General features: G+C 42.8%; 3 protein-coding genes across 11 annotated transcripts; 1 reads left to right on the forward strand and 2 right to left on the reverse strand.

The window, feature by feature from the left end:
* Positions 1–10330: 10330 nt before the first annotated feature.
* On the reverse strand, positions 10331–201700 carry usp45 (ubiquitin specific peptidase 45). 9 transcript variants are annotated; one of them, XM_078542307.1, is made up of 18 exons: positions 201611–201700; positions 199693–199801; positions 195579–195748; positions 169475–169578; positions 160729–160826; positions 118451–118587; positions 115230–115325; positions 105304–105434; positions 65050–65137; positions 40830–40911; positions 40386–40477; positions 39397–39453; positions 36591–36761; positions 34592–35297; positions 24772–24869; positions 23590–23676; positions 14964–15117; positions 10331–11363 (listed from the first exon to the last, which is right to left on the reverse strand). In XM_078542307.1, exons 2-18 carry the CDS (start codon positions 199793–199795, stop codon positions 11236–11238), a joined length of 2502 nt encoding a protein of 833 aa, XP_078398433.1. In that variant the 5' UTR covers positions 199796–199801; positions 201611–201700; the 3' UTR covers positions 10331–11235. The 9 variants fall into 9 exon arrangements, 8 of the variants coding, with proteins under 8 accessions (XP_078398433.1, XP_078398434.1, XP_078398429.1 ...); XM_078542308.1 differs by lacking the exon at positions 201611–201700 and adding an exon at positions 201456–201606 and having other exon boundaries at positions 34592–35294; XM_078542303.1 differs by lacking the exon at positions 201611–201700 and adding an exon at positions 201456–201606.
* Positions 201701–201761: 61 nt separating this feature from the next.
* On the forward strand, positions 201762–228887 carry tstd3 (thiosulfate sulfurtransferase like domain containing 3). Its single transcript, XM_078542314.1, has 4 exons — positions 201762–201895; positions 209009–209185; positions 224400–224559; positions 228077–228887. The coding sequence occupies exons 1-4, from the start codon at positions 201787–201789 to the stop codon at positions 228141–228143; spliced, it is 513 nt and encodes a 170-aa protein (XP_078398440.1). The 5' UTR covers positions 201762–201786; the 3' UTR covers positions 228144–228887.
* Positions 228888–232558: 3671 nt separating this feature from the next.
* On the reverse strand, positions 232559–277729 carry ccnc (cyclin C). The gene is made up of 12 exons (XM_078542313.1): positions 277522–277729; positions 273357–273463; positions 271190–271274; positions 265172–265241; positions 263626–263677; positions 255737–255792; positions 250046–250081; positions 249498–249589; positions 247333–247400; positions 245869–245948; positions 234071–234189; positions 232559–233562 (listed from the first exon to the last, which is right to left on the reverse strand). The coding sequence occupies exons 1-12, from the start codon at positions 277551–277553 to the stop codon at positions 233508–233510; spliced, it is 852 nt and encodes a 283-aa protein (XP_078398439.1). The 5' UTR covers positions 277554–277729; the 3' UTR covers positions 232559–233507.
* Between the last annotated feature and the right edge of the window lie 6874 nt (positions 277730–284603).

Below are 284603 nucleotides of genomic sequence, written 5' to 3' on the forward strand. Positions count from 1 at the left end.
TGACTCCAGATGCACAGCAATGTGATTGACTCTTAAATGCCCTTTGAAATGGCCTAGCAAGCCACTCAATTAATCAAACCGTTACAAAGTCTCAAAAAAGGAATGAAACTAGACAGACCACCCGGCATCAACCTAAGCACCGGAAACAACATTGACAAACTCAGCCCTGTCGACCCTGCAAAGTGCTCCTTACTAACATCTGGGGGCTAGTGCCAAATTTACCAAGGCTCCTTAGACAGCACCTTCCAAACCCACGACCACTACCATTTAGAAGGACAAGGGCAGCTGATAGATGGGAACACCAACACCTGGAAGTTCCTCTCCAAGTCACTCACCATCCTGATTTGGAAATATATCACCATCCCTTCACTGTCGCTGGGTCAAAACCCTGGAACTCCCTTCCTAACCACACTGTGGGTGTACCGACACCAAATGGACTGCAGCGGTTCAAGAAGGCAGCTCACCACCACCTTCTCAAGGGCACCTACAGATGGGCACTAAATGCTTGCCCAGCCAATGAAGCCCACATCCCGAGAATGTATGAAAAAAAAAATGGGAGAGCTGTCTCACAGACTAGTTAAGCAACATAGTCATCCTCACGGAATCATATCTTCCAGATAATGTCCCAGACACCACCATCACCATCCCTGGCTACGTCCTGTCCCACTGGCAGGATAGACCTAGCAGAGATGGCAGCACAGTGGTATACAGTTGGGGGGAAGTTACCCTGGGAGTCCTTAGCATCGAATCCGGACCCCATGAAATCTCCTGGCATCAGGTCAAACATGATGTTCCCAGGACTCTCTGTGTTTTCTAAATTAGCTGATGAATCAGTGTTCCTCCATGTTGAGCACCACTTACCACTTAGAGAGTGGCAAGAATGCAGAATGTACTCTGGGGGACTTCAACGTTCATCACCAAGAGTGGCTTGGTAGCACCACTACTGACTGAGCTGGCCAAATTGTAAATGACATAGCTGCTAGACTGGGTCTGCGGCAGGTGGTGAGGGAGCCTACAAGTGGGAAAAACATACTTGACCACATCCTCACCAACCTGCCTACCGCAGATGCATCTGTCCATGACAGTATCAGTAGGAATGACCACCGCACAGTCGTGGAGACAAAGTCCCGCCTTCACATTGAGGATACCCTCCATCATGTTGTGTGGCACTACTACTGAGCTAAATGGGATAGATTTTGAATAGATCTAGCAACTCAAGACTGGGCATCCATGAGGCGCTGATTACCAACAGCAGCAGCAGAATTGCACTCGAACACAATCTATAACCTCATGGCCCAGCATATCGCCCACTCTACCATTACCACCAAGCCAGGGGATCAAATCTGGTTCAATGAAGAGTGCAGGAGGGCATGTCAAGAGCAGCACCAAGCATACCTAAAAATGAGGTGTCAACCTGGCGAAGCTATAACACAGGACTACTTGCATGTTAAACAGCAAAGCAGCAAGTGATAGACAGGCCTAAGTGATCCCACAACCAACGGATCAGATCTAAGCTCTGCAGTTCTGCTACATTCAGTCGGAAATGGTGGTGGACAGTAAAACAACTCATTGGAGGAGGGGGCTCCACAAATATCCTCATCCTCAATGATGGGGGAGCCCAGCACATCAGTGCAAAAGATAAGACTGAAGCATTTGCTACAATCTTCAACCAGAAGTGCCAATTGGATGATCCATCTCGGTCTCCTCCGGAGGTCCCCAGCCTCATAGATGCCAGTCTTCAGCCAAATTGATTCATTCCACGTGATATCAAGAAATGCCTGAATGTACTGGATAGTGCAAAGGCTATGGGCTCTGACAATATTTCGGCAATAGTAATGAAGGCTTTTGCTCCAGAACTTGTCGTGCCCCTATCCAAGCTGTTCCAGTGCAGCTACAACACTGGCATCTACCCAGCTATGTGGAAAAGTGGAAGGTATGTCCTGTACACAAAATGCAGGACAAATCCAACCTTGCCAATTACCATCCCATCAGCCTACCCTCGATCATCAGTAAAGTAATGGAAGGGGTCATCAACAGTGCAATCAAGTAGCACTCGCTTAGCAATAACCTGCTCACTGACGCCCAGTTTGGGTTCCGCCAGGGTCACTCAGCTCCTGACCTCATTACAGCCTTCGTTCAAACATGGACAAAAGAGCTGAACTCCAGAGGTGAGGTGAGAATGTCTGCCTTTGACATCAAGGCCGCATTTGACCAAGTATGGCATCAAAGAGCCCTAGCAAAACTGGAGTCAATGGGAATCAGGGGGAAAACTCTCTGCTTGCTGGAGTCATACCTAGCACAAAGGAAAATGGTTGTGATTTTTGGAGGTCAGTCATCTCCGCTTCAGGACATTACTACAGGAGTTCTTCAGGGTAGTGTCCTTGGCCGAACCATCTTCAGTATCTTCATTAATGACATTCACTCCATCATAAGGTCAGAAGTGGGGATGTTCGCTGATGACTGCACAATGTGCAGCACCATTCGTGACTCCTCAGACGATGAAGCAGTCCATGTCCAAATGCAGCAAGACCTGGACAATATCCAGGCTTGGACTGACAAATGGCAAGTAACATTCACGCCACACAAGTGCCAGGCAATGACCATCTCCAACAAGAATCTAACCATCACCCCTTGACGTTCAATGGCATCAACATCACTAAATCCCCCACTATCCCCTGGCAATTACAATTGACCAGAAACTGAACTGGACTAGCCATATAAATACTGTGGCTACAAGAGCAGTTCAGAGGCTAGGAATCCTGTGACGAGTAACTCACCTCCTGACTCCCCTAAGTCTGTCCACTATCTATAAGGCACAAATCAGGAGTGTGATGGAATACTCCCTACTTGCCTGGATGAGTGCAGTTCCCACAACACTGAAGAAGCTTGACACCGTCCAGGACAAAGCAGCCCGCTTGATTGGCACCACATCCACAAACATTGACTCCTTTTACCACCAATGCACAGTAGCAGCAGTGTGTACCATCTACAAGATGCACTGCAGAAACTCACCAAGGCTCCTTAGACAGCACCTTTCAAACCCATGACCACTACCATCTAGAAGGATAAGGGCAGCAGATACATAGGAACACCACCACCTGGAAGCTCTCCTCCAAGTCACTCACCATCCTGACTTGGAAATATATCGCCATTCCTTTACTGTCGCTAGGTCAAAATCCTGGAATTCCCTTCCTAACAGCACTGTACACTACGTGGACTGCAGCGGTTCAATAAGACAGCTTACCACCACCTTCTCAAGGGCAACCATGGATGTGCAATAAACGCTAGCCCAGTCAGCGAAGCCCACATCCCATGAATGAAAAAAAAAGACAACAGGCAAAGGAATCTGTGCATCATTTCATTATTTGCTGTAGAGAAAAGGGCAGAGACTGTGATTTTTCTGATAGTTGGCTGAGAGTTGGTGATAGAATCAACATCTATTGAGGCTCATCAAAAACAAATCTCGACAAGCCTAAAGGGTACACTCTTGAAGCACTACTGAATGATGGATTCAAGCATGAGGCAATCCTTGCAGGGCAGCAAAGTTAACAAGATCTGTGCGCACCTTCAACAATTGGCATGTAGCTAGGTCAACCAAACCCAGCAAACCATGTGGAAGATGTGGTCTTTTGCATGCACCTTACAATTGTCTGACACATCATGACATATGCAAGGCATGTGGTAAAGGGCATTGGAAGCGCGACTGTAAAAATCCTAACCCAGCAAGAGTCACCAAAACTCAGAAAGTTGGAAAAACACTATGGGCAAAGGGTGTCACTGGAACAAGTGCCAATTCCACTCCCTTCCCCCTATTTAGAATTCTAAAAACTGCATCTATCCACAGAATTGGAAGACAATGGCACCGTCAAAAACTGCAAAGCCTACGGCGTTCCATGGATCAGCAATTCCGTGCGCTAGATCCATAACAATGGAGTGCAGATAAGGGGAATCACAATGGTTGTCGCAGTTATTCTACATCATGAACACCAAAGGTCCAGCAATTGTTGGCCTATCAGTGTGTAGAGACCTGACATTGGTTACAATCCATGGGATTGTTCAGATGCCTTAAGATGTAGAGGACATATCTATCAATTCGGTTCTCGACCTTACATGACATGAATCTGTAGTACAAGGGCAACCTTAATAAAACATGCCTAATGTCTATAATTACAACAAAAGATGTCGAGAAACGTCTCCAGAGCATTGATCCAGATCACAGCCCAAACCATGCACTTAAAACTGCAACAAGTGAATTTGCATCAATGTTACAATATATCTTCCAACACATAAACACAGGAGAACTACCCATCAACAGGCTATGAGCTAACGTCTCTCCAATTCACAAGAAAGGACCCCCTACTGATTCAGCAAATGACTGACCCATTTCGCTTACTAGTGTTTACTGTAAATTACTAGTGTCTGCTGTAAAGAACACACCATTGATAGTCAGCTAATACGATATCTTGAAGGGCAGAATATCCTTATAGATGAACAGCATGCCTTTTGTAAAGCTAGATCAACAGAATCACAACTCGTCCTTCCCGTCCACAATCTGACCTATAACCTCGATAATTGCATTACCATAGATTAGCTATTTCAGATTTTACCAAGGCTTTTGACAGTGTACCACACACAAAGTTACTGGACAAACTAGATCATTATGGAGTCTGAGGAAACATTGGGAAGGATTTTCCCGTCGGTGAGCAGGGGGCAGGGCCCGCTCGCCGACACGTAAAATGACGCGCGGTGACGTCAGGCGGAAGTCCCGACGTCACTGCGCCCCATTTAAATTTTCAGGTAGGTAGGGGCGCAGCAAAATCAGCTGTGTGCCCGCTGACCTGTCAATGGCCAATTGAGGCCATTGACAGAGTCATTAAAGTAATTAATGGACCTGCCCGTCCAACCTTAAGGTTGGCGGGCAGGCCAGGAGTCCTGGCGGGAATTAGAAAAAGCATGAAACCTCATCCATGGGCGGGATGAGGTTTCATGTAGGTTTTAAAAAATTTAATTAAAGTTTTTAAAAAAAATTATGGACATGTCCCAACTCACGTGACAGTGTCACATGAGGGGACATGTCAGGGAATTTTTTTTTCTATTTTAAATATTTTTGACAGTCGAGGCGATCTCCCTGAGGCAGCACTTAGCCTCAGGGAGATGAGTGCGCACTTTTGTGTGCATGAGCAAAAAAGCGCACTCTCAGATTTAGGGATTTCCCCCCCCCAGCTGCACAGGGAGCGCATAGGATGTAATATTAAGCCAGATCAGACTCCTTGCAGATGACCAGCTAGTCTATATAGCTATTACTGAAGCAGCAGATGAGGTTAGCCTTCTGAGGAGGTGGTGGCATGGTGGCATTGTCACTGGACTAGTATTCCAGAGACCCAGGGTAACGCTCTGGGGACGCGGGTTCGAATTCCACACAGCAGATGGTGAAATCTCAATTCAATAAAAATCTGGAATTGCTGATTGTCATAAAAACCCACCTGGTTCTCTACTGGCTCACTAATCTGCCGTCCTTACCTGGTCTGGCCTATATATAACTCCAGACCCACAGCAATGTGGTTGACTCCGAACAAGGGCAATTAGGGATGGGCAGTAAATGGTGGCCTAGCCAGCAAGGCCCACATCCCGTGAACAAATAATAAAAAAAGGAAGACCTAAATAATCTTGTCAAATGGGCAAATATATAGGGAATGAAATTCAATGTAGAAAAATATAACATCATGCGAATCAGCAATACTTGATGTCCATCAGTACCAAATTATACAATGCATGCTTCTCTCTTTGAAGTTACTAAAGAATGCCATTACTTAGGAATCCACATCCAAAATAATTTAAACTGGACTGCACAAGTCAATACGCAGCCTCAAAGGCACCCAAGATGCTTAGGTTCGTGAAACAGAACTTCTATCACTCTTCAACTGCAGTAAAGAAAATACTGTACCAGACATTGGTTAGGTCACATTTAAGAGTACGGCGTAGCCACTTGGGACCCTTGTACTCCTAACACATTACCTTCTCGCAACCTGAATCGCCTCATGGAAATGCCCTCTGTGCCCTTTAGCACAGCGCAGAGGTGTTTCCTTTATGGGCTGCTGCTGCACACCCTTCACTTGCTTGCCCTCGCCCGTTGCACAGACACGTCCTGGCGTGCCTTGTTGTCATCCGGCAGCGGAGGTCCCCAGTGGGGGGTTCTCTACACAGGAGTCCTCCCACTTTCTATTGGAGACCTGGGATGGAAGATGTTGCATACAACTGTAGGATGTGTCGGTTCACAGACTCCGAGGATACCTGCATTTTTGGGGCCTTGTGGAGTACGCGGACCATGTGTCTGTTACTTGTTGTAGGCTGAATCACTTTTTTAGTTATTTGAAGAACCTTTTGCTTCTGCTTTGTTTGCACTTCAGTCCCATGCTCCTGATCTACGGGCACCTGGTGCGGAGTTGGGGGCAGGGAGGGAGGAGGAGCTCCTCATGAACCTGCTCCTGGACCTGGCCAAGTTGGCCAATAACAGGTCTAGGCAGCGGGCAATTGATGGGGTTATCCAGCCCAACTGTCTGTCCCTCTTCCGCAGCTACGTTCGCGGCCGGTGTCCCTGGAAAGGGAGCACGCAGGGTCTGCTGGCACTGTCAAGGCCTTCTGTGCTCGGTGGGCACTGTGGGGACTACAGTGCTTTATAGACCCCTTTGCTCACATTTTGATTTAATGTTGGTAAGTTTCCTTTAAATTTTGTTTTTGTAGTTTCCCTTTAAGGGGCTGCCTTTTACTTTATCCCTGATTTTGTTAATTTAGCTTATTTGGTTTGACTCGAAAGAGTTAAAAACATTACCTTCCTCGAGAAAGTTCAATGCCGGGCAGCTCGTTTTGTTACAATTACTCACAAGATTCTAGTGTAGTCGTGGGTAACCTGTAGTCCGTGGGCTGCATGAAGCCCATCAGGGTTCTGAATACGGCTCACGATACATTTTGTTGACTGTTGCCCATGTGCAGGGTTGCCAGATTCCACTGGTTTCTGTCCGCATAATTTTTTTCCTACCAGTATTACTAAAGCAAGGGCGCGTGAAACGAGGTATCTGCTGACTGCACACACCATTGACTGTGAGAGTTGTGTCCAATCAAAGTGCTGTTATGGTTCAATCGGCATGCCCCGCAAATTCTAGGTACGCAAGCACAGTTAACAAAATTACCCTATCCCAGGAGATTCTCTTGGTTACAAAACCAGTGGACGTGGAAATTTGCTTTTTAATGTTACTTTAACCAATAATTTAATTTTCCCCTAATTATATGATAAATCGCTTTGTGTTGAAGTGGCATGATAAAGAAGGAGAATCAAGTACAAAATCAGGAAGTACAGAGGAAGAAGAAGCAGCCAAAAAGAGGAAAATCGTTGACGAGGGCAGAATAGTAAAAGAGAGTTGGGAGCTGGATTATTTTGTTATTGAACAGAAAGGGAGGCCACTTTGCTTAATATGCAACTACGTGATAACAGTTCCAAAAAAAACGTTAAGAAACTTTATGAAACATGCCATTCCACTCACGTAGAAAAATTTCCAGCAGGTTCTGCCCAACGTGCTCAACAGCTTCCAAATCTGAAGGAAGCCGTGGAAACATTTTCTATAACTCGTTATGAAATATTCGGCGGGTATTAAATGTATTTAATCTTATTTATGGGTCATGGTTAATGCACATGCCTGATTTCAATCTTGCGGCCCACTGAGATGAAGGAGGGCCATTCATGTGGCCCAATCCCTAGCCTAGGTTTCTTTCATTCACGGGATGTGGGCTTCGCTGGCTGGGCCAGCATTTATTGCCCATCCCCAGTTGCCCTTGAGAAGGTGGTGGTGAGCTCATGTGAAATAATGGGCAAAATTTTTACCTTGGTGGGCAGGCGTGCACCCGAACTACTCAAGCGTAAAATGACGTGCGCTGATGTCGGACAAGCGTCCCAATGTCAACGAGCTGTTGCGTGATATTTCGGTCGGCGGGAATGCGCCTGAGTCAGCAGCGTGCCCACCGACAATTAAAAGGCCTATTAAGGCCAGTAACAAGGTAATAAAAATAAATTTTGCGCTGCCCATCCAACCTTACGGTTGGTGGGCAGGCGAAAAGGCTAAGCACTTTTTAGGAAACCTCATTCACGTGCAGGATAATGTTTCCTAAAGGTTTTAAAATTTAATTAATAACTTGTCCCTGCTCATGTGACAAGAGTCACGTGAGGGGACATGTTTTATAGCCTTTCTAATTTAAAAAAAAACTCCATCTCCCTGAGGCAGCTCTGAGCTTGCCCTGATTGCACTCTTCACCCTCTGCCCGCACAGGCAGCATTAAGCCACTCGTGTTTCACGCTGGGCAAGCCTTAATTGGCCCACCAGCGTGAAATCGCCTTCCAGCATCGATCGCAGGCTGCAGTTGGCTTCCCAACCACCCCAGCCAAGCTTGCCCGAGAAGGGTGAAATTCTGCCCTATAATTATCTTCTCTGTGGTTTTAGCCCTGTAACTCTTTCCTTTCCTTATCCCTCTTTTATTGAGTGAAAAAGGAGGCTACGTTATGCCCCTCCTCTCACGTTTGAGTATGTGCGAATAAACTAACCCTCTGATTTTACCCTATCTTGAGTCTGCTGTGGAGCTATTAACAGAAATTGGATCACACCAAAACTGAGGGGTTGGGAAATTACACCACCCCTTATAAAGGGGGAAATTGAAATCAAAACACATTTCTGTTTATGGAAGGGTGGTGAGGAGAAATTAGAGCTATTTAAATTAAACCCCGCCCTCCTGTCTGTAACACTTTGGTAAAACAAAAAAGGAACACGATCACAATGTGGTCTATTGATGCAGACAGCACATAGATAGAATTGACTTCAACAGTCGCATGTGTGAACTCAAGGTTCAACAAATCAACCCCTTTGGCTCAATTTACCCAAGTAGTGGCATCCGTCCAGACCCAAGTAAATTGGAGGATATACATGCATTGCCAGCTCCACAAGATAAGGAGGATCACCAATACTGTTTGGGGTTGCTCAACTTTCTTTTTCCATATATTTCTAACTTCGCACAGAAAGTGTCGCCACTTTAGGAATTGCTCAAGAAATAAGTGCCTTTTCTATGGCACAAAGACCATCAATATATATTTAACGAGCTCAAGAATTTGCTATCTGAAGAAACATCCTCACTACAATTCTACGATCTGAGAAGAGATTACTATGGAAATAGATGCTTCTCAAAAAGGGCTAGGAGGCTGTTTACCTCAAAAGGAAAAGTCAATTGCATTTAGTTTCAGAAGCATATCGGCAGCCTAATCACACTACTCCAACATAGAGTGGAAGTGTCAGGAAGAGATATTAATGTATATCATGTTATTGGAAATGTTTTTTAAAATAGACATTTAACCTGTGTCTGTGAGTTTGTGTGTGTATTAATTGGATTAAAGCCAGCTAGTCTGGGTGCTTTGATGCATAGTAGTTGAGATATAAACTGTAAGGTATAGGGTGCGTTTGCATTTTGTTGAATAGAGCATTCAAAAGTGGGCGTGAAATCTTGCACCTAGCTAGGATTCACCAAGCAATATGTTTATATTACTAATAAAATTGGTACTATGAAAGGAGTTTTATTGTTGGAAGAAGTGGAGTTCAAAGGGCCTGGTGATACAATGAGAATTTGCATTCAAAGGGAAAGGCTGGGTATAACAGAAAGGAGTTTGTGTGTGCAGGGCAGAGGCATATAATATCTAAGCAGCTGTAAGCCTACAATTGTCTGCAAAGGAACCAAATTGAAAGGACCCTCATTTTGAATTTGTAAGGTGAAAATGCTTTGCTTGGTGTCTGATTAAATCTATAGGTTATCGTTGCCTTAGTGGAGATTAATTTGGGAATTTGTAAAAAGTTATAGGAGTAATTTGTAGCCATGTGTATGCGTATAATTTGTTGTAAGTTATTAAATGTTTCATTTAGTTTGATTTAAAAACCTCTCGAGAACTGGTGGTCTTATTCCTGAATTTAGAGCTGCAACTCAAAACATACCAATTGAAAATATAGACTATGACAGTTGTTTAAAGTTTCCCTCAGGGATTTTAAATAGCTCAGCCTTTACAAACTGCTGTGTCATAACAGGAAGACATTAGCTCTCGTGATTAGGATCATGCGATTCCATACCTACCTCTTCGGGAAGAAATTTGTGGTGGAGACTGACCACAAAACCACTCATTCTTCTTCACTCGGCCTTTGACTTTTTATTGTAAATATATTGCATGTGTTTTCTTTACAATATAAATTACAGTTGAAAAATTAGATCATATTGGTTAAACTGTTTAATAAAACAAAAGTACACATGCTAGGAGATAATTATTTATTAAAATATGCTTGAGCATGAAACATGTTTATCATAGCAAGCGTCAATAAAGATTAGGGGCAAAAATACATAAATTAAATGGCATGGTGAAACTGTGCAAGTTAAATCCATAAAGAAATGTATGGGTACTGAAAGAGACCCTCAGTGCATCAAGCATCAGTGTGCCTTTCTGATATTATGTTTTGTGGGAATTAACGCAGATAACATTCCAAATGTACAAAATTCCTCAGGTTCCATTCATTCTTGGGCACCACTATGTTTTAAGATTCAAAATTTGTGGCAATGGTTTTATCATGCAATGCAAAGTAAACATAGCATGAAGTGAGATGGGTTTCCAATGAACAAAACTATCTCCATTTAAAAAAATAAATCTGTCAGATAATAACTCATAATTACTCAATATGTCAGTCGATATGCCCTTTGCTCTTATTTCTGTCTTTGACAGTAAATATCATCACTAATAAAACATGAGAATATAATTGTTTCTACTCTAATACATAGAGAGTAATCTTCCTCACTTTTGAACGTGCATGGTCATTGTCTTTGCAAATGCAATCAAAGCAGCATCTTTTTGAAGTTGAAAAAGATTTGTTAAATGAAAATGACCATAATGAAAATGCCTGCATTTCAGTAAGTCAAACTATAAATCTGGGAAAAAAAACAATGAAGTATTATAGGTATCATTTGTAAGTAATATCCTTTTTCACTGAATTTACAAACATTCATACTTTTTTGCATTTAATTTTACGACTGGTTGCAATAAATTTTGATCGTGATGTCCTTGTAACTGATTGTAATAAATAAAAGGTTTGGAGAAGCCACATGGGTTGTTACAAAGTAGAGTGTTACAAGCCTGTTGCGTTACAGTACACTTCCCAAACAATGCTTTTATAAAAGTTGTTCATAGAACAATAGATAGGCCTGAGCATTGAGTACTCTGGCTTCAGGAACTATCTGTACATGGGTGTCATTGACATAAACCCACTGCCCTGGTGGTGCTCCAACATCTCTGAAACCTGAAAAGCAAAGATCATGATGAGTAAATCTGTTAATCACAGGCTTGAAACCACATGGCATTCCTGCTGAACTGATTGTTCTTAAATTCTGAGATGTAGTGGTTTTTAAAATAAAAATTGAAATAAGGAACAAGTTCAAAATTTAGGGCTCATTGTATGCAGAGGAATATTTTGGCGTACATACCTGGCTATTTTGTTCTAAGTGATTTTCTCCATGACTAAGTTAAAGAATCATGGAGAAAGCTACGTTTTCACAAATATTTTCAATTTTATGCCAATGGAAAGGTAAAGGGTGGCAAATGCTGAACTTAGTTTCTTTTGCTGGAAAAACAATTTTCCTCTGCCTTCCCAACCCACACCATTTTCATCTGACCTTTTAGTGGGTTGGGAAGGCCTTGGGTGCAAAACACACATGCACCTCCTCAGAGATCGGGTTCCCATTGTGAGGGTCACAGAAAAATTGTATTTCCTCCTGCAGCGGTTCAAGAAGGCAGCTCACCACCACCTTCTCAAGGGCAACTAGGGATGGGCAATAAACGCTGGCCCAGCCAGTGAAGCCCACATCCCGTGAATGAATAAAAAACACTTTTTTCATGTGCTGGTATGGGTTTTGTAAGCCCTAAAAATGCACCACCTTGGAGAATTCATGATCAATGGAGGAAGCCTGCTGAGGAGTTGGGAACATTCTGAAAGGCAATTATAAAACGTTTTTATACCTTCAAATGTCACTATTAGAGGTTGCATTGTAATGTAGATGTGTTTATAATGGAGTGGTTCGTCACAGGAATCTGTCATGTGAAGGTAAGTTGATCCTTACATTGACCAGCATTGTGCGATTGTTGTCATGCATTAAGTGCTTTTCCAATGGTCAGAAGTGCTTAATGCATTAAGAAATGTTTAAAGAAGTCCCTTCAGCCTCTGCTATCATGTTTGTGCTGTGTTAAATTGACTGACAGCTCTGGCTGTTTTTTTAAAAAAAACCTTGTTTTTGAAAGCTGAAAAAAGTCTCTGCACCTGCTTGCCCTCATTGATTGACAGGCACTCTGCTTTGAAATGGAAATGGGACATAATCTGTTCTGTTAGTTTCAGGCAAAATAGCTGGAAGCTATTTTTTATGATAGCTGTAGCCATTATAAATGTTTGGCTGGGTTTCAAAAGCTTATAATTGCTTCAGCTCAGCAGGTAGTCTATTGATCCAAGAACGACTGAAATTTTTAAGAGGCTACAAGAACAGAATATGCCTTTGATGTGGTTTCTTATTTGCTTACATACCTAATAGACACTTAAAGAATTACAATTTTTTGACTGGGAAAAAAGCAGCAGCAGGCTTACCAACCTGGTGAAGCTACAACACAGGACTACCTGCATGCTAAACAGTGGAAGCAGTATGCAATAGACAGCTAAGTGATCCCACAAACAATGGATCAGATCTAAGCTCTGCAGTACTGCCACATCTAGTCGTGAATAGTGGTGGACAATTAAACAACTCACTGGGGGAGGAAGATCCACAAACTCCATCCTCAATGATGGGGGAGCCCAGCACATAAATGCAAAGGACAAGGTATTTGCATCCATCTTCAGTGAGAAGTGCTGAGTGGATGATCCATCTCAGCCTCCTGAATTCAATTCACTCCATGAGGCATTAAGAAATGGCTGAAGGCACTGGATACTGCAGGGGCTATGGACACTGACAACATCCTGGCAACAGTACTGAAGACTTGTGCTCTTGATCTAATTGCACCTGTAGCCAAACTGTTCCAGTACGGCTACAACACTGACATCTACCCGACTAAGTGGAAAACTGTCCAGGTATGTCCTGCCAACAAAAAGCAGGACAAATCCAACCCGGCTAATTATTGCCCCATCAGTCTACTCTCGTTCATCAGCAAAATGATGGAAAGTGTTGTCAACAGTGCTATCAAGTGGCACTTACTCAGCAATAGCCTGCTCACTGACACTCAGTTTGGGTTCCACCAAGACCATTCAGCCCCTGAACTCATTACAGCCTTGTACCAAAATTGGAGAAAAAGGCTAAACTCAAGAGGTGAGGTGAGAGTGACCCCCCCCCTCCTTGACATAAAGGCAGCATTTGACAGAGTGTGGCATCAAGCAGCCCTAGTAAAACTGAAGTCAATGGGAATCAGGGGGAAACTCTCCACTTGTTGGAGTCATACCAAGCACAAAGAAAGGTGATTGTGATTGTTGGAGGTCAATTATCTCAGCCGCAGGACATCGCTGGAGTTCCTCAGGGTAGTGTCCTAGGCCTAACCATCTTCAGCTGCTTCATCAATGACCTTCCCTCCATCATAAGGTCAGAAGTGGCAATGTTTGCCGATGATTGCACAATATTCAGCACCATTTGCAACTTCTCAGACGCTGAAGCAGTCCACGTTCATATGCAGCAAAACCTGAACAACATTCAGGCTTTGGTTGATAAGTAGCAAGTGAAATATGCGCCACACGAGTGCCAGGCAATGACCATGTCCAGCAAGAGAGAATCTAACCATCTCCCTAAGACATTCAATGGCATTACCATCGCCGAATTGCTCACTATCAACATTCTGGGGGCTTACCATTGACCAGAAACTGAACTGGATCAGACATATAAATACAGCAGCTACAAGAGCAGGTTAGAGGCTGGGAATTCTTCAGGGAGAAACTCACCTCCTGACTCCCCAAAGCCTAACCACCATCTACAAGGCACAAGTCAGGTGCGTGATGGAATACTCTCCACTTGCCTGGATGAGTGCAGTTCCAACAACACTCAAGAAACTTGACACCATCCAGGACAAAGCAGCCCGCTTGATTGGCACCCCATCCATCACCTTAAACATTCACTCCCCCCACCGCCAACACACAGTGGCAGCAGTGTGTACCATCTACAAGATGACAATGGTGTAGCGGTATTGTCACTGGACTAGTAATCCAGAGACCCAGGGTAATGGTCTGAGGGCTGGGTTCGCATACCGCCATGTCAGACTAATGATGACCATGAAAGCATTGCCAATTGTTGTAAAAACCCATCTGGTTTACTAATGTCCTTTGGGGAAGGAAATCTGCCGACCTTACCTGGTCTGGCCTACACGTGACTTCAGACCCATAGCAATGTGGTTGACTCAAATGCCCTCTGAACAAGAACAATTAGGGATGGGCAATAAACGCTGGCCTAGCCAGCGACGTCCACATCCCATGAATAAAAAAAAAATCACCAAGGCTCCTTCAGCAGCAACTTTCAAACTGGTGATCTCCATGACCTAGAAGGACAAGAGCAGAAATGCATGGGAACACCACCTGCAAGTTCCCCTCCAATCCATGCACCATTCTTAGTTGGAACCGTTCCTTCAGTGTCGCCTGGTCAAAATCCTGGAACTCCCTTCCTAACAGCATTGTGGGTGTACCTACACCACATGGGCTGCAGTGGTTCAAGAAGACAGCTCACCACCACCTGCTCAAGGACAGTTAGGGATGGGCAACAAATGCTGGCCAAGCCAGCGACACCCACATCACGTCTAAGAATAAATAAAAAAATTGTAACCAAGGTAGCTGTGAGAGTTAGTAGAAAGTTAGTGGATAGAATGGCCATTATTTTGCCCATTTTACCTGGGATATTTTTGTTTCCAGAAATATGCTCAGATAATTTTTTGTTGGCTGCTCTGACTTGCACATATGCTGTATAGTGCCCTCCACGCATAGAGCCAGAGTGTTCAACTACTCCATACAAACTGTAGAGCACCTTGTTTCCCTCTCCAACATTCTAAAAAGAAAGATGCACAAAAGTCAGAGTTACTCAAGTACATTTGCAAGATACAATGATTAGAATTTTAACATTTATAAATTTGGAGAACTCATCACCAGTCACAAACTCCAACATGAGCTCAACAGAATGCTGGAACTGTGCAGATTGCTTCTGCCTCTTCCCCAAGTTCCACAAACATGCTGTTAGACCTTTATTTCCCCTTACCTCAGCTACAATTTTTTCTCCCTTTTCCAGACCCAACCTATTTCCATTAACACCTCCTGCCACTTTAACAAATTCCAGCTTTCTGGTCCCAAACCATCGCCTGCTCAACCTTTTTTTTATTCATTCATTGAGTGTCGTTGACTAGGTCAGCATTTACTGCCCATCCCTAATTGCCCTTGAACTGACCATAAGATGTAGGAGCAGAAGTAGGCCATTTGGCCCATCGAGTCTGCGCCGCCATTCAATGAGACCATGGCTGATCTGATAATCCTCAACTCCACTTTCTTGCCTTTTCCCCATAACCCTTGATTCCCTTACTGATTAAAAATCTGTCTATCTCAGTCTTGAATATACTTAACGCACCCCCCACCCCCTCCGGTCTCTGCAGCCCTCGGCGGTAAAAGAATTCCACAGATTCACTACCCTCTGAGAGAAGAAATTCCTCATCTCTGTCTTAAATGGATGACCCCTTACTGAGATTATGCCCTCTTGTCCCAGACTTTCCAACAAGGGGAAACAACCTCTCAGCATCTAACCTGTCAAGCCCCCTAAGAATCTTATATGTTTCAATAAGGTCGCCTCTCATTCTTCTAAACTCCAATGAGTGCAGGCCCAACCTTCTCAATGTCTCCTCATAAGAAAATCCCTCCAATCCCAGGATCAACCTAGTGAACCTTCTATGGACCGCCTCCAATGCCAGTATATCTATCTTGAGATAAGGGACCAAAACTGTTTACAGTATTCTAGGTGTGGTCCTTGTATAGTTTTAACAAGACTTCCCTATTTTTACACTCCATTCCCTTTAAAATAAAGGCCAACATTCCATTTGCCTTCCATATTACACGCTGAACTTGTATGCTAACTTTTTGTGCTTCATGCACGAGGATCCTCAAATCCCTGTGCTGCAGCTTTCTGCAATCTTTCTTCATTTAAACAATATTCAGTTCCTCTATTCTTCCTGTCAAAGTGCATAACCTCATATTTTCCTGCCAGGCCATTTCAGAGGGCATTTTCAATCACATTGCTGTAGGTCTAGAGTCACATGTAGGTCAGACCAGGTAAGGATGGCAGGTTTCTTTTTTATTGAATCTGCCATGGTGGGATTTGAACCTGGGTCCCCAGAGGATTACCCTGGGCCTCTGGATTACCAGTCTAGTGACAATACCCTTACACCGCTGCCTCCCCTGACTATGACTATGGTCATACAGGTCCTCCACACTTCGGTTCAACTTATCTGCAAATGTCACCTTGCTGAACTTGTATTTATTTACCTAAACCGAGGATTCCCCTTTACTGTGACAAAAAAAAGGCCTTGGCCGAGTCCATCCAATTTCCCCATTCTTCAGCCCTCACCTTCTATCCCATGCCCAAAACTAGGATTCCAATTAGATCCTCCAGCTCCGTGATCTCACCACAAAACCATTTTACTGCCTTCCCCTTTCAGCATTCCCAAGGGGCTGGTTCTCTACGATACCCTGGTCCACTCTTCCATCACTCCAAACACCTGGTTTCCTTCCCCTGGAAACTTCCCTTGTGAGTACAGTCGATGCAAAACTTGCCCATTCATCTCCTCCCACATCACCATCCAGGACCCCAAACATTCCTTCCAGGTGAGCCAATTATTTACTTGTACTTACTCCAGCCTAGTATACTGAATTCACAGCTCATGATGCCTCCTCTGAGACCAAAAGGCGCTTGCTTTTCTGAACAGGTCCACAAGCACAACTTTGAACTCTTAATTGCCACTAAAATTCTCTATTTCTGCCATGAACTCTGTCCTTCGACTTATGCGCTGTTTCTGTGATCCCTAATATAAGCTTGGGAAACAGAACCTTGTATTTATACTAAAGATTTTGCAATATCTGGCCTTAATATAAACTTCAATAACTTTAGACCTACACCATAGCTCTAATTTTGTCTGATAGTAGGTGCTGTTAAAGCGATCGTTATATTAGTGCCTCTAGACATGTGGGAGTGAACATTGATACACCACCAGGACTTTGATCTGGACTACTAGTGCTAACATGCCTTTTCTTTCATCAGACTCATCACAGTGTTCTGCTTTATTAGATTTTTATCTGCTACTTCTCCAAATTAGCTAACCCTGCTTTAACTATTCACACATCTCTGGGTCTTGTATGTCTTTTAGTGTTTTCATTTGTCTCATTGTGCCTCTTTCTTGTCGCACAGTATTATTGTTTCTGTCAATTAACCATCTTCTGCTTTCAACACTTTACAATTCATCTTTTACTTTTCTTGGGTATATATTTTTCTTGATTCCTTTCCCTCATTCTGTTTCTTCTTACATGCTGTTCATCTGAGATATTTTTCAGTTCTGATGAAGAACAATGCCTAAAATATAACTTGTTGCTGCACATGTTTGAGTGTTTCCAGCATTATCTGTTTTTGATACACATAGGAGAGATGCAAAAAACTGTCTTTATCTCATAACTATCAGTTTCTGAAATTAACAAAACTTTGGCCAGGATTTTACTTATGACGGGCGGGCTGGGCGGGAGCGGAGCTGATCGTCACGCGCGATCAGCTCCGTGCCACCATTTCACGCGTGGGCCAATTAAGGCTTCCGAAAATAGCGGGAAGGAGCGGGCAGTGGTGGGGATCCAATGACCGCTGGGCCCAATGGCGACCCAGCGGCCTATTCAAAAACGGCGCAGGCAGCCTTCCAAAGGCTGCCACCGATGTCGCACAGGAGGATGTCAGATAGTGCTCTCAGAGAGCAGGCCAGGCAGGAGGGCAGGTCGGCGGGGCAGTCGGCCTCAAGGTTTTCGGATGAGTGTCTCACTGCCTTCCTTGAGGAGGTGGCAGCACGCCACGAGATCCTTGTGCCAAGGGACGGGAGGAGGAGACCTCCCACATAACAAAACATGCCTGGGAGGAGGCGGCAGAAAGGTTCAGCTCCCATGATGTGCTGAGACGCATCTGGGTGCCATAAGTGGTTTAATTACCTCTTGCGATCTGGAAGGGTGAGTACCGTGTTGGCATGGGTCACTTATCACAGCAGTTAGGTTGGCCGCCCCCAGCACCCCGCCAATTCAGAATTTTGTTTTTGCATTCATTCATTCACGGGATGTGGCCTTCGCTGGGTGGGCCAGCATTTATTGCCCATCCCTAGCTTCCCCTGAGAGGGTGGTGCTGAGCTGCCTTCTGTATCCACTGCATGTGCTGTTGTAACACCCACAGTAGTGTCTGGGGGCGAGCTCCAGGATTTTGACCTAGCCACAGTGGTGGAACACCAAAACATTTCAAAGTCAGGATGCTGAATGACTTGGAGTGGAAGTTCCAGGTGGCGGTGTATCCATCTATCTGCTGCCCTTGTCCTTCTAGGTGGCAGTGCTCGTGGGTTTGGAAGGTCTTAGAGTGTGAGTGGCAAATGTGATGGAGGCAGCATCTGGGCAAAGGGGTCAGCCCTGGCTGCTTGGAATGAGTGTATGACGGCTCCAGGGTCACAAATTGGATGAGCCCTGCAATGTTTCACTCAGGTGGGGGTGGCAAGGCTGCAATGGAAATGCAGGTACAGGGTGGGCTAATCAATGTTCCTCTCTCCTTTCAGGAGAAGACAGCACACAACAATGCCGAGCGGCTACAGACTGGCAGAGGGCAATCCCACTTTCTCATCATGACCAGATACGAGCAGGAGGCACTGGAGCTGGAGAGGCGCCATGCGCCCAGGTCAAGTGGCCACAGTGAGGTTGGGGTGCCACTGGGAGGTTAGAGTGCATTGCACTGAGGTCACAATGTTTGTCAGTGCAAACATTCCACTGTTGACTGTATATTAAGTTCAGCATCCAACATGGGTTGCCCATTGATAATGGAAGGAGGAGCGCATCCTGATCTGGGTGCCAGGCATGCACATTAACAGTGTAACGACTTCTACTAATCAAGTGTCCTTGTTCATCCTTTCAGCCTCTCTGGAGCTTGCCCAGGCTCAGGAGGCAGATGGACCGCCACTGACCTCTGAGGGCCCAGAAGATATAAACGCACCAGCATCACACCCTCTCAGCCAGGCAGGCACCAGCACAGATACTAGCACCTCAGTGGGGGTAAGATCATCGGCTAGTATCTCGGTGCACAGCGGTGAGGGCACTTCACACTCACTTGAAGTGCAGGTGGAGAAAGAGTGTGCCCAGGGCGCCGGCAGTCGGAGCACGGCTGGGGACCGGGAACACGCTCAGTCGGTCGCTTATGATGTGCCTCTGAAGTCATCCCAGAGGCAGCAGATGTTGGAAGTCCAGCAGGGTCTGCGGGAGGATCTGGCGGAGATACAGGAGGGGATGTGTGCCATGGTCTCCGTGATGGAGGAGTCCATGCGGAGTGTGAGCAATGCAATGACCCTCATGGCCGAGTGCAATGCCTCCTCCATGAACAGAGTGGTGACTCTCATGGAGAGGCTCCTCCAGGAGAACAATCAGGGCTTCCTGGGGATCCACTCGGACCAGCAAGCCCTCATAATGGCATTGACCTCAGGTGGTCAGTGTCACTGTGGGAGATGGATTGGGCACCCAGTAGCCCAGCTAGGTGCCCAGCCATCAATGGTGGCAGGGAGGTCCAAAGCAACCTGATGTTGGCGCACGAGCTGCCTGCTGTCTATGCGGGCTCTTCTCAGGGCGCTCCAGATGTCGGCAGCAGCTCCTCCACCCCTCTGCCAGTGACCGTGGCATGTGATGAGGCTGCGGCAACTGGAGAGATGACAGTTGGGGCCAGCACAGGCTCCACAGGCCAGAGGACGCCCACCGAGGTCATCAAGGCCAACAAGACAGCAGAGTGAGCAGGCTGTCTCAAATGCCGGTGCCAGCAGAGCGGTGTGGGAGGGTGGTGGTGGGAGGTTTGCGGGGGGAGCACCTAGACATAGCACCCACAAACATAAAGGTAAATCACCTTAGGCAGAACACGGGCTTATCACTGATGATTTTTTTTTGCCCCCCCGTTTCAGTTGTTTTTAAGTGGGTATGATGTTCAACACCTTTTAACGGACTTTGATTTCTGTATGCAAGTTGGCAATCATTAAATGTTTTGGTTCTCAACAAGCCTCTGGGTGCTTCATTAATTCTGCAGGTGAAGGGGAACCCATGATGTTATGAGTGACTTGTTTGTCATTGAGCTTTATTGACAAGGCACATAGTTAATGTTCCTGACTAGGCAAATGTTGCTCTCAGGTATCGAGTATGGAGCCTGCAGCGCTAGCATGTGTTGGAGGTTAATCTTTGGTAGGCTAGCTGAAGGAGTGTTGGATCAAAGCCTCTCGGGTGTCCCTGCCTCCCTGGAGGTTGCCCGGGTCAGTGTCTATCCCCTCGGTGTTCTCCTCAGCGTGCTCATCCTTGGACTCACTACTGGACTTATCGTCTGCAGCCAGAGCATCTGCGTTTACGTCTTCTTCCTCCACTGTGTCCCCCCTTTCCAGCGCCAGGTTGTGGAGAGCACAGCATGAAACCACTATCACGATCTCCAGTATTAGACGTCAGACAAACAATGTGACAAATGGTCACACTACTTGAGATAATGGAAAGGTCGAGAGAGGCTGATGAAGTAGCACCAAGTGTCATCAGAGTAATTGTGGAAAATGACATTGCGTTTTCAGATGATGTCACCAAGGGGCAGCATGTAGATGAGAAATAGGAGAAAGCGAAGGAAAGATGCTTGGGGGCACCAGAGGTTTAAGGTGCAGTTGCAGGAACAGAGGCCATTAGAAGTGATTCTCTGCCATGATGAGATCAATAAGGATGGAACCATGCAAATGCAGTTCCATTAAGCTGGACGACAGTGGGCAGGTGTTGGAGGAAGAAGATGTGGTCAACCATGTCAAAGGCTGCAGATAGGTCAACAAGGATGAGGAAGAATAATTTACCATAGTCACAGTCACATCAAAGCCACAAATGACATGTTATAAGAACCATTTCGGTATTGTGGCAGAGCTCATCACCACCTTCTCAACGGAAAATAGGAACTGGCAATAAATGCTGGCCTTGCCAGTGACGTCCACATCCCATGAACAAATAATAAACAACTGATTAGTGGGATTGAAACATGGAGTTCTGGGAAAGATGGGCAGCAAAAGTGTTGGTGAGAGCAGGGAGATGTGGGGAAGAACAAAAAGAAAGGCTTGTGATTTGGTGAAGGCAAGAGAAATTAAATGACGAAAGGAGATGGTAATGGGACAAGTAGAGAAACACAAGATGGGTCTAGAGAAGGTTTATTACCCCCTCTCCCTTTCCCTGCCTCTGTACTTGCTTAAAACCTGTTACAACTTTAACTTTTTCCAGTTCTGACGAAAGTTTGTCAACCTATTTCTCTAACACTATTTCTCTCTCAACAGATGCTACCTCATCTGAAGTCATGTTAAACTTTTATAGAACCTTGGTTAGTTGCACTTGGAGTATTGTGCACAGTTATGGTTTCTATCATAAAACGGATATAGAGGCAGATGACAAAGTGCAAAAAAGATTAACAAGGATGATACAAGAATTGAAAGGTTATGACTAGCAGGAAAAACATAACAGGCTGGGGCCCTTTTGGCCAGAAAAGAGAAGGGTGCAAGGTGAACTGATGTAGGTATTTAAAATGATGAAGGAGTTCAATAATGAATTTCTAGAGAAGATGGGCTGGATTTTACCAGCCCTCTGAAGAGGGGCAGGAAGGCGGGCAGCCTTGTAAAATGGCAGCAGAAAGTATGGGGTGGAGAGCTTGACATCTTCTTGCCACTATGGAATATTCTGAATGATGGAAAGGGCAGCAATGCAGCCACCTGCCAACCAGCAAGCAATAAGTAAAAGTGATATGAGAATTTTTTTTTTCATGCAGTGAATGGTTAAGGTCTGAGATACACTGTCTGAGTGTGTGGTGGAGGCAGGTACAATTGAAGCGTTCAGAAGGGAATTAACGCTGTTGTCTGAAAAGGAAGAATGTACAGGGTTATGGGGAGAGGGAGGAGAATGGCACTAAAGGAACTGCTCATTTGAAGAGCAGGTGCAGACACGATGGGTCGAATGGCCGCCTCCTGCACTGTTTCAGAATTGGGTGGCCAATTAAACCAATTAATAGACCAATTAAGGGTATTTTACTGGCATCAGGATAGACTCCCACTGTCAGCTGTGGCTCAGTTCATAGCACCCTCGCCTTTGAATCAGAGGGTTGTGGGTTCATGTCCCACTCCCGGAAACCAAGAACTGTGATTGTACTCGAAAAGAGTTGCATATGCAGACCACCAGTCAAATTGTGACGGCCTCCCTGCAGGTTCTTGGGGGAGGGGCCTTCCTTTGTTGCCACTCCATGACCCATAGCGGGCTCCCCAGGGCAATGGCCACCCTTTGTGGCTCCAACGCCATTGCTGAAGAGTTAACCCCTCTAATTGCTGGGACCTGTCTGCCTGGTCCCAGCACATTCAATAAAAGAAACTTATCTGTCCTTCATGGATGCTTCATGGATACGAGGCACCCTCTTCTTCCTGCAGCTTCAAAAGCAGCCACGTCTATCGGCGGCACTGCCGAGGCTGCCAACCTGCCAGCCCTCTGATTGGGCCAGCAGCTCAGAGGAATTGAAAGGCGGCCCAGGCAGCAGCCTCTTAATTGGCTGCCACTGGTAAATTGCCAACCGCCTGCATGAGCTTGTGACCACTTTCGGTCCAGGCTGCGGGACAACCCTGGAATTGAGAAAATTCCAACCGATGTTTCCAATTTTAGAGAATTCATAAACTAGGGGCCAAAATTTAAAAAATAGTCCCTACCAAATCCATTAGGAGATTCAAGAGAAACTTCATTACTTAAAGAGTGATAAGAATTGAAACACACCACCAAAAGAAGTTGTTGAAGAAAATAACATAGATGCATCTATAGGGAAGCTAGATAAGTACATCAGAGAGAAAAGAATAAAAGAGTATGTTGCTAAGGTTAGATGAAGAGGGGTAGGAGGCAGCTTTTGGGGTTTTGTGCAGAAAGTGGCATTGACCACTTAGACCAAATGACCCATTTCCTTGCTGTAGAATCAATGTAATCATGCTGGTCAGTAACATTATTATTGCATTTGCATTACCATTTTGAAGCAATTCACTTTTACGCAGTTTGAGTCACTGCTGGTATAAGGCATGCTATAAATATGTTTTTTCATTTCAACAGCTTCATGTAAACATAATTACAAATAGAAACAAACAGTATTCCTTTGGATAGCATAAAAGAACAGGACATATCGAATGGTTTTAAAATGAATAGGGTAAAGTAAACTGAAAAAACTGTAGTTTGCAGGCAAACAGTGTACCTTGCAGTTGGATGAACAGAATGGTGCCAAATCCAGCACTAAAGGGAAATCCACATGCCTATTAATTTTCCGCAAACTCAAACCTGTCTAAGGAAGAATACAAGTTATTAAAATAATAGAAACTTATATTTATATTCTTGTGGGTTTATAATGCAATATGGCAAATTTAAAATATGTTTTCTTATCACTTTAAACAAATATTTTAAATTGGGAAGTCAAGTTGATGAAATTATCAAAAATATATGGGAACCTAGGCTTTATATACAGGGCCACACAGTGCAAAAGCAAGGAAACAATGCAAAATTCATATAAGTCATTGCGTACACACGCAATATAATAATGTATCTAATTTTGAGCATCTTGCCTGACGAAGGATATATGGATAATGGAGAAGGTGCATTAGAGATTCACTGGCATAATTCTAAGGATGAGAGGCTTTATATAAGCGGAGTGACTAGAGAAACTGGAGTACATAAGAACAAAGAAGCCTGGGAGATCTAACACACATAATCAAAATTATGAGTTTTAATTCTGTAAATTGGAAATAAAGCAACTTCCACTAGTCAGAAGGTTAGTCATTTTAAGATTATGACTAGAAAAATGAATGAAGTTAGCCTTTTTTTTAAGCGTATTTTTAAGCAGAAACTTGTTAGAATATGGAATATTCCACCAGAAAGAGTGATGTAAGCAGAATTCATAATATTTTATCCACTTACTGTTATAAGGTATGTGGAAAAGAAACATTTTAAAGGTATGAGAAAGGACAGGAGAATGGGACTAAATGCATTGTTCTTTGAGAGCCAGCACCGGTGCGATAGGCCAAAAGGCCTCCTACTGTGCTATAAAATTCCATGACATAATTTTCTATGATTTGGTGGGAGGAGTTTAATTTTAAACCATTAATTGCTAAGGCACGCTGTACTTCATTGCTATGAACTTAAAAATCTAACACCACCAACTTTTTCAAACCAATTTTTGAAATTATTAATAATACCATTATTAGACAAACTATTCATTTAATGAACATACATTCGGATATGCTTAAATAACTTGGCACAAGAAGAAAAGTCTGAGAAATTTTACAAAATCTAAACACAACAGTTTCCTTATAAGCTGATTACCTAAAATGATCAAGGGGGAAAAGAGCACATAGGTGCCTGCTGACACCCCATTGAGAATTACCTGGTGGAATCTTTTAAGGTGAAGATTTAATACAGGTGGGACTGCAGAGATCAACATTTGCTTGCGAGCATTTGTATATATATGTTCTGATTTCTTCTCTATTAAAACAAAATGTTATTAAACAAAGTAAAATGCAACAAAATCTTAAACCCAAGGAAACAAACTTGACTCTGTTCAGATAGCTGAATAGTTAAGGATTTACAAGAAGCAATGTCCAGGAATAATTTACTAAGATCACTTAGCTTTAGCAATCCATTCAAAAGATTAATATCTTGGTTTAATTTTTATATATCCTTCATCTTTTTGTCAATCTTCTGTCCCCTCATAATATCTAGGAAAAGTATTGACTTGGGGGTGGGGGATGGGAGATGGTGGAAGAGGAGAAAGAGATAAAAGATCTGCCAATCTACAGTCTACAATCTTACTACTCCATGGCACAGTTGGATTATGTAATAGCTTTGGGAAATGTGCAAATTCATCTCCCAGATGTTCCATTAAAAAAAACATGGAACTGGACAATCAGACTTGTAAAAGTACATTTCTAAAATGTTTTCATTAGTTACTTTGGTTTGTATTTGACACTTGCTATAGACAAATTTTAATTCGCTATTAGGTTTCATCTTTAATTAATCTATACTTTTGAGGAAAAATATAAATAACCTTTAACCACAAACCAGGAAGCAGGTACATAATTTTAAAATAGTTTAAGAGTACAGTCTAAACAAATTGATCTGGTAGTGGTGTGGCAACATTACATTTCAACACAGAACAAATGGAAGATTTAAATGCATAATGCTCAGCATGCAGGATAAACACATACCTAGGATCAGCAAGGGCAGACTAAATAAAAATAGCTACTAAATGGATTAATTTCACTTCTGATTACTTAAAGAAGAAAAAAGGCGCTGCAGATCCTGCAAAGAGAAGGGCCCACTGGGAACATCGGTGTCTATGATGCCACCCACAATGCAACTGTACCGAGCAGGAGGCATCAAACTCCTGGGGCAGAATTTTGGCCCACTCGCCAACACATAAAATGACACGGGATGACGTTGGGCGGAACCCCCGACGTCATCCCGCCCTATTTAAATTTTCAGGAAGGCGGAGGCGCAGCAAAATCAGCTGCGGGCCCGCCGACCTGTCAATGGCCATTGACAGGATCATTTAAACAATTAAAGGACCTGCCCATCCAAACTTAAGGTTGGCGGGCAGGCCAGGAGCCTCAGCGGCAAATAGAAAAAACATAAAACCTTATCCACTGGCGGGATGAGGTTTAATGCATGGTTTTAAAAATTTTAATCAAGTTATTGTGTAAATTATGAACATGCCCCAACTCCTGTGACATTGTCACATGAGGGGGACATGTTAGGGAATTTTTTTTTCTATTTTTAATATTTTTCAAAGTCCAGGCAATGTCCCTGAGGCTGCCCTTAACCTCAGGGAGATGTGCGCTCTTTCGTGTGCATGCGCGAAAGAGCACACTCTCGCTTTTAGGGAATCCCCCCGCCTGCACAGGGACCGCATCGCGCTTCCCGCTGGATGTCACGCTGGGCGGGCCTTAAATGGCCCGCCCACATAAAATGGCAGTGCGGACCGCTTTGCTGGTGGGGATTGGCTCCGTGCCCGCTGGAGATTGAGTCGGGCCCGCCTGCCCGACAGGCAGAAAATTCTGCCCTTGGTGAAAGGTACTTTGCAGGTGACACTCAGTAACAAGGACAAAATAATCTGAGACACCCTGTTGTGGTCCACAACCAAGACTGTTCACTGCTCAGCCGAAAAGCCTGCGTTGTCCTTAACCTTTTACAAAAAATTGACGAGGTCAACCAACAAGGGCCCAGCTCCAAGTATAAAAAGGAGTTTCTGAAGCAATCTTTAGAGGGTTGGGGTGACTGAAAAACCTATACATGATCACACTGAGGGAGGATGCTAAACCCATGTGCCTGTTCACGCCACAAAAGATTCCCCGCCCATTCATGAAGCAAGTGCAACAGCAGCAGATGTCAAACATGAGGGGTCATCTCCCCGGTCACACAACCATCCGCATAGTGTTCCAGGATGGTCCCAGTTCCAAAACCGAATGGGTCCACCCCTATTTGCGTCAACTTGACACAGTTCAATAAAGCCGTAGCCAGATGTCCTCAGTGACGAAGGCCTGACTAAACTCTCCAACAGCGCAGTGTTTTCAAAAATGGACACCAACAGCAGTTTTTGGCAACTTCCACTAGATGAAGAGTCAGGTTGCTGATCACTTTCATTACCCCTTTTAGCAGATTCTGCTTTAACTGCCTATCATTTGTAATCACCTCAGCACTGGAAATATTTAACATACAACAAAAGAAAAGCTAGGTTTGAAATGCTAAATTCGTAAACATGGCTGAAGTTTTAGAATGTGAGGTGTTTAGAACATTTGCATTTTTAGATAAATCAGAGTAGTGAATTTCAAAGAGATGGTAAGGTGTTACCCCCAGCCAACAGAGGCTAAGCCAAACAGTGTGTTTATTTTTCCCAGAGATTACTGATACTATGAGTACTACGGAAGATTCATATTATGAAAAAAGTAAAGTTGCAAAGACATATTGGGACAATGGGATTTACATTAAAAAGGGAGAAACATATAAATGAGCTGAGTTATGTGTAAGCAGAAGGAATTCTAAGATCAACAAGTGTGAAAGGCCTCCAGCCTCAAGGTATCAAGTTGCTGTCTACAGGAACCGAAGCTAAGAAAACGCTCTATGAATATCACTGTCCAGGGTATTGTGTGCTTTGCCTGGGTCTGTTGAAATTTATTTGTTTTTACTGTTGCCTTAACGGAGATGTAACTGGGAGTCAGGTTAATTAGGAAGCTAGGAGATATCATTGTAGTAATTTGTAGACCCATGAATGTGCTTAAAATCATTTCTTTTATTAATAAATGTTTAATTTAATTTTGTTAAAAACCTCTAAGACTCGGTAGACCTTTTACTTCTGAATTCAAGGCACGCATCTCAAAATAAAAATCCAAATTGCAAAAACAGCTGTGGCAGCTGTTTCAAGTTTCCCTCTGGGATTTGAGTAGCTCAGCATTTATACCATCCGCTGTGCCATAACAAGAGATGAGTCCAGAGTTTGTTCGCCCCATAAAGAGTGGGATAGACCAACCGCCATCTATCAATACAATTGGGGAATCGACAAACAGTGATTTAATGCTAAAGAATGAAAAAAGAGGATGAAAAGACTCCCAGATGCCAGGACAGCCTCCAATTCAATAAAGTTTATCTGTAGCGGCAGGACCTACCACTCCTCCAACAGTAGTGAGAACAAGATATGAAAGGGTTATAAGGCCTCCAGGCTGCCTGACCCTATGGATCTCAGAGATTTGAGGAGGGAAGATGGGGTAGTGGTATTAATGTAAATACATGGGGTAAACTGGGATAACTCGTAAGTACAGTATCACAGTATCTTTACATTGCAGGAGGTGGCCATTTGGCCCCTCAAGTCTGCACTGGCTCTCTGAAAGAGCATTCCAACTAGTCCAACTCCCCTGCCTTATCCCCGCAACCTTGAACATTCTCTCTTTTTAGGTAGCAATCCAATTCCCTTTTCAATGCCTCGATCAAACCTGCCTCCACCACCATTTCAGGAAGTTTGCTCCAGATTCCAACCACCCTCTGGCTGAAAAACATTTTCCTCGCATCAACTTTACTCCTTTTGCCAATTATTTTGAATCTGTGCCCTCTAGTTCTTGATGTTCGCTTGAGTGGGAACAATTTCTCACTATTTACCCTGTCCATACCCCTCAGGATCTTGAATACTTATATCAGGTGTCCTCTCAGCCTTCTTTTCTCCAAGGAAAACAACCCAACTTCTCCAATCTATTCTCATAGCTACAGTTCTTCATCCCGGGAATCATTCTTATGAATCTCCTCTGTACTCTCTCTGTACTTGGGGACACGTTTAATATAAGGGTCTGACACATAAGGGTTAACATGGGACTGAGCACAGTACTGGCCACACAGTGATGTAAGAGAACACATAACCCACACCTAGGGGTCAATGAAGTGTTGGACAGAGCCGTGTGTAGAAGCATGGAGACCACTCCTAGTTTGGACCTTTACTGTACCTATGTATATAGTTTCTAGTAGTTAATAAATACTTACTATTGAACTACCTAAGACTCCGAATACCTTAATAAGACCTATCAAACTACGCCCACACCTCACAACAAATAGGGCTTTTTTTTTTGAACAGTATATTAACAGTAAATAGACAGTCAGATAAGAGGAAAATATTATGCAAAATAAGGGGGTGAAGTAAATGATGAGCATAACAGTGTGAATATTCTGAATGACTATATTGTCCAAGTAGTCACAAAGTTTTCTCAGCAGCAAAAGCCCAGGCAGAATTAGGGACTTTGAAAAGTGAGATAGGGTATTGGACTCAAAAAATCAATACCCAACAATAGACTGAATGTATTCTTGAGTTCCAAGAGAAATATGGGAAGAGATTAATGAGACATTACAAGGTCATTACAAAGGAGTCATTGGAAGATGTACTGTAGAGTAGAAACAAGCAATGGCCATTTTTATAAATTCTCCAAAACAGAATCAAAAACTACAGACCCATTATATGCACAAATAGATGTGGGCATTATATTTTTTATGACAATTATCTAACTATTGCCTTTTGGACTTTAAGAAAAGCAGGGGATTATTCCTAATGTCCTGACCAATATTTAACCCTTAATCGAATCACAAAAGTAAGTTATCTGGTCACTATCACATTGCTGTTTGTGGGAACTTACTATATGGAAATTGGCTGCCGCTTTTCCTACATTACACTTCAAAAGTAACTTCACTGGTTGTAAAATGCTTTAGGATGTCCTGAGGTCACGATAGGTGCTATATAAATGCAAACTTTTCTTTTAAAAGTATTACTGTGAAAAATTACACTGAACATCCTGTGCAACTTTCCTTGTTGGATATGTCTAACAGGAAGCTTGTCGATGCCACTACTAAGGAGGTAATTAAAAATGTTTAAGAATATGACTTCTACTTTTCACTTTACAAATTCTCATCCACTTGTTGAAACAATCTCTCCATCATGAGTGTAAAGTGGCTGTAGTGTGTACTATCTATAGGATGCACTGCAGAAAGTTGGTAAGGCTTCTCTGGCAGCACTTTCCAACTGCAACAACTAGAAGGCCAATAGAAGGCAAATTGATTGAATTTTTTGAGGAAGTGACAAGAAGGGTTGATGAAGTTAGTGCAGCGGATGTTGCGTACATGGATTTTAGCAAGGCATTTGACAAGGTCCCACATGGCAGATTGGTCAGGAAAGTAAAAGCCCATGGGATTCAGGGTAATGTGGCAAACTGGATAATAAGTTGGCTTTGTAACAGGAAACAAAGGGTAATGGTCGATGGATGCCCTTGTGAATGGTAAGTTGTCTCAAGTGGTGTTCCACAGGGCTCGGTGTTGGGACCCTTGCTGTTTGTGTTATATATTAACGATTTGGACGTGAACGTGGGGGGCACGATTGGGAAATTTGCAGTTGACACAAAGATTGGCCGAGTAGTGGATAGTGTAGAGGATAGCCATAATCTCCAAAACGATATAGATGGGTTGGTGGAGTGCGCGGTAAAGTGGCAGATGGATTTTAACATAGAGAAGTGTGAGGTCATACATTTAGGGAGGTCAAACAGTTACAGGGATTACACAGTAAATGGGAATATACTAAGAGGGGTAGATAAAGTGAGAGATCTTGGCGTACAAGTATACAGGTCTCTGAAGGCAGCAGTTCAAGTAGACAAGGTTGTAAAGAAGGCATATGGAATGCTCTCCTTCATTGGCAGAGGTATAGAATATTAAAGCAAGGATATAATGTTGGAATTGTATAAAACACTAGTGAGGCCACAACTGGCGTATTGTGCACAGTTCTGGCCACCACATTACAGGAAGGACGTAATAGCTCTGGAGAGAGTGCAGAGGAGGTTTACAAGAATGTTGCCAGGGTTAGAAAAGTGTAGCTATGAGGAGAGATTGGATAGGTTGGGGTTATTTTCCTTACAACAAAGAAGGCTGAGGTGTGACTTGATTGAGGTGTACAAAATTATGAAGGGAATAGATAGAGTGGACAGGATAAAATTGTTTCCCTTGATGGAGAATTCTAGAACAAGGGGACATAGATTCAAGATAAGTGGCAGAAGGTGTAGGGGGAACATGAGGAAGAACTTTTTTACGCAGAGAGTAGTGGGTGTCTGGAATTCACTGCCCAAGAGGCAGAAACTCTAAACTCTTTTAAAAAGTACCTGGATCTGCACCTTTAGTGCTGTAAGCTGCAGGGCTATAGGCCAGGTGCAGGAAGGTGGGATTAGAAAGGGCACCTGGGTGTCCTCAGGCTGGCATGGACAAGATGGGCCGAATGGCCTCCTTCTGTGCTGTAACTTTTCTGTGGTTCTATGGTAGCAGACGCTTGGGAACACCATCTCCATGTTTCCCTTTAAGTTTCCCTCCAAGCCATATATTATCTTGACTTGGGACATATCCTCATCACTGGGTTGAAACCCTAGAACTCCTTGCTTGTCAGCACTGTGAGAGCAGCTTCAGCACAAAGCCTGCAACAGTTCAAGAAGGTGGCTTGCCACCACTTTTTCAAAGGAAACTAGGGGTAGATAATAAATGCTGACCTCACCAGCGACATTCATAGTCAGAAAATAGATAATTTAAAAACTAGCGGGCTGAAGGTTAGTAAATTGTTATTGGCACCACTGCATTTGCATATGTGCTCATCATTCAATAAGTACTGTGTAACATATATCCTAAAATCGACATCTATAATCAACTTAGATTTTAAAGTAGTTCTGACATCTGTACTCTAACAATGTGGGTGACTCTTAAATACCCTCTGAAAAGGCCTAGCAAGTCACTCAGCTGTATCAAAACCGCTAAAAAGTCTGAAATGAATAAAACCGGACGGACCATCCAGCATTGATCTAGACACTGGAAACGACAACGGAAATCTCAGCCCTATTGACCCTGCAAAGTCCTCTTTACTAATATCTGGGGGGCTTGTGCCAAAATTGGGGGAGCTGTCTCACAGACTAGTCAAGCAACAGCCTGACGTAGTTATACTCATGGAATTGCACCTTACAGAAAATGGCCCAGACACCACCATCATCATCCCTGGGTATGTCCTGTCCCACTGGTAGGACAAACCAAGAAGAGGTGGTGACACAGTGGTATACAGTCGGGAAGGAGTTGCTCTGGGAGGCCTTAGCATCAACCTCTGGACCCCATAAAGACTCATGGTGTCAGGTCAAACATGGGCAAGGAAACCTCCTGCTGATTACCACCTACCGTGCCCCTGTCAGTTGATGACTTAATGCTACTCTATGTTGAAAACCACTTGGAGGAAGCACTAAGGGTAGTGAGGGCATAGAATGTACCCTGGGTGGAGGGCTTCAATGTCCAGCACCAAGAGTGGCTCGGTAGCATCACTACAGACGGAGCTGGACGAGTCTTAAAGGACACAGCTGCTAGACTAGATCTGCGGCAAGTGGTGAGGGAAGCAACAAGAGGAAAAAACGTACTCGACCTCATCCTCACCAACCTGCCTGCCGCGGATGTATCTGTCCATGGCAGTATCGGTTGGAGTGATCACTACACAGTCCTTGTGGAGACGAAGTCCTGTCATCATACCATGTTGTGTGGGGTTAGAACCGTGCTTAATGGGATAGATTTCGAACAGATCTAGCAACTTAAGACTGGGCAACCATAAGGCACTGTGCGCCATCATCAACAGCAGGATTGTACTCGACACAATCTGTACCCTCATGGCCCAGTACATCTCCTACACCACCATTACCAGCAAGCCAGGGGATCAATGCTGGTTGAATGAAGAGTGCAGGAGGACATGCAAGAAGCAGCACCAGGCATACCTCAAAATGAAGTGTTAACCTGGTGAAGCAGGACTACTTGCATGCCAAACAGCATAAGCAGCAAGTGACAAACAGAGGTAAGTGATTCCACAAACAACAGATCATAGTTAAGCTCTGCAGTCCTGCCACATCCAGTCGTGAATGGCAGCGGCCAATTAAACAACTCACTGGAGGAGGAGAATCCATAAATATCCCCATCCTTAATGATGGAGAAGCCCAGCACATTAGTGCAAAAGATAAGGCTGAAGCATTTGCAACAATCTTCAGCCAGAAGTGCCGGGTGGATGATCCATCTCGGTCTCCTCCGGAGGTCCCCAGCATCACAGATGCCAGTATCAGCTAATTCGATTCACTCCACGTGAAATCAAGAAACGCCTGAAGGCACTGGATGTTGCAAATGCTATGGGTCCTAACAATATTCCGCCAGTAGCACTGAAGACTTGTGCTCTGAAACTTGCAGCGCCCCTAGCCAAGCTGTTCCAGTGCAGCTACAACAGTGACATCTACCTGGCAATGATGAAAGTTGTCCAGGTATTTCTTGTGCACAAAATGCAGGACAAATCCAACACAGCCAATTATCGCCCCATCAGTCTACTCTCCATCATCATTAAAGTAATGGAAGGGGTCATCAACAGTGCTATCAAACTTGCTTAGCAATAACCTGCTCACTGACGCTCAGTTTGGGTGCTGCCAAGGCCACTCAGCTCCTGACCTCATTACAGCCTTGGTTCAAACATGAACAAAAGAGTTAAACTCCCGAGGTGAGGTGAGTGTGACTGCCCTTGACATCAAGGCAGCATTTGACCAAGTGTGGCATCAAGGGGCCCTAGCAAAGCTGGAGTTAATGGGAATCAGGGGGAAAACTCTCCACTGGCTGGAGTCATACCTAGCACAAAGGGAGATGTTTGTAGTTGTTGGAGGTCAATCATTTCAGTTCCAGGACATCACTGCAGGAGTTCCTCAGGCTAGTGTCCTAAGCTGTACCATCTTCAGCTGCTTCATCAATGACCTTCCTTCCATCATAAGGTCAGAAGTGGGGATGTTCGCTGATGATTGCTCAATGTTCAGCACCATTCGCCACTCCTCAGATACTGAAGCAGTCCGTGTCTAAATGCAACAAGGCCTGGATAACATCCAGCTTGGTAAGACATTCCCACCACACAAGTGCCAGGCAATGACCAACTCAAACAAGAGAGAATCTAACCATCGACCCTTGACGTTCAATGGCATTACCATCACTGAATAGCCATCTATCAACATCCCAGGGACCACCATTGATCAGAAACTGAACAGGACTTGACACATAATAACTGTGGCTACAAGAGCAGATCAGAGGTTGGAATCCTGCGGTGAGTAACGCACCTCCTGGCTCCCCAAAGTCTGTCGACCATCTACAAGGCACAAGTCAGGAGTGTGATGAAATACTCTCCACTTGCCTGGATGACTGCAGTTCCAACAACACTCAAGAAACTTGACACCATCCAGAACAATGCAGCCTGCTTGATTGGCACCCCATCCACAAATATCCACTCCCTCCACCACCAAAGCACAGTTGCAACAGCATGTACCATCTACAAGATGCACTATAGAAACTCACCAAGGCTCCTTCGACAGCACCTTCCACACTACGAGCACTACCATCTAGAAGGACAAGGGCAGCAGGCACATGGCAACACCACCACCTAGAAGTTCCCCTCCAAGCCACTCACCATCCTGACTTGGAAATATATCACCGTTCCATCACTGTCACTGGGTCAATATCCTGGAGCTCCCTCCCTAACAGGATTGCAGCAGTTCAAGAAGGCAGCTCACCACCACCTTCTCAAGGGCAATTAGCAATGGGCAATAAATGCTGGCCTAGCCAGCGATGCACAAATTCCATGAATGAATTTTTAAAAAACCTACCTGCTGAATGTGGTTTCTTGTGTTGTTTCTGTCTTTTCTCCGTACATTTTTCACATAACAGCTTGTTGTTACCTATTAGGAGATCTATAGATGTGAACTGGCTAAGACAGGACTGGAGAGAACATTCCTTGGGTCTGGCTTCATAGTTCTGGGACAGTGTTTGAAATGCTGTAACTGTTTTCTTTGAAATTACAGACCTTTCTTTTGGGTCTTGAATGCTGGATGAAACACAATCTGTCTGTTCCTCATAAACAGAATCAATTATTAGACTTTCATTTTTGGTACTACCAAGGTTGAGTTTTGAAACTGCGCTGGAAATAGAGTCATTACAATTGAACTCTGCTTGTTTAGTTTGCACGAAATTACCGTTCGACAGTTTGTGGTTGACAGTTGTCAAATCAAATTTGGAATTGGTGTTGTAACTCAGGGGCTCAACTGGTTTTGAAGGATTCTCAGTCTCTGACGCTTCGCTGTCTGCATCGTTGCTTCCATCTGACTGATTTCCATCTTTATCACTACCTTCTGACTGACTAAAGTTATTGACTTCTAACAGATTAGGGCAACAAAGTGACATGTTACTCTCCTCCTCTTGGTGTCCATTACATTGTTCAGCAGAAGCTCGCCAATTCCTCTCATCATCATCATTATCATCATCATATGTTGATCTCTTCATTTCCTTCACCCTTTGCTTCTTCGCATGACTCTGCTACAAGTATAATAAAAATACGTTAGCTTATTGTGTCAACACATTGCCCTGGAGAAATTCTTGCAGTTAGGACAGAATGTTTGTCGGTGCCCTCTACCTCTACACATCATTATAAAGAATAGTGAAAAAAAGTGATTTTTTTTTTGCTATAAGATAAGTTATAATTGTCCATGTCAGACACTAAGATGTGTCAGAGTAGCCTACATTTGAGACCAACTGTCAAGAGGACTTTTTACTGAGTCTAAACATGCACAAATAAAATAGAAATAAGCACATTAGGGTTACTTGTTTATCAACATGTTGATAGCTTGTTAGGGAGTTTGTTTTATGCTTCCACAATGCCACTACATGGCATTCATATTTATCAATCATGGGCAAATTTCTGAATGATCATCATCCAATGCTGCATGTTAAAAACAAATGTATCAGAAACCTCACATAATCTAATTGGCCCTTATTTTCCAAATATTTGTGACTTTTTTGTGTATTAAAATGAAGATTAAGGAAGGGTGTCTAACTTCTGTACATGCTGGAGGAATGTCCATCACCCTGTCTTAAGTTAACCACATTTTCCCCCAGCACAAAAAGCCCTGTATCCATAAAAAAGCAAAAAACCCTACATAAAGAACAAGACTTCCACATACACAAAACGCTCCGTACCAAAATCGCAACACCTTCCCACTCCCTGCAATGTAACAATCTTTCCTCTACTTGAAACGTGAAAACTTTGAAATGGCAATATGTTAAAGCTCTTGGGCCTGAAGGTTTGATCAAAAAAAAAAGGCTCACTGTTTATTGAGAATAGCAAACTGAGAAATACAATCAGTTGAAAGTCAACTTTGCACATACACAGGATGGAACAGGCAGAAGCTTCACAAGCCTAATCAAAAGAATTTGACCCATGGCCTGCATCACAGATAACCTCAAACTAACAGATTCTAAGATTCTAAAGATATTATGAATGTGCCTACCTAACATGGAGAATCACATAGTAAGGCATATATCAGTAATTGAAGTGTAGAAGTAAGCACATCTCGCAGAATTTCCTGTGCATTCATTTTAATACTAGCAAATTTTGTGGGCTGCTCATCTCTGTGCCTGAATTCCTAAAATGTACTCATGCCAAATGGAACTCCGCACTGGGGGCACTAATTTGTTAACAGCTCAAATTAAGAAGCTCAGAGATGCAAATATTGAAGACTTCAATTATTTAACAGACTGGCAATACTATGATCTTGTTAAGTATAGTTACAAGGTATTCTCTCAACAATGAAAACAAATGCATACCCTTACCATGTACTTTGTTGAAGTTGGTTTCTTAGAACTCTTTGGTTTATGATTGATTGAGGTAATAGATGTAGCAGGAGTGTCCTGTTTACTTGAAGCCAAGATATTTTCCTCAATTTCTGTATCTTTTGCTTTCTGATTTTTATTTATTTTCCCTGATGGCACTGGTTTGGCTGCCTTACCAGTTATAAAAGAAAAGTATTTATAAAACATTGCTTGCACTGTGAAAACAATAAAGAAACTATTTCAAATATGCATATGAATTGAGTGGGCTTAAAGATCAATTTAGAATCTGCCACATACTGACATTCAAATTGCATTAGCCAGAATATCAAATACAGGTAAAACACTAAATTCAGCACCAAGAGTTATGCTGGAGAAATGTAAACATATACTTTTTAGGTCAATACACCATTTACAATGGAAAACTGTGGTGTACCAAGTTCATTCTACAAGTGAGGAAAACCCACTGACAAGGCTGTTAAACTCGGACAATAGCAGTCATGCAGTAAATGAGATGTTGTCACCACCTCTGACTCAGATTGGAAAGAGGGTGGCTTCCACATGTGGCTTTGGAGGCACAATTACCCAATGATCCAAAATTATGTTTACCACGGAGGGAGAATTGGTTGTGCTTCCTGACCACTGGCAAGCTAAGTGGTTTGGCCAACCTACATAAGTCTCCAAAACTGTTTTTGTTATGCCCTCAACCGGCTAGACTAGGCTTGTCCAACCTTTTAGCGTGGGGGGGGGGGCACATTTCAAAATTTGTCTCACTGAAGGGGCTTTTCAGCAAATTTTGGAAGGATAAACTTTGGCACAACATTAAACATGAATTTCAAAATAAAACTGAAATATGAAAAGAAACAACTTGCTGAGCAAAATAAAGAGCAACAGCAGGGTGAGCGTGAGTGTGTGTCTGGCGTGGCTCACTCTCAGTCTCAAGGTGCTCACTCATCCTCACTCACTGAGAGAGTGGATAAGAGTGTATGATGGTGTGTGCGGGTGAGGGTGAATGAGAACCCTGATAACTGGGAGTGAGACAGACTGATGGGGACACACTCCCCTCACTCACTCTGTCGCCCCTCACACACACACATTCTCCCCCTCTCCCCTCCCTTGTACTCTCTCTCTCACACTCTTCTCCCCTCATACTCTCTCTCAAGCGCCCACCCTCGCACTCCCTCTCAATCCCCCTGCTACCTCGCACTCCCTCTCAATCCCCCTGCTACCTCGCACTCCCTCTCAATCCCCCTGCTACCTCGCACTCCCTCTCAAACCCGCTGCTACCTCGCACTCCCTCTCAATCCCCCTGCTACCTCGCACTCCCTCTCAATCCCCCTGCTACCTCGCACTCCCTCTCAATCCCCCTGCTACCTCGCACTCCCTCTCAATCCCCCTGCTACCTCGCACTCCCTCTCAATCCCCCTGCTACCTCGCACTCCCTCTCAATCCCCCTGCTACCTCGCACTCCCTCTCAATCCCCCTGCTACCTCGCACTCCCTCTCAATCCCCCTGCTACCTCGCACTCCCTCTCAATCCCCCTGCTACCTCGCACTCCCTCTCAATCCCCCTGCTACCTCGCACTCCCTCTCAATCCCCCTGCTACCTCGCACTCCCTCTCAATCCCCCTGCTACCTCGCACTCCCTCTCAGCCTGCTACCTCGCACTCCCTCTCAGCCTGCTACCTCGCACTCCCTCTCAGCCTGCTACCTCACACTCCCTCTCAGCCTGCTACCTCGCACTCCCTCTCGACCTGCTACCTCGCACTCCCTCTCAGCCTGCTACCTCGCACTCCCTCTCAGCCTGCTACCTCGCACTCCCTCTCAGCCTGCTACCTCGCACTCCCTCTCAGCCTGCTACCTCGCACTCCCTCTCAGCCTGCTACCTCGCACTCCCTCTCGACCTGCTACCTCGCACTCCCTCTCAGCCTGCTACCTCGCACTCCCTCTCAGCCTGCTACCTCGCACTCCCTCTCAGCCTGCTACCTCGCACTCCCTCTCAGCCTGCTACCTCGCACTCCCTCTCAGCCTGCTACCTCGCACTCCCTCTTAGCCTGCTATCTCACAATCCCTCTCTCTCAGTCTCCAGTGACTCGCTTTCTCAGATGCCACTGGGCACTGCTCCTGCTGCCTCGTGTTCCGTTTCAGCTGGCCTGGGCCCCACTCTGGTTGCCGCACCACCCAAGCCCTGCTCTGGATGCCTGAGCCCGCTCTCCCGGCATATCCACTGCTTGGGCCCCGCTCTAGCGGATACCTGGGCCCTGCTCTGGCGGATACCTGGGCCCCACTCCCCAGTACCTCCCCTCCCTTATCCATGCTCTCTGGTACGTCCACTCTCTTGTCCACACTCCCGAGTGCCTCTGTTCCCTTGTCCACACTCTTCGAAACCTCCACTCCCTCGTCCACAATCCTTGGCACCCCTGCTCCCTTGTCCACCTTAACTCCTTGAAACATCCACTCCATGGGCCATGCTCCCCAGGCCCCAAACTCACCACCGCTGGCGTTCACTGCTCCTCCAATCACAGACTGTTTCTCTCTCACATTTGACTTACCTGTTTGACTAGCATTTTGAAAACTAGTTCTGGGGCCGCATCGAGGGGATTCACGGGCCACATTTGGCCTGCAGGCCATACATTGGACAAGCCTGGGTTAGACCATTAGCAAACTTAGAATATTAGATGGCTGCCTGTGGAATAAACCATGTATTCCACTGTTTCTATTACAAACTGTGCACATAAAGAGGAAAAAAATTGCCTACGGATGATAAATTCTACATTTATTTTGCACATAAAAACAAAATTTTTTCTTACCCTTTCTTCAATAATAGGAAGTGAAAGGTCAATAAATGGCTCTTTAAGAGTTGAAATCTGAAATAAGATCATTTTAAAGATCATATACAATTGCTGATAATGAAAATCTAAACTCATAATTCAGAAATTCCTTCCACTAGCTAAACATTAAAATAATCTGATGTAATAAAAATGTCAAATTTAAACGGATGAAGTAAATGTCCTTGTAAAAAGATTTTAGTTCAAATTAACACCAAAAATTGAGATTGTTTATTTTAGATTAATTTACAATTAGATATTGCTTATTTTCTGCACATTTTCAAGAAATTAGTGTACAATGTTTTCTGACATTATATTTCCTTCCACTCCAAGATACATAAAATTTGAAAATTTACAAACCTTAACCAGGGTCCCATGATCTAAAACTTCAAGGATTTCTTGCTTTGTAAAAGGATTTGTTGTGCAACATTTTAAAATGAAAAAGTGTTAAAAGCAGTATTCTACAGATTATGAATGAAACTGTAAATTAAAAATAGATTTTATCCCACTTTGGCGAGTTACAAGCAGGTTGTGCTCTTCCTCATTTCCATATTTTTTAATCCTATTCTGATGTCACTTAGATTACTGCAAGCAATGCCCTGTAAATTTTATGATTGTAAAGGTGCTATATAAATGCAAGTTGCAGTTGTTGCTGCAACTGTTCTGGGTCTGGGTGCCAGATGGCACTTCCCATTCCAGTTAGTAATAAAGTTTTTCTGCAAACTGTTCCAAAAAAATGTATATCCAGAAGATGTTTAGATGGATGACAAAAGGATATGTAAGCACCTACTTCTACACAAGAGACCAAAATCACCATACAATTCATGTAGTAATGTACAAAGGCTCTAAAATGATTGAGCAGTTTTATATTTTGCTGTATTCTATTTTTGATCATGATTAGATGGGAATAAAGTTGAAATGCAGAAATATTCCTTTACAAATATAAGTCATGCAACTAAGTAAATACTTACGTGTGAGCACTCTTCACACATGATAGTATTTATCAGCTCTCCAACAAAAATCTGGTCGATAAAATTCATCTTCACACCTTCTCTGCCATATACTGTAACATCATATTTAACAGTTAAGTATTTGCACATTTAACTCTCAAACTCACAGCTTCTCCTATAAATATATTTCTTTATTGAGGACTCCAAAGCATGCATTCGGTTCACTGCACCATAATTTCTAGATGCTACATCCTCAAAAGCAACCTCGTAGATATAAACAAAATTATTAATTTACATTATTTGTTGAAATGTGTAATGGTTGATAATTGTGATTTTTCAAAAATATAACTAACCCTACTCAATGTTATAGGCATGAAATGGTTACAGATGAAAGGTGTGACTTGCCAAACTTAAACTAATATAAATGCACTAGATGGCGCCCTTCAGCCATATATAAATCTCTACCTTTTACTTTTCGTTTTGTCTCCTCATCAGCAGTTTTGACTGTTGGGCTGTTGAAGGCTTTCAAGATAGCACTCTGTATTCGCTGCACCATAAAATAAGATATAGCATCTATGAGTATAGAACTTACATTTCACAGGTAACAAATTATTAGCATTGCTCAGAACATTTGATAAATCAAAAGCCCAGATATTCTGGTCAGCAGCGATGCTGGACTCACGTCACTGCCTGTAAAGATTATTATGGCCTTACCTTTTACCATCCTTGCAGCTTAGTCTTCCTGCCCCTGCTGCAGCAGCCATCCAGGGAGAGCAACGACAAAGACGAATAGCAGGGAGACTGCACTGACTTTTGACGGTGCCAGCTCCCATGTTCACATAAGTTTTCAACGGTCTAAAGGGTTTTGGTGGGTGTGAAGGGAGTGAGTGAGGGAGCATAGGAAGAGGGATATAGGAATGGGATTAGGGGGGATAGACAGTCATGGCGGTATGGGTAGTAAGAGGGGATGAGTATAAGTAGAGGAATGGGCAGTGAGAAGATGGGCAATGGGCTGAGGGGGTGGGCAGTCGGTTCATGTGCACGTGGGCTCCGCTGTTAATCACTAACCTATACCAGAAATTAACAGCAGGACAATACTAGGATACATATCTAGGTAAGTATTGTGTAGCAGGCCCACGCCTCTGACACCAAGGTTAGTGTCAGAGATATTTTCGGAGGGGGCCAGGCAGCGCAAATCTGCCTATCAAAAGTTTTAACTCCCTGGGCAATTGTCGCGCATGAGCATGAGTTAGGACCTCTGAAGGTCCCAATATGCAATGGCAACTAATGTCTCAATATTCACCGCTATTGGCATTGGAAAATCCAGCCCAGTATGTAGCCATCATGTCATCTCAGATATTCAAATGTAAAGCATAAGGACATATAAACTATGAAAACAAAATGCACAAACTACCAAAATAGGGCCAGCATTATAGTACAAAACACACAAACCCATAACTCCATATCTTCCGATCTCCGGGGTGCTGTACCCGAAGGAGCACACTGGGGGGGTCTCCCCCCATGGAAGTCCCCATGTAATGATTGCACGACAATTGCCCAGGAAGTTCAAACTTCGGTTGGGCAATTGCCCTGCACTGGGAACCATCAGATACTCCGATTTAAATTGCAGTCTTCTGATCTTACAGGAATAGTTACCCAGGAAAAGTTAGAATTAAAACCATTTCTAACTCCTGGGAAACTATATTATTGACCCACCCAACCTCCCCACCGGACAACCAACTACCCCCCACCCCCAGCTTACCCTCCCGAGGCCCCCCGACCACCCTCCATACCCCGATTAACCCCACACTCCTGACTATCCCCCTCCCAACCAACATGACTACCCTCACTGACCAACCCCCGCCCCCCCGCACCCCCCCCCCACCCCCCGAATCACTGGACCACCCCACTGACCACGACCACCCAGCCACCCCCTGACCAACTTCCACCACACCCCCACCCCACCCCTTGACCTCCCATCCTGCCTACTTATCCTATCCCCAGCTCCTCAAAGTGGCTGGACCTTTAAATGTACCTGCTTTACGGCTAGTACAGTAAAATACAGTGTCTTCCTTTTGTCCAACTCTCCTGTACTCAACTGAGAAGATTCCTGGACAGCTGCACAGCACTTTTCTCACCCGGTCCAAATCGGAATGTCAGGCGAGAAAGGTGTGACTGCATTTTTGTGTAAGTAAATAGGAGTGGAGTGGCCATCTGACTGAGATGCAACGCACAGTTTTCTTACAATCAAATTTAGCTGGATTCCACTGACAGTTAGAAGGCTCCAATAACTTGCATTTTTGAGACATCTTTTGTAATGTACTTTTTCATTTCACAGCTGTAGTCTAAACATAGAAGACCAATGGTGCTTTAGTTGGCGTTAAGACATATAAAATAGATGGGTTTGCAAAGTATAAATAAAAAGAAAAAATTGTGACTGCTGGAAATAGAAAATAAAAACAGAAAATGCAAATATTTTACAGGTCAGTCAGTATTTGTAAAGAGTGGACAGTTAATGTCCTTTAAATCTTCTAATCTCCCTTTCAGCTCCTCATTTATGGTTTCTATATTGGAATTAAGGAATAGTACAGCATAGGAGGTGGCCATTCGGTCCACTGTGTCTGTGCCAGATTTAATCATCAAGATTATTGTATAAAATTTATAGTACAGAAACTTACCATTTAACCCAAATGGTCCTTTATGGTCCACACAAGGCAGCTCCCAACTCAATTTACTTAACCCTTTTGGCGCAATCTTCTATTTCTTTCTCCTTATCTATCTATCCTTAACCGCCATTCAATATAGGCAATACCCAGGCTTGGGCTGACAAGTGGCAAGTGACATTCGCGCCACACAAGTGCCAGGCAACGACCACCTCCAACAAGAGAGAATCTAACCATTGCCCCATGACATTCAATGGCATTACCATTGCTGAATCCCCCACTATCAACATCCTGGGGGTTACCATTGTCCAGAAACTGAACTGAACTAACCATATAAATACGGTGCCTACAACAGCAGGTCAGAGGCTAGGAATCCTGAGGCGAATAACTCATCTCATGCCTCCTCAAAGCATGTCCACCATCTGCAAGGCACAAGTCAGGAGTGTGATGGAATACTCCCCACTTGCGGATGAGTGCAGCTCCAATAACATTCAAGAAGCTCAACACCATCCAGGACAAAGCAGCCTGCTTGATTGGCATCCCATCCACAAACATTCACGCTCCACCACCGACACATAGTGGCAGCAATGTGTACCATGTACAAGATGCATTGCAGGAACTCAACAAGCCTGCTTAGACAGCACCTTCCAAACCCATGATCACTACCATCTAGAAGGACAAGGGCAGCAGACACAAGTGAACACCACCACCAGGAAGTTCCACTCCAAGCCACTCACCATCCTGACTTGGAAATATATCGCTGTTCATTCACTGTCACTGGATCAAAATCCTGGAACTCCCTCCCTAACAGCACCGTACCTACAGCACATGGGCTGCAGCGGTTCAAGGCGGCAGCTCACCACCCCTTTCTCAAGGGCAATTGGGGATGAGCATTAAATGCTGGCCCAGCCAGTGATGCCCATAACCCACAAATGAATAAAGAAAAACCTCAATCATTCTTTATGGCAAGTTCTACGTTTCGACATTCTACAGTCTAAACACTAACTGGGTAAAGGCGTTTCTCATCAAATCCCCTATTGGATTCATCAGTTACTAACTTATATTTATGGACCTTATTTTTGGACTCCCCTACAAGTAGAAGCATTTTCCCTATGTGTATCCATCAGAGCCTTCCATAGTCATAAACACCTCCATCAGGTTACCTACAGGCAAGAGCTCCAGACTGGTTGCTCTTATTATTGTTAGCCTAATTTTATAATATGCCTCTTTTTAAGTTTCAATTTGGTTTCAATTTCTCAACTGATCCATTGAAATTCTTTGATGCACCTCTTTGTTTTACCTTACAGGAATGTATTCTATACTCCATCCATCTCATATTTGAAGATTTCCATCACTGATCTCTTGATCTCTTTGTTAAGTTTTATACCCTGAAAATTTGGGCCAAACCCCTTTGACTCTCCACCTCTCTGCCTTTAAGAACCTCCTTAAATCCCAACTCTTTGACTAAGCTTCTATTCACTCCAGCTAATATCTCCTCTTGTGGGATTCAGCACTTTTTAAATTACATCTATATAAAGTGAATTGGGGCATACAAAAATGCTAGTTTTTACTATGAAAGAAAAATACTGCAGATACTAGAAATCTGATTTAACCCAGAATATGCTGTGGAGAGAAGATGTTAACGTTTCATGTCAATGAAAGGTCCAAAAGTAACCACTCCTGAAGTCTTATTTTTTAATCTTTTGCCCTCCCTCCTCAAGCACCCTCTGCAAAATGTCAAGCATACTTCTATTTAATTGGTTCCAACATGGAATATGACTTTTAGTTGGTGTTCCATTTTTCCACCTGTTCTATGATGTCCTTCACTTTGCTACTGTGAAGCAACATTCCATTTGGACTTCTGGTAAAGGCTGCAAAAAAGGCCTTTTATTCCTGACTACAGAATCTGCCACAACTACAAATTTCCTATGCTTGTAAGTCTACTAGCTTTTCATTGCACCCACCACCAGTAAAGAAATGGAAAGAAAGACTATGCTTATATAACACCTTTCATGGCCACCAGACATCACAAAGTACTTGACAGCCGTGGAAATAAATGTAGTCACTGTTGTAATGTAGGAAATGTGGCAGCCAATTTGTGCACTGAAAGCTTCTACAAACAGCAATATGATCATGGCCACATAATCTGTTTTATTGTGATGTTGATTGAGGGATAAATATTGACAAGGGCACCAGGGCTAACTCCCCTGCTATCCTTCAAAATAGCACCATAGAATCTTCTATGTCTACCTGAGAGGATCATCATCGTCTCATCTGAAAGATGGCATCTCTGGCAGCACACCACTCTCAGTACTGCCTTGATTTTGGTGCTTAAGTCCTGGATTGGGACTTGAACCCACAGCCTTCTGACCCGGAGGCAAAACTGCTACCAACTGAGGCACAACTGACACCTAACACCAGATAGTGCCTCGCCCTATGATGATATAACATTTGCCAGGTCCACCATCCTCAGAGTAACTGTGAATCTCATACTTGTTCAACATCTTTGTAACATTGCTTACCTCAACTTTTACCTCACTAAAACCCTTGTATCTGTCTGTCATCGCCAGACTTGATTGCGCTAATGTTCTGCTTGCCAGCCTTCCACCTTCTAGCCTCTAATAGCTACATCTCATCCAAAACTCTGCTCTCCATATCCTATATTACACACCAAATATCACTCATCTCTCACCCCTGCCTTGGTTGCCCTATATTGGCTCCTTGTTTCTCAATGCCTCAACTGTAAAATTCTCACCCTCCCCACCTCCGAAATTCTCTAACCTTCACCAGCCTTACAATTCCTCACTCCTATATTCTCAGTTACTCTGACTATCCTCCTGTGCACCCCTTTCTTTTCACCTCACCACTGCCCATGTGTTAGGTTCCATGCTTTGGAATTCCTCTCTTAAACCTCTCCACCTTTCTTTTGAGATCATTGTTAAAACGAACCTCTGACTACGCTTTTGACCAACCCTTCCAATCACTCCTTCCTCAGCTTAATGTTAATTTTTTACGCTTATGTGAAGTGCTTTAGGATGTCTTTCTATTACTGAAAGGTACTACATAAATGCAAATTGTTGATGACGGAGTGCAGGTGGATGGAGGTGGGAGGTTAGCTTCCAAAGAGTATACTTAGAGACAAGATCAGCAAGAGGGGACAATCAGATACTTGGGTGGCAGGGGGGGGGGTTACTGCTTTCCAGGAGGTGATAACAAAAGTTATGAAGGACTTTTGGAGAATGCTGAGAAAGGCAGAGAGGGTGCCAATTGTCTTGCTCAAGGCGGGGAGAAGGAAAGCACAGAAGTATTGATGGATTGGGGTGGCGATTGACGGCAAAATGAAAAGTTATGTAACAGTGAGGAGAAGGGAAGAAGAGAGAAACAAAGCATGTAAGAGATTAAAGAAAGGAGATAAAAATTAAGGATTGTGGTCTGAGGCAGCAACCAGAATGTACATGGAATTTATTCTTCACATGTTTCTCACTGTCAATTTTGTAGGTGGAAGCATCATTCGCAACTTTGATCTCAGATTACGTGAAAAAGACATTCCCCCTTTCAACGGAATGCCACCAGTGTAAATATTGGCGAGGTTATACACAGACTTTGTTGATGCGTTTTTACCTATTTTTCTCAGGTGTGAATATCACATTCAGTATGTGGTTTCAGTTATGGATAAAAATTGACCAATATAAACTCAAGCTTGTTGTAAGTTTTGTTTTCACATTTTCCAGTATACAATGTTGTTAATTAGGGGAGCTTTAGTAAAAGCAGAAATCTATGAGCTTAAAATTTCCGAGCGACAAGAGTTTTCCATGGAACAGAAGCTCCTTGTTTGAACAATTGGTTCAAATTGGGTCAGGTGATGGCGTAGTGGTAGTGTCGCTGGACTGGTAATCCAGACACCCAAGGTAATAGTCTGGGGACCTGGGTTTGAATCCCTCCACGACAGATGGTAGAATTTGAATTCAATAAAAATCTGGAAACCAATGTCGATTGTTGTAAAAACCCAAATGGTTCACTAGTATCACTTTAGGGGAGGAAATCTGCTGTCCTTACCTGGTCTGGCCTACATGTGACTCCAGACCCACAGCAATGTGCTTGACTCTTAAATGCCCTCAGTTGTATAAAATCACCCTCAGTTGTGTAAAACCGCTACAAAGTCTCAAAAAAGGGATGATGCCGGACGGACCACCCAGTGTCGATCTAGGCAATGGAAACGACAATGGCAAACAGAGCCCTATTGACCCTACAAAAGTCCTCGTTACTAACATCTGGGGGCTAGTGCCCAAACTTGGGAGAGCTGTCTCACAGACTAGTCAAGCAACAGCCTGACATAGTCATCCACACGGAATCATATCTTACAGATAATGTCCCAGACGCCATCATCACCATCCCTGGGTTTGTCCTGTCTCACCGGCAGGACAGGCCCAGCAGAGATGGCGGCACAGTGGTATACAGTTGGGAAGGAGTTGCCATGGGAGTCCTCAACATTGACTCCAGGCCCCATGAAGTCTCATGGCATCAAGTAACCTCCTACTGGGCAAGGAAACCTCCTACTGATTACCATGTACCGCCCTCCCTCAGTTGACGAATCAGTGCGCCTCCATGTTAAACACCATTTGGAGGAAGCATTAAGGGTGGCAAGACACAGAATGTACTCTGGGTGGGGGACTTCAATGTCCATCACCAAGGATGGATTGGTAGTACCACTACTGACTGAGCTGGCTGAGTCCTAAAGGACATAGCTGCGAGACTGGGTTGGCAGCAAGTGGTGAAGGAGTCAACAAGAGGGAAAAACATACTTGACCTCATCTTCATCTACCACAGATGTATCAGTCCTTGACAGTACCAGTAGGAGTACCAGCAGGACCACTGCACGGTCGTTGTCACCTTCACATTGAGGATACCCTCCATCGTGTTATATACCACCGTGCTAAATGGGATAGATTTCGAACAAATCTAGCAACCCAAGATTCAGCATCCAGGAGGCGCTGTGGGCCATCAGCAGCAGAAGAATTGTACTTGAACACAATCTCTAACCTCATGGCTCGGCATGCCCCTCACTCTACCATTACCATCAAGCCAGGGGATCAACCCTGGTTTAATGAAGAGTGCAGGAGGGCATGCCAAGAGCAGCACCAGGCATACCTAAAAATGAGGTGTCAACCTGGTGAAGCTATAATACAGGACAACGTGCGCACCAAACAGCATAAGCAGCAAGTGATAGACAGAGCTAAGCGATCCCACAGCCAATGGATCAGATCTAAGCTCTGCAGTCTTGACACATCCAGTTATGAATTAAACAGCAATTAAATGACTCACTGGAGGTGGAGGCTCCACAAATATCACTATCCTCAATAATGGGGGAGCCCAGCACGTCAGTGCAAAAAAGCATTTGCTGCAATCTTCAGCCAGAAGTGCCGAGTGGATGATCCATTTCAGCCTCCTCCAGAGGTCAACAGCATCACAGATGTGAGTCTTTAGCCAATTCGATTCACTCCACATGATATCAAGAAACGGCTGGAGGCACTGGATAGTGCAAAGGCTATGGGCCCTGACAATATTCTGATGATATTCAGCCAATGGTCCAGAAGACTTGTGCTCCAGAACTTGCCGCGCCCCTAGCCAAGTTGTTCCAGTATAGCTACAGCACCAGCATCTACCCAGCTACGTGGAAAATTGCCCAGGTATGTCCTGTACACAAAAAGCAGGACAAATCCAACCCGGCCAACTACCGCCCATCAGTATACTCTTGATCATCAGAAAAGCAAGGAAAGGAGTCATTCATAGTGCTATTAAGCGGCACTTGCTTCGCAATAGCCTGCTCACTGACGCCCAGCTTGAGTTCCACCAGGGCCACTCAGCTCCTGCTTTAATTACAGCCTAGGTTCAAACATGGAAAAAAGGGCTGAACTCCCGAGGTGAGGTGAGAGTGACTGCCCTTGACATCAAGGTCGCATTTAACCGAATGTGGCATCAAGGAGCACTAGCAAAGCTGGAATCAATGGGAATCAGAGGAAAGATTCTCCACTGGTTGGAGTCATACCTAGCACAAAGCAAGATGGTTGTGGTTGTTGGAGGTCAGTCATCTCAGCTCCAGGACATCACTACAAGAGTTCCTCAGGGTTGTGTCCTCTGCCCAACCATCTTCAGATGCTTCATCAATGACCATCCTTCCATCATAAGGTCAGAAATGGGGATGTTTGCTGATGATTGCACAGTTCAGCACCATTTGTGACTCCTCAGACACTGAAGCAGTCCATGTCCAAATGCAGCAAGACCTGGACAATATCGAGGCTTGGGCTGACAAGTGGCAAGTAACATTCACGTCACACAAGTGCCAGGCAATGACCATCTCCAACAAGAGAGAATCTAACCATTGCCCCTTGACGTTCAATGGCATTACCAACACTGAATCCCCCACTATCAACATCCTGGGGGTTACCATTGACCAGAAAATGAACTGGACTAGCCATATAAATACTGCGGCTACAAGAGCAGTTCAGAGGGTAGGAATCCTGCAACAAGTAACTCACCTCCTGACTCCCCAAAGCCTGTCCACTATCTACAAGGCACAAGTCAGGAGTGTGATGTAACTCCCCACTTGCCTGGATGAGTGCAGCTTCCACAACACTCAAGAAGCTTGACACCATCCAGGACAAAGCAGCCTGCTTGATTGGCACCACATCCTCAAACATTCACTCCCTCCACCACCGATGCACAGTAGCAGTAGTGTGTACCATTTACAAGATGCACAGCAGGAATTCACCAAGGCTCCTTAGGCAGCACCTTCCAAACCCATGACCACTACCATTTAGAAGGACAAGGACAGCAGATAGATGGGAACACCACCAACTGGAAGTTCCCCTCCAAGTCACTCACCATTCTGACTTGGATCGCCGTTCCTTCGCTGTTGTTGGGTCAAAATCCTGGAACTCCCTTCCTAACAGCACTGTGGGTGTACCTACACCACATGGACTACAGCGGTTCAAAAAGGCAGCTCACCACCACCATCTCAAGGGCAGCTAGGGATGGGCAATAAATGCTGGCCAAGCCAGCGAAGCCAACATCCCGGAAATGAATAATAATAAAAAACTCTAAATATCTGCATTAGCTTTTAAGGGATTGAGCTAAGAATTTCAAAACACTTTGGCTGTGATTTTCCAGTCCAAGGCAGCGCCCCAGCCAGGAGTCCATTGACTTGCGGCGGGAGCGGAAGATTCCAGCGGCTGGCTGGGCTCTCATTAAGTGAAAAATAGCATCTCCTGTATTTATAGAATTCTTTTGGAATCACATACTTAAAACTGAGCTACATGCCCCAAAACAAACAGTGTACAGGCACACCTTAAAAAAAAAGTTCATACGGTATATACAAATGAATTGTTTGTTGCCCTACTTTAATGCAGTACTGGCCCATTTGAGAAGGTGATGTGGTCAGTGAGTTTGTTTTCCATTTGCCCTTTCCACCCTCTGACCAACAATATAGTCACACTAGCAGTCAATTGGTAATTGCTCAGCTGAGTACCCCTAAATAGGTTTAGGAATATCAACAGCCCCTTTTGTGAAGTCTTGTGTATTGAGCCATTTATTTAGGTCAAACAAAGACATCATCCCTGCATGGTCAGGGTGCTAGTGACAGTGGTGAAAGACATTAATCAATTAGCAGCAGGCTTCAACTATTTCGAAGCCTCTGCACTAACCAATCTATTGCAAATTATATTGGAAAAAATTGCCCTGCAGGACTTGTCGATTGTCATCCCCCCATCATTTTTATGTTCCCTCCCCCTTTTCTCCAACACAAAAAACAAGTTGCAACTGCGATCTCCAGAAGTGGGTGTGTGTAATCAGTTTAAGAATAAAGTATCTGAACAAAAAAGGTAACAATAATCAGTTTTACCCCTTATACTATGTTTCTTGGAAGGCAAACACAGTCATCAAGTTTGAAGGGTTTTGTTAAGCTCACTAGCAAGGATAATTCATGCACATTGCAACATATCCTTCATGGGGTTTTCTAAACAAGCCTGAACAAGAGAATGTTCGTGGTGGTAATCTTGCTAAAGGATTCTGGTGGCAGGCACATCGCTGCAGGCTCTCTCCCTCTCTCGACACCACATGGTTATGACACTCCACAACAATAACTCGATTAACAGCTGTGGTGTTCCCAGGACAGACAATGCTGCGCTGCTCGGGTACCCGCGGTTCTGACTGGCACAACTGTCACTGCTGTGCAGTTTGAATAGATCCATAGACCTGCCAGTCTAATTTTGTCACACCGTCTAGAGCCCTTCAAGTCATTGCTATGTCTCTGCCTAGTAGCTGTGTCCCTCACTACTCTGCCCAAGGATATACAATGACAGTCAAAAATAATTTACAGTTTAAATTGAAAACAGACTTCACTGCATGATACAAGACATTATCAACTGTAGGCGCCAATCTATACATGATGTATTAATAGTAAATGATTACAATTACAAACAATTTGAATGCAATGTAACCTTAGTATATATTCTTTTATATCTAATAAACATTTTACTGAAAAAGGGCTTCAAATAATGCCAAGGATTTTTTTTTTTAAGTCTAATTTTTCCTCACATTTGTTTTACCCGTTAAGATTTTCTATGCCACTTCCAAGCTGAGGCAGCAGGCAAAAGTCCCACTTGAAGATCTCTGCATGGTATCTCTAAATTGGTCAATGGAGAGGAATCAAAATTACATAGATTAACTCTCTCTTTGATTTTTCTCTCATTCATTCAAGAAAGTAGCTTTTTTAGCACATTCCCAGGTGACCTCTTCCAATAATGGAAAATCTTGATGCTGCCAAATGAAGAGAAATAATGCGTTGGGATACTCTAGCACACCAATGCATTGCATCCTTTAAACCAAAGCTAATGAAGAGCTTATGAAAAATAGGAAGATTCTGCATTTTATTCCATAGTTTTGAAATAGCTATAGTTAAATAGAGTAATTCTGTCCTTCCCCCAAATCAAAATAAAGGCTGGATACATTATCTACAGGACCAGACCAGATTGAAGATCGGGAAATTAGTCAGGACATGGGGGCTTTATTATTGGTGCTAATCAAATTGTATATGGTTTAGACATTAACAGGCACTTAGAAACCAGATGTGTATGCAGCTTCTGATCAGTATTATACGCATGGATGACTGCCAACTGTGGCTTATCAGGCTTTACAACTGGTTAACTTAACATTTTCATTTTGGGAGGTTTTATACATTATTCAAATATAAAGTGAACCATGCTAGTTGAAAGTGTTGTTTCTCCCATCAACTTTATTTCTGGCAGGAAGTTCAAACTTCATGATTGAAGAAAAAATTAGATCAAACATACACAACCTTCTAGCTGCAAGATTGACCAAGAGACAAATGGCACATTTTAAATTCAAATATATTACAGCTTAATTGACTGTCTAAGAAATGCATTCTAAGAGGGTATTTAACCCATTATGAGCTGGTTCCAACTTTAAAGCACTGTGCTGCTGTTTTGGCTTGTGTATTAATTAGACTGTAAATAAATAATTTTAGTCCATGCATTCTGAATTGCAGTTTTTTAACCTTTCAGAGGAGGTAGAAAATGTTTTGGGCATCTTACATGATCTTCCCTAAACTATATACCTCATTAGGGACTGTTAGACCAGAGTTCATTGTCTAGTACAGTAGTAGTATAAGGGCACAGGTATCTGATCAAAGAAGCCTTGGGCCAGGATATTGTCCTCGTCGGGCGGGGGCGAGCGGGAGCGGTTGGGAAGCCGACCGCCGCCCATGATCGGCCCGCAGCCGTGCTTTCATGCTGGCAGGCTGATTAAGGCCTGCCCAGCGTGAAACGCGTGCTGCAGCACTTAGCACTGCCTGTGTGGTGGTGGCGGGGGTGGGGTGAAGAGGAGGGCAAGCAGGGAACTTCCACAAGTGTGCACAGGTAAAGCTCCCTGAGCACAGAGCTGCCTCAGGGAGATGAAGAGTTTTGAAAATTAAAAATAAAGAATTGTAAAATGTTAGAAAAAGTCCCCTCATATGACTCTGTCACATGAGCAGGGACATGTTATTAATGAAATGCTAAAAGTTTTAATTTTATTTTTAATTGCTGTTGGAAACCTCATCCCGCCCATGGACGAGGTTTCCTAAAAAATGCAACGGCCGTTTGGCCTTTTTGCCTGCCCACCCAACGTAAGGTTGGGCAGGCAGCGAAAAATTTTAGTTAATTGGTACTTTAATGGCCTTAATAGGTTTGTTGATTGTCGGCGGGCGCGCTGCCGAGTCCCACACATGTCCGCCAACCGAAATATTGTGCGAATGCGCGACGACGTCAGGACGCTCGCCCGACGTCATCATGCGTCATTTTACACTCGATCGGGTCGGGCGCATGTCTGCTCGATAAGCGTAAAATTCTGGCCCTGTGCTCCCTACAGAAGCTGTCCTTTTGTTACAAATTCAAAAACGCTAAATGAAACAATGTTTACAATATCAGACATTTCCTTTTCTTATGAATTCAGTTTTTAAAAATCACTATGAACCTAAAATTAAATTTTGTTTTTTCAAGGTGGATTTTCCAAAATTCAGAATAAAAAAATTGTCTTAGCCCAGCTAAATATCATCTTATTCCCTCTTCACACTATCAGTCTGGTCCATTGCTCCAGTTCTAACTTTCTCTGTTAGCATATTTGACCTGTTAAGGAATAATGGAGATATTTAAAGACAAATTCTGCCCTGGGCGAGTGCTGAAGATACATTATTAAACATTATGATATTGTGTAAGCTTAAGTAACACAGGAAATAAATTACTTCAGGAGTTGACAGATAATAGCTGCATCATATAGAAATACTGATCATTAAATATAAACTTCTTTAAAAATTTATTCATTCACAGGATGTGGGCTTCACTGGCAAGGCCAGCATTTGTCGTCCATTTCTAAATGCCCTTGAGAAGGTGGTGGTGAGACACCTTCTTGAACTGCTGCAGTCCTTGTGGTGTTGGCACACCCAAAAAGAAAGAAAGACTTGCATTTACATAGCGCCTTTCTAGCCACCACATGTATTGAAGTGTTTTACAGCCAATGAAGAACTTCTGAAGTGCAGTCACTCTTGTAATGTGGGAAACACAGCAGCCAATTTGTTCACAGCAAGTCCCTACAAACAGTAATGTGATAACAGCCAGATAATCTGCTTTTTTTTTATGATGCTGATTGAGGGATAAATATTTGCCAGGACACTGGGGATAATGTAGCATACTGGAGTGTCAGCCTTGTTTTTTGTGCTCAAGCCCTGATGTGGGACTTGAACCCAGAACTTTCTGACACAGAGGCAAGAGTGCAGCCAACTCAGGAGATAGACAGGAGATAGGTATTAAGTTAAAGAAGAAAAAGTGTGCTTATGACAAGTGTCAGGTAGCAAATACATTTGAGAACCAAGCTGAATTCAGAAGGTTCAGGAGGGATGTGAGAAAGCAATTACGAGAAGCAAAGGGGGATTATGAAAAAAGACTGGCAGCTAACAGAAAACAAAATCACAAAGTATTCTACAAGCACATCAGCAGTAAAAAGATGGTAAAAGGAGTAGGGCCGATTAGGGACCAAAAAGGGATTTACACAGAGGCAAGAGGCATGTTAAATGAATACTTTGCATCTGTCCTTACCTACGAGGCAGATGCTGCCCAGGCCATGGTAACAGAGGAGGAAACTCAGTCACCAGAAGGGTTTAAAATTGATAAGGAGGTGGTATTGGAGAAGCTGTCGGTAACTAAAGTTGATAAGGCACTGGGACCGGATGAGATGCATCCATGGATATTGAAAGAAGTGACAGTGGAAATTGCAGGGGCACTGGTAATAATCTTTCAATGTTCCCTGGATTCAAGGGAAGTGCTGGAGGACTGAAGAAATGCAAACATTACACACCCTTGCTCAAAAAAGTTTGTAAAGATCTGCCCTGCAACTACAGAGCAGTCAGTTTAACTTCGGTGGTGGGGAAACTTCTAGAAACAATTATTCGGGATAGAATTAATAGCTAAGTGGAAAAATGTGGATTGATTCGGAAGAGTCAGCAAGGATTTGCTAAAGGAAAATTGTGTCTAACTAACTTGCTGGAGTTTTTTGAAGAGGTAAATGAGATGGTTGATGAGGGCAAGGCTGTTGATGTGGTTTATATGGACTTCCAAAAGGTATTCGATACAGTGCCACACAACAGACTTGTGAGGAAAGTTACAGGATATGGAATAAAAGGGACAGTAGCAACGTGGATACAAAATTGGCTGAGGGGTAGGAAACAGAGAGTAATGGTTAATGGGTATTTTTCGGGCTGGAAGAGGGATTGTATTGGAGTTCTCTAGGGGTTGTTATTGGAACCCTTGCTTTTCCTGATATATATATATATATATAAATGATCCAGATCTTCGTGTGCAGGGGACAATTTAGAAGTTTGCGGATGACACAAAACTTGGGAGAATTGTAAACTGTGAGGAGGACAGTGTAGAAGAACATGGAGAGACAGTATAAAATAAAGGGTACTATTCTAAAGGGTGTGCAGGAGCAGAGAGACCTTGGTGTATATGTACATAAGTCATTAAAGGTGGCAGGACAGGTAGAGACAGCTGTTTCTAAAGCATGCAGTATTCTAGGCTTCATTAATAGGGGCATAGAGTATAAGAGCAGGGAGGTTTTGATGAACTTATATAAGACACTGGTTGGACCTCCAAAACAAAAACAGAATTACCTGGAAAAACTCAGCAGGTCTGGCAGCATCGGTGGAGAAGAAATCAGTTAACGTTTCGAGTCCTCATGACCCTTCGGCAGAACTGAGTGTAGTTAGGAGAAAGGTGAAATATAAGCTGGTCTAAGGTGGGGGGGCGGGGGGAGAGAGAAGTTGAGGGTGGGGTGATTCTGGGGATAAGCAAGCAGTGATAGGAGCAGATAATCAAAAGATGTCACAGACAAAAGGATCAAAGAGGTGTTGAAGGTGGTGATATTATCTAAGAAAAGTGCTAATTAAGAATGGAAGGCAGGATACTCAAGGTACAGCTCTAGTGGGGGTGGGGTGGAAAGACTAACAAAGTTTTAGTTTTAGATTTAAAAATAATGGAAATAGGTGGGAAAAGAAAAATCTATATAAATTATTGAAAAAAAAGGGAGGGGGGAGAAAGGGGGTGGGGATGGGGGGAGGGGGAGTTTAAGATCTAAAGTTGTTGAATTCAATATTCAGCCTGGAAGGCTGTAAAGTGCCTAGTCGGAAGATGAGGTGCTGTTCCTCCAGTTTGCGTTGGGCTTCACTGGAACAATGCAGCAAGCCAAGGACAGACATGTGGGCAAGAGAACAGGGTGGAGTGTTAAAATGGCAAGCGGCAGGGAGGTTTGGGTCTTTCTTGCGGACAGACCGCAGGTGTTCTGCAAAGCGGTCGCCCAGTTTGCGTTTGGTCTCTCCAATGTAGAGGAGACCGCACTGGGAGCAACGAATGCAGTAGACTAAGTTAGGGGAAATGCAAGTGAAATGCTGCTTCACTTGAAAGGAGTGTTTGGGCCCTTGGACAGTGAGGAGAGAGGATGTGAAGGGGCAGGTGTTGCATCTTCTGCGTGGGCATGGGGAGGTGCCATAGGTGGGGGTTGAGGAGTAGGGGGTGATGGAGGAGTGGACCAGGGTGTCCCGGAGGGAACGATCCCTACGGAATGCCGCCGGGGGGGTGAAGGGAAGATGTGTTTGGTGGTGGCATCATGCTGGAGTTGGCGGAAATGGCGGAGGATGATCCTTTGAATGCGGAGGCTGGTGGGGTGATAAGTGAGGACAAGGGGGACCCTATCATGTTTCTGGGAAGGAGGAGAAGGCGTGAGGGCGGATGCGCGGGATATGGGTCGGACACGGTTGAGGGCCCTGTCAACGACCGTGGGTGGAAAACTTCGGTTAAGGAAGAAGGAGGACATGTCAGAGGAGCTGTTTTTGAAGGTAGCGTCATCAGAACAGATGCGACGGAGGCGAAGGAACTGAGAGAATGGGATGGAGTCCTTACAGGAAGCGGGGTGTGAGGAGCTGTAGTCGAGGTAGCTGTGGGAGTCGGTAGGCTTGTAATGGATATTGGTGGACAGTCTATCATCAGAAATTGAGACAGAGAGGTCAAGGAAGGGAAGAGAAGTGTCAGAGATGGACCATGTGAAAATGATGGAGGGGTGGAGATTGGAAGCAAAATTAATAAATTTTTCCAGGTCCCGACGAGAGCATGAAGCAGCACCGAAGTAATCATCGATGTACCGGAGAAAGAGTTGTGGGAGGGGGCCGGAGTAGGACTGGAACAAGGAATGTTCCACATACCCCATAAAGAGACAGGCGTAGCTGGGGCCCATGCGGGTACCCATAGCTACACCTTTTATTTGGAGGAAGTGAGAGGAGTTAAAGGAGAAATTGTTCAGTGTGAGAACAAGTTCAGCCAGACGGAGGAGAGTAGTGGTGGATGGGGATTGTTCGGGCCTCTGTTCAAGGAAGAAGCTAAGGACCCTCAGACCATCCTGGTGGGGGATGGAGGTGTAGAGGGATTGGACATCCATGGTGAAGAGGAAGCGGTTGGGGCCAGGGAACTGGAAATTGTTGATGTGACGTAAGGTGTCAGAGGAATCACGGATGTAGGTGGGAAGGGACTGGACAAGGGGAGAGAGAAGGGAGTCAAGATAACGAGAAATGAATTCCGTGGGGCAGGAACAGGCTGACACGATCGGTCTGCCAGGACAGTTCCAGCATTTCCAGCATCCGCAGTAGCTTTTAGCTTTTTGTTTTTATCACTGGTTGGACCTCAGCTGGAGTATTGTGTACAGTTCTGGGCGCCACATTATAGGAAGGGTGCAGAAGACGTTTACAAGAAGGTTCCAGGGATGAGACACTTCAGTTATGAGGAAAGACTGGAGAAGTTGGGACTGTTATCCTTAGAGAGGAGAAGGCTAAGAGGAGACTTGATAGAAGTTTTCAAAATCATGAGGGATCTGGACAGAGTAGATTGGGAGAAACTGTTCCCGCTCGTAAATGGATCGAGAACCAGAGGGCACAGTTTTAAAGTGTTTTGCAAAAGAAGCAAATGTGAGGTGAGAAAAAAAATTTCACACTGCGAATAGTTAGAGCTTGGAATGCACTGCTTGGAAGTGTGGTGGGGGCAGGTTCGATTGAGGCATTCAAAAGGGCATTGGATGATTATTTAAATAGAAACAACGTGCAAGGTTACGGGGAAAAGGCAGGAGATTGGCACTAAGTTAAAATGTTGAAGAGTGCCAGTGCAGACACAATGAGCCGAATGGTCTCCTTCTGCACCGTAACAATTCTGTGATTGTGATAAAGCATACTGCAACTTTTGCATGCATACACGAGAAGTTCACTTGTACACAAATACAGATTACAGAGAAGGATAGGTTGGCCAAATTAGAGTCCATGAAAAGTAAGAAGGAATATGCAGTTTTTAGTTTGGTGACTCGGGTGGCTTTATACTTTCCTTTGGTGGTCCCGATTCATCCGATTTAAAGGTGTGGCCAGCTGATTTGGTTGTTTTTCTGGACATGTTAGTGATAGCTGAATTTCTTTGAAGAAGTCTCTGTTTGCAGCAGAGCGTCCCTGGATGGTCACAGTCAGCAAACAGAGCTTGAAGCTTACCAGGTGGGTTGGAGAGAGAGAGGGAGGCAGGAGAGACCCAACTTAGGTTTTCTCTCTCAGCACCTCAGCTGCTTGTTCTCAGTCCTGCTGAGAAAATATGTGCTTAAAATAACTCATCATATGACCTTCCTTCTCCAAATGCCAGGGGATCCCAAATAAGGTCATTGTCCATTGTCCAAGGGTAACTTCATGAGCTCATGTCTAGAAAGCTATCTTAGCCAGGGTCCCATTGTCCAAGTGATGAGTCTTAATGGTCCGTCTCCAACAGTTGAATACCTCAGGTGATTGCCTTAATGCCTTGTTAATGGGGCAGGAGATGTGATTCCTTCACATTCCCCAGGACGTCATTGTTTTTGATGCATTTTGCAGACAGGCTGTGTCCATTCCAATGAATTGAAATATGGCCATGGTCTCAAGTCATCTTTAGACTATATTTTAAAAAGTTTGTTTTTAAAAGTTCAATTCAGATTTCCCAGCCAGTGGATTAAAAATATTTTTTTGACATAATGCAGGTCTTCAGGAGAGGTGGTGGCGTAGTGGTATTGTCAGTGGACTAGTGCTCCAGATGCCTAGGGAAATGCTCTGAGGGCCTGGGTTCGAATCCCACCACAGTAGATGGTGAAATTTGAATTCAATAAAAAATCTTGAATTAAAAGTCTAATGATGACCATGAAACCATTGTTGTAAAAACCCACCTGGTTCACTAATGTCCTTTAAGGGAAGGAAATCTGCCATCCTTACCTGGTCTGGCCAACATGAGAGTCCAGACCACAGCAACGTGGTTAACTCTCAAATGCCCTCTGAAATGGCCTAGCAAGCCACTCAGTTCTCAAGGGCAATTAGGGATGGGCAATAAGTGCTGCTGGCCCAGCCAGCGACGCCCAAATTCCATGAACGAATAAAAAAAATATAAGTATATCATTGTGAGTGATTATCACTGTCCAGGTAAAACAGGCACTGATTATCTCTTCATTGCCTAAAATTGTCAGGGCAAATGTTTTGGATCAGTATAATTTTTTTAGCTGTATTTTTGCTGATTTGCAACAATATTGAATGATGTACTTGTTATGATTATGCAACTGGGGCCTGGATAATTATCTGGAGACTTGAGTTCAAATCCCAGACAACAGCTGGGGAATTTAAATTTGTTTAACTAAATAAATCTGGAATTAAAAGTTAGTATCACAAATCATTGATATCCTTCCATCTATGCAAGATGATGGACATTCAGCAAATCCATTGGTGTTCGAGTAGCTTCATATGGTGCACTTTTGCTGATGCTTGAAGAGATCCATCCATGAGAGGCAGGTTCTGCCACAAGTGTTGCATGTGAACTGGTTATCAGATGTTGTTGTGGGTTGTTTTTAGTGTTGCCGCCTATTGCAAATCTGCTGTAGCCCCGATTGTTGTGTTGGCATGCCGGCCCATAGGTGATGTCACCATTTCTCTCTGTTGTCGGCTAGTGTCTCCCAGGTGTGAAAATTGGCGTTTTCATGGCCTTCATGTCATGCTTGCAACAATCCTTGAAGCAGAGGTTTGGGCATCCTATTGGTCTTCTGGCTGCAGCTACCTTGTCATACAGAAAATCTGTCTTCCGTCCTGTGAACGTGCCTGAGCCAGCTAAGTCATCTCTGCTTGGTGATGCTTACGTGCTTGGGAAATTTGCCTTTTAGAGCACTGTTGCATTTGTGCCTTTCTCCTTCCATGACATGCCCAGAATGCGCCGTGTACAGCAAAGACGAAGGTCATTGAGCTTCCTTTGCTGATCGCTGTAAGTTGTCCATGTTTCACAGTTGTACAACAGGGTGCTGAGAACACAGGCCTCATAAACCAGCATCTTGGTCCTAAGAGTCAGCTTAATGGTTTTTCCATGCACATTTTTGAGAGTCAGCCAGACGTGGTAGCTGCTTTCCCTATGCCTGTATTGAGTTCAGCATCAAGAGACAAATTGTCTGTCACTGTGGACCCAAGGTAGCAGAATTTGTTAACTACTTTCAGCGGTTGTAATTTAGTATGATCAATGGCAGAGATGTAACCCTTTGAGTGAAGAAATTTCTTCTTATCTCAGTTCCAAATGTCTTCTCATCTCAATTCCCCTTATTCTGAGACTGGCCCCGTGTTCTGGGTTCTGCAACCAGGGGAAACATTTTCTCAACATTTACCATTCAAGCCCCTTGAGAATTGTATGTTTCAATTATTCACTTCTTATTCTTCTAAACTCCAGGAAATATAGGCCTAGGTTACTCAATATTTCCTCATTGGTTTCTGGAATATGGGGATTGTCCAGTCTAGTGAACCTTTGTTGCACTCCCTCTATGTCCTTCCTTAGGTAAGGAGGTCAAAGCTGCACACAATAATCTAGGTTTTACTTCACCAATGCCATGATTAATTGTAAGAAGCCCTAGTAAAAGTGAAGTCAATAGGAATCAGAGGTAAACTCTCTACTGACTAAAGTCATAACTAGTCACGCATTACCATTGCTGAATTACCCCACCATCAACATCTGGTGGATCACCATTGACCAGGAACTTAATTGGACTATTTATCAATAGCAGGAACTATAGGCCAGTTAGCCTAACATCTGTCATAGGGAAGTACTAGAATCTATTATTAAAGAGGTTAAAGCAGGGCACTTAGAAAATCTTAATGCAATCAGGCAGAGTCAGCATGGTTTTGTGAAAGGGAAATCTTGTTTGACTAATTTATTAGAGTTATTTGAGGAAGTAACAAGCAACATGGATAAAGGGGAACCTGTAAGATGTGGTGTGCTTGGATTTCCAAAAGGCATTTGTTAAGGTGCCATATCAAAGGTTACTACACAAAATGAGAGCTCATGGTGTAGGGGTTAACATATTAACATGGATAGAAGGATTGGTTAGCTAACAGGAAGCAGAGAGTAAGGATGAATTAGTCATTTTCGTGTCGGCAAGTCGTAACTATTAGAGTGCCACAGGGATCAGTGCTGGGCCTTAACTATTTACAATCCTTATGAATGACTTGGGTGAAGGGTGGAAGGTATAGTTGCTAAATTTGCTGATGACACAAAGATAGGTAGGAGAGTTGGTTGTGAAGAGGACATAAGGAGTCTGCAAAGAGATATGGATAGGTTAAGTGAGTGGGCAAAAATTTGGCAAATGGAGCATAATGTGGGAAAATGTGAACCCATCCAGTTTGGCAGGAAGTGTAGAAAAGCAATATATTATTTAAATGAAGAGAGATTGCAGAACTCTCCGGTACAGTAAAATCTGGATGTACTGGCACATGAATCACAAAACGTTGGTGTGCAGGTACAGCAAGTAATTAGGAAGGCAAATGGAATGTTGGCATTTATTACAAGGGGAATTGATTAGAAAAGTAGGGAAAATAAAAGCAAAATACTGCGGATGCTGGAAATCTGAAATAAAAACAGAAAATGCTGGAAAAACTCAGCAGGTCTGGCAGCATCTGTGGAGAGAGAAACAAAGTCAGCTCTGAAGAAGAGTCATATGGACTCGAAACATTAACTGTTTCTCTCTCCACAGATGCTGTCCAGACCTACTGAGAAAAGTAGGGAAGTATTGTTATAGTTCTACAGGGCACTGATGAAACCATACCTGGAGTACTATGTACAGTTGGGGGGGACGGTGGCATAGTGGGAATGTCGGCTGGACTAGTACTTCCAAAGACTAGGCTACTGATTTGGGGACATGAGTTCAAATCCCACCATGATAGCTGGTGGAATTTAAATTTGATTAGTTAAAAAAGAAATCTGGATTTGAAAGCTAGCATCAGTGATGGTGACCATGAAACTATTGACGATTGCTGTAAAAACCCATCTGTTTCACAAATGTCCTTTAAGGAAAGAAACTGCCATCCTTACCAGGTCCGGCCTACATGTGACTTCTGATCCACAGTGATAAGTTGACTCTTAACTGCCCTCTGAAATGGCACTCAGTTCAAGGACAATTAGGCATGGGCAACAAATGCTGGCCTTGAGAGTGATACCCATATCCCATGAAAGAATGAAGAAAAAGAAAAGCTTTGGTCTCCTTACTAAGAAAGGATATAATTGTATAAGCAGTTCAGAGAAGGTTCACTTGACTGATTCCTGGGGATAAGGAATGAGGAATTCTTATGTGGAAAGGTCGGACAAGTTGAGTCTGTAGTTTAGAAGAATGAGGTGATCTTATTAAAACATATAAGATTCTGAGGGGAGTTGAGGGGATGCCAAGAGGGTGGTGGGAGATGCTAAAACTCGGGGACACCATTTAAAAATAAGGGGTTTCCCGTTTAAGATGGAGATACGGAGATTTTTTTTCTCTCAGAGGCTCATTAGTCTGTGGATTCTTTTCTCCAAAGAGCAGTGGAGGCAGGGCGGTTGAATATTTTTAAGGCTGAGTTAGATAGATTCTGAATTAACAAGGGAGTCAAAGGTATAGGGGGTAGACAGGAAAGTATTGAGGCCACAATCCAATCAGTCTTATCAAATGGCGGAGCAGGCTGCAGGGGCCAAATGGCCTACTCCTGCTTCTAATTCGTTTGTTCATATGTATGTTTGTCTGACACTGTGGCTACAAGAGCAGGCCAGAGGCTGGAACTTCTGCAGTGAGTAACTCACCTCTGGACTCCCCAGAACCTATTCACCATCTACAAGGCACAAGTCAGGAGTGCAGGAGTGCAATGGAATACGTTCCTCTTGCCTGGATGAGTGCAGCTCCAATAACAATCAGGAAGTTTGACACTATCCAGGACAAAACCGCTTGATCGGCATCCTTTCCACTACCGTAAGTGCCAAGCAATGTCCATTTCCAACATGAAAAAATCTAATCATCTCCTCTTGCCATTCAGTTGTTTTACCATTGGCGAATCCCCACTATCAGTATCCTAGAGGTCACCATTGATCAGAAACTTAACTGGACTAGCCACATAATACTCTAGCTACAAGATCTGGTCAGAGGTTTGGTGTTCTGTGATGAGTGACTCACCTGACCCCACAAAGCCTGTCCACCATCTGTAAGGCAAAAGTCAGGAGCATGATGGAATTCTCTTCACTTGCTTGGAAGTATACAACTCCAACAACACAAAAAGCTCAACACCATCCAGGACAAAGCAGTAGGTTGATTCACGCTCCATTTACCACTGTAAAACATTCACTCTCTCCACACCAGCATATTACAAGATCCACTGCAGCTACTCACGGCTTCTTCAACAACACATCCCAAAATTGCAGCCTCTACCACCTAGATAGACAAGAGCATGAGGCACATGGGAACACCACACATGCAAGTTCTCCTCCAAGTTGCACACCATCTTGACTTGGAAATATATTCATCGTCACAGGGTCAAAATCTTGGAACTCCCTACCTAGCAGGGCAGTATGTCAGCTGTTGCTCAGTTCACAGGAACACAGAATTGTTACGGTGTAGGAGGCCATTTGTGTTTGCACCGGCTCTCTGAACATTTTAACTTAGTGCCAATCTCCTGCTTTTTCCCCGTAACCCTGCACATTGTTTCTATTTAAATAATCATCGAATTCTCTCTTGAATGCCTCAATTGAACCTGCCTCCGCCACACTTCCAAGCAGTGCATTCCAAACCCTAACTACTTGCTGTGTAAAAATGTTTTTTCTCACCTCGTGTTTGCTTCTTTTGCAACATCTAGATCATTTACATATATCAGGAAAAGCAAGGGTCCCAGTGCCGAACCCCTAGAGAACTCCACTACAAATCTTATTCTAGCCTGAAAAATACCCATTAACCTTAACCCTCTGTTTCCTATCCCGCAGCCAATTTTGTATCCACGTTGCTACTGTCCCTTTTGTTCCATGACCTATAACTTTCCTCACAAGTCTGTTGTGTAGCACTGTATTGAATGCCTTTTGGAAGTCCATATACACCACATCAATGGCCTTGCCCTCAGCAACCATCTCTGTTACCTCTTCAACAAACTCCAGCAAGTTAGTTAGGCACAATTTTCCTTTACATGATTACTCTTCCGAATCAATCCACATTTTTCCACGTGACTGTTAATTCTATCCCAAATAATTATTTCTCGAAGTTTTCCCACCAGTGAAGTTAAACTGGCTGGTCTTTACTTTACTTAGATTAGTTTAAATGTAATAAAGCTAACCTCTTTCTTTGTTAAAGTCAAGAAAACCTGTCCAATTGATTCTTTTATGATCACAGTGCATAAACAGTTTAATACTCACTGAATTGGCAAGTATATCATTTTCAAACAAAAAAAACCTGCTGTCGTCAAACAAGGGAAGGGAAGAGAGGGAGCCTTTCGATCCTTTCTCACCTGGTCATAACAATATTAACAATATGATAATATCAGTACAATATGAATGACAGAGTTTTTAACTGCCTTGCTCTTCTATTTTGCAAAGGAGTTTTGTAATAGCAGAATTTAATGCAATTACCTTAGTTTCTTCAATCCGCATGGCATCCAACAAATAGTGAAGCAATTCTTGGCTGTCCTGCTGCTGGAACCCCCTGAAACGTGGTGCTCTGTTGGGCAGAGAAGTAAAGTATAACAACCAAATCAAGCAGAATAGGAAAATTCATGGTACTACAGCATGACTCTAATTCTGTTACACTGTTTCACCTTTGAATCATCGCTTACATCTGAAGACTTACTGAGTATTCATTTCTCGTGTCCAATGCCAACGGATTTCAAACAGTATTTAAAATTATGCAATCTGAAAAATACAGAACTATCAAAAAATCTTCAATTTTGTTTTAAATCGATACTAAATACATGGAAGGGCATGAGGCAATATGTAAGTGTCTTCTTGAAAGATTGGTGGATAATGTCCATCCACAACAGCCTGGGCAGCTTTCCAGCACCACCCCACGCCTCCCACTACAACTAGAAGCAATCTCAATTTACAGCTGCCCACTGGTGGTGAAACATTAAATAGTTGCTGGTCAACTTCCTCTACATTCAGAGAAATGCCTGATAAAATTCAGGCAATAGGTGAACAGATGTTAGTCTCATATCTGCTGCAAAAGTTGCCTGATTCCTGGGTGCTTCTTTCCAACCAGTACAATTTGGAGGCTTCGCCTTAGTAGGCAAGGACTTAGTAGACAGTAAGATTTCAACTGCTTTAATTAACATTACTTATTAAAATTAAATGCTCAAAATTTGCTATAAGGCTGGATTGCCCTCTACAAATCAGTAGCTGCTCATTGCCACATGAAACTCAGTCAGGATTTGAAGATTCAAACAATAATTTATATTAATTTAGCACCTTAAATGTACAAGGAGCTTCATAGGAGTATTACAAAGCAAAATTTGACACTGAACCACATTCAGAGCTGTTAGGGCAGGGGAGTAAAAGCTTGATTTACAAGTAAGGTTTTAAGGAGCATCTCAACGTAGCAAAAAAAGGTAGGGAGGTGGAGAGCTTTAGGGAAGGAATTTCATAGCTGAGGGCTTTGGCAGAGTGAAGGTATGTCCACTAATGGTGGAGCAATTAAAATTGGGGCAGCTCAAGCATAAATGTTGGAGGATTGTGGGCCTTGAGGAGAATGCAGGAATAAGAAGGGGAGAGTCCATGAAGGGGTTTGAAAACAAGGATGTGAGTTTTAAAAATTGAGGCACTGCTTCAGTGACAACATAAATCAGTAAGCACAAGGGTAATGAGTGAACAGGGCTTGGGGAGAATTAGGACACAGCAGCAAGTTTTGGATGACTTCAAGTTTATGGAAGGTAGAAACATGGGAGGCTGGCCAGGAGTGCGTTGGGATAGTCAAGTCCAGAGTTAACAAAAGCAGATGAGCTGATGTAGGGGCAGAGTTGGGTGATGTAATGGAGGGGAAAATATGCAGTCTTATAGCCTTGGAATCACTGTGGGCATACAAATAGCAACAATATTTTTTCTTTTATTTTTGCACCAATTCCCACTTTGGAGAAGGCATTCTTGAAGCATATTGCAATGCTTATGACATATTCATTATACATAGAGTCATAGGCTGGTGATAGCACAGGGGGCTATTTGACCTGTTGTATCCATGTTGACTCTCTGTAAAAGCAACTCAGAGAGGCTTTCTTCCACAAAGCCTTGCAAATTTTCTCCCTTCAGGTGCTTATTCAATTAACTTTTAAAAACCACATTTGAACCTGCCTCTACCACGCTCTTAGGCAGTGCAATCTATATCCCACCCACTTGCATAAAAAGGCTTTTCCTCATGTCGTGTTCATTTTTTTGCCACGTGTTTCATTAAGATTCATCATGACTTCCTTCCTCTTGTATTCTTTATAACCAATTTCTGAATGTGCCTAGCCACATTCAATGATTTATGCACATATACCCTCCATGTCCCTATGTTGCTGCACCAGCTTTAAAATTGCAACCTTTATTTTGTATTGCCTTTCCTCATTCTTCTGACCAAAACGCTTCACTTCACACTTCTCGGCATTAAATTTCATCTGCCAAGTCTTCCCATTTCACCAGCCTGTCCGTGTCCTCTTGAAGTCTATCACTATCCTTCTCATTGTTCACATTACTTCCAAGTTTAGGGTCATCTGCAAATTTTGAAATTGTGTCCTATACACCTAAGTCTAAGTCATTGATATACACCAAGGAAAGCAGCGATCTTAATGCTGATGCCTGGTGAACCCCACTGTATACCTTCTTCCAGAGTGAAAACAGCCATTTACCACTACTGTTTGTTGCCACTCATGCAGAAGTGGTGGTGTAGTGGTAATGTCACTGGACTAGTAATCCAGAGGCCCAGGCTATGCTCTGGGGACACGAGTTCAAATCCCACACGGTAGCAGTTAAATGCAACTAATAAATCTGGAATTAAAAAAGGCTAGTCTAATGGTGACCACAAAACCATTGCCACAAAAACCCATCTGGTTCACTAATGCCCTTTAGGAATCGCTATGAAGTCTAAAAGGCGGATCAACCTAGCCACTGGAAACGATAATGGCATATTGACCCTGCAAAGCCCTCCTTACTAACATCTGGGACCTGTGTCAGAATAGGGAGAGTTGTCCCACAGACCAGTCAAGCAACAGCCTGACATTGTCTGTAAGGCATGATTCCACGAGAATGACCATCATCATCCCTGGGAGTCCTGGGCAGGCCGGACCAACCAAAGGTGGCAGCACAGTGGAATACAGTCAGGGAAGATTTGCCCTGGGAGTCCTCAACATTTTCTCCAGTCCCCATGAAGTTTCATGGCATCAGGTCAAACATGGGCAAGGAAACCTCCTGCTGATTATCATCAGCCATTCATCAGCTGATGAATCAGTGCTTCTCTGTGTTGAACACCAATTGGAAAAAGGTGGCATATACTCTGGGTGGGGGTCTTCAATATCCATTACCAAGAGTGGCTCGGTAGCCACAAAACCATTGACTAACTACTGACTGAGCTGGCTGAGTCCAAAAGGACAGAGCTGCTAGCTATGGGTCTGTGGCAGGTGGTGAGAGAATCAGTAAGAGGGAAACACCTACTTGAAGTCGTCCTCACCATCTATAACATGGCTGGTAGGAATGACCATGGCACAGTCCCTGTGGAGACAAACTCCTGCCTCCATGTTGAGGATAACCTCCACTGTGCTGTGTAGCACTACCACCATGCTAGATGGGAGAGATTTCAAACAGATCTAGCAACTCAAAACTGGGCACCCATGAGATGTTGTGGGCCATCAACAGCAACACAATTGCATACAGCCACAACCTGTAATCTCATGGCCTGGCATATTCCCCACTCTACCATGACCATAAAACTGGGGAATCAACCCTGGTTCAATAAGGAGTGAAGGAGGGCATGTCAGGAGCAGCACCAGGCATACCTGAAAATAAGGTGTCAATCTGGTGAAGCTACAACACAGGACTACTTGCGTGTCAAACAGTAGAAGCAGCATGTGATAGACAGGGCTAAGTGATCCCATAACCAACGGATCAAAACTAAGCTCTGCAGTCCTGCCGTATCCAGTCATGAAAGGTGGTGGATAATTAAACAACTCACTGGAGGAGGAGATTCCACAAATATCCCTCTCCTGAATGGTGGTGGAGCCCAGCACATTAGTGCAAAAGATAAGACTGAAGCCATTGCAACCATCTTCAGCCAGAAGCGCCAGGTGGATGATCCATCTCAGCCGCATCTCGAGGTCCCCAGCGTCACAGGTGCCGGTCTTCAGCCAATTTGATTCACTCCACGTGATGTCAAGAAACGGCTGAAGGCACTGGATACTGCAAAGTTGATGGGACCTGACAACATAGGCAATAGTACTGAAGATTATGCTTGAGAAATAGCCATGCCTCTAGCCAAACTCATCCAATAAAGCTGGAACACTGGCATCTACCCAGCAATGTGTAAAATTTCCCAGGTATGTCCTATCCACTAAAAGCAGGACAAATCAACCCAGTCAGTCAATCAACCCGCCCCATCAGTCTACTCTCGATCATCAGTAAGGGTCATTAACAGTGCTATTAAGCTGCACTTAGTCAGCAATAACCTGCTCACTGATGTTCAGTTTGGATTCCACCAGAGTCACTCAGCCTTAACCTCAAAACTAGCCTTGGGCCAAACATGGACAAAAGAGCTGAACTCAAGAGGTGAGGTGAGAGTGATATCAAGGCAGCATTTGACAGAGCGTGGCATCAAGGAGCTCTGGCAAAACTGAAGTTAATGGCAGTCAGGGGAAAACTCTCCCCTGATTGGTGCCATACCTAACACAAAGAAAGATGGTTGTGGTTGTTGGAGGTCAAACATCTCAGCCCCAGGACATCACTGCAGGGTAGTGTCCTAGGCACAACCATCTTCAGCTGCTTCATCCTTACATCATAAGGTCAGAAGTGGGGATGCTTGTGGGTGATTGCACAATGTTCAGCACCATTCACAACTCCTCAGATACTGAAACAGGCCGTGTCTATATGCAACAAGACCCGGCCAATATTCAGGCTTGGCTGAGAAGTGGCAAGTAACATTCCCACCACATGTGCCAGGCAATGACCATCTCCAACAAGAGAGAATCTAACCATCACCCTTTGGCATTCAATGGCATTACCATCGCTGAATCCCCTACTATTAACATCCTGGGGGATTACCATTGACCAGAAACTGAACTGGACTAGCCATATAAATACTGTGGCTGCAACAGCAGATCACAGGCTGGGAATGCTGCGGAGAGTAACTCACCTCCTGACTCCCCAAAGCATGTCCACTATCTATAAGGCAAAAGTCAGGAGTTTGATGGAATACTCCCCACTTGCCTGGATGAGTGCAGCTCCAACAACACTCAAGAAGCTTGACACATCCGGGACAAGGCAGCTCGCTTGATTGGCACCCCACCCACAAACTTTCACTCCCTCCACCACCAACGCACAGTGGAAGCAGTATGTACCATCTACAAGATGTACTGTAGGAACTCACCAAGGCTCCTTAGACAGCGCCTTCCAAATCAACGATCACTACCATCTCAAAGGGCAAGGGCAGCAAGCAGATGAGAACACCACTGCCTGGAAGTTCTCCTCTAAGCCCTCTCACCATTCTGACTTGGAAACATATTGCCATTCCTTCACTGTTGCTGGGTCAAAATCCTGGAACTGTCCCTAACAGCACTGTGGGTATACCTATACCACATGGACTGCAGCGATTCAGGAAGGCAGCTCACCACCACCACCTTCTCAAGGGCAATTAAAGATGAGCAATAAATGCGGACCTAGCCAGCAACACCCACACACCATGAACAAATTAAAAAGGTAACTCATTCTTGACTCTCAAAGTCTGCTCACCATCTACAAGACTCAAGTCACTAACGTGATGGAATATTCTCCGCATGCCTGGATGAGTGCAGATCCAACGACACTCAATAAGCTCAACAACATCTAGGACAAAGCAGCCTGCTTGATTGACACCCCATCCACCACATTCTTCAACATTCCCACCCTCCATCACCAATGCACAGTGCCAGCAGTGTGTACCATCTACAAGACGCACTGCAGCAACTCACCAAGGCTCCTGAGACAGCACCTTCCAAACCCGCCACCTGCAAGTTCTCAAGGCCACACACCATCCTGACTTGAAACTATATCACCGTTTCCTTCACTGTCGCTGGGTCAAAATCCTGGAACTCCCTTCTTAACATCACTATGGGTGTTCCTACAACACATAAACTTCAGCGACACAATAAGGCAGCACCTTCTCAAGGGCAATTAGGGATGGGACAATAAATGCTGCCCTAGTCAGCGATGCCCACATCTCATGAAAGAATGAAAAAAAACCTCAGCCAACTTTGTATCCATGCTACCCACTGTTCCTCTTAGTCCATGGCCTCAAATTGTCTGACAAATCTGTCATATATGACTTCATCAAACATCTTTTGGTAATCAATATACAGAACATAACCTGCATTAGCCTCACAAACCATATTTGTTACCTCATCAAAAAACTTAATCAAGTTAGCCTTTAACGAATGTGCTGGTTTCCTTAATTAATCCATCCTTGTCCAAGCGATGTTAATTTTATCCCATTTTATAGTTTCTAACAGCTTTCCGAGCAATGAGGTTACCCTGACAAGCTATAGTTGTTGGTTTATCCTTGCACTCTTTTATGAAAAATGGCTAACATTTTTAATTCTCCAGTCCTCTGACTCTATATCTCCCTTATCTAAGGAGGATCAGAAGATTATGGCCAGTACCTCCTCAATTTCTGCTCTTCTCTCAGCATTTTCTGATGCATTCTAACCGGTCCAGGTGACTTATCAACTTTTAAGTACAGCCAGCCTTTCTAATACCTCCACTTTATCAATTTTTAACCCATCCAGTGTCTCAATTATTTCCTCCTTCACTATGACTTTGGTGATATACTCATTCAGTACTGTCATCCAAGCATCAATCCCCTTTTGGACCCTAATCAGCCAAATTCCTCCTCTTATTGCCTTTTTACATGTCTATAGGAGACTTCTAGATTCCCTTTTCTGTTGGCTGCCAGTCTCTTCTCATACTGTCCCTTTGCCTCTCTTATTTCCTTTTTCACTGCCCCTCTGAACTTTCCATTTTCAGCCTGGTCCTTTAACTTTAATTATTCTAATACAAACTGGGATGGCATTAGTGTAAAGAGCAGAGAGGGAGAATTTTTTTGATCAGTTACATTTCTGACCTGATTAGGATTGAGGCGTTGCTGGATCTGATTATTTGCATTATCAACCTGACTTCTGTCATATGTGCCCTTTTTGCTTCACCTTACTCTCTATCTCTTTCATCATCCAAGGAATTCTGGCTTTGTCCTAACTTTCCCCTCATGGGAATATATCTGTACTGCACTCAAACCATTGGCCATTGTTCCATTACAGGTTTGACTACCAATCTTTCATTCCAATTTATCTGATAATGATCTGGTCTCACCACACTGAAACTGTCACTCCTCCAATTAAGTATTTTTATTCTAGATTGCTCTTTGTCTTTTTCCATAGCTAATCTAAATCTCATGATTACTGTTCCCTAAATGTTCCCCGGCTGACACTTGATTCATCTTATTCCCTAAATCCAGCAATGCCTCCTTACTCATTAGGTGGGAAATGTATTGGTAAGAAGATTCTCCTGAACATACTTCAGAAATTCTTCTCCCTCTCTACCCTTCATGCTATCGCTATCCCATTTTATATTAGGATAATTAAAATTTCCCACTATCACAACTTTACAGTGCTTGCACCTCACTGTAATTTCCCTGCAAATTTACTCCCCTATATTTTTCCATTTGTTCGTGGTCTGTAGAATACACCCAGTGGTGCAACGGTACACTATTGTTGCTTAACCAAATAGATTCTGTCCTTGAGCCCTCCGGGACATCAATCTGCAACACTTTACTCCTACACTTTCAAGTACTATAAAAATTTTATCACCAAGATATCTTCACTGCTTTCCTTTCTCAGCCTCTGCACCAATCATCCTTAGTGATTTCAACTTCCATCTCAACTCATGTTCTCTCTCCTCTGAGTCCGCTACCCTCATCATTGCTAAATCTCTCACTTCATGTAAACTCTCCAACCCATATTCACAGCTACTCCCTTGCCATCTCATGTAGTCTTGCTAGTCCCACTGTATCTACTACAAATAAGGCCATCTCTGATCACTTTCTCATATCACTCACCACCCACATCCTTGCCCCAACCCTACCTCTTTATGTCCCTTGAAAAACTATCCACTAATTCATTACAACTACAGTTTCAAAATCACAATTATCTAGCCTTTGGCCCTCTGTTCATCACAACACTGGTGCTACTGATTTACTCAACTGCACCCTCACCTCCACTTTTGATGTCTGAGTCCCCAATATTGGTGACGTAGTGGTAATGCCAGTGGCCCAGGCTAATGTTCTGGGAACATGGATTCAAATCCCACCATAGCAGCTGATGGAAACTAAATTCAATTAATAAATCTAGAATATAAAGCTACTGTCGTTAATGGTCACCATGACAACTATCACCAATTGTTGTAAAACCTATCCGGTTCACTAACACCCTTTAGGGAAGGAAACCTGTCATCCTAACCTCCACAGGCCTACATGTGACTTCAGAGCCCAACAATGTGATTGACTCTTAACTGCCCTCTAAAATAGCCTAGCAAAACACTCAGTTCAAGGACAATTGGGGATGGCAACAAATGCTGGCCTTGCCAGTGACGCCCACATCCCATGAAAGAATATATTAAAAACTGGCTTTTCCGCCGGTTGATGGCCTCATCACCGCTTCATTAAGACCAATGGACGCTGACTTGAAAGAATATGGCTGACAACTGGTTGAGCCATCCATTGCCAGGTCTGGCTGGACCACTTAAAATACAATTGGGTCCTGTTCTCCTCTCCTAAAACTGTTTGCTGTACCAGGGTAATAGCAGAATGCAAAGGTAAACCTAGTTTCTTTTCTCTACTGCAAACAGTCTTTAACTTTTCTCGCCTGTCTCCTCCACTGCCAACAGTGTGAGATTACGCCAGTCTGTTCGCAACTTTGGTATCACATTTGATCCCGAGATGGATTTCTGACCTCTTATTCGTCTTATTTCACCTCTATAACATCGCTCAACTTTATTCCAGTCTCAGCTCATCTGCTGCTGAAACCCTCATTCATGCCTTCGTTAGGCTTGACTATTCCTCGCTGATCTCCCACATTCTACCCTCTGTCAACTTGAGGTCGTCCAAAACTCTGCAGCCTGTGCTCAGGCCAAGGCTAAGAAATTGTATGGGAGCTTAAAAATGCAAGGGCACATTCCAAGTTGAAGGTGAGAAACCAGTAAATCATCCCCAAGAGAATATAAAGAGAGAGACATTTTCTGTAATCCAGATACCCATCGAAACTCGAAACTGTCTAAGGAAGAGACATTGAAAATGCAAAGTACTGGATATTGAAACAAAGACTGTCACAGACAGACCCACCTTTGGAACTATACATTAGGTGAAGTATTTCAAGGTAAGGCTCCCAAACACTAGAGAGAGATTGCAAGTGACATTGGCGGTGTCCAGAAAACCTTCAGAAGTGGAAACAAGCTCAGGACTGCTCACTCTTTCCCTCACTCTTTCAGAACAAGCGTGTCGCCCAGTTTGAGAAGCCAACTCTACAAGAAACCTACCAATGAAACAAGATCTTGCAATAATTGCGACATCTTCTGCGCCTGACCGCATCCAAGAAACCAGCTAACTAAATCGGCCGCAATGTTTAAAATCTATGCTTCAATGACAATCAAAGGACACTTAACCACATATTCTTTTACCGTTTTTTTATTGGAATCTAACTCCCTTATTTTGATATGTGTGCATGTACATGTGCGCATGTTCGTGCCCTAATGATTGCGTGAGTGCCGAACACTTGACATTGCGTTTTGATTATTTTTCTCAGGTTTAGGGGTTAATACATTTACCCTTTCTTTGACTCAAGAAAACCCTGTTTGATGGCTCCTTACTGCTGACAGCTTAAATAGTTAAATAGTCTGATTTGGAAAAGCCATATCCTCATAAAAAGAAACATAAACCTTTGTTGAGACCAACCAAGGAGGTTGAATCAAGGAGAGCCAGTTCACCCCTTCTCATCTGATCCTAACACCTGTTTCTCAGACCCCGCCTAAAACTTTACTATTTCCTACGCTATTGCTATCATTTCTTCCAATCCTTCATGTTTATTCTTCCTAATAATACATCCAAGTTCCCATCACCCTGCCAAGTAAGGTTTAAACTCTCCCCAATAGCACGAGCAAACCACACCACAAAGACATTGTTTTTAAAAAAAAATCATTAATTGGATATGGGCGCCTCTGGCTACGCCAGCATTAATAGCCCATCCCCAATTCCCTTGAGAAGGTGGTGGTAAGCTGCATTCTTGAGCCACTGCAGTCCATGTGGTGTAGGTGCACCCACAGTGCTGTTAGGGAGGGAGTTCCAGGATTTTGGCTCAGCAACAGTGAAGGAACGGCGATATATTTCCAAGTCAGGATGGTGTAAGTATTGGAGGGGAACTTCCAGGTGGTGGTATTTCCATCTGTCTGCTGCCCTTGCCATTCTAGATGCTAGTGGTTATGGGTTTAGAAGGTGCTGTCTAAGGAGGCTTGGTGTGTTCCTACAGTGCATCTTGTAGCTGTTACATACTGCTGCTACTGTGCATCAGTGGTGGAGGGAGTGAATGTTTGTGGATGGGGTGCCAATCAAGCGGGCTGCTTTGTCCTGGATGGTGTCAAGCTTCTTGAATGTTCTTGGATCTGCACTCATCCAGGCAAGTGGAGAGTATTCCTTCACAATCCAGATTGGTGCTTGTACATGATGAACAGGCTTTTGGGAGTTAGGAGGTGAGTTACTTACTGCAGGGTTCTGAGCCACTGATCTGCTCTTGCAGCCACAGTATTGATATGGACAGTCCAGTTCAGTTCCTAGTCAATGGTAACCACCAGGATGATGATAGTGAGGGATTCAGCAATGGTAATGCCATTGAGTGTCAAGGGGCAATGGTTAGATTCTCACTTGCTGGAGATGGTCATTGCCTGGCACTTGTGTGGCGTGAATGTTACTTGCCACTTGTCAGCCCAAGCCTGGGTATTGTAGAGGTCTTGCTGCATTTGGACATGGACTGCTTCAGTATCTGAAGAGTCGCAAATGGTGTTGAACATTGTGCAATCATCAGGAGCATTCCCACTTCTGACCTTATGATGGAAGGAAGATCATTGATGAAACAGCTGAAGGTAGTTGGGCTTAGGACACTAGCCTGAGGAACTCCTGCAGTGATGTCTTGGAACGGAGATGATTGACCTCCAACAACCACAAACATCTTCCTTTGTGCTAGGGATGACTCCAACCAGCGGAGAGCTTTCCCCATTGACTCCAGTTTTATTAGGGCTCCTTGATGCCACACTCGGTCAAAAGCGGCCTTGATGTCAAGGACAGTCACTCTCACCTCACCAATTGAGTTCAGCACTTATGTCCATGTTTGAACCAAGGCTGTAATGAGGTCAGGAACTAAGTGGCTCAGGCAGAACCCGAGCTGAGCTTCAGTGAGCAGGTTATTGCTAAGCAAGTGCCGCTTGAGAACGTTACTGATGACCCCTTCCATTGCTTTACTGATGATCAAGAGTAAACTGATGGGGCGGTAATTGGCCAGTTTCAACTTGTCCTGCTTTTTGTGTGCAGGGTATGCCTGGGCAATTTTCCATCTAGCCGGGTAGATACCAGTGTTGTAGCTGTACTGGAAGAGTTTGGCTAGGACCTAGGGATGTTCTGGAGCACAAGTCTTCAGTACTATTGCCGGAATACTATCCGGGCCCATAGCCTTTGCATTATACAATACCTTCAGCTGTTTCTTGATATCATGTGGGGTGAATAGAATTGGCTGAATACTGGCATCTCTGTTTCTGGAGACCTCCAGAGGAGGCCGAGATGGACCATCCACTCAGTACTTCTGGCTGAAGATTGTTGCAAATGCTTTAGCCTTATCTTTTGCCGATGTGCTGGGTTCCCCCATCATTGAGGATGGCGATATTTATGAAACCTCCTCCTCCATGAGTTGTTTAACTGTCCACCACCATTTATGACTGGATGTGGCAGAACTGCAGAGCTTAGATCTGATCCATTGGTTGTAGAACCTCTTAGTTCTCTCTATCACTTGCTGCTTATGCTGTTTGGCACACAAGTAGTCCTGTGTGTAGCTTCACCAGGTTGACACCTCAGGCAGAATTTTCCCAGATTTGCACTAAGTAGGTAGCAGGTGGGTAAAATGGAGTCCCACCCGCCAACGAAAATGGCGGGTTTTCACCCCATATTGTTCTGAGCCTACCTCATTATTTATTCACTCCGACGAAACACGCCGTTTCCATGGCAGACGGGCTCTCATTCTCCCGCCTGCCATCACCCCACTGTTGCAACACGTCAGCCGCCAGGACAGCACTCATCGCCACCAGCTCACCAGTGCTGCCTGGGAGACATGGTCAGCAAAGGAAAAAAAGACTGCTGCCCCTGCTTCAACGACGGGTCCCTCGAGCGACTTATGGATGCCGCGGAGGCCCACCGGGATGTGCTCTACCCCCAGTCTGGCCACAGGATGGGCAAAGTCACCAGCCGGCTTGCGAGGCGGAGGCAGTGATGGTCAGGGCAAATGGCCTGCAGAGGAGGACAGCCACCTAGTGCCGCAAAAGGATGAGTGATCTCCTCCATTCCGCCAGTGTAGATCACTCTTTTTATCACTCCCAACTCACACACTCACAAACCATCACACATCCACAGTGCCCTCACTCACTGCCAGTGCAAGGAGCATCACCATTATTTCTTTCCTCAAGTATGGCACCCAGAACTGAACGCAGTACTGCAGATGGGGCCTAACTAGTATCTTATTCATGACCTCCTTACTCTTGTACTCAATTCCCCTATTAATAAAGCCTAAGATACTATTTGCTTTATTAACTGCTCTCTCAACATGCCCTGCCATCTTCAATGACCCATGTACATATACACCAAGGTTCCTCTGTTCCTGCACCTCATTTCGAGTCTCTCCCTTTATTTTATACTGTTGCACCATATCTTTCCTGCCAAAATGAATCATCTCACACTTCTCTGTGCTGAACTTCATCTGCTAGTTGTCTGCCCAATCCACCAACATGTCTATGTCCTTTTGAAGTTCAAGGCTAGCCCCATCACAGCTAACAACATTTCCAATCTTCGTATTATCTGCAACTTTTGAAATCATGCCCTGCACACCACAGTCTAGGTCATTGATATATATCAGGAAGGGCAAGGGTCCTAATACTGACCCCTGAGGAACTCCACTACAAACCTTCCTCCAATCTGAAAACCAATCATTTATCACTACTCTCTGTTTCCTGTCACTCAGCCAATTTCTTATCCCAGTGCCAAGTGCAACATCTCCGCAAGATCTATCACTGAGAAAGACAAGACCAGTTCCCAAAAGTTGTGGGAACTCCATCATCTCCAAGTCACATTGACCTGGACATACATTGATGCTACTTTGCAGTTACTCGGTCAATATCCTAGAATTCCCACTCTGGTGAGTGTGCCACCTCCATAAAGGCTGCAGTGATACACTTATGACTGCGTTTTAGTGTTGAACAACGCATTTTTTCTTAAAGCAATAAGAATAGTAACATTTCAAACCACTGTAAATTAACTGTATGTTTGTGAACTTTAAAATTCCACATTAGGAAAATTCCATAGAACTCTTACTATTTGAAAGTCCTTTCATCATGAAATACATAGTTATCTGACAGTTAAGTATATACACTCTCTTCTCCTTGAAAACTTGCTGCAAGCAAGATCATTGCTGTAGCTGAGGACTCTAGGATGGTTGGTTGAATGCAACATTCACAGATGTGCTGACATATGGAAGCCAGTGCCAAAGCACCACAACCTGTTGTACAGTGCCAGCAGTATCATGACAGAACAGGTCGAACTGCTGTTAGTAGCAGAAACTGTCTCAAATGTGAAGGTATTGTTTTAAAAAGGCCATTTGCATTTTCCTGTTATGAAAATTAAAAGTGGCTCAAAAATTGCAATGCCGAGCCTTAATATTCAGTTTCAAGCCATCAACCGTTTTCTCTGAAAAGCAGCGCAAAATCAATTATGGTTCACTGAAACAAATGCCACTATTTGAGAGTAGAATTTAGCATGCTGTCAATTTCACTCAACACCTGAGTTTGCACTGTAATACTTGCTAAGTAAGCAAAGGGTTTGTTCTTTTAGGAAGCCAGAGAATACACAATACAGCACAGGAGAAGGATATTCTCCATCATTGCTGTTCAGCTATTAAACTTGCAGAATGTGCACATAAATTGGCAAATGAATTTCAACATAGATAAATGTGAGCTATTACATTTTGACAAGAAAAATGCAGTTGGATATTATTTAGAAAATAAGAATCTAAATGGGGCAAAGGAGCAAGGGAATGTGGAGGTGCTATTACAGAAATTGCCAACACTTGCACCACAGGTTAACAAGGTCATTCAAAAAAAAGCAAACCAGGCTAATTTCCAGAGGGGTACAATTGAAAAGTAGGGGAGGTTATGCTAAACTTGTATTGAACCTTGGTCACACCAGACTTGAAGTACCGCATACAATTTTGGTTGCTATATTATATAGCGCACTGGAGAGGGGGCAAAAAGGATTTATGAGGATGATACAATAAATTACGGGGGTGTATCTAACAAGAGACGATGAACAAGCTCTCTTTTCTCATGAAAAGAGGGCAGAGGGGTGGCTTAATATTAAGGAAGGTATGGTAGAGCAGACAACTAATGCTTCCACTCATGAAAAAGAGCAAAGCTAGAGACCATTGATATAAGATAGTCACTGAGAAATCCAAAAGGGAATTCAGAAAAAACTTCTTCACCGGTGGGTGGTGAGAATCTGGAACTTACTACCAAAAAAAAAGCGGCTGAAGCAAATAGTACTTAGCATTTAAGGGGAAGCTAGATAAGTGTATGGGGGAGAAGGGAATAGAGGGTTCATAGAGTTAGATAAGGAATGACAGGAAAAGGCTTGAGTGGAGCATAAACTGGTTGAGCCGAATGGCCTGTTCCTGCACTATATATCCTATGTAACCCCACCCCCTCACACTCCATACCATTTGCCTATCCAATCCTTATTAAGAATTTACTCATTTCCTGTTAAATGTATTTTTTAAATTCTTTTTTGTCTGTATCATAGCAGATAAATATTCATCCATTTGTGTCAAAGTCACAAATGATATCCTATGTGATTGTGATAAAGGTAAACTATTCCTCATCATCCACAGGGCATGGGGACGGTCAACAAAATGCAGGATGAAAGAGGCGAGACCCCCAGCAGAGGATCAACATGCAGAGGGCCATAAGCAAGAACCAGTGCATCGTGAGGCTCAGCCTGTTATGGCAGATCACTGCTGACATTTGCATCCTCGTGGTGAAAGACTGCCTTCCCAGTGGATCAGGACACCCATTGCCAGTGGCTGGCAAAGTGTCTGTCACTGGAGGCCTACCCTCACCTGCATCTCACAACACGTGCCTGACTTTTGAAAAGTTGTGTGATCTCTTATTCCGCAAGGAAATAAAGCAAGGAGGTAGGATTGTTAGGGCTGGTTTGTGCTCAGATGAGCATCAGACAACATTTTTGTATGGTGACTATGAGGCATGGGTACAGAGGGTAGGCTGAGGGTCATTGAGAGTGCTGGCTGCTCAGATGGGCACGAGGTGCCTGCAGAGAGAATCAATGTGGTTGTAAGGGGTTTTGACCTGAGACGCAGTGCGCATGAAAATGACATACAACTCAGAGTTTGGTGGTTGGCACCTGACAGTGTCATGCCACTAACCTGTCAAGCCCTCCTGCTGTCCTGGATCCTCCTTATTCACTATTCCCAGGTTAAAAGGATACACACATTGTGAGATGCAGGTGAGGGTAGGCCTCCAGTGATAGACAATAAGAGATCACACAACTTTTCAAGAGTCAGGCACGTGCTGTTCACTTCCTCAGCCACTTCCAACCATCCCTGCTTAGTTGAAGAAGGTGCCCTCTCTCTGTCTTCTGCCCTTAGGAAAGTTCACCTCGCTGCAGCCTGTCAGTTCCTTCAAGTTTCTCCTCATCTCAATCCTATATGGCCTACCCCGTATTCTGAGATTGTGACCCTTTGTTCTAGACCCCTCAGCCAGGGGAAATGCCGGCCCTGCATCCAGTCTGCCCAGTCATGTCAGGATTTTCTACATTTCAATGAGATCCCTTCTCATTCTTCTAAACTCCAGCGAATACAGGCCTAGTTGGCCCAATCTCTCCTCAAATGACAATACTGCCATCCCAGAAACCAGTCTGTAAAATCTAAGAATCTTAGATGAGTTGCTCTAAAGTTAAAGTAACAGTGAATATCGAGTGAGTTCTGGATCTCAAGGGAGGTATCAAGTTGTCAGCAGTCTACTGGAGAGGGAATTGAAGGGGGCAGGTCCTAAAGGGAAAGGAGAAAAGTCCCAAAGGACTTTTAAGTTATGTCAAAGGGCAAGGACAGGAATCTGGAACAAGATCCTGTTCAGTAAGGTTAAAATAAGGAGTAGGGGAAAAGGCTCTGAATTAAAGAAAGAAAGCTGCGGGGAGCAGAATCAAGGCAAAGTGGGTTTGTGAGAAGCCAAAAGATCCGAGCAGACAGCCAAAAATTTGATGACTCCTTACTGCAGGCCTGTGAAGCAGTGATGTTCTGTTGGCATGGCTGAGCGTCTGAGAGAGAGTGTGTGGAAGGCAAAGCTTGAATGCACATGGCGATCCAAGGGAAAGGAACATCAGGAGGTGAGGTTGAAACCCTGGAGGTGGATCCTTGTGGAAGATGACCAAGTGAAAATGTTGTTTGGGGAAAGATTCCAAAGCGAGTTCTTCGAGTGTTGAGATTGGGAACTCCCTTGTGAAAGGCAAAGGGCAGAATCATCCCAGATTTGCACTAAGTGCGGCAGTGGGTGGGGAAAACAACGTTTTACCGATCTAACTAGCACAATGGCAGCTTCTCACGCCATATCATCCCAAACCCGCCACATTAATTATGCATTTCTGGGAAACATGCTGTTTTGATGGCGGTCGGGCTCTCATTCACCTGCCATGCCATCACCTCGCCGCTTCATCACGCCAGGCGCTGCATTTAAAGTGCAGCTGCACGCACATCTCTTTGTGCTTCCTGCCAGGACTGCTGCACAGAAGACAGGATGGCCCTGAAAAGCAAAAAGACTGCAGCCCCCTGGTTTGGTGACATGTCCCTCAAGTGCCTTTTGGACACCGTGGAGGCCCGCCTATATGTCCTCTACCCCCGCTCTGGCTGTAGGAGGGGCAGCAGCATCACGAATCCAGCAGGGGAGGCGATGGCAGCAGTGGTCAGCACCAAAGCCCTGCAAAAGCCACCCAGTGCTACAGGGTGAATGGTCTCATCCATTCCGGCAGGGTAAGTCACTCCCCTCATCACTCTCAACTCACACTCACAAAACCATCACACATCCACAAGGGATCTCATACCTCAAGGGCCAACACCACTAACTCTCACACACACACATATCCTCTGGAGCTCACGTCTTCATTCTGTCTATGGCTCCGCTCACCACACATTCTACAGTGCCATGTGTCCTGCTCAGGCTCTCTCCATCTGTTTCCATGCAGGAGAAGCCTGTTCAGAAGGAAGAGGTCCCAGACAGGGGGGGTGAAGTAGCCCACAATAGACCCCTCACTCACTTTGAGGACCGTGCCATCGCGCTGACTGGTGAGGACATGGTACGTGCCTGTGATGAGGTTGGTGGCGAACGCCCCTGTGAGAATCCTGCATCACATCATCCCTGTCTCAATACAAATGTGAGTACTCTCTCTCCTGCTTTTGAATGTGCTGCCCTGCACTAATATCTCTACTTTGGTTCACAGGGATCTCTGCCAAGTGACTGACACCCTCAGCCAGCCAGCCCCTCCACTCCATCCAGGTCTTTATCTCTAGCCAAGAGGGCAACTCCTCCATTGAATAGCTGGAAATAAGTAGCTTGAAAGACTCATCACAGTGCTTACTCATGCCCTCCACCAGTGCAGAGACGTGCACGTCAGTGGGGCCTAGATCTAGAGCAGGCTCAGATTCACAATCTGGTGGTAACTGCACGGACATGTGTCCCCAGCAGGAGGAGGCAGGTTCACCCAAGCTCTCTGGCACTCGGAGGACTGCTGGGGAAGAGACATCTGTGAGGTCCGAGTCATATGACAAACCTCTGGATTTGGCCTTCCAACACATCCTGGAGGGTCGGCAGAAGGCATGGGAACATCACATAGAGCTGTTGGAAGCCCTCAACAGAGTGGCTCGCGAGTCAGTGGAGTGTGTCTGCCTGCTCTCTGATGAAGCGATGCCCACATGTGTGTTTGGGATGGCAGACGCCATAGAGACCCTTGTCCAGCAGAATGCGGAGATGCGTGCAGACCTACACTCCATCGCAGGAGCCATGGGCGAGTTCCTGCAATGGCAATGGGAAAGAGAAACAGGGCACCTTGATGTCCCTCCAGGTGCTCCTTCCCCAAAGAAGTCAGGCTGGGGCCCCCGGGCATCTGAAGGGAGGAGGAGTGGCGGCTGGACACCCCCGCGTCATCCACTCAGGTATCTCAGAGGCTGTCCTCACCCTCCGAGTTTCCTTTGCCTGAGGCCCTCAATCTCATCCTCTGTCACTGCAGATGGAGCAGCTGGCCAACGAGTGATTCTGGAGGGAGAAGTGTGTGTGTTTGTGGCAGGGCCTTTTGGAGCACTCTCCCATGCAAGAGGATCCTTCCGTATCACACTCACCTCAATGTCCTCAACATTTTCAATACTGCCTGCTGGGGTTCGCTTTCAGTTGACCATCTGAGCTGACCTGCATCTCTGCCCATCCACTGATCACATTCCCATGCAGCACCTGATCTCACCTTCCATGACTCTCGTTTCACATTCGTTTTAGACAGCATGGTGGTGGTTCAGTTTTCTCATTCACTCCCCTGTCCTTTCCCCTCCCCCAGTCACCATTTCCTTTCCCCCAGCACTGTTGCCACCCTCCGGCATCACCTTTCACCTTCCTTCTGTGACCGACCAGCCACAACCCATTTCCCCTGGGGATGTCCAGGTGAACATGCAGTTCTTTCCTTCCCAATAATCCCACCCCCATCCACATTCACCTCCCTGACCTCCATGCCCACCCTCAATTTGTGCCCCAGGAGGCAGTCACGGTCTCGGTCTCATCAGAGCCCTCCCTTGCACGTTCACCTGGACATCCCTCGGAAACCCTTCCCCCAACCCTGGACACTCTCTCCCTTCCCATCCCCCCCGGCACATCTTCCTCTCCCAAACACAGCTTGACCTTCTGCTCCATCCCCTCAATCGTCATCCGTTGTGAGCAGACCGTCAACAGTGGCTTTCCAAACTTCTGTGGGCTGCTTCGCAGCAGAGCCACGTCCATGAGAATCCACCCAGCATGCTTCGAACGTTTTTCCAGTGTGCCGTTGCTGTCAGGCTCCAGTATCTTCTGCTCCTCGATGTCATGATGTGAGCAAGGCCCTGGCGGTAAGTCCCGACTTCTGCACTTCTCACTTGTGGAAACATGTTCTGCACCGGTGTGTTTTCCCGCCATGGGCGGACAATCCAGCGGGGGGGAATGATTTTTGGCGGGCTGGCCTTATAGTGATATGCAGATGTATTACAATAAGGTTCCCGACATCCGATGGCGGGAAACGTGGCCCGCCATTGACAGGCTGAGTGGACGATAGCAAACTGGTTTCACGACGCCGTGAAACCAATTTTTGACCTCGCCATATTGTTTGTTCACTCTGCCGAACACACCCAGCACCAGCGGGCACGGAAAATGCCACCCAGAGTTTCTGAGAGATCGATTGGCTCATAGTGTGAGGAGTGTCAGGGAGAGTTGATGAGAGATCCGTAGCATCTGCTTTGGGTGGCATCAGTCACTTGATCTTGAAGTGTGGTGTGCCCTACCACAGATCACCTATTGGTTTACATGGACTGTATACATAATGTGAACATTAGAGCATAAGATAGATTTTTTGTAACTTGTGCTATTCTTATGAATCTGTATTTATCTATAACGATATGGTTGTGGGTGAAGGAGTCGTGTAACATAGTTAATCTTTTTTCTTGTTTAATGAATGTTTTATTCTTTTGTTAAAAGTACATCAGTAGATACTGTGACTCTGTTCAGTAGCCACCCTCCACCTTTCTAAACAAAAAATAAAAGTTAGGATCTATCAAGCCAGGTTCCACCCAGAGATTGGACTTCTCCAGTAGTATCAGCTGGGATCATAACAGTAGTTACTTGTAATCTCTTCCAACATATGCTAATGGCAAGTAGTAGGAGGGGCGAAAGATTCCTGGCTGGCCAAGCGATGGAAAGAAAATTGGAACCTCTACCATCACGATTCATAGATCTGGACTACAACATGCATGTAAAGTGTATGTTGCCATATCAGGCTGGCTCAGTTGCAGGACGGTTGGTATGCATCAGATTGGTGCCAACAGCACGGGGTTCAACATTTCATATTTGTTTGAAGTACCTCATTAGCTGTGAAAGATGCCATATAAAAGTATTTATTTTATTTTTTTTCTTTCTCTTTGCTCTTTCTTGAATTGAACTCCCATGGCCATGAAGCCAGCAGGTGCAAAGCTGCCTCATGCCTGCCTCTGCACTGATTAGTGGAAGCTGATGTTTCCATTGAATTTCTCTGAACATTAAAAATTAACCCACTCTTAAGCAGAATACTGTGTGTAGAAGTCATTTGTTTCTGGCTACTGTACTATGGGTAGCAAGCAGTAGAACTCAGATCTGTCAGGTATACGAAGAGTTACTGGTATCTATTTTATTTATCGAATGCAAATCCCCAAAGCAAAGCAAAACTTCATTTGCTGAGTTTAAGGTGTTTAGTCTGCCACTTAGTCTGTAGAGGGGACACTACAGCTTTGTTTAATGTATCTCCACAAGTGCATAAGTGTTTTGTATAGAGGCCTCAGCGGTGGAAGTTGGGTGCACAGGGGCTCTGGCCTGTCCTGAACCTTGGTACCTTGGTTTAGCAAGGACCACTCTTGCCATGGTAGCTCAAAGCCTGCCATTCGACAGATAGGCTTTGTCACAAGGAACTTGTAAGTGACTTCCCGTGTTTCCCATTCCTTGCTCTAAAGAATATCTGCTGGTATCTCTTGCTCAGGAAGGTTGCTCCATATGAGGCACCGAGATGGAAGATGGGTAGTCAGTGGGTAGAAAAGTCATAATGGAGCAGTATGTGAAATGCAGTATGAATGGTTTTAAACAGCATGTGGGTTTTCGTCAGTCGGTGATGTTTGCAAGGACAGGAAGCCAGAGGAGGGGTGTTGAGTGGAGAGTTCCAGTTATGATGTGCATTGTTGCGTTCAACTGAGTGTTGACGGAATACTGCAGCACATGGCATCTCATGCTGAATCCTTCCAAAACCATATCCAGTGTAGTCCATCTCCACAATGCCAGTGCCAAAAAGAATGACATGTCTAAACGGATAGCCACAGACAAAAGCATGTTTCTAAACCAACATTCTTGGGAATAACTCTAGATAGGACCAGATGCTCTGGGAACATCTGAAGAAAACAGCAGCAAAGATCAAAATCAGAAACAATCTGCTAACCAAACTTGCTGTATTCATGTGTGGCGCTTACTACAACACTTTGGACCTTAGCACTTGTCCTATTATACTCCGTATCAAAGTACTGTGCACCTGTCTGGCAAAGGTCATCACTCACACACACTGTGTGGACACTCAACTGAACGCAACAATGTCTATCATTACTGCAACTATTATACCATATAATATACAATATATGTAATATATACCGTATAATAGCATCCCTGAATTCATGTATGGACTAATTTCACAGAACATGAAATACCGAAACATAAAAGTAAAGCAAGCTTTTGATTGTTGTAATCACAGTAAAGTAACATGGTGTTTTAAGAATACTGAGAAACAATCCATAATTATTTGTTTGCTTTTCCTCTGAAACCAACATATACAATATACTCCTGTTAATTCAAAGGTACTTAATTTGAATTATTAAGAAATTGAATGGTAGGAAGGTTTTGCTGGGATGTGGTAGGAGTTATGCAAAGGAAGATAGCAACTGAGAGGACTGGAGAACCTGTGGACAGGAAAAAGTAGGAGAATTACGTTGGAACGAACAGGCATCCAGCCAGTTTTCAGGCACATGAAAATATTGGGTTTGGATTGGCAGAGAGTTTCTCCTGATCATCCACTGTAACTTTGGTGGAAGATTCGTAGACACTCTGGAGAAATAACATTGAAGTTCTGTGTTTTTCTTGTTGGAGCAAACTTTGCAATGTTAGGGAATTACAATGCCTGGTATACACATGAACTAAACTTCCTTAGCTTCATTGTACATCAGAAACAAATATCAAGGCAGTGAGGAATAACGCTTTTTAAGTGAATAAAATCAAGTCAACCAGGAGCACCCATGCCCTACAGACATGACAAAAATGTTTCCATGTTCATTGGTTACTTTTTGCCTTGCTTACATCTGCTAGAGATTAAGGTAAGTAAACATTTACAAAAGTAATTAAGAAAATTATTAAGTCTACATCAACTGCCCAAATTATAACAAAATGCATTAGACAAACTATTTGCCAGCAATCACCAGTTCATTGCTTTTAATTGCATCAAAAAATTAATAAAATTTGCTGTTGGGAAACACAAATTAATAAGTAATCAGAAATGTAGAAAACGTGGCTCATTTTTAATAAAGATACTTCAGATCCCTTGTGTTTTACAGGATATTTAAATAAATTAGAAGTTTAATCAGTGGAAATAATTAATTTCAAGTTATGAACAATTCAGTAGTCATAGATACACATGCTTTAAGTATTTATAAAAAATGAACTAGATATGAGATAACATGGTTAAATTAATCAACTTTCTTTAAGTTCTTACTTTATGAGGTAGTTTATATTCATATTTAACAGCAACGATAATTCCAATGACAGCCACTTTTACTTAAATATTACAATATACTAATAGGTTGTTCAGTCCAACCAATCCCAGTTGGTGTTTATCCTCCACTCAAGCAGTAGTCCAAATCCCATGTTCTCTCTATTCTCTATCTCTTTATCTTCTATAACCTGTCTAACCTTTAATTGTGGACATAGTCTTTGCTTCATTCGCTAACTCTAAAAGTGAATTCCGCAACCCGCCATTCATACATAAAAAGTATTTCTCCTGATTTTCATTCCAAATCTTTTACTTTCAGTTTTAATCTATGCCCTCACATTTTAGACCCCGCTACATAAAGTTTTATATAGATTTATTACTACATCTCAACTTTAAATACTATACCTCTTGCCATAATACCCAGCATATGTCCTTATTTATTTGAGGTGCTGCTTTGATGTTGTGAGCTTCAAAGCCAAATCTTTCTGTTCTTTCACATCATCTGACCATACCCCACTCAAAATATAAGACTGGCAAGTAATAACCTTTCCAAGCTTGGCAAAAATATCATAGGTTATGGTCACATCAGTGTTTAGAGAATGGTGAATAGCACACAATTAACTTTCAGCATCTTAATTTCAAAAAGAGCACTGATGAGAAAAATGATATAGCTTAAACCAAGAGTACGCAATTTGAATTTACTGTGATGAGAACATGATCAAGAATGAAGAAAAGAATGAATGTTAGGGAAAAAGAGAGACAGGGAGATAACAGGAGAAAAGGAAAGAATACACATAAAGCAAAACCGAAAGAGGAAAATTTCAGCAATACATAGTGGCTGTAATATATTCAAAGTCAGTAACTTAAGAATTTACAAAGAATTCTCTCTTAGATAGGAAAACAAATGTACTATAAATTTCCATGCAGCAGAAATACAAAAGGAACCACGGTCAACAGAAATTTTGTGTAACCTTTATTAAATGTGCTTAATGACTAATTGATGTGTCAATCACTTGTTCATTTGATCAGTCAGAAGTCAGCAATCCTAAAATTCAATATAGTGGAAAACAAACAGAAGGGCCCTGTAGCAATGTACACAATCTGCCCCAACATAACGTTTGCCAGCTGTAACACTAACAAAATTAACAGCGGATGGATTAGTACCAGACGCTAAGCAGCCTATTACAAAAACAGCCTATCCCCACTTCAGAAACTACTAACTTTAAACAAATCCAAAGAAGCCTTGCACACTATAGAAGGCATAATCTTTTAAGAAAATCTGTTAAGGCACGTTTATTATTTGGAAAAAAAATAATAAATGCTGTTTCACAAAATGCTGAGAATATTTTAAAGGATTCAAAATTTATCCATTATAGCCACCACCTTATGTACTAAATACTTTACTGCATTGGTTATGTAATAAACAAGTACATGTGCAATATAGGTGAACATCAGTTGAGTTGGTTGCTATATGTGGTATTGGGAAAAAACAATTTACTAAAAGAAGCCTCAAATCATTCTGATAAATCTGTAAATCAGTCAAAAATAGGTTCCAGAAATCTCTCATCACTCAGAACACTGGTCGACAGTTGCAAAGGCAGTTGATAAACAGCAGTCAAGGAGTAGCGTTATTCTAGTTCACCCGAAAGAAATGTAGAACTCAGCCATCTTCCATAAGGTTCAGATACATACTGCACATGTTATATGTATCTTTTATCTCAGACACAGTAAAAAGAAAACTATTGGACAGATTCCTGTCAAATGAACCCTTAACTAATAAAATGCATAAACAAAACACCCTTCCTCCTAAAAAAGAACCAGCACTCAATATTCTTGAGCCATAGGACAGATACGAAAGATGTGGACCAGGGAGCCTATTTCCTCACACCCAACAGCAGTGTGGTGAAACACTAATAAACCATTTGTGCATTTCCTCCAGAATGAAATATTTTTGATGCGTTTCCTTCAACTGAGATCTCAGCTATTGACAACAATGATCCAAAACATGTGCAACAAATGTCAAGATCCTCCTCTGAATTCACAACATCTAGGTCGCACATCAAAGCATTTCCATTACATGAAGCTAATTTGATATAATCATTTTGAAAAATGAGTAAAAGAGACAGCCTATGTTTCATTAGAAGAAAGAAGGAAGACTCCAGTGCCATTAAGGGCATCATAATTTACACCTTCAGAGGTTCTTACACATAAAATACACAGTAACTGAAGAAACCTATGGTCTACTGATGGATGACTAAAAATCCACAAATTCCCAGGATCTGATGGCTTACATTCTAGGGTTTAAAAGAGATGGCTATAGAGATAGTGGATGCACTAGTTTGGACCTTCCAAAATTTCCTAGATCCTAGAACGATTCAAGTGAGTTGAAAAATAGCAAATGTATCTTTGCTATTTGACAGAAATGATGACAAAACAGGGATAGACCAATTGGCCTGGCATCAGTAGTAGGGAAAATGCTGGAAGCTATTATTAGAGATGCCGCAAAAGGACACCTGGAAAAAGTAGAGCACAGTCAAAAAATATTTATGGAAGGGAAATTGTGTTTGGCAAATCTGCTTTTTGAGGGTGTAGCTATCAGGCTAAATAAGAGGGAACCAGTGGATACAGTGTACTTGGATTTTCAAAGAGCATTCAATAAATTGTCATAGGAGAAACTTTACACAAAATTAGTGGTTATGGTGGTGATACATTAAAGGGTCAACTTGTGTGCAACCAATGCAGGAATATGTGCACTGCTGCATGACTGCACAGCTTAGGGAGAACATTGCATACGAGTTGCAAATTTGAAAAGGTTAAAAAAAAAGCCTTAGACACTTACTTGCTTTAACAATAATTGGATGAATAGAGGAAATATAGATCGCAACAGGCCCTACTCTGAGGCACTAAATGCAAACAGTTGACTAGGGGAATAAGATTTCTAAGATGACAGGAATGGAGAACAAAGTTCTATAGTGTCTGACTTGGTATAATTAATTTTCAAGTCCAGAGCACTGCACTTTTATCAATGCAACAATCCTCAGCCAGAAGTGCCGAGTGGATGAATAATCTCGATCTCCTCCGGAAGTCCCCAACATCACAGATGCAAGTCTTCAGCCAATTCGATTCACTCCACATGATATCAAGAAACGACTGAAGGCACTGGATAGTGCAAAGACTATAAGCCCTGACAATATTCCGGCAATAACACTGAAATTTGTGCTCCAGAACTTGCGGCGCCCCTAGCCAAGCTGTTCCAGTACAGCTATAGCACTGGCATCTAGCTGGCAATGTGGAAATTGCACAGGTATGTCCTGTGCACTAAATGCAGGACAAATCCAACTTGGTCAGCTCCATCAGTCTGCTCACAATCATCAGTACTGTGATGGAAGGAGTCAACAGTGCTATCAAGCGGCACTTGCTTACCAATAAGCTGCTCACTGATGCTCAATTTGGATTCTGCCGGGTCACTCAGCTCCTGACCTCATTACACCCTTGGTTCAAACATGGACAAGGAGCAAAATTGGAGTCAAAGGGAATCAGGAGCAAATCTCTCCGCTGGTTGAGTCGTACCTGGCAGAATGGAAGATGGCTGTGGTTGTTGGAGGTCAATCATCTCAGTTCCAGGCCACCACTGCAAGAGTTCCTCAGGCTAGTGTCCCAGGTCCAGCCATCTTCAGCTGCTTCATCAATGACCTTCCTTCCATCATAAGGTCAGAAGTCAGGATGTTCACTGATGATAGTACAATATTCAGCACTATTCGTGACTCCTCAGATACCGAAGCATCTATGCCCAAATGCAGCAAGGCCTGGACAATATCCAGGCTTGAGCTGACAAGTGGCAAGTAGGATTCGCGCGTCACAAGTGCCAGGCCATGACCATCTCCAATAAGAGAGAATCTAACCATTGTCCCTTCACATTCAATGGCATTACCATCATTAATTCCCCACCATCAGCAGCCTAGGGGTTGCCGCTGACCTGAAACTGAACTGGGCCAGCCATGTAATTACTGTGGCTACAAGAGCAGATCAGAGGCTGAATATTCTGCTACAAGTAACTCACCTTCCGATTCCCCAAAACCTGTCCACCATCTACAAGGCACAAGTCAGGAGTGTGATGGAATACTCTCCACTTGCCTGGATGAGTGTAGCTCCCACAACACTCAAGAAGCTTGACACTATCCAGCCCGCTTGCTTGATTGGCATCCCGACCACCAACTTAGACCTTCACTTACTTCACCACCGACACACAGTGGAAGCAGTGTGTACCATCTACAAGATGCACTGCAATTCACCAAGGCTCCTTCAACAGCACCTTCCAACCCATGACCTCTACCACCTAGAAGGGCAAGGGCAGCAGACAAATGATAACACCATCGCCTGCAAGTTCCCTTCCAAGCCAGGCACCATCCCCACTTGGAACAATGTTACTGTTCCTTCACTGTTGAGGGATCAAATTGCTGGAATTCCCTTCCTAGTATCACTGTGGATGTATCTGCATCAGATGGGCTGTTGCGGTTCAAGAAGGTGGCTCACGACAACATTCTCAAGGGCAATTAAAGATGGGCAACAAATGCTGGTCTTGCCAGCAACACCTACATCCCTCGAAAGAAAATAAATTGCCAGATGCTTTTAATTTTCTATCCATTGTTGGGTGTCACCTTTACATCTGTGGGCTTGCTGTTTCCTCTTCCAACAGGCTTTATCATACATGTACATTTGTACATTAAAATTCATCTTCCAGCCCTTAGCCCATCTGCTTAATTGGCCCAGTTCTTCTTTGTATCTTGTTTAGCTTATGCTCCTTACCATGTAAATTGGCTTGATATCATTGGCAAGTTTTATATTGCAAGTAGTAAGATGCGTCAGAGTCAAGCAGCTGGACGTTCAAAATCCTACGGAGCCAAAGAGTATAATCTGGGCAAGCAGGGAGTACTGCATTGTGAAAATTGTCATTCAGATGAGATGTTTAACTGAGTTCTTATCTGCCTATTCCAGTGGCACTATACAAAGAGAAGGATTCTTCTGCTGTCCATCCTTAAAAGCCACCAAAAATCGATTAATTATACCTGCATTTCACTGCTAATTGTGGGATCTTACTGTGCACAAACAAGACAAACTTGCATTTGAAGTCACTGCATCTCAACTTATTTCACTGCACATGAAGTACTTTGAAATATTTGTTTCAGATGTGATAAGACAATGTGTAATTGCCAGACTTCCTTACTATCATCCAAGTCTTTCTGTGTCAGCAGCAGGAAAACCAGTACAGAACTATTCAGAATTTCACTAGTTACCTCCCCATTCAGAGCTTTATCCATTGTGACAAGATTTTATCCACCGACAAGTGTTACGGACAGGGAGAGTTGGTGGGATAATGTTTCCCTTCTCTTCTCACCTCTCAGGTACCTGCAACAAGATGCGTTTTAGAGGGAGTGTTTCAACCTTTTTTTCTGTTATGATTTTCAGTAATAAGTATGAAGCAGGCTTTCGGGTAAGTTTAAATAAAAATAAAGGATAATGTTTATTCACCCTACACCCCAAAATGTAAACACAACTAAACATACTCTCTCATGCATGCAGATATGGACACAAGTAAAAATGGATTCTAGGTACAAAGCACGTATTTAGGTTATTAGCACAAGAAAATACAAGTAGTAAATAACGTATCAAAATTTCAGTCCTTTAAAAATGCATGTGTAACCGGCCTGGATAGACTCTCTCTCGTGGTTCTTTGGATGAATGGAAGTTAGAAGCCTCTGGATCTCTAGCTGAAGTCATGGCCAAGTTTCGTAAAGGCAAAGCTTTGCAGGTGAAAACAAATTGGTTCCTCTCTCTCACTGCCTGGATTGACTGGCTGTTAGGAAGGGTTCTGTTCTTCTTGTTGGAGGATGGTCCACTTTGTCCTGTTGGTTTGCAGACTGCTCTGTCCCTCCCTGCTTCTGGGAGTAAAATAATTTGTGGTCTGAAGTCGGTTTTGCTCATATGGCCCCCTGATCAATACCTTCATTATCCACGAAACTGATTCAAGACTAGAAGCCATTGCTACACAATGGTGTTTTAATGGTGGTTATTTACACCTTCTAACAATGAATTGTTTTCTCTGCACCTTTCTTTGTTAAGGCTTGAGTTCGCAGACACTGCACTGATTTAGAGTTTTGGTAAAATTCCAGTCAAAAGGAGGGTAAATTCATAAGTGGTTTCACACTGCGAATATCCATTCAAAGATACTCCACCCACCGTCACTTACGTTTTAAGAACTTTCCGGAAGCATGTTCAGGCATTCTTTGCGCAGAAATCACAGAAGGTCACCTGACACTTGGCAACCATCTTGGTCTGCTTTACCACTCTTTAAAGTCAATTTTCAAAAGTTCACATTGACTGATGTCCATACCTTGAAAGTGAGGAATATGATATCCTTGAAGTCGTAACATGGCCATCCTATAAGCCAGTTCCATTCAAAGTAAAATATGTATTAAATTCATGAATCTTAACCTTCTTTATAGATCTCAAATGTAGAACTTTATCAAATGTTTCTGAAAATCCAAGGAAATTATATTTGTATACTGAAGATACCAAGGTGATTTTCACTGAATTTGTGTTCTCTTAAATAAATATGCTTTTTGTGAGAAGTAAAGAAAATTTATGAGCTAAACGTGAAAAGATTATTAAATCTGTCATTACAATTAATCTACATTGTAAATAAAACAGGCAACATTTAGAGTTCAGAGTTTTGGGATTGAATGCCGATTTAGCACAAGAACATTTCAGCAAATTGAGTCATGGACAACAACACTTAAGTGTAGAAGTAACTCAATATTTTTGTTTTATTAATAAAATGCAGAAACTTCATGAATTAAAGAAACTAGTAGTTTTTAATGCAAAAAGAAATTTTGCTCAAATGAATCTACTCCTTTCATCAATATATGTACAATTGTGTGGGCACACAAAATGTGACTTAGAATAGAAAGAAAAGCCCCAACAAATTCAACTATAAATAAGGTGTACTTCTAACTGCAATATTTGGCTATTTTTGGAACAGTTAAGCTTGTTCGCAAAATTGCTTTATCACCTATATAAAATATTGAATGGCATGGCATTACACAGAAAATTGCCTTTAATTTGGAGTACTAAGAAATAATAATGGTCCAGATTTTGCAGTAGTATTGACAGCAAAACTGTCAGTATTGCCATCATAACTCCTCGGAAACTCTCAACAACTTCTGGTGTCTGCACATGCACAGATAAACATGGAAATCCAGAAGTTGCTGTCAGTGACTCTATGCTTCTCCATAGGCTGCGCTGTTGGAGCCCGGAGACTGCAAATAATGAGAAATCACTGAACTGACAATTAGAAATCAATTAGAAATCACTGAGCTGAGAAGAACTTGTCTTTTTATGCTTTTAGTCTTGCTGAAAAACCCTTGAAAAAGTTACACCTTGTCAAATGAGGTGTAACTGGCTTTTAATGGCATACTAAGTTCATAACTTAGGAGGCAATGGCATAGTGGTATTGTCACTGGTCTAGTAATCCAGAGACCCAGGGTAATGCTCTGGGGACCTGAGCTTGAATCCCACCACAGCAGATGGTGGAATTTGAGGTCAATAAAAATCCAGAATTAAAAGTCTAATAATGACCATGAAACCATTGTCAATTGTTGCAAAGACTCATCTGGTTCACTAATGTCCTTTAGGGAAGGAAATTTGCTGTCCTTACCCGGTCTGATCTACATGTGACTCCAGACCCATAACAATGTGGTTGACTCTTAAATGCCCTCTGAATAAGGGCAATTTGGGATGGGCAATAAATGCTTGCCCAGCCAGCAACGCCCACATCCCATGAATGAATATTTTTTTAAAAATTAATTGGGAGAAACCTCTCTGGCTATAGAAAACTAATTTTCGATTTGTGGATAATTAAATTTCTCCACTATGTTAAAAGTTATTCCACATTTTAAAAGAAAATAAAGTTTGTTTACGACAAATCAGCTTCTCCCTTAATCCCACATGTATATCCATTCTTTTACTTTCTGTAAATTTAATTAAAAGTGAAGGATAATCTGTGCATTTTACTTCCTGGTTTGCTGACTGTGAGAATACTTGAATGTGAATGGCTGCTTACTCTGATGATGACGACATCACTTTTACATGACACTTGGGATGGGTTTTCCCTTCCAGACACTGAGCATACTCGCGTTGGGAGGCCAAAATGTGAGGCATGCGGGGCCGCAATTTCAAAGTTGCCAGGCCATTCCTGCCACCACCATTTTCCCTGGAATAGGATAACATGGTGGATCATGACCAGATATGCACTTAGTGACCTCAGGTTCACAATTTAAATCCCTGCTGGAAATTCAAATTTCCCTTTTGATGGCATTTTCCCTGAAGGGGATAGGTTCCTGAAGGCTGTGGGAATGCCACCTGGGAAGTTAGTTCCTCAACCTTGGAGGAAACCTGCTGTGGAGTTGGGAACCTATTGACAGGTACATTTAAAAGGTCTCATCAATGTCCTCTCAAATCCGCCCCCTGTCCCTTCATATTCCCAAAGCTTCCTTCATATCTCATTTGCGCTCCACCCTCTCATGTCCCTTCCATAGCCCAAAGTCTTTGAGATGCTCCTCATCATGAATGCTTGACTATGTTCCAAGAATGGTTAATGGCCTCAGCTCAGCAGGAGTCTGTTTACACACTTGCAAGGGGGAGTTTCAGCTTTGTTTGATTGATTGTAATAAGTCACTCTTTCGTGGGTTTAGTTTTCAATGCCTGTTTATTTATTTATTCATTCATTCATCCACCCGATGTGAGCTTCACTGGCTGGGTCAGCATTTATTGCCCATCTATAGTTGCCCTTGAGAAGGTGGTCGTGAGCTGCCTTCTTGAACCGCTGCAGTCCATGTGGTGTAGGTACACCCATAGTGCTGTTAGGAAGGGAGTTCCAGGATTTTGACCAGCGACAGCGAAGGAGTGGTGATATATTTCCACATCAGGATGGTGAGTGACTTGGAAGGGAACCTCTAGGTGTTGGTGTTCCCATCTTTCTGCTGCCCTTGTCGTTCTAGATGGTAGTGGTCATGGGTTTACAAGGTGCTGTTGAAGGAGCCTTGGTGAATTCTTGTAATGCATCTTGTAGATGCTACTGTGCGTCGGTGGTGGAGGGAGTGAATGTTTGTGTGCGTGGTGCCAATCAAGCAAGTGGGCTGCTTTGTCCTGGATGGTGGTCAAGCTTCTTCAGTGTTGTGGGAGCTGCACTCATCCAAGTAAGTAGAAAGTATTCCATCACACTCCTGACTTGTGCCTTGTAGATGGTGGACAGGCTTTAGGAAGTCAGGAAATTAGTTACTTGTCGTATGATTCATAGCCTCTGACCTGCTCTTGCAGCCACAGTATTTATATGGCTAGTCCAGTTCAGTTTCAGGTCAATGGTAACCCCGAGGATGTTGATAGTGCGGGATTCAGTGAGAGTAATGCCATTGAACATCAAGGGGCGATGACTGGATTCTCTCTTGTTGGAGATGGTCATTGCTTGGCACTTGTGTGGTGAGAATGTTACTTGCCACTTGTCAGCTCAAGCCTGGATGTTGTCCAGATCTTTCTGCATTTGGACATGGACTGCTTCAATATTTGAGGAGTCGAGAATGATGAACATTGTGCAATCATCAGCAAACATCCCCATTTCTGACCGTATGATGCAAAGAAATTCATTGATGAAGCAGCTGAAGATGGTTGAGCTGAGGACACTAGCCTGAGGACCTCCTGCAGTGATGTCCTGGAGCTGAGATGACTGGCCTCCAACAACCACAACCATCTTCCTTTGTGCAACCAGTGGAGAGTTTTCCCCCTGATTCCCATTGACTACAGTTTGGCTAGGGCTCCTTGAAGCCACACTTGGTCAAATGTAGCCTTGATGACAAGGGCAGTCACTCTCACTTCACCTCAGGAGATCATCTCTTTTGTCCATATTTGAACCAAGGCTGTAATGAGGTCAGGAGCTGAGTGGCCCTGGCAGAACCCCAAACTGGTCGTCAGTGAATAGGTTATCGCTAAGCAAATGCCGCTTGATAACACTGTTGATGACCCCTTCCATTGCTTTACTGATGATCTGATGAGGCGGTAATTGGCCGGGTTGGATTTGTCCTGCTTTTTGCGTACAGGACATACCTGGGCAATTTTCCACATAGCCAGGTAGATGCCAGAGTTGTAGCTGTGCTGGAACAGCTTGGTTAAGGGTGTGGCAAGTTCTGGAGCACAAGTCTTCAGCACTATTGCCGGAATGTTGTCAGGGCCCATACCCTTTGCAGTATCCAGTGCCTACAGCCATTTCTTGATATTACGTGAAATGAATCGAATTGGCTAAAGACTAATGTCTGTGATGCTGGGGACCGCCAGAGGGTGCTAAGATAGATCATCCACTCAGCATTTCTGTCTGAAGATTGTGGCAAATGCTTCAGCCTTATCTTTTGCACTGATGTGCTGGGCTCCTCCATCATTTAAGATGGGGATATTTGTGGAGCCTCCTCCTCCAGTGCGTTGTTTAGTCCACCATGATTCACGACTGGATGTGGCAGGACTGCAGAGCTTAGATCTGATCCATTGGTTGTGGGAATGCTTACCTCTGTCTATCGCTTGCTGCTTATGGAGTTTGGCATGCAAGTAGTCCTGTGTTTATAGCTTCACCGGATTGACATCCCATTTTTAGGTATGCCCAGTGTTGCTCCTGGCATGCCCTCCTGCACTCTTCAGTGAGCCAGGTTTGATCCTCGGTTTGATGGTAATGGTAAGGTGGGCGATATGCTTGGCCATGAGGTTACAGATAGTGTTAGAGTACAATTCGGCTGCTGCTGATAGCCCACAATGCCTCATGGATGCCCAGTTTTGAGTTGCTAGATCTGTTCTAAATCTATCCCACTCAGCACAGTGGTAGTGCCACACAACATGATGGAGGGTATCGTCAATGTGGAGGAGGGATTTCGTCTCCACAACGACTGTGTGGTGGTCACTCCTACTGATACTGTCATGGACAGATGCATCTGTGGCAGGCAGGTTGGTGAGGATGAGGTCAAGTATGTTTTTCCCTTTTGTTGGTCCCCTCAACACTTGCCGTGGACCCAGTCTAGCAGCTATGTCATTTGGGACTTGGCCAGCTCCATCAGCAGCGGTGCTACCGAGCCACTCTTGGAGTCCCCCACCCAGAGTACATTCTGCGCCCTTGCCACCCTCAGTGGTTCCTCCAAGTGATGTTAAATATGGAGAAGCACTGATTCATCAGCTGAGGGAGGGCGCTATGTGATAATCAGCAGGCAGTTTCCTTGCCCATGTTTGACCTGATGCCACGAGACTTCATGGGGTCCAGAGTCGATGTTGAGGAATCCTGGCTGTATACAACTGTGCCGCCACCTCTGCTGGGCCTGTCCTGCCAGTGGGACAGGACATAACCAGGGACGGTGATGGTGGTGTCTGGGACATTTTCTGTAAGGTATGATTCCATGAGGATGACTATGTCAGGCTGCTGCTTGACTAGTCTGTGAGACAGCTCTCCCAATTTTGGCACTAGTCCCCGCATGTTAGCAAGGGGGGCTTTTGCAGGATTGACAGGGCTGAGATTGCTGTTGTCGTTTCCGATGCCTAGGTTGATGCCAGGTGGTCCGTCCAGTTTCATTCCTTTTTTGTTACTTTCTAGTGGTTTGTTACAACCGAGTAGCTTGCGAGGCTATTTCAGAGGGCATTTAAGAGTCAACCACATTGCTGTGCGCCTGGAGTCACATGTAGGCCAGACCAGGTAAGGACAACAGATTTCCTTCCCTAAAGGGCATTAGTGAACCAGGTGAGTTTTTACAACAATTGACAGTGGTTCCATGGTCGTCATTAGACTTTTAACTCCAGATTTTTATTGAATTCAAATTCCACCATCTGCCGTGGCGGGATTCGAATCCGGGTCCCCAGAGCATTACCCTGGGTCTCTGGATTACTAGTCCAGCAATACAGCTACGCCATCACTAGGACAAGATTAAGAGGTATGAAGGGGATTAAAGCTTTTTTCATTGATGCTATGAATGGCTGTGGTTGACTGACACTTTTATAAGGTTGTAAGGTGAGCGTTTTTTCTCAGAGATGAGTTTCAAAGCATGCTTGCTTATCTTGTCAGTTTTAGGAGCATTTCAAAGACTTGCTAGCTGTTCACTGGTTCTGTACATACCCACTACTGAGTGGGTATGGAGGATGCATGGGGGCATGGAATGGACATGGGATATGGAGGGTGGTGGGGCGAGTGAGGGGTCATGGGGCAAATGGGGTGGGCACGGGGCAAATGGGGTGGGCACGGGGCAAATGGGGTGGGCACGGGACAAATGGGGTGGGCACGGGGCAAATGGGGTGGGCATGGGGTGATGCGAGGGCATGGAGTGAGGGTGGGGGGGTGAATGATGAGGGCTAGGTGGCTAACAACCACATACAGGACCAGGGCAACATCCCAGCGAACCAAGGCAGACCTTCTAACCAGCCCATCTTGCCAACTGCACAGCTCAGTTGCCACATTGAACCTGCTTCTGGGGCCAGTGTTCCTGATTCCAGCCCACCCCCGGCTCCCAGAGATGAAAATATCTTGGGATTTCCCAACTTTTATAAGTCAGGCACACAACATCAGGAAATGGCCCGACACATGGTTTATGACTCTAAGGGTATATCGGGCCCTTGGGGTCAGATTCATATCACCAGGATAGGGGAAATCCATGCCACAGGCATTGTTGAAAATCCAGGCCAATATTTTATGTAGTTAATAGATCGGAATGCACTTTAACATTTTTTTTCCCCATACCTCTTGCTGTCAAATACGCACACGGTATACAATGGTAAACATGGACTTACACGGAGAGCTCAAAGCCACTCAAAATGAAACAAACACAATTGACATTTTGCTGAAAAGAAAGACATGTTGCCGAAGCTTTTTGCCTTACACTCATCAGGGCAAATGGAAGAATGACAAATTTTAAACAGTTTATACTACAAGAGAAAAGGATGCTGATGGGGTCGACTCTGATTGGCCAAGGCATTGCCATGGAGAAAGCAATGGGGAACTATAGCCTTCACAAGCTCTTGGGTAATTCAAAAAAGGTGTTAGGCTTGAACATTTTCCTTTTGTTTGTCCCTGCGTATGAATGTATGTCATTTCTAGCGATTGTAAATGAATCATGTTACAAGCTCGACTGATTATCTCAAATTGGTTGCTAGTGTAGCTATTAGCACATACAGGATTGTTCAAGAGATGCTGCCCAATTGGGGAATCACATCTAACAGTATACACTTTTATTTTGAGTTTTGTAATTGCAGACTGGTTGAGTACAATCTGTAGTCTGCCTATTACGAACAACCGAAGGAACATGCTGTTTGATTCGATCAGCCTACCGCAGGAACACATGGCCTATGTACCTGGCATTGCACCAGCACTGAAATTCATACACAATGTTGCTCAATTGTGTAGTAGGCAGAATGTTTTTTTGAACTGCCGGCAGCATCCTGTCAATGGAAAATAGCCACTGCATATTAGCGGCATGAAATGGCTTGTTTAACCTGTTGTTCAATCAGCACCCTTTTCTCCTATGGTATAAACTGTTGTGATCATTTGAAATTTGGCAATCTTGCATTTGTACTGATGAGTGCAAGCTTCGGCAACGTGCTTCACTTTTCTGCAATATTCAAGATATGTACTACCAGATGACTGTACATATTGCATAGATTTCTATTGAACTCTTCTATTGAACTCAGAAGGAATATGAGTTAGAAAAACAACAAAAGCTTTATTTATATTGATCTTTAGCTGCAATCTGCAACATCAAGATAAAAATATCAGATTTTTTAAAATTAAAAAGCTGGGTGCTGGATGTTCTTGACTATTGCAAGTCTTCCTGAAGTTAGTAAGTGCACTGCACGAGTGAAAAGTTGATAGGAATGATATGATATTGTCACTCACACACAAGGATATTTTCTGTGTATTGATATTATGACATCACGATTTAATTAACGCACGTGGGCCAGAATGGCAATCATTCTTGAATAGGAAGTCACAAGTGCAACTAATGAATTTTCTGAAGATACAAATTACAAGATAATCATCACTTATAACTGACAACTGCAGTACTGCATTCAAAGGAAAACATATTACTAGGTCTACATACTCCTTCGTTTAGGCTGTTATTGTTTTAAATGTCACATGCTCAGAAGTCATGTGACCAGAAAGGACTATTGCCTACAACTGTAGATTTCCTCCTAAGGGCAAAAGTCCCAAGTGGAAGCCACCGCTGGGCAATTAGAAAAGATTATTAGCTTGGGATGTCAACCACTCAGGATTGTTGCTCAGCTGATGTCAGACACTAGTTACTTTCACTGCTACACTCACAGATCCTTAGGCAGCAGATGTCCTTGCTGCACAGAAGGAAGAAATGACATTAATTAATGAAGGAAATATATGCACACACTAAATACACAAAAATGTGAACTATTTCCATTACACATTTTTGACTAAGAGTTGCACAATTTTGTTATTATTCCCTTTCCTCTCTCACACTATATAAAAGTTGCAAACTATTCTGGTTTTAAAATTAATGCCTAGTTTTGGAGGGGTTAAATTTTTTTTTTAAACTTTGAAAGAAGGATTTAGGAATGTCATCTTAATATTAGATTATTACTAGTCAGCAGAAATTGTAATTGTCTATTTAAATAAAGTTCAAAATTAACTTTACAACAAAAAGTAGGAAATCTATGGATAACATTTTTTGCCCATCAATTGTCCTTGAACATAATATTTGCCCAACAAGGATTAAGGGTTGCAAGTATGTGGAATAAATCAACACAAGTAGCTTTTGAAACCATGATATATCACGGCATTTCTGAAAGAATTGAACATTTTAAGAAAAATGTTAAAAGTATTAAAAGCATACAAGGAGAATATAGGAAAAAGGAATTTAAGAGTAGCAGACTCAGGTGTGGAGCTAACACTATGGACCAAATGTACATATGTTTCTGCATTTGATTCAATGATTTTTTTTTTCTGAGCTTGCTTCTGTCAAGTGCCTTTGGATGTTTTTCTATGTTAAAGGGCTTCTATAATCTAAGTTGTTGTGTTTTGTAAACTGACAAGTTTTAAATTTTAGTTGTATTTTCATTTTATATGAAATTTAGCTGTTCTAAAAATGATAAATCCATAGGGAAAATCTTCTTTGATTTTCTTATTAATGATATATCATATGTACACACCCAATTTCTTATTTTATTGATTCCTTTTACATTTCACCTTCCCAGATGTCTCTACAGGTGATTCTTAGACAGTGAATTACAACGTGCAACAATTAACACACCTACAGCATGCCACCGTGGAAATTTTCTGCCCCAAGAAGCATGTAGTCCTGCAGGGCAGGCAAGCTCTGTTCAATCTGAGTCCATATGCCACCTCAGTACTCTGCTAACATGCAAAGAATCCGTTATATGGGAACACAGCCAAAGTATTTAACTGAGTATCTAAGTAACGAAAAATCTGAACATTCATTTTGCAATTTCATAAATGCCGACATTAAATTTATCTACCAACAATCACGAAATATCATGTCCTGATTCATGTTTTTCAAGTATATTAAATGCTATTGACTCATGGAATGCAAGACAAACTTATTTACTCAAACTGGCATAGGAGGTACCAGACAACAGTGTGCAAAGTAATTGCAGTGATAAGAGTGGCTTACTACAGTTGACCTCAAAGATGCTTGTTTTCATATGATGATTAGAAACTCTCATGGGATATATTTCATTTCAAAGAATGTACTGTCAGTACAAGTTTGACAAAGTTGTGATGGGCGAATGGCCTCTTTTGTGCTGTAAACTTCTAACAGTCCGGCATGGAATGCTCCTGGAGAAGATGGGGTGAAGGAGGTTTGAAATTTATGTAGATGTGGAAATAGGCTTGTAGAGGATTAAGATAGGGAGGCCAACTAGGAGAATAGTAAGAGGGGCTGTGCCTCAAAAAACAATGACTTACACTCAAGGACATTTTACTCTCATTATGCCACCACAATCCCAATATCTGATGTACAAACTGCAAATTGGGCTATAAAACATAAATCAATTAATACTTGGAACTTCTTTGATGTAGAAGATAGAGATGTGCTGCTGACGATAGAGAAATTAACTAAGGTTAGGCTCAGAGCAAGGTCTTCTAAAATGGAAAAGTGAAGGGAGGAAACCTAATTATATGTTATACTTAATGAGAATGTCCTTATAAGGTTTTCTCCTACAAGGCGATGGCTAAAACCAATTTGTACATGAAAGGTGAATGAATGAGGGAAAAAAAGAGATGCATAAGCTCCATCTTACTTCCATAGTCTATTCCATGTGGGGGAGTTTAATTTCGGAATAGAAAACCTGCAAGTATGAGTTTCACAAACATCTTGCAGGTTTAAATCTTTTTTTCATTCATTTGGGGATGTGGACATTGCTAGCACTGCTGGCATTCTTTGTCTGTCCCTAATTGCCCTTGGGAAAGTGGTGATGAGCTGCCTTCTTAAATCACTGCAGTACACGTGACTTATGTGGCTGTTCCAGTTAGGTTTCTGGTCAAAGGTGACACCTGTTATGTTAATGGTAGGGGTTCAGCCAAGGCAATGCTGTTGAATGTCAAGTGGAGATGGTCAGACTCTCTTGTTTTGGAGATAGTCATTCCCCAGCACTTCTCTGGTGTAAATGTTACCTGTCATGCATCAGCTCAAGCCCAAATGTGGTTCCAGTCTTACTGCATGCAAGCACAGGCAACTTCATTATTGGAAGGGTTGCAAATGGAATTGAGCACTGTGCAATCATCAGCAAACAATCTGACCTTATGATGGAGGGAAAGTTAATTGATGAAGCAGCTGAACATGCTTGGGCTTAGGACACTGCACTGAGGAATTCCTGCAGCAATGTCCTAGGACTGAGATGGTTGGCCTCTAGCAACCATCACCACCTTCCTTTGTGCTTGGTATGACTCCAGCCAGTGGAGAATGTCCCAATGTCCCATCCCCCCAGAACCCTCTCTTCTCATACCTTTTCCTATCACCCCAACCCAATTCCTATTAACTTCAATATTACTAGGACTCCTTGATGGCACACTTGGTCAAATGTTAATGGTAGTAACTCTCAAGTCATCTCTGAAATTCAGGTCTTTTGTCCATTTTAGGCCAATGGTGTAATGAGGTCTGAAGCCAAGTAGTTCTGGCTGAACCCAAATTGCGCAAGTTATTGTTGAATAAGTGCCACTGGATAGCACTGCCGACGATGCTTTCCATCACTTTGCTGATGATTGAGGGCAGCTTGAAAGTCAGTAACTGGCTGGATTGGATTTGTCCCCTGCACAAAACATATTTCTTAGGCTCTCTTCCCCTACCCTTTGCTATAATCAAAGGTAAAAAAGGTTCTTCCATTTTATCTGGCATATACCTACATAATATTTCTCCTGGAGCAGCAGTGCAGAACTTCAGCATTACAGCTGGATTGTTGTGAGAGCCCATTAATATTGTTGTATCCAATGTGTTTGAAAAGCAGTTCTCCCAGTGTCCTAGCAACATACCTCCTTCAACGACAATTAAAAATAAATTAACTCATAATATATATGATTTTCTGTTTGTGGGACCTTAAAATACTTAAATGGGCTGCTACAGTTGTTTATATAACAGTGACTACACCTGAAAAGTAATGCATGTCTGCAGAATGTAATAAAGTACATAAATGCATTTCTCTGATATACTTACTTCTGACATAACTGACTGAAAAGTATTCTTGGAACCAATGGTCCTTTTCCTGCTTCTTTCATACTATGAAGGAATAAATACACAGCTGAGGTCAAAGATCCAGGGCTAGGCAGTATTATCATCAATGGATCCTGCACATAAATGAAAAAGAACAATATGAGAGTGTTATAGCACTACTTTCATTCTTACCTGCATTGTAAATTACAAGTATTTAAGAGTAATGTCAAATCATTTTTCTTTGATTATAGTGGGATGGAGAACATAATATGAGAAGTAGTACTTTCAGCCCTTTGAGCCTGCTCTGCCATTTGATATAATCATGGCTGACCTTATACTTCAGTTACACCTTCTTGCAAGATCGCAAAATCTCTTATTTCCCTTAGCATCCAACAAATGAGCATTCAGAGCTCTCTGGGGTAGAGGATTCCAAAGATCCACAGTGAAGGAATTTTTCCTCATCTCAGTCCCCTTATTCTGAGACTGTGGTACCTAGTTCCATAGCCAGGGGAAACATCCTCTCACCATCTAATGTAAGAGTACGGATTAGTGTACAGTTTACTGTAACTTGACCAAACTTAAGAATCGACCAAATTTCACGTAACTGCATGTTTCTCATAACTGAAAAACTTTTCAAAGCAAAATAATGCAGAGACGGAGGGAGGGCTGGGTGGACACACAGAGATGGAGGGAGAGGGCCGGGCGGAGAGGCAGGGATGGAGGGAGAGGGCCAGGCGGACACCCAGAGGTGGAGGGAGAGGGCCGGGCGGGCACGCAGAAACTTCCAAATGCTGCAAGCTGTTTATCACAAATAAGGAAGATCCTGGGCAGGAACGAACCTTGAATTGTTACATAAAACAAAAACATCTCCAGACCATGGCATGTCCAGCTTTGAGATTCATGGATGATTAACAAACTACTGAAAGAGAGGAACTGGAAACAACTCTCGCTGGAATGTGCAAATTAATTAGTGTGAAAGAAATGAGAACAGCTGGACTAGACAGCCATTATGAACAGCTTACCAGCAGGCGTGATGAGCAGCTCTAAGCATAAACAACTGATAACAGACAAACACAAACAATTAAGCCCCTGAAAGTTACCTTGAAGGCCAAGATAGGATGTTTCAAGGGAATTGTGGTATTAATTATAGGAATAGCATAAGGTAAGAGAAGAGGATATAACAGGCTGATTGATCAAGGATAGAAAGTATATGCAATGTCTCTAGAAGCTCATGGAACATGGATAACATGAGGCTGGTTTTACCCCATGGTTGAGGCAAAGAACTGGATATTCCATTTGGGCATTTTGTATTCAGGAGAACATTTTTAAGGACAATAATGCTCAATCAATATATCACCCAGGTCCACCCCTAATGAAGAGTATAAAAGTGTTGTAAGAAGATACTCAGGGTTGCAGCTCACAGAACTTTTACAGCACAGGAGGTCGTCATTGAACCCATCATGTTTGCGCAAGCTTTCCAAATTCACCTAGTGCCATTCCCCCTCCTCCTCCCCGTAATGCCGCACATTCTTCCTTTTCAGATAATGATCCAATTCCTACTGGAATTCCTCAATTGAAGACTTTTGTCAATTAAAAAGCTACACTGAGTTGATGGTGAACTGACCACTTGTTTGAGTTTGTATGAAGTGGGTTATAATCCTAGCCCTTTTTTGGGACTATTCCGGATCAGGCGTACTCCTCAGATGATCACTCTTACTTAAAATTGAGAAGATAGGCCTCAGACACTTAAATGGGTCTGGAGAACTGATCCCACCCTCCCAGAAAGAAAGGAACCATCAGAAAATATTACTGTCCTCCATCAAAACAAACAAGAACATGTTTATATCTCATTGGACCAATGAAATCAACAAAATATTTCTGCATTGAGTAGGCATTACTGAAATCAATAGTGGTGGCTTAATAAGTGATGACTTATTAATTAAATGGCATGGGTTACAATTAGCCATGTATGTTTTATATACTTCAAGCATGCAGGGCCATCAATATAAAGGAGTTAAATTGCAGAATGCTGTTCTGGCACCAAAATGTGCTTGACCTATACCCTCATGAGCTTCTTTTACAAGCTGTTCTCATTTTGACTCGGGGGTACTTCTTGGTTTCCTCGAGGGCAACTTAACTAGTACAATATCAGTAGAGGATTTATAGTAAAAGTACTTCGATGGATATCCTGGTGGATTTCTTTTATTGGGTTTAATAGACAAATCAGTTCCCCAACACAAAAACAAAAATACCTGGAAAAACTCAGCAGGTCTGGCAGCATGTGCGGAGAGGAACACAGTTAACATTTCGAGTCCGAATGACCCTTCAACAGAACTAAGTAAAAATAGAAGAGAGGTGAAATATAAGCTGGTTTAAGGGGGGGTGGGGGGGGGGGTGGGACAAGCAGAGCTGGATAGAGGGCCAGTGGTAGGTGGAGATAACCAAAAGATGTCACAGACAAAAGGACAAAGAGGTGTTGAAGGTGGTGATATTATCTAAGGAATGTGCTAAATAAGGGTAGAAAGCAGGACAAGCAAGGTACAGCTAGCCCTAGTTGGGGTGGGGTGGGGTGAAGGAATCAAAAAAGGCTAAAAGGTAGAGATAAAACAATGGATGGAAATACATTTAAAAATAATGGAAGTAGGTGGGAAAAGAAAATTCTATATAAATTATTGGAAAAAAAATGGGGGAATCGGAAAGGGGGTGGGGATGGAGGAGAGAGTTCATGATCTAAAATTGTTGAACTCAATATTCAGTCCGGAAGGCTGTAAAGTGCCTAGTCAGAAGATGAGGTACTGTTCCTCCAGTTTGCATTGAGCTTCACTGGAACAATGCAGCAGGCCAAGGACGGACATGTGGACATGAGAGCAGGGTGGAGTGTTGAAATGGCAAGCGACAGGGAGGTCTGGATGATGCTTGCGGACAGACCAAAGGTGTCCTGCAAAGCGGTCACCCAGTCTGCGTTTGGTCTCTCCAATGTAGAGGAAACCGCATTGGGAGCGACGAATGCAGTAGACTAAATTGAAGGAAGTGCAAGTGAAATGCTGCTTCACTTGAAAGGAGTGTTTGGGTCCTTGGACGGTGAGGAGAGGGGAAGTAAAGGGGCAAGTGTTGCACCTTCTGCGGTTGCATGGGAAGGTGCCGTGGGAGGGGGTTGAGGTGTAGGGGGTGATGGAGGAGTGGACCAGGGTGTCCCAGAGGGTCCCTGCAGAATGCTGCCGGGGGGGGTGAAGGGAAGATGTGTTTGGTGGTGGCATCATGCTGGAGTTGGCGGAAATGGCGGAGGATGATCCTTTGAATGCGGAGGCTGGTGGGGTGATAAGTGAGGACAAGGGGGGCCCTATCATGTTTCTGGGAGGGAGAGGGAGATGTGAGGGCAGATGCGCGGGAGATGGGCCGGACACAGTTGAGGGCCCTGTCAACCACCGTGGGTGGAAAACCTCGGTTAAGGAAGAAGGAAGACATGTCAGAGGAACTGTTTTTGAAAGTGGCATCATCAGAACAGATGCGACGGAGGCGAAGGAACTGAGAGAATGGGATGGAGTCCTTACAGGAAGCGGGGTGTGAGGAGCCGTAGTTGAGGTAGCTGTGGGAGTCAGTAGGCTTGTAATGGATATTAGTGGACAGTCTATCACCAGAAATTGAGACAGAGAGGTCAAGGAAGGGAAGGGAAGTGTCAGAGATGGACCATGTGAAAATGATGGAGGGGTGGAAATTGGAAGCAAAATTAATAAATTTTTCCAGGTCCCGACGAGAGCATGAAGCAGCACCGAAGTAATCATCAATATACCGGAGAAAGAGTTGTGGGAGGGGGCCGGAGTAGGACTGGAACAAGGAATGTTCCACATACCCCATAAAGAGACAGGCTTAGCTGGGGCCCATGCAGGTATCCATAGCCACACCTTTTATTTGGAGGAAGTGAGAGGAGTTTAAGGAGAAATTGTTCAGTGTGAGAACAAGTTCAGCCAGACGGAGGAGAGTAGTGGTGGATGGGGATTGTTCGGGCCTTTGTTCGAGGAAGAAGCGGAGAGCCATCAGACCATCCCTGTGAGGGATGGAGGTGTAGAGGGATTGGACGTCCACGGTGAAGAGGAGGCGGTTGGGGCCAGGGAACTGGAAATTGTTGATATGATGTAGGGTGTCAGAGGAATCACGGATGTAGGTGGGAAGGGACTGGACGAGGAGAGAGAGAATGGAGTCAAGATAGCAAGAAATGAGTTCCGTGGGGCAGGAACAGGCTGACACAATCGGTCTGCCGGGACAGTCCTGTTTGTGGATTTTGGGTAGGAGGTAGAAGCGGGCCGTTCGAGGTTGGGAGACTATGAGGCTGGAAGCTGTGGAAGGAAGATCTCCAGAGGAGATGAGGTCAGTAACAGTCCTGGAAACAATGGCTTGATGTTCAGTGGTGGGGTCATGGTCCAGGGGGAGGTAGGAGGAAGTGTCTGCGAGTTGACACTCAGCCTCCGCGAGGTAGAGATCAGTGCGCCAGACAACAACAGCACCACCCTTGTCAGCGGGTTTGATGGCAAAGTCAGGGTTGGACCTGAGAGAACGGAGTGCAGCAAGTTCAGAGAGAGACAGGTTAGATCAGTTCCCCATCCCGATTAGCTGCCCTTTTTGCCCATGTGATAACATTAACTTTGGCAGGCCCCTCTCAAGGAGGTGTCATGTAGACTGAATGGTTCGACTGTTCTTCTGCGAGACTGTTGCTATTTGAGTGCCAGTGATATGCCCGTTTAGATGAATAATCTGACAATTTTGTTTTCTCGTCCTCAAACAGAGAATGTCCTCCCAAAATAACTTATGATTTATGGGTTTACCCCTATGATTGATAAAGCCTGCCTGTTCCCAGAACACTTAAGTCCTGGTTGTATCCTCGTTTACAATACTCACTATCTGTACAGATCAATGTGGGTTTATTAAGGTCTGCCTTTTCCAAAATATACCATAGTGCTGCTGCTTCAGCATACTGTGTTGTCTTATGGCCAAGCTGTATGAATAGTAATTCTTCCGGTAAAAAGAATAGGAGTCTCGAAAAGTCCCTACTACTTTCCCCATCCCAGCTGAGGATTATTGGGATGTCCCGTTTTTAGTCATCAGTGATGACCCATCACAGTAAATAATCTGATGGCGTTTTGTAAGTGGTCTCATAAGCACTTGCTTAATTCCCTCCCCCATATCAGCATCCTCCATGACGGTGGGGGGTGCTCTAAGCCCATGTCTGAGGATAGGAATTTAAAAATGAGTGTAGAATCATTCCGAAATGATGCCCCTTTATCATATCAGATCTGGGTAGCTTTTTTCTCTTTAGAAGCCATCCTCAGTACTGATCTCAAATCTGGTATCTCAGTATAGATGGTAGTGGGTTGTTTCCCTTGAACAGGTCATGCCTTAATGAGGCATTGAACTACCATTGTCATGATTCTCTTTTTTAAATGTGCCTTCTCTCAACATTGGAAAAATTATAAGGCTTGAACTGAAAAAGCATAATGTGAATCTCATTATATAAAAACAGCAGCTGCCACTTTAGGTGACATCCTCATGTGAATATTGAGGGGCACTTGTAAGTCCCTTTGCTTAGGTCTACAGCCTTCTGTACAGCATGGCATAATGCTGCGGTTTGGAGTAATCATCTGGTGAAAAAAGTGAATGGTCCATTCACCACCTCGTCCACCCTAACACACAGGGTTGTTGAGAGTTCAGCAAAGGTTGGTGTAAAAGATCTAACAAAGTTCAGGAATCCTAAACGTGCTTATATATTTCGTATCCCCTTGCCCTGAGGATTAGCTTCAATAGTGCCATGGGCTCTGATGGCTCCATCGGTATCAAAACCTTCTATTTCGAAGACCAACTGCCTGACCTTGTGGACTTTTTGGGATAGGATTATTTGCTTTAATAAAGCAATTGTTTGAGTTTCCTAAAAGAGAGGCTTGGCCAATTCCAACAGCGTTTGCCATTTTGTCATGATCTAACCTTGGTTAGGATTTAAACTGATCTTTATAAGAAATTTCTAAACCTCAATGTGAAATCAAGGGAGTTCTGATCTACAAGGCCGGATCAGGGACTTGTTGTCTCTAGATACTTAAATCTGTGTCTTGGTATCACTGTCAGTAAAACACTCCTTCTATACTTAGTAATCTAAGGGATACATTTTAGATATAAAGATAAGTATAGGTTTCTGTATCAACTCAGGCCCCATGTTGGCACCAGCTGAAGTGGATTATAACCCTAGTCCATTTTTGGGACTATTCCGGATCAGGTGCACTCCTCAGATGATCACTCTCACTTAAGGATGAGAAAGACAGGCCTCACAGATGCTTAAATGGGACTGAAGAACTGATCTAACTCTCCCTGAAGGAAAGGAACCACCAGGGAATATTACCTCCACCAGATGGCCCTTTTAACAAATTTTAGCTAGATTATAACAACCCAGATATTATAAAGGTCTTGGCATCTTTCCTCAACAATGTGCCTACAAACAAACCAGAACACAGCAGCAAGCCAAACACCATCTCAACACTCCGCCCACAACCAGGTGTTGTAGGAAGTGCATCAAGAATGGATTCAGATCTGAAATAAGTTCAAAAAGACTTATGTTTCCACCCACATCCTGAGTTCATGAAGACCACTCTATTCAGAATCATTGGCGGTTGAAAGAATTGCAAAATGTCAGAAAATGCTGGCAATCCTCAGCAGGACAGTCAGCATCTGTCAAGAGAGAAACAAGTTAACGTTTCAGGTCGATGACCAATAGCCCACCTTTCCATGCAAGCATAGCAGATGCAACACTTGCCTTTTTACCTCATTTCTCCTCACCATTCAAAGCCCAAAACATTCCTCCAGGTGAAACAACAAATTACATGTCCTTCTTTTAATTGATTGGGTAATTGCTTTGTGGAACACCTTGCTCAGTGCACAAGCATGACCCATAGCTTCCTGTCACCTGACATTTTAATTCTCCTTGCTCTCTTGTTGACCCCTCTGACCTTGGCCTCCTGCAATGTTCCAATGAAGTTCACCATAAGCTTGAGGAACAGCACCTTATGTTATGATTAGACACTTTACAGCTTTCAGATTCAACAATTAGTTCAACAACTTCAGACTGTAACCTTTGCCCCCTTCAGTTTCCTGTTCCTTAAAGGTTTTAGTTTTGGTTTCATTTTTCACTTGTTTCTGTTTCTGGATGACAGCTGTTCATTATTCTGCCATTCACACCTCCTCTGGACATATCTTTTGTTTCTTTACTTATTCCTTTACCTTTGGCCTTTCACCACCAACTATTTTGTCACTTAAGCTTCCCTGTCTTCCACTCTATCACAGACCTTCCTTTTTGTTCTTTGTCCCTCCCCACTTTCACTTGCTTAAAACCTATTACATTTCTAACTTCTCCCAGCTCTGATGAAAAGGCAATGACCTGAAACATTAACTCTGTTTCTCTATCCACAGATGCTACCTGGTCTGCTGAGTATTTCCAGTATTTCTTATTTTAATTTCAGATTTCCAGTGTACATAGTACTTTGCTTTTGTAAACTATTGTCAGTTGACATTGAGAGCCCCTGGGTGGTGCCACCTGACAATGTCATACATTGTCTCCTGATTTGTGGCTCCAGAAACATGGCTTGTTGGCACTGACTTGGATCTTTTGCTATAGGAAAGAGTGTGTGACAAAACCGAGCCCAAGACATGCACAATAAGGTTGCACCAAGGATCCAGTGCAGTTTGATTGTGATGAGCTAGCTAGTTTTCCACTGGCTCTTTTTATGAATTTTCTCCTGAATAGCACAGAATATCCTCGTTAGTTTGTACCAAGACAGACATTTTTCATGGCCATCATTGATTATTCTCAGCTGTTTTGAAAATTGGATTTTAAAAATACAAACATTTAAAATGTTTAAAATTGCTTCCTACTTTATAGACAAGGCTTGTCCAACTCCCAGCCTGCAGGACACAACCCAGCTCTTAAAGTCTCCGTATCCGCCCCGTGGGATCACTGTTCAAATTACCGCAAGTTGCATGAAAGATCTACAAGGATCTGTTCCTCCAATCAGAGACCGAATCTCTCCCGCATTTGCGGCTCATAGGCTCACTGGTGAGCCTATCAGCAGCAAATTCAGGAAAAAATCAGTCTCTGATTGAACGAGCAGCGAGTAGTGTGAAGGTGAATGGCTGCTCCCTCGTTTTTAGAGTGCACGTTGTCTCCTGGCCTCCTGCACAGGCACCGGCTGAAGGAGCAACGGGCCAAGATGGCAGAGCAAGTGGAGAGGCCACGAGGAAAAGCAGAGTGCGAGAGAAGAAACCAAGGGATCAGGAGAGGATCCGTAAGCAGAGCGCCACGCAGGAAGTGACAATGTCCGGCAACTGGGGAAGCCCAGGAGCAGCTGGAGGTCGGGTAGGTTCAGGAGCGGTCAGAGGTCGGGTAAGCCCAGGAGTGGCCAGAGGACCCCCTCCCCAAAAAACTATCCACAAAGCAGGTTGGGGCAGGAGGAAAATCCAGGCTGAAAGGCAACCCAAGTCTGACCCCTGCTTTTGTATGAATTCTTTGGAGGCCAGCATGGAATGTGCGCCACCAGAAGCGAATGCAAGGTCGGTGTTTGTTAAACCCAACTCCGTAACTAAGGCCTGGTCCCTACCCCTTCTATGGTGACCCTGGGGCCTAGTCTGTCTCTCTCTAGCTCTGCTTAAGTGAAAAGGAAAAAATAAAAGGTTTTATTAGTGAACTTTGCAACTTGGCACATTTTAATGGGCATTTTTATTAATTATTTTTTAAAAAATTTATGCTTTGACATTGATATTTTTGAAATTCATACTTAATGTTGTATTAAACCCGATATTACCGAAATTTGATCGTTGACCCCTTGAATGAGAAAAAAATGAAATGTGGCCCTCCAACCCGAAAAGGTTGGACAAGCCTGCTGTAGGCTAACAAACTAATGTGAAAAAAGATTAAGATTCCACAAATGAAGGATGCAACTTGTAGATTTTTAAAAATTCATTTACGGGATGTGGGCATCACTGGCTTGGTCAGCATTTATTGCCCATCCCTAATTGCCCTTGAGCAGGTGGTGGTGAGCTGCTTTCTTGAACCACTGCAGTTCCTGTGGTGTAGGTACATCTACAGTGCTGTTATGGTGGGAGTTACAGGATTTTGACCCAGCAACAGCGAAGGAACGGCGATATAATTCCAAGTCAGGAAGGTGAGTGGCTCGGAGAGGAACTTCCAGGTGGTGGTGTTCCCATCTATCTGCTGCATTTGTCCTAGATAGCAGCGGTCGTGGGTTTGGAAGGTGCTGCCTAAGGAGTCTTGATGAGTTTCTGTAGTGCTTCTTGTAGATGGTACACACTGCTGCCACTGTTGGTTGGTGGTGGAAGGAGCGATTGTTTGTGGAAGGGGTGCCAATCAAGCGGACTGCTTTGTCCTGAATGGTGTCAAGCTTCTTGAGTATTGTGGGAGCTGCACTCAACCAGGCAAGTAGGGAGTATTCCATCACACTCCTGACTTGTGCCTTGCAGATGGTGGACAGACTTTGGGGAGTCAGGGGGTAAGTTACTCGCCGCAGGATTCCTAGCTGCTGGCCTGTTCTTGTAGCCACAGTATTTATATGGCTAGTCCAGTTCAGTTTCTGGTCAATGGTAACCCCCAGGATGTTGATAGTGGGGGATTCAGTGATGGTAATGTCATTAAATGAAGGTAATTCTGTTCCTGGCTGAGGGGAAACAAGCTCTGACATATACAATGGTTTTGATACAGCATTAGGATCAAAGGTAATTAGGTCCCAATTGATGATGCACACCAATGTCAATAAAAGGTCGCTAGGTGCTTCACACCATGTCCCTTCCCCAGAACTGTGAATCTAGCTTAATTCAACTTTTTAGCAATCTGTGCCCAATATTCAAAAGTGATATGTAGTACAGCAAGTTTATCCACTTACCAAATTTGACTCTGTGGGTGGACAGATCTTCAGCTTTGTCCCCTTTTCCTTCATCTCATGCATAAAGTCACCAAGTAAATGGGTTTGAGCCACGTTCTGAAAAAATGAACAAAATTCATGTGATAAAATATACAACAGGTGTGAATAAGAAGAAACTCAACTGACCTATCCGGGAACCAAAAGATTTTAAACCTTTGCTAAGTTTAATTTTACACTTTCCAGTTAGTTTGCATAGCTTCCAGTTCTAGGAATTGTTCCTGATATGAAGTAGATCAGAGTGAAATATTCTAAGTAATAGAAATATACGACCTTTTGATACAGTGATTCTAAACTTTCTCTGGAAACAAATTTTGGCTCCCTTCAACACAAAGTGTTTTGTGCATTTTCTGCCTCTCATTCCTTATGCTAAATTCTGCACCAAATAAAGAACATAAGAACCCTAAGAAATAGGAGAAGACCATAGGTCCCATCGAGCTTGCTCCACCATTCAATACAATCATAGTTGAACTTCTGCCTAAACTCCACTTCCTGCCTACTCCAGATATCCCTTGATTCTCTGAGGGCAAAAATTTGTTTATCTCAGCCTTAAATTTGATTGAATTTTTTGAGGAAATAACAAGGAAGGTTGATGAGGGTAGTGCAGTTGATGTGGCTCACATGGATTTTAGCAAGGCTTTCGACAAGGTCCCAACATGGCAGACTGGTTAAAAAAAAGTGGCTCAGTGGCAGGAAACAAAGGATAATTGCTGATGGTTGTTTTTGCGACTGGAAGACTGTTTCTAGTGGGATCCTGCAGGGTGCAGGACTAGGTCCTCGGCTTTTTGTGGTATATATTAATGATTTGGATGTAAATGTAGGAGGAACTATCAAAAAGTTTGCAGATGACACAAAAATTGGCTGCATGATAAGATAGCGAGGAGGATCGCTGTAGACTACAGGAAGATATCAATGGATTGATCAGGTAGGCAGAAAAGTGGCAAATGGAATCAACCCAGAGAAGTGTGAGGTGATGCATTTGGGAAGGTAAGGTCTAACAAGGCAAAGGATTACACAATAAATGGGAAGGACACTGAGAGGGATAGAGGAAGTGAGACACCTTGGAGTGAATGTCCAAAGATCCCTGAAGGTAGCAGGACAGGTTGATAAAATGGTTAAGGCGGCAAATGGAATTTTTTAATTTATTAGCTGAGGCATAGGATATAAGAGCAAGGAGGTTATGCTGGAACTATATAAAACATTAGTTAGGCCACAACTTGAGTACAGTTCTGGTCACCTTATTACAGAAAGGATGTAATTGTATTAGAGAGGGTACAGAGGAGATTTACGAGGATGTTGGCAGGACTAGAAAATTGCAGCTATGAGGAAAGATTGGATAGGCTGGGGTTGTTCGCTTTGGAACAGAGGAGGGTAAGGGGAGATTTGATTGAGACGTACAAAATTGTGAAGGGTCTGGATAGAGTGCATGGGAAGGGCATTTTAACAGAGAGGTCAGTGTCTAGGGGGGCATAGATTTAAAGTGATTGGTAGAAGGATTAGAGGGGAGAGGGTTCACCAAGATGGTTGTGGTAGTCTGGAACTCATTGCCTGAAAGGGTAGTAGAGGCAGAACTCATCAACTTATTTGAAAGGTGTCTGGCTATGCACCTCAAGGCTACAACCAAATACTGGAAAATTGGATTAAGGCTGGGTGGCTCATTTTTTGGCTGGTGCAGACACGATGGGCCAAGTGGCCTCTTTCTGTGCCGTAAACCTTCTATAATTCTACGAAATATATTCAATTATGGTGCATCCACAACCCTCTGGGATAGAGAATTCCAAAGATTCGCAACCCTTTGATTAAGAAATTTCTCATTTCACGCTCTGAAGAGTCATACAGACTCGAAATGTTAACTCTGTTTCTCTCTCCACAGATGCTCCCAGACCTGCTGAGTTTTTCCAGCATTTTCTGTTTTTATTTCAGATTTCCAGCATTTGAAGTACTTTGCTTTTATTCTCCTCATTTCAATCCTAAATGATCAGCCCCTTATCCTCAAACTGTGCCCCTTTTTTCTACATTCCCAAGTCAGGGGAAGCAACCGCTCAGGATCTATCCTGTCAGGCCCCTTCATAATCTTGAATGTTTAAATGAGATCACCTCTCATTCTTCTAAACTCCAGAGAATACAGACCCTATTTACTCAGCCTTTCATCACAGGACAATCCTCTCATCCTAGGCGCCAATCTAGTGAACATTCATTGTACTGCCTCAAATGCAAGTATATCCTTTCTTAAATATGGAAACCAAAACTGCACACAGTATTCTAGGTGTGGTCTCACCAAAGCCCCATAAAATTCTTGTAATCCCCTTGCAATAAAGGTCAACATGCCATTTGTTTTCAAAATTGTTTGCTGCACCCGCTTGCTAACTTTTCATATTCCTTGTACAAGCACAAAGTTTCAAGCCTTCTAAAAAATATTCTGCATTTCTATTCATATGGCCAAAATGAATAACCTCATATTTCCCCACATTATTCTCCATCTGCCACCTTGTTGCCCACTCACTTAGCTTGTCTATATCTCTTTGCAGCCTCTTCGTGTCCTCCACATGGCTTGCATTCTCACCTAGCTTTGTATTGCTAGCAAACCTGTATACTTTACTCTCTGTCTAAGTCATTAATATAGGTTGTGAATAACTGAGGCCCGAGCACTGATCCATGTGGCATTCCACTGATCAGTTTGCCACCTTGAAAATGCCCTGTTTATCCCTACTCTGCACTTCCTGCCTGTTAAGCAATCCTCTACCCATGCTAATACATCACCACCAACTCCATGAGCCCTTATCTTGTGTATTCGTCTTTTGTGTGGCACCTTATCAAATACCTTTTGGAAATCCAAGTATACATCATCTATTGGTTCCCCTTTGCTAGTTACATCCTCAAAAAACTCTAATAAATTTGTCAAAAAGGATTTCCCTTTAGTAAAACCATGTTGACTTGTTCTATTCATGCTAAATTTTCTACATAAATCATTAAGACTTCCTTAATAATAGATTCCAGCACTTTCCTGATGGCTGATGTCAGGCTAACTGGTCTGTAGTTCCCAGTTTTCTCTCTCCCTCCCTTCTTGAAAAGTGGTGTTACTCCAGATGCTCACTGGTGCAGAGATAATGAAATGGAAGTAAAAAACAGAAGTGAACAAACTAGGAACATAGAGAAGAGGGAAATATTTTGTTTCAGTTTCTTACTTGCATAACAGCATTAAAGAAGCAAGTGTTTCCTAAATTGCATAGTCCTTTGACTGGAACAGCCACGTGTTTTCCTCTCACAGTTTCACTGCTATCTGAATTTTCATCTCGAACCTTCATCGATTTAGAATATGAACCTATAAAAAGAGTCAAAGATAAGTCTCACAAAAATTGGCAATATTTTGTACTTTGGTATTATTAAATACGTGTTTAACGTGTTTATGTGGACAACAGACACATTTACTATTCAAAAACATTTCAAACATACTTCAAATTTTCTTTTGTTTAAAATAATACACAAGGATTTATCCCACCAATCCCCTGCCTTAAATTTGTCACACTTACATACTATAGAACTGTATTTTACATTCTGATCTGCTTGAAGTCAAATATACAGAAATCCTGAACTATGTTCAGAATATACAGCAGCTAATCTGTCTACTAAATTAAATGTTTTTACATTTGAAACTGTAGGGTTTGAAACAGCTATGAGAATCAAGAACTGGAATGCAGAATTGGCAATGACACAAACAGGAGGAACAACATCAACAAGATATGGATATGGTTCCATCCACAGACTTTCATGTTTCTAGATTCTAATGAGGCAGTTTATTTAAGACACAACCAAATCAAGCACCTGATTAAGCACTTCAAAAGCCTCTGCAACTATACCATAGTTGAAGCAGCCAACAACAGGGAGTTTGGAGGTGTACTTGTGGACAGATGGCAAAGTGGCGCTTTAATCTGTGTTTGGGTGCTCCAGTATGGAGGAAATGCAATGTGAACTGTTATGATATGGCAGGTGGTAATTGCCGAGCTGACCAGATCCCAAAGAGAAACTCCATCTGAACAGTCTGGCATTCTGGTTTCGAAACTTTTACAGAAATCTAAAAGGTTTGCGGTCTGTATAAATAGTCATTTCTGAAGAATTACTTGCAACATAAACCTTGAAATGCTGCAATGCTAACACCAGACCTTGAGTCTCTTTTCTGATGGTTGAGTATCTTTTCTAATGTACATTCAGCTTCTGTGAAAAATATCCTGTCAGCTTTTCAATTCCTGTTTCATTTTCTTGTAACAACACAGCACCAATACTACATTACTTGCATCAATAGCCAACTTAAACTGCTTGGCATAATTAGGTGCTGCCAAAACTTGTGTAGTAATCAACACAGTTTTTAAACTGTCAAATGCATTCTGACACTCATGTCCATTGAAATTTCTTGTTCCTTTTTAGTAGTTCAGTCAATGGAGCAATCACACTGCAAAAACTTGGTACAAACTTCCAATAAAACCCACTCATGCCTAGAAATCTCAAAACTTCCCGTTTTGTTGTAGGCACTGGGAAATTCATGATGACTCTTACTGTCACATCTCGTGGGGCCACCTGACCATATCCAACAGCATGGCCTAGATATATAACTTGCACTTTCACAAATTCATTCTTAGCGAAGTTCACCACCAAATTTGCTTCTTGCAGTTGATCAAACAGTTCTTTTAGATGTTGTAAATGCTCCTCCCACGTTTGACTGAAAACTCCCAAGTCGTGAATATGAACAGCACAATTGCTCAGTCCTGCAATTACTTTGTTTGTTAGTCTTTGAAATGTTGCAGGTGCATTCTTCATACCAAATGGCATAAATCTGAACTGATGTAGCCCATCTGGCGTTATAAAAACTGATATCTCTTTCGCTTTTTCCGATAAGGGTACTTGCCAATAACCTCGCAGCAAGCCATTCTTTGTGATAAACTCCGATTGTCCCACTTTCTCAATGCAATCTTCCAGCCGTGGAATAGGAAATGGATCTGCTTTCGCCACTGCGTTCACTTTTCTATAATACACACACAACTTGTGTGTTCTGTCCGGTTTCAGTACCATCATGATGGGTGAACTCCAGTTACTGCAACTAGACTCTATGGTGTAATTCTGAAGCATGAATTCAGTTTCTATTTGCACTTGGGGTAATTTTACTGGATTTAATCTATAAGGATGTTGCCTTATTGAAATTGAATCCCCCACATCTACGTCATGTATAGCCAAATTTGTTTTCCCCAGCTTACTTGCACAAATAGCTTTGAGTGACTGCCATATCTTTTTCAAATCATTTTGACACTTGTCTGGAAGGTAACTCAGTATCACATTTAGATTCTTAAGCACGTTCTCACTGTCCAAATTAATCAGAGGAACGTCAATTTCAGAATCCTTCATTTCTATCTCCTTTTCCTTATCTACCACTACTAATACCTCATTTTGGTTATCTTCCCTATCAAAGTACTTTTTAAGCATATTTACATGACACACACTCTAGCTCTTTCTTCTATCTGGAGTATTTATCAAATAATTTACTTCACTCAATTTCTTTTCAACCCAGTAAGGCCCACTAAACTTTGCCTTTCATGGTTTACCTGACACTGGCAACAAGACCTTTCCTCCAGCAACAAATCTATGAGCCTGTGCTCTCTTATCTGCACTTGTCTTCATCTCTTCTGTGATATCTTTAAATGTTCCCTAGCTAATTCACATGCTCTGTTCAATCTTTCTCTGAATTTTGTCTTATAATCCAGGAGAGTAGTTTCCGAACTTTGACCCACTAGCTTCTCCTGAATCAGCTTGGCTGGTCCCCTTACTTCATGACCACAGATTAATTCAAGAGGGCTAAACCCTGTTAATTTGTTAGGGCATCCCTAATAGCAAACAACAAGGATGGAATCTCTCGATCTCAGTCCTGTGGGTAGTCTTGACTATATGCTCTTATCATAGTCTTTAAAGTTTCATGCCATCTCTCCAAAGCAGCTTGTGATTCAGGGTGATAGGCTGAGGGCTTAAACTGCTTTATTCCTAGGCTGTTCATTACTTCCTTAAGCAGATGTGACATGAAATTCGAACCCTGATCCGACTGTATTTCTTTTGGTAACCTATATCTTGTAAAGAATTTAGTCAACTCCTCTGCAATCCTCTTTACTGTAATATTTCATAAAGGTATTGCTTCCGGAAATCTAGTGACATGTCCATGAATTGTCAGCAAATACTGATTTCCACTTTTGGTTTTAGGAAGGGGCCCTTCACAATCAATCAGGACCCTGGTAAAAGGTTCCTCACATGCTGGAATCAGAATTAAAGGTGCAGGTTTAATTACTGCTTGAGGCTTCCCTATCACCTGATATGTGTGACATGTTCGTCAGAATTTGACTACATCTTTACGCAGTCCAGGCCGATAGGAATGTTTTTGTATTTTAGCATGAGTTTTCCTAATTCCTAATTGTCCAGCTATTGGAATTTCATGAAACACTCTTAATATTTCATTTCTATATCCAGATGGTATTACTATTTGATGTACTACCGCCCACTTTTCATCTGCCAGAGCATGAGGAGTTCTCCATTTCCTCATTAACACATTATTTTTAAAGTAATAACACTCTGGAATACATTCTGCCTCTGTTTCAGAATAAGCTGTCTGGTATAACTGCTTTATTTGTGAATACTTCTGCTGTAACTGTACTAATTTCACTGAGCTAAATACTTCAGCATCATCTCTCCAACCTTCTCTTCCTGAACAATCTTTTCAAAGGCAGATCAGCTAACTGGATGTCAGCATTCTTCCCCTGTCTTTTAGATTCTTCCTCCTCTTGTTTCAACCGTGAGTTTATGATCTCATTACTACACAATCTGGAAACAATTCAGGATGCTCTTTCTGCAAGACCTCTGGTGATTGCGTCGCCACAGGCTGCTTGACTACAGTAGGCATCACCAACATTTGTAACCCAACCAAATTATTTCCTCGAATAAATTGAACCCCTGAAGTGGGCAATTTTTCCACTACCCCAACATACACCTCACCTACTGTTTTCAACCTTTTTAACTTTACCTTACACAATAGAATATGTTTAGTTTCTCCATGATTTCCACTTTATTAATGCTCTTTCCTCAAAAACGCCTCTGGACAACAAATAGCACCATCCCATAACATTAAGCACTGACTAGCCCCTGTGTCCCTTAAAATTTTGATATCTTTGCCTGCTCCAACCTGTACACATGGACAGACTTTCCCATTACATATAAAATCTTAAAAAATCTCTGTAGTCTGCCTTCGACATTCCCTTGGGTAACTTGTGAACGTATTCCCACTTCTTTAGCTACTACCTGTCCCTTCTTTACTACTTGCACAAAAGCAACTGGTTTTCCATGTAACCTCCAACACTTGACTTTGTGTCCAACCTTATTACAATGGAAACATTTAAGTCTTCAAGTGTCACTTCCACCCTCAGCACCTTCCTTTCTGATCTGAGGGGAAATTTCCTGAGAATTCCCAGTTGTCCCTTCGCTTCCCTGACTATCTGCCTTTCATCTTCCCACTTTCTATCCTTCTAGGATTTAAAGGGGTGATGGAAAAAGGGTTTTGATCTATGGACCAGCTCATAATCATCAGCTATCTCTGCTGCTTGCCTAGCTGTTTTAACCCTCTGTTCTTCGCCATAGGTTCTAACTATCGAAGTAAGTAAATCTTTAAATTCTTCCAAAAGAATTACTTCGCTTAGAGCTTCATATGTTGTCTCTACTTTTAATGCCCGTATCCAACTGTAAAAATTACTTTGTTTTACTCTCTCAATATCAATACCAGTCTGTCCAGGCTGTTTCCTTACATTCTCAAATTTCTGCCTGTATCCCTCAGGAACCAACTCATATGCACTCAGAATAGCCTTTTTTTTACTACATCATAATCCACAGATACTTCTTTTGACAGCAATGCATATATCTCACGAGCTCTACCTACGAACGCACTCTGTAAAAGCAATGTCCAGATTTCTTGCGGCCATTTCATTTGCTTAGCTATCTTCTCAAATGAAATAAAGAAAGCCTTTACATCCCTTTCCACAAACTTTGGAAGAGCCTGGACAAATTTAAATATCTCCCCACTAGGATTTGGGTTGAAGGTGGTCATTTCACCATCAGAATCTTCCTCATCATCTGAGGTCTCTTTTTTAAAGCCATGTCTTTTAAGCTGGCATTCTCTTTCTCATTCCTTTTCTCTTTCCTCCCTTGCTAACTTTTCCATTTCCAATTCCCTTTCCTGTCTTGTCTCTCTCCTGCTTTTCTGCTTGATCCCTTTGAAATGCTCGTTGTCTTTCTTTTTCTTTCGCATCCAATTCAAATATTTTCATTTGCAACTGAACCTTGGCCAATTCAAATAACTCACCCTTTGCAGATTGCGGTCTCTCTAGTATCCCTTCCATTTTTAAATGCTGCGCTATTACTTCAACTACATCTGCTTTCCTCGCCCCTGCAGTTAATCCTATCCACCAGCTCTGTTAACTGAGCCTTAGTTACTTTTTGTAAACCAGTCAGGGTTACATCTTCCACTCCCAGAAAAGCCTTTGCAATTGCTAAAGCCATGTTCGCAATCTAACCACTTTAAAATCCCTCAACACCAACTCCTGAATTCAGTGTTCTTCTCGCACTCGCGGCCTTTAGATTCACCAGCTCCAAGCCAATCAAGGATTTTTTTTTTAAAATCCCACAAAGAGCCCCCAATTTTGTTATGCTATGGCAGGTGGTAACTGCTGGGCTGACCAAATCCCAAAGGGAAACTTGGTCAAGGTATCACAACAATTTGCAATTCGTATTTATTACGAGAAGGTATGTGTACTGAAATCAGAAGTAAATATTCCACTACCACTTTTGGAGATTTTAAATATTAAATTAAAACATTTATTAGCAAAAGAAAATAAAACTTAAACACACACAAGGCTACAGTTTCACAGTTAAATTTAGTCGTACAACATTTCACAAAAAAAATTCTACTTAGCTAGACTCACAAATAAACACCTTTTCCAGGCAACAATCCATATAGATTCTTAATCTATAAACAAAATCCAGTAATATTACTGCAAGGCATCCACTGTTGCTATAGGGAAGGTATTGCATAGGCTTCTCTCTCCCTCTCACTCGATAATGGAAATCCAAGGCGTGTAACAAAACATTGCCTTCTGGAACAAACAAACACTTCTCTGGTAAAGGCAAAATACTGCGGATGCTGGAAATCTGAAACAAAAACAAAAAATGCAGGAAAGACTCAGCAGGTCTGGCAGCATCTGTAGAGAGAAAGATAGAGTTAACGTTAATTCTGTCTTTCTCTCCACAGATGCTGTCAGACCTGCTGAGTCTTACCTGCATTTTTTGTTTTTGAAACACTTCTCTGGGTTGGCTAGAGGCTGCTTACATCACCGGTCTGTGCTTGCACAGCACACTCTTCAAGATCTCACATGGCAAAGCCCCTAATATAGCTTTCAATCTTTCCTTAACTATGTTTTTTCCCTTTCATCTTTAAACCCATTGTTCTTAAACTTTTTTTGGAAGTTACCTTTCCCAGAATATAAAATCTTTCCTGTTGTCTTTATGGGCACTACTTTCGGGAAAAATAAACTTAATAACTTTGCTTTATTCATTTATGATCTTTGCCACTTGTAAAACTTCCTTTTTTCTCTTTGAAATTCAACAGCGAAAAATTCAACTCCTCATTTATCTCCTAATGCAAATTCCTATTCATATTGTATCGACTGGTATCCTATCTTAGTTGTTCATCTCAACTTCAAATTGCCTGCTTTTACACCTAACCCTTTGATGATTTAAACCTTGCAGTCTGACGGTCTTCAGTTTAATTAAATTAGTCTCACACACACACAAACATACACACAACCCCCACAAGCCTGCTTCACAGTGTCCCACAGTAATATTTGAAAAATGGTATTTTCTTTACAGAACAGTGGATTTAGTGTATGAGAATCAAATAAGTACATGTCAATTGCTTCCTTACATGTACGGGGTTTCTGGGGACCTTGTGAGAGGTGGTGAATGGACAGATATTACAATGCCTATGCTTGCAAAGGAGGTTGTTACCTGAAAGGTAACAGAGGAGTGAGCCAGTGCATCATGAAGGTAACAGTACCTTCAGAAAATAGAGAGCGGAGTTCTATTTGGTATTGGGATTAGGTTGGGAGCTATGTAAATTACTGCAATGTGTAATGTGAATGTAAACAAATTTATAAAAGATATGCAAGTACTATACATCTAAGAAAAAACAGTTCCTTCTAGTTACTTGGCAACATGGAAGCATTACAGACTCAAAAAAATAGCATTTTTCTGATTTGCCCCAAATCACTTGGAATAATTCGAAACAAATCAGAAACAAAAACTCTCAAATGTCTGAGGAGAAGGCAAAAAATCAAAGGAATTTTCGTCAGCATCATTTGTTAAAGCATAGAAAGAGCATTTTAAACATAAATAGATCATCAAGAACCTGGAGTCCCAAACATCTTAATTTATGCTAAGATTTGTTTGCAACTCTAGGTTACCTATTGGTTAAAAACTTAATAAATGCAACATTTTAAGTAATTAAATGTTTCAATTAGGAAGAATATCCAATAAGTGACATCCAATGTTTACTTTGGTACAATCATACAAATACCCTAAGCTGCTGTATAAAAGTACTTATCTTAAGTCTCAATAGGGATTGGTATTAAATATTCAACTGTGAACATAGTTGCAGTCATCTGTGATCACAGATGACAGCTGAAAGTTTTTCGCCGCCAGCACAAGATCTGTTGTGTTGGTCCCAGCTGCAAAAGAAAGCACTGTTTGATTCAAACTAGAAAGCTAAACAGATGTCTGAAATTTCCCAGCAGTAACTGCAACCAGCATGGAGACCTAGCTGATCTATGTGCCATATCACTTAAGAGCTGAGTGGGCAAGGAGATGGGCTTCATTAATTCCTAGCCTAAGGAATACATGGAGTTGGCTGGATTTGTGCAATATTTCACAACTTTTATAATGCTAAAGTGACTGTCAACAACTAATAAGAACACTTTGCATCTAGTGTTAAGTATTGATGGGAAATACATGTAAAAATAAGAAGCATGTTAAAAACCTAAGGATTTAATAGGTTCCGGAAACCACAGTGTAAAGGTGAATGGAGTAATGTCTCAAATTGGAAGATAAGAAATCATCATATACTTCATTGGTGAATTAACAAAATGGTCCCTTTATACCATGTTATTTAAAGATGAATATAATCACTACGAAGCTTATTTACAGAGAATAAGTAATTTGGCTGTTTGCTTCAAATTTTTGTACTTACACTGCAGCATATAGAAGTTTTCATAAAAGTCACTTGTACAGGAAAATGAGGTGGCTGGTAATGTTAACTAAGGCCAAAGCTATTTAAATGAGGCTAAAGACAATGGGTTAACAGCCAGAAGTTGTGACCCAAATCAGTATCATTGGCATATGTAGAATGTGTTATAACGCAGCAGATGATGTGTGCCAGGCAGGTCAAATCCACGAGGGGAACTTGATCATGTGGTCACAATGGTTTTGCAATGGTTTTGTATAACAAGCAAATACATTTGTCTACAAATTACTACTATAATAACTCCTAAAACCCCTAATTAATCTGGCTTCCAGTTGCATCCCCGTTAAGGCAACAGTGAAAAAAATAGATTTTAAACAGATCCAGGCAAGTCAACACAATACCCTGGACAGTAGAATTCAAAGTGGCGTTTCCCAGCTTCGGTTTCTGTAGACAGCAGGCTTAATGCACAAATACTGGAGACTTCTCACATTTCTGGTAGATCTTACAATGCCTTCCCTGACACAGCTTCATTCTCCTTGATACATGTTTCTCCCTTTTAATGTAAATTCCATTGTTCCCATATGTCTTTGGAACTTTATCTTTCTCATTATATAAATCTTTTCAAGGTGCTAAAATTATCAGTAACCTTTGGGAAAAATAAACACGCTGCTTGGCCTACTTCTCTGGCTAGGAGTAAACATCCTACCATCTCTGAAATTTAAATTGCCCTGATTTATCTAAAAATGCAAATTCTCCTCACCTTACATTCTAACACTTCAGCCATGTTAACGTAATTAGCATTTCAAATCTAGCTTCTTTTGATGAGTCATAGTCTACATGTGGCTCCAGGCCTACAGCAATGTGGTTGACTCTTAAATGCCCTCTGAATAGGACAATTAGGGATGGGCAATAATCGCTGGCCCATGAACGAAAAAAACCCCAGAATCTCAGTAGTTCTCTCTGAATTACTCCCATGCCACATGCTGGTGAAAATGAGCATGTGAGTGAGGGAGAGCAAGAGAGAGAGAGAGAGAGAGAGAGAGAGAGAGAGGCATGCGTGAGGCAGCACACCTGCAAGAGGAGTGAGCGCCTGTGAGAGAGATCACACAAGAGAGAGAGCACACACAAGACAGCATGCGAGAGCGAGCGGGTGTGAGAGCGCATGTGCATACAAGAGTGAACAGTTAGCTCAAGGGGCCAAATGGCTTACTCCTAATTCCTATGTTTGTTCGTATTCAGAGCTATGAAAAGGGATAACATGCTAGAAGGATCATCAAATGAGGCCATACGAGTTGAACTGGAGAACAAATAAAAAGGGGCTAATCAAATTGCTCGGAATGTACTACAGGCTCAAAAACAGTCAGAGGGAAATACAAGTACATGTAAGGACGGTGGTGTAATGGTTATGTCACTAGGTTAGTAATCCAGAGGCCCAGGCCAATGATCTGGGGACATGGGTTGAAATCCCATCACAACAGCTGGCAGAATTTAAATTCAATTAATAAATCTGGAAAATAAAACTAGTCTCGGTAATGGTGACCATGACAACTATCATCGATTGCTGTAAAGAGCCATCTGGTTCACTAACGTCCTTTAGGGAAGGAAATCTGCCGACCGGACCCGGTCTGGCCTACCCGTGACTCCAGACCAACAGCAATGAGGTTGACTCTTAACTACCCTCTGAAATAGCCGAGCAAGTCACTCAGTTCAAGGGCTATTAGGGATGGGCAACAAATGCTGGCCTTGCCACATCCTGCAAAAGGATTTTTAAAAAAGCAGATTTCTGGGAATTAGAAAAGCAATAGGTCAGTAATAGTAGGGGGATTTCAGCTACCCTAACATTAACTGAGATGGAATCGTTATAAAAGGTATAGGGATAAAAATTCTTAAAACGCACTCAAGAAACTTTTTTTTAGCCAGTACCTAATACAGAGCATACAGGGTAGGATAAGGCAAAAAAGGAAAGCTTATATCAGTTGCCAAGCATTGAATACTACAGAAAGCTTAGAGTATTGATTAGTGCAAGGGTGAAATTAAAAAGGAAATTACAAAAGCAGAGAGAGCATGAAAAATATTGTCAAGTAAAATCAACAGGGGGAGGAGGGCAGACAGCATTGAAACAACATTGCAGGCAATGTAGTTAAGGAGAGGAGTGTGAAATACTGGATGGGAAAAACAAAGTAGATAGGAAATATTAAGGAGTTTAGCATCTTTGAAAGCGGATAAATCACCAGGCCCAGATAAAATGCATCCTAGGTTGTTAGGAGATGCAGGATAGAAAATAGCGGAATCTCTGACCATCATTTTCCAATACCCTACTGACATGGTGCAGACTGCTAATTATGGCAAACAATGCACCACTGTTTAAAGAGGGAGAAAGGGATAAATCCAGTAATTACAAGCCAATCAATCTAACCTCAGTGATAGGCAAATTACTGGAAAAAATTCTGAGGGACAATATTACTAGTCATTGAGAAAGGCACAGATTAACCAAGGTCAGTCAGCATGGATTTGTCAGGGAAAGGCCGTGTCTGACAACTTGGTTGAATTTTTTGAGGAGGTAACAAGGGGTTTGGACGGTGAAGGTACAGAGAATTTTGAAGTCATCCACAGATACAAGACTCCATATGCAGGAAGCTCGGGACTGGATGTGTGCCGTATTTGGGAATTGAATGGATTTTGGGTCCTAGGCCTAGCATGTACTTATAATTCATAAAATAAAGTATAAAAAATAAATAAAAGGGTTTTATTCAAATTGCTACCCAGGGCACGATGTTAATTTCTATAATTGTATGTTGAGGAAGAATGAGTCTGAAGCCAGCTTGTACCTTAAAACAGGTTTATTTCCAAGGCAGCAAAGTTACACTCTCCCAGTTCCCCCCAGTCAGCCAGCGTGAACTGGTTTATGTACTCTTGCAATGACTCCCTAATCCTTTCCCAGTTGGGGACAGCTGTGCTTAATTACCAACTTAAAGCATGTATTCTATTGCAGCACAATTTCAACATTAACAGATTCCCGTTTTTTTTTGCTTTTAAAAAAAAGTGCATTTCCTTTTCAGAAAAAAACTGAAAATAGAAAAATAAATCACCCATATTAACATCCTGAGTCATTCTTCTGCTAATACCTCCCACAATTTTTCACTACAAGCATTCCTTTTGGTGAAACAATCTGATAATTGTTGGCTTGTATCAACTCACCAGAGCTTAGAGATTTCCTTTTTCTCCACCATTTGTTTAAGACTTGCAACATCAATTCGTAATCTTTTTTCATTCGTACTCTTTGTGGAGTGTACGTTATTCCAAAGGGATCGATTGTCAATACAGCATTCTATTGGAAATTTATTTCATCATTTCCCTCATGTAGTATTTCACCTAACATTTTAGATAAAAAGAATGCTATGTCAACCATCCTCTGCTACCATGTTAATTCCAATAATGTTATGATCCCAGCTGATGTTACTACTGGACAAGCCTGATCCCAGGGTGGAACCCAGCTTGATAGATCCTTAATTTTATTTTTCGTTTAGGTACGTGCAGAGTGGCTACTGAACAGAGTCACAGGAGTCAGCAGTTGAACTTTTAACAAAAGAATAAAACATTTATTAAACAAGAAAAGATTAACTATATTACAATACTCCTTCATCCACAACTATATCTTACAGATATACACAGATTCGGAAGGATAACACAAGTTACAAAAGCTCTTATACTCTCTTAAGTACAGTCCATGTAAATCAATAGGCAATTTGTGGCCAGGCACCCCACACTCAAACACATTCTGACAGAGGCCGCCTCAAACAGATGCTATGGATCTCTCCTCAACTCTGCCCAGATGCTTGTCACACCATGAGGCAACTGGTCTCACTAAACTCCATCTTTCACGCGAGGGTTTCCAAACTCCACTCTCGAAGAACTCGCTCTGGAATCTTCTCCCAAGCTTTCTCTTCGACGCCTTCCACAATGGTCCACCTCCAGGGTTTTGAAATCTCCTCCCAATGTTCCTCTCCCCTGGATCGCCATGTGCATTCAAACTTTCTTCCACGCACTCTCCCTTGCTGACCCAGCATTGCCAACAGAACACCACTGCTTCATATGTCCATACTAAAGAGTTACAGATCTTCAGCTGTCCTCTTGGATCTTCTGACTTCTCACACGCCTATATCGCATCAAATCTGCGTCCTGCAGCTTTCTCGCTTTAAGCTTGAAACCTTCCTCTCTGGTCACACACGGTAGATTAAGTACCTCAAGTTCAGTCAGTGGTCAGGGTCAGCAGGGTGTGACTGCAAGTGAGGCAGGTAGAGGGATCCTGTGTTCAGGAACAGAGGAGCCTCAGCTCTTGACCTTGTCCAACAAGTACGAGGTACTTGCTCCCTGTGTGGATGAGGAACAGGGCTGTAGGGAGGATGAGCCAGCTGACCACAGCACCGTGGCACAGGAGGCCATTCAAGAGGGGGGAGCAAAAAGACAAGTGGTAGTTGTAGGGGATTCTATAATTAGGGGAATTGATAGCATCCTTTGTAAGCCGGATCGAGAGTCCCGCATGGTATGTTGCCCGCCCGGTGCCAGGGTGAAGGACATCTCTGACCGGCTTGAAAGGATAATGCAGAGGGAGGGGGAGGATCCAGTTGCTGTGGTCCACGTCAGGACAAATAACATAGGTAAGACTAGGAAAGAGGACCTGTCTGGGGATTATCAGGAACTAGGAACTAAATTAAAGAACAGGTCCTCAAGGGTTATAATCTCCGGATTACTACCCGAGCCACGTGCAAATTGGCATACGGACGCAAGAATAAGGGAAGTAAACACGTGGCTAATGGAGTGGTGCAGGAAAGAGGGGTTCTATTTCATGGGACACTGGCATCAGTATTGGAACAGAAGGGATCTGTACCGTTGGGACGGTCTCCACCTGAACCGATCTGGGACCAATGTTCTAGCGAAAAGGGTAAATAGGGTGGTCAATAGGACTTTAAACTAGAAAGTGGGGCGGGGGGGTGGGGGGGGCGGTAAAACTCCAAGAAGTATGACTAATGGGAAGCAAAGCAGCAGGTTAGTGTGTTTGGGGGGAGTGGGGGGGGTGGATTCAACTTCATGGAAAATTATGAAAAAACTGAAAAGAAGGGAGAGCCCAGGAGCGGCTATTAAAGTCCCCAGAACACAAAATAGGACAGAGTGTTTGGAAAGGGCTAGGAATCTAACTTCACGCACATCAGATAAAGGGACGACAATGAGAAAGGGGACGGGAAATACAGGACTGAAGGTGTTGTATCTGAATGCACGCAGTATACGAAATAAGGTAAATGAGCTTGTGGCACAGATTGAAATTGGCAGGTATGATGTGGTGGGCATCACGGAGACATGGCTGCAAGGGGATCAGGACTGGGAGCTAAATATCCAAGGATATACATCCTATTGAAAAGATAGGCAGGTTGGCAGAGGTGGTGGGGTTGCTTTGTTAGTAAGAAATGAAATTAAATGGCTAGCAAGAAATGACGTAGGGTCAGATGATGTAGAATCTGTGTGGGTAGAGTTGAGGAACCGCAAAGGTAAAAAAAACCATAATGGGAGTTATGTACAGGCCTCCAAACAGTAGTCAGGATGTGGGGCATAAGATACACCAGGAGATGGGAAAGGCATGTAAGAAAGGCAAGGTTACAGTGATCATGGGGGATTTCAATATGCAGGTAGACTGGGAAAATCAGGTTGGTAGTGGATCCCAAGAAAAGAAATTTGTAGAATGTCTACGAGATGGCTTTTTGGAGCAGCTTGTGTTGGAGCCCACTAGGGAACAGGCAATTCTAGATTTAGTGATGTGTAATGAGGCAGATTTGATAAGGGAGCTTAAGGTGAAGGAACCCTTAGGAGGAAGTGACCATAATATGATAGAATTCACCCTGCAATTTGAGAGGCATGAGGGAGGAGCTGGCCAGAATTGACTGGGAGATGAGCCTAGCAGGAAAGACAGTGGAACAGCAATGAAAGGAGTTTCTGGGAGTAATTTGGGAGACACAGCAAAAATTCATCCCTAGCAAGAAGAAGCATACTAAAGGGAGGATGAGGCAACCATGGCTGACAAGGGAAGTCAGGGACAGCATAAAAGCTAAAGAGAAAGCATACAATGCGACGAAGAGCAGTGGGAAACCAGGGGATTGGGAAGCCTTCAAAGACCAACAGAGGACAATTAAAAAAGAAATAAGAGGGAGAAGATTAAATATGATGGTAAACTAGCCAGTAATATATAAGAAGATTGCAAGAGTTTTTTAGATATATAAAGGGTAAGAGAGAGGCAAAAGTGGACATTGGGCCACTGGAAAATGACGCTGGAGAAGTAGTAGTGGGGAACAAAGAAATGGCGGAGGAACTGAATAGGTACTTTGCGTCAGTCTTCACTGTGGAAGACACGAGTAACATCCCCAAAGTTCAAGAGAGTTCGGGGGCAGAGGTGAGTATGGTGGCCATTACCAAGGAGAAGGTGCTAGGAAAACTGAAAGGTCTGAAGGTGGATAAATCGCCTGAACCAGATGGATTACACCCCAGAGTTCTGAAGGAGATAGCTGAAGAGATAGTGGAGGCGTTAGTGGTGATCTTTCAGGAATCACTGGAGTCAGGGAGGGTCCCAGAGGACTGGAAAATCGCTAATGTAACCCCCCTGTTTAAGAAGGGAGTGAGGCAAAAGACGGGAAATTATAGGCCGATTAGCCTGACCTCGGTCGTTGGTAAGATTTTAGAGTCCATTATTAAGGATGAGATTTCAGAATACTCGGAAGTGCATGGTAAAATAGGGCAAAGTCAGCATGGTTTCATCAAGGGGAGGTCATGCCTGACAAATCTGTTAGAATTCTTTGAGGAGGTAATGAGTAGGTTAGACAAAGGAGAGCCAATGGATGTTATCTACTTGGACTTCCAGAAGGCCTTTGACAAGGTGCCGCACAGGAGGCTGCTCAGATAGATAAGAGCCCATGGTGTTAGAGGCAAGGTACTAGCATGGATAGAAGATTGGCTGTCTGGCAGGAGGCAGAGAGTGGGGATAAGGGGGTCCTTCTCAGGATGGTGGCCGGTGACTAGTGGAGTTCCGCAGGGGTCAGTGTTGGGACCACAACTTTTCACTTTATACATTAATGATCTAGATGAAGGAACTGAGGGCATCTTGGCTAAGTTTGCAGATGATACAAAGATAGGTGGAGGGACAGGTAGTATTGAGGAGGCGGGGAGGCTGCAGAAGGATTTGGACATGTTAGGAGAATGGGCAAAGAAGTGGCAGATGGAATACAACGTGGGGAAATGTGAGGTCATGCACTTTGGTAGAAAGAAGAGGCATAGACTATTTTCTAAATGGAGAGAGAATTCAGAAATCTGGAGTGCAAAGGGACTTGGGAGTCCTAGTCCAGGATTCTCTTAAGGTTAACTTGCAGGTTGAGTCGGTAGTTAGGAAGGTAAATGCAATGTTGGCATTTATTTCGAGAGGACTAGAATATAAAAGCAGGGATGTGCTGCTGAGGCTTTATAAGGCTCTGGTCAGACCACATTTAGAATATTGTGAGCAATTTTGGGCCCCGTACCTCAGGAAGGATGTTCTGGCCCTGGAGAGGGTCCAGAGGGGGTTCACGAGAACGATCCCAGGAATGAAAGGCTTAACATATGAGGAACGTTTGAGGACTCTGGGTCTATACTCGATGGAGTTTAGAAGGATGAGGGGGGATTTGATTGAAACTTACAGAATACTGAAAGGCCTGGATAGAGTGGACGTGGGGAAGATGTTTCCATTAGTAGGAGAGACTAGGACCCGAGGGCACAGCCTCAGTGTAAAGGGAAGACCTTTTAGAACAGAGATGAGGAGAAACTTCTTTAGCCAGAGAGTGGTGAATCTATGGAATTCATTGCCACAGAAGGCTGTGGAGGCCAGGTATGAGATTTAAATTGTATTTAAGGCCGAGATAGATAGGTTCTTGATTGGTAAGGGGATCAAAGGTTACGGGGCGAAGGCGGGAGAATGGGGTTGAGAAACTTATCAGCCATGATTGAATGGCGGAGCAGACTCGATGGGCCGAATGGCCTAATTTCTGCTCCTATGTCTTATGGTCTCCTTATTTTCACTTCCACAGAACAGGACCTTTTCTAGATTCCTGTCCTTGTCCTTTGACTAGGCTGTCCACTTGGGACCTTTCCTGTTCCACTCGCCTGGTTTTGGGGGCTTCCTTCTTTAGTTTCTGGAACCTGCTTCTGCAGTTCCTTCTCCTGTGACCAGCTTCTCCTGGCAGATGGCTTCAATTTTAGTTTGGGACTTGCTATCTGTCCCTCTGCTGTCTAGCCTCTGGAATCCTGGCTTCAACTGAACTGAAACTGCTTTTATAGTTTTCTCTATCTCTGTGGGGCCTCCTGTTGCCAGGCAACAGCACAGTTTTTAAAAAAATCTTGTGTTTGTTTTAACTTCCCTTCAAGAGTCGTAAAATTTCCTTAGAATGCTGGCACATAAACAAAGCCTAAGACTTGCTGTCTCCATTCAAAAATGAAACTCGATCCCGGTTTCATCTTTTAACCCAGAAATAGAAAAAACTGGAAATTAAACTTAAACTTAAACATATACCTTACACCCAAATACAAATATAACTTACTTAAACTATCTCTATTTCCTAACAATAATTGTATATCTGAAGCTAGCCTGTACCTTAAACAGAGTTACTTCCAAAACAGTAAAGTCACAGACTCCCTCCCAGTTCCCTCCAGTCACCCAGGTTTATATACTCTTGCAATAGGAGGAGGCAGTGGCATAGTGGTATTGTCACTGGATTGGTGATCCAGAGACCCAAGATAATGCTCTGGAGACTAGGCTTCGAATTCTGCCATGGCAATGGTGGAATTTGAACTCAATAAAAATCTGGAATTAAGTCTGATAATGACCATGAAATCATTGCTGATTGTCACATGTTAAAGAAAATCTGCGGTCCTTACCTGGTCTGGCCTACATGTGACTCTTAATAACAAGGGATGGGCAATAAATGCTGGCCTAGCCAGTGACGCCCACATGCAAGTGAACGCATTTTTTAAAAAGTGACTCCCTAATCCTTCCCCAGTTGGGGTCGGCTGTGCTTAATGACCAACTTGAAGCATTATCGACAGCAGCACAATTTCAACATTAACAAGGCAGCTTCAGATGTGACCGGTTTTCAGGTCCTTCTGGATTTTGGGATTGGTAGCAAGACTTTTCACAGAGTCTTAAATGGCAGACTGGTCAGAATCACTGGATCCATGGGATCCAAGGGCAAGTGGATTAAAAATTCTAAAATGCAGGAAGCAAAGGGTGGTTCAAATGTATAGCCAAGGTGGTTCTGTGACTGAACAGCTGTTTCCAGCAGGGATCTGCTCAGTACTACGTTCTTTGCTTTTCATAGAATATTTCAGTGATCTGAACTTAAAAGGAGCAGGCATTAAGAAGTTGGCAGATGATACAAAAATTGTGTGGCTGATAGTAAAGAAGAAAGCAAGAAAATATCAATGAAACGGACTGTACAGGGGCAGATAAGTGGCAAATGGAATTCAGACCCAAGAAGTGCGAAGTAGGTAGGGCAAATAAGGAACAGGAATACACAACTGATTGTAGGACAATGAAAATTGTAGGGGAACATACGGACCTTGGAGTGCATGTCCATAGATCTCTGAAAAGGACTGGCAAATAAATAAGCTGGATAAGAAGGCATTTCCCTTGATTAGCTGAGACTAAGTTATGGTAAAATTATATAAAACACCTGTTAGGCATCAACTACCGTACTAAGTACAGTTCTGGTCACCACATTACAAGAAGGATGTGGTCACACTTGTGATGGTACAAAAGTTGGTTTACAAGGCTGTTGCCAGGAACAGAGAATTTTAGCTATGAGGAAAGATTGGATAGGACGGCTTTGTTTCCTTTGGAGCAGCAGAAAGTGAGTGAGATTTAATTAATGTGTATAAAATTGTGAGGAGTGCAGATAGAATAGCAAGGAAGAACCTATTTCCCTTATCAGAGGTCAGTAACTATAAGGTATATATTTGAAGCAATTGGTCGTATTCATTGAGAGGAGAATTTTTTCACTCAGAAAGTGATGGAACTCACTATCTGAAAGAGTAGTAGAGGCAGAAATTCACATTGCATTTAGAACATACTTGGCTATGCATTTGAACTGCCATGCCCTACAAGGCTACGGACCAAGAACTGAACCATAGGATTAGTTTGGATAGTCTTTTTTGGCTGGCACAAACAAGATGGGATGAATGGCCTCTTTCTGTGCTGCAAATTTCTATTATTCTATTCAAGTGATAAAAATTTTGGCAGGATAGCTGTACTACTGTGATAAATTTTGTAACAAAAAAAGTAATATTAGCAAAGCTTTGGAAGTGCAGGGAATATGTCTTTCTAACAGTTGTCAGACAGAACTTGTGTATTTTCTTACTGTCCATGATCAATGTGTTTTGTAGGTGAGATGGGATAATAAATAAGCTTCTTTATTTTTAAACTCAGAAAAAAGATTGCAGCTGGAATGAGATAGTTCTTGGTGAATAATTATTTTGCAATAAAAATACCTGTTGATGTTCCATCCTTAAACAAAGAGATGTGTGAATTTCCTGGCTTACTGTGAACGTACATACTCAATTAGCTATTGCCTGAGAGTTCATAAGAGCACGGCACAGTTCTATCGTAAAATAAATTTTCTTAGTACTAAATATCTTTGGTTTCTTTAATATTTATGCTCTTTAGTTTAAACCTTATCAGAACACAAAATAATCAGAAAAATAGCATGTTTCATAGTCTCTGAATAGTCCACATCTTCAAATTCTTCAGATAGTGCTCTGAAAAATTGTTTGAATTCTAAACATTCTAGAAACATTTTTTGTTATATTGTTATGAATTTAACAAATTTTCTCCTTACAAGTTACTGTACAGTAAGTTGCCATTTTAAATGGCCCAGTTTTAAGTTGTTCCACTGTAACGTCGATCAGTTAACAGAAGCTTCTTTTTAAAGTTGTTTTGCACCAGGTCTGATGTAGGGCCACGTGACCAGTTTGGCACCATTTTGGAGCAGCCTCTGTCACTCCTTGACTCTTCCTCTTGCTGCTGACCCTCCGGCCCACCTGTGCCACTCCCTGATGCTCCCACTTGCTGTCGACCCTCCAGTTTGTGGCTTACCTCTTGCAAATTGAAGCTGCTCTTCCTGCCTCTCACCGGTCTCTCGCCCACAGCAAGGGTTCAGGAGAGGAAAGCGGCAAGCAGCAGAGGCAAGGAGAGGGAGGTTCACAAAAGGAAAGGTCCACAGCAACTGGGAGAGCCAGATAGCAGGAGAGGCCACAAACCAGGGGGTTGGCAGCGAGAGAAAGGGTCAGGGAGCAGCAGACGCATTGGGAGTGAGAGGAAGGATCAGGGAGTAGCAGAGACCATGAACCTGAGGGTCAACGAGAGGGAGGGTCAGCGAATGGGTTGTGTGGCAAGTAGAGGTTCGGCGAGCAGAATTGGCTGCAAGCAGGAGAGGCAGCGAGTGGAAAGTTCAACAAGCAGGAGGTTCAGCAAACAGGATTGGTGGCAAGCAGGAGTTAAGTAGAAAGTTAGCATTTTTCTTTTATATTGTTAAATTTATTTTATTTAAAAAGTTATTTAATTTATCAATTTAGGAATTTAGCAATGTAAAGTATTTCAACTTACAGAGTATAAAGTTTTAATTTTTTTTCTGATGGTAAAGGTCTTATAGAACCTTACAGAATGTTCTTATGCTTGTACGTACAACAGCTTTTCCATTGGTTTTATTGGGAAAATCGGATTTACAAAGTTGTTTCACTTAAAGCTGCACTTTTCAGGATTTCAGGAACACAACTTCAAGTGTGGGCTTACTGTACAAGATCGAAATTAATGGAAAGGGGGAATACAGCTTTTTATAAAAGGCAATGTGGCAAAGAGGTTTTTTTTGCAAAATAATTATTCACCAAGTTTTCACAAAATACAATTACTAATTAACTTATTGTTGTGAATCTCAATATTAACCTGAATTTTTTACCTAGAAATTGTTCAACATACCAAGGAAATCATCATATTCCAAGAGTGGATCTGCTTAGCTGATACCACTCATAATTCCAAACAGCAAGTTTGGCAGGAAAAACATATGTTAACCTAGCTTTGATACCTGAATGTCTACAGGATGCTGTTGGCTTCTTAAAACAGTAACTAGAGGAATTCTGCTGCATATCAATAAAATTCACGCAATGCATTATTAAGGAATTAATTTACAGCTCCTGAACATGATTCAGGAACAAACATTGTGCTAACTATTCCATCTGGTGGATGTCCTTAAAGAAACATCAGGGGTTTGTATTATCCAAGCACATCTATGCTCGTCAAATGGTGTGCTTCAAACTGTAATGATCCCTTTCGTCTCAAGATTATTCTCCATCGGTACAAACCAAGAGCATAAGAAATAGGAGCGGGATCATAGGGCCCCTCAAGCCAGCTCCCCCTTTCAATATGACCACGGCTGATCTTCTGCCACAACTCACTCTCCATGCTGTTTGATTCTGAGACACCAAAAATCTGTCAAACTCAGCCTTAAATATATTCAATGACTAAGCATCCATAATCCTCCGAGGATAGAAGATTCCAAAGATTCAAAACCCTTTGAGTGAAGAAATTTCTCCTCACTTTAGTGCTAAACAACCTGCCCCATGAACTTGAAAAATAGCTTTTAAAAACAGGCAAGGGGAACATATAAGTAGCTACAATGTAGGACAAAGTATTCAAAAGAAAATATTGTTTGCCTGTGATAAAGGTACGGCAATAATCATAGGTGATTTTAATCTACATGTGAACTGGAAAAATCAGATTGGCAGTGTAGCCTGGATGAGGAGTTCTTAGAATGCTTTTGAGCAGCATGTTCTGGAACCAACCAGAGAACAGGTTATATTAGATTTGGTATTGTGTAACGTCACAGGATTAATTAATGAGCTCAGAGTAAAGGTGCTGCTAGGTATCAGCGACCACAATATGACTGAATTTTACAAGAGTGGGTCTAAGGTTAGTATCTTAAGCTTAAATAAGGGCAACAATCTGGGGATGAAAGCAGAGCTAGCTGAAGTGAAGTGGAAAGCTATAAAGAAACATTTTAAGGGGAGGACAGACCACGCGTGGTTAAATAAAGAAGTTTAAGAAAGCATCAAACTTAAGGAAAAAACATACAACTCCGCAAAGGTGAGTGGCAGAACAGATTACTGGACAGAATATAAAGAACAGCAGAGAATGGCTAAAAGGTTAATCAGGAAAATGAAATTAGAGTACGAGTGAAAGCTAGCTAGAAATGTAAAAACAGATACTTATAAAAGGAAAAGAGTAAGTAACGTGAGTGTTGGTCCTTTTGAATGTGACAGTGGAGAGTTATTAAGGGAGTGGTGAAAGAAATAAACAAATATTGTGCTTCTGCGTTCGCTTTTTAAAAAATATTCATTCACAGGATGTGGGCTTCGCTGGCTGGGCCAGCATTTATTGCCCACCCCTAGCTGCCTTTGAGAAAGTGGTGGTGAGCTGCCTTCCTGAACCACTGCAGCTTGCGTGGTGTAGGTACACCAGCAGTGCTGTTAGGGAGTTCCAGGATTTTGACCCAGCGACGGTAAAGGAACGGGGATATATTTCCAAGTCAGCATGGTGAGTGACTTGGAGGGGAACTTCCAGGTGGTGGTGTTCCCATGTATCCTTGTCCTTGCCCCTGTCCTTCTAGATGGTAGTGATCGTGGGCTTGGAAGGTGCAGTCTAAAGTGTCTTGGTGAATTCCTGCAGTGCATCTTGTAGATGGTACACACTGCTGCTACTGTGCGTCGGTGGAGGGAATGAATGCTTGTGAATGTGCTTGTGAAAGTGGGCTGCTTTGTCCTAGATGGTGTCAAACTTCTTGAGTGTTCTGGGAGCTGCACTCATCCAGGCAGGTGGGGAGTATTCCATTATACTCCTGACACGTGCCTTGTGGATGGTAGACAGGTTATGGGGAATTACTCGTTGCACGATTCCTAGCCTTCGACCTGCTCTTGTAGCCACAGTATTTATATGGCGAATCCAGTTCAGTTTCTGGTCAATGGTAACCCCCAGGTTTGTGGGGGATGGTAATGCCACAGAACATCAAAGGATGATGGTTGGATTCTATCATGTTAGAGATGGTCATTGCCTGGCACTCATGTGGCATGAATGTTACTTGCCACTTGCCAGTCCAAGCCTCGATATTGTCCAGGTCTTGCTGCATTTGGACATGGACTGCTTCATTATCTGAGGTGTTGCGAATGGTGCTGAACATTCATCAGCAAACATCCCCACTTCTGACCTTATGATGGAAGGAAGGTTATTGATGCAGCAGCTGAAGATGGTTGGGCTGAGGACACTGCCCTAAGGAACTCCTGCAGTGATGTCCTGGAGCTGAGATGACTGACCTCCAACAACCACAACCATCTTTCTTTGTGCTAGGTTTGACTCCAATCAAAAGAGAGCTTTCCCCTGATTCCCATTGACTCCAGTTTTGCTAGGGCTCCTTTGATCAAATGCGGCCTTGGTGTCAAAAGCAGTCACTCTCACCTCACCTCGGGAGTCCAGCTCTTTTGTCTATGTTTGAACCAAGGCTGTAATGAGGTCAGGAGCTGAGTGGCGCTGGTGGAACCCAAACTGGGCATTAGTGAGCAGGTTATTGCTAAGCCAAGTGCCAGTTGATTGCACTGTTGATGACCTCTTCCATTACTTTACTGATGAGCAAGAGTAGACTGAAGAGGCGGTAATTGGTCTGGTTGGATTTGTCCTGCTTTTGTATACAGGACATACATGGGCAATTTTCCACAGAGCCGGGTAGATGCCAGTGTTGTAGCTGTACTGGAACAGCTTGGCTAGGAGCACGGCAAGTTCTGGAGCACAAGTCTTCAGTACTATTGCCAGAATATTGTCAGGGTCCATAACCTTTGCAGTATCCAGTGCCTTCAGCCGTTTCTTGATATTATGTGGAATTAATCAAATTGGCTACAGCCTGGCATCTGAGATGCTGGGGACCTTCAGAGGAGACAGAAATGGATCATCCACTCGGCACTTCTGGCTGAAGATGGTTGCAAATGCTTCAGCTTATCTCTTTTGCACTGATGTGCTTTGCTCCTCCATCATTGAGGATACAAAAGATACTACAGAGGAGACAAAAACATTCCAGTAATAGCTACAAATCAGGAGGCAAACGGGGGAAAGGAACTTGGTGAAATTGAAATTACTAGGGAAATGGTACTGAGCAAATTGATGCATCTGTGGACTGGCAAGTCTCCGGGTCCCAATGGACTACATCCTATGGTCTTAAAAGAGGTGGCTAATGAGGTAGTCGATGGACTGGTGTTAATTTTCCAAAATTCTGGAATAGTTCCATCAGGTTGGAAATTAGCAAATATAACCCCTCTATTCAAGAAGGAGGGGGGAGGCAGAAAAGAGGAAACTATAGGCCAGTTAGCTTGACGTCTGTCGTGGGGAAGTTGTTAGAATCGATCATTGAGGAGGTTATAGCTGGGCACTTAGAAGAGCTCAAGGCAATTGGAAAGAGTCAGCATGGTTTTGTGAAAGGAAAATCATGTTTAACCAATTTATTGGAGTTTTTTGAAGGAGTAATATGTGCAGTGGATAAAGGGGAGCCTGTAGACGTACTGTACTTGGATTTCCAGAAGACATTTGATAAGGTACCACATCAAAGATTATTACGGAAAATAAAAGTGCATGGTGTAGGGGGTAACATATTAGCATGGATAGAAAATTGGCTGGCTGGCAGAAACTAGAGTATGCATAAATTAGTCTTTTTCTGATTGGCAGGATGTGACGAGTGGAGTCCCACAGGGGCCTCAACTTTTTACGATTTACATCAATGACTTAGATGAGGAGTTTGAAGACATGGTAGCTAAATTTGCATATGACACAAAGATAAGTCAGAAAATTTGTTGTGAAGAGGACATGAGGAGGTGCAGATGGATATAGATAGGTTGAGTGAGTGGGCAAAGATCTGGCAAATGGAGTTTAATGTGGGAAAATGTGAAGTTGTTCACTTTGGTAGTAAGGACAAAAAAAGCAGAGTATTACTTAAATGGAGAACGGTTGCATAATTCTGAGTTACAGAGGGTTCTAGTACACGAGTACAAAAAGTTAGTATGCGGGTACAACAAGTAATTAAGAAGGCTAATGGAATGCTATCCTTTATTACAAGAGGGGTTGGACATAAAAATAAGGATGTTATGCTTCAGTTATACAGGGCATTGGTGAGACCACACCTCGAATACCGTGTGCAGTTTTGGTCTCCTAATTTAAGGAAGGATGTAAATACATTGGAGGCGGTTCAAAGGAGGTTTACTAGATTGATACCTGGAATGAGTGGGTTGTCTTATGAGGAAAGGTTGGACAATTTGGGGCTTGCTTCCACTGGAGTTTAGAAGAGCGAGGGGTGATTTGATTCAAGTGTACAAGGTAGACATTGAAAGGGTGTTTCCTCTTGTGGGTGAGTCCAGAACTAGGGGGTGCTGTTCTAAAATTAAGGGGTTCTCTTTTAGGACAGAGCTGAGGAGAAATCTTTTCTCTCACAGGGTTGGGCGACTTTGGAATTCTCAGCCTCAGAAGGTGGAGGAGGAGGGGTTATTGAATATTTTTATGGCAGAGATAGGTAGATTCTTGTTAGGCAAGGGAATCAAAGGTTACTGGGGTTAGATGGGAATGTGGAAATCGAAACACAAGATGATCAGCCATAATACTATTGAATGTCGGCGCAGGCCTGAGGGGCCAAATGGTCTGCCCCTGTTCCTATTTCTTATGTTCTTATATTTTGCATTAAGTTTTTTTCCCATGCACTATATTCCTTGTATTAGCTCAGTGACAAGATTTATTGGACCAAGATGTCATCCTTTCAAATTCCAACATTGTTTGATATTAGCGCTATAGAATTTTAATTTGCTAAATGGGTGTAAATCTGCCATCCATCATAGAAACCTTGCAATTTTTTTCCCATTGAAAAAACAAAGGAAAACCAAGCGGTTTCTAAAATAAGCAGCCAATCTGTTGGTTTTACACCCAGGTGAAAAATCTACCTCAACATTTCTTTTAAAAAAATAACTGATTTCGGGATTCGTTTGGCACCGACAAGGCAGTATTTATCGCCCTTAGCTAGCCTAAGCACATAAAGAGTCAACCATTAGTACGTCACATGTAGGCCAGAACAGGTGGGGGTGACAGGTTCCCTTCATTGAAGAACACTGATGCATCATTTGAATTTTTACTATAATCTTGCAGTTTTCACTGCTATTTTCTGGCACAAACAAATTACTAGATTTTCTTTGAATTCAAATTTCACAAATTGTGATTCTGAGATTTGAATTCATCCCATATGGATGCTAGATCAGTATCACAACAACTGAATCACCATGCTCATAATGCTCAGTATCTGGAGTTATCAAACTAATCTGTACAGCAGAAACAATTAAAACGTCAAAATTAATGAAATTAAATTTTACTCATTCTTGCATTCAGTATTTCTTCCCTTTCCTGGTGTCATTCTGTGGGATGTGTTATTTTCAGATTTGGAGGGCTGACAAACAACTAATTTGCAGGCCTCCAAGTGTCAGCTTAGCTCAGTTGGTAACACTCTCATCTGCATCATAGAGGCTTAAGGACTCTAGGTCAGGAACACAAAACATGTCACTTCAGCACAGAGGGAGTGTTGCATAGGTGGACACACTACCTTTTGGTTAAGACATTAAACTGATACAGTGGCTGCCTGCCCCACGGATGTAAAACATTATTTCAATTGACATTATTTCAAAGGGCAGGGAATTCTCCGTGTGTTTTTAGTCAATATTTCTCCATCAATCAGCACCCACAGAAACAAATTGTCTGGTAATTAATTGATTTGCTGTGTAAAAATTGACTGCTACGTTAGTCTACATTAAACACAAAAAGTCCTGTACAAATGTAGCAAGACTTCTTTATTCTAATACTCCCATCCCATTGTAATAAAGTCCAACATGCTATTTGCCTTCTTAATTGCTTGTTGTACTTGCATGCTAACTTGTGTTCCTTGCATGAGTATAAAATAGTGACTCAAAAGAGTGCAACTCTAACTCTTTTAATCTTTCCTCTCTCCTTCAATTTTCAGGCATAGCATTAGCCTGTACTTCTTTATTAACTCATCTTGCCTTTTATTCATTTCAGCCTCAATGACATCCTGTTCTATTGGCCTTGGCACTACATTTATTTACTGAGAAACACAGGTACTTAAAAGCAAAACTGCTCTATATAAAACTTAGAAGTGGTGTCATGCACAACCAGACATAAAGCTGACATATTTCATTGCAATGTCACATTTTTATTGGTATTCAGTACCTAGAATGACTGCAAAATTCAACTCCAGCATCAATGCAATCTCTGCACACTTACACAACAGATCTTGGGAAATTAATTACATAGATGTGAAGTGACTTTAAGTCTCATACAGACATCTTTTGCTGCCTGGAGGCATGCAAGGGAGGTAAATTATCAGACCAGGCCCACATTTACACCACCACAGTACTGGTGTCATACTGGTAGAAATAACTATGACCAGAGGGATAACTCTTAATACTGGTACAATACAAATTGGCAGAGTTTTTTTACTGAGCGGTGTCATTCCAATATAAATTTGCAAAGTAAACAAGACAAAAGTTCTCTTCAAGAAATTACCTAAACTAAATAAGTCTTGTACTTGCAGAATTTTAAATGCCAAATAATGGACAATTAGAAAAAAATATCCAGACGCTTTTAATGCATGCCATGAATTTGTAAAATTACTCTTGGGAAGCAATACGTAGTTTTGCAAAATACAATATTTGCAAGATGTCAAAAAGATTATATATAGAAAAGTAGATTTTACCATTACTCTGAAACATTCTTAGAAAGAGGCAGAAAACTGTAAAATGCCCATGGATAAATCCCACATCTGGGACAGCATCTTAAGGTAAACAATGTTCACAGTGCCATCTGGACAAAACTGCAGGCAAAAAATAAACCAGAAACATATGGAAAAGCAGATTTTTCTCTTCCCTGCAGCACTACAGAATGGCAAATGTCAAGCCTGAATTTGTCTACGCTTCACTGTACTAAGCTTTGCAGCACCACCTGGTTCTTCTTGCTCAGCCACCAAATATGGATTGCACTGGCGCTGTGGACCATATCTGCAGGGCAAACTCAATAAATACATTCCACTTCATAGCTAAATGACATCTTAGCACAAGTAGCATAGACCTCATTTGTTCCTCAGAGCCTTGCTCTTACTAAAACAGAAAAGGAGCAACTTAATTCACAATACACAATTGTCAAATGATATACGCAAGACATCTGTTTAATATAAATTCAAGTTAATTAAAATAGTTTGAGAACAAGTTGACCATAAAAAAAGTGCTGCAGAATAGAGACTGCATACTGATGGCAACAAAGAACATTTCTTAGTGACAAATATACTTTCTAAGCCACGAGCAATAAAATCATTGATGGATTCTGAAACTCCAGTTTACTCATGAAATATTTTCCACGTTCAATTAATTGTAATCATTTTTATGATGGAAACAATAATAATTTTTGCAACATTAAAAAAAGACATGATTGCTCACTATTTCAGAAGGAAGCTAGTTGTTCCAATCGTGTGAAGGGTCCAGGTGAATGAAGGCAAAAAAGCATACAATTTTGCACTGGTATGAGACAGATTTGCATAGTAGCAGTAACACAGTACTGCATTCTTTTGGGCATGAAAATACCATTGTTACTTCTTGCCTATTTTTCCAAACTTCTAATCAGTTGCCTTGCCATGATTATGGAACCAGTAGCCCTGTGTCATTTTTTTGTATTCATTTACAGGATGTGGGCTTTGCTGCAGTCCATGTGGTGTAGGTACACCCACAGTGCTGTTAGTTGGGTGTGGGGTGAAGTTCCACGATTTTGACCCAACGACAGTGAAGGAAGGGTGATATAGGTTCAAATCAGGATGGTGTGGCTTGGAGGGGGACTACCAGATGTTCCCATGTATCTGCTGCCCATGTCCTTCTACGTGGTAGCGGTCATGGGTTTGGAAGGTGCTGCCTAAAGAGCCTTAGTGAGTTCCTGCAGTACATCTTGTAGATGGTACATACTGTTGCCACTGTTCTTAGGTGGTGGAGGGAGTGGATGTTTGTGGAAGGGGTGTCAATCAAGCGGGCTGCTTTGTGTCCTGGATGGTGTAAAGCTTCTTGAGAGTTGTGGGAGCTGCACTCATCCAGGCAGGCAAGTGAAGAGTATTCCATCACGCTCTTGACTTGTAGATGGTGGACAGCCTTTCGGGAGTCAGGAGGTGAGTTGCTCGCTGCAGGGTTCCTAGCTGCTGACCTGCTCTTGTGGTCATAGTATTTGTATGGCTAGTCCAGTTCAGTTTCTGGTCAATGGTATCCCCCAGGCTATTGATAGTAGGGGATTCAGCAATGGTAATGCCCCCCAAAAAAATTTATTAAATCTTTGTTTAAAACTTGTCATGATTTAGGAATGTAGAGTCAGGAGTAGGCCACTTAGCCCCACTTGCCTGCTCCACCATTCATTGAGATGATGGCTGATCTGTGACCAAACTCCAAACGCCCACCTTTGCCCCATGTCCCCCAATGCTTCTGGTTAATAGAATCTATCAATCTCAGATTTAAAATTAACAATTGATATAGCATCAATTGCCATTGCAGAACGTGCCAAATTTCTATCGCCCTTTGTCTGTAGAAGTGTTTAATTCCACTCCTGAAAGGTCTAGTTCTAATTGTTAGACTATGCCCCCTAGTCCGAGACAACCCAACCAATGGAAATCATTTCTCTCTATCTACCCTATATGTTCCTCTTAATATCTTGAAAATATTGATCCAATCACCAGTTAACCTAAATTCCAACCATATATTCTGTAATCTCTCTTTGCAATTTAACCCTTGGGAGTCCAGGTATGATTCTAATAAATCCACACAAGGATTCCCCCAAGGCCCATGGATTCTCCCTAAGGTGTGGCGCCCAGAACTGCTCATAGTAGTCCAAGTTTGTTCTAACCAGGGCTTCGTAATATAGTAGCATGTTTCAACCCTCACGTTCCAGTCCTCTAGATATAAAAGCCAGCATTTCATGAACCTTTTTGATTATTTTACGTATCTCTGCATGATACTTCAATGATGTACCTGGATCCAGAAGACTCTTTGGACCTCCACTGCTTCTAGGTTTTCCCAATTTAGAAAGTACCGAGCTCTATCTTTTTAGGTCCAAAGTGGATGACCTCACATTTGCCTACATTGAAATCTATTTATCACAGTCATGCCCATTCACTTAATCTATCAGTATCTCTTTGTAATTTTACACTTCCATCTACGCTGCACATAATACCACTGACCTTTCTGTTATTGGCAAATTTGGATATGTAACTTCCTATCCCATCTAAGTCATTAATAAATACAGTGAATAGTTGAGGGCCCAAAACAGATTGTTGTGGGACACTACTAGGCACATCCTATCAATGAGAATACCTGTCCATTATCCCTACTCACTGCCTCCCACCACTCAGCCTAGGTATCACCATCTCCACCACTCATTACTAAATCTAATATGTCCTGCTCTCTTGTTGGTTCCAGGACATATTGGCCCAGATCTTCCGATCTCCAGAGGGTTGCATCCTGAAGGTACCCCAGGAGATGCACTGGGGACACCCTGGAAATCCATACACAAGGACTGCACGGGAATTGCCCAGGAAGCTTTAACTCCCATTGGGCAATTACCCTGCGTTTGGAACCATTTGAAACTGATTTAAAATGGAGACTTCGGATCGTTCTGACTCTCTTAACAGAGCTGTTCCCAGAAAAGTTAGGAGAATTAAAATCACTTCTAACTCCTGAGTAACTATGGTACTGATCTCCCCCCGCAGCCCCCTCCACTGCCCTAACCCTCCGACTGCCCCACCCCAGGACACCCAGGTCCCTTTGTGCATCAACATTTCCCAATCTATCACCATTTAAATTATACTCTGCCATTCTGTTCTTCCTACAGAATCGGATAACTTCACACTTATCCATGTTATACTGCATTTGCCATATATTTGCCCACTCACTCAACCTGCTTAAATCGCCTTGAAGCCTCTTAACACCCTCCTCATTGCTCACGTTTCCACCAAGTTTCACGTCATCAGCAAATTTGGAAATATTACATTTGGTTCCCTCATCCAAATCATTCAATATTGTGAATAGCTGGGGCCCAAGCACCAAACCCTGCGATACCCCACTAGTCACCGCCTGCCACTCTGAAAAAGACTCACTTATTCCTATTCCCTGTTTCCTGTCTGCTAACCAGGGATAAGGGGTATTTAACTTTTGGCAAAAATGTGAAATGGGCAATATTGGATTGACTGTCCACTAGACACCTACCTGATTTTCCTTCCCACTGAAGTCAATAAAAAGGATAATCAGGCGCAATTTATAACGGGTGGCCAATCTGCTACGCTCATTTTATATTAGCTAAAAGTTAGAATTGCCCCATAATTTTAAATTGCATCCCAACCCATTGATAACCCATTTTTTGAACTAAATATAAAACCTTACCCTGAAATGTTTAATTTATCACTTACATACCCAGAGAAAATAAAATGTCTCAAATATAATCCTCTATATGAAAACACAGAACAAAAGTATCATGGTTTTTAGGAGTTCATCACAAGATATTTGCCTGCGATATCTTTAATCCACTTGCCTTGATAATAGATCACCATCAGGATATCAGCTTTACAATTACCATAACAGAAATAAGTGATGCAAAAACTTAAAACAAACTGAGAAACATTAAAATCTCATGACAAATCCCATATTTTTATCCTACAAAGCAACAATTTTCATCAATTTCTTTGCTGACAACTATTTTACATTTAATAGATTGAATTTTTGAAATTGTTGGAAGTTTTGCTGCTCCCTGTCTACCTTCAAGTGAAAAGAGTTTTGGGCTGATTCCTGTAACAGCTGCTTGTACAGTTGGCATGCTTCCTTTACTAGTACTCAAATCTGAACTCTAAACTTAAATGGTGCTGATGCTTGTTGACTGTACGACCAGCTGCTATGGTAACTTGGAAATTTCCTTGCCTATTAGGTGTACGATGAGAAGCAGATTGCTGGCACTTTAAAACATGCTGATTAATATTGGTCACAGGAAATGCCAACCTGCAATTACAAGAAAGGCAACCACCCATTATCTCCACCAATTTTTCCCCTTAGAGATAACCTATGATTTATTATGTCAAATTATTTTCCTATAAATAATAATCATAGTTTGAAATACAAAAACGATCAAGTTAATTCTAAGGACCAGCAATCCAATGGTTGTTGGGGAGGCCTAAGTGGCATATTTAAAAAAGAAAAAGTGAAACAGAAATACAAAATACATGTTATGCTATCCCAGCTAATATAGACTTACATATATCCATTAAGTCTGATGTATAATGGCTTGAACAACAGTATATCCAGGTTATCCTTATGCTTTGATAAAGAATGCTGCAGAAAAATATTTTAACTTGATGAAAATACATGAAAATGTGAGATCTTGCACAAGCTTTCCATTTTAAATCAAGTTTCTTAAAATTCTACATATCCTTCTACAGGCATATAGATTTTTTAATAACTACAGTTATGTTAAAGACAATAAAGTCTATTAACCCCATAGTCTAAATGTCCTTGTGGCAATAGCATGGCACAGCACCAGGGTTTATTTCCCACAGTTCTTCCGTGTGTCAAATATGAAAAGACTGCACTCTTTCAGCAAATCTGACCTTCCGTAAAGGCTACAGTTGGAGCCTTTATATGGGAAGTCACAAACTATTATTTAAAGAAAACAAACTTTTGATTCCAACAAGCTTATTGCCAAATCATTTATAATGTATTGAATCCAGAAATAAAAGCTATATTTTCCAACAATTGCAGCAGGTAATGAGAAAACATTGAGAGCAATAGTTCTCTACTGCTATATAGTACTCCCCAGTTATTCAACCTCCAATTTAATAGCGCATAGAACGATTAATAAAAGTTTCTATGGTTGAGTAGTCAATGCCAAAAATAACATACAACAGTTGCTTAATACATTCATTTTATTTTTAAGAAATCTTTACGAACAAACACCTTTAAGGTACCTAATCATTAAAAAGATAAAAACAAAATCAGATTTCATATCTACAAGCTCATACTCTTTCCTCCTGTAGCAAGCTGGTATAGTACACAACTTTTTCAACTGCACTCATCCGAGGAATCTAATGTTGTTACTTTTCAGCATTGCCTCTACCTGCCCCAAAAAGAATTACTTCTCTTAAGAATATCTCAAACATCGTTATCCATAATAAATAAAAGCTAAAATGACATATCAGGTGTGCCTGTGCACAATTTCCTGAAGCATGCTCAGTGATATTACACATTATAAAGGAACAGCTTGCTTTACACAGGGCAGGGAAGCCTACGAGTGCCTACCTAACGTGACATCAATTTTCCTATGCTTGATGAAATTGTCAGACGCCATTTTAGTTTTTCATCTTTGTTAATCCTTAATCCTCAATCCTAGGACTGTAGCTAGCTGCCGCTCCCCTAACTATCATGTTTTTTTGATGCCACAGGCAAGCTTCATATCTTGGCAGTGGAACACCACATTTAATGCATACACTGCAGATTATTGCAAGAGTTCAATGTTTCTGACCACAGTGTTCCTTTATTGCATCAGGTTGACAATTTATTTACTTGAACATATAGTTTGAATTAATAACAAATCTCTTGGTTTTAACACAACATTTAATATTAATCAGCAACACATTTAAGTTTATATACAATGCAGTTGTAAAACTTACATCTCCTACTGAATACCAACAGACATTTTGGCTGGATTTTCCATGCCCGCTGGCGTCGGGTGTGTTAAGTGGCATGAGCAGACAATATGGTGAGAAGGCCAAAAATCGGTTTCACAACGTCATGAAACCAGCTTGCGATCATCCGCTCAGTTCATCAATGGCAGGCCGCGTTCCCCACCATCAGACGTCAGGGACCTCAATGTAATACATCAGCATATCATTATAAGGCCAGCCTGCCGGACTTCCCCCCCCCAGCTGAATCATCCGACCACATCGGTGGGAAAACACGCCAACATTTTTCACAATGGCATATATAAGGCATGCATTTGGCGGGCTGCACTTCACTCGGGACCTCAAGGTTTGTCTGTCCACCTTGCTTCAGTCAGCAGTGCCAGGCTTCACAGACAGCACCACATCACTTTTAGGGGGGGCTCACAGGCAGGACTCCACTTACCAGATCAGCCATATGTGGGTGGCTTCTCAATGGCAACAAGGCTAGGGCTTGCTTGGGAAATGGGGAGAAGTGGCCTCAGGCAAGGGAAGGGGCTGCAGGACGAGGGCTGAACTGCGGAAGGAGGGTATCCCAGTGTGTGTGTGGGGCACATGTTGATCTGTCCAAGTGGCCTCAAGGTTGTGAGGAGGCAGTCTTCGCAAGAGATGAGGCCAAATGGACATGTGAGGATGTGTGTGTGAGGATGGGTGGTGATGTCCCTTGAGCTGGCAGTGACTGAGATGCCAGTGAATGTGTAATGGGCTTGAATGTGAGAGTTTAGAGTGATGAGATGGTTGCCATACCCTGGCAGCATGGATGAGATCATTCATTATCTGCATTGGACGGCCAACCTCTTCTGTGCAGTATTGGCACTGATCCCCACTGCCATCGCCTACCAAGCCGTAGTGGTAATATAGCTGTCCCTTCTGTAGCCAGAACGGGGGTAGAGGACATCACAGCAGGCCCCCATGGCGTCCAAAAGGCACTCGAGAGCTGCAGTCTTCTTGCTTTTCGTGGCCATGTCTTCTTTGCAACAGTCCTGAGGTGGAAGCACTGAGCATGGCTGTACTTTAAATGTGGTACCTGGCGTGACGAAGCGGTGAGGTGACAGCGTAGCAAGCGAATCGGAGCCTGCCCGCCATGGAAATGACATGTATCCCGGGAACACTAATTAACGTGGCGGGTTTGACACGATACGGTGTGAAAAGCCGTCATTACGGCTGGCAGGTAAAGCGTCGTTTTTCCGCCCAGTACCGCACTTAGTGCAAATCTGGGACGATTCCGCCCTTCATGTTTCATTGTTATTTTTAAAATATAGAACTACTTAAAAGTACACTTTCAAATTATGTACAGACATTGCAGTGGTATAGTTATCACATTGTTTGCACCATGGACATGAAAGTCACAGCCAGATTCCCAAGAGTTGTTTATTTGCAATATAACTTCAACTTGCCTATTTTAGAGCAATGACTACAATTCAAAAGTACTTCATTGGCTTTAAAGTGCTTTGGCACAACCTGAGCTTGTGAAAGGCACTATATAAATGTAAGTCTTTTGTTTTTTTTCCTTCCTACTCTGAAATTTTTTGTATTTTAATGGAATGTATTATAAGACCATAACAATCAACATAAATGAACATGGAGAGACATGGGCATAAGGCACTGAAGACAAAAAGTTGAGAAATAACATTTTATCTGACAACTTTATCAGGCTCATTCACACTGCAGCTCACGTCCTGGGAAATAATGCCAAGCGTGGGTCCCCACTGCTATTGGTCTATCAGAAGTATTTATGTTCAGGAGTGCTATCATTAGCATGAGAACCATCTACCTTCAGTCAATTGTACTGCATTGCAGTAAAACTGTCAAAAGTAAAATAACAGTTCAAAGGCATGGATATTCTCATTACAGCCGAAGTCATTTTTTTGTCGAATAGTTACAATAACAGAACTCCAGTCATCACTTTTAAATTAATTCAGCTTGGCAGAATATGAAGAAACTTATTCAGGATCTCAGATCCCATAAAGATTCTTGAGCACAGTATGAAAAATTGAAGCACTCCCACAGCATAGCTTGCAGGTTCTATTCTACCTATATTCTTTCTTCTTTACTTCAAGGAATCTGATTTTTACACCACATCAGAATGAAATAGATCATACAATGATTTTTTTTTCCATTTCATTCTTGTATAGGCAAGTTTACATCCTATAAGGAATTAAGCCAGGAACGCCACAGTATTGTCAAAAACAATCAATAGTATTAAAACTATCATTTCGACATTGAGATATAACAGAATCTCTGGAATCCTGGAACTCCCACCCTAACAGCACTGAGGGTGTACCTACACCACGTGGACTGCAGCAGTTTAAGAAGGCAGCTCACCACCACCTTCTCAAGGACAATTAGGGATGGGCAATAAATACTGGCCTAGCCAGTGACACCCACATACCGTGAATAAATATTTTTAAAAATCACCAGTTTGCATTCACCAGTGCTCCTTGTTCTGCAAAAAAAATGTCAGTCTCACTAGTAGTTACTGGTCCCACTCAGAACTAAACACCAGTCCCACTTCATTGAAAATTGTGCTCCCACATAAAATGGCAATTCTCTCATCGGTGTGTAGTAATTGGAATACTGCAGTCACTGAATTGTACAGCCTCACTATCCATCTTTTTGAAAAGATCAAAAAGCCATTTTGAGCAACATGAGGCTTATGTGCTCATGTCAGACATTTCTATTAAACAGAAACAATTTTCACTTTGAGATCATGAAACTCAGCACCAAGATCAGCAATATTTTTTTGCTTTTGGCACATCTGATTTAACAAACATTTTAAAGAGAGAGTACTGTGCTTGTTTAAATCATTTAAGTGAATTGTAGCAGGATAATGGAATTCCCACAAGCACATATGGGACAAAGCTTCATGAAAGGGCAGCCATTCATGTTAAATCTGACTACAGTGTCCCAACCCTTAAAATTTAACTGCAGCCACCCGTACTATCACTCATTATTTAAGGCTGTTTCTTTTTAAATAAAATGCTGAACACCAAACCTCTACAGAAACTGCTTCTAGTAAATGGATGTTGACCCATATACTTGACTATGATAAATAACAAAGCTTCATTTTTCAAGCAGCGGGAGAGGTAAAAGGGAAATGCAAACTATTTGCAAGATAATCAACAAATCAAGTTTTTAAATATCTTTTCCATCCAAGTGCATGAATCTTTATCCAAATTATAAATCCAATAACACTAAAATATGTATTTTCTAAAATTTAAGATCTCAAAATAGATTTCAAGATCATTTACAATTATTTATATTATTAATACCAACTAATGAAACATTTGTTTGCAGTGTTAATGATTCAATACTGTGCACAAACACATAAAGCATGAAAAACATACAAGTGTACTACGCTGCCAGTACTGCACCTGTTTTGGCAGCAACTGATTTTGTGAACTGCAACCTGTAATGCTACAGTTGGCCTGCTATCCTACTCAAGAGTACAACATTCTGGGTGGCACATCTTGAAAAAAAAAGCCCTTGGCCTCGTCTTTTTATGTGGCTAATGAGATCTCTCTTTTCTCTGACAATCTGACAGTGTTCCCTAAACGAAGCTGGGCTAGTTACAGAAAGCCACTGAATTGGCAATGCATTGTTAGCAGCTGTTTACATTCTTTTGGGATCCCAGCATGGAGGTAGAAGGGGTGATTTCAACCGATTAATGTAATTACTGCAACCATTCATGTAGTAATAATATAATTAGAACATTTTTGCAGCTGAAGCCAAGTACAATGGAGATCACATAGAAAACAGGGAGTTTACTGACAACCTACTTCCTTTATATTGCTACCAGATGCTGTGAAATTTTGCTTTTTTGGTGCATTTTTATAAGAAATCTTGGTTTACTGTGCACAAAGTAATAAAATCAAATATTAAAAGTCAATACATGCGGACACCTATCATCACCAATTATTCTGGACAAACTAGATTCATATGGAATTTATTCTGGTTTTACAGAATTGGAAAATGTAACTCATGGGAGTATGGAATGTCTTTTATACATTGATAATTAATAGCTATATTATAAAAACATTGAGTTTGGGTTATTTTCTATAAATCTGATTGATCCGTTCCAACTCCATCCTTAGCTCTCTCCTCTTCCTCATCTTGGCAACATCATATAAAGACATGTCAGGTTCCAAATGTATGCCAACGACATCCAGCTCTAACCTCTGAACCTTTTCTAATGACCCTTGTGCTGCCTGCATTGCCAACCTTCTTGACTAATTCAGCCACAACTTCCTCCACTTAAAACATTTGGTATACCAAAGTTATCATCTCTATACCCTCACCTCCAATTCCACTGCATTCCCAGTCACTGTCTCAGTTTGAAGTTGCAATCTCTGCGTGCTATTTTACTCAGAACTGAGCTTCCAGCCACATATCTTTACCATCAAAAGGACTAGCTACTTTCACATTCCAACGTAAAAGAGAAAAAGAAAGAACTTGAGCACCTTTCACATGTCCCAAAGCATTTCACGGCCAATGCAGTAGTTTTAAAGTTTAGTTACTGCTATTATGTAAGGAAATATAGTAGCCAATATGTGTAAAGCAAGATCCCACAAACAGCAAAATGATAAATGATCAGAAAATCTGTTTTTGAGAGTGTTTGTTGAGAAATAAATAGATCAAGGCAGCAGGAGAACTACAATCATCTTCTTTAGATATTATCATGGGATCTTTTACATTGTGAGAAGGCAGATGGGCTTCAGTATCCTATTTCACCCAAGAGAAGGCATTTCTGACAGTGCACCATGTCCTTAGTCCTGTACTTAAATATCACCCTAGGCTACACGATCAAAATTCTGGAGCGGGGCTTGAATCTACAGCCTGACTCAGAAAAGAGATGAAACTATCCATCCAAGTACGCACTTGACAGCGATAATGATGCAAGTAGCTGAATGAGAAACAAAAACTCATATTTCCCCCAGAATGCAAAAATAACAACAATGAACATGTTGCATTAATATAATATAGTAATGCATAATACAATAAAACTCTATTACATTCAATTAAATAGAAGATATTTTTCAGAATAGTTCATATTTGAGTTACTTCTGCAAATTGAGATTTAATATACATTTATCGTTGTTTGGAATCAAAATGGATAACTTAAATAACAAAAATGTTTTCATCTTGTATGTAAAAGCTTGGATCAAGCTACTGTAAAGAGAATTATAATACCCCCAACTTTCTCTTGCTGTGCCCAACACATCACTGCATGGAATGGTTATAACACAGGCAGTCACATGTATGTGTGGTAGTTTGGGGATGAGGGAAACAAGAGAGCAATCAAAGCTAGAGGGATAAATATAAATAACCTCTGCTAAGATGTTGCTGACATTGAAGAGATGAGAAAGACCAGAGCTTCCTTAGCTCTCTCTCAGCAAGGTACTGAAGAATTGTAAAACAAAACCAGAATTACCTGGAAAAACTCAGCAGGTCTGGCAGCATCGGCGGAGAAGAAAAGAGTTGACGTTTTGAGTCCTCATGACCATTCAACAGAACTGAGTAATATTAGGAAAGGGGTGAAATATAAGCTGGTTTAAGTGGGGGGGGAAGAGAAGTTGTGGGGGCGGGGGGTGGTTGTGGGGACAGGCAAGCAGTGATAGGAGCAGATAACCAAAAGATGTCACAGACAAAGGAACAAAGAGGTGTTGAAGGTGGTGATATTATCTAAACGAATGTGCTAATTAAGGGTAGAAAGCAGGACAAGCAAGGTACAGCTCTAGTGGGGGTGGGGTGGAAAGACTAAAAGGGCACTAAAGGTATAGATTTAAAAATAATGGAAATAGGTGGGAAAAGAAAAATCTATATAAATTATTGGAAAAAATAAAAGGGAGGGGGAAGAAACGGGAAGGGGGTGGGGATGGAGGAGGGAGTTCAAGATCTAAAGTTGTTGAATTCAATATTCAGTCCGGAAGGCTGTACAGTGCCTAGTTGGAAGATGAGGTGCTGTTCCTCCAGTTTGCGTTGGGCTTCACTGGAACAATGCAGCAAGCCAAGGACAGACATGTGGGCAAGAGAACAGGGTGGAGTGTTAAAATGGCAAGCGACAGGGAGGTTTGGGTCTTTCTTGCGGACAGACCGCAGGTGTTCTGCAAAGCGGTCGCCCAGTTTACGTTTGGTCTCTCCAATGTAGAGGAGAGCGCATTGGGAGCAACGAATGCAGTAGACTAAGTTAGGGGAAATGTAAGTGAAATGCTGCTTCACTTAAAAGGAGTGTTTGGGCCCTTGGACAGTGAGGAGAGAGGAAGTGAAGGGGGCGTGGGCATGGGGAGGTGCCATAGGTGGGGGTTGAGGAGTAGGGGGTGATGGAGGAGTGGACCAGGGTGTCCCGGAGGGAACGATCCCTACGGAATGCCACCGGGGAGGTGAAGGGAAGATGTGTTTGGTGGTGGCATCATGCTGGAGTTGGCGGAAATGGCGGAGGATGATCCTTTGAATGCAGAGACTGGTGGGGTGATAAGTGAGGGCAAGGGGGACCCTATCATGTTTCTGGGAGGAGGAGAAGGCGTGAGGGCAGATGCACGGGAGATGGGTTGGACACGGTTGAAGGCCCTGTCAACGACCATAGGTGGAAAACCTCGGTTAAGGAAGAAGGAGGACATGTCAGAGGAACTGTTTTTGAAGGTGGCATCATCAGAACAGATGCGACGGAGGCGAAGGAACTGAGAGAATGGGATGGAGTCCTTACAGGAAGCGGGGTGTGAGGAGCTGTAGTCGAGGTAGCTGTGGGAGTCGGTAGGCTTGTAATGGATATTGGTGGACAGTCTATCATCAGAAATTGAGTCAGAGAGGTCAAGGAAGGGAAGGGAAGGGAAGTGTCAGAGATGGACCATGTGAAAATGATGGAGGGGTGGAGATTGGAAGCAAAATTAATAAAATTTTTCCAGGTCCCGACGAGAGCATGAAGCAGCACCGAAGTAATCATCGATGTACCGGAGAAAGAGTTGTGGGAGGGGGCCGGAGTAGGACTGGAACAAGGAATGTTCCACATACCCCATAAAGAGACAGGCATAGCTGGGGCCCATGCGGGTACCCATAGCCACACCTTTTATTTGGAGGAAGTGAGAGGAGTTAAAGGAGAAATTGTTCAGTGTGAGAACAAGTTCAGCCAGATGGAGGAGAGTAGTGGTGGATGGGGATTGTTCGGGCCTCTGTTCAAGGAAGAAGCTAAGGGCCCTCAGACCATCCTGGTGGGGGATGGAGGTGTAGAGGGATTGGACGTCCATGGTGAAGAGGAAGCAGTTGGGGCCAGGGAACTGGAAATTGTTGATGTGACATAAGGTGTCAGAGGAATCACAGATGTAGGTAGGAAGGGACTGGACAAGGGGAGAGTGAAGGGAGTCAAGATAACAAGAAATGAGTTCCGTGGGGTAGGAACGGGCTGACACGATCGGTCTGCCAGGACAGTTCTGTTTGTGGATTTTGGGTAGGAGGTAGAAGCGGGCCGTCTGAGGTTGGGCGACTATCAGGTTGGAAGTTGTGGGAGGAAGATCTCCAGAGGAGATGAGGTCAGTGACAGTCCTGGAAACAATGGCTTGATGTTCAGTGGTGGGGTCATGGTCCAGGGAGAGGTAGGAGGAAGTGTCTGCGAGTTGACGCTCAGATTCCGCGAGGTAGAGGTCAATGCGCCAGACAACAACAGCACCACCCTTGTCAGCAGGTTTGATGATAATGTTGGGGTTGGACCTGAGAGAACGGAGTGCAGTAGGTTCAGAGAGAGACAGATTAGAATGGGTGAGAGGAGCAGAGAAATTGAGACGACTAATGTCAGGCCAACAGTTCTCAATGAATTGTGCCCAAGCTAAAACTGGCCTACAGCAAAATCTACTGGTACTCTTTATAAATCAACAGGTAGGGCAGGTACACCTTATACCTAGCAAATCAATACCGCTGAGATTCACTAGAGTAGTGCAGAGCCACTTGGGAGTCATCCAGCATCATATTCTAACCATTAACCTATTTTTCAAGATCAATTGCTTTCCATGAGAGCCAATAGCAACATAACATATATGCAAAAAAATCCCGACAATTTCAAATACTAGTCTGGTGCCTTTAATAAGAATCATGCATCACAAAACATAAGTAGTCATTTTCACTGCTCCCGGTAAGCCGAAGAGACATACTTAGTCACTATCTGTTTACAGTCTGATACGGAGAACATATTTAACTTGTATATAATTTAATGCACCTGTCCTTTCTCCTATGAAAAGCAGCCTCATGCCTCGACCTATTGCTGTAGGGTGCCCATATTTCAGAGTTGGATTCGTGATTTTAGTATTTATAAGTTTAAACATAGTGTTTGAACCTCAATTGTTGGCTGACAGTTTCCAAATAGTGAGTTTATAGGCTCTTGCCTGTATTATTAGATAAAGGTAACAAGTAAAAGGTTTACTTTTGCCAAGTAGAAGGAAGTGAAACACAAAAACAAGTCAGCTCGAGTTACTTTCAAGCAGAAACAGTCAGATTTAGATTGCTGTTACCAGAGATTTTCGTGAGCATGTTGCCTATCTATGTCTTACACAGTAAATGCTACACAGAAAAAAAGGCAGAAGGACAATTGTGATGGTTTGAAAAAATTCAAACAAAATAAAATTTTACTCTTCTACAAAAAGGTATATCAAAAATAGTTTAAATATTAACATTTGACCAAATGCAATGCTCACCTTAAGAACATGATATAATGGGGAAGACTGCTGTAGGGTTAAGCATTAGTAAACAAAGACAATCTCACCAATTATAGGAATTGCAAAAGTTCTTTCATCTGTATAAAAGAGAAAGAACTTACAACAGTTTTTCCACACTGAAAGAATATCTGCTGCAATATTCTATTTTTGGTCATACAGCCCCAATAAAATCTGAAGCAGATTTGATGACAGGTATTACTAAGTAGAATCTCTGTCATAGTTAATATGCGGCCATCCTACTGCACTGGCGTAGAGATATAATCAGATGACAGCCATAAGAAAATTAAAATCTGAATTTGAACGGTATAACTTGCAGCAGTTTGTCCATTTCCAACAAAATGTTCTAACATTCATTTAACTTCTGATTCAGGTCCGACATAGGTGAAGTTTGTTTTCCACATATAACAAAATATAGATTATGTAATTAGATCTCAGACGTTCTAAATTCCCTTAAGTATCCCTTTAATTGGGCAAATTACATCTGAATAGAGTTCAGCTGCATTGAATGTGATACATGCAAAAAGCTTTACCTGAATGGGTCTTAGTAGCATGCTTTTGCAGAAAATCCAGCAAATGAGCAAGAACCTTTTTATTGCATGGTATTAATTCCACACCGCACTCATAGCACCTGTGAAATTAAGAGATTTAGAATAAACAATGTTAAAAATTAAATTCTGTACAGAATTTATTTTAAAAATACAGCCTTTTCATTTTCTGACTTTCATATCAAAAAGCACTATAGATGAAACACACTCTGAATTAAGTATCTCATATTCCAATAGATCTATAGTATAGAATAATTATAAGGGGGGACTTTAATTATCATGGTATAAACTGGGATAGCAATAGTGCAAAGGGAAGTTGGGGGAAGAGTTTCGGAAGTGCATTCAGAGGAATATGTCTCCTGTCCAACAAGGAAGGAGGTATTGCTGGATCTCTTTCTGGAGAACGAAGTGAACGTAGTGGAGCATTGAAGGGATAGCAATCATAGTATCATAGTGTTTAGGTTAGCTATGAAAAAGAACAAGGAGCAATCCAGAATAAAAATAATTAATGGTGGAATGGTCCATTTCAATGGGGTGAGAACAGATCTGACCCAGGAAAACTAGAATCAAAGACTGGCAGGCAAAACTGTAATTGAACAATGGGCTGCCTTTAGAGAAGAAATAGTTCAGGTACAGGCAAGGTATGTTCCCACAAGGGGGAAAGGTAGGACAAACAAAGTCAGAGCACCCTGGATGATGAAAGGGATAAAGAGTAAAAGGGAGCAGCAAAAAAGGTGCAAATGACAGATGTCCTGTTGATAATACAAATGAGAACCAGGCTGAATATAGAAAATTGAGGGAGGAATGGAAAAAGAAATAAAAGTAGCAAAGACCGAGAATGAGAAGAGACCGGCAGCCAAAATAAAAGGGAGTCCAAAGGTCTTCCATTGGCATATAAAAAATAGGGCATTTACCCAAGGAAGCAGAGGGCCTGTCTGAAGTACTATGTGACTACTTCGTATCTGTATTTACCAAGGAAGAAAATGCTACCAAAATCATAGTGAAGGAGATAGTTGAGACATCAGAAGGGCTAAAAATGACCTTTCATCAGAGCTGGGAAGAGTTAGAAGTGTAAGAAGTTTTAAACAAGTGAGGGGGGTGGGACAGAGTGTACAAAACTAAGGTCAGATAAGCTCAGAGGTTACAAGAATCTAAGACAAAACTAAAGGTTCCGTATCTGAATGCACATAGCATTCATAACAAAACAGATGAATTGACAGCACAAATAGAAATAAATATGCATGATCTGATAGCCATTACAGAGACATGGTTGCAGGGTGACAAAGACTGGGACCTGAATACTCAAGGATACGTGACATTTAGAAAGGACAGGGTGCTAGGAAAATGTGGAGAGGTTGTTCTGTTAAATTTTATTTATTTATTCATGGGATGTAGGCTTTGCTGGCGAGGCCAGCATTTATTGCCCATCCTGGCTCAAGCCGCTGGCCGCCGGTTGGGTGAGGAACTATGAGTAACTCGGGGTGGGGGTGGGAGAGGAGAGCGGGACCTCTGGCACCACCCGGCTCCTTGTGCAGCACCTCCTCACCCCAGCTCCGTGCGAAGCCACCTTCCCCCCACACTGCCTCCTCCCCACCCCACCTCCCGCAAACAGGCTCCTAGCTTGCACCCCACCCACCTCACTCCTTGTGCGCCCAACCACCCCCACCCTCCCCCAGCTCCCACCGCGCCCTCCCACCCCCGGCTCCCTAAGCGGCCCTCCTGCCCCCAGCTCCCTCCCATGAGATGTATCCCAGGCTGTTGAGGGAGGCAAGGGCAGAGATATCAAATCCCCTCTGGTCACAGGTGAGGTGCCAGAGGACCGGAGGACTGCTAACGTTGTCCCATTATTAAAAAAGAGACGAAGGGATAGACCAGGAAATTACAGGCCAGTCAGTCTAACCTTGGTGATGGGGAAGTTACGAGAAAGAATTCTGAGGGATTGTCACCATGGATTTGTTAAGAGGAGTTTGTGTTTGACAAATTTGATCGAATTTTTTGAGGAGGTAACCAGGAATGTTCATGAGGGTAATACGTTTGATGTGGTCTACATGGACTTTAGCAAGGCTTTTGATAGGGTCCCTCATGGCAGACTGGTCAAGAAAGTAAGAGCCCATGGGATCCAAGGCAAAGAGGCACGTTGGATCCAAAATTGGCTGAGAGGCACGAAGCAGAGGGTGATGGTAGAGGGATGTTTCTGTGATTGGGAGTCTGTTTCCAGTGGGGTTCCACAGGGCTCGGTGCAGGTACCCTTGCCGTTTGTGGTGTACATAAATGATTTGGACTTAAATGTAGGGGGTATGATCAAGAGGTTCGCGGATGACATGAAAATTGGTAGGGTGGTAAATAGTGAGGAGGATAGCCGTAAACTGCAGGACGATGTCCATGGACTGGTCAAGTGGGCAGAGCAGTGGCAAATGGCATTCAACCCAGAAAAGTGTGAGGTAACGCACTTGGAGAGGGCTAACAAGGCAAGGGTTTACACTATGAATGGTAGGACCCTGGAAAGTACTGAAGATCAGAGGGACCTTGGCGTGCATATCCACAGATCCCTGAAGGTAGCAGGGCAGTAGATAAGGTGGTTAAGAAGGCATATGGGATACTTGCCTTTATTAGCTGAGACGTAGAATACAAGACAGGGAGGTTATGCTGGAACTGTATAAAACGCTTATTAGGCCACAACTGGAGTACTGCATGCAGTCCTGGTCACCACATTATAGGAAGGATGTGATTGCACTGGACAGGGTGCTGAGGAGATTTACCAGGATGCTGCCTGGGTTGGAGGGTCTGAGCTATGAGGAAAGATTGGATAGGCTGGGGTTGTTTTTCTTGAAGCACCGAAGGTTGGGAGGGGACCTGATAGAGGTGTGTAAGATTCTGAGGGGCATAGATAGGGTGGATAGGAAGGCACTTTTTCCATTAGTAGAGGGGTCAATAACAGGGGGCATAGTTTTAAGGTAAGAGGTAGAAGGCTAAGAGGGGAGTTGAGGAGAAATTTTTTCACCCAGAGGGTGGTGGGAGTCTGGAACTCACTGCCTGAAAGAGTGGTTGAGTCAGAAACTCTCATAACATTTAAGAAGTATTTAGATATTCAATTGCATTGCCATAGCCTCCAGGGCTATGGGCCAAGGGCTGGAAAATGAGATTAGTGTAGTCAGATCTATGATGACCGGCACAGACACGATGGGCCGAATGACCTTCTTCTGTGCTGTAGACGTCTACGAGTCTGTGTGGTCCTCCCGACCCGGTTCCCCGCGCGGCCCTCCCGACCCGGGCCCCCGCATGGTCCTCTCGTCCCGACTCCGTGCGGTCCCCTTCCAACCCGGCTCCCCATGTGGCCATCCCACCCCGGCTCCCTGTGTGGTCCTTCCTCTCCCCAACTCCTTGCCCGGTCCTCTCCCTTGACTCCTTGCGTGGCCCTCTGCCGCCCTGCACCCCCCACCCCGTCTCCTTATGCGGTCTTCCCCCCGGCTCCCTGTGCGGCACCCCACAGGACAGAGGCATTACCCCTACAAACGATCAGGAAGGGGTTCAAGTTCTGGAGAGACATAAACAGAGACAGAATGAGAAACGAGACAGACAGAGCAGGGAAGGAGAAAGACAGAGAGAGAGAGGGAACGGAAGGGACAGAGAGAGAGAGACACAGAGGGAGAGAGGGGCAGGCGGGCGCGAGGGAGAGAGGGGCAGGCGGGCGCGAGGGAGAGAGGGGCAGGCGGGGCGCGAGGGAGAGAGGGGCAGGCGGGCGCGAGGGGCAGGCGGGCGCGAGGGGCAGGCGGGCGCGAGGGGCAGGCGGGCGAGAGGGGCAGGCGGGCGAGAGGGGCAGGCGGGCGAGAGGGGCAGGCGGGCGAGAGGGGCAGGCGGGCGAGAGGGGCAGGCGGGCGAGAGGGGCAGGCGGGCGAGAGGGGCAGGCGGGCGAGAGGGGCAGGCGGGCGAGAGGGGCAGGCGGAGAGAGGGGCAGGCGGGAGAGAGGGGCAGGCGGGAGAGAGGGGCAGGCGGGAGAGAGGGGCAGGCGGGAGAGAGGGGCAGGCGGGAGAGAGGGGCAGGCGGGAGAGAGGGGCAGGCGGGAGAGAGGGGCAGGCGGGAGAGAGGGGCAGGCGGGAGAGAGGGGCAGGCGGGAGAGAGGGGCAGGCGGGAGAGAGGGGCAGGCGGGAGAGAGGGGCAGGCGGGAGAGAGGGGCAGGCGGGAGAGAGGGGCAGGCGGGAGAGAGGGGCAGGCGGGAGAGAGGGGCAGGCGGGAGAGAGGGGCAGGCGGGAGAGAGGGGCAGGCGGGAGAGAGGGGCAGGCGGGAGAGAGGGGCAGGCGGGAGAGAGGGGCAGGCGGGAGAGAGGGGCAGGCGGGAGAGAGGGGCAGGCGGGAGAGAGGGGCAGGCGGCGGGAGAGAGGGGCAGGCGGGAGAGAGGGGCAGGCGGGAGAGAGGGGCAGGCGGGAGAGAGGGGCAGGCGGGAGAGAGGGGCAGGCGGGAGAGGGAGCCACAGGGCAGGCGGGAGAGAGGGGCAGGCGGGAGAGAGCCCAAGGGCAGGCGGGAGAGAGAGACCCAGGGGCAGGCGGGCCAGAGAGACCCAGGGGCAGGCGGGCCAGAGAGACCCAGGGGCAGGCGGGCCAGAGAGACCCAGGGGCAGGCGGGCCAGAGAGACCCAGGGGCAGGCGGGCCAGAGAGACCCAGGGGCAGGCGGGCCAGAGAGACCCAGGGGCAGGCGGGCCAGAGAGACCCAGGGGCAGGCGGGCCAGAGAGACCCAGGGGCAGGCGGGCCAGAGAGACCCAGGGGCAGGCGGGCCAGAGAGACCCAGGGGCAGGCGGGCCAGAGAGACCCAGGGGCAGGCGGGCCAGAGAGACCCAGGGGCAGGCGGGCCAGAGAGACCCAGGGGACGGCGGGCCAGAGAGACCCAGGGGACGGCGGGCCAGAGAGACCCAGGGGACGGCGGGCCAGAGAGACCCAGGGGACGGCGGGCCAGAGAGACCCAGGGGACGGCGGGCCAGAGAGACCCAGGGGACGGCGGGCCAGAGAGACCCAGGGGACGGCGGGCCAGAGAGACCCAGGGGACGGCGGGCCAGAGAGACCCAGGGGACGGCGGGCCAGAGAGACCCAGGGGACGGCGGGCCAGAGAGACCCAGGGGACGGCGGGCCAGAGAGACCCAGGGGACGGCGGGCCAGAGAGACCCAGGGGACGGCGGGCCAGAGAGACCCAGGGGACGGCGGGCCAGAGAGACCCAGGGGACGGCGGGCCAGAGAGACCCAGGGGACGGCGGGCCAGAGAGACCCAGGGGACGGCGGGCCAGAGAGACCCAGGGGACGGCGGGCCAGAGAGACCCAGGGGACGGCGGGCCAGAGAGACCCAGGGGACGGCGGGCCAGAGAGACCCAGGGGACGGCGGGCCAGAGAGACCCAGGGGACGGCGGGCCAGAGAGACCCAGGGGACGGCGGGCCAGAGAGACCCAGGGGACGGCGGGCCAGAGAGACCCAGGGGACGGCGGGCCAGAGAGACCCAGGGGACGGCGGGCCAGAGAGACCCAGGGGACGGCGGGCCAGAGAGACCCAGGGGACGGCGGGCCAGAGAGACCCAGGGGACGGCGGGCCAGAGAGACCCAGGGGACGGCGGGCCAGAGAGACCCAGGGGACGGCGGGCCAGAGAGACCCAGGGGACGGCGGGCCAGAGAGACCCAGGGGACGGCGGGCCAGAGAGACCCAGGGGACGGCGGGCCAGAGAGACCCAGGGGACGGCGGGCCAGAGAGACCCAGGGGACGGCGGGCCAGAGAGACCCAGGGGACGGCGGGCCAGAGAGACCCAGGGGACGGCGGGCCAGAGAGACCCAGGGGACGGCGGGCCAGAGAGACCCAGGGGACGGCGGGCCAGAGAGACCCAGGGGACGGCGGGCCAGGGAGACCCAGGGGACGGCGGGCCAGAGAGACCCAGGGGACGGCGGGCCAGAGAGACCCAGGGGACGGCGGGCCAGGGAGACCCAGGGGACGGCGGGCCAGAGAGACCCAGGGGACGGCGGGCCAGAGAGACCCAGGGGACGGCGGGCCAGGGAGACCCAGGGGACGGCGGGCCAGGGAGACCCAGGGGACGGTGGGGGAGAGGGAGACAGAGGGAAAGGAGAGCAAGAGGGAGACAGTGGGAAAGGAGAGCAAGAGGGAGACAGAGGGAAAGGAGAGCAAGAGGGAGACAGAGGGAAAGGAGAGAGAGCGAGAGAGAGACATACAGACAAAATGGGAAAGGAGAGAGCGCGATAAAGTGTGATCGGCGAGACAGGGTGACACACACAAAGTGGGAAGGAGAGCGAGACAGACAGACAGATGGAATGGAGAGAAAGAGAGACAGAGTGGGAGAGGAGAGTGAGAGAGGCACAAAGTGGGAAAAGAGAGCGAGAGGGAGAGACACAAAGTAGGAAAGAAGAGGGAGAAAAACATACTCATACAGAGTGGTAAAAGAAAGCAAGCAAAAAGTTGTGCCGAGTTTCAGGAGGGCTGTGGGTGAGACACAAGCTGTGCTACTCGGGACTTGTTTGGGTGATTTAGTGTTACAGTGGCTAATTTCAAAGTGTATAGTATTTCTGTTATATTCAGTGATTTATTTTATTTTGCAAGTTATTCCAGCTAGGAATGCATAGTGCCGCACATGTACAGAATAGTATTTCATCTAGTACATTGGTTTTTCCGAGCAAGAAAAGTCTGAAGGAAACTTATGATTTGCATTGTTAAAGCCGGAATGAGTTCCCATAGGAATCAAAGTTGTTTCACTTAAAGTCGCGGTTTTCAGGAATGCAAGCACAACTTATTGTGAGGGCTTACTGTGGTTTAAAAATAAGAGATCTCCCATTTAAGAAGGAGATGAGAAGCCATTGAATAGTTTTAAGGCAGAGGTAGATTGACTCCCTTGATAGTCAAAAATCTAAGGTTATCAGATTTAGGTGGAACGTGGAGCTGAGGCCACAGTCTGATCAGCCAATATCTTATTGAATGGCAGAGCAGGCACGAGGGGCCAAATGGCCTGCTCCTGTTCCCAATTCACATGTTTGTATGTAGTGGTGGGTGGGGAAAAAGAAGAAAGAGAAAGGTCTGACAGAGAAATTAAATGACAAAAGGGCTAGTGGCGCAGGCCAAAGGGAGTGGTAAAAGGCCAATAGAGAAACAAAAGATGTGTTAAGAGACGGTGAGAATGGCAGAATGATGAACAGTTGTCATTCAAAAGCAAAAACAAGAGAAAAATGAGTTAAAACCAAAACCTGCAAAGCAAAAGGAAACAAAATGGGAGCAGAGATTATGGTCTGAAATTGGTGAACTCAATGTTGAGTCCAGAAAACTATAAAGTACCTAATCAAAAGATGAGACTGTTCGCTGAGCTTATGTTGAGCTTCATTGGAACCCTCTTGCAGTGTTCCATTCAACATTTAACATTCCATTCAACATCTCCTGTCTTCCACCTTATTACAGGCCTTCCCTTTTCTTCTTTTTCCCATCTTCCCCCTTTCACTTGCTTTAAACCAATTACATTTCTAACTTTTCCCAGTTATGATGAAAGGTCATCAACCTGAAACCTTAACTCTACTTCTCTCTCCACAGATGTTGCCAGACCTGCTGAGTAATTCCAGCATTTTCAGCATCCCCAGTATTCTGCTTTTGGATCCATAATATATATTTGGCTTACAACTGTAAACAAGGAAATGTAATTTAAAATTTAAAAAGCCTAAGAAGCAAAAACTTTAGAGGAAGATTTACATAAAGCTGCAGGACACCAGGTCAGGCTTGTGATTCTTCACAAGGTAAATTGTCTATTACAACCAATGCACTGAGCAACTTATGAAAACAGTATGATTCTTTGTACTGGTGTTCTTCAAATTGAACTATTTACATTAATTCCATGTTGCTACACTTTCCATGTATCCTTTTCCATTCTTCCTTTTCAAATAATTATCCAATTCTCTTTCAAAATGAGTCATGGCTTCAACAGCCATTTTAGATAAATCATTCCAAATTCAGTTCTAAAGGAAAAGACGGAAAGGTCAATGATTTCAACAGGAAGAAAGGGCTGGGAAACCATGTGAATGCCAGTGCAACAACAAATTTCCAGTTTCAGTACTGTTCATTGTCTAGTGCTGCCAAGATGCCTGGTCTTTTCCTCCCATAGAGGGTGTTTTCTTCAGTACTGATCTTTTAGAGATGTACAGATACACCATTCTGCAGAATAAATAGGTCAGGAATCCTGAGAATGCCAGTACACTTTTTAGGTGTCAGTTAAGCAAATTATTTGTACAAGACCTCAAACAGAAATGTAGAAAGAAATATAAAATAAACTGACAAAAACTTAAGCAACTTTTAAATTTTTAGTCAACAAAAAAAGTTTTGCATGCAGTGCAGTTCCTTGGTAACTCAGTTAATAATGTACAGCATTGATGACACTTGATGATAAGGGAAGGCCCTCAGTTCAATCATTGGTATGACAATTGACTTCAATGACCCCATGGTCAAGAAGAAAATCATCTAGGTTTCCCCCTCCTAACTTTTATGTTAGAATGCTCTTAATTGTGATGCTACCCAATCTGTTGACACTGCTACAAGACCTATACCCACCATAAATTACCAGCTTTAACAAGACGTACAGAAAATTAAACAAGCAGGGAAAAGGGTGTAACGTAAGCTCATTCATTTTACAACGGTACATTAAAATTATGCTTGTGAAAATTGTGATAATGAATGAATTGCACTTATAACACTATTATTACTTGTATTTCCTTACCAAACAGTCCACGTGTCCAAACTGATCACAATACAGTGTGGGTCCAAGCGAGTAGTCTGGAAATGCTTCCAAGAATGCTGACCTTGTGAGCTTTGACTGCAACCCTAAGTGTAAGAGACACTATGCATAATCAATCTAAAAATGTGAGAGTCTCTTAAGGTGCTAGTCTTAACTTACAACAGGTTTTGATGCTGCCAGCATAATTCGGTGAAGCAGAATAGTGAACACAGCAAATTTTCACACTTTCACTTGAACTCTTGAGATAGCATTTTCAACTACTGTTTGATACAACATCAACTTTCTTTTATGTGGAAAGGCCTCACAGAGGTGTAATCAGACAAAAATGGATGCTGGTCCAAAGGAGAAGATATTAGGAGGTAACAAAAAGCCTTAAAGACAGAGCAGTGTGAAGTATGATGCCCAACTCAAAGTCTGGATTTTAAGAAGGGCCCTAAAGGAGGAGAGAGGTCAGAGGCAGAAAATTTAAACTTTTCCAAATATGGGGCCTAGATAGCTGAAAGCACAGTCACTCATTGTGAGGCAAAGGGATAGGGAATGCACACAAGTCCAGAATTGGAGGAACAGGTGGGAAGTGCAGAAATTATGGAAGGTTACAGAGATAGGGAGGACCAAGGCCATGACGGGATTAAACATGAGGATGAGAATTTTAAATTGGAGGTGCTGGGGGGTCTAAGAGCCAATGTAGGTCAGCAAGGGCAGGAATCACAAAATCATGCGGTGGAATTTTCCGGCCCCTTCCTGCCAGCGAGATTTTCCAGTCCCGCCGAAGTCGATGGATTTTTGATCAGCTCGCCACATTTCACAGCCCCGCCACCGCCATGACGGGACCATAAAATTGCCCCCATGGAATCCTACAGCACAGAAGCAGGCCTTAGAACCCATCATGCCTGTGCTGGTTCTTTGAAAGAGAAATCACACTTAGTTCCACACCCCTGCTTTTTGTCCTTTTGTATGTGTTCATGTGATGTGAGCATCGTTGGTAAGCCCAGCATTTATTGTCTCTTCCTAATTGTCCCTGTGATGGTGGTAGTGACCAGAATTGTTAAACTGCTGCAGCTCATGAAGTGTCAGGACACAGTGTCATTAGGGAGGGAGTTCCAGGATTTTGACGCATGTGATAGTGAAGTAACAGCAATACAGTACCAAGTCAGGATGGTGAGTGGCTTGGAGGGAGTACTTGCAGGTGGTGGTGTTCCCATACATCTGCTCCCCTTGTCCTTCTAGGTGATAGAGGTCAATCATTTCCCAATCATCTCTGGCTTTGGTGAGATGCCAGGTGACTGGAAGACAGCTAACATTGTACCATTATTGTAAAAGATAGACCAAGTAATTATAGGCCAGCCAGCTTAACCTCAGTAGTGTGAAAATCATTAAAAAAAATTCTTAGGGACAGTACAATTCATCATTTAGAAAGGAACTGGTTAATCCAAGACAGACAGCAGGGATGTGTTAAGGGAAGGGTGTGTCTCACTTATGTAACTGAATTTAAGTAGTCGCTTGATATTACAGAACTTGAGCATTGCTGAAAAGAGACATGCTGATTGGTTGGCAAGTTTCCTCTGATTGGTCGAGACATTGATATGGAAAATGCACCAGGGAACTATTAACCCCCACGCTTTTGTTTAATTCAAAAAGGCAGAATGCCTAGATATGTTCCTTTTGCCTGCAAAATAGTTCCCTGGTGCATTCTCCATGGCAATGCCTCCAATCAGAAAACTTACCGAACATTCGGCACCTTTCTCTTAAGCAATATAAATTGTTGTCATTATTGAAATTTGGCATTTTTGCAACTATCCTTTTGCCTAAACTTTTTCAGCCTCCAGGAATTGATTCTTGGTCTGCTACAAGAGGAGAAGCTGGTTAATTGGTGGGTATCTGCTAAGTGATTAAAGTTTATTCCGCTCCTAAGGCTCAAAATAGTATATTTTGAGTGAGGGGTGAGCGGGAAAGGATAAAAGGATCGAGAGGCCTACCTGCAGTGAGACCAGTGGCAGCATGACTTCACGAAACACAACGTGACGCGAGTGCAGGGAAAGCAGCTGATTGATGAATGGGATTGGTGAGTATTTCTAGACTTTAAAGTAAAAGTAAGGGTGTTGTGTTTAGGTCACTAGTCCTTTTTTTCTCTCTATTTCTTAAAAAGAGCTCGTTAAGTATAAGATCGATACTGGTGTGTAAAAAAAATTACAATGAAGTGTAAAGAGCAGGGATACTAGAGTAATTAATTAATAAATTAAATAAAATATGATAGTGATGGCAGGACAGGAGATGTGTTGCTGCTGCAGCATGTGGGATCTGCTTGACACCAAGGTGATCCAGAGCGAACAGATCTGTAGTAAGCATTTGCAGCTCGAGGACCTATGGAACCAAGTTGAGGAGCTGGAGTCTGAGCTGCAGACATTGCGCCACATCAGGGAGGGGGAAAGTTACCTGGACACTTTGGTCCAGGAGGCGGTCACACTCCTCAGATTAGGTGATTCAAATTTGGTCTGTGATCAGGGATAGGATGGTGTGACTGCAGGTGAAGAAGAAATGGGGACCCATTTACGAGGTTCTGGCAAGTTGTGTGGACGAGAGTGGGGACTGCAGGAAGGATGAGCGAACTGACCACAGCATTGGGGAAAAGCAGACCATTCAAGTGGAGGCGGAAATATGAACGTAGTAGTGGCAGGGGACAGTATAATTAGGGGGATAGATACTGTTCTCTGCAGCCATGAGCATGAGTCCCGAAGGCTGTGTTGCCTGCCGGTACCAGGATTAAGGGCATCTCCTCAGAGTTGGAGAGGAACTTGGGGTGAAAGAGGAGGGATCCAACTGTCGTCGTCCACTTTGGTGCCAATGACATTGATAGGACTAGAAAGGAAGTTCTGCTGAAAGAGTTTGAATAGTTAGGAGCTAAATTAAAAAACAGAACATCCAAGGTGATAATCTTGGGATTACTACCTGAACCACGGGCAAACTGGCATAGGGTAAATAAAATGAAGGAGTTAAATGCGTGGATCAAAGATTGGTGTGGGAGGAATGGGTTTCAGTTCATGGGGCACTGGCACCAATACTGGGGGAGAAGGGAGCTGTTCCAGTGGGCTGGGCTTCACTTGAACCGTGCTAGGACCAGTGTCCTGGCACATCGAATAACTAGGGCTGTAGACAGCGGGGGTGGGGTGGGTTCTGGAGAGGGGATATGTATGCTTACAAAGCAAAAGGATATGGCAGTATTGCAGTGCAGCTATTTAGGTAATGATACCCAGAGTGTGACAAGAAGGGACAGAGTGTATAAACTTAAAAAAACCAGCAGCAAATAGGGTCAAAGGGGAAAAAATGGTAAAAAGGCAAAATTAATGGCTCTTTACTTAAATGCGCATTGGAACAAAATAAATAAATTAATGGCACAAATAGAGGTTAATGGTTATGATCTTATAGCCATTACGGAGACATGGTTACAAGGAGATCAAAGCTAGGAACTATATATTCAGGGGTATGTGACTTTTTGAAAGGACAGGCAGGAAGAAAAGGGTGATGGGGTAGCTTTGTTAGCACGAGATGGAATAAGTGGATCGGAAGATGTGGAATCCATATGGGTGGAGGTAAGAAATAACAAGGGGAAGAAGTCACTGGTGGGAGTAGTCTATAGGCCCCCTAACTGAAGCTATACTGTAGGACAGAGAATAAATCAGGAGATAACGAGGGCATGTAAAAAAGGCTGTACATTAATCATGGGTGACTTTAATCTTCGTGTAGATTGGGAAAATCAAATTGGCAGAGGTAGCCACGAGCAAGAATTCATAGGCTATAATTGGGACAGTTTCCTAGAACAATATGTTGTGGATCCAACCAGGGATCAGGCTATTTTGGATCTGGTAATGTGCAATGAGGCAGATTTAATAAATGATCTCAGAGTAAAAGATCCCCTAGGAAACAGTGACCATCACATGGTAGAATTTAGCATTTCAGTTTGAGAGTGAGAAACTTGGGTCGGAAACAACTGTGCTAAACTTAAATAAGGGCAATTACAAAGAAATGAGGGCAGATTTGGCTGGAGTAGACTGGGAAAGGAGTTCAGCAGAAAAGACGATTGATGAACAATGGCAGAATTTTAAGAAAATAGTTCATCATTCACAGCAAAGATGTATTTCAGTGACGAAGAAAGATTCTAAAAAGGGGATAAACCGACCATGGTTAACCAAGGAAGTTAAGGATAGTATCAAATTGAAAGAAAAAAACATACAATGTGGCAAAGATTAGTGGTAAGCCAGAGGATTGGGAAAGTTTTAAAAACTGACAAAAGATTACCAAAAAATAATAGAGAGGGGGAAATAAACTTTGAGAGTAAACTAGCAACACAAAACAGACAGTAAGAGCTTCTTTAAATATATAAAAAGGAAGAGAGAAGCCAAAGTGAACAAAGGCCCCTTAGAGAATGAGGCTGGGGAAATAATAATGCGGAACTAGGAAATGGCAGAGGAGTTGAATACTTTGCATCAGTCTTCACAGTAGAAGAAACTAATAGCATTCCAAAAATACTAAATAATCAAGGGGAAAAAGGGGGGGGCAGGAAATAAATACAATAACTATCATTAGAGAAAAAGTATTATGGAAACTAATGGGGCTAAATGCTGATAGGTCTCCTGGACCTGATGGGTTGCATCCTAGGATATTAAAGGAAGTAGCTACAGAGATAGTGGATGCACTGGCAGTAATCTTCCAAGAATCCTTAGATTCTGGAAAAGTCCCAGAGGATTGGAAAACTGCCAATTTAACACCCTTATTCAAAAAGGGAAGCAACAACAAAACAAGTAGCTATAGGCCAGTTAGCTTAACATCTGTCATTGGGAAAATGTTAGAGTCTATTATAAAGGATGTAATAGCAGAGCATTTAGAAATACATAATATAATCAAGCAGAATCAGAATGGCTTCATGAAGGGGGAATCATGCCTGCCAAATTTATTAGAATTCTTTGAGGAGGTAACAAGCAGGATAGATAAAGGATAACCAGTAGACGTAATATATTTGGATTTCCAAAAGGCTTTTGATAAGGTACTGCATATAAGGCAACTTAATAAGATAAGAGCCCATGGTGTTGGGGGTAGTATATTAGCATGGATAGAGGATTGGCTAACTAACAGAAGACAGAGAGTTGGGATAAGGGGGGGCACTTTCAGGATGGCAACCTGTGCCACAAGGATCAGTGCTGGGGCCACAATTATTTACAATATGTATTAATGACTTGGATGAGAGAATTGAAGTTTGCAGATGGCACAAAAATAGGTGGGGAGGCAAGTGCTTAGGATGACACAAAGAGTCTAGAGGGTTATAGACAGGTTAAGTGAGTGGGCAAAAATTTGGCGGATAGAATATAATGTGGGAAAGTGTGAGGTTATGCACTTTGGCAGGAAGAATAGAGGAACTGAATATTATTTAAATGGAGAAAGATTGCAGAAAACTGCAGCAGAAGAGGGATTTGGGGGGTCCTCATGCATGAATCACAAAAAGCTAGCATACAAGTTCAGTAAGTAATAAGGAAGGTAAATGGAATGTTGGCCTTTATTTCAAAGGGAATGGAGTATAAAAATAGGGAAGTCTCGCTAAAACTATACAAGGGACTAGTTAGACCACGCCTAGAATACTGTGAACAGTTTAGGTCCCTTATCTAAGCAAAGATGTACTAGCATTGGAGACAGTCCAGAGAAGGTTCACTAGGTTGATCCTGGGTATGGAGGGATTTTCTTATGAGGAGAGGTTGAGTAGTTGGGCCTGTACTCATTGGAGTTTAGAAGAACGACAGGCGGCCTTATTGAAGGAGATAAGATTCTTAGGGGGCTTGACAGGGTAGATGCTGACAGGTTGTTTCCCCTTGTGGGAGAGTCTAGGACCAGAGAGCATAATCTCAGAGTAAGTGGTCGCCCATTTCAGACAGAGATGAGGAGGAATTTCCTCTCAGAGGGTAGTGAATTTGTGAATTCTTTACTGCAGAGGGCCGTAGAGACTGGGTCATTAAGTATATTCAAGGCTGAGATAGACAGATTTTTAATCAGTAAGGGAATCACGGGTTATGGGGAAAAGGCAGGAAAGTGGAGTTGAGGATTATCAGATCAGCCATGATCTCACTGAATGGCAGAGTAGACTTGATGGGCCAAATGGTCTACTTCTGCACCTATGTTTTATGGTCTTATCCTGATAAGTGCAAGGTGAAAAGTTTCAACAATATGTCTCTTTGCTCAGCCATATAATTGAATTCTTTGAGGAGGTAACACGGAGGGTCAACAGTGAAGTACATTTGGTGTCGTTCATATTAATGTTAGCAAGGCTTTTGATAAGATCCCACATTACAAAATCCCATTTTACAAAAGTAAAAGCGCATGGAATCCAAGACAAGATGGCAACTTGGTTCCAAAATTCGCTCAGAAACAGGAAGCAAAGGGTAATAGTTGATAGGTGCTTTTGTGACTGAAAGGCTGTTTCCAGTGGGTTCTGCAGGGATCATCGTTTGCTTTTTGTGTTTAGAATTGAACACGGGGTATAATTAAGAAGTCTGCAGATGGTACAAAAATTTGCCACGTGGTTGATAATGAAGAAGGAAGCTGTAGACTGCAAGAAAATATCAACAGACTGGTCAGGTAGGTAGAAAAGTTGTGAATGGAGTTCAATCTTGGGGAAGGCCAACAAGGCAATAAATAATAGGATATTGAAAAGTGTGGAGGAACAGAGGGCATTTCCACAGATCTCTTAAGGTGTTTGGACAGCTAGGTAAAGTGGTCAAGGGGACTTAAGGGACACTTTACATATTAGCCAAAGCTTAGAATTTAAGAGCTGGGAGATTACACTGCAACAGTATAAAACACTAATTAGTCCACAGCTGGAGTACTGCATGCAGTTCTGGTCTCCATTCTATAGGAAATATGTGAGGGCATACAGGAGAGATTTATGAGAACTGCAGAATTTTAGTTATGAGATTAAACTGAATAGGCTAGGGTTCTTTTCTTTGGAACAGAGGAGGCTGAGGGGGGGACATATTTGAAGTGTATACATTTATGAGGGGGCTAAAGAAAGTGGATAGGAAGGCCCTATTTCCCCCTTGGCTGAGGGACTAGAACCAGGGGATATAAATTCAGGGTAAGAGGTAGGAGGTTTAGAGGGGCTTTGAAGGGAGATTTCTTTTCACCCAGGAAGTGGTAAGATCTGGAGGTGAGGTGAGAGTGACTGCCCTTGACATCAAGGCAGCATTTGACCGAGTGTGGCATCAAGGAGCTCTAGCAAAACTGGAGTCAATGGGAATCAGGAGGGAAACTCTCTGCTGGATGGAGTTATGCCTAGCACAAAGGAAGATGGTTGTGGTTGTTGGAGGTCAATCATCTCAGTTCCAGGACATCTTGCAGGAGTTCCTCAGGTTAGTGTCTTCGGCCCAACCATCTTCCGCAGTTTCATCAATCATATGGTCAGAAGTGGGGATGTTCGCTGATGATTATACAATGTTCAGCACCATTCACAACTCCTCAGATACTGAAGAAATCCATGTCCAAATGCAGCTTGGGCTGACAAGTGGCCAGTAACATTTGCGCCACACAAGTGCCAGGCAATGACCATTTCCAACAAGATAGAATCTAACCATTGGCCCATGATGTTCAATGGCAATGCCATTGCTGAAGCCTCCACTATCAACATCCTGGTGGTTACCATTGACCAGAAACTGAACTGGACTAGCCAAATAAATACTGTAGCTACAAGAGCAGGTCAGAGGCTAGGAATCCTGCAGCGAGTAACTCCCCATATGACTCCCCAGAGCCTATCCACCATCTACAAGGCACAAGTCCGGAGTGAGATGGAATACTCTCCACTTGCCTGGATGAGTACAGCTCCCACTGCACTCAAGGAGCTTGACACCATTCAGGACAAAGCAGCCCACTTGATTGGCACCCCATCCACAAACATTCACTCCCTCCAGCGCTGACGCACAGTGGCAGCAGTGTGTACCACCTACAATAGGCTTGTCCAACCTTATTGCATGGGAGGTGGGGGCACATTTCAATTTTTCTCACATTCGCGGGGGGGAGGGCAATGAACAAATTTTGGCAAGTTAAGCTTTGACACAACATTATACATGAATTTTAAAAAAGAACTGATTTAGGAAAAGAAACAACTTGCTGAGCGAAAAAAAAGTCACAACAATAAATTGACAATTAAAAAACGAGTGACACATAAAGACAAACATTAGAGTGTGAAAGGGTAAGAGTGTATGCATGTCCAGTTCATTCCCAGGTTCAGGGTGCTCACTCACTTATCCTCGGCCACGATGAGAGTGGGTCAGAGTGCCTGTTGGTGTGTAGGGGTGAGAGCGAATGAGAACCCTGAGACTGGAAGTGAGCCAGACACACACACACTCCTCTCTCATCTCCTTTCTCTCTCTCTCACACACACCCAGTCCCCCTCACACCCAACCCATCCCCTCACACTCACCCACTCATTCATTCACCCACACACACTTGCGCTCGCCCACTCGCAGTCTCCTTCGCACTCGCCCGCTCACCCAAACACCCTCCCTCACGCTCACCCAATCACCCTCCCTCATACTCACCCCAACACCCTGCTGCTCGCCCGCTCAACTGCCCTCATGTTTGCCCACCCGCTCAGCCGCCCTCATACTCGCTCGCCCGCCCTTGCACGCCCACCCTCACGCTCACTCCCTCGCCCACCCTCACCCTCACTAAATTGGCTGGCGAAGAGCGGAAGAGAGTCCTGAAGCGGGCTAGTGGTGCCCGAATGCAGGTGCCTGCCAAGGTGAGCACTGGGAGATCCAGGGGGAGCACTGGGAGAAGCAGGGGTGCTGGGACAAACAGCGGGAATCGGGCCAGAGCACCAAGAGTTGGGGTAAAATGACTGGAGTCATGAGACAGCATGGTGAGCGGAGACCCCGTGCACTCCAGGACCTCTGTCTCCATCTTCATATACTCGTAGTTGCCAGTGTTCGCTGCTTCTCTAATCACGTCTGTTTCTCTCCCGTGTTTGCTGCTGTTAGGCTCAATAGTGAGCCTGCAGAGATCTTCAAACTCTCTGACCTATCTTACCAGAATTTCAACCATTACTCCGCAGGCCACATAGAGGGGCTCCACGGGCCGCTACGAGTTAGACAAGCCTAATCTACAAGATGCACCACAGGAACTCACCAAGGCTCTTTAGACAGCACCTTCTAAAGCCACGACCTCTGCCATCTAGAAGAACAGAGGCAGCATATGCATGGGAACACCACAACCTGGATATTCCCCTCCAAGCCATTCACCAATATATCGCTGTTCCTTCACATGTGCTGGTTCAAAATCCTGGAACTCCCTCCATAACAGGATTATGAGTATACCTACCCAACATGGACTGCAGCGGTTCAAGGAGGCAGCTCACCATCACCTTCTCAAGGGCAATTTGGGATGGGCAATAAATGCTGACCTAGTCAGTGATGCCCACATCCCATTAATGAATAAAAGAAACTAGTTTGAAAGAGTAGTCAAGGCAGAAATACTCATAACATGGCGCTAAGCTAGTTGCCCATTCGGAGAGTTGGTGCAGACACAATGGACCAATTGCCTCCTATGCACCGTAATAATTCTGTGATTGAAGTGCCTTAACCTACAAGGCTACAGACCAAGAACTAGAAAACAAGATTACACTGAGTGACTACTTGTCAGCCAGCAGGGACATGATGGGCTGAACAGCCTGTTTCCAGCTGTAAATTTCTACAATTCTATTCTCATTGCCTGGCACTTGTGTGGTGCAAATGTTACTTACCACCAATCAGCCCAAGCCTGAATTTTGTACAGGTCTTGCTGCATGTGGACACAGACTGTGTGAGAATACGAGAAGTTGTAAATGGTACTTAACACTGTGCATCATCAGCGAGCATCCCAACTTCTGAACTCATGATGGAGGGAAACTTATTGATGAAGCAGCTGAAGATGGTTGGACTAGAACACTACTCTTAGGGTCTCCTGCAGCAATATCTTGGGACTAAGATAATTAGTCTCCAACAACCACAACCACCTTCCTTTGTGCTCTGTATGGCACCGACCAGTGGAGAGTTTTCTACATAATTCCACTAACTTAAGTCCTTGCTGGGGACATGGTCAAATGCTCCTTTGTTGTCAAAGGCAGTTACTTTCACCTCATCTATGAAATTTGGATCAAGGCCATAGGAGGTCTGGAACGGAGTTGCCCTGGCAGAACCCAAGCTGAGCATCGATAAGCAGGCTATTGCTGAGCAATTGCTTGTTAGCGCTATCAACACTTTCCATCAATTTCTTGATAATTGAGAGTAGGCTGGCCAGATCAGATCTGTCCTGCTTTTTGTGGACAGGGCAAACCTGGGCAATTTTCCACATTGCTGTGTTGATGCCAATGTTGTAGCTATACTGAAACAATTGCCAGGGCCCATAGCTTTCGCTGTATGTAGTGCCTTCAGCCATTCCTTGAGATCACATGCAGTGAATTGACCTGTCTACCATCCATAAGGCACAAGTCAGTAACGTGGCAAAATACTCTCCACTTGTCTGGATGAGTGCGGCTCCAACAGTCAAGAAGCTTGATACCACCCAAGACAAAGCTGCCCACTTGATTGGCACCTCATCTACCGCTATCAACGTTCACTCCCTCCACCCCCAGCACAGAGTGGTAGCAATGTGTACCATCTACAAAATGCACCACAGCAACTCATCAAGGCTCCTTGAACAGCACCTTTCAAATCCGTGACACTATCAACTAGAAGGACAAGGGCAGCAAAGGCATGGAAGCACCACCACCTGCAAGTCCCCCCCCAGGGTAACACACCATCCTGACTTCGAACTACATTGCCACTTCTTTACTATTGCTGTTTCATAATCCTGGAACTCCCTCCCTAACTTGCAGTGGTTCAAGGAAGGAGTTCACCACCACCTTCTCAACAGCGGTTAGGGATGGGTATTAAATTTTAAGACTTGCCACCAATTCTCGCATCCATGAATAAATTTTTTAAAAAAAACACTTTTGTCTCCATAAGGACTGTGCGGTGGTCATTCCGACCAAGACTGCCATGGACAGATGCATCTGTGACAGATAGACTGGTGGGGATGAGGTCAAGTAGCTCACCACCACCTTCTCAAGCGCAATTAGGGATGGGCAATAAACGCTGCCTTTGCCAGTGACATTCACATGTTTTAGATATAGTTTTGAGTAAGTTATATTTGTATTTGTGGGTGTTAGGAACAAAGATATAGCAGTTTAATTTGTTTTTAATATGCGTGTTAAGAAAGGTGAAACCTGGGTTTGGTTTCATTTTAGAGTTCTTTTTGAGACGGAGACAGGAAGTTTCCAGGCCCTCTTTGTACGCATGCATTTTTAAAGAGGTTTTATGACTCGAAGTGAAAAGATGGCTTACCAAGGAGTTGGTAGTTTAGGGAAGTTAAAGCAAACACAAAAAGTTGGAATAAACGGTGCTGTTGCCTATCAATGGGGGGGGATCAGAGAAAGACACACAGAGAGACAGAAAGGCAGATTTTTGTTCAGTTGGTATATGTATACCACAGAGTAAAGACAGAAAAGGTCTAAGACTCTTTCTAGCTGGAAATGATGCCAGACTGCTGAGGAAATGAGTTTAAGGGACTCATAAGTATTGCTCTAAAGCTAAAGTAATGGTGAATGTAGAGTGAGTTTTCTCACCATCTCAGGGGAGATACCAATTGTGGAAGGACTTCTAGTGAATGTTCAGAGGTCTACTGGAAGAGAAACCTCTTTGCAACTGAACCAGCTCTAGCCTTGGTGTGGAAATAGTGGTACGTCTTTACTGGAGTGTTGGATTTGTAAGAGTATTGCTGGGATAAAAGGGATAGTGTGGGTTTGAATCATTTTTCCTTTGTGTCTGTGTTGAAATCTTTCCAGCCGTTTTTGTTGTGTTATACAGTTAATGGTTCTCGTTTTGTTGAAAAGTCAACAGCAGATTCCTGTGAATCTGTTTCAGTAAGTACTCTCCACGGTTTAAAAAAAATTATGGTCTATCAAGCCAGGTTCCATTCTGGGATCTGACTTGTCCAGTAATAACATCAGCTGGGGTCATAACATACACTCAAAGAACAAAAAAAACAAAAAAGACCACAGGAGAAGGCCGGAATGGATCATCTACTCAGTACTGCTGCTGAAGATGGCTGCAAATGCTTCAGACTTGTCTTTTACACTAGCATACTGGGCTCTTCCATCATTAGGGATGGAAATGCTTGTAGACCCTCCTCCTCATGCTCGTTGTTTAATTATCCATCACCATTCAGGACTTCATGTGGCAGGATGAGAGAGCTTTGATCTGAACAATTGGTTGTGGAATCGTTTAGCTATGTCTATAGCATGCTGCTTCCACTATTTAGCATGCATGTAGTTCTGTTTTGTAGTTTCTCCAGGTTGACATCTCATTTTAGGTAGGTCTGGTTCTGCTCAAACCATGCTCTTCTACAGTCCTCAATGAAGCAAGGTTGGTCCCCTGGTTTGATGGAAATGGTAAAGTGAGGGATATATCATGAGGCTACAGATTATGATTGATTATAAGTCTGCCACTACTGATGGTCCATAATGCCTCATCAACGTCAAATTTTGAGCTGCCAGATCTGTTCTTTTTTTTCATTCATTCGTTCTTGGGATGTGGGCATTGCTGGCTACACCAATATTTTTTTGCCATCCCATTGCCCTTGAGGGCATTTAAGAATCAACCACATTGGTGTGGGTCTGGAATCACATGTATGCCCCAGTTAAGGACCGCAGATTTCCTTCCCTAAAGGACATTAGTGAATAATTGTTTTTACAACAATCGACAAAGGTTTCATAGTCACCACTAGACTTTTAGTTCCAGGTTTTTATTGAATTCAAATTCTACCATCTGCTGTGGTGCGATTTGAACCCTGGTGCCCAGACCATTACCCTCAGTCTCTGGAATACCAAACTAGTGATAATACCACTACACCACCACCTCCCCTAAATCTGAATCTATCCCATTTAGCTTAGTGGCAGTGCTACACAACAAGGTGGAGCATTTTCTTTGTGCGAAGATAGGAATTTGTCTCTGCAAGGACTATGCACTGATAACTCCTACCAATACTGACATGGACAGATGCAATGGCGACAGATAGATTGGGCAATACGAAGTAGATTTTTCCTTCTTGTTGGTTCTCTCACTGCCACAGACCCACTCTGGCATCCACGTCCTTTAGGACTTGACCAGCAGTGGTACTAGCAAACCACTCTTTGCACAGGACATTAAAATCCCCCACCCAGAGCAAATTCTGTGCCCTTGCTACCTTCAGTACTTCTTCCACATGGTGTTCAACATGGAGGAGTACCAATTCATCAAATGAGGGAGGGAGGTAGATGGCCTGATGTTATGTGATTGGTGGGGTTCAGAGTCAGTGTTGACGGCTCACAGAGCCACTCTCTCCAGACTATATATCCACTTGTACCACCAATTCTGGTGGATCCGTTCCACTGATTCAATAGGACAAATCCAATGATGGTGATGCAGGAATTGGGACATTGGCTGCAAAGTATGGTTCTGTGCGTATGACAATGGACGGCTGTTGCCTGACTATTATGTAGGATAGCTCTTCCAATTTTGGCAGAAGAACTCAGATTTTAGTGTAGAAGACTTTGCAGGGTCAACTAGGTAGTTGTGCATTTGTAGTTTCCAGTGCCTAGTTTGATGCCAGGTAGTCTGCACAGTTTTATAATTATTCAGGTTTTCTGTAATGGTTAGATACAACTGAGTGGCTTGCCAGGTTACTTCAGGAGGCATTTAAGGGTCAACCACATTGTAAGTCTCAAGTCACATGACAGCAGGCTTCCTTCCCTGATGGACATTAGTGAACCAGGTGAGTTTTTATGACAATCCAGTAATTTCATGATCATTAGAGACTTTTTAATTCCAGATTTATTAATGAATTGAATTTTTAAATTTCCATGGTGAGATTTAAACTCTTATTTCTGGAGCATCAGTCCAGACCTGTGAACACCCTTCTAAAATTATTTAGACAATCTGCTTCCACTACTTTTTCAGGTAGTGTTCCGAATCCCGACAATCCTGACAAAGCCCTCAAACCAGGTACCATCCTGATAAGGCTCCTCCATCCACTTTAAGGCCTTTACCTCTTTCCTGAAATGTGGTGCCCAGATTGTACATATTACTCCTGCTGAGGCCTAGCCAGCGATTTATATAGTTCTAACACGATCTCCTTGCTTTCGATTTTATGCCTCTTTATATGTAAATCCAAATAAAAATATGGTCTTTAAGCCACCTTATCAACCTGCCCTGCCACCTTTAAGGATGCATACATATGGGCACCAAGGTTTCTCTGCTCATTTACACTTTTAAAAATCATGCCACTTAAACATAATAAATCTCCCAAAGTGCATCACTTCACACTTATCCACATTGAATGCCATCTCCTATGCTTCTGCCCATTTCACCTTCTTGCCTATGTCACCCTGAAGCCCACAACTATCCTCACCACTATCTATGCTGCAAGTTTCATATTATCAGTGAAATTTATAATGCTGTTTCCCACAACCAAGTCTGGGTTGCTTGTAAAAATTGAAGAATCACTGAGCCAAAACTGACACATGGAGAATACCACCACAAACCACCTCTCAGTCCGAAAAACATTTATTCACCATCACGCTCTGGTTCCTGTCACTGAGCTAATTGCGTATCCATAGTGCCACTTTTCCCTCAATTTCATGGGCTTCCATCTCATTTATAGCTGTGTGGCACGTTGTTGAATAAATATATATATATATGTTATATATCAAGTTAGGCAGATACAATTTGGCTTTAACAAATCCACGCCTCTCCATGATTAACCTATGCCTTTCCAAATGAAAGTTGTTTATTTCATCCCTGATAAGGGTTTCCAATACTATCCCCCTCCACCCAAATATTGGCTGACTGGCCTGTAGCTTCCCAATTTACCCGTCTCCCCTTTCTCGAATTGTGGTATAATATTAGCAACAGTCCAGCACTACTCCTATATCCAACGAGGATTGAAAAATTACTTTTGCTTCTTTAAACAACCAAGGATGTATTCCATCCACAGCAACTAACTCATCAATCAGAAACACCTTGGGATATCAGGAGGTGAATCACCTGCCACACAATACCTAGTTTCTGATCGAAGGAAATTGCGGGTCCTCCATGTAGTTCAAGATCATAGAGATATTGAAGGGGTCAAGAGAGGTGATGGAGAGTAGGGTGTTTTCAGCATACATACATTATGTCTTCAGATGAGAGGGTCAAAGCATGTAGAAAAGGGACTTAGGATAGATCCTCAGGGGATACCAGAAGTACCAGTACATTTGTGGAAACAGAAGCCATTACTAGAGATGTTTCAGCTACCCTCGAATAGGCAAGAATGGATCCAAGCAAGGGTGCTCTCACCTAACTGGACAATGGAAGTGAGGCTTTGTAGGAGTGCTGTATGGATGATGTGCCAAAGGCTACAGAGATTGAGGACGAGGAGGGATAATACATCCCAGTTACATTCACAAAAGGATGTGACTTGGACTAAGGATGAATCAGTGCAATGGCCCGGGCAGAAGCCCGATTCAAAGACAGACTTACAAGAAAGGTGGGCGTGGATTTGGGAGGTAACTCATTTAAGAACTTTGGAGGAAAGGAAGGTTAGAGATGCAGCTTTTATGATGCAAAAACACAAAAGGTAGTCAAAAATGGCTACAATAAGATTTCTTTATACCATTTATAAAAATACCATTTAATACACAACTCAATGCAACACAACAGCAAAAGATATGAACAAGATGCTCCAAAAAAAAGCTTTTGAAACACAAAAGTCAGTTATGGAAACTCTTATCAAGTCAGTCATTCACATTCAGTAAGTTTTTGTTTGCAAAAAATTTCAAAGCGTTGTCTGGACATTTCTCAAGATAGAATCCTATTTTCCTCTGTTAATCTTAGTAAAAAGATAAATGTATTAAATGTTTCTCCCCACTTTATATTTTCATTTGTTTTAGTAAATTAGATACTAATGTGTATTTTTTAATCCATAGACTAAGTTACAGTATTTCCAGTATTATTAGATGGTCTTTCTTTCAGATTTTCTTCCATGGAATGCTTCTAAGGAATTGCTATGTTACAGTGTTTGGATGCAGATTACTGAATCTAATTAAGATTTATAGCATCTACATAACTTACAGTAGGAAAAGAGGAATTTAGTGACATATTAGATAAAAGTGAAAGAGATACATTTAACCCTAGCAATATTCTAAAAAGTGAAAAAGAATCTGAAATCTTGGCAATCCATACAGCACAATTAGCTACAGGTGAGTGTCCCTTTAAATGTTGCTTCAGTGACTCCTAAAAACCAATCCTACTGGTGAGCTAGGCACCAGAAAGGACTTCTGCAATTTGTAGTTAAAATGGCATTGTAATCCTAATTAAGTCTGGGTTCAGCTTGTTAAATAATGCTGTCAAGGTAAAGTGGATATCCCACCAGCAGTAAGGCCTGACAGACCATTCAGGAAAGGAGAGAATATAGGGCAAAACTTCTTTATTTAAAGCGCTCCTTGAAATAACTGAAAAGAAAAAGAAGGAACGGGGCGAGCTAATTTTTCAATGACTGATCTGGAAGTGCTGCTGGAACAAATTAAAGAGAGCGAAAGAATGCCATTGTTGAAAACCTACAATAGGCTATCACATGCAGCAGAGGCAATATGGATGAAGGTGGCTATGGCTGTGAATGGCACCTCAGTAACCTCACATACTTTGCAGTGTCAGAAGTAGTTTAATGACTTTGCTAGGTCAGCAAAGGTTAGTGTTTTCAGATGACTATCAGGGTTGCACTAAGCACAATAGTCAAGCAGTGCTCTTTAGTGCAACACAAAGATTTCTCGGCCAGAGGGCCACATCTGGGTATGGAAATTGTATGAAGGGGCCATAAATACTCAAGAAATTAACAATTAAAATAAAGAAATTTTGGTACAAATGAACAAAACCTTAATTATGATAATTATACCATCATAACAATATATTACAATAATTAAACCAAACATTGCCCTTTTTTCACGCCCTCTTGGCTTAATGTGAACAATGCAGTTGGTCCAAAAACGAAGTACTGCAGATGCTGGAAATATACAGATCTGACAGCATCTGTGGAAAGAGAAAAGTTTTGGGTTGTTTTGGCCTAAAACATTAAAACTTATAACAACCTAAAGCCTTTTCTCTTCCCACAGATGCTGCCAGACCTGCTATGTATTTCCAGCATTTTCTGTGTTTATTTAATACAGTTAATCACCACTCTTTACAATGGTACCAAAGTCCAGTGTCACTGTTGTTGTGGAAAGCGATGCTGGTCAACTAACTGGGATCTGTAGCGAAATTAGTTGTTTTCCCTGCTGAAATACATCTGTTCACACACATAGTTAGAGCTGAACAAAACAAGGATTTTCTGAGCCATCTTGCCGATATTTGGGAACTTAGATTTGCTCAAGGAAACATAAAACTCGTCCAGTTTTTCTGGGTTGTATTTTTTCTTGAAGATAGTATCTTGTTAGAAAACATCCGGTCATGCCAGCTCTTTGTTATACTCTGACATTCTCTGGCCCTCCAACATATTGTAGCATTATGCTGATTTATGGGAATCTTGTCTGTATCTTTTCGTGTTTACAGGGTGTTAAGAGAGCAGTGGATTGCAGCCAGAGAAAGATAAACAAAGGAAAGAATCAAGTCAGAAAAACTGATGTAAAAAGTAGTCAGGTGAAAGCCAAAATTGAATTTGACACTTGACCTTGTGACACTCTACTGCTTCCAGTCAAAGGTTAAGAAAACTCGTAATTTCTCTAAAACGTCTGAGTAATCCAATTGTTTTGAAAATGTATGAAAAGGACTTAAGAGTTTATCAACTGTAATTTTCTTGAATAAGAAGAAATGCTGGTCCATGTTACATAGCAAACCTTGACCTGGAAGCAGTGCCAACAGCAAAGAAGATAAGAAAGAAGACTTGTGACTTTCACACGTAAAAAGGAGAGCTGCAGACACAAAGGGGAGCTTCAAGTAAACGAGCTGCCGGGTGAAGGCCCAGATGCAGATAGGAAGAGCAGACAGAGACAGAGAAGAATTCTTGAGAAGAGTCTCAGGAAGAGGTCAGCTTTTCTGTTTGGCACAAAAGGAGACAGGCGCTCTTGGAGGCAATGCGCATGCTGGCTAAAAAGGTCCAAAACCTCAAAAGCTGTTTGAGTAGCTCATAGACACTAAACAGCTGGGTGTTTTCCCAGAAATAGCCAAGCCCTGAGCCAGGGTGTTACTGGTTGGTCAGCAGAAAAGGAACTCATTTCACAAAGAACGCGGAGGGTGGGGGTGGGGGGGGTGGGGGGGAGGGGTTGTTCTCATTCGCGGATGACAAGGGGGGGGGGGCGATTCTCGTTCACGGAGGGCGGGGGCGTCGTTCTCATTCGCGGAGGGCAGGGGGCGTCGTTCCCATTCGCGGAGGGAGTTGTTCTCATTCGCGGAGGGCGGGGGGGGCGTCGTACTCGTTTGCAGAGGGAGTCGTTCTCGTTTGCGGAGGGCCGTCATTCTCGTTCGCAGAGGGCGGTGTTATCGTTCGCAGAGGGAGTTGTTCTCGTTCGCGGAGGGCGTCATTTGCAAAGAGCGGGGGGGCGTCGTTCTCGTTCGTGGAGGGCCGTCATTTGCAAAGAGCACAGAGAGCGGAGGGACGTCGTTCACGAAGGGCACAGAGAGCAGGACCTCATTTACAAAGAGCAAGACTTCATAAAGAGGTGCGAGAGGGAAAAAGCAGCGGGACTTCATAAAGAGCGCGGGGGGAGGGGAGAAGACGACTGGTGAGTTAAGATGAGTAAACACTTTATATAAAATTTAAGGTATGTCAGTGCAGCTCGGCCATGTGGAATGTGCATCCTGCAGGATGTGGGAAGTTGTGCAGGCACAAAGTGCCCTTGATGACTACATCTGCAGAAGTGTTGCCAGCTGCAGAAACTTGAGCTCCAGGTTGCAGAGCTTCAGCAGTGACTGGAGTCACTGTGGTGCATCCGCAAGGCTGAGGATTATGTGGATAGCATGCTTAGAGAGGTGGTCACACCGCAACTAAGTAGTACACAGGCAGAAAGGGAATGGGTGACCGCCAGAATATTTAATAGAAACAGGCAGGTAGTGCAGGAAACCCCCGAGGCTCTTTTGTTCTCTAACCACTTTTCCATTTTGGATACTGGTAAGCAAGATGGCTCCTCAGAGGACTGTGGCAAGAGCCAACTTCATGGCACCACAGGTGGCTCAGCTACATAGGAGGGGAGATGGAATAGTGCAAGTGCAATAGTGGTTGGAGATTCCATAGTTAGAGGAGCAGATAGGCGTTTCTGCAGCCGTAGGCGTGACTCCAGGATGGTATGTTGCCTCCCTGGTGCCAGGGTCAAGGATGTCACAGAGTGGCTGTAGGACATTCCTTTCAGGGAGGGTGGGCAGCCAGGGATCATGGTCCACGTTGGGACCAATGACATAGGCAGGAAAAAGGATGAGGTCCTGAGAGCAGATTTTAGGGAGTTAGAAAGGTAATTGAAAAGCAGGACCTCTAAAGCAGTAATCTCCGGATTACTCTCAGTGCCACATACTAGTGATCTTAAGAATAGGAAGATTGAGCAGTTCAATACATGGCTGGACAAATGGAGTAAGTGTACGGGCTTTAGATTTCTGAGGTATTGGGACCGCTTCTGGGGTAGGTGGGACCTGAACAAGGATGGGTTACGCCTCAACAGGGCTGGGACTAATATTCTCGCAGGTAGGTTTGCTAGTGCTATTGGGGAGGGTTTAAACTAGATTGGTAGGGGGATGGGAACCTGAGGGGTAATTCAGAGAGGAGAGGAGAAAAACTGGCAGTGGGAAGTAGAGAAGTATGAACTGATAAGGAGGATATATCAGAGAGTAATATCAAGGTAAATAGAATAATTGGAGCTTTCAATAGAATTAGTATTGGCTATAGTAAGTCATTAGATGGGGTCAGAGCAAGAGGGAAAGTTAAAAAGCCTAAATCAGAATTAATTTGCATGTATGTGAATGCATGGAGTGTGGTTAATAAGGTTGGTGAACTAGAGGCACAGGTTGACAAACGGAGCTATGATATTATTGCTGTAACAGAAGCTCCCACAGGCTGTAGTTTGCCCAGGTCTAGGGTGCTGCATGTTGTTTATCTCAGTAATAAAATTGCTTGGTAGCATATATTAAATATCTCATTGTTGCTTGCACATTTAAGTCTTACAACCTTGGTCCTTGCTCTGTGACAATTGCCATACCACCTTCCTGCCATGAACCCTGACTGTTTACATCTGCAGGATCTAGAGAATGTAGCAACTAGATAACACTCTGCATTTCTCCTGTACAAGGGAACAGTGCTGACTACCTACAATGCCAGGAATCATTGACCATAATTGGCTTTCACTCTGGTCTGGCAGTTGAGAAATGGAGTTACACTTGCCTCTGTGCCTTCAGTGAGTTCATGATGATGAATACTTTTCTTTATTGTTTCCACGTTTTCTTCAATCTCTTTACCAGTTACCATTTTCCTCATAAGAAATCCAAAGTAGTTGACGAAGATAAAATGCCGCTTATATGTTTTTTTTTCATCCAGAGGCTGCAGGCCCGGAGATAGTATTGCTGGTGAGTAAGATATGCAGTGCCCTCTACTTAAAGCAACACTGTTAAGAGTTTGATGTCCCTTGAACTTAGAAATTCAGAGATATTCACTTTAAGTGGTGCAGGTAATGTAGGTGAGGAACAGACACATGCTGAGAAACAGAACAAACGGAAGCCAGAGGATGTAGGATGTGGAAATGGGAGCCTAATGAATAATTGTAGGCAAAACGCATGTCAGACCCAAGCTACAGAGCATACAAATAATACCAGTCGGGGGTTCTGCCATGAAGAAAAGGATTAGACATATAGGGAAGGTCTAAATGGCTCTTCTGAAGATGTATGGCAAAATGGACATCACTGCCTTGCTGTGCTCCAAAAGCCAACAGGGGTTTAACTCATTACAGGCAGCCTAGAGAAAGTGGCAGTTGCAAAATCACCTTCAAGCCTTCCCCCACTTCATGATATGCCAAAGCAAGTTGATTAACTCAATATGGTGGCATTAAATGAAGGACCGCAGGCTTGGGGAAACTATATAGAGAAGTATTTTCTTTCATGTTTTCATGAGATGAGAGCATCTCTGGCAAGGTTAGCATTTGTTGCCCATCCCAAATTGACCTTGAGAAGGTGGTTTTGAGCTGCTGTCCATCTGGTATAGATAGAACGAAGAGTCTATTAGGAAGTGATTTCCAAGTTTTTGACCCAGTGACAGTGAAGGAATGGCAATATAGCTCCAGGTCAGAATGATAGTGTTCCCATGTCTTTCCTGCCCTTGTCCTTTTAGCTGGTAGAGATCACAGGTTTGGAAAGTGCTGTCAAGGGCTTGGTGAGTTGCTGCAGTACATCTAAGAACAACAATTAGGAGGAGCAGGCCATCCAGCCTCTTGAGCCTGCTCCGCCATTCAATAAAATCATGGCTGATCTGATTGTGGCCTCAACTCCATATTCTGCCTACCCCCAATAACCTTTGATTTCCTTGTTAGTCAAGAATCTATCTCTGCCTTAAAAATATTCATTGACTCTGCCTCCACCACTCTCTGGGGAAGAGTTCCGAAGATTCAAACTCTCCGAGAAAAAAACTCTTATCTCCAGCTTAAATGGGAGACCCCTTATTTTTAAACTGCGTCCACTAGTTTAATCTCTCCCACAAGGGGAAACATCCTTTCAACATCCACCCTGTTGAGTCCCCTCAGGATTTTATATGTTTCAATAAAATTGCCTCTCAATCTTCTAAACTCTAATGGATACAGGCCCAGACTGTCCAACCTTTCCTCTTAAGATGACTCCCCCATCCCAAGTATCAGTCAAGAGAACCTTCTCTGAACTGCTTCTAACGCATTTATATAATTTCTTAAATAAGACGACTAAAACTGTACACAGTACTCCAAATGTGGTCTCACCAACACTCTGTACAGCTGTAGCAAAACATCCCTACTTTCATATTCCATTCCCCTTGCAATAAATGACAACCTTCCATTTGCCTTCCTAATCACTTGCTGTACCTGCATTCTAACTTTTCCTGACCAGGACACCCTGGTCCCTCTGTAATGTACAGTTCTGCAATCTCCCTCCATTTAAATAATATGCTGCTTTTCTATTCTTCCGGCCAAAGTGGACAAGTTCACATTTTCCCACATTATACTCCATCTGCCAAATTTTTGCCCGCTCACTTAACTTATGTCCCTTTGCAGACTCCTAATATCCTCTTCACAACTATCTTTGTGTCATCAGCAAATTTAGCAACCATACATTTGGTCCCTTCAGCCAAGCCATTGATATAAATTGTAAATCGTTGAGACCCCATCACTGATCCCTGTGGCACTCGACTGGTCACACCTTGCCAAACCGAAAAAGACCCATTTATCCCTATTCTCTGCCAGCTAACCAACCCTCTATCCATGCTAATATGTTACCCCCTACACTATGAGTTCTTATTATGTGTAGTAACTTGTATAGGTTTCACACCACTGCCACTCTGCGTCGGTCATGGGGGGAGTGAATGTATTAAGGTGATGAATGGGGTGCTGGTCAAGAGAGCTGCCTTCTCCTGAATGGTGCTGAGCTCCTAGATTGTCATTGGAGCTGCACTCATCCAGGCAAGTGGAGAGTATTCCATCACACTCCTGACTTGTGCCTTGTAGATGGTGAAAAGCCTTTGGGGAGTCAGGAGGCGAGTGACTTGCTGCAGAATTCCCAGGCTCTGGCCTGCTCTTATAGCCACAATATTTATATAGTTGGTTCAGTTCAGTTTCTGGGCAACGGTAACCCCCTAGGATGGTGATAGTGGGAGATTCAGCGATGGTAATGCCATTGAATGTCAAGGGAAAATGATTAGATTCTCTTGTTGGAGATGGTCATTGCCTGGCACTTGTGTGGCATGAATGTTCATTGCCACTTATCAATCCAAGCATGAAAATCATCCAGGTCTTGTTGTATACGGACATGGATTGCTTCAGTATCCGAGGAGTCACGCATGTTACTGAACGCTGTGCAATCATTAGCGCACCTCTCCACTTCTGACCTTATGATGGAGGAAAAGTCATTTATGAATCAGCTGAAGATAGTTGGGCCCAAGAGCACTCCCCTGAGGAACTCCTGCAGCCATGTCCTTCGTTTCAGATGATTGGCGTACAACAACCACAAATATATTTCTTTGTGCTAGGTATGGCTCTAATCAGTGGAGAGCTTTCACCTCAATTCCCTTTCACTTCAATTTTACAAAGGCTCCTTGATGTCATACTCAATCAAATGCTACCTTGATGTCAAGGGCAGTCACTCTCAACTCATCTCTTGAATTTAGCTCTTTTGGCCATGATTGGATCAAAGCTATAATGAGGTCTGGAGCAGAGTGGCCCTGGTAATACCCAAATTGCACATTGCTTAGTAGGTTATTGCTGTGTAAGTGTGGCTTGTTGACACTGTCGACAACATGGTCTATCGTCCCGCTGATGATCAAAAGTAATGTCGCTAATTGGCCAGAATGGACTTATTCTGCTTTTTGTCAGACATACCTGAGCAAGTTACCACATTGTTGGGTAAATGCCAGCATTTTAGCTGTACCGGAACAGCTTGACTAGCTGTAATGCACAAGTCTTCAGTACCACTATTGTTAACTATATTGCAAAGGCAGCATCTAAGAAGGACTTGAGGATTTTGGGGTGACCCACTTCCACACCACTCCCAGAGATACAGGGATTTTCTTGCTTCAACTTATTTCTGGTAAACAGAATCCTGCTTCCAGTATCACTGGTAAATCTGGTGTGCCACATAGGGATTGCATCCCCTCATGGCAGCAGAACAGAGATGCACTCCATCAGTTCCCCATGGAAGCTTTCACCTTTGCAGGCACAGGATGCCAAGGAGCACATGACTAATGCTCCGCCTCTTTCAATTTCATCCAAGGACTTTGGGGACCCTGTCAAATAGGCAACATCCATTCAAAGAGGCTCATGATATTTTGCAGTAGCCACCTATATCTCAGGCCTCAAATAACTCACAGAATAAGTGTTAGCATAGGGCCCAGAAAAATTCAACTGGGCACAAGGGGTGTGTACAGTGGTGGAACTTGCAGTTAACCACTGTAACAATAGATGTACAGACTACTTGGTATTTGGTTCTTTTGTATGTCAATGTCACCATCAGGCTCTCTGGGATGTCTATATGCTTTCCTGATTCCAAAGTTGTGAGGCACACAACATACTACGCAAGTTTTGAGACATAATTGAAAACATCCCAGAACTATCCAAACCTTCAGGCATTTCTTTGAGCATCCAAATGACTTTCAATTCAGAATTCAATGAAAGGCCATCAACCTCAAATGTTAACTGTTTCTCTCCACTATTGCTCAACTTGCTGAGTGTTTCCAGCATTTTACATTTTTATTTTATACTACACACTCTTTACTTGCTTGTTTAAGTCAAGTATTTGTTGGTTCATAGTTTTAGTGTTAATCTGAAGAGTGTAGATTCAGTAGCTTCTTGTAGGTGACAAATTCCATTGTCTGATATACAGATGAGCTCTCCGTTAAATCCTTGCATCTCACTATATCTTACCTAGATATTAGTCCAGCAAAGGCATACTCTGGATGCTAGGGAACACCTATTGGATAGGTCTACAACGCTGATCCCAATAAAATAGCTACAGAACTGGTCCCCTCAAAAAAAAAGGCTTTCATAATCTCAGGTCATCCCAAAGTGCTTCAGAGCCAATTCATCACCTTTGACGTGCAGTCACTGGTGATTTGGAGGCAAATGTGGCTGCTAATTTGCATAGCAGCATCTCACAAACAGCAAAGCAACAAATGGTCAGGGTACTTGAAGAACTCCCTGCTCTTCTCAGCTTAGAATATACGCTCAGGTCTTACAGTGTGGCTTGTACCTATATTCATGTGATTCAGGAGATGAACGTGTTACTATTTAGCTAAACTGACACTAGGCTCTTATCAATTATTTACATGTCAACTTTATTACTGATTAGATCAGTTCCAACGAGGCTCACCCCTTCCTGCTTAAAGAAAAAGTTAAGAATGAAACTAGATGGATCTAAGGACCACTCTGGAGAGAACATGCCAATGTTCTTGTCTGACCCGACAGAACGCTTCTACAGGCTGGGGATTTCACAATAATGCCACGTTGGAGATAATATCACTGGAGTGTGCTAGAAGTGATGGAAGCCCTTCTGTAGTATCTCCAGCTTACCACTAAAATTGGTATTTTCATATTAAAGCAAAAATATTGAGTAAAAATACTACTTTGCTGCTAAAGATACAAAAAATACAACAGACTAACATTTAAATGATTGATTCCATTTAAGTGGGTCATTTTAATGCAAAGAGCAAGCTTATGAAGATGCAAACAGGAAATATTCTAACAGACCTCTTATGCCATTGTGGGAGTGGGGGAAATCCAGATAATTGTAGCTATTTGTAAATTTCTCTAGTGAATTTGAGATCAGTAAATTGCAAGTAAATCTCAAGCTTCAAGTCAGCAAAACCCAGAATGAAATGCTAAAGTATTGAATCAAACTGTTGCAACTATGTTATAGTAAGCATTATCATTATTTAACTAACTTCAAATAAATTATGCTAACCTTGCATAGTTTAGAAGGCAATGTCACTTTGGCAATAAATCACAATTGCCTGACACCCTACCAAGGGCATTCATATGTTGGAGAGCATTTGAAGAAAAGCAACAAGGAATGATTTCAGGACTTCAGGCTCCAAATTATCAAGAGCTACCTTACAAAACTAAACTGAGCTTGAGGTGGAATCAATGATAGTGAGAGTTGTAATGGTATGTGAAAGGAATTGGTTTGATAAGCTGAATGGCCTTTACTTATTTCATGTTTAGTCATCCTATAAATTGAGCTTTCAATTACAAATTAATTCCCTATGAAGGAAACAAAGTTGCAGATTTAAATAAAATATTAAAACACTTTTTGTTGCTTACCTGGTAACCACATTTCAGACACATCCAAACATTTGATGAAACATCAGGCTCATCGTCATGTACTTTCAAACTTTTGGCACACTCTGCACAAACTGACCAGTGGTTCTGAGTAACTGCCTTCTTCACTTGGATTAGATCCACTGCTCTGCCAATATGCTGGCAGGCAGAGCCTAGAAACATAGATACAAATATATGTGTGATTTAGAAGGTAGATTTACTGCACGTTTCTAAAGTTTGCTTTGATTTGGTTATAGCCAAGGTGAAATGTGCGTCTATAATATCAGTCTTAAATTTCAGCTCAGAGTTCACATTACTTATAACTAAGTTAAACAATGGCAAGTTAAATGGTTTCTTTGTAATAATCCCATCATTGTTTTAAGGGCAACTGTGGTACTAATCAAAGCTTTTATTTTAGTTTCAATTTATGCCCTGCAATAAAATAAATATAAACAGATATGTAAAAATAAAATAAAACAAATAAATATTCCAGGGTACACAATATTTCGGAAAGACAGGTAGAATGGCAAAGGAGGAGGGGTAGCTCTGATTGTAAAGGATGACAGAAGGACGTTAGTGAGAAAGGATCTGGCCTCCGGAAATCATGGAGTAGAATCAATAAGGGTGGAAATTATGAATAGTAAGAGTCAGAAAACTCTGGTGGGAGTAGCTTACAGGCCGCCATAACAGTAGGTATACAGTTGGGCAGAGCATTAAACAAGAAACTATTGGAGCCTATAACAAAGGAAATGTAATAACTGTGGGGGACTTTAATCTTCATATAGGTTGGAACAATCAAATTGGCAAGAGTGGTTTAGAGGGTAAGTTTGTAGAATGTTTTTGTGATGGTTTCTGGAGCAATACATTTTGGAACCAACTAAGGATAAAACTATCTTAAATCTAGTATTGTGTAAAGAGGCTGGGTTAATTAGTAATGCCATAGCTGAAGGTCCACTGGGAAATAATGATCATAATATCATTAAATTCCATGTTAAGTTTGAAAATGACATATTCCAATCGCAAACAAGAATCTTAAACTCAAACAAAGCCAATTATTTATGTACGATGGGAGAACTGGCTAAGGTTAATTGGGTAAATTGATTAAAAGGTATAGAGGTAAATGAACAGTGGGAAACATTTAAAGAAACAAATCAAAATGTTCAACAAAAATACATTCCATTTAAAAACAAAAACTCAGCAAGAAAGACCCACCGAAGTTTGCTCAGAAACTTAAGGATAGTATTAGATTAAAAGAAGAGGCTTACAATATTGCAAAAAATATAGTCCCAAGTCTGAGGATTGTGAATGTTTTAGAAACCAGAAGGCCAGCAAAAAGTTGATAAAAAGGGGGGGAAAAAATGAGGTAAACTAGTCACAAATATAAAACCAGGTTGTAAGAGTTTTTATAAGTATTTAAAACGGAAGAGAGTAGCTAAGGTAAATGGCCCCTGAGAAGCACAGACAAGAAAAATTATCATGGGGAATGGGGAAATGGCAGAGACATTGAATACATATTGTGTGTACTATGAAGACAGACAAGACAGGTTTCATACCAGAAACTGATGGTAACCTAGCAGCAAAAAGAGTGAGGAAATTAACATCAGCAAAGAATAAGTGTTGGAGAAACTTAAGGGACTAAAATCTGACAAATTCCAAGGACCTGATGGCCTACACCCTAGGTGATAGCGGATGTGCAGGCTATGATTTCCCCAAAATTCCTTAGATTCCGGAACAGTCCCGTTAGATTAGAAGTTGGAAGATGTTACACCACTTTACAAGAAAGGGAGGAGAGAGCAAACAGTGAACTACAGACCAGTAGCCTAACATCAGTTGGTGGGAAAATGCTGGAATCTATTATTAAGGAAGTCTTAACAATGCACTTAGAAAAGCATAGCATGATTAGAACAGGTCAACATTGTTTACTAAAGGGAGATCCTGTTTGACAAATTTATTGGTTTTTTTGAGGATGTAACTAATAGGGTAGATAAAGGAGAACCAGAAGATGGTGTATACCTGGATTTCCAAAAGGCATTCAATAAAGTGCAAGACCAGTGTATTATCTCATAATACACAAGATAAGGGCTCATGGAGTTGTAGGTAATATTTTAGCATGGATAGAGGATTGGTTAACAGATAGAAAGCAGGGAGTGGGCATAAACAGAGCTTTTTCAAATTGGCAGGCAGTGAATAGCGGAGCGACTAGACTCAGATATTTACAGCACAGGAGGCCATTCGGCCCATCATGTCTGTGCCAGTGAACAAAGATCTGACTACATTAATCCCATTTTCCAGCGCTTGGCCCATAGCCCTAGAGGCTATGCCAATGCAAGTGAATATCTAAACACTTCTTAAATGTTATTAGAGTTTCTGACTCAACCACCCTGTCAGGCAGTCAGTTCCAGACTCCCACCACCCTCTGGGTAAAAAAATTTCTCCTCAACTCCCCTCTTAGCCTTCTACCTCTTACCTTAAATCTATGCCCCCTGGTTATTGACCCCTCCACTAATGGAAAAAGTGCCTTCCTATCTAGTCTATCCAAGCCCCTCACAATCTTACACACCTCTATTAGGTCCCCTCTCAACCTTCGCTGCTCCAAGGAAAACAACCCCAGCCTATCCAATCTTTCCTCATAGCTCAGACCCTCCAGCCCAGGCAGCATCCTAGTCAATCTTCTCTGCACCCTCTCTAGTGCAATCACATTCTTCCTATAATGTGGTGGCCAGAACTACACACAGTACTGCAGTTGTGGCCTAACCAGCATTTTATACAGTTCCAGCATAACCTCCTTGCTCTTGTACTCAATGCCTCGGCTAATAAAGACAAGTATCATTATTTTATATTATTATAATCCATATTATTTCTATGGAGTAGCAGGTATTTCAATTTGTAACTGTACCAATAACAATCATACGTTCCAATTGTATATATGAAAATCTAACTACTACACATGAATAAAGTACAGGTTTAAAAAAATATTAATGTATAAAAATATAAACTCTCTCAACTTTGGGATCCATGCACTATTTGACTTTTTCTGCAAGAATGCTTTTTAAGCTCTCAGAAAAGCAGTTATAATAAAACAAAAATCTATTTAAATGGAGAATTAACCAGGGGTCACTCTCGTTAGTTTCCCCACATATGTTAGGAACATGTTGGAGTTACTGGAAGATTAATCGAGATACCACCACTAAAATTACGAGGTTACTTTATTTTAAAAGACCAAGCTGTAGTGATTAAAAATCATGGCAGCTCAAAGGAGATCTATTATACATTTTAGATGGACATGGTTCAATTAATTGACCATATATACACAGCGTTTGGTTTTAAACCAATCAACTGGCTACTGATGGCAATTTCATCAACCTAGCTAGACCAGTGAAATCCAGCCAGGTGACACCACGGCCACGAATGGGAATTTTTACACTCATATTTGTCAAAGTTATATATACTTATTGCATCATTAAACATTTTTAAAATCAGCATACAGTCTTCTCAAACAGGAGGATATGGAGCATTTTTGGGAAAGAGGCAAGTCAGCCATACAATTTTCACCTTGTTTATAAACAAGTCAGGGCAATTTTCTATTCTCATATACTGGTTAGTCCGCTGTGTATTTTGATCAATTTTTGTTTTAATTTTAAATTCAGTCACTCCAAAGCAACAATAATCAAACAACCCTGTTATTAACCAAAACAAAATTGCAAGGTTATAGATATATCATACCACATGAGCTTAAACAGAAAATTTTCAAGTGTTCTAGCCCTTTAAACAGTATAACTAAATCAGTAAATGCCTAACTGAACAACTGATAGATATTACAGTGGATTAATGCACTCCAATTACTCTAATGTTACTGCTGAAAATATGTATATTAGTACATGGTAGAAGCTTATTTTCAAAGTATGGATTGACCAGATGAAAAAAAATTGGTAAAATTCTTAAGTTGCCAGGTTCTGAAACACGATTTGAAAAAAAAACTTTACAAGTGCTTATAATGAACATTCCATTATATTTTGTACTTTTGTACTGGCTGTGCCTACTGGTCAATTCTATCCAAGGAGAACAATTGTCCCCACCACAAAAAGTATTACTGTTGTAAAAAGAGCAACTGCCTTACCAGAGACTTCATCAGATGAATCTTCATCTTGATGTTTTTCAGGCCTTCTGCTTTTCTTTGTCATTTCACCATTACGATGGGAGAATGGATCCTTTACCCGCATCTGTCACTGATAATTTAACGTGCTGCATAAATAACTTTACAAGAATGCACTAGTACAATAAACAGCTGAAGACCGATAATTAGTAAATAATTTTTTTAATTAAAAAACTAAGACTCAGAGTGCAGGACAAGCTTAAAGTCAAATGAAATAAACGAATGGGGCTTGAAATCACAGTTTTTCCAGAATATCAGATCAAAATGACTATGAGGGCCACTTTTATTTACACACTTATGGTATAAAATAGAAAGCTGGATTGCCTAGCCCCTTGATGCCTCCACGAGAACGAGGATTTGTGTTCTAAAATGCTGAGTGATAGCAGCCCCACTTAACGTGGAGGTGTGACTATGGCATAAGAATGTTAAGAAATGCAGTTTATTTTAATTCAATGCAATGTTTTGACAACACTTGCAGAGCTGATCTGTGCCACAGAAAGTACAAGTATACAACACTGCCCCAAGGAAAAGCTAATATATTTACTAGTATTTTCATAAACAAATAAATATATGTAGAGAATTTTAAGTTCTCTTGGGGCAAATAAAAAAAATGAAGACGTTGCAGGTGTTGTTCAAAGGCAGTTTGGGACCTGTAAGATGGTAACTGATAATTACTAGGCTTGTAATAGCCGAACAAGTGCTGGCCAATTTATCGAAGCCATATATGACTGGCAAGAGGCAAAAGTATTACATGCATTACCGAAAACAAGAGATAAAGGTGTCTTTTTTTTCAGGTTTCAATGCTTAATTTTAGGATGTTTTTGCGTATACTAAATCAGTCGACGTTTTCATTCCATTGTAAGTAAAAATCGGACCATAAGCAGAAGCTTCGGTGAGTTCGGGAGGTGTGCTTAAATTTTGACTTTTACTTTACTCCAATATGAAAATTAAGTTTATGGTACAAAAACATCCAGAAATTAATTCAATGGAGCATGACTTTTCAAACGTAATTTAAAGAATGTGGAATGGTTTAATAAATTTACCCCACAAACTTTAAGAAATTCAAGGAACTTGTAACCATAGCAACTTGCACCCAAATACCATGGAAATTTCTGTTACATTTTTACCAGGAAATAGGGGGGAAAACTTTCATAGTTGATATTTAGTAAAAGGAAAACTTTTTTAAAAAAAACTGCTGACCCACAATTTCTGTTAACAGCTGGTCACCGTGACATGACTTTATAGCAATCCCCTCCATACAAAATGAAGTTTACATATCAATTGAATTGCGGTTTTTGTGGCAGTGTTCGAGTCAGCACATTAAAAGGCATTTGGATGAGTTACCGCAGGTAAATATTCTAAATAGCTAAAGATAAATCCATAGGTACCAAAATAACCAGACACAACTGATTAAAAAGTAATCATTAAAATTAGATCTAATTGGAACTCAATTGGTGTAAATAGTGCAAGTAAAACATGGTTAGATTTATCCGCAACGCCCCAGGCAGAGAAACTATTCTAAAACTGCAGTCTATTTAAAGTCGGTTGGTCAGAAGACGCGGGCCTTGCTCTTAGGTTTTTCCTCACTGAGTGAAATACCAACAGCTCTCGGTCTGCCTGCCTGTCACCTTTGTGGCTCTGACTGTCTCACACCGGTCTCCGGAGATTCGGCACGTCCCGGGAAAGGTCAGGTTACCACCTGGCCTGTAGCCCTCCTGGAATCCTACCCGAGGGTGCCACCGCTGAGGGCCGGGTTCCCAGTGAAGCGATGAGAGGGAAAGAGGAGGCCTCCCGCTGCCTTCTAGCAGCTTCGACGTGCGGAACCCGACAGCCAAGCTCCAACTCCCGCGCTGACCGGAAGCCCAGGCTGGCCGAAACCCACCTCGCGACGCAGCCCACCTTCCCGTCAGAAACCAGAGTCGGCTTATCTCCGTGTGCGCATGTGCCAGCACCCACTCCATCCACCCCCCCGCCGGAAATACGGGCGGTTTTCTTCCCTCTGGTGACGGTTAATTTTGGAAGCTTGTCCCAGGACTCGGAGTGTTTTGGTTTTGCAGCATGTCCCGTGTATTGGGCTTCGTCTCGGCGCTGCTCTTGCGGACGGTGAGCCGGGGTTCGGCTGCAGAGTTCTGCCGACAGGAGCGAAACCAACGGCCGCTCTCTTGGGGTGAGTGAGAAGCGGTCCAGGAATCGCCTGGAGCTCGGGAGAGGCCGGGCCATAAACTTGAGCATCACCGAAAGTAAAGTACTACGAATTCTGCAAAATAACACTCAATTCAGCTTAATGTTAATGCTGGTGTATGATATATATGTTTAAATACGATGATGGCAGTAGTGGTTAATGCTTAACAATAATTTTGTAAATTTCACTTGTGTGAAGTGTGCATTTTTACACATGCACATTGTAAAAATACACACACGTGTATGCACATACTATGAGAAATAGTTCTAATATGGTTCTCAGGATCGGCAGCATCCGCGTAGAGAGAAACAGAATTGTTTCAAGTGGATCTCTTTGTTTTCGGCACTGGGAAATGTTTTAGCTGTGACTTAGTGAATATCTTTCTCAACTCTTGAGTCGGAAGTTTGTGCATTCACCCTGGAGACTTGAACACACTAACCAGGCTGATACTCCCAGTGCAGTGCTCAGGGAGTGCTACACTGGCGGAGGTCCCATCTTTAACTAGTGGTATTCATTAGGAAAATAGTGAGGGCCAATTGGGATATTGGAAAATTTTGCTAGGGCCACAAGTAGAATTTTAAAAATACTTAATGATTTATTTCTTCTATGTAAAACAGATTATATAAGTGTATACTAACTTGTTAACTCTTTCTACTTACTTCCCACTGCTCACTACTTCCCTCTCCTGAACCTATGAACGAAGGCTTGAGAGAGGGGGGCGGTGAAAGGGAGGAAGTGAATGAGCGAAAAGGTCAGCGAGGAAAGACAAAGGTATGACCCAAAGGCTGCGTGTTGAATACAGCTGCCTAAACCGATATCCCATATACCCTCTCGTGGCCATAAACAAGCCCTTGACATTATTGTGAAGAGCAGAAGTTCTCTAATATTCTGGAATATTAATTTCCTACACCAGCCTTGCTAAAAACACATTATCTACTCCATCACATTGCTGTTTGTGGAATCTTTTCATAGAATGGTTACAATACGGAAGGAAGCCATTTGGCCCATTGTGCCTGTGCTGGTTCTCAGCAAGAATACCTTGTCCCACTCCTCCACCTTTCCCTGTAACCCTGAAAATGTTCTTTTTTCAGATAATTATTCAGTTCTCTTTGATGGCCTAAATTGAATCAGCATCCATCATACTCGGGCAGTGTATTCCAGATCTAACCACTTGGTGTGTAAAAGCATTTTTCTTAATGTCGCCATTACTATTTTTGCCATTCACCTTAAATCTATTTCCTGTGGTTCTCGACCCTTCTGCTAATGAGAGAATTTCTCTCTATCAACTCTGTCCAGACCCCTCATCATCTTGAATACTTCTATCAAATCTCCTCTTAACCTTCTCCAAGGAGAACAGCCCCAATTTCTCCAATCTATCCACATAACTGAAATTCCTTATCCATGGAACCATTCTTGTGAATCTTTTTTGCACCCTCCTTTGTATCCTTCCTAAGGTATGGTGCCCAGAATTGGGCACTACTCCAGTTGAGGTCAAACCAGTTTTGTACAGTTGAAGGTTGAAGTTTGTTCTGTTGAAGGGTCATTCGGACTCGAAACATTAACTGTGCTCCTCTCTGCAGATGCTGCCAGACCTGCTGAGTTTTTCCAGGTAATTTTGTTTCAGTTTTGTACAGGTTTATCATAACCTCCTTGCTTTTGTACTCTATTTAAAGTCCAGGACTCTTATGCCTTTTAACAGTTTTATCAACCTGCCATGACATCTTTAATAATTTGTGCGCTTATACCCACAGATCCCTCTGCTCCTGCACACCCTTTTAGATTTGTACCCTTTCATTTATGTTGCTTCTGCTCATTCTTCCTACAGAATGAATCACTTCACACTTCTTTGCATTAAATTTCACCTGCCATTTGTCTGCCCATTCCACCAGCTAGTTTGTGTCTGCTTGAAGTTTATAACCATCATCCTCACAATACTATCAAGTTTTGTGTCATCTGCAAATTTTTAAATTGTGCCTTGTATACCAAGCCTAGGTCATTAATATATCAAGTAAAGCGAATGCCCTAACACAAACCCCTCAGGGGTCTTGCTATATATCTTCCTCCAGTCTGGAAAAACCACTGTTCTCTGTTTATGACCATAAGATGTAGGAGCAGAAGTAGGCCATTTGGCCCATTGAGTCTGCTCTGCCATTCAATGAGATCATGGCGATCTGATAATCCTCAACTCCACTTTCCTGCCTTTTCCCCATAACCTTTGATTCCCTTACTGACTAAAAATCTGTCTGTCTCAGCCTTGAATATACTTATGACCCAGCCTCTACAGCACTCTGTGGTAAAGAATTCCACAAGAAATTCCTCCTCCTGTCTTAAATGGGTGCCCTTTTACTCTGAGATTATGCCCTGTGGTCCTAGACTCTTCCGCCAGCAGAGACAACCTCTCAGCACGTACCCTGTCAAGCCCCCTATCTTTTATATTTCAATAAGGTTGCCTTTCATTCTCCTAAACTCCAACAAGTACAGGTCCAACCTACTCAACCTCTCATAAGAAAATCCCTCCATACCCAGGATCAACCCAGTGAACCTTCTCTGGACGGCCTCCAATGCCAGCATAACTTTCCTTAGATAAAGGGGACCAAAACTGTTCACAGTATTCTAGGTGTCTGTTTCCGGTTGCTCAGCCAAATTCATATCCATACTGCTACTGTTCCTTTCATTACCCAGGCTTTAACTTTGCTGGCAAAACTTTTGTTGGGATTTAATCTCTATACTAAACCCCATAGTAAGAAAATTCTTGTCAAAGACTAATTGGCAAAAAGGACAGGCACTAATTTAGAATGCAAACTAACGTGGTTTATTGAGCAACAAAGATTAATACTTAACGTTCCATTAGTCGAGTTATGGCATGAGACACAAGTTCAACACATGTTGGTCTGTCTTTGTGGATTCCAGGACTTCTGGGTTTTCTCTTTTTCTTGGTTCCTCCTGCTCTTGACTCCAATGTCCTTTAAGATTTTAACTTAGTCAACTTAATTCTAACATGCATACAAACCCCTTTTCAGCTTTAAGACTTCAGCTCTAGTTTTCCAGTCTACCACCTCCAAGCTGAAAGCAGCTTCCTAACAAAGAATATTCACTCTGTCTTAAAGGCAATTACCTTTACCCCTAATACAGGATTCTTATGGCAATCCTCAACCTGTGACAATTACATCAACTAGCAAAGTCCTACACAAGTGCTAACTTCCTAGTAAATGCACTACTACTCCTAGTTTCTCTCCTAACAAATATCTAATGCCTCCTCACTTTTTAGCCCATCAACTATCTCAAATATCTTCTCTTTCACTGTGACTTGGGCAGCATCTCACTCTTGTCATCCAGCAAGCTCTGGTTTTGTTTGCCCTACCTTTTCCCCCATCATGGGAATGTACCTTGCCTGTACCTGAACTATCTCCTTTAATGGCAGCCCATTGTTTACTTGCAGTTTTGCCTGCCAATCTTTGAGTCCAATTTATCTGGGACAGATCTATTCTCGCTGTCAACAGTACACCACTGCTTCACTTCCCCATAGCAAAGAGTTACAGACCTCGAGTTGTCTCTTTGGACTTTGACTTTTCACAAGCTTTTATCTCTTTAAGCTTGGAGCCTTTCTTGCTGCTCCTTTCTTTCCCTTCCGCAGAACATGACCTTTTCCAGGACCCTGTCCTTCCTTTGGCCAGAAGATGGTCTTGGAACTTTCTCCAATTCCACTCCCCTGGATTCTTGGGGACTTTCTTTAGCTTGGGACTGGCTATCTACCTTTTTCTCCACTCTCTCCCTGGCAGCTACTTTCAACCAACTTTAGCTCGGAACTGGCTTGGAGCCTTCTAGGCTGCTCCTGCCTGGCAGCTGTTTTCAAAAACTGCTGTTTCTATTTTCTTCTGTGTGTGTCTGTGGGAGGGGCCTGCCTTTCTGGACCCCTGTTGCTAGGCAACAGCCCAGTTTTTCTACTCTTGTATTTGCTTAACTTCTCTTACAGTTGTAAACTCTCATTAAAAATGCAGGCACCTTTTAAAGCGAAACTAAAACTCAACTTGACCTTTTCTTAACACAGATACAGAAATACAAATCAAACTTGAACGTTAAAACTAAAACTCATTGCAAACACCCACAAATACTAATATAACTTAAACTCTCTATTTCCTAGCAATGACAAAAGTGATGGTGCAAGGTTAAGCTTGTGATAATGAGGCTAAAAAAAATGGGTCCAAAGGAGGTATAAATGGTTACATCATAATAGCAGGGAAGCATGGAAAACCTGGTCAGATGAGAAATCCACAGTGGCCTGGAAGTGTAACAGGCAATAGACCCCAGGGGTGTGGACCGCCCTCTGGCTTTGTACTACTAATAGGAGATCTCGATCTCAAGCACCAGTCTGATCTCCTCCACTCCCAGTGGTTCTGGCGCAGCCATCCTTCATAATGAGCAACAAAAACAGAAAAATGCTGGAAAGACTCAGCAGGTCTGGCAGCATCTGTGGAGAGAGAAACAGAGTTAACGTTTCAAGTCTCTATGATCCTTCTTCAGAGCCTTCATACGGACTTGAAAAGTTAACCCTGTCTCTCTCCACAGATGCTGCCAGACCTGCTGAGTTTTTCCAGCATTTTCAGTTTTTGTTTCAAATTTCCAGCATCCGCAGTATTTTGCTTTTACTTCATAAGGAACACTTGTTCGAAAGCAAATAGAAGCTGTGGTTAAGTTTGAAAGTTGTTAACTTCGATGCTTTAAAGTGCCCAGTAGAAATGAGGTGTTATGCCTCAAGTTTGTATTTGGACTTCATTGGAACAGAGTAGGAAGCAATTATGGGATAGAGAATCAAAGTAACTTGGAGACATCCAGGAGGCGCTGTACAAGATGTTCGTCAGGATGGTAAAGGAAATGCAGAACATTACTTTGAAGTAAGGGGCATGAATACACTATGAATCTTCTATGACCTTTGGGCACTGCAAAGCATTCATTCCACAATTGAAGTTTCAAAATGTTTTAGGACAGATTTCTTGGTTTACGGTTGATCTACATCCCCATCCTCGTTTATGGTTATGAGCTATGGGTAATGACCGAAAGGATAAGATTGTGGGTACAAGCAGCGGAAATGAGGTTTCTCCACAGGGTTGCTGGGCGTACTCTCCAGGACAGGGTGAGGAGTTCAACAATCTAGGAGAGCCTCGGAGAAGTCACAGCTCCTCCGGATCAAGAGGGTCCAATTGAGGTGGTTTGGGCATCTGATAAGGATGCCCCCGGTAGGCTCCTGCTGGAACTGAACAGGGCATGGCCCACAGGGCGGAGACCTCGAGGCCGACCCAAGACACGATGGAGGGATTACATCTCTCGGCTGACCTAGGAATGCCTGGGAATCCCCCAGGAAGAGCTGGACTCTGGCTGAGGAAGGAAGTGTGGTCAGCCCTGCTCAGCTTACTACCACCGCGACCCACACCAGGAGAAGGTGTTCAAATGGGTGGATGTTGATTTAAGCCTTTGTTAGTTTGATTAGATCTGGTTAGATAATATTTTTGTGGTTCCCACTTATCGGGAGCACTTGCACTTCTTGACACCCAGTGTCCCTTAGCAATCTAATTAAAAAAGGTGCAACTGGTGCCTGCGGTGTTGTCATTAATAGTTCCCGCTAACAATACACAGCTAATATTGATTCTAACCCTAGCACTAAAGCCCCAACCCCTAGTCTTAATTTCTAATTTTTATCCCTAATCTTAACCCCTAACTGTAGCCGAACTTTAATTCAAAACAATCCGAATCCTAATTCACAGCTATTAAATTACACATCAGTAGTGTGGTTCTGGGCCACCTTTGGTGCCATTAACCATTGTAACATTATCGATGTCCACGTTGTTACAATTATAAATAAGCATACAAACCCTTGGCCTTCCAGGTGGATGTAAAAGATCCAATGATACTATTTTGAAGAAGAGTGGGGGCGTTATATCTGGTGTTCTATCCAATATTTTTCCCTCAATCAAAATCATGAGAACAGATTATATGGTCATTGATAATTGCTGTGCACACATTGGCTGCAACGTTTCCTACTTTACAACAGTGACTGCACTTCAAAAAGTGCTTCCTTATCTGTAAAGAGCTTTGGAATTTCCCGAGGTCGTGAAAGGTTCTGTAAAAATGCAATTGTTTTTTTTAATATAAGTAATCCTACATTTTGTGTCCTCTTGTTATTAACTCACCAAGCAGAGGAAATACTTTCACTGCCATTGTATTTGATATGTAGACAGTTTTCCACTAGCATTAGTTTTAGCGACAGTTATCTGCATTTCATGTTATTGATACACAGTAATGTTTTCAGAATTGCAATTTATCTTATACGATGAATGTTTTAATGAAATTTTATGCCCAGTATGCAGTAGAGTGGAGAGAAGTAACACAAACAAGCATATGCAGCCCTGAACATTTTAAAGGAGTGTCCTACAACAATTCCTATCACATAGTGAAACACAGATTTCTTATAATCTTGAATAACCAGAGAAATTTAAAGGGCCCATGAAATGTGCACAGTGCTGATTAAGGAGGAAACTTCTTTTGAGAGAATTTTGCCAAATCAGAAGACCAGTTTCTGCAGCGTGATGGTGTTTTCTCCCTTGGTTTGAGGTGGGGGGTGGGTGGATGGTTGGAAGCACCTGGCCTTGGTCAAGCAAAGCATTTTGACCACCTTTACAACCACCCACCCCAGAAAATACATTAGGTGACATTTATAAACTTTAACAAAATTGTGATTATGATTTTATTGTATATACCAACATATCACTAACTCTACTAAAACTTTATTTTCACACAAATTGTAAGTTCCTATGCACCTATGTTTCCTTGAGCAATGTAATGAAGAGTCTTTAAGTAACATGATTTAAGCATATACTTTAGTCATATGATGGTAAAGGCATCTTTTACTGTGAGATATTACATTACATACTACTCACTGTCATAGAAATTGAAATTATTAATTATTGTATGGTTAAATCACTTAATGGTATTCATGCTTCCATTTTGTATCAAAATCCCTGTAATAGATATAAAAATATCTAAAAAAAAAACTTGTCAGATTTTCATAACTTTAAACTTTTAATATTTCATTTTTATATACAGCTCCATTTTACCTAAGTCAATCCAGCAGCTACCGGAGTGTTTGTACAGCTCCCTCTGAATCTGTCACCTACCAGGAATTAAAACAGTTGCTCAAATCAAATACAGTTGTGATCGATGTTAGAGAACCCTGGGAGATCAGGGAATATGGACAGATTCCTGGATCTATAAATGTACCACGTGAGTATATTTTTTATGGGTTTGGATATAATCTACCCTCTGGTGTACTGTAAGTTTTAAACTATTGCACTAGTGTTAGGCAATTATGAAACAAATAGGACTCTGAATTATGTTGCCAAATTGCTTGAATTTGGACCCCACAACTAATGCTGGAGCCTTATTGTGCCCTGCCCAGTCTGTACCTAGAGTGCTGTGTACAGCTGTGGTCAGTGGGACATAAGTGGGTCATGCAGGCCCTAGAGAGTGTGAAAGAAAAATAAGTGTCAGAATAATTTGATAAGCTAGGGTTCTTCAGTCTTGAAAACATAACTCTGAGGGGACCTCCCAGGGAGATTATAAGATACATAACAGAATAGCTAGGATGAATTTAACACAATTCTTTTCAGAAGTGTATGGACCAGGAAAAGAGAGCCCATATTCATTGGTACATGTTGAAGATTGGCGTGATCAAGTATTTCTTTTTGTGGAAGGTGATCAACATCAGGAATAGGCTGCAGCATTTAGGAAGCAACAAAATTAATGGGAAAATGGTAGAGCTGATGTTCTAGAAGGATGAGAAAAAATGCCACATTTGCCTAGTAAATTAGCAACCTAGAGATTGAGTTTGCATTCCACCATAACAAGTTGTGGAATAAAATTCAGTCTGCATCGTCACAAAACCGAAATTGATTTGCTTAGAGAGTCAGCCACCCATACGTGTATACATGTGACTTTCATTGCACACTGACTCTTGATGCCTTCTAAACTGGTGAAAAGTGTGAAGTGATACACTTTGGAAGGAGTAATTTGATAAGGAAGTATTCAATGAATGGCATGACACTAGGAAGTTCTGAGGAACAAAGGGACCTTGGCATGTGTGTCCATAGATCTCTGAAGGTGGAGGGGCATGTTAGTGGGGTGGTGAAAAAGGCATATGGGTCACTTGCCTTTATAGCAATATAGCATAGATTATAAAAGTAGGGAGGTCATGTTGGAGTTGTATAGAACCTTGATGAGGCCACAGCTGGAGGACTGTGTGCAGTTCTGGTCGCCACATTATAGGGAGGATGTGATTGCGCTGGAGGGGGTGCAGAGGAGATTCAGCAGGATGTTGCCTGGGATGAAACATTTAAGTTATGAAGAGAGGTTAGATAGACTTGGGTTGTTTTCCTTGGAGCAGAGAAGACTGAGGGGCGACCTGATTGAGGTGTACAAGATTATGAGTGGCATGGACAGGGTGGATAGAGAGTAGCTGTTCCCCTTAGTTGAAGGGTCAGTCCCAAGGGGACATAAGTTCAAGGATATTGCAGGAGGTTTAGGGGAGATGTGAGGAAAAATTTTACCCAGAGGGTGGTAATGGTCTGGAATGCACTGCCTGGGAGGGTGATGGAGGCGGGTTGCCTCACATCCTTTAAAAAGTACCTGGATGAGCACTTGGCACATCATAACATTCAAGGCTATGGGCTAAGTGCTGGTAAATGGGATTAGGTAGGTAGGTCAGGTGTTTCTCACGTGTCGATGCAGACTCAATGGGCCGAAGGGCCTCTTCTGCACTCCGTGATTCTGTAAACTGGCTATTTGTTTGGAAGCATTTCAAGGCAAAATATAGGCAATTTCATCCTCATTGTCATTGCTAAACATGAAAAGCAGCAGGATATATTCAGCTAATAATGATGAGGTTTGTGAACTGCCATGATATTGCAGATTGTAATGGTGTACAATTCTGCTGCTGCTGATAGCCCACAGAACCTCATGGATGGTAAGTTTTGGGTTCTTAAATTTACCCTCAGCCTGTCCCAATTGGCAAGTGGTAGAATAGCACTACACAATGGAGGTAATCTCAAGTGGAGACAAGATTTTGCATTCACATGGATTGTGGTGTGGTCAGTCCTACCAGTGTTCTCGTGGACAGTTGCATTTGCGATAGGAAGGTTGCTGAAGACAAAGACAAATAGACCACTTCCTCCTATAATTTTTGTTATAACCTAATACTGGCAGCTATATTCTTCAGAACTCAACCAGCTCAGTCAGTGGTAGTAATGCAGAGCCATTTTGAATTCCCCCACCCCCAGAATACATTTTTGTCTTTTCTTCCCTCGGAACGTCCTGCAAATGCTGTTCATCAAGGAGAGTTTGCCACTTGAGTTGCAGCAGGGGTTAGAGGGAGGTGGGGTGCCGTGTAGATTGTGGTAGGTGGTAACTGTTGAAATGTTTTCTTCACCTGATTTCCCTAGTGCAACAGGACATACCCAGAGATGGTAATGAAAATGAATAAGATGTTGGTTGACGGATATGATTATGCAAGTATGACTGTCAAGCTGTTACTTGACTAGTTTGTTGGGCAGTTCTCCAAACTTTGGCACTAGTCACCAAATGTTGGTTAGCGCTTTGCAGGGTTGACTGGGCTGAGATTGCCCTACTTTTTCTGTCTTTTTATGTGAAAGAATATCCAGTATGATGACCTCCAACTGAGTGGTGAGTTGTGTATTTATGATTTCTGTGACCTCCAGTTTAGGATTACTCCCTTGTTTAATTTCACCTTGTAAGTGTTCTTGAAATGATGTATGTTGAAGGCGCATGTACAGTGACCACCATGTAACCTTTCCTGGATATTAGTAAGTGGCCCTACGTTATGCAGCTAGATTGTTATAGTGATTTGATGTGTAATTCTCTGAAAAAATATCAGTAAGTCTAGTCATTTAGTTGTAAGTTATAATTTGAACGTGTTATATGTGAGAATCTATAACTGTAAGATTATGTGAAAGCTGAGTATGATTGAGAACCACATATGGAATAGCTTTGATGACATTTAATCTTGGCCATGGACGAGCTACATGGCATTGTTCAACATTATTACCTTGCCTGGTTCTGTATGCTTCCTCCTCCTCTGCCTGTCTGCTGCACTGAACTTGACTACCACATCCTGCTACAGTCGGGAAAATGTCTCCTGCATTGGGCAACACCTCATGCAACATTTCCAATCCACTAGCCATCAAATACCCAGTCAGATGTTACATTGCACTGTCACTTGCTGAGAGACTGTTTTGCAGCTCTACAGTTCTAAAGATTGCACAGGGACAGAGGGACCTGCAGGGGAGGGGGGTGTTATGTACATAGGAGTTGTTAGCAAAACATGTGGGATTTTGGGCTTCATAAATAGAGCTATTGAGTACAAAATCAGGCAAGTTATGCTGAACTTGTATAAAGCTCTGTTTAGGCCACAACTACAGTATTGCATCCAGTTCTGGTCACCTTACTTTTGGAAGGATGTGAGGGTCGAGTGGGTGCAGAGGAGATTTATCAGAAAGATTCCAGGGATGAAGGACTTTAGCTACAAGGTTAGGCCAGAGAAGCTGGGATTGTGCTCCTTGGAGAAACAGAGATTGAGGGAAGATTTGATAGCGATGTGCAAGATTATGGTAGGTTTAGGTAAGGTAGACAGAAAAGCTGTTCCCATCAGCTGATGGTTCAAGGACTAGGGAACACAGACTTAAGGTTTTGGGCTAAAGATGCAGGGGGAACGCGAGGAAGAACTTTGTTACACAGCGAGTGGTAATAGTGTGGAACTCACTGCCCACGAGAGTGGTGGAAGCAGAGATGATGAAGAAATTGGATCAGCACTTGACCTTCAAAAGCATGTAATATGAACATATAAAATAGTAGCAGAAGGCCATTCAGGCCTCTCCAGCCTGCTCTGTCGTTCGACAAGATCATGGCTGATCCGGTTGTGTTTAGAATTCCACATTCCCATCTACCCCAGATAACCTTTGATTCTCTTGCATAACAGGAATCTTATCTACCTCCGCCTTAAAAATATTCAGTAACCCTGCCTCCACCGCCTGAGCCAGAGAGTTCCAAAGTTGCACAGACCTCAGAAAAAAATTCTCCTCCTCTGTCCTAAAAGATAAATACCTAATTTTAAAACAGTGCCCCTTGTTCTGGACTCACCCACAAGAGGGAAACATCCTCATATCTACCTTGTCAATACCATTCAGGATATTTTGTACTTCAAACAAGTCACCCCTCACTCTTCTAAACTCCAGTGGAAACAAGCCCAGTTTGCCTAACCTTTGTTCATAGGACAACCTGTTCATTCCAGGTATCAATCTAGTAAACCCCTTCCAATGCATTTACATCCTTCCTAAAGGAGACCAAAATTGCGCACACTATTAGAGATGCAGTCTCACCAATGCCCTGTATAACTGAAGCATAACATCCTTATTTTTATGTTCAATTCCTCTCTTAATAAAGGATAGCATTCCATTAGCCTTCTTAATTACTTCCTGTACCTGTAAACTAACTTCTTGTGACTCATGGACTAGAACACCTAGATCCCTCTGCATTTTGGAATTCTCCCTTTTAAGTAGTATTGTGCTTTTTTATTCTTCCTGCCAAAGTGAACAACTTCACATTTTCCCACATTATACTCCACCTGCCAGATTTCTGCCCACTCGTCAACCTATCTATTTACATCTGCAACCTTGTTATGGGCTGGTCAGATAGATGGGCTGATCACTGGCACATGGAATTTAATCTGGATAAGTGTGATGTGATGCACTCAGGCAGGACAAACAAGGCACTGGAATATACGATGAATGGTAGGACCCTGGGAAGTACCGAGGATCAGAGGGACCTTGGTGTATATATACACTGGTCTCTTAAGGTAGCAGGACAGATAGATAAGGTGGTTGAGAAGGCATATGGGACACTTGCCTTTATTAGCCGAGGCATAGAATATACGAGTAGGGAGGTTATGCTGGAACTGTATAAAATGCTGGTTAGGCCAGCTAGAGTATTGCGTGCAGTTCTGGAATCTGCATTATAGGAAGGCTGTGATTGCATTAGAGAGCATGCAGAGGAGATTTACCAGGATGTTGCCTGGACTGGAGAGTTTTAGTTATGAGGAGAGATTGGATAGACTGGGGTTATTTTCCCTGGAACAGAGGAGATTGAGGGGGGACATGATTGAGCTGTATAAAATTGAGGGGCATAGATAGGGTAGACAGGAAGGAACTTTTCCCCTTGGTGTGGGATCAATAACCAGGGGGCATAGATTTAAGGTAAGGGGCAGGAGGTTTAGAGGGAATATGACGAAGAATTTTTTCACCCAGAGGGTGGTGGGAATCTGGAACTCACTGCCTGAAAGGGTGGTAGAGGCAGAAACCCTCAACTTATAAGTAGTATTTGGATGTGCACTTGCGATGCCATGGCAAACAAGGCTATGGGCCTAGTGCTGAAAAATGGGATTAGAATAGTTAGGTACTTGTTTGACCGGCGCAGACTCGATGGGCCGAAGGGCCTTTTTCCATGCTGTATACCTCTATGACTATGACTCTAACCTCTTCACAGCATACTTTCCTACCTATCATTGTGTCATCTGCAAATTTAGCTACCATGTCTTCATTCCCCTCATCTAAGTCATTTAATATAAATTGTAAAATGTTGAGGCCCCAGCACGGATACCTGCAGGACTTCACTCGGCACACCCTGCCAGCCAGCCAATCTTCTATCTACGCTAATATGTTACCCCCTACATCATGAGCTTCTATTTTCCGCAATAACCTTTGATGTGGCACCTTATCAAGTGCCTTCTGGAAATCCAAGTTGAGCAAGTCTACAGGCTCCCCTTTATCCACAGCACACATTACTCCTTCAAAGAATTCCAATAAATTGGTTAAACACTATTTCCCTTTCACAAAACTATGCTGACTTTTCCTGATTACCTTAAGCTTTTCTAAGTGCCCAGCTATAACCTCAATGATCAACTCTAATGCTTTCTCCACTACAGATGCCAAGCTAACTGACCTATAGTTACCTGTTTCCTGCCTCCTTCCCTTCTTGAATAGGGAGGTTATATTTGTTAATTTCCAGTCTGATGGAATCTTTTCAGGATTTAGGGAATTTTGGAAAATTAACACCAACACATCTACCTATCTACTACATCTGCAGTAAGTGTTTGCGGCTTAAGAAACTTCGGTTCAGAGTTATTGAGCTGGAGGCTGAGCTGCACACTCTGCGACACATCAAGGAGTGGGAAAGTTACCTGGATGCTTTATACCAGGAGGCAGTCACACTGCTTAGGATGTCTTCTGATGTGGCCAGGGAAAGGAGGGTGAGAGTGCAAGTGAGACAGGTAAGGGGACCCAGAGGGCAGGAGTGTGAGCCACTGCAATTGTCCAACAGGTTTGAGGCTCTCTCAGCTTGTTTGGGTGAAAGTGGAGACTGCAGGGTGGATGAGCAAACTGTGGTACAGGAAGCCATCCAAGTGGGGGGAGCAAAAAGGAATGTTGTAGTAGTAGTAGTAGGGGAGAGAATAGTAAGGAGGATTGACACTGTTCTCTGTAGCAAAGAGTGAGGGTCCAGACAGCTTTGTTGCTTGCCCGGTGCCAGGGTTCGGGCCATCTGCTCAGGGTTGGAGAGGAACCTGCAGTGAGAGGGGGAGGATCCAGTGGCCGTGGTCCATGTAGGTACCAACAACATAGGCAGGATGAGGAAGGATGCTCTGCACAGTCAGTATAATGAGCAAGGCACCAAATTAAGAAGCAGAACCTCCAAAAGGTAATAATTTCTAGATTACCACCTGAGCCACATGCAAATTGGCATAGGACAAATAAGATTAGAGAAATTAATGTGTGGCTCAAAGACTGGTCTGGGAGAAGTGGGTTCCAGTTTGTGGGGCACTGGCACCAGTATTGGGGAAAGTAGGATCTGTACCATTGGGTTGGTCTACACCTGAACTGTGCTGGGGCTGGTGTCCTCACAAGCTGACTAACGAGGGAAGTAGAAAGGGTTTTAAACTGAATAATGGGGCCAAGGGATCAAATTTGAGAAGATGTGGTAAACCAAAGAGTAGTGACAAGGCAAGAGAGACAGGCATTAATATGGGAAATGATAAACCGACTGTGACAGATTTGTACTCTCTGCCCCTTATATTAGACTATTAGGAAGCTAGCTAGAAATGTAAAGGCAGGTATAGCAAGAGTATACAGGTATTTAAAAAGGAAAAAAGTAAAGTGAGTGTTGTCACTCTCTAGAGGAGCAATGGAGAGTTAATAGTAGATAATAAGCAAATGGTGGATGAAATGAACAAATACTTTGCTTCTGTCTTCACTATAGAGGATACAAAAAAAATTCCAATAATTGCTGTAAATCAAGAGGTGGAAGGGAGAGGGGAACTTGGTGAAGTTGCAATCACTAGGGAAGCAGTACTGAGAAAACTGACGGAGCTGCAGGTTGACAAATCTCCAGTCCTGATGGACTTCATCCTAGGGTATTAAAAGTGGTGGTGACTGAGGTATATACAAACATACAAATTAGGAGCAGGAGTAGGCCACTTGGCCCCGCTCTGTCATTCAATAAGATCATTGCTGATCTGAATGTAACCTCAACCCCACATTCCTGCTTACCCCCAATAATCCTTTCACCCCCTTGTTAATCAAGAATCCATCTAGCTCTGTCTTAAAAATATTCAAAGACTCTAGAACTCTCTTCTTCAAAACGCAGGGGAAGCAAAGACTCGCAACCCTGAGAGAGAAAATTTCTCATCTGTCTTAAATGAGTGACCCCTTATTTTTAAATGGTGACCCGCTAGTTCTAGATTCTCTCACAAGAAGAAACATCCTCTCTGCATCCACCCTGTCAAGACCCCTCAGGATCTTAAAGGTTTCAATTAAGTCGCCTCTCACTCTTCTAAATTCCAGTGGATACAAGCCTAACCAGTCCAACCTTTCCCCATAAGACAACTCACCCATTCCTGGTATTAGTCTAGTAGACCTTCTTTGAACTGCTACTGAATTTACATCTTTCTTTAAAGAAGACCAGAACGATACACAGTACTCCAGATGTGGTCTTAACAGTGCCCTGTATAACTGAAGCATAACCTCCTTACTTTTGTAATCAATTCCCCTCACAATAAATAACCTTCATTAGCTTTCCTAATTATCCGCTGTACCTGCATACTGACCTTTTGTGATTCATGCACTAGGACACCCAGATCCCTCTGAATCTCAGAGCTCTGCAATCTCTCACCATTTAGATAATAAGCTTCCTTTTTATTCTTCCTGCCAAAATGAACGATTTCACATTTGCCCATATTATACTCCATCTGCCAGATCTTTGCCCACTCACTTATGTCTCATCTATGTCACTTTGCAGCCTCCTTACATCCTCTTTACAATTTACTTTCCTACCTATCTTTATATCGTCAGCAAATTTAGCAACTATTCCTTTGGTCCCTTCATCCAAGTCATTTATATAAATTGTAAAAAATTGAGGCCCCAGCACTGATCCCTGTGGCACACCACATCCTGCCAACCAGAAAAAGATCCATTTATGCCAACTCTGCTTCCTGTTAGCTAGCTAATCTTCTATCCATGTCAATATGTTACCCTCTACACATTGAGCTTTTATTTTCTGCAATAACCTTTGATGTGGCACTTTATCAAATGCCTTCTGGAAATCTAAGGTAGTACATACACCAGTTCCCCTTTATCCACAGCACATGTGACTCCTTCAAAGAACTCCAATAAATTGGTTAAACATGATTTCCCTTTTACAAATCCATGTTGACTCTGCCTGATTGCCTCGAATTTTTCTAAGTGTCCTGTTATAACATCTTTAACAACTGCTAACATTTTCCCTGAGACAGACTTAGGCTAATTGGCCTATAGTTTCCCGCTTTCTGTCTCCCTCCCTTTTTGAATAAAGGAGTTATATTTGCTATTTTCCAATCTAATGGAACCTTCCCTGAATTTAGGGAATTTTGGAAAATTAAAACCAGTGCATCAACTATCTCACTAGCCACTTCTTTCAAGACCTTAGGGCAAAGTCGATCCCGACCTGGGGATTCGTCAGCCCACAGCCCCAACAATTTGCTCAGTACCACTTCCCTGGTGATTGTAATTTTCCCGAGTTCCTCCCTCCCTTCCGTTTCCTAATTTACAGCTATTTCCGGGATGTTATTTGTGTCCTCTATAGTGAGGACCGAAGCAAAATACTTCTAATTTGTCCACCATCTCCTACTTTCCATTGTCAATTCCCCAGACGCACTCTCTATAGGACCAACACTCACTTTGTTAACTTTCTTATTTAAATATCTATAGAAACTCTTACTATCCGTCTTTATATTACTAGCTAGCTTTCTCTCATACTCTAATTTTTCCTTCCTTATTAAGCCTTTTGTCATTCTTTGCTGTTCTTAATATTTTTTCCAATCTTCTGACCTGCCACCCATCTGAATAATTATATGCTTTTTCTTTAAGTTTGATACTGTCTTTAACTTTTTAGTTAACCATGGATGGTGGGCCCTCACCTTGGGAGTTTTTCTTTCTCATTGGAATGGGCCAGTGATAGGTGGAGATAACCAAAAGATGTCACAGACAAAAGGTCAAAGAGGTGTTGAAGGTGGTGAAAGTGGGATTTAGTAAACACCTTGTCAAACACCAGGAGAGAAATGGAAAGCAATGAAGGTGAGCAAGGCAAAAGAGAGATACAAAAATCCTGTCGGAGAGAAGAGCAATACTTCTTCAAGGTGGGCATTCCTTGAAGAGAAGTGGCAGTCAATTAAACACTAAGGTAAAAGCAAAAAACCGCGGTTGCTGGAAATCCAAAACAAAAACAAAAATACCTGGAAAAACTCAGCAGGTCTGGCAGCATCTGCGGAGAGGAACACAGTTAACGTTTCGAGTCCGAATGACCCTTCAACAGAACTAAGTAAAAACCCTAACCACTTGTGTGAAACAGTTTTTTCTCACGTCACATTTGCTTCTTTTGTAAATCACTTTAAATCTGTGCCCTCTCGTTCTTGATCCTTTTATGATTAGGGACAGCTTCTCCCTATCTACTGTCCAGCCCCCTCATGATTTTGAAAACTTCTATCAAGTCTCCTCTCGGCCTTCTCCTCCCCAAGGAAAACAGTCCCGACTTCTCCAATTTATCCTCATAGCTAAAGTTTCTCATCCCTGGGTCCATTCCTGTAAATCTCTTCTGTACTCTCTCCAATGTGTTCACATCCTTCCTATAATATGGTGCCCAGAACTGTACGCAACATTCCAGCTGAGGTCTAACGAGAGTCTTATATAAATTCAGCATAACCTCCCTGCTCTTGTACTCTATGCCCCTATTAATAAAGCCCAGGATACTATATGCTTTATTAGCTGCTCTCTCCACCTGTCCTGCCACCTTCAATGATCTATGCACATGTACACCCAAGTCTTTCTGCTCCTGCTCCCCCTTCAGAATTCCACCCCTTATTTTATATTGTCTGGCTATGTTCTTCCAACCAAAATGCATCACCTCACACTTCTCCGCGTTGAACTTCCTCTGCCACTTATCTGCCCACTCCACCAACTTATCTATGTCCTCTTGAAGTTCCACACCGTCCTCCTCGCAGTTCACAACACTCCCAAGCTTCGTATCATCCACAAACTTTGAAATTGTCCCCTGTGCACCAAGATCTAGATCATTAATATATATCAGGAAAAGCAAGTGTCCCAATACTGACCCCTTGGGAACTCCGCTACAAATCTTCCTCCATCCCAAAAAATATCCATTGACGTTACTCTCTGCTTCCTATTTTTCAGTCAATTTTGTATCCATGTTGCTACTGTCCCTTTTATTCCATGAGCAATAACTTTTCTCAAGTCAGTTGTGTGGCACTGTGTCAAGTGCCTTTCCAAAGTCCATGTACACCACATCAACAGCGTTACCCTCATCGACCTTTTCTGTTACCTTTTCAATAAACTCTATAAGTTAATTAAACGTGATTTCCCCTTTAGAAATCCATGCTGGTTCTTCCTTATCAACCCATGACTAATTTTATCCCGAATAATTGTTTCTAAAATCTTGCCCACCACTGAAATTAAACTGACTGGTCTGTAATTGCTGGGCTTATCTTCATAACTTTTTTTGAACAAGAACATAATGTTTGCAATTCTCCAGTCCTCTGGCACCACCCCTGAGTTTAGGGAAGACTGAAAGATTATGGCCAGTGCCTCTGCAATTTCTACTCCTCATTACCTTCAATATCCTTGGATGCATCTGATCCGGTCCCAGTGCCTTGTCAACTTTTAAGTACCGAGAGTCTATTCAACACATCCTTCTTATCAATTTTGAACCCTTCTAGTGACGAGTTTCCTCGTCTGTCACCATGGCTTGGGCAACATCTACCTCCTTGGTGAAGACACATGCAAAGTATTCATTTAATACCTCAGCCATGGCCCCTCTGTCCATGTGTAAATTCCCTTTTAGGTCTCTAATCAGCCCTACTCCTCCTTTTACCACCCTTTTACTATGTATATGCCTACAGAAGACTTTGGACTTCCCTTTATGTTGGACGCATACTGCTGTAGAAAATTCTCCTGAACACAATCTGGGAACTTATGCCCCTCTCCGCCCTTTACACTACCACCGTCCCAGCCCACATTCGGGTAATTAAAGTTCCCCATTATAACTACTCTATAATGCCTGCATCTCTGATTTCCCTGTAACTCCCCAATCTTATTATACTCCGTACATTCACATACATGCATAGTAACCCTGGTTTAGATTGTTACTTTCTCCCTTACCCCAGTCTTTTCTCATAATCCCTCTTCTCTTAATTGCTTCACTTCTCTGAACCAGTATTCAGCTTGGTTCTTTTCTACTTGACACCTGTCATAAGCGTATTTTTCCTTCTTTATCTTAATTCAAACTCCCTTTTTGTCCAGGGAGCTCTGGATTTGTTTGCCCTGCCTTTCCCTTTCGATGGAATATACCTTGACTGTGCCCGAACCAATTCTTTTTTGAAGGTTGGGCTACAGTTTTTCCTGCCAATCTTTTGTTCCAGTCTGTCTGGCCCAGCTCTGCCCCATCGAAGTCAGCTCTTGTCCAGTTAATTATTCTACTCTGGATTGCCTATCATCCTTTTCAATCATCCTAAAACGTACAACACAATGATCACTGTCTCCTAAATGTTCTCCCACTGACACTTGATCTACTTGGCCCACCTTATTTCCAAGAACCAGGTACAACAGTACGTCTTTTCTTGTTGGATTGGACACATGCTGCTGTAGAAAATTCTCCTGAACACAATCTAGGAACTTTTGCCCCTCTCCGCCCTTTACACTACCACTGTCCCAGTCCAGATTTGGGGTAATTAAAGTCCCCCATTATAACTAATCTATAATGCCTGCATCTCTGATTTCCCTGTAACTCCTCAATCTTATTATAATCCGTACGTTCACCTACATGCATAGTAACCCTGATTTAGATTGTTACTTTCTCTCTTACCCCAACTTTACCTATTAACTTACTATTCTCTGCACTTGTGTTATCTGCCACTCCCAGTATTTTGTGCACCCTGGTATCCTCTAATATTTTTTATTCATTCCTACAACCCTGCCGAATTAGCTTAAAGCCCTCCCAACACCACTAGCAAAACGCCCCGCAAGGAACTCAGGCCCAGCTCTGTTTAGACGCAGCCCGTCCGGCTTGTACAGGTGCCATCTCCCCCAGAGCCTGTCCCAGGAATCTCAAGCCCTCCCTCCTGCACCATCTTTCCAGCCACGCATTCATTTGCCTTATGCTCCTATCTTTGTACTCAGTGGCACGTGGCACTGAGAGCAATCCAGAGATTACTACATTAGAGGTCCTGCTTGCTAATTTTCTACCTAACTCCCTAAATTCTGATTGTAGGACCACATCTCCCTTCCTGCCTAAGTCATTGGTCCCAATGTGGACCATGACCTCTGGCTGATCACCCTCCCCCAGAAGAATGTTCTGCAACCGCTCTGACATCCTTGACCCTGGCACCAGAGAGGCAACATATCATTCTGGAGTCATGTCTACGGCCACAGAAACGCCTGTCTGTTCCCCTAACCGATGAAGGCCCTATCACTATAGCCCTCCCTTTCTTCTTCCTCCCCTCCTGTACAGCCAAGCCACACGTAGTGCCACAAGTTTGGCTCTGACTGCACTCCTCTGAGGAACCAGCATCCTCGCCAGCTTCCAAAATGGAAAACCGATTTGTGAGTAGGACCCCAGGAGATTCCTACACTACCTACCTACTTCTCTTGGACTGCCTGGTGGTCACCCATTCCCTCTGTCTCCAGGCCCTTAAGTTGCAGTGTGATCACCTCTTTGAACGTGCTATCCACGTAGCTCTCAGCCTTACGGCTGCACCACAGTGACTCCAGTCACCACTCGAGCTCTGACACCTGGAGCTCAAGTTTCTGCAGTTGGCAGCACTTCCTGCACATGTGGTCGCCTAGGACACCGGTACTGTCCATGACTTTGCACATATTACAGGACACATTCCACTTGACTAAGCTGCCTTGCTGTGCCTTAACTCTACTTCCCTTACATTAACTTTATTCTAATTTGGAGTATTTATATTACTTTATTGTATTGGCACCAAATTTCCTTTATTCCTGGCACTTTTCAGTTAAATCCAAGTATAGGAACTTTAAAAATGTTACACTTTTCTAATGTACTCACCAGTTTCTACTTACTAAGACCACCACTCTTCTCTGAGGAAAGGTAGAAAAAGGATCACCTCCTCCCTTCTCACCAAACTCCAACTGAAGCATTCTACTGAAGCCAAACACAGCACTCCAGTGCAGACAAAGTCGTCATTACAAAATAGCTTACTTTTATATTCTCTGAACCTAGCCTCTGAAAACCTGATTAAGCCAGTTATCTAATTAACTAGTTTCAGCTGCAAGCAAAGCCTGTATGAGTCCTTTTTGAGGCTGTACTAAAACTCACCTTTTTCCAACCCTAACCGCAACATTTAGTTAATTGCTAAATTAAAGAAACACTAGACTTTAGATAGAATTTAACCCTTAAACTCCCTCAGTCACCAATCTCCAACTGAGGCTCTCTGCTACAGCCAAACACAGCACTCCTGTGCAGACATCTTTGAGCATTTCACTTTGTAAATGGAAGTTGCACAAATTTGCATGTGGAGGATCACATTTCTATGTAACTTTAGGCTGCCCATTGAACAACATCTTGTATAAATACATTGCCTTTAATGTCTTGAAATACCCCAAGGTGCTTCACATGAGTGTTATCAAGCAAAGTCTGACACCAAGCCATATGAGACTAGGGTGGATGACCAAAAGCATGATCAAAGAGATAGGCTTTAAAGAATGTTTCAAAGGAGGAAAGTGAGGTGGACTGGTTTAGAGGGGGAATTCCAGAACTTGCACCCTGGTTTTGATACAGCTGAATCTGAGCTCCAGAGAGCTAGACTTCCTATTGTGTAAAATATATAAGGAAGTGGATATATAAAAATTAGTAATTTAAGCAAAAACAATGTTTTGTACCATTTTAACTCCGTTTCAAGCATTGAGCGTGGGAACCATAATTTTTAAATGAAATGGTGCATGTTTACCAATTTTCAGAGGATAAAATCTTGTCATCACTGTACCAAAAACACACACACTTTCATAACAAAGATAAAAACAGGATATCCTGTAAAACCAGATTATTACATTTTAGTGAAATCTCCTTCCAGACCCATGACCTCTGCCACTGAGAAAAACAAGGGCAGCAGCCACAAGGGAACACCACTGCCTGCTAGCTTCACTCCTAGCCTGACCTGGAACCAAATCATTGTTCTTTCACTGTCATTGAGTCAAAATTCTGGAACTCCCTCTCGTTAAGTAGTGGTTCATGGACAATTGGAGATGGGCAATAAATGTTGCTTTTGCCAGCATGCCCACATCCCATGAATGAATGGGGGGAAATAAATGATAAATGGAAAGAAAAAGCTGTAAATAAACTTGCCTCTGGAATAATCTTCCCTGGTCCTTTCATGAGTAGGAGACAAAATTTCAGCAATAAACATGGAAACCAATAAACATGGAAATTATTCAAGTTTGTAAACGTGGTGAAGTTCAAGCTATTCAACTGCATATTCCTGATGGTTAGAAGAGTGATATTTGCGTTCGGATACTGCAAATTTGACTTATAAGGGTGCAACCTTAATGGCAGTGTTTTTAGTGTATAGTGCTATTTTGTAACTGGATTTATATATTACTACAGTTCCATGTGTAAAACTAAAACTGCCATATAAAAACATCACTTAACCTATAAGAGCCACAATAAAGGAGAGTGGCAAAAGATTGTGTTCTTTTGGATCTGTGACCATGTTTTTAAAAAACAAATACTATTACCCATCTTTATAATAAGTACCATTGGTGGAACTGTTTAAATAAGGATTGCACTGATTTGTTTTTCCATTTATCCAAAGTGGGACAAGTGGAGCAAGCCTTGAAGTTGAATCCCAGCAAATTTATGAAAGCATACGATGGGAAGATGCCGTCCAGATCCGACAAAATCGTGTTTTCATGTTTGGCAGGAGTCAGGAGCAAGAAGGCTTTAGCTGCTGCTGTATCAATGGGCTACAGTAGGTGAGCACTGACACCATAAAGTATCATGTTACTTTTGTATCTGATCAATTTTTCAGTTACCCAAGTGAAACTGCTGGTCAGAAGTGAATCATATCTGCATAATGAAATGAGGCTGGATTCATACTGTCATTGAACAAGAAAAAGACCATTTTCCTATCCTGTCCAGTTTGCCAGCATTTTTTTTCCATGAAAACCACTTAGTCGTAATCCCATTCTCATGCTTTCTCCATACTTTGTATTTCTTTCTTCATTGCAAACAATATCCTGTTTCAACAACAGCAAAGAAAACAATGTCTAACCACTCAAGATTTTATATTCTGACCTTCACTTTAATTTATTGTGACTCTTAAATGTGTTTCCTCTTACCATCTGACTGGTCATTTATGTTATTATAGTTCTTCAAAATGTTGAAGACTTCTATTAGGCCACTAAGCCTTCTCAGCTCTGGTAGAAAAAAATTTCTAACCTCCCGAGTCTCTTCAAATCTGTAACCCATAAAGCCTGGTAACTCTGGTGAATCTATGCTGTAGTTTTTCAATTGTTTTGATGTTGTAATGGAAGTCCAAATTGCAGTACTCCCAACTGCAGCCAAAGCTCTTGTTTGCGTCCTTAATTTCAGATCCATGCAGTCAGTTTGCCTTTTTATGGCAGCCTCAACTTGGCCTGCCACCTTTGACCTGAGTATCTACGTTCCAAGATGCCTCTACCCCATTTAAAATCTTACTGCTTGATGAGTATTTTTTCAGTTTTTCTATAATGCATTAATTCATATTCTTCTACATTGAACTGCAACGACAACCTATCTGATAATCCTCCGAACCTGTATTCTCCTCCAACAGTTTTCATAGTCCTTGTTACAATTTCCCCTGCCCTCCAATTTGGTGTAATCAGCAAATTTTAATAATCATCAATCCCTAAATCTGATCATTTATTTATATAGTAATTGAGAGTTGGAGCAATTGGCCCCAACAGATCCCAATGAACATCATTCACCACATCCTTCTAGTCCAACTTTGCTTTCCACCCGCAATCATGTGACTATTCATTTACCTATATTTAACTTAATGCATTGTGCCATTACATTTAATTTAAAGACTGTTGTGTGCTATTTTGTTTTGTGAAAGTCCATATATATTTAACTATTCAAGTTTTTCTTTATTCTTTCACGGGATGTGGGCCTCATCCCTAATTGCCCATGAGAAGGTAATGGTGAACCGCCTTCTCCAACTGCTACAGTCCATCTGAATCAGGTACCCCCTCCCACATTGCTGTTGGGAAAGTGTTCCAGGATTTTGACCCAGTGACAGTGAAGGAATGTCGAAATAATCCCAAATTAGGATGCTGAGTGGCTTGGAGGGGAACTTGTAGTTGGTGGTGTTCCCATGCATCTGCTGCACTTGTCCTTCTAGTTGGTAGAGGTTGTAGGTTTGGAAAGGATCTTGGTGAGTTGCTGCAGTGCATCTTGTACATGGTACCCACTGCTGCTACTGTGAATCTGTGGTGGATGCGATACAAATCAAACGGGCTGCTTTGTTCTGGATGGTGTTTTGCTTTTTGTGTGGTTGTTGGAGCTGCTGTCATTAAGGCAAGTGGAGGTTATTTCATCACATTCCTGCCTTGTGCTTTGTAGATAATAATCGACAGGCTTTGGGCAGTCAGGAGGTGAGTTACTTGCTGCAGAATTCCAAGTTTCTAACCAGCTTTTGTAGCCATAGTATTTATAAGCCTGGTCCAGTTCAGTTTCTGGTCAATGGTAACCACCAGAATGTTGATAGTGGAAAATTCAGTGATAGTAATGCCATGGAATGTCATGGGAGGATGGTTAGATTCTCTCTTGTTTGGAGATGGTCATTGTATGGCATGAATATTACTTGTCACTTAGCCCAGCCATGATGGTTGTCCAGGTCTTGCTGTGTATAGCAAACTGCTTCAGTATCTGAGGAGTCACAAGTGGTACTGAACATTGCGCAATGATCAACAGACATCCCCACTTCTGACCCTTGTGATGGGGGGGAAGATCACTGAGGAAGCAGCTGAAGATGGCTGGGCCAAGGACACTACCCTGAGGAGCTCCTGTAGCATGGGAATCAAGGGCTATGGGAAAAACGCAGGAAAGTGGAGTTGAGGATTATCAAGTCAGCAATGATCTCATCGAATGGTGGAGCAGACTCAATGAGCCAAATGGCCTACTCCTGCTGGGACTGAGATCCTTTGTGCTAGGCATGACTGCAACCAGTGGAGAGTTTTCCCCCTGATTCCTATTGGCTTCAGTTTTGCTAGAGCTCCTTGATGTCACACTTGGTCAAATGCTGCCTTGATTCAAGGGCAGCCACTCTTTCCCGGCCTCTGGAGTTCAGCCCTTATCCATGTTTGGACCAAGGCTGTAATGAAGTCAGGAGCTGAGTGGCCCTGGCGAAACCCAAATTGAGCATCAGAGAGCAGGTCATTGCTGAGTAAGTGTTGCTTGATAGCACTGTCGATAACACCTTCCATCATTTCACTGATGATCAAGAGTAGATTGATGGGGTGGTAATTGGCTGGGTTGGATTTGTCCTGCTTTTTGTGAACAAGCCACACCTGAGCAATTTTCCACATTGTTTGGAACAGCTTGGCTAGGGATGCAGCCAGTTCTAGAGTACAAGTATTCAGTACTGCTGGAATATTGACAGGGCCCATAGTCTTTGCAGTATCCAGTGCCTTCTGCTGTTTTTTGCCATTAGAAGATGTAATGTGTTTTCAGGAAATATGCATTAGCTTCCACATCTCTGTGAAATGTCATTCTTTAATAAGAATTACAGAATTGTTACAGTGCAGGAGACTATTCGGCCCATCTTGTCTGTTCTGGCTCTGAGTGATTTCACTAGTGCCATTCCCCGGCCTTCTCACTGTAAACCTGCACATGCTTCCTTTTCAGAAAATAGTTAAATTCCCTCTTGAATGCCCCGATTGAATCTGCCTTCACCACTTAGGCAGTGCATTCTAGAACTTAATTACTCACTGCACAAAAGAAAATTCTCATGCCTCTGTTGCTTCTTTTTCCAATCATCTTAAATTTGTGCCCTCTTATTCTTGATCCTTCCACCAGTGGGAAGTTTTTCCCTATCTAATCTGTCCAGACCCCTCATGATTTTGAGTACCTCTATCAAATCTCTCAACCTTCTTTTCTCGAAGGAAAACAGTCCAAACTTCTCCAATCCATCTACATAACTACGTTCCTCATCCATGGAGCTATTCTCATGAATCTTTTCTGAACCCTCTAAATGCCTTCACATCTTTCCTAAAGTGTGGCACCCAGAGCTAGATGCAATACTCCCGTTGAATGAAAGCAAATAATTATCTTTAATTCAGTTCCAGAATTCCTGTACTCCAAAAACAATTCAGTATATGAAGTGCTTTGAGACAATTTGATGTAGCTTTACTTTGTACTAGTCCAAGTATTTATTGGTGAAAATATAAATTCATACCGCTCTGTTACCACAAGATGATGAAAGAGCTAATTGCTATTTTTTTGTTTCAGAGCTCTACATTTCCCTGGTGGTTGGGAAGAATGGGTGAAACGTGAATTTTCTGAGAAGCAACATTAAACTGTTCTAAAAGATTGTTCTGGAATATTTTCCCAAAGCATTTGAAGAAATATATCTAAAAATAGAATATAAATTATCTTTATTGCAAAAGGTTCTTGCTACATCGTGATCACTACTCAGGAATATTAAATCTGCACTCTTTAATACTTGAGCTTTTCTTCACTTTAGCTTAAAAATTGAATGTTTTTCTATATTTGCGATTGTGAAACTTTACATTGTTTTGTTCGTTCGCTCAGTGCTTCAGATGACATGAGTAACTCTAGCAATGTTTATGGTGGTGTAGCTGATAAAATGATCAGTTTTACCATGAGTATTCTTTTGGAATAATTAAATTCATCATATTTACTGTTTTTTAAATTAAGTCAAATCTGTATTAAAGCAATTTTTACCACAACAGCTGAGATTCAATCTCAAACCCACCTTGTGCAGTGTTAAGCATATACTGTATTATGGAATTACAACTTTAAAGTTGTTACACCTGTGTATTAAGGCACAACTAGTAAACATAATATTTTGAAACTGAAGTCTCTGAAAATAGAAAAGTAAAACTTTGGTTCATGCGGAATTAATGTTTTTTCCCCTATTATCTAGATCTTCTGTAACAACCTGTTGTACTTTATATGTTGAAAGTAATCCTGGCAGCGTCACTGCATGTATAATTTTTGTGATGTACTGTTTTGCACACATTTGATAAATCTGTCCCATGTTCAGGAGGCTCTTGTTTCATAGGGATTTGAGCTTTTACTGGTAATGACTGTATATGTGACTATATTCAGAACTGTTTTTAGCTTTGACGCATTTAATTTTTATCGTGGAATTAGAGTAAAAGCATTCAGGCACATTATGTACCTCATTAGATGCAGCATAACCTCAAGAGAATCTTACCATCACTGCAAGATTTTTGTTTTCATCGTCATGGTTGGAGTGCTGATTTATAGGTACCCCTTGCTAATTGTTACTTGCTCCTAATGGGACAGGATTTAATCTACTCCAATTTAGATCACTGGAGTCATGAGTACAAGATATAGGGTAGCTGGTGCTACATATGCTAGAGTGAGCATTAGGTCTGGGCTGAGAGCAACAGTTGGAGGCTGGGATGAAGTTTTTTTTTATTTCTTGGGATGCAGGCATTGCTGGCAATGCCAATATTTGTTGCCTATACCTAATTGCTCAAGGTGGGTGATGGTGATCCACTGTCTTGAACCACTGAAGTCCATCTGATGTGAGTACTCCCACAGTGTTGTTTGGAAGGGAGTTCTAGGATTTTGATATTGCTTTTCCTTCACTGTCACTATAGTTCCAAATCAGGATGGTGTGTGGCTTGAAGCAGAACTTGCAGGTGGTGGTGTTCCTATCTGTCTAGGCGGTAGAGGCTACAGGGTTGGAAGGTACTGTCAAAGGAGCCTTGGTGAACTGCTGCAGTGCACCTTATATCTAGTGTGCACTACTTAATGGAATAGTGGAGATGAGGTAGTGACTGAGAAAGACTGGCCAGTCTATTGATCAGACCTAGGTTTGGGTGTACCAATGGTCAAGCCTGGTAGCATGTAACTGGAGCTTGGATTGGAAAAGGTCAAGTTACTGGAGTCTCAGCTCACCTGACACCACCTGTGGAAATGGTAAAATGCTCCTATCAGGGCTATGCTCACATGAACAGCTCTGGATTCAGAAGATGTGTGCTTAGTCCAGAACCATCACTAGGAGATTTGGGGGGGAATAACATTATTTTCAATAATTTGAGATGATATAACTTAACCAGCTAATTGAAGTAGAATTAAGGACAAAACAGGAGCACTCTCTTTTTACCCCTTCAAATAAGTGCAATGCCAAGCCAGCTATAACAATTAAACAGTCAAAGTTTTATTGCCACTACTAAACTAATGAGAAATTATTTTGAGTATAAGCATATATTTTGGTGAGCAGAAGCAGAGAAAAGTATTTCATAAACCACTCTGGCTTGTCCCAAAGTAATCTTTTTCTAAATTAATGGTTCTCATTTGTGCTGGGCCAAGGTTTATCTGGAGATTGACCATTACACACACACACACACACATGTACATAAACCCTGGGGAAGCAAGTCTGACAGTAGCACTCATAACTATAGGTATTCATTTAAAAAGTGCCTAGAAGGATCAGCCCCCGATGAAGGCATAATTCCCAGGACCTAAGATAGCTGTGTCAAATATGAGTTCTTTTGAGTAGAGCTCTGGCAGTAGGACCTGGAGTCAGATAGTTGAACTCTATATAAAAAAGGTAGTTAGATTCTAAGATGATTCTCCCAAGAGAGGAAATATCCTCCCCACATCCACTCTCAAGACCCTTCAGAATCTTAGATTTTGATTAAGTAACCTACTCTTCTAAATTGCAATGGATACAAGCCAAACTGGTCCAACCTTTCTTCATAAGGCAACCCACCCATTCCTGGTGTTAGCCTAGTAAACCTCTGAACTGCTAATGCATTTACATCTTTCCTTAAATGAGACTAATACTGTACACAGTACTCTAGATGTGGTCTCAATGGCCTGTACAACTGAAACATAACCTCTCTGCTTTTGTATTCAATTCCCCTCGCAATAAACAACAACATTCTATTAGCATTCCTAATTACATGCTGTACCTGCATACTAGTCTTTTGTGATTCACTAGGACACCCAGATCCCAGCAATCTCTCACCATTTAGATATGCTTTTTTATTCTTTCAGCCAAAACAGACAATTCCACATTTGTCAGGTCTTTGCCCACTCATTTAACTTATGTCATTTTGTAGCCTCCTTATATCTTCTTCACAACTTATCTTCCTATCTACCTTAGTGTTGTCAGCAAATTTAGCAAACATACTTTCAGTCCCTTCATCCAAATCATTTATAGAAATTGTAAAAAAATTAATAAATATTTAATCAGATGCAAGTACAGTATAACATTTTCCTTGGAATCTTTGACAGATGACCATTTTTAAAAAGTTCTGATTGGAGAGTGGAGTTTCCCAAAACACTGTTTTCAAGTGGTATATGCTGTTTATTTACACTTTCTTTGTGAGCAGGGTGAAGTGATGACTTGCAAATGCTCCATCCATAGTATAAAATTGAACAACAATGCATTCAGTTTTTATAAAATGTTTCGCCTTTCACTTGGGTACGTCTGTACTTTGCACCATTCCCTATTGAAGGGAGAGACAAACCTGTAGAAAATGAATACAGAACATTAAATCTGCAAAGACCCATCTGTTACTATTGATTAAGATGCTTTATTTTGAACATCTTTACATCTTTGTAAATGTCACCAACTACTGAACAAAGGTATAAAAACTCCAAATTTTAAACTATTGGAGAAATAGTTTATGAATGCTCAACTGGCATTCTTATTTATAGTCTATTCTAGTATAGATGATTAACAGACATGATACATTCGATCACCTTGATCTCAAAAAGTCAAGTCTTTGAATTTTGTAAGCGCAAGCAACTAGCTCAAGGACATCCTTAGACCGGTATTTAACCTACCACTGAGTTCTATTTAAGGACCAATATGGTAGATATCATAAGAGAAAGCACCACCAATGTGCCACAGTGAAAACCACGGATAACAAGTTGTGCAAGCTATCCTAGTTTTGGCAAGTATAGTCCTGTGCTAGTCCATATTTATGATATATTCTGTGCTGGGTTAAAAATTCAGTCTAAGACATTTCAAGCATATCATGAAAACATTGATGTGATGTGACAGTTGGTTTGCAGTCTTAGATAAGTGAAGGCAGTTGCAAAAACAAATCCTTATTTGCCACAAACCAATAAAGAATCTAGATCAGGCATCAACAATTTGTAAACTGTAAAATAAACCTTAACAGCAAAAAGACATGAAAATGTGCCAATTTGTCAGTAGTAAAGTTTGTTGCTCTTCACTTATGAAATTTTCTCTGTCATGATTGTTTTCCTACTGTACTTTCAGAAAATGCTATTTTTCCCCCCAAGTAAGGTCATAGATATTTGAAAGTCATGTTTTAGGATGGCTCAAAGAACCAAATGTAGAAATACCCCGTCCACACAAATACGTGCATCACTCTCTGTAACAGCAACCTGATAAAAAATACTTGCATTTATATAGTGCCTTTTACCTCAGGATGTCCTAAAGCACTTTATAGTCAATTAAGTACTTAAGTCTAGTCACTTTTATAATGTAGGAATAACAGCTGCAATCTCAACAATTATACAAATAATCTAGTACAATTATACTTTCATAAAATCAGCATTTAAAATTGTTGCCATGCAAATACTGGCAAATTTAATTTAAAAATGATAGAACCCAAAGGTGGGGGAATGGAGAAAGAAACATCATTGTATCGTGGGACACAATTTAGCCAGACGAACAGAAAATACACAAATGTTTATGCTATACCCATGACAAGACAGTGAAAAAGCAGCCAATAAACTCACTATGGCACTGGTCCATTTAGTTTATTTTTTTTTTAAAAGTTGTCAGCTACGTTCAAGTTATTGAACAAATACAGTAGCCAAAATAAGTTTAACCTTACTAAATATGACCATAATTGACTATGACCATTTTATATAGACCACTGTATCTAACAAAATAGAAATAACTCCTTTTAAAGTTCCATTTTAAAAATGGTATTTCTTCAGATTTTATTTTTTCACATGACGTAAAATGAGGAAACAACAGTTTTACTCCAAAGCTTTTAAAATACGGAGGATCAATGCTTAGCATTATATCTGGAAACTTCAGTGGGAGGTCTAACCTTGACCTGGTTATATGGTTAGAAATATATCTATCCCAACCTACACAGATTATATTTCAAAATTATGGGAAATTAATTCCACATATCAGTTCAAGTACCAAACAAACAATACTTCTAGTTTTCTTTAAAGGATAAAGAAATGTACTGTCTGAAAATTATTTTCAGGAGCTTACAAATATAATTAAGCTACCGCATCATTCCCTTGTCTACCATAATTGCTCACTTTTTCTTGGATTATCAGAATCAAACTGGGGAACTTGCATGAATCTTATAATTTGGAGTAGATTTGATTATACACAATTCTAAAGCACAGTTTGAGTAGGACAATAAGTACAATGCCCCCTCTGAAACACATGACAAAGTTACAAACATAAATGATCAAACGAAACTCAAGTGTTTGTTTTTGCAGCAGCAACTCTAAGGAGTAATTTCTGTAGCTTTTCTTTCTTTGAATAATTGTGATAATTCGTGTCCAGTCTCTCAAACCACACCTAAGTGTCTTCCCTTCACCACACACACTGGCCAGAAGTCTTTATGAAGTGAAGGGAATTTCCTTGTGTATCAGACAGTCCAAATCCACTTCTTTCCACATCTTTTGGTATATCAAACTGCCAAGTTTCTTAGGACTGGTTGTAGGTTGAATTTTGACTGCCGTTAGGGCCCTGCTCTCCTTCACTGTTTATGATAAAGAGGAAGAAAATGAATTAAAACGAAGTAAAATATCAAAAGATTTGCAAAGATTATGAAAACATTTTTGCAAGCTATTTCTCTACTTTCTCTCTTGTCTCTCCATGTCTCAAAATATTCAAATGTCAAGACAGTCAACTGACCCACTTCTAGATCTCTACAATTGCCATCTAGCCAGAAGGTATAGGCAACTCATCCAGATATTCCCTCTGTCTCATGGTGAAATATCAAACCCTCCAGATGTCAGCTGAAATTAGGAACTCACTTTCTGGGAAATCAAAACAGCTCATTTTGCATCTTGTAATCCCACTATATTGTAACAACTCAAACAGCTCTTTGTCCTACAATTTTGCCCCAGTACTTTTTTAGTAAATCTAACTTTATATTTAAAATCCCACTTCAGACAACCTAACCTTCATTAAATAAAATGTCCTTTTCACTATACCAACAGGCCGAATGGCCTCCTTCTGTGCTGCATCATTCTATAACAATCTACCTGTTTGGAGGTGGTTTCGGTTTTGGCATCTTGTTGAGGATTGCAGCCATTTCTTTTCGGTCATCAAAATTCTTCCATAGATCATATAGCTTTAGAATGACTCTGATTATCTCAAGGATCTGCCCACACAAGAACCAGAATGTTAAAACTAATTAAAAACCAAGTAATATGCCTTGTGTTTCTCTCCAGTTGCCATAAACAACTCAACATCATAAAAGATAATGGGCCTGTACTTCCACAGAGTAGCAACCAAGGTCGGATTGCCATTCCTCTCCTACTTTCTTACCTCAAATATTTTGATCCTACCTTGCCCGACCTTCCAACTCAGGCCAGGTGAGATCCAGGCAGTGCAAGTGCATCCCCAGGGCCGAGTGTTGAAGGCAGATTAATTGGATGTAAGGAGGCCATGGCCCCTTTTTTCACAGCACTAGTTGTCATAACCAGGTAAGTTAAAAGTTCAGCCAAATTTAAAGATCCTTGACAAGCCAGGGAGAAGACAAGTGTATAAGGTAAGTGGGTAGAATCTGGAGGGATGGGATTTTAATACAAAAGCAGGGGTGATGATGATGGAACTGTATGAAACACTGGTTGGGCCACAGCTAGAGTTGTGTGCACAGTTCTGGTTGCCACATTACAAGAAGGTCATAATTGCTCTGGAGGGGGTGCGGAGGAGATTGCAGCTATGAGGCGGGATTGGATAGGCTGGGGTTATTTTTGTTGGAATTGAGGAAGCGGAGGGGTGACCTGATTGGGGTGTACAAGATTGTGGGGGGCTTGGATAGAGTAGCAGAGAGGTCAATTACCAGGGGGCACTGAATTGGAGTGATTGGTAAAAGGATTAGAGGGGACATGAGGAAATACTTCTTCAGAGGGTGGTGGGTGTTTGGAATTCACTGCCTGGTTTGGTGGTGGAGGCAGAAAGCCTCAACTCATTTAAAAGGCACCTGGATCTGTACCTAAAGTGCTGTAACCTGCAAGGCTACAGACTGGGTGCTGGAAGGTGGGATTAAAATGGGCCGCTAGTTTTAAATTTTTTTTTTGGCCAACGCAGGCACAATGGGCTGAATGGCCTCTTTCTGTGCCGTAACTTTATAGTTCTATGGATTTTGGGAGGCATAGTCAGGTTGGGTTGTGCCTTGGGGAGGGTCTCGGTGGTTGGCGGTGAAAGCTGGGACTTTGAAGGGGCATGGGGGTGGGTGGGGGAGATCCCATGTGGGGTTAGTGGCGGGGGGGGGTTAGGGGTGAGTCTTCATGGAGATGGGGAGTCCCTGTGGGGATTCAGGGGTGTGAGGCGGGGGGGGTCTCAGTGTGGGACTGCACAATAGTTAACCAGAAGTTAGAATTGCTTTTAATTCTAACTTTTCCTGGGTAACTATTGATGTAACACAGTCGGAACCATACAAAGATTGTGATTTAAAAATCACTTTTTTGAGTGGGTCCCAGTGCAAGGCAATTGCCCAAGGGAAGTTTGCACTTCCCAGGCAACTGCCATGCAAACCTTACCTGGGAACTCCCGGGCAGAGTTCCCCCAGCACACCTTTGGGGTGCCTACCCTTAGTTACACTGCCCTGGGGCTCAGAAGTTATAGCCCCAATGTTTACTGGAAATATCTCTGTAGAATTAGCTGCTACATGGGACCAGACCTCAGTGAGAAAACTACTGAAATTCTCTGATGGAAAGGCTTTACTTACACAAAGGAGGGGGAGGGAAACAACTATCAACATTTGTTTTTTTTTTAAATGATCTGTACCAAAAGGGCTAATAGCCAACAAAAAGAAATTCAAAATAAAATGCACTTATATTTTCAGTTGCTGCCAACTTCCCGTCAAAGTCTGCCTCTGCCTGTTGCTCACCCAAATGAGACTATACCCTACTTCTCATCTCCAAGTTTTCCCAGACCCATACACTCACCACTGCTCCAATAAAAAGAGTCTGAATTTATATCACACTGTTAATATTATGAAACGTCTCAAGGTGCTTCACAGGAGCATTATTAAAGAAAGTATGACATTGGGCCACATAAGATGATATTGGAGCAGATGATAAAAAAGCTTGGTCAAAGGGATAGGTTTTAACAGGTGTCTTGAGGAAAGTAGAGAGATAGGAACGTTATTCTAGAGCTTAGGGCCTAGGCAACTGAAGGTATGGCCACCAGTGTGGCGCAATTAAAACAGGATTCACAAAAGACCAGAATTAGGAGGAGCACGGGTACCTCAGAGCGGAAATTACACTTAGGGAGGAGCGAGGCCATGAAGGAATTTGAAAACAAGGATGAGAATTTTAAAATCAACATGTTGCTCGACCAGGAAATGATGTCGGAATAGTCGAATCTCAAGGTAACAAAGGTATGAATAAGGGTTGTAGCAGATGAGCTGAGACAGGGTCAAAGTCAGAGGTAGAAGTAGGCAACCTTAGTGAATGCATGAGTATGAAGATTGGAAGCTCATTTCAGGATAAACTGTGACACCAAGGTTGCAAATAGACTGGATTAATCTTAGACTGTTACCAGGGAGAGGGAAGGAATCAGTAGCTAGGGAATGGAGTTTGCAGCATGGGCCAAAAACAATGGCTTCGGTCTTCCCAATATTTAATTGGAGGAAATTTTTGCTCATCCAGTACTGGAGGTCAGAAAAGCAGTCTGCTAATTTAGCAGCAGGGGGCAGTTGAGAGGGGCGATGGCAACATAGAGCCAGGTGTCATCAGCATACATGTGAAAACTAATGGATGATGTTGCTGAGAGGCAGCATATAGATGAGAAATAGAAAGGAGCCAAGATCAACCCTTGGGAAGACACCAGAGGTAACGGCCTGGGAGCAGGAAGAAAAGCCATTGCAAGTGATTCTCTAGCTACAATTACACAGATAAGGATGGAACCAGGTGAGAGCAGTCCCAACTAACTGGACGATAGTGGAGAGATGTTGGAGGAGGATTCTCCCTTCACCTCCCCCACCCAACTCTCCTCCTCCATAGGCACTCGTTGATTCCAAACCAGACCCACAAACACTCCTTAGGCCCAAGTCAAGACCCCCTCCCTCCATTGCATTCACTAGCCCCAGACCCATCAGCTTCATTTAAGCTGCTCAAACCTCAACGCACCCATTCTCTCCCAGACTCCTGCTCTATGCCCCTCCTCTCTGCAACATCCTAAATACATGATCCTTGAGCTAAGGTGCTAGTTGTCACTTGGTGGTAGAGAACTTGAGTATTGCTGAAAAACAGAGCCATGTTGTTGAAGCTTTTTGGCTTACACTCATCAGGGCAGTTGCAAGAATGCCAAATTTCAATGGGGACAACAATTTCTAGTGAATGAGAAAATGGGTGCTGATTGGTTGCCATGGCTGGCTGAGATGTTGCCACGGTGAATACAGCAGTAAGCAACTGTCCCCATGCTTTTACTTATTCAAAAAAGACGCAATGTCTGGACATATTTCTTTTAACTGCAGAGGACAGGTCCCTGCATATGCATATACGTAGCTTCTAGCAAGCCTAAGTGAGCTACATTATAAGCCAAAGCAATATTTAAAAATTGATTGTTAGTGTAATTCTTAGCACACTCGGGATTGTTCAGCAAATGCTGCCCAATTGCAGAATCACATCTAAAGTTAGACATTATGTTCCAAGTTTTGCAAGCACAGACTAGTTGAGCACAGTTAGTACTCTGCCTACTACAAACAGCCGAACGTGCTGTTTGCTACAATCCACCAGTCATTGGAAGGTACAGCCTACGTACCTGGCATCGCACCAGCACTGAAATTCATATACCACGTTATTCATTTGTGTTGAAGACAGAACATCTTTTTGGCTTGACTACAACATCCTATTAGTATTCTCATACAGTATAAGTTGTTGTTCCCTTTGAAATTTGGCATTCTTGCATCTATCCTGTTAAGTGCAAGACAAAAAGCTTCGACAGGATATCTTTATTTTCAGCAATACATAAGGCACTAGTCTTGGTTCAGTGAGCACGTTCTAGCCTCTAACTTGGGAGGTTTTGAATTCAAACCTCACTCCAAAGACTGGAACACAAACTGTTGACATTCCAGTGCTTTACTGCGAGACTGCTACACTGTCAAGTGGTGCCAACTTCCAGGTACGGCCTGCTCAGAGGGACATGAATAATCCCATGGCACTACTTCAAGAAGAATAGGGGAGTTCTCCTAGCATGCTGGCCAACATTTATCCCTTAGTGTACATTACTAAAACAAATTGGTTAATTATCTCTTTGCTGTATATGGAACCTTGCTGTGTGGCCTGTGTGGAGATCAGCTGCCTGTTTCCTAATGCTACAATAGTGACTAATTTTTTAAGTATTTAATTGACTGCAGTGCTTTGAGACATCCTGGGATGATGAAAGATGCTATAAGAATGTAAGTTCTTTAAGATAAAGGGATGCTGCCAGAACATTGATTGAAATTACAAAATTCGAGGCAGCTCTGTTAAAATCTATGGTCTTCAGACATTGAAATTCTAACAAATATCAGAGCTACGCTGTGTAGTCAGGCACAATAGGATATCCAGAGTACAACTTCAGAAGAGAAACTCTCAAACATGGCAACAAGAGTAAGTCATTCAGCCCCTCTCCACTCTTCCATTAGATCATGGCTGATCCATATTTTAACTCCACCAGCCACCTTGGTTCCATAATCCTTAATACACAGGATTACATAGGATGTATGGCACAGAAACAGAGCAGACTATTCAATCCATGCCAATGTTTATGCTCTACTTGAGCCTCCTCCCATCTTTCTTCACCTACATATACTATCATAACCCATCTCTTCCCTTCTCCCTCAAACGTTTGTTTAGCTTCCCCTTTAATACATATTGCAATACCCTTGCCTAAAAAAATCTATTTCAGTTTTGAAATTTCAAAATTGACCTAGCCTCAACAGCAGTTTGAGGAAGTATTCCAGATTTCCAATACATTTTGTGTGAAGAAGTGCTTCCTGACAGCACCCCTGAACAACTTAGCTTTAATTATGCACCCCTTGTTCTGGAATTGGAGAAAATAATTAATCTACCCTATCAACTCCTTTAATCATATTAAACATCTCAATTATATCATCCATTAACCATCTATATTCAAAGTGATTTTTTTTTTTTTTGTAAAAATATACTTTATTCATAAAATATCTTCAATCACATTCCAAACCATTTCAAAAACAACATTACAAGGGTACAATCCAGGTTAAACTTTTACAAAATGTATCACCAGGTGCATCAGTACAAACAATATTACAATCATTTACAGCCTTTCATTTTGATCTGTACAGCCCGAGGGGCTCTAAACAGTTCCCAGTCTCTCGGTGCGCTGTGGTAGAAAGGTCTTAGACAGCGACCCTTCCCCATTGCGCCTTTGCGGCAGCTGCCCCAAGCTTTAGTGCGTCCCTCAGCACGTAGTCCTGGACTTTGGATTGTGCCAGTCCGCAACAATCGGTCGGGGACAACTCTTTGCGCTGGAAGACCAACAAGTTTCGGGCAGACCAAAGCGCGTCTTTCACCGAGTTGATGATCCTCCAGCTGCAGTTGATGTTTGTCTCGGTGTGTGTCCCTGGGAACAGCCCGTAGAGCACAGAGTCCTGTGTCACAGAACTGCTCGGGATGAACCTCGACAGCAACCACTGCATCTCTCTCCAGACTTTCTTTGCAAAGGCACAATCCACAAGGAGGTGAACAACGGTCTCTTCCCCACCACAGCCACCTCGAGGGCAACGTGCAGAGGGGGTGAGCCTCCTGGCGTGTAGGAAGGATCTGACGGGGAGGGCCTTTCTCACCACCAGCCAAGCTACGTCTTGGTGCTTGTTGGAAAGTTCTGGCGATGAGGCATTCTGCCAAATGACTTTGACAGTCTGCTCGGGGAACCATCCCACAGGGTCCACCCTCTCTTTTTCCCTCAGGGCCTCTAGGACGTTACGTGCTGACCACTGCCTGATGGACTTGTGGTCAAAGGTGTTTCTCTGCATAAATTTTTCCACCAGGGACAGGTGGTACGGCACGGTCCAACTACTTGGAGCGTTCCGCGGCAGCGTGGCCAGACCCATCCTTCGCAACACCGGGGACAGGTAGAACCTCAGCACGTAGTGACACTTGGTGTTTGCGTACTGAGGGTCTACGCACCGCTTGATGCAGCCACACACAAAGGTGGCCATCAGTATGAGGGCGATGTTGGGCACGTTTTTTCCCCCTTTATCTAGAGGCTTGTACATCGCGTCCCTGCGGACACGATCCATTTTCGACCTCCAGATAAAGCGGAAGATGGCTCGAGTGATCGCCATCGCGCAGGAGTCTGGGATGGGCCAGACCTGCGCCACGTACAACAACAGCGAGAGTACCTCACACCTGATGACCAGGTTCTTACCCGCAATGGAGAGGGAGCGTCGCTCCCACATGCCCAGTTTCCTTTTCACCATAGCCACTCGCTCCTTCCAGTTTCTAACGCATGCCCCGGTCCCTCCGAACCATATCCCCAGCACCTTCAGGCCGTCAGCCCTGACAGTGAAGGGGACAAAGGATCGGTCAGCCCAGTTCCCAAAGAACATGGCCTCGCTCTTCCCACGATTTACCTTGGCTCCCGAGGCCAGTTCGAACTGGTCGCAGATGTGCATCAGTCTGCGCACCGACAGCGGATCCGAGAAGAAGACGGCGACGTCGTCCATGTACAGGGAGGCTTTTACCTGAGTGCCTCCACTGCCTGGGATCGTCACTCCTCTTATGCCCGGATCCTTCCTGATGGACTCGGCAAAGGGTTCTATGCAACACACGAAAAGGACAGGCGAGAGAGGACAGCCCTGCCTGACTCCAGATTTAATCGGAAAGCTATCTGTTTCCCACCCATTGATTGAGACTGCGCTACTGATGTTAGTGTAGAGCAGTTGGATCCAATTTCGAATTCCCTCCCCAAACCCCATTTTGGAGAGCACATCCCCCATGTAGGTGTGCGATATTCTGTCAAAGGCCTTCTCCTGATCCAAGCTGATGAGGCAGGTATCCACACCCCTGTCCTGTACATAGGCAATCGTATCCCTGAGCAGCGCCAGGCTGTCAGAGATCTTCCTGCCTGGCACAGAGCAGGTCTGGTCAGGGTGAATCACCAATTCCAGAGCGGATTTGACCCGAATGGCGATGACCTTGGACAGAATCTTATAGTCCATATTCAACAGTGAAATGGGTCGCCAATTTCTAATTTCCTCCCTTTCCCCCTTGTGCTTGTAGATGAGGGTGATGATGCCTTTCCTCATGGATTCTGACATACTACCGGCCAGGAGCATACTCTCGTACACTCCTAGCAGGTCTGGGCCGATCAAGTCCCACAGAGCCGAATACAACTCCGCCGGCAAGCCGTCGCTTCCGGGGGTTTTATTCTTCTCGAAGGACTCGAGGGCCTTAGTCAGTTCATCAGGAGTTAGCGGTTTGTCCAGGCTCTCCCGCGTACTGTGGTCTAAGACCTCCGTGATAGAGGACAGGAAGGACTGGGAGGCCGTGCTGTCCGTGGGCTTCACGTCATACAATCCGGCATAAAAGGATTTGCTGATCCTCAGAATGTCGGACCGTGATGACTTTACTGAGCCGTCTTCTTCCTTCAGGCTGCTGATCACAGAGCGCTCTCTGTGTACCTTTTGGAAGAAGAAACGTGAGCACGTCTCATCCTGCTCCACGGAGCGGACTCTGGAACGGAAGATGATCTTGGAGGCCTCCGAGGCAAAGTGCGAGGCTTGCTGGCCCTTCACCTCTTGGAGCTCCTCCTTGACATCGACCCCCATCGACTGCAGCCGGAGCAGATTCTGCATCTTTTTCTGGAGTCGGGACATTTTCCTCTGTTCCTTTCTAGCTTTCTGGGTGCCTTTGAGGATGAAAAACCTCTTGATGCTTCCCTTGATCGCTTCCCACCAGTGTGTCAGGGACTCAAAGAGGGGTTTCACGGTTCTCCAACCTTTGTAATCCCTCTTGAGCTCCTCAATGTTCTCTGGGGTCAGCAGTTGCACATTTAGCTTCCATGCCCCCCTGCCCACCCTCAGGTCCTTCTCCAAGTGGCAGTCCGCCAGTAGGAGGCAGTGGTCAGAGAAGAACACCGGCTTGACCTCGGTGGATCTGACTGTGAATGCACGGGACACAAACAGGAAGTCTATCCTGGAACGAATGGACCCGTCTGGCCGCGACCAGGTGTATCTACGCTGCGCTCCGTCTGCAGGGTTGCTGAAGACGTCGTGCAGCTTGGCATCCTTAACTGTTTCCATCAGGGATCTGGACGTAGCGTCCAATCCGCTGCCGGCCCTGCCGGATCGTCCGGCCGCATCGATGATGCAGTTGAAGTCCCCGCCCAGAATGACCGGCCTGGAGGTCGCCAGCAGCAGTGGGAGCTGCTGAAAAACCTCCAGCCGCTCAGCCCCTTGTGCCGGGCCATACACGTTAATTAACCGGAGTGGAGCGTTCTTGTACATTACGTCTGCTACGAGGAGTCGCCCGCCCACCACCTCCTTGACCTCGGAGACGGTGAAGTTGCCTCCCCGCAGCAGAATACCCAGGCCGGAGGAACGAGAGTCGTTTCCGCCCGACCAGATCGATGGCCCGTGGGACCACCATCGTGACCATTGCCTGTAGGAGCTGAGGTGCGGTATCGCACACTCCTGCAGAAACAACAGGTCAGCTTTGACCTTGGCTAGGTAGTCCAAGGTCGCAACACATCGCGTAGTAGATTTAATGCTACGCACATTTATGGATACAATCTTTAAACCCATTTTAAAGCATTTATTCTCCTACCAAACCCACTGTCTCTGAGAGTCCCAGACCTTTAGTCTGCTCCTTCATACCCGTAGTGAGCTCAAATTCCTTCACTTTGGATGGGCTGAGGTAGATCTCCTTGGCCGTGTTCTGCTCCGGTGGCATCTGGAGGTTCACGTAGAGAGCGGGTTTTGAGATGACCTTTGCTGGAGAAGCTTCTCCAAAACTCACCCCCTCTGGGGTGTTGCTGTTCCCGGCTTCCTGGAGCTGGGGTGCGATGATTGCCTCACTGCTCCCAGATTCCAGGGGCTGTGGTGCACTGGCCTCCTCAGGTTGCAGGCAAAGTTGGGGTGCGCTGGTCTCCTTGTTGTCTCCAATTTTCTGGAGCTCGGGTGTCTCGTCCTCCAACGCCCTGGAGCTTTGCCGCCTCTTCTGTCGGTGCCGCCCTGGCACTTCATCATCCGAAGAGCTGCTGCCCTTGTCATCCGTGTCGGATGGGAGACGCCTCTTGCCGCTTCTCTGGGAAACGCCTTTGCTTCTTCTTCGCTCCCTCTTACTTTTCTTGTTCTTCACCGTCCGCCACTCCCCCTGCTGCTTTTCCACTGCTGCCTCCTCCTCCATTGATTCGCTGTCCTGAGGACTGGGAGGTACAGGGGGTAGTGCTGCTGATTGGCTCTCTGTTGCCTCGATCTCTTTCTCCACCTTGTCTCTCTCTGTGTCCTCCTTTGTCCCGTTGAGCTCCCTGGGGGCCTTGGTGGTTGGAGTGACACGAAACATTTCTTCTGCTTCCCCCTGGTCGGCTTTGGCTGCCTGTGCGTAAGTACGGCAGCGTTTGGGGCAGGTCCTGTAGAGGTGACCTGCCTCGCCACACAGGTTGCAGCACTTGGCCTGTTTGCAGTCTTTTGTCTGGTGCCCTTCCTGTTTGCAGATCTTGCAGAGGGAGGCGCTGCAGTTGGCCGCCACATACATGTTTAGTCTATGCAACTTGTCCTCGATAATAAGTCTTATAGCCACCATATCATTCTGGTGAATCTGTGCTGCATCCACTCCAAGGCCAATATATCCTTCCTGCAGTCATGCCCAGAATTGAATGCAGTATTCCATATGGGTTGAACCAGAGCTCTATTATAGCTGTGTCATAACTTCCACCCCTTTGTATATCAGCCCTCAAGATAAAGGCAAAAATTCCATCAGCCTTTTTTGCAACTTTGGTCTTTTGTCCACTAATTTGCAATGACTTTTTTATCCAAATCTCTCTGCTCATCCTACAGCTCCTGGCTACTTGCCATGTAGAAAATGCACTGGGTACTCCTCCTCCTCTTCTGGTTCCCTTTCCTTTCTGACCTTATAACCCAGAAAATTTATTTCCCATTCATGCCCAGCTTGAGGCAAATTTACACTTCTAATTCACTGGTTTTATTTATTATGCCACGTATATCAGTGTACAGAACTATAAATTTGGCAATGGTCCCTGGCCTGCCTTTACAGCCTGAAGTTCTGGAAGACATTTTAACTTATCACTTTACTTTTTTAAATCACTTCTGTTGTTTTTTGATTAGTTGTTTCGTTATTATTTCCTATATTTCTTTCTGAAGCTAATTTTTTAAATATACCCTTAACATTATTGATAGCCTAGACTTTGTTTGCGTTCCTTTTTCAGTCTTTAGGCAATTTTTATTTCTGTTTCTGTGTGAGCCCTATAGGTATTGGTTGAAAATGCTTTCTACAGTTCCATTTATCCTTTCAGCCAGGACCTGAATCCCAATGGAGTTCAGGTGACGCCAGTTCCAGGGGTACAGTTCCTTCCTGTCCCAGTGTTGGTGCTAGTATCCCATGAAATGGAACTCCCGTTTCCCATACCAGTCCTTTAGTCACATGTTAATTTTCATAATCCATTTGTCCCTATGCCAATTTCTAAATGGCTCAGGTAATATTACCCTTGAATTAGCTTTTAAGTTAGCTCCTACCTCTTAGTAGTCCCTCAGCAGGACCTCATCACTTTTCCTCCCTATCTCATTGGCCTTAGGTCATGACAACTGGTTCTGCCCCCTCCCGTTCCAAATTTCTTTTCAATCACGCTGAGATGTTCCATCCCCTTGCAACAGCTAAGCAATTCACCCTTCAACTCTTGCTGCAGAGGATGCTATCCATCCCCCTCAATATCAAATGCTCTACATCTATGTTTCTATTCTGCTGCTCCCACCTTTGGTCAGTCCACTGCACTGTGATACCTAGGTCAGCATTGTGGCTGTCCTCTGCGCTCTCTCTTTCTTTACTCTCAGAGGTAGCAAATACATTGGTTCCGTTAGCCAGGACCAGCATTTGCGTGGTCTCTTCCTCTATCCCCCCACATTTCACCGTACCTTATTAATTGACAGTCAACTCTCCCCTTCCCAGACCTGTGCTTTACCCTTGAGGTGTGAGTAAACTATCCAGAAATTCCTCTCCCTCCCCTATGTGTTAAGTGTCTGTAACTCACTCCACCTTAACAACTCCAAGCTGCTGTGATTCGAGGCAGAGACATACCCTATAGATGCAACAGTCTGGGATAGTCTTGCTGTCCACAAACTCTCACATACTACAAGTAGGTGCTTCATCTCACACCACCAAACCCTTGATACTTTGTGAACAATGTAATGGAAAATTAATTAGTAACGTTAAAGAAAAACAGATTTGAAAATGTATCAATTGCAATAACTATGCAGAATACTGGGGGTAAAGGAGGAATTACACAGTAGTAATGTGATACCATTAACTGCAATAGAGATTAATATAATAGAATTAATATATGAACACAAGATTTAAAATGTTCCCATGTATCTTCTATAATGTGTACTGGAGTTTGAGAGGGTACTTTTATTCTACTTTCTTAATGACTACAAGTGGATGTCCTCTTGACAAATTATGTGAAGGACTAGACAATTGGTGCAATAATACAAACCTACCTAGTAATAATCAATACTTCGTAATATCTGGTTATGTTTCATATTTTAAAACAATTCCTTCCAAAACTACTTTGAAAATTGGAAAATTAGAAGACAATATAGACAATCAATTTGATTACTACACATTTGCATCACCTTCTCCATATCCACTGACAGCTCAGCAAACCACTGACGTGCATCTTTTTGCTGGACCACACATGCCACGTGCAAACAGGCTGTAAAAGGAAAATCAAACCAAATTCAACTTACTATTTGTTTCTCTTTATATTTTACATGTTTCCTTCACTATAGCAATGTATATGTAAAACTATGTGCTTGCAGCATTCCCAACATGAAACCAAACACTAAACTTCGTTGTTAATCACATGGTCTAAATTCTAAGTGGTACTAACATATCCATATGCTAACTTAAAAGGGTGTGTGCAAATGTGATTCTCTCACTGATCATTCCTTTTATATAAAAGTGAGCAAGCAAAAGACGACCATTTGTGTTTCTATGTGGGTCTCAGAAACATGACTTGCACCTACAATTTGAAAAAGAAAGCAGGAAAGTCAAAAATAATTGCAGTGACCCTGATACATTAGAATACAGTTCATGAATTAAGTAGAATATTAAAACACAGGTAAACAGACACTTTTAAAAAAAATCTAAGTGGGTGGACAGCCTAGCAGTTTATGATAGTTAGTACTATTTTGTTAATTAATTTAGAGAGTGCACGTACTTGGCCAGGGAATCGAGCAGTGAATTTGAGGTTTCAAGGCTCCATGCACGCAGGCACCTCCAAAACCTGATTTGGGCTTGTGGGGATTTCTATGATGGTAACATCATGATGTCACAACATGTAGTTTAGCTGATCTTTAGCCTTCTGAAATTGGCTCAACCTTTGCAGTCAGGAGGGAAAACAGAAGTGTTTTGAAAGTTTTTTTCTTCTATTTCCTCTAAACTTTGCCTTTTCAAACTTGAACTACAGGACTGAGGTCTGGTGATCTGCAGTTTGTCTGAAATCAAGAGATTTCAGAGGTAGATAGTTAGGTCCAAAAATCTATTCAGTCAACCACTAACTCTGTTTAGTGTCACTGTAATGTGGGAACTACAAACAAAAATTATAAAATGTAGCAACTAGCTTTTAGACCACATACTTCACTGTTGGTTATTCATTTAATCTTATGATCAAAATGCTATCAATGGCTAATGTACAACAAAACACTATTATCCCTCCCTTCCTTAATTACACCATGTAAAAAGAAAGTATAAATTTATCGTATTCATCTGTGTAACACAAATAACTCTGAAATGCTCACCGACTCGAGCATAATTTCTTTCAAAATAAATCATGTTCCTTATTTTAATCCCAATATTCTATTCAAACCTAATTTCCAAATATATTACTTGTAGCTCAATTGTTAACAAAGTATAAAATATTTTTCCTGTTTCCTATCGTGAAGTGCTAGTGATTTTATTAGTATTAATTCGCAGGGAACTATAAATTTATTAAAGCACGTTGAAAACATCCATTCAGAAATCATTGAAAGAACAAATTTAGATTTAATGATGATACCCAACAAACTTTATGTCAAGTCCAGTGACTCCATACTCACCCAAGGCTATCATGAATGGAGGATACATGAGGCATAGGTCTGTCCTGTAGGTGTCATTCACTATCCTCCTGTGCAGATTAAGGCATGTAGTTTAAAAAGATACTCCTGAATGTAGCTACAAAGATTTATAACTGATCTGTCTTATAAGCTAAGCAATGCTATTTCCAATAAGACTTATTGCCAGAACCCAAAAGCTCATTGGCAGTAGCATATCTACACCTAACCTAAATACCAGTCAATTTCTGGTATGTGCTCCTGCAAGTAAGTAGCAGGTATATATAAAAAAAAATGTTTCATTTATCTTTGGCTCAGTTGCTAGTAGTCTCACCTCCAGGACTGGCCCACATAATCTAGGGTGACACTTCAGTGCAGTACTGAGGTAGTGCTGCATTGTTACAGATGCCATCTTTCAGACGAGGCTCTGTCTGTCTGTTCAGGTGGTCGTAAAAGATCCCATGGCACATTTCCGAAGAAGAGCAGGGAGTTTTCTCAGTGTCCTGCCGAACAGCCAATACCACCAAATCAGATTAATCAATCACTTATCCAGCTACTGTGTGCAAATTGGCTGCCATATTTCTCCACAAAACAGTGACTGCACTTCAAATGTAATTCATTGGGTGTGAAGCGGTATGGGATATTTTGAAGACATGGAAGGTACTATACAAATGCAAGTTCTTTCTTCTTTACGTGTCATGGCATTTTGGTAGGTATGCTCATACAGTAGGCAGATTGTTAATGAGCTGTTCATCATCTATGTTTCACATTAAACATGCAACATACAACTTTAAGTGGAAAAGTTCCATGAAATGTTTTAACACACAAGTCTTAGAACTAGAGTTCAGCAGTATTGATCACGAACAACTCCATTCTGTACAACCACCCATCACATTATTCCCAGAATCACAGTGCAGAAGAGGCCCTTTGGCCCATTGGGTCCTTTTTTCAACTCTTTCGAGTACATTCACAGTTCTTGGTTTTCCGGGAGTGGGACATGAACCCACAACCTTCTGATTCAAAGGCGAGGGTGCTATGAACTGAGCCACAGCTGACACCTCTTGGCCCATTGGGTCTGCACCGACACGTGACTGACCTACCAACCTAATCCCATTTACCAGCACTTGGCCCATAGCCTTGAATGTTATGACATGCCAAGTGCTCATCTAGGTACCTTATAAAGGATGTGAGGCAACCCGCCTCCACCACCCTCCCAGGCAGCACATTCCAGACCATCACCACCCTCTGGGTAAAAAAGTTTTTCCTCACATCCCCCCTAAACCTCCTGCCCCTCACCTTGAACATATGCCCCCTTGTGACTGACCCTTCAACTAAGGGGAACAGCTGCTCCCTATCCACCATGTCCATGCCTCTCATTATCTTGTACGCCTCAATCAGGTTGCCCCCTCAGTCTTCTCTGCTCCAATGAAAACAACCCAAGTCTATCCAACCTCTCTCCATAACTTAAATGTTTCATCCCAGGCAACATCCTGGTGAATCTCCTCTGCACCCACTCCAGTGCAATCACATCCTTCCTATAATGTGGTGACCAGAACTGCACACAGTACTTCAGCTATGGCCTCACCAAGGTTCTATACAACTCCAACATAACCTCCTTACTTTTGTAATCTATGCCTTGATTGCCTTTTTCACCACCCCACTAACGTGCCCCTCTGCCTTCAGAGATCTATAGACATACACGCCAAGGTCCCTTTGTTCCTCAGAACTTCCTAGTGCCATGCCATTCATTGAATACTTCCTTGTCAAATTACTCCTTCCAAAGTGTATCACCTCACACTTTTCAGGGTTAAATTCATCTGCCACTTATCTGCCCATTTGACCATTCCATCTATATCTTCCTGTAGCCCAAGACACTCAACCTCACTGCTTATTATTATTGCTTATATATCAATAATAGTCCTACAATTAATATATTGGTTGTAATGAGCTTTGAGAAGTCCTGACAATGTGATAAGGCACTATATAAAAATGTAAATTATCTTGCTGAAGAAAGCATTTTGTTGGAAGGGAAAAGAGCTAGACAAAAATTCCTAACATTTATAAATATAAAATACGAAATTAAATCAATATCCGTTAACAAAGTAAACCCATATATTTTAATCCATTACTAGCATAGATGCATAACAAGAGTGCTGATCATTAGATCTTACCATGCTAATGGCAGCAGCATGTCTTCTTGTCCCATATCTTGTACATACTGTAGCAATGGTCTATATGGATGGTATACTATTAGACAACAATCCTAAGAAAGAACACCAAATAGTATTAATTAGCTGGCATGCAATTGCCAAAAGTTTCAAAAGAAAGCCAAAGCTACAGTGGGTTAGCAAAATATTTTTTCACCTCTGGGATCAGAGCTCGAATCCAGGCCAAAGTGAAGAGATGGAAATCTCCTATGTTTATGGCTGTGAGGGTTATACTTGAAATTTATTTGGTCATTTTATAGTTGCCTCAGTGACAGTACTGATCTATTTACATCGAAATCTCATTCAGAGGGGTCACAAGGATGTCAGTGTTACACTGATATTGAAGTTTGGAGATGAGACACACTGTTACGATAAAGTAGAAGGAAGTTTGTTTTACATCTACAATTGACTTAGGAATGTTGACATTGACAATGGGTGCCTTAAATAGGGGAGTGGTCTTGTTTCCAGATCTAACACACCCTGACAAATATAAAAAAAGCCAGAGCACTTACCATTAACTCTAACAAATAAAATTCACATTCCAATATCTGCAAAACATTAAATAAAAGCTTTCATTAGTAAAAGCACTTCTGCAAAGTTAGAAATATTCATATTGTTCAGGGATTCCATAAATAGATGCTTTTAAACACCTTGATGACTCTGCTGCCTATCTGTAGGTGAAATTTTTTTTGAAGGAGAAAGGAAAGGATAGGAAACAATAAGCATCTTAAAAGCCACTGTGATCAGAAATTATTCCACTCACTGTTTATCAGGTGTCTATTTCTGGAGCAGTGATAGCAGGAATAGGTGAGAAATTCACACACACAAGCACAACACAGTAGCATTTGTTTGGGAACAACACAGAGGTCTGGGAGCAGCTATTTCACAAGCACACATTAGTACAACTGTATACGCTCCAGGGAAACCTAAAAGAATGGAAAGAAAATAATTCACAAAATAAAGATATTTTATTTTTCTATCTTCATTTTAAGAATTATTTTGGCAATAGCAAACTGAACAAATTAAATCCTGCACACCAAATGGCAAGACAGAATAAGAACAAAAAAAACTGTACAGACTTCCCCACCAGATGCAACAGAAATTTTCAATGCAGCATATGTAGCCAGAGTAATGCACCACATCGGCTAGAGATTAAAACATTAATCTCATTCACTCAGCACAATACTTTCATTTATATAGTGCTACTAACATAGTATAAAGTTCCATGGTGTAGCAAAAAATTTGACACAATGAGATATTAGTACATGGTCAATGATGTGAGTTTTATGGAATGTCTTAAAAGAGGAGATAGGGGTCGTGAGGCAGAGGGGCTTAGGCAGGGGATTCAAGAAAGCACAGCGGACAATGGTGCAGCGATTAAAACTGGCATAATTTCTAATTGGGCATATTTAATACTTTAAATAAAAACAAAAAATGGAGATACGAAGCAAGTCAGGCCACATCTTTGGAGAGAAGAGAGATAACATTTCAGACCAATGATTTAATGAAAGGTAATTGACCCGAAACATTAACTCTGTTTCTCTCTCCACAGGTGCTGCCTGACCTGCTGAGTATTTCTAAGCTTTTTAGCATTCTCAGTATTTTGCTTTTGCAATATATTAACTGCACTCTAACGTTCCTTTTTGGAATTTCTTCTGTCTCTATAATCGGTCATATAAATAAGAGTAATAGCTATTTTATCCTATCCAAACACCTAATTAAATTTCTAATTGACACACTTTGAATATTTTGAAAAAGCGAAATACTGTGGATGCTCCAAATCTGAAATTTAAAAAAAGAAAACAGTGGAAATATTCAGCAGGTCTGGCAGCATCTGTGGAAAGAGAAATAGTTAACATTTCAGATCATGGACCTTTAATCGGAACTGGAAAAAGTTAGAGATATACCAGATTTGAAGCAAATACGGAGGCAGGAAAAGGGATGGAGAGGAAAAACAAAAAAGGAAAGTCTGTGATAGGGTGGAGGGCAGGGTTGATTAAGTGATACAGGAGAAATGGTGCAAGACAAAAGGGAATAGCAACAGGACCAGTGAAGAAACAAAAAGACGGGTATACGGGAGGTGTAAATAGCAACAACAAAACTACAGCCCCGCTTTTCCAAAAAAAAACTGGAGCAGTGATTATGAGCTGAAACTGTTGAACTCAACATAGAGTCCAGAAGGCTGTAAAGTGCCTGATCGAAGGATAAGATGCTGTTCTTCAAACATTTCCACTGAGCTTCATTAAAACAAGACAGGCAAACAAGGACAGCAAGGTCAGACTGGGACCGGGATGGAGAATAAAGCAGCAGCTGGAGACGACCATTCAGCCTTTCGAACGTGTCCTGTAATTCAATAAGATCACGTCTGATCTGATTATAGTTTTAACTCCACTTTCCTGTCAGCCCCCATAACATTCGAGTCCCTTGCAGATCAAAAATCTGTCTAACTCTGCCTTAAATATATTCAATTGCCTCCACTGGTCTCTGGGGAAGAGAATTCCAAGGATTAATGACCCTCAGAAGAAATTCCTCCTCACCTCCGTCTTAAAAGAGAAGACCCATAATTTTTAAACTGTACCCCTAATTTCAGGTTTCCCCACCAGGGGGACATCTTCTCAGCATCTGCCATGTCAAGCCTCCTCAGAATCTATGTTTCAATAAGATCACCTGTTATGGCTGCTAGACCTGATAAGATGGTTATGTTTTAAACTGTCTCTTTTAATTTAAGGTAATAAAGAATGCCCTGGAACAGGGGATGTGTTGGGGGGGGGGGGGGGGGGGGCGGGCGGGGAGAGAGAGAGAGAGAAATGTGTGAAGTCGTATTGAACTGTGCCCAGCGATAAGCCCATGTGACTTGTTGTCTTGGGGACAGGGGCCCAGGTCAAAAAACTTATTCATACACAGATAAGAGCTTTAACACCTGGACAAAGAGGAAAGACAGCTGGCCTTACTGCTGCTGACCCTGAATCAGGCAAACAAAAAGGACTACTGTCTACTGCATTCACTGCTCCCAATGTGGTCTGCTATACATTGGAGACACCAAACGCAGACTGGGTGACCGCTTTGCAGAACACCTTCGGTCTGTCTGCAAGCATGACCCATACCTTCCTGTCACTTGCCATTTCAACACACCACCCTGCTCTCATGCCCACATGTCTGTCCTTGGCCTGCTGCAATGTTCCAGTGAAGCCCAACGTAAACTGGAGGAACAGCACCTCATCTTCCGATTAGGCACTTTGCAGCCTTCCAGACTTAACATTGAGTTCAACAACTTCAGATCATAAACTCTCTCCTCCATCCTCACCCCCTTTTTATCCCCTTTTTTCAATATTCATTCTCATTTCTAAATTTTATTTTTTCATTTTTTTTAATCCACTTATTATTTTATTTTCATTTTTATTCATTGTTTTATCCCCACCTTTTATCCTATTTTTAATCTTTTTTCCCACCACCGTCCCCTCCCCCCACCCCACCCCACCCCAACAAGGACCATCTGTCACTTGTTCATATTCTTTCCAGACTGCTTACCCTTGTCCTGCCATTATCACATTCTGCTTTCTGACCTTAATGCCACCATCAGCACCTCCTTTAGCCAGTACCACAATCATTAACACCCCTGGCAATCTCTCATTTTCCTCCAACTATCACTGGCCTTCTATCCAGCTTCACCTGCTCCATCCTTCCTAGTATAACTTTCATTACAGTTTTACTTCTCTTTAGCTCTGAAGAAGAGTCATAAGGACTCGAAACGTTAACTCTGATTTTTTTTCTCTCCACAGATGTTGTTAGACCTGCTGAGTTTTTCCAACATTTTCTGTTTTTGTTTCAGACAAAAGGAGTCAGGAAAAGAGAACCCACAATAGGTGCTGCTATGCCAAGAAGAAAAGGACTGCTTTTACATGCTAACTTTTGGTGATTTATGTACAAAGATACCCAGATCCCTCTGTACCACAGCATTCTGCAATCTCTCTCCATTTAAATAATATTCAGCTTTTCCACTCTTTCCGCCAAAGTGGACAACCTCACATTTTCCCACATTATACTTATCTGCCAAATTTCTGCCCACATGCATAACCTATCTATATCCTTTTGTATCCCCCTCACAACCTATCTTGTATTGTAAGCAAATTTGACTACAATACACTCAGCCCCTTCATCCAAGTTATTTATATAGATCATAAATAGTTGAAGGCCCAGCACTGATCCTTGTGGCACTCCACTAGTTAGTTTGCCATCCTAAAAAATGCCCTTTTTATCCTGACTCTGTTTCCTATTAGTTAGCCAGTTCTCTGTCCAAGCTAATATGTCACCCCCAACACCATAAGCTCTTATGCTGTATGGTAACCTTTTCATGTGGCACCTTATTGAATGTCTTTTGGAAATCCAAATGGACATTTACTGGTTCCCCTTTATCCACCCTGCTTGTTACATCTTCAAAGAACTTGAATAAATTTGTCAAACATGAAATCCCTTTCACAAAACCATGTTGAAAATGGCTGAATGTATTATGATTTTCTAAAATGTCCTGCTACTACATCCTTAACAATGGATTCTAGCATTTTCCCAATGACAGAAATTAGGCGAACTGGCCAATATTTTCCCGATTCTGTCTTCCTGCTTTCTTGAATAGGGGCGTTACATTTGTGGTTTTCCAATCAGCTGGAACCTTGCCAGAATCTAGGCAATTTTGGAAGATTGCAACCAATGCATTCACTATCTCCACTATCACTGTATCACTTTTAATATCCTAGGATGCAGGCCATTAGGTCCAGGATACATTTCAGTCTTTAGTCCCAATAGTTTTCCTAGTACTTTTTCTCTAGTGTTAAGTTCATCCCTCCCTTTTGTCTCTTGATTTTCTACAATTCATGGAATGCTTTTTGTCTTTTCTACCATGAAGGCAGATACAAAATACTTGTTCAAAGTCTTTGCCATTATTAATTCCCCAGTCTCATCCACTAAGGAACTAACACTTTAGCTAAATTTATTTTTTATATACCTGTAGCAGTTTCACTGTTTAAGACAGACGAGGTGAAATTTCTTCTCTGAGGGTCATTAGCCTTTGGAATTCTCTTCCACAGACAGCAATGGAGTCTAGTCATTGAATATATTCATGACTGAATTAGACAGATTTTTGATCTACAAGGGAGTCAAGGATTATGGGGCACAGGCAGGGAAGTAGACTTAAGGTCACAATCAGATCAGGCATATTCTTATTGAATAGCAGAGCAGGCTCAATGGGCTGAATTTCCAAGCTCAAAATTAATTGAGAGACGGTGTAAGAGATGAAGCTGGTACTTTTGTTGCGGACTGATTGTTCAAGGAAGAGAAGGAGCACAGAGTGGGGAAGGTTGGGGGATTGTGAAAATATAGCCAAGGGTGAGGTTGGAAGGAGGGATGGGGTCAGAGGAAAGTGAAAGGGAAGAAGTATTTGGAGGGGTTTTGGTGGCCAAGAGTTGTTGGAGCTTATAATCAATGACGTCTGAAAAGGGGAAAAAAAACTTTTTATTAAAGCACCAGATAAAGCGAAAGATGAAATGGAGCTCCCGACCAGGACAACTCTAAAATAGATTGAGTCAGTCCTGCTGAAGAGCTATGAACATTTACCTTGTATTATTGGAAATTAACTGCTTTAAGGATAAAGCAGGTTTTTTTTTTAAAACAATCAACTGAATAAAACAAAAAAAATGAGCAATACTGGGCAAGGTTTTCCTTAAAGGCAAAAGGAGTAGTAAAATTTGAAGATAAAATTTGGAACGTAAAGTTAAGGTTGACAATATAATCTAAATGCAGTGTTAGAAGTAGAGGAGACTGAACGCTAAAATTTGTGGTGATGAAATGTCTGTAGAACTTGGGCATTTCACATCATATCAGTGTCTCAGATAGGAATTCACAATTTAACAAATACATCTGAAATATGCAAGAGTGCCTAACCTCAAATTCTCTATCTTGTTAATATAATTACTTCCACTGGCTGTTCTATGAAGCATGGACGGCATGTAACAAGTTCCTGGACTATTGTGGACATGTTAAAACCCACCCAAAATGAATCACCTCTTCAACGGTCAGCCAAAGCAAAGAAATTACAGATACAAAAAAGCCTGAAGATGATTAGTTCCATTTGGGCTACTATCACTGAAATGACAAAGTTTATAACGAGTAATTATATTCCACAGAAAGAAGAAATAAATTTTGACACTTACATGGTTCATTCTGTAAGGAAATTCCTTAGGAAATGCATAAGAAAACCTGGTTTTCACTACATTGTAAAAGAAAAAGTGACAAAATTTAAAAAGCTCAAGTCCAATAGGTTTACATGAATATATGCAACATACGTGTCCTCTCTAACATTCTTCTCTAGCATTTTTCTATTCACAAAGGACAAAGAGCAATGTTTGAAGCAGATAACCAGGAAACTAAATTATGCCACTGCATGGGATACAGTAACATGTAATTATGCTTTTCAAAAAGTATGAAAAGCTTTTAGCATTCAATACACTATTTTCTCAATTCTACTAGCTCAAAATTACCAACTTAGTTGACTGCACCAGAGCTAACATGCTGAAGCTTCAAATATTTCTGTACTCCAAACAATCAACATAGATGGACCAAAAAAACCTGATACACACTAGTAACTTCAATTGTGTGGACTATACACACATTTTTGAAAACAATTCCAAAGTAATGCTAGCCAATTCAAAGCTGATGCACAAACTAACATGTACATCCTGTGACAAAATTAACCAAAGATCTTCTAAATAAATAGAATCAAATAACTTCAAGATAAACTGAAAGGAACTCGCACACTGTAAACCATACTCTCAGACAGCACTGATAATGTCACCAGATGACAATGGCTCCTAAGCATTGTGTGTTACAGCTTACAAATATGCAAGGAGTTTAAAGATTTGTCTCAAAATGCAAGTCCCTCTTGATATTTTAACTGTACCACATACAAATTGAATACATACATAAATACGTAAATAAACCATCGTTCTCCATATTTATTTCACGTTTCTTATTTATTTATTCATAGGATATGGGCTCACTGGCTAGGCCAGCATTTATTGCCCTAATTGCCCTGGAGAGGGTGGCAGTGGACATCAACAGTCAAGGCTAGATGTTACAAAGGTAACAAAAAGACCAAGACTGAAGGCTCTCTGTCTGAATGCATGTAACATTCATAACAAAGCAAATTAATTGATGGCCCACATTGAAGTAAATAAATATGATCTGATAGCAATTACAGAGACGTGGCTGCAGGACAACAAAGATTGGGTCCTTAATATTGAGGGGTACATGACATTCAAGAAGAATAGGAAACTAGGTAAAGGTGGAGGGGTAGCACTGTTAATCAGAGCGCATTGGTGCAATAGTTAGAGATGATCTTGGTTCAGGAGAACAGGATGTAGAATCGATTCGGGTGGACGTGAGGAATAGTAGGGGGAAAAAAGTCATTATTGGGAGTGGTCTACAGACCCCCTAACAGTAGCCACAGTGTAGGACAAAGTATTCAAGAGAAAATACTAATAGAGCAGCATGTTCTGGAACCAACCAGAGAGCAAGTTATATTAGACTTGCTATTGTGTAACGTGACAGGATTAATGACCTCAAAGTAAAGGCACCCTAGGTAGCAGCGACCACAATATGATTTGTCATGATTTGACATCCAGTCTGAAAGGGAGAAGAGTGGGTCTAAGACTAATATCTTAAACTTAAATAAGGGCAACTATGTGGGGATGAAAGCTGAGCTAGCTGAAGTCAACTGAGAAACTAGGCTAGAGGGTAGATCAATGGAGAAGCAATGGCAAACATTTAAGAAGATACTTCAGAGTATTCAGAATAAGTGCATTCCTTTTATAAAGAAAAATTCTAAGGGCAGGACCCACCATCTGTGGTTAATTAAAGTTAAGAAAAGCATCAAACTTAAGGAAAAAGCATACAACTCTGCAAAGGTGAATAGCAGGACAGATGATTGGACAGAATATAAAGAACTGCAGAGAATGGCTAAAAGGTTAATCAGGAGAGAAATTAGAGTATGAGAGGAAGCTAGTTAGAAATGTAAAAATGGATAGCAAGAGTTTCTACACGTATTTAACAAGGAAAAGAATAAGTAAAGTGAGCGTTGGTCATCTAGAGTGGCAGTGGTGAGTTATTAGTAGATAATAAGGAAACAGCAGAAGAAATGAACAAATATTTTGCTTCTGTGTTTACTATAGATGACGCAAAAAACATTCCAGTATTAGCTGCAAATCAGATGAAAGGGAGAGGGGAACCTGGTGAAATTGAAATCACTAGGGAAACGATACTGAGCAAATTGATGGAGCTGCAGGTTGGCAAGTCCCCGGGTCCTGATGGATTACATCCTAGGGACTTAACAGAGGTAGCTAATGAAGTAGTCAATGCGCTAGTGTTAATTTTCCAAAATTCGCTAGATTCTGGAAAGGTTCCGTCAGATTGGAAAGTGGCAAATATAACCCCTCTATTCAAGAAGGATGGGAGACAGAAAACAGGAAACTATAGGCCAGTTAGCTTGACATTTGTCATGGGGAAGTTGTTAGAGCTAGGCACTTAGAAGAGCTCAAGGCAACCGGAAAGAGTCAGCATGGTTTTGTGAAAGGAAAATCATGTTCAACCAATTTATTGGAGTTTTTTGAAGGAATAACATGTGCAGTGGATAAAGGGGAGCCTGTAGACATTCTGTACTTGGATTTCCAGAAGGCATTTGATGAGGTACCACATCAAAGGTTATTATGGAAAATAAAAGCGCATGGTGTAGGGGGTGACATATTATTATGGATAGAAGATTGGCTGGCTGGCAGAAAGCAGAGAGTATGCATAAGTGGGTCTTTTTCAGATTGGCAGGATGTGACGAGTGGCGTCCCACAGGGGTCTGTACTGGGGCCTCAACTTTTTATGATTTACATCAATGACTTAGATGAGGGGAGTGAAGACATGGTAGCTAAAGTTGCAGATGACACAAAGATAGGTAAGAAATTATGTTGTGAAGACATGAGGTTGCAGATGGATATAGATTGGTTGAGTGAATAGACAAAGATCTGGCAAATGGAGTTTAATGTGGGAAAATGTGAAGTTGTTTACGTTGGCAGGAAGAACAAAAAGGCAGGGTCTTATTTAAAAGGAGAACAGCTGCATAATTCTGAGGTGCAGAAGGACTAAGGTGTTCTCGTGCACTAGTCACAAAAGAATTTGTCTGCAGGTACAGCAAGTATTTAAGAAGGCTAATGGATGCTATCCTTTATTACAAGAGGGGTTGAACATAAAAATAAGCATGTTATGCTTCAGTTATACAAGGCATTGGTGAGACCACACCTCGAATACTGTGTGCAGTTTTGGTCTCCTTATTTAAAGGAAGGATGTAAATGCATTGGAGGCAGTTCAAAGGAGGTTTACTAGATTGATACCTGGAATGAGTGGGTTGTCTTATGAGGAAAGGTTGGACAGACTGGGCTTATTTCCACTGGAGTTTAGAAGAGTGGGGGTGATTTGATTGAAGTATACAAAGATCCTGAACAGCCTTGATAAGGTGGACATCAAAAGGATGTTTCCTCTTTGGGTGAGTCCAGAACTAGAGGGCACTGTTTTAAAATTAGGGGTCGCCCTTTTAGGACAGAGATGAGGAGAATTTTTTTCTCTGAGGGTTGTGCGACTTTGGAACTCTCTGCCTCAGGTGATAGAGGAAGCAGGCTCATTGAATATTTTTAAAGCAGAGGTAGGTGATTCCCTTGCCTAACAAGAATCAGGGTTAGATGGCAATGTGGAAATCGAAACACAAGATAATCAGCCATGATCTTACCGAATGGCAGAGCAGGCTCGAGGGGCCGAATGGTGTTCTGGTATTGCTGCAGTACATGTGATGTAGGAACACCCACAGTGCTATTAGGAAGGGAGTTCCAGGATTTTGACCCAGCGACAGTGAAGGAACGGCGATATAATTCCAAGTCAGGATGCTGTCTGGCCTGGAGGGAAATTTGCTGGTGGTGTTACCATGCATCTGCCATCCTTGTCCTACTAGATGGTAGAAGTCAAGGGTCTGGAAGGTACTGTCGAAGGAGCTTTGGTGATTTGCTGCAGTGCATCTTGTAGATGGTACATACTGCTGCAACTATACGTTGGTGGTGGGGGGAGTGAATGTTGAAGGTGGTAGATGGGGTGCCAATCAAGCATACTGCTTTGTCCTAGATGGTGTCAAGCTTCACGAGTGTTGTTGGAGCTGCACTCGTTAAGGCCAATGGCGAGTATTCCATCACACTCCTGACTTGTGCCTTGTAGATAGTGGACAGGCTTTGGGAAGTCAGGAGGTGAGTTACTCTGCACAGAATTCCTAGCCTCTGACCTACTCTTGTAGCCACAGTATTTAAATGCCCAGTCCAGTTCAGTTTCTGGTCAATGGTGACCCCCCATGATGTTGGCAGTAGAGGATTCAACAATGGTAATGCTACTCTATGTCAAGGGGAGATAGTTTGATTCTCCCCTGATGGAGATGCTAATTCCCTAGCACTGGTGTGGCACGAACGTTGCTTGCCACTTATGAGCCCAAGCCTAAATATTGTCCAGGTCTTACTGCATATAGACACGGACTGCTTCATTATCTGAGGAGTCACGAGTGGTGATGAATATTGTGCAATCATCTGTGAACATCCCCACTTCTGACCTTATGATGGAGGAAAGGTCATTGATGAAACAGCTAAAGCTGGTTGGGCTGAGGACACTACCCGAGGGACTCCTGCAACGATGTCCTGGAGCTGAGATGACTGACCTCCAACAACCACAACCATCTTCCTTTGTGCTAGGTATGACTACAACTAGTGGAGAGCTTCACTCCGCCCACCCCCTCACCCCAATTCCCACTGACTTCAGTTTTGCTAAGGCTCCTCGATGCCACACCCGGTCAATTGCTGCCTTGATGCCAAGGGCAGTCACTCTCACCTCGCCTCGAGTTCAGCTCTTTAGTCCAAGGCTGTAAGTAGGTCAGGAGCTGAGTGGCCCTGGCAGAAACCAAACCTAGTCAGTGAATAGGTTATTGCTGAGCAAGTGCCACTGGGTTGGATTTGTCCTGCTTTTTGTGGACAGGATATTCTTGGTCAATTTTTCACATTGCTTGGTAGATGTCAGTGTTGTAGCTGTACTGGAACAGCTTGGCTAAGGGCGTGGCTAGTTCTGGAACACAAGTCTTCAGTGCTATTGCCAGAATATTGTCAGGGCTGTGGTCTTTGCAGTATCCAGTGCCTTCAGCCATTTCTTGATATCATGTGGAGTGAATCGAATTGGCTGAAGACTGGCATCTGTGATGCTGGGGACCTCAGGAGGAGGTCGGGATGGATCATCCACTCAGCAATTCTGGCTGAAGATGGATGCAAATGCTTCAGCTCCATCTTTTGCACTGCTGTGCTGGCCTCCTCCATCATTGAGGATGGGGATACTTGTGGAGCCTACTCTTCCAGAAAATTGTTTAATTGTCCACCACCATTTGTGACTGGAAGTGGCAGAACTGCAGAACTTACAACTGATTCGTTGGTTGTGGGATCGCTTCACTCTGTTTATCGCTTGATGCTTATTGCTGTTTGGCAAGCAAGTAGTCCTGTTTTGTAGCTTCACCAGGCTGACAGTTATTTTTTGGTATGCCTGGTGCTGCTACTGGCATGTCCTCCTGCACTCTTCATTGAGCCCCAGCTTAATGGTAGTGGTAGAGTGGGGATATGCTGAGCCATGAGGTTACACATTGTGCTTGTACATAATTCTGCTGCTGCTGACAGCCCACAGGATCTCATGGATGCCCAGTTGAATAGCCAGATGTGTTCGGAATCTATCTCACTTAGCACGGTGGTAGTGCCGCACAACACGATAGAGGGTATTCTCAATGTGAAGACAGGACTTCGTCTCCGCAAGGACTGTGCGGTGGTCGCTCCTACCAATACTCTCACGGACAGATGCATCTGCGACAGGTGATTGATGAGGACGAAGCCAAGTAGGTTTTTCCTTCTTGTTGGTTCCTCACCACCTGCCAAAGATCCAGTCTAGAGTTACGTCCTTTAGCACTCAACCAGTTCGGTCAGTAGTGGTGCTACCAAGCCACTCTTGGTGATGGACATTGAAGTCCCCCATCCAGAGAATGTTCTGTGCCCTTGCCACTCTCAGTGCTTCCCCGAAGTGGTGTTCAACATGGAGGAGAACTGATTCATTAGCTAAGGGGGGTGGGGGGGGAAACAGTAGGTGATAACCAGCAGGGGGTTTTCTTCCCATATTTGACCAGATGCCATAAGATTTCATGGGGTCCAGAGTCAATGTTAAAGATTCCCAGGGCAACTTCCTCCAAAATGTATATCACTGTGCCACAACCTCCAGAGGGTCTGTCTTTTCGATGGGAAAGGACACACCCAGGGATGGGGATGGTGGTGCCTGGGACATTGTAAGGTATGATTCCGTGAATGTGACTATATCAAGTTGTTATTTGACCAGTCTGTGGGACAGCTCTTCCAATTTTGGCACAAGCCCTCAAACGTTAGTAAGGAGGACTTTGCAGGGTTGACAGGGCTGGGTTTGCCGTTGTCATTCCTGGTGCCTAGGTCGATGCCGGGTGGTCCGTCCAGTTTCATTTCTTTTTTTTTTAAGGCATCGTAGTGGTTTGATATAATTGAGTGGCTTGCTCGGCCAATTCAGAGAGCATTTAAGAGCATTTATAAGGATCTGGAATCACATGTAGGCCAGACCAGGTAAAGATGGAAGATTTCCTTCCCTAAAGGGCATTATTGAACCAGATGGGTTTTTATGACAATCAACAATCATTTTGTGCTCACCATTAGGCTAGCTTTTAATTTCAGATTTTTTTATTAATTGAATTTAAATTCCACCAACTCCATGGTGGGATTTGAACGCCTACCCCAGAGCATTAGCCTAGGCCTCTGGATTACTAGTTCAGTGACTTTCGCACAGTGCAACCGCCTCCCCCATAAATGATTCTTGCCAAGAAGCCTCCAAAGCTCATTTATGATTAATGTTCACAAATTATGCAATTTCTTTCATTCACACAATAAACAGAATTTAACCAAGAATTCATATAGTACAGGAACAAGAACAGGAACAGAAAGCCATTTAGCCCCTTGAGCCTGTTCCACCATTCAATGAGATCGTGGGTGATCTGGGATCTAATTCCATAAACCCACATTTGACCATATTCCTTTAATAGCTTTGGTTAACAAAAATCTATTAATCTCCGTTTTTAAAGTAACTATTGATCTAGCATAAATTTGTACAAAGAGTTCCAAACATCTATCAATCTTTGCATGTACAGGTGTTTCGTAATTTCAATGTAATTTTTTGATTATACCTTTGGTTTTAGTCTCCTCAACCAGTGGAAATACCTTTTATCTACCCTGTCCATTTCCCTCGAATCACCCCTACACCTTCTAAATTCCAGGGAATGCAACCCTAGTTTGTCTAATCTCTGCTTGTAATTTAAACCTTCGAGTCCAGGTATCATTCTGGTATATCTATGTTGCACTCCCTCCTGCAACATATCTTTCCGAAGGTTTGGTGCCCAGAACTGCTCAGATTGGCCCAGGGCCGGCATTTTCCGTTCCTGTTGTGGCGGGGCCCACCGTGAGACGGTCGGCAGCCCAGCCAAAAGTCCACTGACTTTGGCTGGGATTGGACGACCCCAGCAGTGGGCGGGGCCAGAAAATTCCAACCCAGGTATGGCTGAACCAGGGCTTCCTACAGCTGAAGCATGACTTGTACCCCCATGTACTCTTGTCCTCTATGTACAAAGACCAGCATTCCATTGGCCTTTTTGATTATATTCTGTATCTGTTCAGGACATTTTAATGATCCATGTACATGGCCCACAAGTCTATTTGGAATACCACTATTTCTCACTTCTCATCTTTTCAAAAGTGCCTTGTTCTATCCTTTTTTAGGACCAGGGATGCCCCCACATTGTCTACATTCAAATCCATTTACTGTGGTTTGCTCATGCACTTAAGCTATCTTTTGTTGACTGTACAATTAGGAAATCAGAATTTTTAGCTTCGAAATGTAAAGATTTTAACAGGCAAAAAAGCTTTGTACTCACACACTGAAGTTGAAGCTGAAATCAAACGCGTGTTTGAAACAACACCAAATTCCTAAAAACAAGAGACAGTTGTGTCCAATATAATATGACAATGGCAATAAATTTAATTGGATGCTTTAGTTTAGCTTCCATACCTCAAAAATTAAAGTTGCAAACATATACTGCTTAAACATTACATTTGCCTCCTAAATATATTGAAATCAAGTCTAATCAGATTAATTGCAACAGCATAAAGTTACAGAACAGGAATGATCAATTTTTCCTCTATAACACAAGCTTCCTACATTTATCAGTACTAGGTGCTATGACTCTGATAGTTCAATAATTGCAGCAACTATTCAGTCAATCTTTCAAAGTAGTTGCCATAGGCAAAAGAACATTTTATCAGATATTCACTATGATTTCCAGAAAAGAAATCCTAAAAGGTCAGAGAACACAGATCGATTAACCACTAATAAGGAATATTAATCAAAAGGCAACAGGCAAATCATAACCCTTCACTTTAATTCCTCAGCTAAGATCTGGGATTCTCAGTCCATATCTAGGAAATTCCCTGGGAATTTCTTCAGGAGGGGATTGGGTGGCAGTGGATGATGGGGGTTCCACTCAGCCAGTGCAATTTTGTCAGGAGATCACCAGAAATCCCATTTGTTCATTTATCCAGGATCTCCACTGATCTTCCAAGGCAGCTAATTAAGAGAACTCCTGAAGAAATTCTTGAATATCATTTTAGGTCCCATGATTCTCAAAATAAATTTCTCCAATACCACTTCAACCAACCCGAGACACACTTCTTTGAATCTTATCTATTGCACTGTCACCAAATAGAAGTGTTTATAATGAACAATATCTTTAATTACTAGAGATAAGCTACAGCTGCTCTTTAGTTGAAAAGACTACTTTGAATTTTTTTTCCGTCTTTAAATAACGGTACAAAATAGCACAAGGCAACAAGGCTTTGTTTAAGGTCATCCCAAACTCTTAATCAACATAACTCTTCATTCAACACTGAAAATCCTAAATGTAACTAGTGCCAGCCACTAATCAGAACTAGCTGCCTACTGTGAAAGATTGAAAGATACTTTTATCCTTGCAGTGCTGTCTGGAGTATCGTGATTCTTAGCATTAACTCTTGTCTAATTTTCCCGGAGTTCAGTAATATTGCTGCAAACACCATTTTAGGACACCTTTGGATGTTTTTAGGGATCCTTTAGGTCACTTGTCTTATAAAGGAATAGAATCCCTACCCAAAAACACAACCAGATGTATTAATTTCACCTCAAGGTTCAGAATTATTAGAAACCACTTCAGTGTCATCTCAAAGTTTACAACATCATTTGAAAGCCTCCACAAATTAGTGCCTTATAATTACTCCTGGATCATCAATTATTCCCCATGAATTTTCAAAAAATTGTAAATTCCTAATCTGTTTGAACATCTCAATAAAATCCTCACCAAAACTAGTAACTCAGGTGATGAGGTAATACTGTCTGAATATCTATGATCAGAAGCTGGATCGCCTATGACAAATATTATTTGAAAATACCTCTACTTTCGATGCTAAAAATACACAAGTTGGTGCCATCAGTACTGGATCTATACTCTTCAGCGAATATCTGAAAAGGTAAAAAGTTGCAGAAACAGTTCATTCACTATAATGAAATAAAAATATTTGCTCCAAGTTATAATGGATAATTCAACTTTCTATTGATAAACCCAGCTGCAATATTGTGTCCAATTCTAGGCACCAGATTTTAGGAAGGACATGAAGGCTTTGGAGAGAGTACAGGAGAGATTTACTAGAACAGTTCCAAGGATGAGAGGTTACAGTTGCATGGATGGAATGGAGAAGCTGGGGTTGTTCAGCTTGGAGCAGAGAAGGCTAAGAGGGGATTTGATAGTGGTGCTTAAAATCATGAGGGGTTTAAACAGAAATAAAGATTAACTGTTTCCAATGGCTGAAGGGTCAATAATTAGAGGGGTCAGATTTAAGGCGACTGGCAAGAGACATTAGGAAAAGCTTTTTAGAACGCAATGAGTGGTTAGGATTTGGAATGCATTACCTGACAGGATAGTGGGTACAGATTCAATTGTAGACTTCCAAGAGGAATCAGACAATTACTTAAAATGAGAAAAAGTTGCAGGAATATAGAATAAAAGAGTGGGGTAGTGGAATTAACTGGACTGTTCCTCGAAAGCACTGGCACAGACTCGATGGGCTGAATGGTCCTTCTTCCTTGCTGAACTATTCTATGATTCTAGAAAGCCTAGTTAAGTCCCAACGTGTCATAAAAACAGTAAATGTTAGAAATACTCAGGAGATCAGGCAGCATCTGTGGACAAAGAAAGTCAACTTTTCAGGTATTTTGTCAGAACTGAAAAGAGTTATAGAGATGTAACAGGTTTTAAGCAGGTATAGAGGTAGGGAAAGGGGCAGGGGGTGAAAGAACAAAAGGGAAGGTCTGTGATAAGGTGGAAGGCAGAAGAGATTAAATAGCAAAATGGATGATGCAGCAAAGGAAAAGTACATGGTAACTGGACAAGAAAAGAGAAGGGTCTGGAAAAGGGAGCCAAAAAATGACCAACAAGTATTGAAAAAAATGAGTGTAGAGACTATAATCTGAAATTGTTGAACTCAATGTTGAGCCCAGAGGCTGTAAAATGCCTAAGATTTTTTTTTTTAAATTCATTCAGGGGATGTGGACTTCACTGGCTGGGTCAGCATTTATTGCCCATCCCTAGTTGCTCTTCAGAAGGTGGTGGTGAGCTGCCTTCTTGAACCACTGCAGTCCACGTGGTGTAGGTACATCCACAGTGTTGTTAGGAAGGGAGTTCCAGGATTTTGACCCAGCGACAATGAAGGAACAGCGATATATTTCCAAGTCAGGATGGTGAGTGACTTAGATGGGAACACCACCGCCTGCTTGCTGCCCTTGTCCTCCTAGGTGTTGTGGTTGTGGGTTTGGAAGGTGTTGTCTAAGGAGCCTTGGTGAATTCCTGCAGTGCATCTTGTAGATGATACACACCGCTGCTACTGTGCGTCGGTGGTGGAAGGAGCGAATGTTTGTGGATGTGGTGCCAATCAAGCGGACTGCTTTGTCTTGGACGGTGTTCCAGCTTCTTCAGTGTTGTAGAAGCTGCACTCATCCGGGCAAGTGGGGATCATTCCCGACTTGTGCTTTGTAGATGGTGGACAGGCTTTGGGGAGTCAGGAGGTGAGTTACTTGTTGCACGATTCCTAGCCTCTGACCTGCTCTTGCAGCCACAGTTTTTATATGGTTAGTCCAGTTCAGTTTCTGGTCAATGGTGACCCCCAGGATGTTGGTAGTGGGCGATTCAGTGATGGTAATGCATTGAACATCAAGAGGCAATGGTTAGATTCTCCCTTGTTGGAGATGGTCATTGCGTGACACTTGTGTGGCACGAATGTTACTTGCCACTTGTCAGGCCAAGCCTGGATATTGTCCAGGTCTTGCTGCATTTGGACATGGACTGCTTCAGTTTCTAAGGAGTCACGAATGGTGCTGATCATTGTGCAATCATCAGCGGACATCCCCACTTCTGACCTTATTACGGAAGGAAGGTCATTGATGAAGCAGCTGAAGATGGCTGGGCCGAAGAAACTACCCTGAGGAACTCCTGCAGCGATGTCCTGGAGCTGAGATGACTGACCTCCAACAACCACAACCATCTTCCTTCGTACTAGGTATGACTCCAACCAGCAGAGAGTCCTCCAACCAGCAGGGAGTCCCCCACCCCGCCCCACTCCCTCATCAGTTCTCACTGACTCGAGTTTTGCTAGGGCTCCTTGATTCCACACTCGGTCAAATGCTGCCTTGATGTCAAGGGCAGTCACTCTCACCTCACGAGTTCAGCTCTTTTGTCCATGTTTGAACCAAGGTTGTAATGAGCTCAGGAGCCGAGTGGCACTGGCGGAACACAAACTTGGCATCAGTGAGCAGGTTATTGCTAAGCAAGTGCCGCTTGATAGCACTGTTGATGGCCCCTTCCCTTACTTTACTGATGATGGAGAGTAGACTGATGGGGCAGTAATTGGCTGGGTTCAATTTTGTCCTGCTTTGTGGGTACAGGACATACCTGGGCAATTTTCCACATAGCTGGATAGATGCCAGTGTTGTAGCTGTACTGGAATAGCTTGGCCAGGGGCACAGCAAGTTCTGGAGCACAAGTCTTCAGGACTATTGCCGGAATATTGTCAGGGCCCGTAGCCTTTGCAGCAACCAGTACCTTCAGCCGTTTCTTGATATCACGTGGAGTGAATCGAATTGGCTAAAGACTGGCATCTACGATGCTGGGGACTTTCGGAGGAGGCCAAGATGGATCATCAACTCGGCATTTCTGGCTGACGATTGTTGCGAATGCTTCAGCCTCATCTTTTGCAATGCTGTGCTGGGCTCCTCCATCATTGAGGATGGGGATATTGTGGAGCCACCTCCTTCTGCGAGTTGTTTAATTGTCCACCACCATTCACGACTGGATGTGGCAGGACTGCAGAGCTGAGATTTGATCTGTTGGTTGTGGGATCGCTTAGCTCTGTCTATCACTTGCTGCTTATGCTGCTTGTCACGCAACTAGACCCGTTTTATAGCTTCACCAGGTTGACCCCTCATTTTTAGGTATGCCTGGTGCTGCTCCTGGCATGCCCTCCTACACTCTTCATTGAACCAGGGTTGATCCCCTGGCTTGATGGTAGTGGTAGAGTAGGGGATATGTCGGGCCATGAGGTTCCAGATTGTGTTAGAGTACAATTCTGCTGCTGATGTTACACAGCGCCTCATGGACGCCCAGTCTGGAGTTGCTAGATCTGTTCTAAATCTATCCCATTTAGCACGGTGATAGTACCACACAACATGGAGGGTATCCTCAATGTGAAGGCAGGACTTCGTCTCCACAATGACTGTGCAGTGGTCACTCCTACCAATACTGTCATGGACAGATGCATCTGCGGCAGGCAGGTTGGTGAGGATGAGGTCAAGTATGTTTTTCCTTCTTGTTGGTTCCTTCACCACCTGCCGCAGACCCAGTCTAGCAGCTATGTCATTTAGGACTCGGCCAGCTCGGTCAGTAGTGGTGCTACCAAGCCACTCTCGGTGATGGGCATTGAAGCTCCCCACCCAGAGTACATTCTGCGCCCTTGCCACCCTCAGTGCTTCCTCCAAGTGATGTTCAACATGGAGTAGCACTGATTCATCAGCTGAGGGAGGGCAGTACATGGTAATCAGCAGCAAGTTTCCTTGCCCATGCTTGACCTGGTGCCATGAGACTTCATGCGGTCCGGAGTCGATGTTGGGGTCAACTGTATACCACAGTGCTGCCACCTCTGCTGGGTCCGTCTTGCCAGTGGGACAGGACATACTGAGGGATGATGGTGATGGTGGAGTCTGGGACATTATCTGTAAGGTACGATTCCATGAGGATGACTATGTCAAGCTGTTGCTTCACTAGTCTGTGAGACAGCTCTCCCAATTTTGGCACTAGCCCCCAGACGTTAGTAAGGAGGACTTTGCAGGGTCGACAGGGCTGCGATTGCCATTGTCGTTTCCAGTGCCTAGGTCGATGCCGGGTGGTCCGTCCAGTTTCATTCCTTAAAGATGCAGCTGTTTCACATTTATCTTGAACTGCCAGGAACAGCCAGAGAAATCAGAGTGGGAGTAGGATGGAGAATTAAAATGTCAGGCAACCAGAAGTTCAGGGTTCCACTTGCAGACTGAGCAGAGGTGTTCCACAAAGCAGTTGCCCAATTTGCATTTGGTCTCCCCAACGTAGAGGAGAACTCATCATGAGCAGCATATACTAACTTGAAAGTAGCACAAGTATGTTGCTGTTTTACCTGGAAGGAGTGTCTGGAGTCCTGGACAGTGAGAAAGGAGGAGGAGGTAAAAGGGCAGGTGTCGCAGAGAAAGATGCCATGGGAAGGAGAGGGGATGTTGGGAGTGATTGAGGAGTGAACTAGAATGTTGCGGAGACACTGGTCCCTTCAAATGTTGAAAGTGTGCTTGGTGGTGGCATTACTCTGTAGATGTCAGAAATGGTAGAGGCTGATGGGGTGGAAGACGAGGACAAGGGGAACCCTCTTGTGGTTCTGGGAGGGAGGGGAAGAGGCGATGGCAGAAAAGTGAATAATAGAACACAAACAGTCAAGCCACAGTGAGGGGGCTGGATCCTCAGTTGAAGAAAAAGGAAGACAATGTGGAAAAACTTGTATGGAAGGTGGCATTGTTAAAACAGATGCAATGAACATAGAGAAACTAGGAGAATGGAACATAGCCCTTACAACAAATGGGATGGCAGGAAGTGTTATAAAAGTAGCTGTGGGAGTCAGTGGGACACGATGTCCCATGAGGTAGTGTGATCCAGAGTGCAGGACTTGTTTCCTTGTCTTAATGATGTGGCAGAGAAGAAATTGTGACTCAAAGTGTATTGCAGCTTGATGGACAAGCGTAGCCATTTTGAATGATTAGTAGAATGCTCCTCCCAGTCATTTAGATCAATCCTGCCGTGCTTCAAGGTATGTCTTGGAAGTGTTTTCTTTGTCCTCCCCTGAACATTGGCCATTTGAGAGTTGAGGAAACAGGACCTGGCAGGAGAGACGCTGTTCAGCCATTCAGACATAATGTCCAGTCCATCAAAATTGATTTTGCATTGTTTTCCTATATAACAGTGACTGCACTCAAAAGTAATTACTGGTTTTGAAGAGTCATATGGACTCGAAACATTAACTGTGTTCCCCTCCGCAGATGCTGCCAGACCTGCTGAGTTTTTCCAGGTATTTTTATTTTTATTTTTGTACTGGCTTTGAACTGTCTTGGGATGACCTGAAGTTGTAAAGGACGTGATATAAATGTACCTATTTTCCTTGTACACGTGATGCATTTATCTCCTAATTCAGAGACATGGTCTTTTTAGCTACATCACAATTTTGTATTTAATAGACAAATAAGTGATTTTTTTCCATTAGGTAAAACTTGCATAGGCCCTGATTTAAAGTTAGTGGAAAAATGTCAGATTCTATTTAACAAAATGCTAAAACTAAAATAAAAACTTTTATGCAAAGAGCATAACTACACCCTATTCAGTAAAACCATAAATTGTCCATATCCTGCATTCAATCAACTGGCTACATTGCAGGAATAGTCAGCCATCTGGCACAGAATATCAGATATGGAGCAATGTTTATATCACTGCACACAATAGCAATTTTGAACTGAAATAAATAATGTATAAGACTATTTTTTATTAGTACACAGTACCACCATGTGAAAACTAACACATATTACAAAGAAGCCACGTCCCATTTATATTCCATTTAAGTGACTGCTGCAGCTACCAGATATGCCAAACAAACATCACTAACATAACTTGTAGTGCTCTTAATTATTTGCACCTTTGTTGCAGCAGATATACAATGTATATGTGGAATAGAATGAGCACCAAGATATATGCAAGTCTTACAGCCAAATATGAATGGTCTATCTTGTTCCAATATATATTCTATATACTGATGAAAAGTTTAAGGTAAAAGTTAAGTTAAGAAGCACCTCACCTGGCATAGAATCTCTTGAAATAGACTGTTGCAGTTGCAATAACTTGCTGCCTCAGTTTGAGGTGTTCCCCAAGAGCTTGGATTACTATTGGTGAAACAAGAAGAAATGTTTATGTACAATGCTTGTTCACCCTGCAGTGAGATACATAAAATGTATATTTATATACATTGGGATGGATACAACCCAATGTATCCATTAAATTGGGATGGATACAACCTTGCACCTTAACTCTTGACTTTAATTTATGCTATTAGTCACAAGATGTGAAACTTAACATAAAAGCAAAATACTGGAGATGCTGGAAATCTGAAACAAAAACAGAGAATGCTGGATAGACTCAGCAGGTCTGACAGCATCTGTGGAGAGAGAAACAGAGTTGATGTTTCGAGACCGTATAACCCTTCTTCAGAGCTACATAGCTCTGAAGAAGGGTCATACGGACTCAAAACATCAAGTCTTTCTCGCTCCACAGATGCTGTCAGATCTGCTGAGTTTATCCAGCATTCTCTGTTTTTGTGTAAAACTTAATGATTTTTTGAAGTCAATAACTGTAGTACTGCATTTTCTTTTCTGCATTTACAGCATTTTGATTTGAGATTTCCAGCATCTGCAGAATTTGGCTTTTGCAGTACTATAGTCCTCTGTTCTTGGCTGTATCTACAGCTCCCCATAGTGTGACTTAATGTTGTCCTATTTGACAAGAGTTAAGCTTTTGGGCAAGAGATACAGGGGGATGTGAGGAAGAATATTTTTTACACAGTAAATGGTAATGACCTGGAACTCACTGCTTACAAGGCTAGGGGAAACAGAACCTTCAATGATTTCAAAAGGAGATTGAATGGGCACATAAAGGAAATTTTTTAAAAACCTTCATCACTGTTACAGCATATTTCCCACTGTATATGGTGTGTTCTAGTGTTCTCTCACAGCAATTATTTCCAATTCCATGGAAAGGTTATGGTGGCTGTAACTCGCAAGTTTGCAATTTGCTTGAAAATATCAGGCCTGCGAAATGTTAGCAAAAAAGCAATAAAACTAGGGAGACCTTTCACTGTATCCCCAAAATAAAGCAATAACGTTCCTTGAAAAGAAAGTGTATTTTGCTTTTCTCACATAACCTCCCTACTTAGTGTTACGACCACAGCTGATGTTATTCGCTGAGCAAGCCAAATCCCAAAGGGAAACTTATCTTACTGATCATAATTTTTTTTCTTGTATTTTGAAAATGAGAAAGAACTACTGATCTAAGCATAGAATCCCAGTATCATAGGATTTTTAAATTATTTATGACCAAGAAAAAAAAACTTAAGCACACAAGATTAAAGTTATACAGTTAACAGTCTTGCAAAACATCCTCCCCACCCAAAAGAACCCCACTTGGTTAGAACACAAATAAAATACTTGACAACAGCTCCCTTATAGATTTTTAACCATAAAAATCCAGTAATATTACCCAAGGCAAATACTGATGTCACTTCAGTAAAGGCATACCACAAGACTTCTCACTCTCTCCCCCTCTGCTGTGCAAATCCAAAAATTTCAGAAACAATACTGCTTTCTGAGACAAAGACTTCCCTGGTTTCTGGATGACTGCTTCAGATTTCACACCTTCTCTCAGCACAGAGCTGGTCCCAGGATAACCCTCCCATACAGCCAACATAACTCAGCTCAACATCTATACTTAAATACCCTTTTTCCCTTTCATCTTCAGTTCCATTGTCCTCAGCACTTCTTTGAACTCAACATTTCCAAAATAGAAAATTCTTTCATGCTTTCCTATTGCCTCCCCTTTCGAGTCAAATACAATTTAATAAACTTCCCTTATTTACTTATGAAACCTTTGTAAGTTGTCAAAGTCCCTTGTCTCTTCTAAACTCCCTTTTGAAAAATTTAACAGCTGAAAAGTCAAGTCCCCACCTATCACCTAATGCAAATTTTAAAACCCAACCTATTTACTTGTAGATTCAACTTCACCATAGCCTCTCATTAAAAATGTATGTATCTAGCCCATTTTCCTTTCATCTCTCAGTTCCCACAGACAAGCTGTCTTTACCACACAACACACACAGCCTTTACAGAATACCACCATATTCCCAAAAATATTTTTAAAAATAACATCCATCTTCACTTTAGCACCAATTGACAAACATTGATGAACAGCATTACCATTAGCAAAAAATATTTGCAATTTCCAATATTCTTCTTCTGTTAGGAATTTCAAGTCTTTCTGCCGCTCCTTCATTACATCTTGCTTATCAAGGATCCACTGTAAGCTGAAATAGAACAAACACGAGCTTGGTACAGCATTAGATGATAGATGATGTGATAGATGACATTGTGTTGCACAGGCAAATTACAAGTTTTGTTATGTTACAAGTTAATTCTATAAGGAATTCAGAAGACTTGGCAGAATCACCTGGACCCTGGAATAGACTACTGCCCTATAATGAATCACATGCACTGGAGGATTTTACAACAAATACAGGTGAAGTTTCCCCCAACACCACCACCCTGCCCCCACCATTGTTCTTGCATTTCTTTTCAGACCATACTGTCAAAATGAAACTGATGAGGAATCTCCCACTAACTGAAGGAGTAGAGAAATGGCTGCAAGATGGCAAAGACTGGGGCATATTCAAGGGTACATGACATTTGAGAAGACAGGAAGCTAGGCAAAGGTGGATGGGTAGCTCTGTTAATGAAGGCTGACATTTGTACATTAGAGAGAGATGACCTTAGTTCTAAAAGAATCAGTGTGGGTAGATATAAAAAAAGCAAAGGTAAGAAGTCACTTGTGGGAGTAGTTTATAAACCCCTTACAATAACTACACTGTAGGACAGGGTGCACCAAGAGAAATAATGGGGACTTGAGAGAAAGGTATGGTGATAATCATGGGTGATTTTAATCTACATAAAGATTGGATGAATCAGATTGGTAAAGTTGGCCTGAAAGATGAGTTCATAGTTTCTTAGAGCAGCGAGTTCTAGAACCAACCAGAGAGCAGGCTATTCTAGATTTGATGACGTGTAATGAGACAGGATTAATTAATGGCCTCATAGTAAAGGCACTCTCTAGTTAGCAGAGATCATAACATGGTTAAATTTCGCATCCAGTTTGAGGGGGTGAAAAGTGGTTCTAAGACCAGCATTTTAAACATAAATAAAGGCAATTTTGAAGGCATGAAGACAGAGCTAGCTAAAGTGAACTGGGAAATTAGGTTAAGGGATGAGTTAGTAGAGATGCAGTGGCAGACATTTAAGAAGATATTCCATAACACTCAGCGAAGATACATTCCAGTGAAAAAGAAGGACTCTAGGGGAAGGAGCACCATCTTTAGCTAAGTAAGAAAGTTAAAGATAGTATCAAATTGAAAGAAAAAGCATACAATTCTACAAAGGTTAGTGACAGGTCAGAAGATTGGACAGAATATTTAAAAAAAGCAAAGAATGAAAAAATAACGAGGGAGAAATTACGAGTTCGAGAGAAAGCTAGCTAGATATACAAAAACAGATTGTATGAGTTTCTTCAGGTATTTAAAAAGGAAAAAAGTGATGCTGGTCCTCTAGATAACGAGTCTGGGGGATTAATAATGGAAAATAAGGAAATGGCAGATGAATTGAACAGATATTTTGTGTCTGACTTCACTGTAGAAGACACTAATAACATCTCAGAAATAATTAGCAATCAAAGGTGGAAAGGAGAGAGGAACTTAAAGTAATTACAATCATCAGGGAAGGGCACTGAGAAAATTATAAGAACTAAAGGCTGACAAGTCCCCAGTTCCTGATGGACTTCATCCTACATAGTAGAGGCATTGGTTTTAATTTTTCAAAATTCCCTAGGTTCTGGAGAGGTCCCAATAGATTGGAAAATAGTAAATGTAATTCCTCTATTCAAGAAGGGAGACAAAAAGCAGGAAACTACATGTCAGTTAGCCTAACATATGTCATAGGGAAAATGCTATCATTAAGGAGGTTATAGCAGGCCACTTAGAAAATCTCAATGCAATCAGGCAGAATCAACATGGTTTTATAAAAGTGAAATCATGTTTGACTAATTTATTAGAGATCGTTGAGAAAATAACAAGCAACGTGGATAAAGGGGAACCTGAGGATGTGTGGTACTTGGATTTCCAGAAGGCATTTCATAAGGTGCCACATCAAAGGTTACTACATAAAATACGAGTTCATGGTGTATGGGGTAACATATTAGCTAACAGGAAACAGAGTAGGCATAAATGGGTCATTTTCAGGTTGGCAAGGTGTAACGATTGGAGTGCCATAGGGATCAGTGCTGGGGCCTCTATTTACAATCCACATCAAATGACTTGGATGAATGTATGGTTGCTAAATTTGCTGATGACAAAGATGGGTAGAACAGTAAGTTGTGAAGAGGACATAAGGAGTCTGCAAAGGGTTATAGATAGGTTAAGTGACTGGGAAAAAACATTGGCAGATGGGAGTATAGTTGGGAAAATGCGAACTTGTCCACTTTGGCAGGAAGAATAGAAAAACAGTATTATTTAAAATGGAGAGAGATTGCAGAACTCTACAGTACAGAGGGATCTGGGTATCCTGGTATATGAATCAGCAAGAATTAGTATGCAGTACAGCAAGTGATTAGGAAGGCAAATGGGATGTTGTTGTTTATTGAAATGGGAATGAAATATAAAAGTAGGGATATTTTGCTATAGTTGTACAGGGTATTGGTGAGACTATATCTTGAGTCTGGTGTACAATTTTTTTATTTAAGAAAGGATAGAATTGCATTAGAAGCAGTTCAGAGAAGGTTCACTTGACTGATTCCTGGGATGAAAGTTTTATCTTATGAGGAAAGATTGGACAGGCTGGGCCTGTATCCATTGGAGTTAAGAAGAATGACAGCTGATCTTACTGAAACATATATGAACCTGAGGAGACTTGACAGGGTGGATGCTGAAGGGATATGGGAGAGACTAGAGCTAGGGGACACAGCTTAAAAATAAGAGGTCTCCCATTCAAAACAGAGATGAGGAGAAATTCTCTCTCCCTCCCTCTCTCTCTGAGGGTCATGAGCCTGTGGAATTCTCTTCACCAGAGAGAGTTGGAAGCAGGGTCAATGAATATTTTTAAGGCAGAGTTAGATTGACTCCCTTGTTAGTCAAGAATCTAAGGGTATAGAAGGTAGTCAGGAAGTGGAGTTGAGACCACAATCAGGTTGGCCATGATCTTATCAAATGGCACAGCACACTCAAGGGGCCGAAAGACCTATTCCTGTTCCTAATTTGTATGTTTTATTTCAATGCATTAAGAGAAATCATGTACTCTGGCTACAATCAAACTGCTCAAGGTTTTCTTTCACAGTTATACAGAAATATGATTCAACTAACAGTCAATGGAAGTCAAGTTTTGTTAATTTTAAATCAGCTTTGCGCAGCTCGCCTTCTCTCACAAGATATGTCATACTTTCACCTGCCTCTTCCATCCAGCAGACTGGTTGGCAATTAACTTCAAGCAGCCAACAGATGAAACTCACCTCAATCTTAGGATGGAAGTCAAGCCAGCTACCACATAAGCCTTTTCACATTTAAAGACTATAATAGAATGGATTTTCTTACTTTCTATGTACAGAACTCCACTGACTACAGTTGTGGAGTTCACAAGGACATAAAATGTATCTCATCCTAGAAAATAATCCATTCATACATCCTATGAACTACATCGCAGAGCTAAATAAATACCTAAAACCCATATTCACAACCTTAGAACCTCAAAAATGTGAACATAATAAAATTCCAAAAGTCAAAAATATAAAAGAAACGTACAGAACCTCAAAAAAGTATCACTTGCCAAGCTCTCTTTTCGTCATATTGCAGCATTAAGTCTTTACAACCACAATTCCACCCGTCCCAATGGACCTATTATATCAATTGGTATAAGATAACATTTCACTTACATTTTAAAATACACTAGATTTTCCGAAGACTTTTATAAACATATCTACTTTTTTCTGGGCAACACCCCTTCTCCACCTCTACCCCAGTACAACTTGCTCTGATCTGTTAAAAGTTCTTTCATTGTCTCCCCAACACACATCCCATTAGATGGTTTTAATATCAATTCCACTCGGATACAGTTTGTTTTAAAGATCCTGAAACAGAGAGAAAGGCCAATTTATTGCAGCTTCCACCACAACAGAAATAACACAGACCAGAACGAACTGTACGGCGCGCGTACGGCTTGCAGTTTAAAATAAGAGGCGTACAACTTTGGGAAATGCTCCGCTGCAATCAGCTTCTTGCACATTTTCTGCTGCTCTTTAGGCCTCAAACTCTTGAGATCAAACACTCACTAGTGCGAGCTCTGCCAGAAGTTCCCCGCCATCTCCTCTCACCCAGAGCCGGCCACCCGGCCGCTCCTCCCGGGGCTTCGCTGATCTTCCTTTCTCCTTCTGGTTTTGTTGTGTTTCCGAGTGTATAAAATGTAAATCCTAAATTTCCAGTCCGGCTGTCTCTGTAACACCTAAATGTTTCCGTCAAGCAACCCGAGGTCAGGATTAAAGTTCCTGGTTAAAAGCCTTCCGGGGCGAGTGCAGGAACTCTGCTCTCTGACTCTCAGCTCCCGGTCATTCAAGGAAACTGGGGGTTGGTTTTGTTATAAAACACATGTTAACTGGTTGGTTGGTTATATTATAAAACACATGTTAACTGGTTGGTTGGTTATATTATAAAACACATGTTAACTGGTTGGTTGGTTATATTATAAAACACATGTTAACTGGTTGGTTGGTTATATTATAAAACACATGTTAACTGGTTGGTTGGTTATATTATAAAACACATGTTAACTGGTTGGTTGGTTATATTATAAAACACATGTTAACTGGTTGGTTGGTTATATTATAAAACACATGTTAACTGGTTGGTTGGTTATATTATAAAACACATGTTAACTGGTTGGTTGGTTATGTTATAAAACACGTTAACTGGTTGGTTGGTGAGGACAATAGGCATTGTGATTCTTATTTTTTTTTTAAGAAACTACATAATATGTGTTTGTATTCTTTTTCCCCCCCCCTCTGGCCCGTTAAATTACTTGCGTTTAGTGGAATTTATTGCCCAGTTTGTTGGGAATTGCAGGCACAGTTGTCATTGGTAACCCCCCTTCAGCTGGTAAAGTGAGCTTTGATTACATGTTCAGGTCATATGGCAGCCGATTAGGGATGGTGTGCCTGAGCACTGGGACAAACACGTCCTGCTCGTTGAAAGCCAGTATGGATTTGTAAAGGATAAGCCACGCCTTAATGAAACTGATTGGATTTTTCTGAAGAGGTAACTAATGTGGTAAATAACGGGAGTGTCCATGGATGTTGCTGATACGGACTTCCAGAGGCATTCAATCAGGTTCCACATAAGAAACTGTCAAGAAAATTGAGAGCTCATGGAATTAGAGGCAACCAATTGACATGGGTAGGGAATTCGTTAGGTGGTAGAAGACAGAGTAGGGAAAATGGGTGTGTTATCTAATGGGCAGGATCTATACTGGGGCCACAGCTTTTCACTATAATCATAAATCACATAATGAAGGAATTAGTTGAGACAGTAAATAGTGTACATGGGAGCAAAAAGTTGATAGATTAAGTGAGTAGGCAAAATTGACAGATGGAGTTCAATGTAGGAAAATGTAAAGGCGTCCATTTTTCACCTAAAATGGATAGATCAAGTTATTTTCTAAATGGTGAGAAGATAGCAACTGTGGAAGAGCAGAGAGATTATGGGGTCTACGTGCTGAAATCACTAAGGACTGGTGGACAAGTCCAAAAATAATTTAAAAGCCTAATGGAATGTTGGCCTTTATCTCAAGAGGGCTGGATTACAAAGGGATGGAAGTTATGTTACAATTATAGAGAGCCCTATTTGGATCCTATCTTGAGTACTGCATCCAGTTCTGGGCACCACACCTATGGTTTATGATTTATGGCCTTGAATGGGGTGCAGTGCAGATTCACCAGAGTTATACTATGGCTAAAGGGCTTAATTTACAAGCACATGGACTAGCCATTTATTCCCTTGAGTATAAATGACTGAGGGGTGACCTAGTTGGGAAGTAAAGGTGTATGATGGAATCCATAATTTCAAAGCTTGTATTTTTAAGACAGACCCTAATTGAAAAGGGAAAAATGAGAAAGGATGATAATGATTGCAATGATGCAGCATAGACAGGCTGAAGAAGACAGAGGCTAGATCTAGAAGCTAAGAATAAGCAAATACTGAGTTGCTGCAGCTGTTTCCATTACTTGAAGATAAAATTGCTGGATAAATGTCATCCAGACCAAGTTGAGCAAAGTTCTGCAGATGTGTGCCATTTTTGGTGAGGACAGTGGGATTTGGGTTTTTGTGTACTACTGTCAGATGGTGATCAGGTCACATCCTGAAGAGCACAAATTCTTTGTGAGGAAGACAGAGTTTTGAAGGACTTTGTGACTGAGATTGATGACCTGTACACTGACTAGACTGCTGAGCCAATTCGTAGATCTGTCTTTGTTGTATCTGCCATTTGAGGTGTAGTTTATAGTTTGTAATCGACTTCAATTTGCCTGCAAATTCATGTTTAACTTAAGTTGATTCAGGGTTTTAGAATATAGGTAATTATCTATGATAGTATTTAGTGTTTGCTCTGTTTTGACTCTTGTACAGTAAAAAATGTTGTATTTTAAACTGTGGAATCTTGTGGTCTCATTCTTTCAGTTAATAGCTGGGATTTCAGATTTCATTTTTTTTTAAAGTTACTGGTCTCGACCAGGATTATAATAAAATTGGGGATTCTTTGCAGGTTTTCAAATCCACAGATGGATATGGGTACTAGGAATTGCTAAAGTTTAGGCTAACAGAATTTCATGGTGAATTTTACTGTACCTATTGGAAAGCAGAATGGCTTTGTCAATTGCTAAGACTTTCCTGGAGAGGGAAGATTTATCCGAGTGTTTTGCAATAATTAACAAAGATTATGTCTATAGCATTAAAAAAAAAGCTGAAGATAGAGCTAAAAGCAGGGGTTTAAAAAAGCAGAAATATTTGAGGCAATAGCACAGCATTTAGGATTAGAAGAAAAACTTGACCCAGGTAGAATGCAGATTGAGTTGGCTAGAATTCATGCAGTGAAGCAGCATGAAATAGAAAAATAGTAAGCTGCTCAAATTAGAAAAAGGAAGCAAAATGAGAAGGCTTGTACTCAAAAGAGAGGAAAAAGGAAAAGAAAGAGAAATGCAGAAGCTTGAAGTTGAAATCCAGAAAGAGAAGTTAGCAAGGGAGGAAGGAGAATGGAAAACAGACGTCAAAGAGGGAAAGAAAGTGGCAACATGAACTCAGGAAAGAAAAGTTATGGTTATACGGTGAAAGAGGAACTAATAGTTTGGGCGGTGAGTTAAGACACACTTCGGTCCTGGCTTGCCCCCCTTTCAAATCACCTCCCCAACGGTGGATAATTCCCAACCCCAGCACATTCTTGAGATGCAAATTTGAGATGTGCTGCAGATTTTTGGAAATTGCTCAAGAGTTAAATCAGTCATTCCCAGATCGATTCAACTGCCTTTAAGTAAGGTAACACTTAAGTTTTCCACCTCCACCCAAATGCAACATAGGTTGCCACATGTGGACTGGCACCCATTATACCAGGTGCTGTCAAGCTGCAATTAGCTGGATATTTGTCTAGCTATAACATACTTGCTTGCCAGAGAGATGGCAAAAGAATTTTCTGCCACAAAAAAATCATATCCTTAATGTTCAAAGCTGTGTTTTGAAAGTGTTAAGATGCTGTTCTAAGCTCACGTGCAACTAATACAAGTCAGGTAAATATAGAATTATAATAATATTAGTGAATTTTTGTTTCCTGAGCAATTGAGTATGTTCTAAACAGTATTCCAATTTGACATCGTAGATGACAACGACGTGCTGGCCTTGATAAAATCACCTTTGTATCTGAATAAAATTTAAAATATGCCAGGATGCCTCATGTGCTTAATTGTGAGTATTAGGAACATATGCATACGTATGATACAAAAAAAAAACTCAACGAAAGAGCTGCAGAGCACAAGCCAAACTGTGCTTGCAGAAGACCAAACATTAGATTTTGTAGTGGAAAGTGAAAGTGTCTTCTACTCCTGTAACAAATGCACAAATGTATTTAATAATATTATAGTAGTATTTGAGGGTAAATAATTAATTTGTCTATCTGCAATGGGGAAGTTAAACTTTTTTTAGTTTATTTATTTCGAATCCAGGAACCAATCCATAACACTTAACTCACTGTCTCTGAGCATGTGTTTTACAATTTTCGGGTGGAATTTTACAGCCGTGGCGAGCCATTCAAAAGTCCATTGACTTCAGCGGGACCGTAAAATCTGCCAGTGTAAAATTACATCCTTCTTTCCAAATCCTTCCACTGAATAATTGTAACCCTTCTCACTCCAATATCCCACTGCCCCCTTATAACAGAAACTCACAGGACGGGAAACTCCCGGACCCACTGGGGCAGGCAGGATGGGGAGGAAACCCAACACGTTCTCACCTCCAAGCAATGTTCTCATAGCTGGGTCATCACCAACAGAGTAATGCTGCCCAGCAGCGGCAAATAATCAATTTGAATAATTAGCTGCCCAGTTGCAGGCTGCTTGAGGATGCCATCAGGATCTTCCCAGGAGCGTAATTTTAAGGGCCAGGTCCAGCAGGTACCTGAAGGTGGATTGCTGCTACAGGGGTAGGGGGCCTCCTTTTCTAAGCTTCACTGCCTCTCCACACCCCATCCCACTGGAGCCACAAATGGCAGGATGGAGGCCATCCCTTCACAGAAGCAGGCTGACAGATTTGGCCAGAGTTTATTTTTAAAACATCTGATCTCCTAAGAGAATGGCTCAAAATGGTGGTGCCCTGGTGGTTCTCCCTCTTACAGTGGCAGCACTTACCTCTGTTGGTGGGTCTGCCATCCTTCGCATCCTCAGGAACCCGCCCCTTAATTAGCCGTCTCGAGAAAGATCTCGCAGGTGGACATGCTGCCACAGAGTGCGGGATCAGGGTCCCAAAATTGTCCCACTTGTCGATTATTTTTGAAGAAGTACCACTAGCGTTTTTTTTATTCATTCATGGGATGTAGGCTTCACTGGCTGGGCCGGCATTTATTGCCCATCCTTAGTTGCCCTTGAGAATGTGGTGCTGAGCTGCCTCCTTGAACCGCTGCAGTTCATTTGGTGCAGGGACACCCACAGTGCTGTTAGGAAGGCAGTTCCAGGATTTTGACCCAGTGACAGTGAAGGAATGGCGATATATTTTCAAGTCAGGATGGTAAGTGACTTGGAGGGGAACTTCCAGGTGGTGGGGTTCCCATGTACCTGCTGCCCTCGTCCTTCTAGATGGTAGTGGTCTTGGGTTTGGAAGGTGAAGCCTAAGAATCCTTGGTGAGTTTCTGCAGTGCATCTTGTAGATAGTGCACACTGCTGCAACTGTGCATTGGTAGTGGAGGGATTGAGTTTTTGTGGATGTGGTGTCGAACAAGCAGGCTGCTTTGTCCTGGATGGTGTCAAGCTTCCTGAGTGTTGTGGGAGCTGCACTCATCCAGGCAAGTGGGGAGTATTCCATCACACTCCTGACTTGTGCTTTGTAGATGGTGGACAGGATTTGGGGAGTCAGGAGATGAGTTACTCGCCACAGAATTCGTAGGCTCTGATCTGATCTTGTAACCACAGTATTTATATGGCTAATCCAGTTCAGTTTCTGGTTAACGGTAACCCCCAGGATGTTGATAGTGGAGCATTCAGTGATGATAATGCCATTGAACATCAAGGGGCAATGGTTAGATTCTCTCTTGTTGGAGATGGTCATTGCCTAGCACTTGTGTGACGCGAATGTTACTTGCCACTTGTCAGCCTAAGCCTGGGTATTGCAGTATTTGGACATGGACTGCCTCAGTATCTGAGGAGTCGCGAATGATGCTGAACATTGTGCAATCATCAGCGAACATCCCCACTTCTGACCTTACGATGGAAGGAAAATCAGTGATGAAGCAGCTGAAGATGGTTGGGCCACGGCACTACCCTGAGGAACTCCTGCAGTGATGTCCTGGAGCTGAGAAGATTGACCTCCAACAACCACAACCATCTTCCTTTGTGCTAGGTATGAATCCAACCAGTGGAGAGTATTCCCCCTCAATCCCATTAACCCCAGCTTTGCTAGGGCTCCTTGATGCCACATTCGGTCAAATGCTGCCTTGATGCCAAGCATCACTCTCACCTCACCTCTGGAGTTCAGCTCTTTTGTGCATGTTTGAACTAAGGCTGTAATGACATCAGGAGCTGAGTGGCCCTGGCGGAACCCAAACTCAGCATTCATGAGCAGGTAATTGCTAAATAAAAGCCACTTCATTACACTGTTGATGACCCCTTCACAGAATCACAGAGTGCAGAAGAGGCCTTTTGGCCCATCGAGTCTGCATCGACACGTGAGAAACACCTGACCTACCTACCTAATCCCATTTACCAGCACTTGGCCCATAGCCTTGAATGTTATGATGTGCCAAGTGCTCATCCAGGTACTTTTTAAAGGATATGAGGCAACCCACCTCCACCACCCTCCCAGGCAGCGCATTCCAGACCGTCACCACCCTCTGGGTAAGAAGGTTTTTCCTCAGATCCCCCCTAAACCTCCTGCCCCTCATCTTGAACTTATGTCCCCTTGTGACTGGCCCTTCAACTAAGGGGAACAGCTGCTCCCTATCCACCCTGTCCATGCCACTCATAATCTTGTACGCCTTAATCAGCTCGCCCCTCAGTCTTCTCTGCTCCAATGGTAACAACTCAAGTCTATCTAACCTCTCTTCATAACTTAAATGTTTCATCCCAGGCAACATCCTGATGAATCTCCTCTTCACCCCCTCCAGTGAAATCACATCCTTCCTATAAAGTGGGGACCAGAACTGCACACAGTACTCCAGCTGTGGCCTCACCAAGGTTCTATACAACTCCAACATGATCTTCCTACTTTTGTAATCTATGCCTCGATTGATAAAGGCAAGTGTCCCATATGCCTTTTTCAGCACCCCACTAACATGCCCCTCTGCCTTCAGAGATCTATGGACACACACGCCAAGGTCCCTTTGTTCCTCAGAACTTCCTAGTGTCATGCCGTTCAATGAATACTTGCTTGTCAAATTACTCCTTCCAAAGTGTATCATCTCACACTTTTCAGGGTTAAATTCCATCTGCCGCTTATCTGCCCATTTGACCATCCCGTCTATATCTTCCTGTAGCCCAAGACACTCAACCTCACTGTTAACCACCCGACCAATCTTTGTGTCATCCGCAAACTTACTAATCCTACCCCCCTCATAGTCATCTATGTCATTTATATAAATGACGAATAATAGGAGACCCAGCACAGATCCCTG

Source organism: Cetorhinus maximus, chromosome 5, assembly GCF_964194155.1.
Source record: "Cetorhinus maximus chromosome 5, sCetMax3.hap1.1, whole genome shotgun sequence".
Lineage (NCBI taxonomy): Eukaryota > Metazoa > Chordata > Chondrichthyes > Lamniformes > Cetorhinidae > Cetorhinus > Cetorhinus maximus.

Coding starts and splice junctions, on each gene's coding strand:
- usp45 (XM_078542307.1), bottom strand. CDS start 199,795: ATGCGGGTAAAGGATCCATTCTCCCATCGTAATGGTGAAATGACAAAG. Junction 105,435..115,229: donor CACCCACAGAGTCAAATTTG/GTAAGTGGATAA, acceptor ATTTATGTGCAG/GATCCATTGATGATAATACT. Junction 35,298..36,590: donor CAACTTCAACAAAGTACATG/GTAAGGGTATGC, acceptor TTATACTTGTAG/CAGAGTCATGCGAAGAAGCA.
- tstd3 (XM_078542314.1), top strand. CDS start 201,787: ATGTCCCGTGTATTGGGCTTCGTCTCGGCGCTGCTCTTGCGGACGGTG. Junction 209,186..224,399: donor TGGATCTATAAATGTACCAC/GTGAGTATATTT, acceptor ATTTATCCAAAG/TGGGACAAGTGGAGCAAGCC. Junction 224,560..228,076: donor GTATCAATGGGCTACAGTAG/GTGAGCACTGAC, acceptor TTTTTGTTTCAG/AGCTCTACATTTCCCTGGTG.
- ccnc (XM_078542313.1), bottom strand. CDS start 277,553: ATGGCGGGGAACTTCTGGCAGAGCTCGCACTA. Junction 263,678..265,171: donor TTTTAGCATCGAAAGTAGAG/GTATTTTCAAAT, acceptor TCTTGTTTTTAG/GAATTTGGTGTTGTTTCAAA. Junction 234,190..245,868: donor TGTCAGTGGATATGGAGAAG/GTGATGCAAATG, acceptor TTGTGTGGGCAG/ATCCTTGAGATAATCAGAGT.